General features: G+C 40.5%; 16 protein-coding genes across 27 annotated transcripts; 9 read left to right on the forward strand and 7 right to left on the reverse strand.

Moving 5' to 3' along the window:
* Positions 1-17,885: 17,885 nt before the first annotated feature.
* Positions 17,886-25,233, reverse strand: LOC307269513 (uncharacterized protein; the record flags this gene model as incomplete). Its single annotated transcript, XM_080052488.1, has 3 exons — positions 17,886-23,278; positions 24,163-24,984; positions 25,185-25,233. 3 exons carry the CDS (start codon positions 25,231-25,233, stop codon positions 17,886-17,888), a joined length of 6,264 nt encoding a protein of 2,087 aa, XP_079908614.1.
* Positions 25,234-28,639: 3,406 nt separating this feature from the next.
* On the forward strand, positions 28,640-42,954 carry f13a1b (coagulation factor XIII, A1 polypeptide b). The gene is made up of 15 exons (XM_080052096.1): positions 28,640-28,851; positions 34,027-34,250; positions 35,818-36,006; positions 36,394-36,642; positions 37,060-37,178; positions 37,255-37,362; positions 37,661-37,835; positions 38,259-38,397; positions 39,061-39,164; positions 39,311-39,399; positions 39,631-39,784; positions 40,592-40,867; positions 41,106-41,266; positions 41,491-41,627; positions 41,734-42,954. The coding sequence occupies exons 2-15, from the start codon at positions 34,064-34,066 to the stop codon at positions 41,873-41,875; spliced, it is 2,229 nt and encodes a 742-aa protein (XP_079908222.1). The 5' UTR covers positions 28,640-28,851; positions 34,027-34,063; the 3' UTR covers positions 41,876-42,954.
* A 132-nt stretch (positions 42,955-43,086) lies between these two features.
* Positions 43,087-53,408, reverse strand: LOC307269220 (protein mono-ADP-ribosyltransferase PARP14-like). 2 transcript variants are annotated; one of them, XM_080052094.1, is made up of 15 exons: positions 53,218-53,408; positions 50,695-50,832; positions 50,471-50,595; positions 48,680-50,209; positions 48,164-48,400; positions 47,825-48,049; positions 47,687-47,738; positions 47,411-47,557; positions 46,736-46,798; positions 46,434-46,610; positions 46,037-46,219; positions 45,310-45,933; positions 44,903-45,039; positions 44,556-44,733; positions 43,087-43,705 (listed from the first exon to the last, which is right to left on the reverse strand). In XM_080052094.1, the coding sequence occupies exons 1-15, from the start codon at positions 53,246-53,248 to the stop codon at positions 43,419-43,421; spliced, it is 4,134 nt and encodes a 1,377-aa protein (XP_079908220.1). In that variant the 5' UTR covers positions 53,249-53,408; the 3' UTR covers positions 43,087-43,418. The 2 variants fall into 2 exon arrangements, with proteins under 2 accessions (XP_079908220.1, XP_079908219.1); XM_080052093.1 differs by lacking the exon at positions 53,218-53,408 and having other exon boundaries at positions 50,695-50,962.
* cxcl19 (chemokine (C-X-C motif) ligand 19) lies at positions 53,278-60,166 on the forward strand. 3 transcript variants are annotated; one of them, XM_080052098.1, is made up of 6 exons: positions 53,278-53,418; positions 53,581-53,686; positions 53,838-53,921; positions 56,054-56,590; positions 58,634-58,769; positions 59,614-60,166. In XM_080052098.1, the coding sequence occupies exons 4-6, from the start codon at positions 56,539-56,541 to the stop codon at positions 59,741-59,743; spliced, it is 318 nt and encodes a 105-aa protein (XP_079908224.1). In that variant the 5' UTR covers positions 53,278-53,418; positions 53,581-53,686; positions 53,838-53,921; positions 56,054-56,538; the 3' UTR covers positions 59,744-60,166. The 3 variants fall into 3 exon arrangements, with proteins under 3 accessions (XP_079908224.1, XP_079908225.1, XP_079908223.1); XM_080052099.1 differs by lacking the exons at positions 58,634-58,769; positions 59,614-60,166 and having other exon boundaries at positions 53,284-53,418; positions 56,054-56,393; XM_080052097.1 differs by lacking the exons at positions 56,054-56,590; positions 58,634-58,769; positions 59,614-60,166 and adding an exon at positions 54,451-55,176 and having other exon boundaries at positions 53,284-53,418.
* A 2,221-nt stretch (positions 60,167-62,387) lies between these two features.
* Positions 62,388-65,568, reverse strand: trmt10b (tRNA methyltransferase 10B). The gene is made up of 8 exons (XM_080051722.1): positions 65,405-65,568; positions 64,872-64,980; positions 64,443-64,576; positions 63,879-64,031; positions 63,510-63,588; positions 63,167-63,234; positions 62,945-63,068; positions 62,388-62,850 (listed from the first exon to the last, which is right to left on the reverse strand). Exons 1-8 carry the CDS (start codon positions 65,534-65,536, stop codon positions 62,714-62,716), a joined length of 936 nt encoding a protein of 311 aa, XP_079907848.1. The 5' UTR covers positions 65,537-65,568; the 3' UTR covers positions 62,388-62,713.
* A 5,272-nt stretch (positions 65,569-70,840) lies between these two features.
* On the forward strand, positions 70,841-125,471 carry intu (inturned planar cell polarity protein). Of its 2 annotated transcripts, none has more exons than XM_080051555.1 (17): positions 70,841-70,944; positions 73,010-73,602; positions 75,838-75,923; positions 82,976-83,191; positions 92,453-92,571; positions 95,010-95,099; positions 96,886-96,963; positions 97,251-97,434; positions 97,952-98,005; positions 98,662-98,724; positions 101,286-101,510; positions 105,098-105,190; positions 105,675-106,094; positions 108,410-108,504; positions 115,940-116,129; positions 116,506-116,648; positions 125,333-125,471. In XM_080051555.1, exons 1-17 carry the CDS (start codon positions 70,856-70,858, stop codon positions 125,442-125,444), a joined length of 2,850 nt encoding a protein of 949 aa, XP_079907681.1. In that variant the 5' UTR covers positions 70,841-70,855; the 3' UTR covers positions 125,445-125,471. The 2 variants fall into 2 exon arrangements, with proteins under 2 accessions (XP_079907681.1, XP_079907680.1); XM_080051554.1 differs by lacking the exon at positions 70,841-70,944 and adding an exon at positions 71,596-71,790.
* Positions 125,472-125,501: 30 nt separating this feature from the next.
* Positions 125,502-130,774, reverse strand: ino80b (INO80 complex subunit B). Of its 2 annotated transcripts, none has more exons than XM_080051557.1 (6): positions 130,588-130,774; positions 130,026-130,165; positions 128,959-129,136; positions 128,239-128,402; positions 127,862-127,998; positions 125,502-127,303 (listed from the first exon to the last, which is right to left on the reverse strand). In XM_080051557.1, exons 2-6 carry the CDS (start codon positions 130,063-130,065, stop codon positions 126,839-126,841), a joined length of 984 nt encoding a protein of 327 aa, XP_079907683.1. In that variant the 5' UTR covers positions 130,066-130,165; positions 130,588-130,774; the 3' UTR covers positions 125,502-126,838. The 2 variants fall into 2 exon arrangements, with proteins under 2 accessions (XP_079907683.1, XP_079907682.1); XM_080051556.1 differs by having other exon boundaries at positions 125,504-127,303; positions 127,862-128,034.
* Positions 130,775-131,386: 612 nt separating this feature from the next.
* On the forward strand, positions 131,387-138,835 carry aadat (aminoadipate aminotransferase). The gene is made up of 14 exons (XM_080052576.1): positions 131,387-131,396; positions 131,873-131,944; positions 132,711-132,879; positions 133,511-133,643; positions 133,882-133,956; positions 134,034-134,243; positions 134,813-134,878; positions 135,062-135,144; positions 135,482-135,578; positions 136,483-136,544; positions 136,638-136,702; positions 137,315-137,421; positions 138,229-138,330; positions 138,436-138,835. The coding sequence occupies exons 2-14, from the start codon at positions 131,878-131,880 to the stop codon at positions 138,475-138,477; spliced, it is 1,278 nt and encodes a 425-aa protein (XP_079908702.1). The 5' UTR covers positions 131,387-131,396; positions 131,873-131,877; the 3' UTR covers positions 138,478-138,835.
* A 2,842-nt stretch (positions 138,836-141,677) lies between these two features.
* On the forward strand, positions 141,678-150,787 carry mfap3l (microfibril associated protein 3 like). 3 transcript variants are annotated; one of them, XM_080051601.1, is made up of 3 exons: positions 141,678-141,812; positions 142,918-143,335; positions 148,317-150,787. In XM_080051601.1, exons 2-3 carry the CDS (start codon positions 143,005-143,007, stop codon positions 149,237-149,239), a joined length of 1,254 nt encoding a protein of 417 aa, XP_079907727.1. In that variant the 5' UTR covers positions 141,678-141,812; positions 142,918-143,004; the 3' UTR covers positions 149,240-150,787. The 3 variants fall into 3 exon arrangements, with proteins under 3 accessions (XP_079907727.1, XP_079907729.1, XP_079907728.1); XM_080051603.1 differs by having other exon boundaries at positions 141,687-141,812; positions 142,970-143,335; XM_080051602.1 differs by lacking the exon at positions 141,678-141,812 and adding an exon at positions 141,902-141,951.
* A 1,450-nt stretch (positions 150,788-152,237) lies between these two features.
* clcn3 (chloride channel 3) lies at positions 152,238-187,670 on the reverse strand. Of its 5 annotated transcripts, XM_080051629.1 has the most exons (15): positions 187,606-187,670; positions 181,431-181,612; positions 170,064-170,224; positions 166,574-166,673; positions 165,647-165,834; positions 165,140-165,262; positions 163,876-164,082; positions 163,684-163,764; positions 163,088-163,340; positions 162,266-162,558; positions 161,722-161,908; positions 161,060-161,458; positions 159,429-159,645; positions 157,939-158,014; positions 152,238-154,351 (listed from the first exon to the last, which is right to left on the reverse strand). In XM_080051629.1, the coding sequence occupies exons 2-15, from the start codon at positions 181,591-181,593 to the stop codon at positions 154,175-154,177; spliced, it is 2,625 nt and encodes an 874-aa protein (XP_079907755.1). In that variant the 5' UTR covers positions 181,594-181,612; positions 187,606-187,670; the 3' UTR covers positions 152,238-154,174. The 5 variants fall into 5 exon arrangements, with proteins under 5 accessions (XP_079907755.1, XP_079907757.1, XP_079907758.1 ...); XM_080051631.1 differs by lacking the exon at positions 157,939-158,014; XM_080051632.1 differs by lacking the exons at positions 181,431-181,612; positions 187,606-187,670 and adding an exon at positions 178,741-178,918.
* A 1,105-nt stretch (positions 187,671-188,775) lies between these two features.
* nit1 (nitrilase 1) lies at positions 188,776-191,381 on the reverse strand. The gene is made up of 6 exons (XM_080051627.1): positions 191,213-191,381; positions 190,478-190,711; positions 190,228-190,331; positions 189,916-190,052; positions 189,634-189,759; positions 188,776-189,316 (listed from the first exon to the last, which is right to left on the reverse strand). The coding sequence occupies exons 1-6, from the start codon at positions 191,299-191,301 to the stop codon at positions 189,050-189,052; spliced, it is 957 nt and encodes a 318-aa protein (XP_079907753.1). The 5' UTR covers positions 191,302-191,381; the 3' UTR covers positions 188,776-189,049.
* Positions 191,382-192,020: 639 nt separating this feature from the next.
* On the forward strand, positions 192,021-194,721 carry pfdn2 (prefoldin subunit 2). The gene is made up of 4 exons (XM_080052578.1): positions 192,021-192,115; positions 192,773-192,861; positions 193,130-193,253; positions 193,520-194,721. The coding sequence occupies exons 1-4, from the start codon at positions 192,035-192,037 to the stop codon at positions 193,706-193,708; spliced, it is 483 nt and encodes a 160-aa protein (XP_079908704.1). The 5' UTR covers positions 192,021-192,034; the 3' UTR covers positions 193,709-194,721.
* Positions 194,722-195,815: 1,094 nt separating this feature from the next.
* On the forward strand, positions 195,816-199,207 carry b4gat1 (beta-1,4-glucuronyltransferase 1). Its single transcript, XM_080051706.1, has 2 exons — positions 195,816-197,215; positions 197,468-199,207. The coding sequence occupies exons 1-2, from the start codon at positions 196,118-196,120 to the stop codon at positions 197,657-197,659; spliced, it is 1,290 nt and encodes a 429-aa protein (XP_079907832.1). The 5' UTR covers positions 195,816-196,117; the 3' UTR covers positions 197,660-199,207.
* A 17,441-nt stretch (positions 199,208-216,648) lies between these two features.
* On the forward strand, positions 216,649-219,479 carry six7 (SIX homeobox 7; the record flags this gene model as incomplete). The annotated part of the gene is made up of 3 exons (XM_080051898.1): positions 216,649-217,056; positions 218,661-218,824; positions 219,275-219,479. The coding sequence occupies 3 exons, from the start codon at positions 216,649-216,651 to the stop codon at positions 219,477-219,479; spliced, it is 777 nt and encodes a 258-aa protein (XP_079908024.1).
* Positions 219,480-221,928: 2,449 nt separating this feature from the next.
* LOC307269532 (actin-related protein 2) lies at positions 221,929-226,528 on the forward strand. Its single transcript, XM_080052506.1, has 9 exons — positions 221,929-222,076; positions 223,068-223,178; positions 223,333-223,491; positions 223,826-223,955; positions 224,138-224,274; positions 224,400-224,549; positions 224,710-224,855; positions 225,329-225,461; positions 225,990-226,528. The coding sequence occupies exons 1-9, from the start codon at positions 222,029-222,031 to the stop codon at positions 226,161-226,163; spliced, it is 1,188 nt and encodes a 395-aa protein (XP_079908632.1). The 5' UTR covers positions 221,929-222,028; the 3' UTR covers positions 226,164-226,528.
* Positions 226,529-228,679: 2,151 nt separating this feature from the next.
* rin1b (Ras and Rab interactor 1b) lies at positions 228,680-247,763 on the reverse strand (the record flags this gene model as incomplete). Its single annotated transcript, XM_080052116.1, has 11 exons — positions 228,680-229,003; positions 231,505-231,671; positions 232,531-232,662; positions 234,750-235,058; positions 239,550-240,093; positions 243,842-244,129; positions 244,579-244,763; positions 245,576-245,667; positions 246,782-246,854; positions 247,062-247,176; positions 247,620-247,763. 11 exons carry the CDS (start codon positions 247,761-247,763, stop codon positions 228,680-228,682), a joined length of 2,373 nt encoding a protein of 790 aa, XP_079908242.1.
* Between the last annotated feature and the right edge of the window lie 16,515 nt (positions 247,764-264,278).

Genomic DNA, 264,278 nt, shown 5'->3' on the forward strand with positions numbered 1-264,278 from the left:
AAACCCCCCCTTTGTTTAACATAATACATATTCAACCAGTATCTCCCTCATCCCCTTCCTTTCAGCAGCTTGCTGGAGGGAGACTGCATGCGTTTATATCAGTGCTCTGGTTCTCTCAGGCAGTGAGAGGAAATGTCATTTCACCTCACCCACACACAGACCAACAAGGCAGGCTTTTAAAAAGCCCTCCCCGCTCCTTTCCTTTAGCCGTGTCCTCGCCAATATAACAGCGTGCCAGCCCTAAGAGCCGCGCTCCCCGCTCCGCTCTGACCTAATGGGCTGTGAATCACAGAGGGAGGGGGCCGAGCCAGTATCTCTCACCCCAAGCTGTCTACCTGCTCCTCTGCATGTCCGGTTATTTTTTACTATTTCTGGTTTGATTTCTGTTATTTGTGCTCTGAAAACCAACAAAAAAAACGTTTATTACTGAATTTGTCTGTCTAAATACAGTATCTGGAAAATTTTACATTTAGAGGTTTATTTGAGGGCTCACGGCTTGTCTTAATCTGGTGCCTAGTTTGACCTGGATTATTTTTGGTCGAAACCATGACTGAATGCTGGCAGTACTTTTCCCTATGCTATAAGGAAAAGGGTTGTTTTTGTATATTTTCTGGCAAATAATGCTAATATTGAAAGGTCCAGTTTGTAGATTTTTTTTTCTTCTTTTTTAAATGGGTGTCTGTCAGAAATGCACTTGTTGGAACCTAAGGAGTGACTAAATACATCTTCACCTCATCACTTGATATTGTGGAAAGACTTTAGGCAGTGGTGGATGATGCCATCTTTAGTAACTTGCTACTTGTCCTTGAAGGCCACTGTAGCCTCTGTAAATCTCCCAACGGAAGGTTGTTGCAATCTAGAATCTCACTGCTAGATGCCTCTAAATACTCTCTTATTACACACTGTACAAGTGTGGAAACATTTTTTATTTATTTTGGGCAATGTTTTGACATTTTGTGTGTTCTGATTATGAGGATGTTTTTAAGAAAGCTGGAAGAGGTCGACAGCAACATACACATTATGATTACTGCCTATTTAGATCTTAACTAAGTGTGCACTGGTCTTTGCCTTGATTTTAAGCTTTGTGTAAACGTAAAGAACCTAGCCTTTACATAGAATATAAACTGCAGTGTTAAGCCGTTCTGCCACATTGCTTCTATACATTCCTCGTAGCCCACCACTGACATCTGACCTAAACCAGTCCAGTCTGGTTGCCTTATATGGTGGACTGTGTGTAAGTTAGAAATAGCTGCTTGGCTATGACAGCTGTGTGTCACTGCCATGGGTTTGATGAGTTGACCTTACATAACAAGAATTTGAAAGAGCATGGATAATGTAGTGGCCTTTCAAAATCAAAAAGCATTTATCGAAGGCAGCCTCTTCCACTCTGTGTGTGTGTGTGTGTGTGTGTGTGTGTGTGTGTGTGTGTGTGTGTGTGTGTGTGTGTGTGTGTGTGTGTGAGCTTCTTTTCAGCACGGCTAGGCAGAGTGGCAGAGATAGCATCATTAGACTGCTCAGCTCAGCCAAAGAACATCAGGAAAGGGATCTCTTGTTGGATGTTAGTGGGGACTGAAAGCTCCCAAAGCCCGGAGACTGTTTGGCCCTGAAGGACAGGAAACAGCAGCACCTCAGGAGGAGCTGGTCCAGGGCTCTGTGGTCATAGGTTTGAGGAGGACATCAGCTTCTCTCCAACATTGACCTGTTTATGTAAAAGACATCTGCCGGCTTGAAATGACCTGACAGCGCTCGATTGCAATGCATTGGCCGCTTCTCGCTTGGCACATAAGCGATGTGAAGTCGCCGAGCTATTTTTTGCTGATGTTAATTTGCTCCGTGTTAGGGCCCCAGTTCACAGCTCGGTCAGCCTTCCCTGATACTATATTCCCGTTTGTTTCAGTAAAGGTTCTCCCGTCACATCGCATTTAGGTCGAGATGCCTGTGAACTGTGAATGCACCGCGCACAGGGACCGCCGCCACGCCGAGGCTGCTGGGTCTTAGACTCTGTGGTTTTCAAGGGGAGAGCTTGTTAGGTCGCGCTGGGAGAGTTGTCAGTAGTTTTTCTACGTTTTCATGTATGATCCGAGTGCATAGAAAATAATGGAGTTAAATAACAAAAGCCATCTTTCTTGTGTGCTTGAAGGGAAATGTAAAGCAACCATCTCTAAAATCCCCCTAAGACTACGTTGCCTCTAAGAAGGTTTGAATTTTTTAGCAATTAATAAAATATTAAAGAACTGCGGCATGCAATGAAATATATGAAATTGACTGATTTGATCTCATCCACAATTTCACGTGTAATGGGGAAAAAAATAATAAAGTTAGGTTTAATTTTTAAACACTTTCTAAAAATCAAAGAAACTTAAAAATGTAATAACAGTATAGTAGAATTAAATAGGGTATTTTCTTAATTTGACAAATATATTCAAATAGACACAATTCTAATAGTATCTGTATAAATTGCTGTATTTATAAGAGTAGAAAGTACCTTATTTGTGTAGTTGTATCCCCCAGGCAGCAGCAGACTGAGTGTGTGTCTTCTAAGAAAAGGAACTGCAGTGACTCCTGTCTTTATAGCGATCCCTCCTCACAGGGCAAGATCGTCCCGTCATTCTCCCTTCTTCTTACAACTCTGATTTCATGAATAATTTATCACACAATCCAAAAAAAAAGCGAATAAGCACGCTGCTAATTGCTGCCTTTTTAAAAATATTTCCATCATTATGATTGTTATTATTCCTATCTCTGGTTGACAATTAAACATGAAATTAAATTAATGTGATGCTGAGAACAATTATTTTTCCAATAGCCCCCCCTTGCATTAACCCTCTTGTTAATTGCAGAACAGATTTAGGGGAATTAATTTTCAATTTGAAAGCAAGCAGTTTCTGAGGGGGAAGAATGAGATGGAGAAAAAAAACTCCAAACAGCTCATTTAAGTAATCATTTTTGTAATAGCTCAATCTGTTTGCCAGAGGAGATATGCCAAAATACTTTTTTAAGCTTGTTGAGAGGAGAATAGAGTTATCAGAGGTAATATCAATAAAGGATTATCAAAACTAAATATTGAAAGTGTTATGTGTACTTAAGCCAAAAACAGAAGTACATTTTCTACACTCTAATTAAGCCTGTAGATGTATCTATCCTCTCTGTAGAGTATATATATAGGTTTTTCCTTTCATGTTCATTGGTTAGATTTGAATTAAATCTGCATTACAGTAGTGCATAAACATTATCAGCCATCAGTGCTGCATAAGTGTGTGTGTGTGTGTGTGTGTGTGTGTGTGTGTGTGTGTGTGTGTGTGTGTGTGTGTGTGTGTGTGTGTGTGTGTGTGTGTGTGTGTGTGTGTGTGTGTGTGTGTGTGTGTGTGCCTTACAGTGAAGTGGTTAAACGGAGGTTAACAAGCACTGAGGCAGAATGCAAACATAATTAGGTCGCATTAATTTCATGAGTAAATATATTTCCTAAATGTGTGTTCCCCACTTTATATTATTTTTGAGACAACAGTGGTGTGCAAAGTCTTAATTAAGGTCACACAAAAAGTCACATTTAAAATTATACGTATTACGTGTATATGAGCAATTTGCAGTTTTAATATGTTCACAAATTTCAATTGCAGAGAGGATTCTGAAATAGAATATTATGTAGAAAATGATATGTGTAGTCTTGTTTAAAAATATCAAATGTATTTAATCTCGAAGAAGAGCAAAGAATAGTCCAAGATTCAAATGTATTATATATTATTTAATTGTATTGTTGAATTCAATTTAACAACTGCATTTATCTATTGGTCTATTGTTGCTGTGGTTCTTTGATACATTTATCCACCTCAGTAACATGTGAATAAAATGTGGTACGATGCGTGTGGGAAAAGCCCTTGTAATGGTCCAGATGTGTGTGTGTGCTGAGACCTGTAATGCTCCTGAAAAGCGTCCATCACTGCTTTACAGTTGAGCATCCAAACACATTTAAATACACCTGCAGCAATAATGAAAAATAAAAAATGATACCCACACACTCTCGCTCTATCCATCTGTCAGGCAGCGGTGGCAGCAGCAGCCAGTTGCCATGGCAACAGAAGCAGATGTTGAGCGGTTCTCTCCTGTGTGATGAGATGTGAACTATTGACCTATGCCTTTGGAAAAAAACAGAGAGAGAGAGAGAGAGAGAGATGGCAGTAATGGATATGGATTTATGAGTGTATGGGCTGACGCTATACACTGCCTCTAACGCTGCTTGGCACACCATATGCCACTGCATGCATTTTTTATGATGTGGGCCTACTTACTTGACTCACAGGCTCTCGGGGGCTTTGCTGCAGTGCACACACACACACACACACACACACACACACACACACACACACACACACACACACACTGAATGTTGAAACTAGACAGTAGTATAAACTGCACCTCTATGTATATAAATGTGATAGCATTGGCAGTTGTGAATCTTCACTTTGCAACAGGTTCAGCAAACAAGACAAATCCCACTCCAGACAGGGACTGATACATGAAATGATTAAGTAAATTGAAGATAATTCATTGCAGCCTTGCTTTCATAATATGCATACCATGGCCTAACTAGTTACATATGACTCATACACAGAGTAGAACAGACTTGAGACCGACTTTGACAGACCAAGATGCATATATGCATTGATGGCTCCGGGCACTAAGGGTGTATTCACACATGGAAAGTCCGTTAGTTCACTTGCTTTGGTCCAGACCAAATAGAATTTGGATTTTTTTGTTTGGTGTGGTCCACTTTCATATTGCCCCTTTTGCAAGTGAACCAGCATTACGAAGCAAAACCACACGTGATCTAAGGTCATTCATTCATTGGACAGACATTCTGGGGTGGAGAGAAGCAGGAAGAACGAAGTAAAAACTGCGAATTTATCATTGATATAATATGGAGTTAAAAATAACTAGAACTGCAAGCAGTTGTGAACGGGGGCCAAGCCTCCCACGCGACTCGGGATCGGGCGTCGTCGTCCGCGGCGCCGGCCCCTCGCTTCACGGAATCCGGGGATGTAAAGTTTTTGAATGTGCGATGTTCGGTGTGGGAGTTATAGGCCCAAACGCGTTTTCTTTGCTTTTTGTGGTTTTGGTGCCCCCTATGGATGACATTCGCAAAACTGTGTTTGATAGAAAGATGCAGCTCAATGTACCGAACAAGTGGATGTTACATTTTTCAATGTGCGATGTTTGGTTGGGGAGTTATGAGCAAAATGAAATTGTGAACCTCTCCATTGTAAAGAGACTTTTTTGAATTTTCCCATTTTCCCGCCGAAAGACTTAGGAAATGGCGAAAAAAGGCCAAAAAATTGAAAAACTCTTTTTTTTAATAAGTCCGGCATACATAGGAATTTCTTGCCCATATTTTTTTTATAGACTCAGGTATGCCCCATGATAGTCTCCCTTGAGTTTCAAGAAAATCCCTCTTTTTTTTTTTTTTTACGGATTTTCGCAAATCTTTAAAGCGCTACCGTTTGGTCTTCCGATGGTCGTAGAAAAATTATTTGACCAACTTTTGCTCGTGGGAGTTGGTAGAGCATAATGTTTTTGGTTTCGTATAAATCGGGCGAAAACTGTAGGAGGAGTATGTTTTGGTGACTGACACAGTTTTTGCGATATAGCGAAAAATGTATATATACGCAAATGGGCGTGGCCTATCTCAAAAGATGCATCTAACTTGTGTGCATCTGTGGATATAAAGTTTTTGACTGTCGGACTTTCGGTGCGGAAGTTATAGCCCAAAACGCCTTTTCCTTTGTTGTAGCGCCACCTAGTGGCCGGGATGTCTGAATTTTTTCCTCTGCGTACGTACCATGGACCTGGATAAGCCATGCAAGTGGCATGTCCCAACCCTTTACGGTTTGGGCTGCAGCACCACTTTTACGCATGGAAGAATAAGAATAAAGAATAAAGAATAAAGAATAATCCTTACAAAAACAATAGGGTTCCCTGCCCCGCAGGGCTTGGGAACCGCGTTGCTCTGCAAAACGCGGTCCCAGCCCTTCTCGGGCTTGGCCCCCTAATAAAAATGCCTACATCTAGCTTATAAATAAAGAAGAAAAAAATCTAATTATTGTTGTTTCATATGTTTATAATATGTAGCCCTATGACAATGCCACGTTATGTGGCTTCTAGCCTACGATGTGAAACATCATTTTTACTGTATTTTTGCTGCTGGACGCGCGACTCGCGTGAAGAATAGGCTCAAACTGAAACACAGCTGATTAAGCTGTGTATCAGCTGGGTGTCAGTTCGGCGCAGTTCAGCACCAAACTGACACGGGGACAGTATTGACGGTCCCGTTGGGAAGAACAATAAAAACACACACTTCATGCAAAGCGCAGCGTGAACCTGTTGGCACTGTAGGCTACGGGAGACGCTCCTCTCCATCTGATCGCTGATCCGCACGCATCATTATCAAATGTAATATTTTCGCTCGGGGCTCCCGGTCAAACCACAACTAATCTTCCTAACAATGGCGACAACAACACTTTCCCATAATGTGAAGCTGATGGCGATTTATTAAAAAAGAAAAGAAAGAAAAGGCGCAGTGCTTCCTGCAATTGGGTCGGATCGAGTCCGGCCAAATTCACACCACAAACGAACTGCAGCAGAGTGCGTTTTGAAGCGCATCGAGACTACCTCTTCAGCTGGGTCTCGGAGCGTTTGTTTGGTCCGCCCCCGAGTGCGATTGCTGTATTCACACCTGTCTGAAAGATGCGCACCGAAGGTGGAAGTGCACCTGAGTTCGTTTCAACCGAACTAAACACAGCATGTGTGAATACACCCTAAGAGAGTTACAGTGCTAACCACAAGGGTCTGTACTTCTTCATGCTGTCCACAGGCTACAACATGCAGGCTCTGACGTTTCACATACATAGAGACATACATGACCTGCTTTTTGTTTAGCATTTATGTTGCTGTCTTTGTAGCAGAGAGACATTGTTTTCTGTCATGTCACACTTGACCCTTGGCACCATGCAAGACGGACCTGGAAATGTTGATTTTAGTACTGGTAAAACTGCCCTCAATCTGCATTCTCTAGTAAGCGATTCATTTTGAGTTTTTGTAACCAGAATGGTCTATTATTGGTGGAATGTCTCTTTGAGAGAGTTGTGGCCGAATTGGCAGTATAGTTATTAATGATTATTCCCTTACTTTATTCAACCACAAAGGGGGAGTTAACAATCAGGAAAGGTCAGACAGTACACACACATCATAATAGGAAATCAAGTACATAAAATAGCGATTGTTTAAAGCTATAGTGAGTAACTTATGTGGCCCCCACAAGGAATTCTGAGTATTTACAACGCTGTTGGCACATCTTGCCTACATGAGGGAAGCCTTGATGATCACGGATGGATTTTAAACCTTCTTTGTATTTCAAGGTTTTTTCTTAGCAGTAGAATCAACCACTGAAACATTTTGTGGGCTCTTCTTGAGTTCCTGCGCTAGTGTCAGGAGGCAAAACCAGTTGGTAAATGCTGCCAAACAGAGAAATACAGAATTTTGCGGAGCTGATAAACGTTGTGGCTTTATCAACTTTGTTTCAACTCTTTTGGCAATGGCTTGAATTTTACTGACATACATTTACGTATATGAAAAGGTTTCGCAATATAGCTTTGAACCATATGTTATCTGGGTTTTCCCTCACTTTCACTGGATTTTCCATTGTCACTGCATGCTACTAATGGAGGGATGTGTGTCTGTACATTGTGTCTACTGAATTTGCTGTACAAAATTTAAATAACCAGAATTGAACTGAACCCAAGAGAGTTGCTTGTGATCGCATGTCGGATGGGTTTGTAAACTACACGAGACCCATCATATCTTTTTATAAAGTCTTTGACGCCGTCTAGGGGAGCAACATCTGGAGCAAAGACAGAATAACAAGCAATGATGTCACTATCACATTGTCTATTTCAATCATGAGGTCGACTTGCCTTACGAGACTTGTTAATACTCCTTTCATTTTGTCCTCGTCCTGGGTACAGATCCAAATGGGAAGAGGGAGCGTAAATCAAAATGAGACCGTGTGTTTATTAGACAGGAAGTGGCATTGACTTGCCATGTTTGGTGCCATCGAATTAAACTATATTGTATCATTTATAAAAGATTATTTCCATTCATAGTTTACAAATAACAAAAACTATTGCTCGGCTTTTGAGATGTACACTGAAGATCTTTTTGGAAAGTAATTTGTCACGGAAAGGTCAGTGTAGCGTGCAGGAGAGAAGCACGCTACAAAATATATAATACAATATTTGCAGTATGAATTAGTTTGAATATACTAAACAAAACCAATTTCAGGCCAGCGCACCTCAAGGCAGGGTTCACAGTGATTTGTAGAATACAAATTGAGTCATGCATAGTATATTTTTTTAACAGAGTAATTAGAGGATCAAAAGATTAATAGAAACAACCTAACAATACGTGAATAATAAGCTTTTAATAAGGGCGTAGGTCAGTGTTTTGCCCACAGAACAGCTTCAGTTGTGCTTTGAATGCTGTAATTCAAGTCATGAACTATGTGTTGATGGAGACTATACCTTTCTGTGAGAAGAAAAAGCCTCCTGGGGTTTGAGGAATACAGATAACGGGCATCATAGTTTATTGCAGTGAAAGAACTTTAATTTGGGTGTTCATGACCCGATCCTGTTTAAGTATGCAGGCCTGATGATCTTGAATCGTAGCAATAATTTGAGGAATTATTTTATCCGTCTCTCTGTAGAAATAAACCCTGGATGTCTTGATGTGAGTTTTGCCTCATGAATGCAAAGGTTGTGTTGGTTACAGATTCTTATGGAAAAGTTGTTTTCCAAATAGCTCATAATAACCTCTTATATTATACACAGTCTATTCTTTTAACACACAGTTTTGATAGTGGGACACAGAGGTTGTAGGGCAGTGGTCTGGTTGAGCTCCATCATGTCTGTCTACTTGGGCTTTTTAAATCGTCAGAAAATCTTGCCCTTTATTAAGTAACTTCTAGTACCTTACTATGCAAGAAAGTAGATTTTTTTTGTTTTTCGTTTATTTTTCCACAAGGGAACAAATCTGCAAGATGGATTCGATTCATTTTAGTTTTTTCGAGAAATGTGTGACATTACTTGAAACAAGATAATGTTTCAGAGTCTTACTCTTGTAGAATTCTTGGTTCAAGTTGTTTTTATTGAAAACAGTTTGAAAGTCTCTCATCACACTTTATTTCTCCAGACAACATGAAGGTCCCATACATTGCCTTCCAAACGAGTACAACCATACACACATCATACAGTACTCAGTCACACTTGACCAAGGCAGAAGAAGATACATTAGTCCTTCCAAGATTGACTTCATTAAACATACACAATTAATCTTTAATCTCATCCTCACCTCCACCCAGAGCTGTGACTCTCCCACTTTCTGCCGTCCCATCAAACTTTCATGAGGGTAATCGAGATAAACCTGAAATGGAATAACTGCTCCTCCCGTATAGTCCCTGAAGAAAGGTGAAAGGAAACGTTTTCAAGGTGTTACAAGGTGCCAGACGGCACTTGGAATTAGCTTTTCCACGCAAATGTGCAGCCTGGAGACCACCGAATGCTATCGAGTGTGAGTGTTTTCCACTAGAGTATTCTGAGGTTACTTGATGGAGCAGGTGGTGTGTGTGTGTGCGTGCGTGCGTGCGTGCATGTGTGCGTGTCTATCCTGCGTAAACTTTGACTTTCTGTTCTCAAACATTGTGGGAATTTTTTTTTTTTTATCAAGAGATTAAGATACTCAGGTTAAAAAAAGAGAATATCTTGTTCTTTTGCATCAGCTGGCATACGTGTGTGTGTGTTTGTGTAATGCTAGTTGAAAATACAAATCTTGTTTTGCTCAGTCTTATATAACGCAGTTTAGACTAGGTGAACGGGTCATTTAGGGGTCAGCTGGATACAACTCCCTGTGCATCTGTATGAGTGTACTTATCTCTATATATATATGTGTGTGTGTGTTGCCACAGAGGACAAGACAGCGCCGAAGCGCATGACATGAAAGAAGAAAACATGACAAAACAGAACAGCATGATGCAAATGCAACAAAATAATCACTGCCAAAGGGTGAACAGGGCATACATGCATGCATTTGTACACTGTATACCGCCCCATGCTGTAAATAATGAGCAAAGCTCAGCGTAGAGAACGTGGTGTACAGATGGGACACTGTGTTCACCAGTAGGGAGCGCTTTTCCTCCGTGAACTTTTGACCCCAAGATGCTGCGGGGCATTCAGGCAACATGGCATCTGTTATTACGCGATCCCGGATTAATTAGGTGGATATGATGGTACACACTGACTCTATGACTATCCAGATGAGGAAAAAATCCAATGACGGACAATTAAGGGGCTAAAGCAAACAGAGAGCGTGAGCTGATGCGAATAGACAAACTATGAAACAGAGGAGAAAGAGGGAAAAGAGAGATAGGGAAACGTGAGAGGGGAAGGAAGAGAGGAGCTGATGGGAGCGGCCATTGATGCGAGTGGGTTTCACTCGATGCAAATCGACTCTCATGTTGCTCTGACTCTGTGGCTTGAAATACACAGAAGCCTTCAGTATCTCATATCTGACCTGAGATCAGTACACGCAAAATAATCACATATAGACCTTTTCTAACAAGGCAGTTTCAGGGCCTGTTTGGAACTGGTGCCTAATACGAACCAGTCCTTTGCGTTTCGACAGCAATATGACTACAGTAGTAAAGCGGCACCAACTATTTGAGGGTCTTGAACCCTACCGGACCAAGTAAAACTATTGGGACACCCATTTTCAAACAGACTTAAAGGTACAGTGTGTAGAATCTAGAGCAAACTTGGTAGAGATGTAAGGTAATATTCACAAGTACGTTTTAATTACTGTATACAGTATATAATTAGACAGTATATCAAGTCTTATACCATTACCTAGGGCACGCCACCATGTTTCCACAGTAGCTCAAGTGAAAAGCAGAAGATACGCAAGTTGAACCATCTATCCATCTATCTATCTATCTATCTATCTATCTATCTATCTATCTATCTATCTATCTATCTATCTATCTATCTATCTATCTATCTATCTATCTATCTATCTATCTATCTATCTATCTATCTATCTATCTATCTATCTATCTATCTATCTATCTATCTATCTATCTATCTATCTATCTATCTATCTATCTATCTATCTATCTATCTATCTATCTATCTATCTATCTATCTATCTATCTATCTATCTATCTATCTATCTATCTATCTATCTATCTATCTATCTATCTATCTATCTATCTATCTATCTATCTATCTATCTATCTATCTATCTATCTATCTATCTACCACATCTACCCATCCCTCCCTCCCTCCCTCTTGGTTGTAGCCTCTTCTTCCTCCTCCTGCTGCTCTCTCTCTCTCTCTTTTCTTTATACGGTTCTCCAGCCTTCAGGCGTCAACCACCATGAGCTGATCAGCTGATGTACTCTTGTGATGAGAAACGTTCATTAATCATTCTTTAGTCATCTTGCATCTTGACCTTCAGCTTAGCTCGCTTCACATTGCGACAGAGAAGCCAAAATGTCATAGGTCGACATCTTCACATCCTTTGCACTTTTGTAGTGTCTTGAAGGCAAAGTGGTTGAAGTAATTCTGTTATATTATCCCCATTATGTCATCATTTTCAACATCTATCAAAGGTCATGAAGATGTTTCACTTTAGGGCATCTCATCAAAGTCAACTACTAATACAAGTACAATATTTAATTCATGCTGTAAGATACACGGTATGTCGCTTTTATTGTCGAAGGTCCTTCTCCGACCTGTCACTGAATAAATAAAGTCTACTCTGTATGTATATATTTTTAACAGAGTGGGAGTAAGCCATCATATCCGGACGATGTTTGCCGATGTCTTGGTTTGTTTTTAGTTCAACGGAACCTTGAAAAAAGAATGAATTACATCCCTGAAAAGTGCTTCTCTGTAGAGGCATCATAACTCATTCAGCCATAAGATGACAGCTCAATACATTGATAAATACAGTAAGACTGCTGTAGATACAGTTAGTTAAATGCTGGGGTTGAAATAATGTATTACTGTTATTTATTTATTTAAGTGTTTTTGAAAATGTTAAGAAATTCAAAAAAAAATTGCCACATTCTCTCAGCTGTAAAATATGTTTTAAACCCTTTATGTAGGTGGACACATCAAATATTGTATATTACAAAATTGAGCATACATGTGCACCATGCACCATGTTTTAATTGAATTATATATAAGTTTAAGCGAAGAGGAGTTGATTTTATGGTAAATATGAAACAAACAGGTTAGATAAACAACATTGGCAGCATGTTCTTTGGTCAAATGAAATCAAATTACATTTTGTTGGATGGTGATACTTACTACCATGAGACACGGAGGTGGCAGTGAATGCCAAATGAAAAGATTAATCCCAGTCTCAAGAAGCTTGGAAACACCACAGAAGAGGTTTTAAACATAAAAAAGTGTCCTTGCCAATCCATTAGAACATCTTTTGGGCTTTGCAACAAAAACCCCTGCATCAAAGAGCTGAAAAGACTTGGATGAATGGTAGAATCCCTCCGATGATTTTTGCAAGACTGACATCATCCATGCCCTCTACGATCGAATCAAAATAAATGTATAAATGATAAAGAAAATTAATTAATGGAATCTCACTCACAAAGGTTATACTGACTTTTGTTTGTTTCTTAAATCTTTCATTTTAGTTTATTTAAACATTTCATTTTTTTTTCAAATTCTTAATATTCAACATTTAGTGAGTTAGGATTTTGCAAAAACCCTTTAAAATTGTATATTTGAGTATAGCTTTCAGCCTGCTAATTTCGCTTCTCTACTTTGTGAAATGCTGCATATGAATACTGTGAGGTTTGATTGTCAACATGTTGTGACAGCTGCCTGTACAGTACTTGATCAGCCAATCGTCTCGACCGCCGTCAGCCTCTCGACCAATACGAGGACACGGAGCCCTCAGGGGGTGTGTCTCATTAGCTAGATTCCAGGACCTGGCTCCGGCCCACTGGACTCACTCAGCCAGAATGGATGCAGTCCAGAGGGGGATTCATCATCTGCACCATCATCTCTTTCTCTTGTAAAACACACAGAGAAGCACAAAACTGCCAGAATAGGGTAACAATTTCTTTATTTTTTCTTTGTCTAAAAATCTTTAACACCACAAAATCTTTCATTTCACGCTGCAGCAGTCAACAATACTTTCAGGATAAGCTTAAAGGAGGAGTCAGTGATTCTTGTCAAAATCAGTGAATATCTCTTCACAATCTGCTAACCTGTCCGTATACTGTGTGTGCGGTGTGAAAAAAAAATCTGGTCACAGCCTAGGCTCTGTAAACAGGCATGTTTCTAGCCCCCTTTGTTCATATACCCTTTTACAGAGCCTAGGCTGTGTATAAACACTGTTTTCTTTTAAGCACACACATAGTACAAACAGGTAGTGGCTTGTGAGGAGATATTGACTGATTTAGAAAAATGGACAACAAACATTCTCCAAAATCGCTGAATCCACCATTAAGAGACAAGCTTACGTATTTAAGTGTCTGTTATCCCAGACATCTGGCCACCTCTTTACAACCAGCAGGAACATTTTGTGCCCTCCAACTATTTTGGGCATGGACTCGAGAGGGCCAGTGTGGGCTCGCAGAGGGGTTTATGTAACTGGTAAGAGTGGCTATCTCACTCTGAGAGGCTAACCTTAACTAAGCGTACCCCCTGGGTGACGGCATAGCATAGGGGCTGATCTGGAACTCCTCATGGTCCATCAGGTTCAATATAAATCTCTGCCCTTCGAGAGACCAGAATTGACCTTTAGAGCCACGATCATATGAATACCTTAGCTACCTGTCCACCACAGCTTCGGTCTTTGCAAGCCAGACCTAAGCTGTGACGTTTGCAGAAAAAAGTAATGAGTAAAGGTTATGTCCAATAATATCTTTCGAAAGTCTCAATCACTTGCACAGTGAAAAACAAAACAGTTTTTTTTTACTGGTGTAAAACAAACAATATACCTAGTTAATTTATTAATGCTTTATGATACGTTATAAGCCATTAATAAGAACAATGACGGTCAGCAATAAATTAACACTTATTTAGACCACATCTGAACAGAAATCTATTTTTTAACAACTTATTAACAATCATTTATAGTAGTTGAATTGTCCCGTTTGCGAGTACTTCCTATTAAATTAAAAAGATTGCTGAATAAAATCATGACGCAGAAAGTATTCCACAACATGGCAATCCAAAAGTAATTAATATCTTCTCAAATCTAACCATAAAGCGTTAATCAAATAGTTATGAACCATCAATACAATTAATTATAACCGCTTACACCTGTGTCAATAAATGGTGCTAAGAGAGTTGAATTTACACAGTTTAAGTTTAAGGCAATGTTGACGGAGCAGGTTGTCTTTGGTCAATAGCCAGAAGAAGAAAAACATCAAATGAAACTACTGTTTAACTTGATTGAATTGTACTCAATTCAGATGTTGTTACAACTTGCCTGACCTTAAAACTGAGTGAACAACATTATTATGTATTTGGTCAAAAAATCCTTGTTGTGTCTCAATAAACACAACCTTCAGGTATTGTGTCCTCACAATTGCTTTGTATCCCTTCTATAACCACGGAACGGAACAATCAGAATATTATTAATCATAAACTAGTGCTGGACTGTCATGCTAATTACGGTGAGTCAGAAATAAACCTAGAGTATTAAAGCCACTTGAATATTAATGGAGGTGTTAAAGCGAAATCACATTTATTTCCCTCCTGGGTCAAGTACTGAAAAGAAAAAAAAACATTGTTGGAAAGACCATTATTCAAATGAGAGTGCACAGACCTTAATAGAAATCAGCCCAACCATTAACTTCTGCTTTAACACAGCCTAGTAATTTTGTTTCCGACGTTAGTAGACATGATTGACTATTGTAGAGCATGTAAATGTGGCCCCATCTATATTTCCCAAAAAGCCTCATTCAGCACCTTAAAAGGTTCCAAATAAAGATAAATTAGGGTTACCATGTTGCCTTAATCGGAACTAACGCCAGCTAAAACTGAAATGAGTGCCCAGGAGTGGTTTCATCATTCACTGTTTGTACTATTCAGCATGATAATGCTGATATAGAGCAAGGATTGACCTTTAAACTCACAGATCTAGTGATGATTTTTGTTTCCTGAGTGGCCTTGAATGAAAGGAAGAAAGAGAGTGATTGCTGTTGGGAATCAAAGTTCACTCTAAAAAAAAAAAAAAAACGTATGCTTGTACCTTTTTTAAATCATCATGTCTAAACCTGACAGACCTTGCTGTCAATAAACGTTTTGATCATCATTCATTTCACCAAGGTTACGGAATGTGTTTTTATGAAAGAGGTTTTGCAAACAATGTTCGGCATCCACACATCCTGTAAATTCTTGTTACAACTTTTTGCTCTCACTTAATACAAATATTCAAACATTAAGACATCATATTGTAGGGTTCATACATCACATGAAAAGACAATGTGTTCTGAATGAATAATGCATCATTTCAAACTACGCAATAGTGAGGGAAAAATTCTTATTCACTTTCTTGTTGAAAGTTAGGTGAGAACACCACTTTCATGTGTGTAGGTAGCTTAACATAATGCTGAAGCCAGCAGCCATTTAACTTGGCGACCCTTAAAAAGCACACATTTTTACCATTTGTTTTGGCAGAAAAGCTCTATCTATCTATCTATCTATCTATCTATCTATCTATCTATCTATCTATCTATCTATCTATCTATCTATCTATCTATCTGTCTATCTGTCTATCTGTCTATCTGTCTATCTGTCTATCTGTCTATCTGTCTATCTGTCTATCTGTCTATCTGTCTATCTGTCTATCTGTCTATCTGTCTATCTGTCTATCTGTCTATCTGTCTATCTGTCTATCTGTCTATCTGTCTATCTGTCTATCTGTCTGTCTATCTGTCTGTCTGTCTGTCTGTCTGTCTGTCTGTCTGTCTGTCTGTCTAACATTGTGCAATAGGAATTTTTAATGATGTAGTAACTTTTTGTCTTGCACGGTTGACACGCTTTAAACTTCAAACAGCCTAAAACCATTATAAACTAAACCAATAATAACCATGTCTTTGAAATTTGCAGAAAAAAACATCACGCACACGGTAATCAATCCAAGCTTATAATCAATTATTTACGTGTTGTTGTGTGATGCTTTAAATGAGATATGGATAAAGGATTTAAAAATAAAAACTTTTGTTTTGAGTTTTGTATGACGTACTGTAGGCCTATTATGGCAGAATTTTTGTTGGATACCCGATATCTTTAGAACATCATGGTAATATGTGTGAAAATTATGCCTGCATCAACCGCAATTTGTTTTCTTACAATTCTTAATTTCTACCCAGACGCTTTTGAAAACAGTCACACCCCGCAGAGATGATCAAAGAAGCAGAGATCCATCTTGACACAACACCCTCTCATCTCGCCTCTAAAGGCAGCAACTCCCATTCAATGGACAGATTAAAAAACATTGCTGCCATGTGAGATGCAGACCAGCACTCACACGCCATCATTTTTTAGCCTGAGTGTTTTTTGGCTGTTGCATCTGACTCTGCGGATGATGGAAGTTGTTGTATGTATCCACCCGTATTTTCCTGGCTGTCAAAAATTGCATTCGGAGAAAGCGTTACCCCTCTCATCAAGAGTCATAATTTACTTGTCAAAGCAGGAGTCCTCTCAGCGTGCTGGAGGCTCCCTGGGGTTATAATTGCGAGACGGTTTGGTTCTCCAAAAATGCCTCTAGTCAAGACGGAGCACAGGCCTGCTAGTCTCCCTTTGTGTACTACTCTTTGCTTTTAAAAGTAGCCATTTACACAGAAAATTGTAAAACACGGTTTCCAAAAAAAAAACATTTGACTAGCTTCACTATACTTTCACCATCAACTCCTTGTCATGACTCATGAGTGACTTTCAACACTGATTACTTTGGTGCTCAGAGAGTAATCCCTACAATGATGCAAGGTCTCCATCTTGTGGAGAGAATCTGGAAGTCTTTTATTACTTAAGGACATGGTGACAGTCCAGGTCAGCTAAAGTTCATATGCAGCTCATTCAGAAATGTATATGGTATTTAAAGCAATGAAAAAGTAATAAGTATGTATATGAATCTTTCAGTTAGCAGGCTGTTTAAGTCACTGGTGTCAAGAAACATTTTCTCTGTAGCACTCTACTTCTAAACAATTTTGCGGTACTTGTGCTTTTCTGCTGTACTTCTATTTTCTGCTGCTTTTTACTTTATTCTCCACCACATTTACGAGGGAACTCTTATACTTTTCACTATAGTGACTTGTTACATCTCATTTTATCACATATAAACACCCAAGAAACACATACATAATACTACGTGTTTTTCTAGATTAAACCAGTGGTTCTCAATTATTTTGGCTTTCAACCTCTTACAAAACAGCAGTATCTAATTGGGGTCTCTTGGTACATGTAGCAGTTTCACTAAGTGTGACTTCTGGCCGAAATAAGCAGTTTTGAGATAAAAATAAATAAAAATCATTCAAAGAAAAGAATATAGATGTGTTAAGTACAATTTTCTTTTCATCTCACAACCCCTCAGATTGATCTTGGGGTTTTTTGAAGGGCTCTGACCTCCAATTTAGGAACAACTTGACTAAAATTCTTCTGTCTTACACAGTAAAGAAAAAGATGTGAGAACTTATGCATTGCTGATTATGTTTATTCCAAAAATATTCACATTACAAGATGAAAAACACTGTTTTCACATGACTTATTTTCACAGTGTTACACCAAAATCTGCTCTCTGCGGTTCTAACCCATCATATCATCTATCTTCTCAAATAACCCCTCAATCACAGAGTTGCCTTTCTTGCTTCTGATCACATGATATCTTCCCCCGCACCTCTGTATGAGCCCCATTAGCTCCCCATTCCTCAGGATGTGCTGCTCTGCGCTCTCTCCTAAAATCTCCCCCCATGTGAACACCACCAGCGTGCGTTGCCACATTTCTTCCCCAAACAAACTCATGTGCTCCTCCACTGCTCTCCTGTACTTAGGGGTGCAGGTCAAGAAGGCCGGCATGAGTAGTAGGACTACGTCAGGTCCCGGGTCACACCAGGAGATACTCTCTAGAATGTTTTTCCTTTGCATTGCATCTTTTGGATCCGGTCCGTCCCGCCACTTTAGGCCCAGCGGTTCTACTATGACAAGGCATCGTCCAGCTATCTGACCTCTCCAAGGCCTGAAGGTGGACCTGTCAAGTTTGGATGACTCTCCACACAGGATGGTGACTCCAGACGGGGAACGATTCGACCAGGACTCCCCTAACACCACCACACTCAATTCAGACCCTGGAGACCCTTTGTTGATTAAGCCTCTGTGACCCTTTCTTGCAGATAAAAACTGCAAATCTCCAATGACCTCTGCTCTCTCCAGGTCCTCTCTGCCTTTCTTCTTCCTTGTCCCACCCATCTCAATCTCTTGTGGTGATTTACGGTGACAGTTATTGCTCTCTGCAGCTGACAATGCTGATTTAACCCTCAGATCCTCCTCTGACTCTCTTCCTCCTCCCGTTTCCCTTATCTCACTGACCTCTCCATACCTTACATGCAAGTCATCTTCTGAGCTCCCAGCTTGTAGGTCAAACAAATCCATCTCCTGGACTCTGACGTTGTCATCCACCTCATATCGTCCGTTTTCTAAATCTCTCGACTCTCCTTTCCGCAACCCTACCTCCCGTTCTTTAAGATTCCGTTCCCATTTGCTCAATTTCTCAAACGACTCCTTCATTTTCATACGCTTGTTGTGAAGTTCTTCTTTCAGCAGAGCCAAGTCACTCCGCATCTCGTCCAGCTCCTGTGTTGTGGAGTTCACGTGCTCGTTCCGCACCTGCAACTCCGACTTCCAGTTGAGCAAATCCTGTTCTTCGTTCCTCAAGTAATACTCCCGATCTTTAAGCTCTTTCCCTTGGTCCTTCAGCCCTTTGACTTTCTTCTGAAGATCCTGACCGTGACAGCTGAGCTCTTTCTGCTTGCCCTCCAGAGCTTGAAGCAAACTCTCTAGCTCCCTTTCCTTTTGTTCTATAGTTTGCTCTCTCACTATTGCATCTCGCTCATATCTATCTCTATCTTCTTGCTCTTGTTGTCGTTTTTCTAGATTTGCTTGCAATTTACTAAGTTCTTGTTCCTTACTTTCCAACTGGACCTCTTTTTCCACACGCTCTTCCACTTTAGCGTCAAGTTCATTTTGTCTTTTCCTCAGCTCCTCTTCGTTTCCACTAAGAACCTGTTCCCTTTCCCCTATGTCTCTTTCCCTTTTCAAGAATTCCTCCTCCGTCCTCTCGTCCTTCGTTCTTAACTCACTTTGTTTCTCCTTTAGCTGTTCTTGGAAATGCTCTCTCATTTCATTCATCTGCCTTTCAACCTCTCCTTCTTGCTCTTTCATTCTTTTCATCTCTACTTGCAGTTTGTCATTTGCCTCCTTTAAGAACCCAGCCTCAGAATCTCTCTCTTTAAGAATGCTTTGGAATTCTTCTTTTATGCTTTTTACTTCCTGTCTATAGCCCGTGAAGTGCTTTCTAAGTTCTTCTTCCTTCTCCTTCTCCAGTTCCTTGCACTTTATTTTAAGGTTGTCCGCCTCTTTCATAATCTTCGAATTTTGCTCCTGCAGTTCGTTGATTCTCCGTAGATTATCCTCGTATTTCTCGAACAGCTCCGAAACGCTTTGCCGACTTTCTTCCTCCAAACGACATACAATCTGATCCCTCTCCTTCGTAAGGGATTCTACGCTGTCTTTCCTTTGCGCGATCTCCTTTTCGTATCCCTGAATCATACTAGTCATCTCCTCTTCCATCTTGTTGGTGAGCGCCTTCAGCTCCGACTTTGTCTGCTCAATTGTTTGCCTCAGTTGGACGATTTCTTTCTCGTTTTCTTTGTCGCTTTGCCTCATTTGCTCAAGTTCTTCCTCTTTTTCCTGAAGTTTTTCCAACATTTCGGCATCTTTCATCCTTTCCTGCTCTGTGTGACGCTGCTGTATCTCGATCATAGTTGAGGTCTGGTTTTTAATGCTTTCTTTCAGCTGTTCAATATCTCTCAAGTAGTTTGCACATGTCCGTTTTGCTTCGTCAATCTCCCTGTCTCTTTCCGCAACAAGACACTGTGCTTGTGTTACTTCTTCTGTCTTCTTCTCTGTAACCTCTACCAGTTCTTTCATCTCTTTTTCCCGTTTCTCATCCTTAATCCTCTGCTCTTCACTCCATCTCTCCTCCCTGGCGTCGGCCTGCTGTTTTAGACCTTCAATCTCACTTTCTTTTTCCTTAAGCGTACTCTCCATGTCATTTAAAAGCTGCTGTTTCATCTCCATCATCTCTCGTTCCTTGTCTTGCAGTCGTTTCTCTGCTTCTCTCTTTTGATTAAGAATAATGTCTCCTCTCTCTTCTTCTTTTCTTTGCAGGATTTCGTCAATGTCCTTTATATGCTGATTCAGTTTTTCTATCGTTCTTTTTTCTTCCTCTAGTTTTTGCTCCATCTGCTTCCTGTGATTCAGATTATTTATTTCTCTGTCTTCCTCTGTCCGCCTCATTTGTTTCTCAAATTCTGTCCAATGTTCTTTCATTGCCTTGATCTCTCTTTCTCTTTCCTCCAGTCTTTGCTCCGTGTCTTTCTTGTCGCTTAAATAGTGAATTTCCTCATTTTCTTTTTGTTGCAGTTTTTTATTTGTTTCTTCAATATTTTTCTCTATCTCCTTAATTTGTGTTTCCTTTTCCTCCAACCTTTGCTCCATCTGCTTCTTGAGATTTTCTTTGTCCGTGTCCCTTTCTTGCATTTTCTCTTTGATTTCATTCACGTACTGACATTTTAACTCCTCCAATAGCCTGTCTCTCTCTTGCATTGTTTGCAAAATGTACTTTTCATGATTTTCATTCCTCAAATCTTTCTCCTTTTTATCTCTTAGCTCATTTTCTACTATTTGGGCGGCATACGTTTGCTCTAACTCTCTTATCTCTCTTTGCTTTTCCTGCAATTGTTTCTCAACTTCTTCTTCAAGCTGCTGTTTCAGTTCTGTAATCTCTCTTTGTCTTTCTTCTTCTATGATCCTTGTTTTATCACTGCACTGCTGTTGAACCCTTTCCACTTCCTCTTCCCGTTCTTTCACTTTTCTATCCATTTCCTCCTGGTGTTCAACTATTCGTTCTTCTATTTCATTCATTTTTTTTGCCATTTCTTCCTGATTCTGCATTTTTAACGCTTCAATCTCCCTTTCTTTCTCTTGCATCTTTTTTGCAGCGTCTTTTTGGTGATTTAGACCAATCATTTCCTTCTCCTTTTCGTTTTCTTGCATTTCCCCTTCTATTTGGTTGAAATACATTTGTTCTAAATCAGCTATCTCTCTCTTCTTTGCCTGCGTTTGGTTCTCTGTTTCTTTTTCAAACTGCTCTCTCATCTCTGCAATCTCTCTTTGCTTTTCTTGCTCTTTGTCCCGTATCTCATCATCATGCTGCTGTTTGAGCCTTTTTAAATATTCTGTATTGTGTTTCAACTTTTGATCAATTTCTTCTTGGTGTCTAACTTTCATTTTCTCCATCCTTTTTTCAATTTCACTTACTTTTCTGGCCATCTCGTCCTGGTGCTGCAGTTTTAAGCCCTGTATCTCTGTCTCTTTGTCACGCTTGTGTCTCTCTAGCTCATCCTTATGTTGTGATTTCAATTCTTTGACTTTTCTGTTCATATGTTCTTCATGTTGTTTTAGATTCTCAAGAGTTATCTGCTTTTCCTCTGAAGCTTTCTTCCTCACTTCCTCCAGCTCCTTGTCTCTCTCCATTAGTTTGATTTCCATCTCGGCTTTTAGTCTTCCTTCCATCTCTGACATCACCCTGTGTTTATCTTGTGCTTTCCTCTCGAGAATATCGTCATAGTGTCTTTTAGTCTCGTCCATTTGGGCTTTTAAAGAATCAACTCTATCCATCAACTCTGCTTTCTCTTTCCTTTGCAGTTCTAAGTTTTCTTCCAATTCCTTCACTTCATTCACCCACTCTTGTCTCTTTGCCTTAATGCTATCCGCTTTCTGTTTTCTATCGTGTTCGTTTTCTTCACAGGCACGTTCAAGGTCGAGGATCTTAAGTTGCTGCTCATCAGTTCTTTCTTTCAGCTCTTCGATCTCTCTCTCTTTTAGCTCCAGGTTGAGCACAGCCCTATCCTGTTCCCTTCTAGACTGATTTAGTGCCACACGGATTCTCTCATTCTCTACGCTCAGGTCCTGAATCTCTCTCTCTTTATCCTCAGTCAACACTCGCATTCTCTCCTCCAGCTCCCCGATATCATTCTTCCTTTCTCCAATCCTCCTGTCCTCCTCCTCCTCCTCGAATTCTTCCCTTGGAATGTCGGCTTTCCCAGGCGATTTCACCTTTTTCTTTCGGTCAAAGAACCACCGGATGCTTTTCATCTCCCTGTCTCTCATATTCTTTAGCTCCGCCTCCTGACGAAGCATTTTGTCTCCAATCTCCTTCAGACGTTGGTTGAACTTCTCGTTTCTTTGATGGCTCATATCTCTGACCTCCTGGACCAGGCCAGAAAAAGCCTCACATCTGTTCATGGTGGCCATCTTTTCCACCTTCTGCAGGAGCTCCGTGATCTTACTAGAGCCTCCGTTTCCATCGATGCTGCTAATGACGTGGTACCTGGCCCTGCATTTCTCCAACAGCCACTGTATGTCCCTGCCCCCACCCTGGATGTGTTGCTCAATATTCACCCCCTCTCGAAGCTGATCCCCGTGGGTGAACAGCAGAATAATGTGTCTCCACACACCCTCGCCCAAAAGCTCCAGATGTTCCCTCACATGTCCCACCTTCACCAATGTGTCCACCCTTAGAGTCAATAGTAAAGCATGGGGCCCTGGAGGGCACAAAGCAACGCTACTGACAATCTCTCTCTTCACCCGCTCAGGTGTGGCACCCGCGACGCCCCCCTCCCAGCCTGGAGTGTCCACCACAGTCACCTGCCTCATGGCCACCTCCGCTTGCTGACGGATGCACTCCTCTGTTACCGCCCCGGACTGGAACAAGCCCGTTTTGCCGAGAATGGTGGACCCGGCAGAGCTCTTCCCTGTTTCACGCTCGCCCAGGAGAACCAGTCTGACTTCGGGCAGACGTCGAGGAGCCTTGGAGAACGACTGGTGGGCATCCAGCTCGGACCCCTGAAGACCATCGCCTGAAAAGGAGAAAGGTAAAGATTTGTGTTGAAACATATTTTGTAAACAGTGTGATCACATAATTCCCCCAGTTTCAGGGGTGATTAAATAAGACACATTTTAACTTGTTGGATTAATATGTTGCTTTTGCTAATGAATGATTATGGAAAGTTTAGTTAATGTAAGTGCTTTAGAAGTTGACATATTTGTTTCTTAGTATTGAAACAACTAATGTTGAGAAAATGGCTGTTAAAGATGGTTGTATAGGAGAAATATACAGATGCAAACAGACAAGGTTTGGTAAAATAAACACCTACATGTATATTTTGGAAATTGTATTTATACAAGTATTAAAGAATACATGTTATGGAAGCGAAACAGACAAAAAATCCCCAAATTTACCAGTGCTTGAAAAAACTATGTTTTTAGAAATCTTTGTAGTGTTTCAGAATCTTGTGTTTAACAGAAAAAAAATAAAAAAATAAAACCAGCTGAAAATTTAAAACTGACTACCAACAGGTCCAGCATACAGCACACATTTGGCTATTTACATATCTGGTAGACACAAAGTTGGCATTTATTGGAATCATATATTCACTCTCCTATTAGCTCTGTTTTCGTCTGCAACAACTCCTGAAAGATACACCTGCCTCTTTAGCTACTAAATGCTCCTCTATGTTAAATCACTAATCACTGACTGTAGAGAACTTTTTAAAGGGTTTGAAGCTATGGCAACACCTGTCACATTGATGATCCACTCTTAATATAGAGATGTTCATAAGACCAGCTTTAAGCATTCATAGTATTTATAATTCCCCAATAAAAATACACTCAATAGGATTTCTGTGATTTGAAAGAACTTGAGGAAGTTTTTTTGACATATTGATCAGACTGAAGTACTCACTCATTAGAGCAGCTTTGATGGTCCCTTTCTGCATATGCTCCTCCATCTGCCTCTGTTTCTTCCTCCTCTCCCTCGCTCTCCTCTTCCCATCCGCTTCCAGACCCGACAGAACCGTAGAATCCATCTCCAAGTGACTGCTGCCACCTTTCTTCCTTGCTACCATCTCCTCCAGCTTCCTTATCAGCTCTTTAACCTGCGTACCATCCCCTTTGCTGCGGTTATCCACCACATGGTATCTGTTCCCACACTTTCTAAGGAAACCCTGTAGCGCCGGTCCACTTGTCAAAATCCGCTGCTCCATAGATACCAGGCCCAGTTCGTCTCCCCTTGTGAACAGTAGCATTGTATGCTCCCAAACTCCTTTCCCAAGAGGTTCCAGGTGCTCCTCTATCTCGGTGATGTAGTCCTCCGTTACAGAGGCACAGGATCGCACCACTAAAAGAACAGCATGGGGTCCCGGAGGACATAGCGACACACTCCGTAAAGTCTCTCTCCTCACCCAGTTCGGGGTGCTGTTGAGTGGGTAGTACCATTCCCAGCCTGGGGTGTCCACCACCGTGACTTTTCTACTGTCCACATCAGCTCGCCTTTTCACACACTCTTCTGTAGGCTTTCCGCTTTCGAACCCACCGACACCTCCCAGGATGGTGTTGCCTGCTGCGCTCTTCCCCACTCCCTTCCGGCCCAGGAGAACCAGTCTGAGTTCGGGGAGAGCACAAAGTTTGTGGGGGTCAACGGGCTGCTGTGAGTCCATAGCGGCCTGCAGGCTCTCATCTGTGAAGAAAGGGAGAAGTACTTCCTCAGTGCACCGTACCGGGTAATCTGAATGAAACAAACCCAGAAGTGAGACAATAATCAGTCATTTATTCTCTCTTTTATACTTAAAACTATACTTGAAATCTTCACTATAATGAAATACCCAAACAATATGAAGCATTTGCTATCAGAATGTACATACATTTCTTTAAAACCTTATTTCAAATGTTGAATACTTGAACGCAAGAGCTTCACAATAAACTCACCACCGTTCGTGACGATGACTGGACTGCAGTTCTCATCTATCGTGTCCATCACCGCTCTCTCGCATGTCCTTCCTCTTCCTCTTTTTGGTTCCTGTACGTTTTTCACATGAGGTTTTTCTTCAGAATCATGGTGAAAGATAACAGAAACAACCCGGTAGTAGAATCGTTGCTGCTGCACAAGCTAAACACACACAGAGGAAGGCTTGCCGCGTCACGTGACTGACCTGTGGTTTTTATCTTAACATGCTCTTATTCAAGTCGACAGGATGTTAGGAGAGGGTACGGTGAGCTTTTGTGACACATTCAAATGCACATGCAAAACATGTCATTGCACATATGCATGCTGCAAACAGTTGCAAGGATTCATTCATGTATTCATAAGTTGTGAATACAGAACATTTATACGCATTCTGAGACACATGCAGGCTTCATGATGAGAGAGGCAGAGCTCATATACCGTCGTACGCTGTCCTGTGGTAAACGTGTGGCACTTCTGTTTCCTTTAAGCTAACACAGCCTTGTGGTAACGAGCTTCTTCCTCGAATTCTCAAGTCAACTAACTTTAAAGGGCAAGTTAAGGCAGTGAGAAAAAAGCAGAAGTACATTATTATTATACAAAGTGCAAATTATTACACTAATGTATGATTGTTTTGTTTACAACAACCTCACACAATCCTACACAGTATTCAAACTGAAAGCATCTTGCATCATGTTTATCAGAGCATCAACATATACTGTGTTCTTCAATTTGATACAAATAACTAATTAAGGTCAAGAATAAACTCTGAAACTCAAATAAATTTGAATATATTCATTTATCTTATCTCGCTGGGCAAACTTCACGTACAATACAGAAATATAATAGCTCATGATAGCAATTTTTTTTGAGTGACGATTCAACTTAATATTCTGTATTGTTCAGCAACACTATTTTAAACCTCCCTGGCTTAACATTTAGAGGCATTATGCAAACATTTACGAAACGGTTTGTAACACACTGTAAAGTAGCAGATATAAATATGTATCAATGCATTTGTCAACACCTCCTGTGGAAACTCATAAAGGGAGGTTGTAATAATATTATATATTATGTGGTGAAATTATAATTGTTGACACATAACGTTTTTTTTAGATGTCCTTATATTTGACTGTAATGCTTAAGAGGTTTAAGAGTAAGGTTCTACCATTCACTTTTAGGTTTCTTTTCTGAATCTCCCTGGGAGTTTGTGGTTTCATGCCAACTTTAGATATTTTTATGCCCCTACAGTAAAACAGTGGCTGCATTGTGTGAAGAGCCAGTATCCGTTCATCATGCCTGCCTGCTGTCACTGCACTGCGTCTCTGGCTGCATACATGGTACAACATGTTCTCATGTCCAGTCCAGTCAGTCCCATGAAAACACACACACACACACACACACACACACACACACACACACACACACACACACACACACACACACACACACATTAGATCATGCATTTTTATGATTCACCTTTTCCTCCAGCACCAGTTGGGGTTGATAAAAACAAAAACTCTGTTGATGGAAAGGACTGAATCAGCCATGTTGATTTAGCGCCATTAACCAGAGTAGAGTTGTTTTGAGGTCTATTAAGTGTTTGGTGAATATTACCATGATTGATGCCTATTCATATGTGTGCTGCCCTTTTATTTTTTGTAAATGTCAAAATAATCACTTTTTATTGGACTCCTTACAGTAGTGGCAGCACTTCCCTCCCAATGTGAGGCTGCCTGTCGTCTAAAAGACTCCAAACAGCTTCCATCAACGCTGAACCTCAAAGTAATTATTTTTGAATGTAACATATAAATTTGCTTTGGCATTTGCTGATTAGTTTGCCCCTAAAATTAACTGGTCAATCAAGAAGATAAGTGCTAGTGGTAGAAATGGGGAACAGAAACATACAATCCAGTGTTTCCTTCTGTGATTTTGATTCTGCATTTGAGCATTTAACTATTTTTAGCTTTAGCCTACTTCCTTGGTTTAAAGTGAAAGTTTCAGATCCATAAAGTTTTTTTTTTTTATCTTTCAATTTTTTTAAACATTAGAAACTTGCATCTTCCTACTTAAGATGGAAAAATAAGCTGTAATTTATGTTCTTGTTTTGGGTAGTACTGATGGAAATTCCTTCTTGTGGTGGCAGCTGATGATTGAACGATTAAATGGAAAAGGACATCTTGTGCGCAAGCAAAGCCCTTTACACAGCATTGCATTGGTGCCAGAATGGAAAAGCGAAGTGATTGCATGCTAGAGCAAGTTAAAAAATCGATCTTAATAGTATCAGAGAAACAAAGAAAGAGTAAAAAATAAGCCGAGAAATATGGCAGTAGTGAATAACGTAACTGCTAGCAAGCAAACATTAATGTTAACAAAAAAGTTTTGAAAAGATTTAGACCGATGTCTGCGTCCTGAATAAGACCATACCACTAGTCTGTTCTAGTCATTCATCATGAATCGAGAAAACAGGAAATGTATTATTTAGAATGTAAATAGTTTACCCGGAATTACCCACTGAATTGGGATACAGGGGCTTCAATAAAGAGGCCACAACAGTCAGTGCCGCTGAACTAACCTTACTCCTTATTTAGAAAAGACAGGAAGAGGAGAGGAGATGCTGGGAAGCCAACCTGTGTAAAGATAACACCAAACCAACACCTCATATAGACGCATTGCATAGGTAAATATGCTGCCACAAAAGCTGACCACCATCAAAAGTGAGTAGACTCCTCGTGCACAGACCACACCTATTACTGAAGGCCACCATTTACTTACATCTTTGTTAACATTCTGATGTGTAGCATAGCATGTATAATGTTTGCTGTGTTCACAATCTGACATTTGCAAGAAAAAGTATGTTTTTAATTTGGCAGGTATTTGGTCATGAACACATGAACTACATGAACTGATCAGATGATGGAGCTGACTAAGTTGATCAAGCTCTATCAGCTCCACAAAACTCTCTCTGTACTTCTCAGTATGGCAGCGTTTACAAACTGGTGTCACCCCCTGACACTGGCCCAGGAATCCAGAGAAGCGCCCAAGAAATGTTTCAGTTGTTGATTACATTTCTACTGCTAAGAAAAAATCTGGACGTAAAGCAGAAGGTATACAATCCATGCATTTTGATCATCGTTAATAGGGCTAAATTAAATCACATCAAACCTTCACATACAGTATATAAAACTGACGGCTGCACAGCTCGAACATGAGAGTTAGAATCATCCTTCTGCAACTTTATCTCTCTGAGCTCCATCCAGCTTGTGGGTTGCACTCAGATGGTGGATTCCACATGCTGCTCCTAAGTTAGACTGACTAGTTTCACAACACTATTCCCCCCGTCCCCCACACTCTCACACACACACACACACACACACACACACACACACACACACACACACACACACACACGCATGCACATACACGCACACACACACACACACACACACACACACACACACACACACACACACACACACACACACACACACACACACACACACACACACACAGAGGGATAGCTCTTCCTCTTCCCTGTGATATATAAGCAGATGCAGAAGTCTCCCAAGACGCAGCAGCAGCAGCAGCAGCAGCAGCAGCGGACCGACTCCAACCAACAGCCACTCCTTTCTCTCTCCAACTTTATCTAAGGTGCGTCCACTCTGCATTTACATATTTTCATTACTGTTTATATATTTACAGAAATAAAGATTGCTTTGGTAACTAAGAGCTTTGCTTTGGCGCAACAGCTCCATTGCACCAAAGTTCCTTCTCAGCTTGGTAACTTGTTTATACTTTCCAGATGTGAGGTTGCAAATTAGTTTCATGGCAAGTCTGATTTAACACATTTGTTGTGCAACATCTGAAGCTGTTAAAGGGAAACAAACAAGCTTTAAATGACTCATATATACAGTACATCAATATGTTTATTTTTTATCATTGATGCACTTTTCTCTCATCGAACATTTACTGTAATTGAATGACTGTATGACATCCCAGTACCTACCTGCTTTTAGGAGTAATAGTGCACTGAAAATCCAGGTCATTGCCTGAATGCTATAGTTACCATTGTACTTAAGAGAAAGCGTTTAGAGAAAACAATGGGTTTCTACATTTATAAATGTAGAAAGTCACCATATTTAAATAAAAACATATGTGTGATACTCTAGTAGTTTAGTGAAGATTTTCCAAACTGTTGAAATATTTTTTTTGTCTTTAAAATGGATTTCATACATGCAGAACTTCTAACAAGCTGTGTGAAGGAGTTTTTCTTTTGTGTCAGCATTTTCCTAAGTTGTGTGTCTGTGTAGCCCCTTTTACACAGATTGCGGCATATTGACGGAACAACATCACTCCAAAATGCCGGCTTTGTTTGCTTCTGTGTTATTTACACAGAACCAAGCAACGCCGCATCAGTAGCCCCTTTTACACAGCGCTCCGGAATGAAAGAGGTGCTTGTAAACAGCGTCAGGTGTGACGTAAACATTTAGCGCCGCGCCGGTCAGCTGCTTTAGAACAACAATACTGGCCGGTGAATTGAGAGCAGAAGTGCTGGAGCTTGCAGTAAGAGGGCCGTATTTTACTGTCCCCACGATGTGCCAGTTGATCTCGCTACGCGCTGAGTCCAACATCTCTGGGACTGTTAACCAAACTGACAAAAATCACTCCGCTGCTCACTGCTTCACCTCTGTCTGTCTGTGTGTGTGTGTTTGTGTGACAGGTTGGTTGTGAGCGAGTCTCTTTGTGAGACAGACATAAACATAGACATAAACATATCCTACACACAGTGTGTGAAGTCACGTTACTGTAGGCAGAAATAAAGTGTGGATATACGCTCAGACTTAGGATAATAATAGCGGCGGCGGAATCCAGTCAAGACGATGTGAGTACGTTTGGCCGCATATTAAGACAGTAAACTTCAGGCTGCAGCCCGCAATGTAAACGTTCCGCAGTAATTTTCTCCATGAATTGTGTTATTTATGTTGGGGGATAATGCTTTGTTAGCTAGATGGAACTCTTGTTAAACATATTGGCCGATTAGAATTATTATTTGTAGAGTGTGCGAGTCTTGAGTTGTGTTAGCAAAACAGTAGCTCTGTGGCTAACAGCTGAGCCCGAGCCTTCAGTCAGCTGAAGCAGACAGTCTAGCGGGGCGAGCAGACTATTCCACCGTTCCTTGGTCGTTCCTATTTACTGGCGTACTGAACTACGTTTTAGTTACATAAGAACCTAGAGCAAGAGCCCTCCGCTGCGCGTCGGGCTCCTGCTTCAGCTTGTCGGACTTTATTTCTAGCAAGTGACCCGTTCGCTATACTTTATCCCTTACTTAGCCTTTCCCATTGTACAACTTCTCCTGGGCAGAAATAGACTCATACACTCTGCAAAATGAAGCGCGGGGGTTTGGATTGAGCAACGGACCTTATGATCAGATAGATTATACGCCGTTCCTTTTATTTGGTGATTTTTACGGGACATCAGGCCGCCGTGGTTAATGTTAAACACACGTCCTTCAACTGCTAACATGGTCGCATGTTTAGAACGTAGACTATGGAACGTCAAACGCCCCCCAGTTCCGCATCAACAAGCTGGAGCATTTAAACAGAGAGGCGGAACTGATCGTGTCGGGAATCTTACTACCCCCCGAGGTAGTAAAATTCCCGGAACGATCACTCGCACCTTTCTTCCCTCGTTCCGCAACTGTCGCATTTATACAGCAGGGCGGAGGGCCGAAAGGCCGGCATATTCCCGGCTTTCACTGGCTGTGTAAAAGGGGCTTGTGTGTGTACATGGTTCACATGTGTCTCACATATGGAGAGGTTTTAGGTCACTGATGCATGAGGTTTCTATTGTAAATGTATTTTCTAATTGCATTGGCTCAATCTTAACCTGCTACAACATTGAAATACTGTTTCCATGATAATTAATCTAATGTAATAATATTCATAAAGCAGTCAAAGGGGTTCTTCTGCATACCAAGTTCTATGACAAGTTCCATGTGAAATTTCTTATTGCAAAACTGTCACTAAATCGTCTAAATACTTCTTTCACCACATAACTTAATTTGAAATGAATCTTGCATCTAGAACTTGCATGTTACTGTAAAATCAGCAATTTGCATATTTTTAAACTTAGCAAAGGAATTACATAGCCCCTTTAATTATGTAAAAGTAGCAAAAAAAGTCAAAGTAGCCCTACAACACTGAAAAAATATGTTATTTAATTTAAAGGTCCAGCATTCAAGTTAGTAGGCTCTATAAGTATTAACATCAAATAGTACTTAAAATATGAAAATTAAATCTACTTGTGCTGCAAAAAAAAATGTCCCCTTTAATATCATTACTTGAAATTAAAGGTGCACTGTGTAACTTTGGGTGTGTCAGAGAAGTTAACATTTTCTAAGATATATTCTCATAACTGAAGAATTAAACTTTCCTCACATTAAAGTTGGATCCCTGGAACACTGTTTGAAGTTAGAAAGCTTCCTGAAAAGTTACTGTTTCACTGTTGTTGTTTACAGCAGCAGGGCCCACAGTTTGGTTTACACACATATTCTAGTCTTTTCATTTGCTTCCAGGAGCATCAAAATAATTTTTATTTTTATTTATGATGATAGAATTATTCAATACTCACAATTACAAGTAGAGAATATATGTTTTTTAAACTAACTGCAGGCTCTGCAAATGTAAACAAATCCCCCTTCCATGAAACTGCATAGTGCACCTTTGAAAAAGTAGTATTACCTAATAGAACAAACACCTCTATATAAATCATACCTGCGTCAATAGTTTTTTAGTTACTTTCCACCACTCTGCGGCCGTCTGTCCGCCCATTTGTCCCTCTGCCCGTCTGCAGAGGTTAATGTTGTCTATCTTTGCCAGTGGTGGTTGACGTGGAAACAGAGCTTTCACTGTGTTAAATGGTGACTCATGCAACCAAACGTCGTCCCAAACATCTCTCCTCCACACACACACACACACACACGCACACACACACACACACACCTTAGGAGGCCTATTCTCGGGCAGGTGCTTGTGCCACAAACTAGACGCTTTGTTAGCCCGTAAACACCTGTTGTGTATTCAATGTTTAAATTGGCATTACCTCATACATACATCTTGGCTGTGACTTCATGCCTGCCTCCTGGGGCTGTTGGAAACAGGTTTAAGGTAGACCCCATGTGGGCTGAAGGGTTGATGTAATTTGAATTATGTTGTTTGGATTGAATGAGTCATTCCGAGCACACTGAGGGTCGTTGTTCACACTCAAGCGCTAAGATTGACTGCTAGTGGTCACTTGTCACCCTTATAGACCTTTGAGAATATTTTTAATGAATTTGCTTTGCAATGAATGGAAATAACTTGTATTGGAGACTTTAACAAAGTCATATTTTCCTTTGCAACTACGACTTTAAGTATGCTCACCCCCACTTTATCATTTATCTGTTGTTTTTCTCAATGAATCGATAAAAAAATTGTACAAAACCCAAAATAAATCAACTTTATCATAATGAGTGTAAAATTAATTAAAGTTCTCTCACTATTACTACTAATACAACTTCAATTATCGCTGGTAATACCTCCCATAATACCCACAGTTTTGATTTCAAAAGTATTATTATAATATATTTGATTTATTGTTGTCACCAATTTGGCTGCATGCAATATTAGGGTTTTCACAAATATGTAATTGTCTCTCTAGTTTTAATGTTTTAAACTGGCTGTTAATCCTTCATAATAATCAGATTTCACACAAAAGAGTTCCACAATGGGACTCAATGTGGGTTCACTCATGACAGGGAATATTTTAATTACATGACCGTTTTAACTACAGTAAATCTGTCTTTTAATGGACATGATACATGCTCTGTGTCACATCTAATGTTTCTCTCTAGGTGACCACAAAAACACAATATTTGCAAACTGGAAATAAATCAACAAACACTGAAAGCCTCTCTTTATTACACAAGCATCTTAGAGGAACACACTTCCCTCTAGCCAACCCACAAACACACATGGAAATCACTTCCATGTGTGCTTCCTCATCTACAAGGTTTAATATTCTACAGCTAGTACAATTTGAAAATATTTACTCTAGAATACAAGCAACAAGGACACTCCCTCTCTCTTATACACACACACACACACACACACACACACACACACACACACACACACACAAACACACACACAAACACATACACAAACACAATGTCCACAGATGTAAAGCAGATGGGTCTGAAAGCAGCTCTCTGGCCGATGCAGGAATGAATGAAGAATGATGGGAATTCAGCCAACACAAACATACTTATTTTAAATATGAAGTCAAGTTTGTGGAGGTAGCTGCCACCTGCACATGCTACTAAAACCTGTTGAATTCTCTCTGGAGTTTACTGTACGAAATACCAGAGTCAGTGTTGGAGTCAAGAGACAAAGACATAACCAAGAACAGGACCAGACCAGTTTGAAATATCACACTGAATGACACACTACCTACGTACATAATGTGGAAAATGCGATCCATAGCCCTCATAGGAAAACAAATTAAGATTAGACCATCAACCTCTTTTATTGTTATAAACTGTTTGTACAGAATTTTTGCACTTGTGGTCTTCTCCATTTTGAAAGGAAATCCAATTCCACTTTCGACCAAGTTCAAATGAGATCTCAATCCTCAGAATTATTCTTTTTAAGCCCGGTACTACAACACTGATCTTGAGTTATTTAAATTATATTACACCTATTGTGTGTATAATGTAGCAAAAAACTTAAACCTTTACGGAAAAGTAAGAAAGAGTAAAAAATGTTTCCATCCTTTGTCCTCTTCCAGTCCTTTGACGGATCATCCAGCCTGAACCATCTCCACCATGTCGGGTCAAGGTGCCACCGCGGCCCCCTCTCCTGCCCCCCCTGCTCCCTCCGGCCCCCCTCCCAAGGTGGTGAACCGTGGTCGCTCTGCGGTCCCCGTCGCTAGCTCCAACTCTGACGAATCGGACATACCTGAGTTTGAGCCCTTTGGTCTCCCGGGCCCGAGAGGGTTTCCACCTCTTACTGGTGAGTTACGTGGAGTCAACTGATCTTTAGGCATTTATTTAAAGTTTAGTTTGTATTCTCGTAATACTGTATATAAACATGACTTCTTCTGACTTCATGTCAAAACTTGAAAGTACTGTGCTGAGAGTTCCCTATGAGAGTTATAATGCTCCCAAGTCCCGCACAAATTTGTATTGCAGTAGATTTATTTGTAGCTTATTTGATGGAAACTTGCACTCTATATCTAATACATGTTAAAAAAAGGTGCAAAGTGGCTCCAACCAAAGCAGCTGTAAGTTGTAGAAACTTTAAATTTAACATTTGCCCTTATTTATAAAGAACTGGAGAGAAAAACATAGTTTCTCAAAGGAGCTGAATTGAAAGGCAGTAGACAGATGTCACAATGTGTGTTGGTTGGGGAAGATAAAGTATTTTTCCCCGACTGTGACTCAGCTTCCAGTAATTTAACATAAATAACTTCCAAACAGGATACACTTCGTATCTTGTTGCTTAATTCCACCCTGCGTCATTCTTCATACTGCTGCACTCTGAGAGATAATATAGTATGTTATAGTAAAACATCAAAATGATGTTATTCATTTTTTGAAAAGTGACATGGTTTCTCTTTAAATGAAGGTTTCAGAGCAAGGGAATCCTCACTCATGTCCCCTTTTGTGAACAAAGGAGTTATTAGTTTAAATTTTAAAATAAATGGATACTCTGATTAAAGAAATGCACAACATTTTAAAATACAATCAGTATACAACTTGGTGCAGCTAACAACATTTTCTGTATGTCAAATAGAATACAATATCTGAGTGAGAATTACGCCTCGTTTCCACATACGTAAATTCTCGTATGCGATCCAAAAGGATCCAACCGAAAGTCCATTCATTCCTATGTGATTCTCCGTAATGTCCGTTTGCCTCCGAAACTCCTCCCCTCCGTAATATTTCTGTCCTGTTTCTGTCCGGTATCCGTATTATATACGTTCAAATAATTGAACTTTTTACGTGGATTACGGACAGACCGTATGGAAGTTTTGCTTGGTTAGTTTACATGCGATGTCCTTCTACTCAGTTAATGTTGATTGTCAAGTCAGTTTGATGATTAAAAAGTACTTGTTCATATAGTTTGAACACTTTGTGAATCAGAGTGAATGTTACTTTGCTAAAATATTAAATACTTTATATACGTGATACACTGTATACAGTCGGAACGTTTTTTATCGGTTTGATATTAAATACAGTCAGATTTATTAGTTTAATGACACAAGTGAGAGTGCCCGCGATCGCTGCGGCATCGCCAGAGACACGGACGCCCAGACTCTCTTGAGATTTCCTTCCGTTGGACACTAGAAGCAACCTCCGTAAAACGGACACGAGTGACATACGTATGTGGAAACGAGGCGTTAGGGTCAAATTAGAAATAAAAAAGATGTACTATAGCCTTACTTGTGCACAATTACATAGTCAGATTACCACCAAATAACCAATTAACACCAAAATCTTGACATTTGCCTGTCCATCCAATCTCTCTCTATCTGCCTCTCTCTCTCTCTCTTTCTCTTTATATTCTGTCCATTCAGAGTATCTCGACATCATGAATGTGGACATGATGAGCCGGCCTGAAGAGATCAACAAGAAGCAGCACAACACCACGTTTTACAGCTCTGACCAGCTCATTGTCCGCAGAGGTCAAGAGTTCCAGGTCAAGATCACCTTCAATCGTCCCTACAAACCTGCTGAAGACAAGTTTGCCGTGGAGTTTGTCATTGGTGAGCAAAGCATAATGTACCTTAATAGTCTTAGTAGTGTTAACTCTCTTTACTCAAGATCACAAGGTAAGTGCAGTTAGCATTTTTTTATCTTAAAGAAGCATCATAGGCAATTAATTGTATATATAATATGATATCCAACAAACTGAAGCGCCATCTTCTTAATGTATGGAAACTCGTTTTATGCATATTTCTTCTGGTTATTTTTCATAATTATTTCTGAAAAGCAATAGCGTAACTTTTCAGCCTTTGATCATTAAAAACCCATCTTTCTCATTAACTTATGTTGGTTCCCATATAAGTAGATGGTACTTACGATTGTTTCCCTTCCCTCTTTTCCCCTGCCATTGAACATTGGTCTGAATCTGCCAATGTCTGTCCACTCAGGCCCCAGCCCTGAGTTCAGCAAAGGCACCTACGTTCCTGTCTTCCCCACCAAGGGCCGGCAGAGCTCCTGGGAAGGCCGCATCACAAACTCCAACAACGACACGGTCGTCATGGGGATCACTCCAGCGGCAGACTGCATTGTGGGGAAGTACAACTTGTACATCGCTGTGGCGACGCCATTCGGTATCCGTAGAACCAGACGCGACTACAGCCGAGAACTCTACATCCTCTTCAATCCTTGGGTGGCAGGTCAGTTTAGGCTTGTTGGCAACATTTTTTTTTGATTATCGTTTTTATTAAAGCCATAGTGTGTAACTTATGTTGCCTCCACGAGGAATTACAACAACACTTTCGGCGCATGAGGTAAGCCTCAGCGCATGGATTTTATACCTTCTGCTGTAAGTCCGGGTTTTTCTCTTAACAGTTTCTGCACTTTCTCTCCTGCAACAGTGTCGGGGGGCGACACCATATTTTAAACACACTGATACTGAAGAATATAGAAAGATTTTTGTGGAGCTGGTTGGTTTAATCAACTGTGTGTCAACTCATTTGGCAATGTCTTCAATGTAAACAATTGATTTAAATGAAAAAGTTACGCACCATAGCTTAAAATCACTGAATTCATCCCACTTTCATGTCAGTAAACCTCCACATGTCGTTCCTCAGAGGACGCTGTGTTTCTGGATGATGAGGAGGAGAGGCAGGAGTGTGTTTTGTCCGAGATGGGGATCATCTACCACGGGTCTTATGATGACATCGCTGAGAGGAACTGGAACTATGGACAGGTAGTAGAAAAACTCATCAAGGACTTAAGAAACTTTCCTAATGATTAGTTCGACAAGATTATTTTTTTCTTCCTAGTTTAACTACGGAGTCCTGGATGCCTGTCTGTACATCATGGACCGGTCTGAGATGCCCATCACCAACCGAGGGGACCCCATCAAGGTGACCAGAAAGGCCTCTGCTATGGTGAGAAAATATATATTGACATCCTCTAAAACACATGAAGGATATGTGGTTTACAACATTATTAGACAGTTAAATCTACCATATCGTTGATGATTTACAGAATAGTTTACCTGCCAATTTATGAAGAAATCATAATGTTTTATGCATTTTAATGAGAAAATATGATGAATAATTGTGATTGTCAAGTCAAGTCGACCTTTTAGGCTTCTACCGAATTTCAGAAAGTCTTCTTATAGCTGCTGTCCCAATATACTATACACATATAAATGTCTAAAATGGTCTTTTTCGCTGTTCTCAGCTGAACTCTCGTGATGATGAAGGCGTGCTGGTGGGGAACTGGAGCGGCGACTACACCTACGGAGTGGCGCCGACGTCCTGGACCGGCAGCACAGACATTCTGCTCAGCTACGCCCGAAGCAAGCAGCCAGTCTGCTACGCTCAGTGCTGGGTCTACGCCTCCGTCTTCAACTCCTGTGAGATCTTATTTGGATCCCTTTCCTTTACCTATTCAAAACCCCTTCAACATTGTCTAATCTCCTAGTGACAAAGGTCATAAGAAGATAGAAAATGCAAACATGATTCTCTAACTGACCTTAAACTCTGGAACATAATCATGCAATATAAGTCTGAAATACCTAATTGTATCTCACACATTCCCAGGCTTGTTATTGGATTTTAATGTTATTGTACTTTTATGTTGTTGAAATCGAGATGGGTTCATATCAAGAGGTTATTACCAATAAAGAATTTGAATATAAGGAGATTTGAAGAATGGCTTTCAACTCTTGCCATGGCCAATACTTTGATACTGTGCGTCATCATCAATATTCCATTTGAGAACCTTCTATTCTGGTTTGTTCGCTCCCTGATTTTTCTGGCTTTGTTTGCCTGTGTAGTCCTGCGCTGTCTGGGCATCCCGTCGCGGGTCGTCACCAACTACTTCTCCGCTCACGACAACGACGGAAACCTGAAGATGGACATCATCCTGGACGAGAACGGCAGGATCGACCGCCCTCGCACCAGAGACTCTATCTGGTAACACATCACTGACTTGGCTGTCTTCTTTGAGCCACATAAAAACTAGTGCTGAGATTGTCCTGTTATGTGTGATATTCATGGTTATATTCATGGGGGACTCTTCCTAAGGAGTTAGGTTACCTTGACCTTCCAGTTCACTCCAACATTTCCATTTTACTTTGGTCTATGATGAGATAATGACCCGATTCTCTTGAAATGAAAATATTGTGATGACTCCCTGACCTTTTTGTTTGAATATAAACATCCAATTGAATGGACTCGACATCACTTGAAATGAGGGTCACCCCTCAAGGATCTCTTGAGTATAAATAAAGGTTGAACGAAATGAATGAATTAACCCATGAATTTGAAAAGTCCAGGAGCTTCATGTAGTGATATTTTCAGACTAAAACCTCAAGATATCTGGGCTTCAGGCTTCTTTTGAGGAACATTTCCATGTCAATGCAAACGTGGCCTTTTTCTATACAGTAGCACTTATAAATAAAAATAATAATAAATAAAGCTTTAAGGTTCAGATTCACTGTATTGGCCATAGCAGGTTTCAGTCTTGTTGTTACAAGTGGCAAATTCAAGGTACATAGCCTACAAGTAAACATGATAAAACACATTATTTCTATTACACATGATGTTTAAAGTAATGCTTGTCATTGTGATTGTCAGGAACTATCACTGCTGGAATGAGTGCTTCATGACCAGACCGGACCTCCCAACTGGCTTCGGAGGCTGGCAGGTCGTGGATGCAACTCCCCAGGAGACCAGCGACGGTAAATAATAATAATAATATACATTTTTACAGAGAAATCCCAGACTCAAGAGAAACAAATGTGAATAAAAATTAGTTTCTTGTTGTTTTTTGGGTAAGGATAAGAGGAAATACAGTATGTAATCTTTTCTTTTATTATCCATAAAGGCATGTACAGATGTGGTCCTGCATCAGTCATGGCCATCAAACATGGGCAGACATGCTACCCATATGATGCTTCCTTTGTGTTTGCTGAGGTGAGTCTTTAAACTACATTATATCTGTGGAGTTTTCTGTAGTTTTCTCGTTTTGTCTGTTTTTCTAAAGTCATTTGATGCTCACTTGTTGGTCAATTCTCAAACAGGACAAAGCTATAATCCACAAAGTATTTAATTTGCTCTGTTATGCCTCCTCTCAACATCAGTCCAGATTAAGTCAGATCCAAGATATCCAGTGTTTCATGTATGTTTTCCCCCTTCTTCCTACAGGTCAACAGCGATGTGGTCTTTTACTCTCGGAGCAAAGACGGGACCATGGAGCCGGTCAGAGTAAACCGAACTCACGTGGGTCGCTTGGTGTGCACCAAGAAGCCGGGAGAGATGACCCGCCGTGACATCACCGATCAATACAAGTTTCCTGAAGGTTAGAAATGACATCATCAGTGTTTTATTAACAGAGGTTGTGGCCAAGTAGGTAGGCCGGTCGTTCGCTAGATTGCAGGGTTGGTGGTTCAAATCCCCGGCCTCCTGACACATGTCAAAGTGTCCTTGGGGAAGACACTGAGCCCTAAATTGCTCCCGATGGTCTGAGAAAATCAGTGAAAATCGCTCTTTAAGTAGTGTCCATTTACCATTAATCCTGAGCAAAATGTCATGATTTAACAGAAAAACTCAAACACAACAAAAGGCCTACATAACTTCCTGTTGGGTAATATTCTGCTCAGGCAGTCTCTAAGTCAGTGTTCAGTCAATTTGTTTTTCATAAAGGGCAACTACGCCAGCTACCAAATTAATTCAGGCTGATGGTGGCGGCACGTTGGCAGGGTCGGCTGTGTTCTGGCACCAGACGTCCAGCCATGTGCCTCTGTGTGGGTGCCAGGTTTGGTAAGGGTTTTTGGGCATAGGATTTAAGCCCTTTTGTTTCGGAAATCAGTTCTCATTGGCATCTTCCTGGCTTGGTTTTGGCCAGAGTTGGACATTGGAAAAGTACCCCTGCCAATTCCGCTGCTTAAGCTACCACACATTTGGCAGCAAGGATTAAGACAGCTTTAGGCCCAACCTTTTTTTCTTCTACATGGGGACCAGGAATAGTTTTTTCTCTAGATATCTCATAAATGTGCTGACCTTGTGCCGATAACCTTGACGGCAAAACTTGTTACCTAAAACAACATCGATATTATTCTTTTAAAATGTTTAAGATATATTAAAACGCTTCTGTATTTCAATCCAGGCAGTACAGAGGAGCGGACTGTCCTGGAGAAAGCGGAGGGGTACGGCTGTCAGCGAGAGAAGTCGGAGCCTCCCCCGGCTGACGTGGACCTGGTCCTGCCCACCCTGGAGATCAGTGTGGGAGAAGACTTTGAGTTCAACCTGGAGTTTATAAACCGCAGCGACCAGCGGCGTGTGGTGGACACCTACATCAGCGGGAGCGTGGTGTATTACACCGGAGTCACCAGTTCAGAGTTCCTCTTCAGGGATCCCACTGTGACCATTGGCCCCAACGGAAGTGAGAAAGACGGCTATACAATTTTTTTTTATCATAATCTAGTAATAAAGAAAAATACACTAATAATCAGTATATCTATGGACTTTTTCCTTCATTATCAACAATATAATGTGTTAGAAATGATAAGATGTCAGTCAGCGACTATAATTTAACACAAAATAACCCTTCATAAAGAAATAATTAAAACAAAAAAGGGTAAATGCAGGCAGAAAAGCAATTGTGCATTTTCGCTCCCCAGGTGAGAAGGAGTTGGTGGTGATCGAGTCAAAGCACTACATGAAGCATCTGGTTGAACAGGCCAACCTCAACTTTATCGCTACTGGAAAGGTCAAGGAGACCGGACAGATCGTCACCGCCATGAAAGTCGTGACCCTGCGCAATCCAAAACTCACCGTCAAGGTCTGAAATTAGGCTTTTTTAAATTAGTTTTGCAAAATAACTTTTCATACAAATCAAATGTATTGGCACCATCTTACTGGTACACAAACGGCGTTGTTTTACATTTGATTCGAAAACTTAACCAAAGAAACACTGTTTTGTTTATACATTTATTTTTAATTTTTGGTAAGTTATGTCACCTTTTTAATTTTATTTTTATGACGCAAGTTATTTGTGTACTTAAGCTGTCCGAAGGGGGAAAGGTGAATGAAGAGATGACGGCGACTGTGGAGTTCACAAACCCATTCACCTTCAGCCTGGAGGAAGTGTACATTCGTATGGAAGGACCCGGGACCATGCAGCCCAAGATGAGATACTACAGGTGAGCTGTTTTTTTTACTTTACTTTACTCATTTAATATGTCTTTGACCGTCTTTAAATTGACACCTAAACCCAGACACTAACTCCTAACATTCTGCTGGTTTCAGTCTGATCACCGCGGGCTCCTCTCTGAGCTGGACCGAGTTCTTCTTCCCGCATCGGGCCGGCAGCACCAGGGTGATCGCCACTCTGGACTGTCCCAAGCTCAGGCAGGTCAACGGCCAGGCCAATGTCACCATCCAGGCCTGAGGGTCACTGACGTCTTTCAACTCACTTAGACTTCAACACAAATATAGGCCTATAACGTAGTCATGTAAATGTAGCATTACAACATTTTAATAGATGTAGCTTAGGCATTTATGATGATAGTTTAAAAAAAAATAAGCAAATAAAATACAGATCTTTGGGTGATGCAAGTTTAAAAAGAGGCCCATCAACACAAGTAACATATCGAACAATTTGACTATAAAACATATATGAGTAAAAAGAATGAATCCAAGCACAAAAACGATTATATTATCTTTTTTTGAGGTTGAGAAAGTATATTTTGGCAATTTTTCTTTTACATTCAAAAGGATTATTTTAACTTACACAGAAAGAAGTAAGTATGGATGTCTACAAAATCACACCCTCATTAAATCCTCCTTATGTCAATAACTTTCCCCCGGCTGTCAACCTTTTACGTCTATAAAAACGATGCCTTGCATTCTCAGATTATGTAGTTCATTAATTTCACACTAGAGTAAACGCAGGGTACTACAGAGTATATAGGTAGGGATTTCTGATGCAAACCATGTTCATTGTAGAGTTGCTTTATACATTTGTTTGGCCACCTGGGGGCAGAATTATGCCCAAACTAGATGACAGACACAAAGTTCTGACATATTATCATCTTGTGAAATACATGAGGAAAATTTCTTAGTCCAACAGACAGAGAGCAACTGTATCAACCAGACAGGGCTTTTTCTTGCAGCTGTTTGAAACAGATCCGTATAGGGCAGTGTTCAACAAAACAGTAATAGTGCAAAAACGATAGAAAAACAGGATAAAATATTCAGTAAAACTGCTCAACTGGATGATGATTCTCCGTGGATATGAGAGATGAGTGACCAATTTGATGTTATGTTTCATTTGATTGACAAAATATTGATTAAGGCATTATTTACTGCTATTATGCAACTACAACTGTTTCAAGTATATCTGTGTCTACCTGAGAACTGCTTTTTCCATCTGTTTATATTAATCTATAAATTACTCTCCTTCTATTTTCTTTTAGACAAGAACAAATGAAATTGAAAATTAAATAAAAGATTCCCTGTAAGTGTGTGTTTAAGTGAGTAGTGGTAATAATTTGTTGTCATCACTTCATCTTTTCCTGATCAATAATATGACACATTATTAATGCTCAGATTGGCAGTAAAGTCAAATCAGAAATGATTCATTAATTGAATTATCAATCCCTAACTGACTGAAAAACCAGGAACTGTACATTTTATAATCTGACAACCCTTTTGGGCTTAAACTGGGTATTATTCTTAGATATTTTCCCCTTAGGCATTAAATACAGACGATCTACAGGTATTTTAGGTTGAGTCAGCAATTCTGGAGAACGCCTATTGTCAAAATAACTTTTTGGAAAAATCAGTGAATATCTCCTTACGATCCGCGTCCTTTCCTTAGGCTACTGTGTGTGCCCTGTAAAAAACTGAGTCAGGCTTTAATCGATAGCATTGTTGCTAGCTATGGTTCGTTACTTCAAATGTTCATAAAATAAATATGTTTTCCCTCAGAGTCACTTGAAGGTGATGAGGTAGTCCGGGTACGCTTGGTTATCATGGAACACAACATACATCTCGGGCTGGTTTATTTTATCCACCACACTGTCGTAGCGATCGTGGGGCCCCTGGTCAATGCGAGGCGGAGGAACTTTCATGCTGTGATCACCCTGTGTGTACATGCCGGTCAGGACTCGGGCCACAAACATTAACTGGGTACCATCGGCGGCCGGCCTGGAGTACGTGGTGTGGGCTGAGTAGCTGGCGTTTACGGCAAAGTAGGTTCCGTGACCCAATGCAGTTGCTGAGAATAAGAAGAAATCTGGAATTAAGAACAAGTCCTCATAGAGAAACAACACAAGGATACATATGATTGTCACAACAGCTCCACATACTTTATGATTGCTACTTCTGTCTGTAAAGGTTTGGAGACTAAAACTACAGTTTGGGTTAAGGAAAGTTATTGTGATTTAAGAAAACAACGTTAAGAGTTGTAAGGAGACAAAAGCAAACGGTGTTTATAGGTACAAGCAACTGACACTTCCTAAAATCTTGAGAGATTGCTGCTCAGGAAAATGTAAACATTTTAAGCCTTTGAACAAATGATGGATACTGTCATTTTTCTGGTGAGAGCAATCTCTGAGCTAAAGGGAAAGGAAAATAGGGAGGAAATAAATGTTGATGTAGTTGCTTTCAATCAAGTTAATACCCAGGATTTTTTGTTCTAGAAAAGTTGGCATACCATTGAGAACCTACCTTGTGTCGGTTTCAATTGTTGAATATAAACCCCAGGTCCCCCCAAAATTCCCAGAGAAAACACAGAAGAAATTATCTTGCAAGCCTCAATGTTTGTTTTCTCATTTACAAACTGATACTAATAATCAATAGCTAGCCAATGGCTTAACAAACATTTCCTCTTCTATCTCCTATTAACAGGTCCCTCATATTCCGTAAAAGTTTATGTGAAACTTTAAAAAACAGAATCAATAACAGTGATTAGTTCTGAATAAATAGAAATATGTAAAGGACATGTAGGATGTAAAGGACATGTAGGAAGCCACCTTTCCGCAGATACCACTATTGTATTATTTTGGGCAGAATCTTAGTAATCTGAGTACTGAAACAATGAAGTTGTCCAAAATATATTTTTTTACCATTTTGTCCAGCAAAGCGCCTGTTGAACCCAGTTTTCATGATGGAGTTGCAGTTGTCCTGGGTCGTCCCGTGGTACAGAAGCTTTTCACCTCCACCCTCCTTTCTGTTTTTCTCAGAAATTTGCTTCTTCTGCACCTCGTAGGCGCGTCGCAGATGGACATTCTGCAACCGCTCGATCTGACAGTAAAAAGACAAAACCAAGAAAATAGTAAGATGACAAATTTGCTTTGGGCCTTGGAAAGAGCCCTGTTTTTATTATAAGTTAAGAACTGAGATAAGGCGATGGAGGGCCAAAATAAAATATTTTATAGGCTACTTGATGTCTAGTCCAGTGACAGCTGCCCACCTTCATGACAGTCTTCTGGACGCTCCGTTTGAAGGCCTCCTTTAATGTCCGGTACTCTGCAGAGGAATGCTGCAGTGGAAATGATTTAAAAGTTTCACCAGCAGCCATGTTGTCCCAGTACAGGGGAAGAGTGAAGTCTGAAAATAGTTGGAAGACATAAATCAATGTCAGACTTTCAGATAATTAGAGTCAATGTGCTTTGTTTCCAAAACCAAATATGCTATGGATTTAGATATTCCCTCCGGTTATACAGAGAAAAAAACTTATTTTGTAGGGACACTGTGATTTTCGTGGGGCAGTTTGGAGTTAGCTATTTAATGGAAGGATCTGAGAAGTTATTCAACCACTGTAAATCAAATCAGCTACTTGTAATGGAGCCCAACCAATACAAAAAAAAATCCTCTAACCTGGCAGATTCTCTAGTCTTTTAAGACTCGCCCTCCGTCCTCCACTTGTGGCCTCCATCCTCTGTAGATCCACACTCCACGGGATGTTCTGTGCGTCCACTATCCCTCCTGCTACATCCCTTTTCTCGAGGTTGTGATTGGCTGTTTTGGGGAGCCTCTCCCAGTTGCCGTTATGTCCCAGGATGCACCAAGCCAGCCGGGTGTACAAATCCTCCTCCGCCCTGACTCTCACCTCTCTTCGGAGGCTGCCTTGCATAGAGGCGTTAATCATTTGCATCACTTGGTTGACGCCATCTTTTAACCCACTCACTGTCAATGTACCCTGGCCCGACTGGTCTTTCTGCAGGTACAGACCCTGGGTGTCCACCAGTTGCTTCAGATCATTCATATCGTTCTGGGTTAGTCCTGCCAGCTCCTCCTTTGTGAAGGTCTGAGTGGAGCACTGAGCCTGATACAGGTTCTTCAGCTTGGCCATGGCATCGTCAACATCCTTAGTGGTGAGACCCAGGAACAGGAAGACGGACTGCTGACTTTTGGAGCTGGTGCTGAGGAGGCTTAGGTCTGAGCTCAAAGGCGGAGGTGGCTGTAGCTGTAGTTGTACAGGAGGGAATTGAGGCACTGACACTGCAAGGTAGGTCAAAAGAAAAACATTTCTGAATAATATTCACATCACAACATAATGGACAGATTTCTAAGCAACCAGAAAAACACAGCTGATTCTCATCACCTCTGTTGATTACTGCAGTGGGATACATTTGCATTGCTTCCTCTTTGAATGCCAAGAAGACATTGATCTTGATCAGGACGAGGCGGATGCTGGTGAGGCAGCTAAGAGGAAAGGTGGACGTGGACGTCTTTATTCCTCTGAGAATGGAGCCTGCCACGACACCAGGGTGCAACCCACCAGTTCCTGAATATAAGGTTCAGATTATTACTGGCAGTGACTCAGGCTATATATATATATATAGCCTGAGTGTGTGTGTGTGTGTGTGTGTGTGTGTTGTGTGTGTGTGTGTGTGTGTGTGTGTGTGTGTGTGTGTGTGTGTGTGTGTGTGTGTGTGTGTATGTATATATATATATACTGTATATATTTAGCAGTCTGGAAAGGATTTCAGAATTCTTACCAGCACAGATGGCTGGAATGGCCGCGGACTCAAATCCATACAGTTCACAATAGTCAATGATGCTACACACAACTTGTTCAATGAGACCTGCATTCCTTTCTCCACATACATGGAAAATTGCTTTACAGGGGAAAGACCCAGGCTGGGATACAAAAACGCCTCCTCTCTCAGATGTTGCTAGACACACAACACAACAAAGTCAGGTTAGTATGAAGCTGTTTCCTGTGTGTATGGAAATGTCTACAGTATTTTTCTCAGATTTAGCCTCCACAAAGCAGAGTGTCTGTTGCTTCTTTTCTTACCTGCTGTAAGTTCAGTCTCCACCTCTAGTCCAGCTAAGGTTAAGATGTCTTTGCACACACCATCTGTAGAATAAAGGGTATATTTATTGTAGTCCAAGAGTCTACAGCCATGCCATAGCTACTGTATGGCTATGTTATAATGCACAGATATGCATTGAGCTTAATAGTAATATCAGCATGATAACATGATCACAATGCCTATGCTAAAATTGTTAGGTTAAAAAGATAAATGATCTCCATCTTACTTTAGCATTTTGGTATGTTAGCATTTGCTATTACCACTAAAAACACAAAGTACAGCTAAAGCTGATAGGAATGTAATTTGTGCAGAGAGGCCTCACCAACACCACGCGAAGTGTGAACCATTAAAATTTGTATCAAATGTTGAACTGATACAAGTAGATTTTGAATACTTTAAGGAATAAATGAAAAGTTTTGACATTAGATAAAATTCTTCTGGCCACCATGAATTTAGCACCAAATGTCATGGCAAACCATCTTAGAGTTGTAGATATTTCATTCTGCAATAAAGCATGAATCCAACCAACCAACATTTCCGTCCTCAGAGCCGCAACACTCACTTGAGTAAAAATAAATACACAATAACAATTTATTCTGTTACTAGGACATCCTGCCTTTTTGTATGCATCTTAAACTACACCAGATGTTACATACCTTTCTGAAAATCTTTGAAGTCGGTCGTGTTCACCACAACATCTGTGATTTCATTGGTGATGTCACCAAACACCAGCTGTAGTTGAACCCCACCACCCACTGTCATCGTGATGTCATCAAGGTCACTGGTGAGGGACTTGAAGATTGCTAAGAGGAAGGTCACCGCGACATGATGAAAAAATTAAATACTTGGAAAATACTTAAAATTCTGTAAATTCCTCGCTGTATTTGAAATAAACAGTCATTCAAAGTAGTCTGAACAGCTGTCTTGTTTACCTTGGCCTCCCTGGTTCATATTTGTGAGGTGCCAGTGGACGTCATGGTAGCACTGTAAATAATAACAACAGCATTAAACACTTCCTCATTAATAAATCATGCATGCAACAAACTAGTTACACAACTGTTGTTAGTCACCTCCTCCGAGTCAGGATAGCCATCTTTAATGATGATGTTGATGGTGTTGAGAGACCCAGACGATGCAGATAATCCAAACTGGCGAATGTTCTCAGCCAGCACTTGAATGGCTTCTCTCGGTGGGAATTTTAATGCAATTCCAGGTCCGATAACTGGAATAGCAACTGAGGACAAGCCGTGCTGTACACAGAGATCCAAACATCTCTTCAGCCCTTTACTGAGCGCCTATAAAACAAAATTGAAACCACTATTTTTTTAGTCACTAGTTTTAGTTCTTCTAATTTTTCACAAGGTTATATCAAATTTCAACGTCATAGTCCAGCAAATACTTCACAGTACCTGCGCACTCTGCCCCATGACTCCATCCCACGGCAAGCATTCAATGAAGAAGATCTTGGAGCAGCCGAGAGATGGAGGTCCATCAACCTGCAGAACATCACCAGGGGCAACAGTATACATGGCTGCCATCGAGTCCAACTTTAACTTGATTGCACTCCCTGCTTTCTTCAACAGACAAGTACCAATACTTGTAGATCCTAGCTTCTTGTTCAGCATCGGGACCACCAATACATTCACCTGTGGAAATAATGATCAAATAAAATCAATTTGAGTGTTGCATTGCTGCGATACTACTTAAAGTTTGAGTCAGGTATCCAGGAGAACGGTTGTTTTCAAAATCACAGTTGTAAAAATCAGTGAATATCTCCTCTCCTTTCAACCCACACACAGCATGGACATGTAGTGCATCGTGAGGAGATATTCACCAATTTTGACAAAGTGATTTTGACAACAAGGGTTCTAAAGAGTCACTGACTCCACCTTTAAAACTACAAGGTAAAACAGAACCTATCAAACCTGCTCATCCACCAAACTTCCCAGTTTGATCTCCAGGCTTGTCCTGTTGACTGCAGTGGCCTCTCCGGTGCTGTACGGGTGTGGGGTGATGGAAAGTCTGGATGTGAAGCTGCTTGGGAGGTTTGTTCTTTGTAGAACAGCCGCCAAGTTTGGTGAGCGCTCACCTTGCTGTTCCCTGATAAGGACTTGACAAGAGCTTTCTACCAGCTCCTTGCTCACTTTACCCTCTGCTTGGAAGTACCTCTGAGCCCCTGGTCCATCCAAAACCAACTTGTTCGATATCAGACTGGCTAGAGTTGAGGTTAGGGCCCGCTGTGTTTCCTGGACCAGACAACGAGGGCCAGAAACAAGTACACAAGGATGTGGTGAATGCGAAGCTCTCAGGGTCACCTTGGTCTGCTTCACGCCAATCATGCCTAAGAATTCATCCAAACAGTCGACCACTTCAGGATATGGGAGGTTCAGTGTTGCTTGTGTCTCAACTTGGTTCATTTGGTAGTCGAGCAAAATCTCTTTGAGCTTGTTCACATTCTCGCTGTAGCCGACAAGTTGTACTTTGGTGCTTCTGGTTCCACTAAGAACAGGGATCAAGCTGACTTCCACTCTGATCTCTCGACCGTTTGCCTGATTCTTTGCTTTCGTCAGTATTTCCTTCACTCTGTCTAGATTTGGAGACACAGCTGTAGATCCTTGCAGCTCCACGATGGCCACGCTAAGGTCTCTCTTGATTGCTGCTTCGGCTTCATCAAGGGCATCAGAGGACAAACTGGATAGGACCAGGTCCGACCCCACCTCTAGGTTAACAGGATTTCTGAGACTCTGTTCAAAGCGAGCCTGGTACTTGGAGATGGCCCCACTGGTTGCTATGAAGTTAAGTAAAACAGAGCCGAGCGTAACTTTCTTTACTTTTACGTTTTGGAGAAGTTCATCAAGTTTAGCAGCTCCGGTCTGGACCTCCGTGTCTGGGCCCTCCAAGATGATAACGGCATTACCTCTCTGGATTTTAACCTCCGGGCAACGTGTACGCATTTCTCGATAAAACTCTTCTTCAATCATTTTGAACTGCTTCTCCACAATTGGTAGATCTCTGCGGCTTGGCAGGCTCTTCTTCAGGTTTGAAATGACCTCCTTCACAGCCCCAACTTCACCCACGACCACAGCGTAACCGCTTTCTGTGTACACTTTGATATCATCAGGCAAAGAGGACTTTTCCTGCAGTAGGATTTTTATTTGTTTTGGCTCAACCACATGGTAGCAGAGGTAACTCTCAGTAAAAGTGATGAAGACCTGATCCACCTGAAGCTCCCATTTCTCCGCAGCGCCACTAAATGCTGCCCCAGGCCTCTTCTCAACATCCCCCCTAACGACGGCCTCCTCTTCGTCTAGGTTGAACTCCACTGAGCAGCCGATGCAAGTGAGTTGCTTCTGTAAGACTTTATTTGTTTTAGGGTTGTCTCTCAAGTAATACAGGAGGAAGACGTCCAGATTGAAAATTTTCTCAAGTCCTTTTGTGTTTGCTTTTGCGAATGTCTAAAAAAAAAACAAAGGTGATGTCAACTTTTGTATTGTCACAACTGACAGCATTTCACTTTTGTTTTCGATTGTCTGCTTGTTTGCTGTGTGCTTTTTGCATTTTAAAAATATTTGAATATACAGCAGCTGGCCCTGATGTAACGCGTTGTTGACTCTGATTAGAAACTAGTCTGGTGAGATTATTTGCCTCTGACATTTCAGTTTACCTAAATCATTAAAGTGAAAGCCAAGGTTTCTGAGCCGGGGATATTTGCTCACCTGTGTTTGACTAGTGGATGGCGGATCAGGGTTGTGTGGTGAGTTGGTTCGGCCTACGACAAGGCGTAGTTCTCCACAAGGAAGGGAGATGGCGTGAGTCTTCCTTTGCAAAACCCTTTCCTGGTCTGTAAAAAACAGAGTCCCATGTCCAAGGTCAAAACAAAAGCCTGACTACAACTGCTAGGTATATCATATAACTCACTTTAACACAATGGATTCCTTACCATCTTTTTCCTTGAAAGAGATTTTGTATATGTTGCCTCCAGCGTTTTCAATCAGTCCACAATCCCCTCCCCCAGAGTCTCGCCTTTTTTGAAAGTGTCTCCTGATCTTCTCCTTTTTCTTGTCTGTCAAATCTTTCGCTTCAAAGAACAAGGCATGTGGAAACTCATCCATTTTACCAACAACTCTGACCTCACAGGAACACTTTCAACAAGTGTTCAGCCTTTACGCCACCGTGTCTCTAGACGGAAGGTTGTGGTATCAAGTGCTCTATTAATTTCACTTTCAGTTACGACTGCAACTGCACACCCAATGACATAATAGCAGTAAGTGTGTCATTTCCCTGTTCAGTTTTGTTGAGCATACAGTGATCAGTGTTACTGTCACGATAATTTAGCTTGATTATGTTCTCAAAAGTAATGTTGACAGAGTTTTAAAAATCAAATTCCATTTACTTTTGTGATTGTAACACAGTTGTTTTTTGTGTATTTATTTTTTTAAATAGCTGATATTTCTTTTTATGTAAGCACTTGTTTAACACAAGAATGATAGCCTACTTCTCTCCGCTTGTTCACCAATTGATATACTATATTCTGCTGTTATAAGTGTTAGTTATTTAATTTATAACGGTCGTACCAAACCAAACCACTAGATGTCCTACCGAGACAATAAACTGTACTACAATAATATGATGATACAATGAGGACACTACAGCAGCAGCTTTCAGTTTGGCAATATAATCACACTTTGAAATCAAAAACAGCTTCGTAAAATGTGCACAAAAGATAATTAATGGATTATATCCAGTTATTTATACACTCATCATCACAATCCCAGGTAAAGTGTAGTTTATACACATTGCAGGCAGTCTTGCATTTTGTGGTGAAATTTGTTATATCTGTGTCTAAGGAAGTAACGCAACATACAGTAAGTGCAAAAGATCTCATCTCCTTGGTCCCCAAACACTAATTTATCAATAAGGTATAATTATTTATTACTACAATAGGTAAATATTGCTAAAATAATTAGAAGAAATATAACTTGGGACGAACCAAGGCCAAAACAAAAAAACAAGCATTTCTTATCGAAAAGAAAGGTGCTGACTAATACTGAAATAATGGACCTTACACGAGAAAAATATACAAAAGAAAATGGCTGCTCACCCCTACAGCTTAGACCACTGTGGCACTATGCCTAAACAAATCTCAAGGCTATAACACCAACAAGCTACAGAAAGAGATGGAGGCAAAGGATAAAATCAAGCTGCGTTTTAAAAGAGACATATTCACAGTCATTGTTCTGGAAAATGCTTTTTGTCAAAATCACTTTTTGTCAAAATCAGTGAATATCTGCTCATGATCCTCTAACTGTATGTACTGTGAGTACGCTGTTAATATACAGCCTAGGCTCTGCATGTAAACGGGCTTGTCGCTCAGTGGGGCCTTTTGTTAACATACAAGTTTACAGAGCCTATAGGCTGTGTATTAAAACCAAAAGAAATGTCAGCGCACACACAGTATGGATAGGTAGCGGATTCTATATTATGCAATCATATGCAATTATACAAAACACAAACAATGAACAGAATATGTCAATTCCAATGAAAGTGCCGTGGAGAAATACCCCGTCACTTTTGAGAAAACAAATCCAACTTGGATTTTAAAGTATCTTAGTCATAAACATTTTTGGCTGGGAGTTGTAAACTGATTGCCGATATGTATATTTTAGAATGCCAGTAAGCCGTGGTTGAGTTAGACCTTCCTTTTGTTGACACTAGAGCCACTGTAGTGTATTGTCTTATTATGTAGTGTAGGCTACTATCTTCTTAATTCCTCTTAAAACACATTTTCCGTAGACTAGCTCTGGTATTCACCAACCCCCATCTCTGTAGGAATGTGAGACGGGTGGTCGAGGACTGGGCTTCTGTAAATCATCGTATCTGTGTAAAAGCAGACACTGGTATGACTGTTTTAGCTCATCTTGTTGTGTTTACTCTGGAATCTGGGTTTTCTGGGCTTCGTTTGTTAACTGCAGTATGAGCTTGTTGTTTTAAATAAAGACAAATGTTCCTGAAGCCTCCTCTACTGCGTCTACTTCTTATCATCACGCCATACCACCAGAACCCAGTTAAGAAAAGAAACCACACCACTAAGAATAAATCAGCTTTTGTGTTATTAGAAAATGATCATGTAGACTACAGCTGGGGAATCATTACGAAATGCACAGGAAACCGGAGGGGGGTTTCAAAAATGTAAGGTTATTCATGAAACAACAAAAAAATAGCATATCTCAAGATACCATAACCTGATGTAACTGTATTAGCTGTAGCACTTGGCAGAGTACAGAGTGAGTTCAAATCATGTTGAATCTATAGTGTAAATAAACTTGACACCCACTTGATGCTGGCAAGCTTGTCTTAACATGAGAAACCCTTTCTATCTCTCGCCGGAAGAGCTTAAAAGGAATGGAATGGAAAGCGAATTCTGTGGAACATCCACTTCTCAGGAACCCACTCCTCCACTTACTGTGAATGCAATAAAAAGGAGGTGCAGACATCTTGTGGCTCTCAGTCTCGCACACTCATACTACCCGAGCGGAAAGATCCAGGATTCAACAGATCTTCTTTGAGGGTCCCTCGCTCATTTCTACTATATTTGAAACAAGGATGAAGACTGCAATCCACTGCATCGTTCTCTTGGCCTGCGTTGTCATTTGCACCTCAGCCTGTGAGTGTGCTTATTTATAGGATTTTGGCAAGATTTTTTTTTGTATTTCTGAATTCAAATGAGCTAAACTTTGACTATAAAAACACATATCCTCCTCTATTGCTTTTGCTGAACCTAACATATCAGGATTATTTATTTATGCTGTGACCTTCATATTTCCAGCCATAAAGAGGTGCCGATGTGTAAAAGCAACAAGGGTGTACCTCAAAAAGATCTCTGCTGTCAAGGTGTACGAACCTCGTTCATACTGCAGCAGGAAAGAAGTCATGTAAGTACCTACATTCACATGAACAAATGGATAAATATCCTGTGTTTTTGTTGTTGTATATTTCAATGTAAATTAATGTTGATTTTTCAGTCTTTTGCAAGTTTTTTGAGAGATTTATCTTTACATTAAACTTTCAATCTTTCTCCTGCAGTGTCACACTGAAGGACAACAGGGAGCTGTGTCTTGACCCTAAAAAATTATCCACCGTGCAGAGATTCCTCAAACGACAACAAATGTAAGTCCATTGTTATCAACTTATATTTATGTAATTAAAGTAGATGGAAAAAGGCTTGCCAAAGTGTAAGGGAAGGTTGAGCAATTTCAAGTTTTTCGGTAGGTCTCTGATGTGAGATGCCTTGCACATTAGGCCTTTTTACTCTCTTGTTCATCAGAGCAATGGTTCTCAACCTAGGGGTCGGGACCCCCTAAAGGGATTGCAAAATACATCTGAGTGTCATTAGATTAACTAACGAATGGCATCCATAAAACACTGCATATAAACATTTGATTTGATTTTTTTTGGACTTTCCTCTAATTGTTGCTGTTGCTATTAGTTGTTATAATTTTTATTTTGCAAGAGTACTACCAGATAATGTTACCACTTGAGACTCTGAGAATAAAATAAAGAAAAAGATCCTCCTTTCGTGGACCGGTCACATAGACATAGCTTAATTTTAAGAAGTTTCAAGCCAAACAGTTTGAAAACCACTGTTGTAGATGATTGATTTTCAAATTAAAGGTTGAAAATTCTGTTTTCCACTCAGGCTGAAGGCAAAACGTGCTGCAAAGATGAACACCACCCTGCAAACAACCACCGCTTCAAGCACAGTCATAGCCACAGCCACAGCCACAGCCACATTAACACCCCCATAATGCAACCTGCTTGTGTTTAAGCATTGTTCAAAATCCAAATAGGTTGCGGTTAACGTAGTCCGTACCTGATTCTACAGGATAAATAAAAACAGACAGGACATAGCTGAAAACAGGTGAAGTTGTTTCATGTCACTTTGTTTTCACACTGGCAGCTAAGGTTAAACTAGACACATGTACGAGGTTGATTTGGAATGGACAGGAAGCTCTCTGTCAAGTTTGTGATTTATGTGCGCTGGTACCAGTAGTATACTGAATCCATGGCTATTAAGGAGAGTATTTTTATTTTACTGTGAATATAATGGATGTGCGTCCATACTGTGTAGCCTATTATAACATAATATCTGTCATCTTTAAGACTTGGAAAAGCATTGTTTGTGATGCTATCCAAGTTGACAGTTAAGAATGTGATGGTGATAAAATGTGAACTGGGGTTTTCATCATGGTCCAAATGATAAAGCTGATATTTTTTTTATAACAATCAAATGTGTTTAAATGTGAATATATACTGTATCATACTGTGTGTGAGCTGAGTTTGTTTCTGTAAGGTTAAAATCATATTGAAATAATATATTTATTGAGTTGCATTTTTATTACCTTAATAAACCAGTACAGCTAGACAGTATGTACAATATTCTTATTCTTATTAATCATCCTGTGCTTTGGATTGTAAAAAAAAAAACATTAAAAGTCCCCTAACAGTTGTTTTTTAAAAGATGACAATTGTGCTAAGTCATACTGTAAATCATATTTTCATTTCTTACAGTCATGTGGCCTTGAGGCTTTGCATGGTGACCCACTTTTATCCCACATTTCTGACCAAACGTCTCATATTGACACATGCCTTCGATCATAAGGGCATTGTTGTTTCTCAAGTCCAGTCTGAAAGAGCTTTGTCAGTAAAAAAATAGGATTTCAGTCATATTTCCAGCAGTAAAATAACTTGTTTTAGTGTTGATCAAATTATGGAATTTCAACCGTCTGAGAAATGAATAAAACTGAAGGATATGGAGATTTGTATGCAAAAATGTATCAAAAAACAAATGGTAGTTAATGCTGCCCAAGTGCATATTTGTTTTTTTAATTTCTTGCCTGAATAGCAAAACAATGGGCTGAAAGAAGCTAAAACGATCTGCAGAGCTGAGGGTAACTGAGTTAGGGGATTAATTTTTGAGAGTTCGCTGCTATGAGCGACCGCTTAAACATTACTCATAGTTATTTGAGCCATTGCTCACATATACACATTGATTCTTGCTGCTTTAATACATCCACACCAACAATTGCAAAAAAAAAAAATAGAAAAAATAATACCGTGAGAAGAAGCCTTAATGGACTATTTCACATAATAAGTGTATTGTACAGGGTCAGAAAAAGCCCCCAGGGCAAACAAAGCAAAAACATAAACAACAGTTCACCAAGACTACTGTATCATATACACATTAGCAAACTATAAATCTTAGTTTGAGTACAGAACTGTGTCTGTTTTTCGTCTTACAGCTTAAGAGGGGGAAACAAGAGTTGAAACATCTACAGAGCTGCGACGGGTGGAAGAGCAATGCAGCTGTTGGCTTTCTGTCTGTCCAGACGCACACTGTCTGTCTGTGTGACTCATCTTTCTGACCGCGAACTGTTCTCTTTACCTCAACGGGGCCTCCAGTCTGTCCCCTGTATCCACCATCCCATGACTGCCTGCTGCTGCACATGTGAACGCACCAAAGTGAAACCAACACACACACACACACACACACACACACACACACACACACACACACACACACACACACACACACACACACACACACACACACACACACACACACACACACACACAAACACACACACACATTTTTTTCTCAAATTTCCCAGAGCACATGATGTCTGAATGCATAAATACTGGAGAGCAAAATGTATACAAACAGTTGAGAAACACTGCGTGATATCAGCCTGAGTTCAAGAACTTATCAAGCACCTGCACTTACAAGATGAAGCTCTCCATCCTGCTCCTGTTTGGGACCATGTTCGCCCTCGTTTGTGGTAAGCGTACACAACTACACGGTGGGACAACTTTCTGCAAGGCTAAACTTTCCTGTGAAGTGGGGAGTGACGTCAATGACCAAAATTATCACTTTGGAATGTGGATTTGAAGGTTTTTTTTTATATATACTTTATTGTAGGATCATATAATATTCTGATGAGTTATTTTTACATTTACATCATCCTACAAACAATTTTTTTTTATATATATGTAAACAATATAAATAAATTAATAAGTAAATAAATAAACAAAAACAACAAAATACAGTAATGATAAATAATATATATATACATATACATACACACACACACACATACATATATATACATACAAATGTATATATATATATATATATATATATATATATATATATATATATATATATATATATATATATATATATATATATATATATACATACATATATGTACACGTACATCCACATATATGCCTAGGCCAAAATATATTCATCAGTACACATATACTACATATGAAAAAATAAATAAATAAAACACACAAAAAAAAAGAACACAGAAAGTATATATACACAAGTTAAAACTCTTCCAGCTCTTCACGACTATCTTCAGAATATTAATAATACTAGTTTAATTACAATCTATATATGTTAACCATTTATTCCATCATATCGAAAACTCAGTTTCTAGGTTTCTAATTCTATAGGTAATTATTTCCATTTCTAAAATATTATTTACATTTGACTTCCAGTTTTTAAAAGATGGTGGACTAGGTTTTAGCCAGTTCCTTGTTATCTGTTTAAACGCTGCTATCTCCTCTATCTTAATTACGTGGATAAAATTACACATTGTACTAAGATTAGGCCTAAATATAATTTTGTGTTAAGATGTTGATGTCCATTTACTACAACAAAACTTTAACTTAAATGATAGCTGATCGCTCCCCAAGACATGCTGCAGTGTTAACGAAGCATCTTATGTTCCACAATTTAAGGCAGACTTTTCTTTAAGACACGAGAATCAACGTTCAGATAGTTTATCATTGTGGTGCAAGAGGTGATATAGAAAAGTCTTGTGTTGCATAAGGAGTAAATAACGTGTTTAGATGTTAAATGTTATTTGATGGCTTTCTAAAATCTGATAATATATAATGTCCAACCTCATCTATCTAATACATTTTTAATTGATGCTCAATAGTTAGAATCATTGAATAAAACTGTAATTAGACCAAAGTTTTTTTTAACCATTATGTCAGCATGACCTGGAGTTTTTAAGCTGTAGTGAACAGGAAGTTGACTGGAAGAGAAAAAGGGGAAGTGCTCATTGTAAGAACACCACTCACACACCAAGGCCATGCATGGGTTGTGATCAAATCACGCGATTAGTAAAAGTGATATTGACAGCATTTGATTTGTGACATTCTGACCTCATCGCTATAAGGCGATGCCAAGTTCCAACTAGGTGTAGGAACATAAATTTGTGGTTCCAGGTTTCGCAACATTGCTGAAGACAAGGCGAGTCAAAATAGAGCCTCAGGGCTCCTTGTCTCATTGTGCAATGTGTGTGTGTGTGTGTGTGTGTGTGTGTGTGTGTGTGTGTGTGTGTGTGTGTGTGTGTGTGTGTGTGTGTGTGTGTGTGTGTGTGTGTGTGTGAGAGTGACACAGCAGAACAGAGACATTTTCTTGGTGCATTACCAAAAATAATAGAAGCTCCAAAACTGAACACCCATGACCAATTTGAAAACAGGTGTAAGTTTACAGGAGATTTATGAGTTAATTTGTCAAAGGCGAGACTCTGCAGATACAAATGTTAACTTATAGATATCATCATGAGACTTTACCAGTTGGTTACTTGCATTAAAATAATGTTTTTTTTGTATTATATATTAATTTAATTCAGACATTTTTGAAAAAATATTCAAATTTGGCAATATCAAACTAATTAGAGCAAGCACTTCGAATTGCCTCTGTGTATGTTTTGGGGAAATAAATCTCAAAACAGACCAGTGCTTGAAAAAACAATGTTTTTGTCATGGTTTTGGCTAATGGATTGTGTGTTTGATGACAGGTATGCCCCCCATCGGCAGGGACTACAACACACACTGCCAGTGCCTCCAGGTGGAGTCCAGGATCATCCCTCCAGACAACTTGAGGAGCATCAAGCTGCTGCCCCAGGGGCCCCACTGCCCCGATACAGAGGTTATGTAAGTTTAACGCACACACAAACACATCCACATCATGAAAATGTTAAATTATAAGAACACATTTAACAAACCATTAACTTCAGTGTCTGTAAATATTTTTTATATAACTATATTTGGTCCTGTTTAATTAGCATATATTGGTGGTAGGATGGCCTAGAGGAAAGAGGGGACCACTGATCCCTGGCACTGAACAGGAGGGTGTTATTTGTAAAATCTAGTGGTTGCTGGTATTCCATCTACGGTACCCAACATCTACCATTGTGTCCTTGAGCAAGGCACTTAACCCCAAAACGGTTCCAGGGGCGCTGTACTATGGCTGACCCTGCGCTCTGACCCCCTCCGAAAAAGTGGAAAACTTCAGAGGGGATATGCAAAAACATACATTTCGCAATAGTGTCTGACGGCGGCAAAAAAAAAACATATTTACTCTGATAGTTCTCCCTATCATGTCTGTTATCAGTTATCACCTGATCTGATAGGCGCCAGGATACATTGTGTGCCAAGGATCACACAAAGAAATGGTGTGAAAAGAATGCGGAACATGGCAATACACCTGTCGTTACATGCTCTTCTTGTTTTTCCTTCACCGCTGCTCAGATGGAAGATTGTGAAAATAATTTTTTAAATTATTTAAATGTTGGGAATAAAAAATTTAGATTCTACTCATATCTGGCAGAAACATATTTCCATTTGAATCCTGGTTTTTCTCCTTTATTATACTTTTTTTTTTGATTAGGACTGTGTTGTAAGCACTGAGAATGTCTCTCAAAAAGTGCTATATAAATGAATGTTATAGTTATTATTCTTCAAGTCAATGTTTCTTAAATTATTATTTTTTCACCAGAGCTGGACTGTCTAGCGGGGAGAAGGTTTGCCTGAACCCTCATTCTTCCTGGGTGAAGAAGCTGATCCAATTTGTTCTTGGCAAACAACTTGGGCCACAGGGAGGAAGACTTCCCAAGAATCGAGCCTAATATCACGGGACAAGGTGAAAAACGTGTTGCAATTAAAGCTGTTGAATGTAGCTCCTTTATGCGACTATGAGCCACGCTGTTTTACTTTAACAAATAAAAAACTACACATTATTTAACCCAGTATAACTTACATATTATTTTAAACATTTTCTGTATTTTCATTTCAAAACTGTATTTCTGCTTAATGTAAAAAGATTTATACAAGTGTCCTGAGTAAAATTTAAGTGGGTTGTAAAATTGACGGAGGATGTTATTGTACTTTTAAAAACTGTGACTTCTGAATAATTTCTTTGTGTAGAAAGTTTTTCGTTGAGTGACATTTTGAACATATCATTGCTTTTGTAATTTTGTAATACCGCTTTGGGAGAGGCTTCTCCAACACTAACTAGCTCTCTGAAGTGAAGGGCTTCCTTCCCAAGCAAAATGGAAGATCTAATGTGAGTCTTAAAACAAAAATAAATGTTTGTTTAAACAATTTAAATGTTTGTTATGTTTTGTTTTAAGATTGCACCATATTTTCACACACACACACACACACACACACACACACACACACACACACACACACACACACACACACACACACACACACACACACACACACACACACACACACGTTGTTGAACAGTTGGCCATTGTGCAAGGGAAGTCAAGTTGAAGCTAAAGTTTACAAGGGAATTATCCCTTGTAAACTTTAGCTTCAACTTGACTTCCCTTGGGGGCGAATTTGTTTCGCAGCTAAAGTACACAGACTTGAACAAAAGATAGCCTGCATAAATTGTTGTAAAGTAAATAAAATGTACAATAACAAGACAATGGTCAGATTGGGGTTATCCCAATGTTAAATGTTCCCCGTATATGGCACCAAATGGGATGTTTAATTAATTTTATATTCCAGTTGAACGGAATGTGGAATAAACTGGATAAAATACAGTTGTAAAGTAAACAACACCTACTTGATATTAACGATAGACGCTTGATGTGTTCACTGTACCTGATTGATTCATGTCTATATGTTGCGTCGAAAAGAAAAAAATCCACTACATAATCAGTCTGCTTCAGTTGTGACAGAGCAACCACAATTGTATGATAGATAACTTTCTCATGACTGTGAAGGTCTACTCCTGCTTCTGAGGAAAACTTGATAACTGGAAGTTTCATCATACTCACTTTCTCAAGAAGATATGTTTACTTGGCAGCTTCACTCGTGTGTAGTGCCTGCTTTTTAAGAGAGTATGTGGACATGGGAAGTTGTAGAGTAGATTTTCACAACAACTTTTTAAGAAATCCGTTGCTCCTGTAAGTCACATGAGCCAGAGGGAAGTGAGAATGATTGTTGTGCAAAAGTCCTGTATTTCTATCCTGTGATTGATTTGATAAGGCTTGAATATGTATTTGGAGAGAGATCAGTAAAAATGGCGGATAAATAGTTTTGGCCTGTACAATTTTACACTCTTACAATGAATTCTACCCACTTGTAAATTTAACAGAAGTTGGAAAATGTCGAGTACAGTCGGAAGAGCTTTAACATCTGGTCCAATAAATTTTTTTTTTTAATGCAATCAAATATGATGATCATCAGTGTTGTGTATCACCCTAGGACTATGAGATAACTGTAAGATTTCAAAGCTCAAGGGTGAAAAAAAAGGTGAGCGAGGCCTACCCTGTCAAAAAAGCTCCCTCCAGATGTTAATCAGTGGAGGATACCTTTCCAGTGAAAATGTTTGCAACTAGTGGAGGCATTAAGCACTTATCTCATCCAAGTAACCAAAAAGTCCAGTGGATTTATGTGTTTCGTTTTACCCCAGATGCTCATTACTCCAGTTCTAAGTCGCTTTGGATAAAAGCATCTGCTAAATGTTATGTAATGTTTTTGCTGATTTTGATCAACTCTATGAAACTTACGTACATAATGAAACAGAAAAATTTAAGCAATTAAAAGTATCAAACTTTTAAATGGTTTGTCTCTAAAGCCACTCAAGCAAAATAACAGCAACAATAATCCTTTGACCGTATGACCAAAGCCAAATACTTTATTTGAGACAAAGTCAAATTGAACCTAGAAGATTGTCTATGTCGAAATGAGAACACAGTCTTTCTTATTCATTCAGTCATATCTGTGATGTTGACAGGTCCCCACACTGCTTGGTTCACTGGAATTTGGATTAATTATTTATTTTCTGTCAGTTGCTAAACACTTGCCTTGAAAACATGGCGCGACTAAAAATGTCAACGAATGTTCATTCATTTATTCATCAACAAATAAAGTATTTTTTTTACTACCTTTTTTAAATCAAATATATATATTTTTTTTAACACATTCAAACAACAAAAAAGACATGAGACAGACTAACAACTTGCTTGATTTTCATTAGACTGTTCTATGTACCACATAAAGGACTACATTGTCATTTAGTTAAAGTCCTACTTTTCTTATTCTTTATTGAACCTGAACCATTTATAGTACAATTATGTAAGTATATTTTCCTACTTTAACAATAAATAAAGCTTTGTCATTTCACTTACAACAGAAACATCCCCTGAGATAAAAAAAAAGTCAAAACTCCAAAAGAGTTTCTTAATTTAGCCATTTAACTTACTTCAGTAAGTTATTGAGGTGTAAGGGTTCTGTCTAAAGGCACTTGCACAGCGAGTTCGTATATTTTGTCTGCGCTTTTCGTATCTTTATCCTGAGCAGCGGCTGGCAGTATGGTAGTAACACACACACACACACACAACAATAAGTGTAGGATACAAAAAACACAGAAAATCAAACCTGATCCGAAAACGTAAATGGACGGACACATTTTTTCGGAGGCAGTGTGTAAACGTGATTGACACAACGTGAGCTTGTACAGTGTATTTTTTAACGTGTGACAATTTTGGATGAAAAAATACGGATCCGTTGTGCAAGACCCCTTTTTCTATCATGGATGAATTACAATTTATGAACCCTTTTGAATCCATGTGCTAAAATTCTGTTGAAGGGACAGGAAGTGGCTGGGAATCGTCTTGTGCGACAACATAACCCTTCCCCAGGGGGAACCATGCCTGCAGGGCGTCTGTCCAGCTGCCAGTGTCGCAGAACATCAGCAAGATGTCAAACACTGCGTTCAAAGAGAGAGAGAGAGAGGGACTTCATTAATGAAAAAATACAAGGAAAAATACGTTTTATTTTTTAAATTTAGGATCATAACTTACCTTGATTGACAGCAAGGATCTTGGAGTGGAAGTTCTTGGCATTGTTTTGCCTCACCATGAACTCGTCTATGGGCAGCCTTGCCGTGCGTACGCTCAGTTCCCCGGCCCTCGAGAAGCTCAACTTCTACGGGTTGAGAGATGGACGAGAAGATTTAAATAAAAAGGGTAGAAAATAAAGTAAATTTGTCTATAAAAGGTATTTTGTCTCTTCATGTACAATACCTTCTGGATGCTCTCATCCACAAGGCCGCCGAGGACATACACCTTGTCAGCATCCACTGTTTCTAAAGCTGAAATATAAGAAGAAAGAATAAAAAAAATATATATAGGCAAAGACAATTGTAAAACATTCTTCTTTTCCACATATTTATATCTTACAAGTAGAATGATTAGTAGTGGCAATAGGAAAAGGTTGAACTACATGATCAGTTATGGTCACATTGACATGGTCAGAATGCTCCCCCTGCTGGCCAAAAAGATGCAGTTCGACAGAAGCTCTTTACAATACTATATTTATGAATTTCTAACCGTCTGATTATGTTTTTTAATTACAAATTACTCAAACCTTCTTCGGCGTCTGGTGTGAGGTAGACAATAGTTTCTGGGGGGAAAAGGTCCAGGCAGCTTTCTTCTGTTATTTCAATCTGAAAGAACAGAACAATGGGTGTTTATGGAGCTAATACTCTTCATAAAAGTCACAATTTAGCAATATATCTAACCTACAGCATAAGCAATACATTACATATACTGTATCTGTACAGTAATACATGGTTGAACAAATGTGCACTAAGGCGTTGTCATCATGTTCAGATGTACGTCTTATTCTTTCAGATTTAGGATACATTACACTTAAAATACAAAAATTTGAAGATTTTAGCAACAGATGTATTGCTGTATCCCCCTGTAAATTCAGGATATGAACAAGAATAATCACCATGTAGTTGAGGAAGCCCTCGTTCATTCTTATGCATTCTCTGTAGAGACGGCCGCCCTCCTTCAGCTCCGTCAGGAAGACGTGAAACGGTCGCGTCGCCTTCTTGTTTGACCCGTACACCCGCCTCAACTGGCCCGCCAGGCGACAAATCTCCTGATACAGATATGTAAGTGAGTAAGTACATTTTAATTTATTGTAATAAAAACATAAATATGAAGATCAAAAGCAGTAGAAAATGTTACAGTAAAAGTAGACAAAACAATCGACAAAATACAAAGCAACAAACAAAATGGCTAATATCTATAAAAAGGCTTGCCTATAAAAATGGGTTTAGAGGAGCCTTTTGAAGCAGTCCAGAGATTGTGTGAATCAACAGTTCTATATCTGCAGGGGTGATGATGCTTCTTATTTTTGCTATATTTATTAAATGAAAAAAAAAGAACATTGAATGAGATTTGTTAACATGGGGATTGAAAGTCATATGTTGTCTCTTTTAAATATCTTAAAAAACAGGTGATGCCTTTTTTTGCAGTCTTGCCTCAACAGACACCTACTGTAGCCTACCTTGTCAGACATGTTGTCAGTCATACTCAGGTCGACGCAGAGTTTGAGGCCCGTGGACTGAGCCTCGGCTAGACGCTCCTTGGTGATCGCTTTCATGACCCGTTTGGTGAACTGGGGAGTATCTGCACCTGCGCCTGTGTGATGGAAATAACTATATCAAATAAAATATGTCATGGTTCAGGCTTCTCAAATTTGAGGATTTACTACTTTTCCTTTTAATCATTTACATTTGAATCAATCAGAGAATAAGTCTGTGAATAAAAAAGAGTCATCCAGCTAGAAAACCTGATTTGATTATTAAGAATCATTCAATATGTAATACATGATACATTACTTACCTTTGTACCTTTACTACACTGGTATTGTAATAGGTGACTTGTAACTTGAAACAGAGTCATTTTCAGGTTCTCTTTACACCAGTGTTCTTACCCGACTCCTGCTCGCGGTTGAGCTTCTTCCTTTGCTTCTCTTCTTTCCTCTTGCTTCTCTTCGCCGCCATCTGCTTCTCCCAGTGCCGATGCTTCCTCGACACATTCCTCTGTTTAGTAACCAGACAAAAACACTGTTAACGGTGCACAAAAATGAACTCAGTGCGTCCACAGTTTCTTATGACACAAGCCAGAAAATTAGTTTCCAAATTTTGGATTTTGAGAATATAACGGTGAATGTTTTTTGACTGCACATCGGACCATTCCACTTGTCTAGCCTACTGCAGGTTTTTGATACACCTGTTTTATTCACCATGATATTTATTGTTGGCAAACAGTGGGCTCAGGGAAACTCCTAGTATTGATATATTGTTGTTTTAAGATTTTACAGAGGTAATGATTGAGTAATTGATAAAGGAAATTATATAATACATTGAGTAGTTAAGCTTCTACTCAGGGAACCCATTAAACGTGAACAGGGTTTTAAAGCAGTCCTTATTTAGAAGGAAATATGAGAAAAGAAGGATAACTTACTGAGCACGCTGCATCTTCTCTCCCTGGCCTGTCTTCCACCAAATCAGTCACAACGTCTATTCGAAGTAGATCCAGAACCTCTGAAAATCCATTCAGCTGCTTTTCACAAACATCTGAGCAAATATGATCCATTTCACTGCGCCAATAACCTATCGTTCTTCTGGCTTTACCTTAAATGAAAGAGACAATATTTTCTTGAAATTCTTCATTTAAAAATTTTCAAAAAAATTGCTGCCAAAGGTTATGATTTGAGGTCTTTAAAAGCTGCAAATCCGAACACAGAGAGCATACTCGTGTTTGTTTGGAGGTATACAATAGCTAAAAAGTCATTTCGGTCGCTAACGTAAAAATAACTGTAACAATAGTTCTTACATTATCTTCTCAAAAGCACTATATGACAAATTAAAAGCACCTCAATAGTGATTTAAGGACAGAAAGAGAGAAAATCATGCCTGGACGGAAATAGATTGAGGACATGTGAACCGCGCGTATTGATGTCGTCATAGTAAACAAAGCGGAGGGGGCGGGCGGGGTCAACGGGTCAATGAGATCAATGCGGAGAAAATTAAATAAATAATCAAACAAACATATTTCCATTCGCATAAGTGACATATTTTGTATTTCTAACTGTGTGTGATTTTTAAAATAATTACAGAAACTTGCGTGAGTCAGTAGCAGTCTGATTGTTTCCAAGAGATGGCAGTGTAACACTGATATAACTCCATCTCAAAATATTTTAAATTGCAAAAGATAATATTTTATTCAAATATTGAATGCCACGGGTTCCTTGTTTTTAATCTCTAAATTCCGCAAAGGACTTTTAATGGGATTTCTAAATGAAAAATAATGTAGGCAGCTGTGTATGATTTCTTCTCAAAAACACAGACATGGAAGTCCTACATTTAATTACTACATGTACATGTTTGTACATTTGTATTGTGTTGGCGATGCTAAAAAATGTGTTTGTTTGGTTTCATCTCACTTCTTTCAAAGGAGAACATGTGAGTATTACTAAAATTAATTAATATTCTTTTTGAAAGTTCAGTTGTAAAGGATTACATATTTGCACAATACATTGTTTGTGTATATTTCTAAGTTAACTATTAAAAATGTATGATTAGGCTACTTACCACTAACTTACTACTTAGATGTAGGCCTACGTTTTTTTAAATGTTTAATAGCCTATCTAAAACATTTTTTTTATTATTATGAATATCCAATTACTCCAACTCTTCACTTTGAAAAAACAAAAAAACAAAAAACACCACCAAGTAATTAACAGTAGCCGCTTACATTGAAAACAGCGCGCAATAAAAAGTCTCTCTTTCAGTCGTGAATACGCATGCGCAGTGGTTGCGCATTACGTGACGGATACCGCATGTGGCTACCTTCCAGGTGAGTTTATCACGTCGTTTTTAATTTGCACGTGCGTTATACTTCTAGATAAACAATGATGTAGACCGTTAGGAGTTAGGGAATGTTCTGTCAAGCTGCAAAGTAGTTAAATCAGAAAAACATGCCGAAAAGACGGATGTTGAGAATGTAGGCCAACGAGGCATTGGCATTAGCCATGCTAGTAAATAATAGGCATTAGCATTAGCTAGCTGGGCAGCCTGGCCTTGACCCGTTAGCATGAAGGTCGTTTTATTTGACCTTTATACGTTTAACATTATTTTGAATGATACAAAGACAAACCTCCATATTCAGCTTGGATTGTGTCATTGTCGAAGAGCACACAAAAAAGGTAAATTACATCAACCGCTCATTTAAAATGTATCTTTTGACATTTTAGTGGCCTAATTAAGGAAGACCTATGAATAAAGGATAGACAGATACTTTATTCAAAATGGCATACCAGTAACAGTGTAATAGTCCAACAGTTAAACCCATATTACTCAAACAAATTTTTTATTTTTAATACAGCTTGCATGAATGCTTTTTCTAAACAGCCAATTACATTATAGTATAATAAATCGTATTTGAGTGGGTATGTGACTACTCCCTGCAAGTTATAACTTATGGTTGTTACCAAAATACCTAGGGTACTTCCTTTATTTGCCTATAATACAACTTCAAATGAGCAAGACAATATATAACATTGCCAAAGCTTTAAAGTTTTAAATGTTTCTTTGCGATAAGATGCCGTTGTAAAACATTAAGTTGTTAGGTTTTCTTTTTTAGACCTGACAAATGTCACTTTTAACGTTATGGCGAGGTATGTTGTCTCCCACGATATTTGGTCATTCGCCAGAACTATCGTTTAATCTAGTTGCAGTCGGAAGCCTTAAAATGGTGCACCACATGCAGCTAGTCAGCTAGCGCTTTAAAACATAAAATGTGCATTTTCCCATGTTTTCCTTGGCGGCATCGTTTGAATAATATCTTAATTTATAAAATGTGAAATCAGCTTTCAGCCTGTGTACATTCATACGGATTGTTTGAAAATTGGCCTCTAAAAACAATGATTATAACGGTGTTGTTGTTAGCATTTGAGGCTAACACATGGCAATGCTGCATGACAGCAACCAATGAGAGTATCCCATCAGAGCTATGGGAAGACAGACAGCATTGTGGGTATTCAATATATATATATAACCATATATACCATATATATATATATATATATGTATGTTTATAATGTGGTTTTTATTCCTTGTAGTTCACTGATTGGATAGTTATATGTTATCTGTGGACATTTTCTCAATAGACCCACTGGTGGTATATGTTGTCTGATGTCAGCACCATAACAGTGAAGCCCAGGCTCCTCGTTCTAGTAGTCGGGCATGAGCAGTTAAATGGCAAGACTATACTTTCAGGGATCATTTCTATAGTTTCTGACTTGAGAAATGTGTTTCTAAAGTGATTGGTCTCGCTAACCACGATGAAGAGTTACTGATACTCCTTCTTGAGCGCGAAGCGGGCAGAGAGACTTGATTAACTTCTTACGCTCTCTGCTTTTGATGACCGTTCACTGTCTCCTCGGGGACTTTGAGGGAAGGAGTATGTTCAGAGTGGCAGTGCATTGATGTTTAATGAGAATAAAACTAAAATCAACTTTTGCGATTGTTGTGTGTCAAATGTAGTGTTGCATTATGCTGAGCAGTCCCTAATGTGATGCAAAATGACAGGGATGTATTTTCTACTATCACTGTGCTGCTTGGGCCCCGTTATAATCCTATGGCATTAACCCGTGGAAAATAACACACAACTTTTACTCTAATTAAATCTGTTTTGAGCATTTTAGCTTGCATTAAAAAAAGGTAAGTTGGCTAGTTATTGGGACTTTGAACACCAGCGTGATGTGTTGTTGTTAGCATTTGAGACTAACACATGGCAATGCTGCATGACAGTCCCTGCGTTCCAATACCCGTTCAATATGCCCTGTTCACTTGCCCTAAGCACTTGCCCTCGGGGGAATCCCCGCCGTCATCTTAAGTGTCGTTCCAATTGTCTGGAAACTGAAGTGAACTTCGTGATATAGACCCTCGGAGGGCTGAGTGATCAAGTGAACATCCATGGTCACTCAGAGGTGGATATCACCCACAGTGCATTGCAGTTCGTCTTCTTATTCTTCTCCTTTTATTTTCCGGTAGACTGTATGCTTTTAGGGACATCGCGGCCACCCGCAGGACAAATATATATATATATATAAATATATTCCAAAACGCCTCAATTAGGCTATCCTATTTCCATACGAACAATCCAGTGAATGTATTGCAGTTTACACATTGCTGCTATAACACAGATGGCTGCCAAATTAGAGGACTATTTAAAACAAATGTTTTTGGTTGAAACTAACATAAATAAGAAAATGTCAGAGCAAACAATTTACATGTGAAAGTATAAGTAACAATATCTTGATAATCTGAGTTACCGTGTCGAAATTCAATGTTTGTTATGCTATGGAAATGGCTTTCTGCAACATAGGCTACCTTAGCAGAATGTTATAATTCTGTATTATTTGCATTCAGAACTACCTCTGTAACTGACGGCCCATTGCGACTACAAGGGCAAGTGGGTTCCATTTAAATCCCCCACTCCTCCCCCGCCCAGTCTCCCTTCGCGCTCCAAGTTCCCTCCATGCAACGTATGCTGTTACGTATGCTGTTACGTCATACCTTGCTGAGGGTAAATGAACGACGGGAAGTGCAACTACTATTGGAATGCAGCTACTAACCAATGAGAGTATCCCAGCAGAGCTATGGGCAGACAGACAGCATTGTGGGTATTCAAAATCTATATAACCATTGTAGATATATGTTTATAATATGGCTTTTATTCCTTGTAGTTCACTGTTTGGATATTAATATGTTATTTGTGGACATTTTCTCAATAGACCCACTGGTGGTATTTGTTGTCTGATGTCAGCACCATGACAGTGAAGCCCAGGCTCCTCGTTCTAGTAGTCGGGCATGAGCAGTTAAACGGCAAGACTATACTTTCAGGGATCATTTCTATAGTTTCTGACTTGAGAAATGTGTTTCTAAAGTGATTGGTCTCGCTAACCACGATGAAGAGTTACTGATACTCCTTCTTGAGCGCGAAGCGGGCAGAGAGACTTGATTAACTTCTTACGCTCTCTGCTTTTGATGACCGTTCACTGTCTCCTCGGGGACTTTGAGGGAAGGAGTATGTTCAGAGTGGCAGTGCATTGATGTTTAATGTAAATTTATAAACTGGAAGTTGCTAAAATTTGTGCAATATTATAGGGTTGCATTTGCTGCCCCTTACGTTAAGCAAAATGACAGAGATGTATTTTTTTTTCTTTAACTGTAGGCCCTACTGTTTGACCCCGTTATAGATAATCGTATGGCAATATTTACACGTGGAAAGTAACACACCACTTTTACCCTAATTAAATCTGATTTGAGCATTTTTGCTTGCATAAAAACAATGTAGTTTGGTTAGTTATTGGGACTTTGTACACGTGCTTGATTTGTTGTCGGGAGTATTGCCAAGGAAACACTTGGTGGAGGGACGTTATTCCACCATGGCTAGAATACAACACTCTTTTCTTTTAATTTTTTTTTCTAACAAAGTAGGCTACAAATGTGGGCTTGTCTGCGGGTAGCCCAGAGTAGGCGGGCTTTAAAGTTTTTCTTTACTTCACCTGCCAAGAGTCCGCTGGGACAAATTGCGCTCTGCCTTGGGAAAGAGAAAAAAAAACGCACCAAAGTGTTTATTGTGCTTTTGAATAGAGGTTGTGTGGAAGCACTCGTAGTGTGTGATTGACGTGAGAAGCTGGAGGAGGATTCGTTCTGGTCTTGGAGACGCAGCTCAGTCTGCACGGTGGTCAGAAACCTCAGACGGGGCCAGGGGAAAGGAATTAATTTTGCTCTTGTCGCTGGTTCTTTTAAGGTTTTTCTTTTCGACCGTTGGATCTTCATAAACTGCTATATGTGAGCGCATCGTTGTTGGCCGCACTCCCAGCGAAAACATGACAACACACAAATGATGTTTAACATTTCTATACATGGAGGAGGTTCATTCTCTAAAAACTTGGAGGACTTTGATTCTATTCGCAGTGTTCTCCTTTACAGGTCAGTTAAGTATTTACTGTACAATGCATGGATAGTACCACTATTCGCATTATTCTTGTATATTCAGTTCAAACCTAAAGTGGTATTTTTCGGTCAGAGAGGCTATGGCTGAAGTTAGCGGAATACCGAAGGGGATTTAAAAAAAAAACCTCGTGCAAGTTTGCAGGGAGGCGGAGATAGGACGGCAACAATATAAAAGCCCAAATGTGCACGTGTGAATTTAACAGACAGTTGTTTCAGCACTTCCAACTTGACACGTCGTTTTTTCCACTGTGGTGTATTGTAAATTAGTTAGGCTATATATCATCCACAGTGGTGCATTGTTTAGATTTAAATCCGAGTTCCCAGTACAACTGGAACGCACCATGAATTGTTCCTGTGAATATACGAGTGTTTTCTGCGCGGTTACTGCATTATTTAATGGGATGACATCCTCGTACGGCCCTGTTTACTGGCACACTGTGGCGTTCCTTACCTGGCTCGTGCCCGTGCCACACAAGCAAAGAAACAACCCGCGCTCAGAAAGAAAGCTTCTGCGTTGTTAGGGGCAACTCCTCCGTCCACCAATCAGACTGCGCGCATATGCATCACGTGACAACACTGTAACTCTCGTCAATGCTTTCAACATGGCGATAGGATGTAAACGTTCGACTTTTTATTAAAAGTTTAGCTTTTTTCGGTGATTGCGTCCGAACCAAACCATATTTAAAACATTATGGCACTTTCAGACGGCCGCCATTTTACCGAGATAACTCTTTTCAGCGGCAAAACGGGAGAAGAAGTTGCCAAGAAGGATAGTGACGGTGAATCTACAGCATCGAGTTACAACAGCTCCGACTACTCAGAGTAAGGAAATAATTTGACTATGAGACTAGAAACGAACAAACAGCCCGTTTGCACGTGCAAGTGACAGCAAAAGACCCCCGTGAAAGTTGCTTATTTTAGTATGAAACGAGTCTGGTTTAACATGCAGAGCAATTATCACTGTTTGTGAGGAGGAGATGCTGTGTAACCCGTTGTAACATGACACTTAAATTTTGATGGTTTACATTGCAGTTATAAAACGTCAACCGTGGTTTGTGGCTGGTTCATTTTCACTTAAAGTCTTCAAATGGCTGTTCCATGAATATCAGTACTTGAAAACTAAGGCAGTGGCCAGCTTTCTCCATCCACAGTGTCCTTCACTCCTCCCATGTGCTTTTCATAGCTTTGGGGAGTGTTTTCAATCTAGGAGCGGAGGTAAACCAAAAATAATTGTATGCTTCTTGTCATCAGCCTTAGTAAATATATGGATATTGTGTTAAAGCTAGCCACCACATGCTCTTCAAAGCAGGCTAAATAGGAGGCAAACCAAAAGAAAAAATATCTAGCTTGCGATCCCTCACATTTGCTCAAGCATATAATTACGCATTGTGCGTATAGTAGTTTTAATTTAAATCTTTTAGTTTTGTATTTTTTTTCATCATGATATACACTTGGGCATGACCATATTGTATAATGCATTGACAGATAAAATAAAATTAAGGTGTGGGGGGGGGGAAGTGTTTTTGACTCAGTATCTCAAACAATAATACGGAAACAAGTTGGACACAACAATTGACCAAGTACTGAAACTGAGCATGTAGAATGTTTTATTTATTCTAAGACAGAAATAGTAATGCAGCAGTAACGTTAATATGATGGCTAGCTTCTACAATCTTTTTATATTTTTACTTGGAACAAAACAAGCCACACACATTTTTGAAATGTGCCACTTAAAGGTGGAGTCAGTGATTTGTTGTCAAAATCACTTTTAGTCAAAATCAGTGAATATTTCCTCATGATACGATACTGTGTGTGCGCTAAAAAATAACTGGTAGTATACACAGCCTGGGCTCTGTAAACTTGTTATACAAATGTTATGTAAACTGTACCTAGCAACATGCCCCTTTACAGAGCCTACTCAGCCTAGGCTGGATATTAACAACAAGCCTTATCTAACTTATCTACTGTGTTCTCTTCTCAGTTTCATAACACTTTGCTTTTTAACTAGGTATCTTTCAATTCTTTGTTTATCTTCTCTTAGTGACTTGGAACCTGAATGGCTGGACGACATTCAGAAGAACGGCGAGCTGTTCTACCTGGAGCTGAGTGAGGGCGAAGAGGAGGCTGCACTGGCCCAAGTCGTGTCCACTAATCACGTTCGCTTTAGTGACAAAGAGGCAGAGATAATCACAGAGCAAAACAAGAAGAAGAAACGAAGTGGATCACGGGCGAAAGGTGAGACAACACTTAAACGGCTAGCCAGGATCCTGAGGAGAAAACGCAGACCATCTCAACGCAGAGCGGGAGGTAAAGATGGTGGTAATGACAACTCAACCTCAAATTCACCGCCAACATCCATTCTGAAGAACCAGCCCGGTCAGAGGCAGGGAGTAACGGTACAGCAACAGCAGCTGAAGGAAGTGTGTGTCTACCTCAACCCAAAACGTCTCGGAGGTTCGTCAACACCTCTCTCGGACAGCGGGGGCCTGCTGGAAGCACTGCTGGGGGTGGTGCATCGCCCATCCTGGAGCAGGGGACAAAAGGATAATGCAGTGGTGGGCCAGGAGGAAAGACTGACTGTACATGGGTTAATACCCAACAGCCCAGCCATCAAGTGTGGTGAAATCCTAATTGGTAAGTCCACACATGGAACAGTTAGCTGTTATTAAAGGTGGAGTAAGCGAGTCTGGAGAATGCTTGTTGTCAAAATCAGTGAATACCTCTTCACGATCCCCCAAATGTACTGTGTGTCTGGGGGGGGGGGGCGATGGTGTTCATACACAGCTTAGGCTCTTTAAACGGGTATGTTAAAAAAGGGGGCCCAGTCTACCTAGTAATATACCGGATTACAGAGCCTAGACTGTGTATTAACACCAGATTTGTTTTCAGCACACACAGTACGGACATGTAGAGGATCGGTAAAAGATATTCACTGACTTTGACAAAAAGTTATTTTGACAACAAGCGTTCTCCAGAATCCAGGCCCCCAGGACTGTGCCTTCTCCGAGCAGCCAGCATGGCCATGTGGCCAAGCCATTGGTATCGCATGGTTGGGGGAGGAGCTTATTTTCATGCGGCCCATAGGCAGATTTCCCTGTCCACACAGTACAAGCGGCGAACAAGATTGTGTCTCTGCAAAAAATTTCTGGATATCAATCATAGGCTCATACTTATCTTTAGACCATATACTATTAAAATGGAAGTTTTCTCATTTCAAAACGGCACCTCAAGCGTTTTATTAGCCCAACGGCTTTTAACGGCTTTCAGTTTGTTTTCGCCAGGCTAGATGCTACAGAACGAGAATTATTGTACACCCGCCTTCAGTCTGCTACGCTTGCCGCCCTCTTTCTTGATAGGTCCATAATGCAGCTACGTCCATGCTACGTCATGCTTCCGGGCCGCATGGAATTTCCGGATTATGCTTCCTTGTTGCTTCTCTGCGCCAATGAGCAGCTTTCATAGGAATGAATGGGCGCCGTGTTTCAATCCGGTGTCCATTTCTTTATATGTCCATGCCAGAATCCCCGACTCCATCTTTAACTATAATATAAAACTATTAAATATTGTCATGATCTATCCCCTCTAGTGTTCTGAAGAAGTGTAGAATTAGCTATAGAATTTGACCTACTTTTTGAGAATGGTTTTTAGCATAAGGCACTCTCCTTATCCTCGGAAAAAAAATCCCAAAAAACAATTGCCCTCAGGACAGGAGAAATACAGCAGTGCAGCAGTTACGATTTCAATAACAGTCATCTATTGAGCCATGAACCCACCCTGACTCATTCATTTCCACACCACACACATTTACTGCCAAGGCATGGGCTACAATTATTACAATGACTACATATTCACAGCCACACACTCAGATTTCTTTACAAAAGGAACCCAATGCCCAAATAATGAGCGTTATGTACAACCCTATATTTACAAAATGGCAACCAATGTTAACTAAAATAGATCGACTATGATTAGTAAGAAAAATACTGCAGGAACTGGCCTAGGTTAGGTAGTTAAACTGATAAAGACAAGCTCTTTCAGTGCAATGCAACTACAAAGTATGTAATACAAATCATTATCATGGTTTTAGTTTTCAGCTCCATGTTGTAAAACCAGGACGCTCTTGTTAAACCGTGTGTGGGACATTCAATAGCTTCTTCTCATTGCCAATTCTTAGCAGCAACTATACTCATCTGCAGTGAAACTTTCATCACAGCTTTGTAGAGCAAATATTAAACTCTAAATACAGGTCAGGTCCTGTAGATAACGATTCAGTTTGAAAGCTAAGCTTCTCTGAATTGGTTTTCTCCTATCTTGGCTAATGATCGGACAGTTTTTACTAGCAGACAGAGGAACGCCAGTTGTGCCTCGCCACAAATGAATACCCACATGAGTTACTGTTTAGACAAGCTTTTATGTGGCACAGCTACATGCTAAAGCAATTAGAGTGGTTAAATACCTGAAATAGCTCCGTTGTGGAGATGATGGTGAGCCTTCATGCACAAAAGCAGGTGGAGCTCTTTACTGGGTCTATACAATCAAGTACAGAGGTCAGAAGCTCAGTACAATTTATACAATCCGCCAAATTATTAAGTAGTATAAAAGCCAAGTCAGTATTTAACGACCAACCAACATACGAGTGTTGCATAATGTTGTCTCCCTAATAAAATGCATTCAAAGTTGAGCTACTTACTTTTGAAATAGAAGGAATTGGACTGCACCAAATAAATTAAGGCACACATTGTTTTACTTAACATACAAAAGTATTTGTTATTGTATGATTTTTGGTTAGTCTTGCAAACAGCAATGTGTGATTTTATTTATTAGTATTACTTATTTAGTTAATGCTACCTCTCTGCTTGCTATGTTCAGGTGATGTGCTCGTAGCAGTGGACGATGTGGATGTGACCTCGGAAAACATTGAGAGGGTTCTGTCCTGCATCCCAGGACCAACACAGGTCAGTGTGTGTAAATCTACCAAACCCAAATAATTGCAGATGAACAGTTTATGTTCAAATAAGTTATAAAATATCTCAAGTTCTGCCCTTTTTCTGAATTGGATTATCCTTCCAAATCTTTACAGCAGCATTTAGGTCTTCAAAATCTTGGCATGTCACAAACAGAACACTTGGACAGTAAATGTAGACATTAAATTACTTCAAAAGCATTGGTTTTTCTAAGCTGCTAAAATGTGTATAGAACGTAGAAGTCAGCACTGTTTAAAATCACAAAACCCTCCAATTACTGAGAAATAATCCTTTTGATCAGTGGCTACAAAATCCTCAGCCTTTGCTTCTGTTGTGTATTTTCACTAAAAAGCAGACCATCAGAAAGTAGGAATTTGCAAATGACAGAGTAGGTGTACGGGTTGATGGCGAACACGGCGGATAGACAGGACTGCGGTTGGACTCTTTCTGGTGCCACAGGAAGCTGTTGTGGGATCGAGAGCTTGGCTGATTAGAAGATGTAGTCGGAAACAAAATTATATTGTAGGGAAAGAGCTAGGCAGATTTTTGGGGAAAAATACAAGGTCCCTCTGGCACCACAATGACAAAAAAAAAACTGAAAGAGACTTGTATTGCTGACGGAGTAAGTGTTTTGTGTGTGCGTGTGTGTGTGTGTGGATGGTTTCTGTGTTCCAGCCCTCCCAGATGGAATGCAGACACGACTCATTATCTTTGGAGGAACAAATATTAGTATAAAAGTCAGTCCACCGTTCCCTTTGCTAACCCCTTAGCTTAACGAAATTTGGATGCTGTGTGTGTGTGTGTGTGTGTGTGTGTGTGTGTGTGTGTGTGTGTGTGTGTGTGTGTGTGTGTGTGTGTGTGTGTGTGTGTGTGTGTGTGTGTGTGTGTGTGTGTGTGTGTGTGTGTGTGTGTGTGTGTGTGTGTAAATCTTTGAGCCAGCGCTAAATGACATGACTGACATCAACAAACTGGAATTCCAGTGAGAGCACACTCCAGTCTAACCACATCCTTATTATTTCTGATGAGAGAAAGTGCTGTAGTTAGCCCACTCGGCCTCTTTACCCAGTGATTTCCTAAATTTAGGGATTGCCTAGTCGGAGGGATTCTCTACAATTTTTCATGTGTGAGGCTCAATCTAATCAAAGCGTTTTTCTTGCGTCCTTCATGAAAGGAGTTATGATACTGTACCTTTTTAAATCCAAAGTTAACCTCTCACTTTCAGGACTGAGTGAGCCAGTCACAGTCACCGGTTGAATGGTACTTCCACCAATACTTTGCTCTTTTATAATAATACCCCTAAAATTGGCCAAAATGGCAGGCAGCCCAGATGCAGGCGCCTATTGGAGAGAGGTTTGGCGTGTGCTGCGTGCTGACAGTCCTTGGAGTGGTCTGGGAGTAATTGTTGGATTAAAAAAATACAGTTTCAAAATTTTTGACCAGCAAATATCAGTTTCTTTTTTTCTTTATCTTTTTTTAAACATTTGGTAGGCCCCATCTAAGCTAGGATTGAGAAAAATAGTAATGACCACAATACATCATATATTTTTATGCCCCCACGCAAATGATGCCGAAGACTGGAGGCATTATGTTTTTGGGTTGTCCGTCAGATCGTCCATACGTCGGGGTCATTCTTGAGAGTAGGGTTGGGAGCTATCCAATTTGATACCTTTTTTTCCCTCTATTTTCTACCTCAGCTGTAGCCTATTTGTTTTATTCATAGACTGTAGTTTCTTGTTTAACACTACATTTTACGAGATTACATTGAACTTATCATGATGATGTTCGCCAAATACTCATTTTAACCAAATGCATTCGGCTGACAAGCTTTGGTATGATAATCTTTGCAAAGTAATGATGTAGCGATACATTGCGGTGGCATTAATGGACAAAAGCTTTATTTTAACATGACTGTAAGCTTAAACTGGGTGCATGGTGCACTTTTTGTACCTAGCCACCAGGGGGAGGCAGAGCCTGTAATACTTTTATAGCGTCTTTAAAATAGGCGTGGGTGCTGACACAGTCACATTCTTTTTAAGGCATTTATTATAAACATGCACACATTACACAGCACATTTTTTATGGTAATGAAAGGAATACCGTTGATTTTTTTAAATATCCTGGTATATGGTATTAGTTTTACCGCCCAACCCTACTTGAACCCTACGTCAGTGCATTATCTAATGAATACTTTACCAAATACAATACCAAAAAGTCGATCTTTTTGTAGATTCATCCTCATATAAGTCAAGGTAAAAATCAGTGAGTGGTTCACAAATTAATTCCTAGTAAAATGTTAATTTTACTCTTAGATTTGAAGGTTTTACTGTTTATTTATTTATTTAGGGTTGCTTTTTAGTTGTAGGCTATGTTTGAGGAGAACATTTGGGAGTTCATGTATGCAATGTTGAAAGAATTGACTAAATAATAAACAAAACTGCAAAAGCCTCTTTCGGTATTCGGTTTCGGCCTTTCGGCCAACTGTTTAATTTTATTCGGTTTCGGCCAAGAATTTTCATTTCGGTGCATCCCTATATCTAAGCTTTGTGAGGTATTTGCCTTTAAACAGCCTCTACTTGATATCATCTGATGTAAACTGCAGGGCTGGCCCGAATTATTTGAATACTTGTTCGGAAAATTAGTATTCGGAGCTTAAATTAGTATTCGGAGCTTCGTTTTTTATAATTTTTATTTTTATTTTAAAATTTTTTTTGTTGCAAGAAGCTAGTACTGCAATATAATGTCATCAAATAATTTTATATTTGGATATAAAAGTTAGTAATATTGTAGTAGTAGTAGTAGTAGTAGTAGTATTGCTCATTTAGGAGGATATTACATCACTAAGTGTCATAGCGCATCCATTACTTCACCTCCGAGCGCGTAAATCTTCAACAAAATATGCAGATACTGTCAAAATCGGTTCCAGGGAGTATATAGGGATTATTAATTATTTTTTTTTAAACAATTTTATTTAAATATTTTTAATGTTGTTTTTGATGGTGTGTTTTTCTGGAACGAATATTCGAAGCCTGAAAAATGGCATTCGGGCCAGCCCTAATAAACTGTGAGCCTGTGACAGATTGTTTTAACAAAGGGTTGCAGTTTCTCATCCTTCTTTGCACCTAGACTGCATGTGCTTGCTTGTTTGATTTCCACACAGCTCTGCTTTCAATTTCCACTGTGAATTTGTATGAATGGCAGGCTAAAATAAAGCATTTGGGTATGGAAAGATTAAAAAAATACTGCAAGAACGAGACGATAGACTGTCTGTTGTCTTGGCCCCGTTTTTTGGGTTGCAGAGGTCTGGTTTGATTTAGTCAAATACACTCACACACGCACACACAGAGAATCCTGCTATTTGCTGCTCTGCGGTTTGGCCTGGATGTCTGTGTCACTTTCTCTCTCACCAAGGCTGTCTTACTATCACTTTTTAGCCTATTTTTGAATGAATGTGTAATTGTTGAAGTTTTTCTACCCTTTTGAAGCACGGTACTCAATTTTCCTATGACAGTCACATGAGCAATGTTAAAATTATTGCCAAGTAGGGGAGAACGGGGTAATGTGAGCCATCGGGTAATGTGAGACACCCCCTGTATCTAGGCAATGGAACACATTTTTGGTCATGTGAGATATATGTTTTCAAGCCCCTCTCATTTCCCCTTGGCCATGAAAGAGAGGACCTCATGGTGATGTTGTAAGCATGTTTTTTTCACAAAAATTTATTTTTTGCATGTAAAAGTAAATTTTCTTGCTGTCAACTTAGGGTGTGTTCACACATGGAAAGTCCGTTAGTTCACTTGCTTTGGTCCAGACCAAATATAATTTGGATTTTTTTGTTTGGTGTGGTCCACTTTCATATTGCCCCTTTTGCAAGTGAACCAGCATTACGAAGCAAAACCACACGTGATCTAAGGTCATTCATTCATTGGACAGACATTCTGGGGTGGAGAGAAGCAGGAAGAACAAAGTAAAAACTGCGAATTTATCATTGATATAATATGGAGTTAAAAATAATAAAAATGCCTACATCTAGCCTATAAATAAAGAAGAAAAAAATCTAATTATTGTTGTTTCATATGTTTATAATATGTAGCCCTATGACAATGCCACGTTATGTGGCTTCTAGCCTACGATGTGAAACATCATTTTTACTGTATTTTTGCTGCTGGACGCGCGACTCGCGTGAAGAATAGGCTCAAACTGAAACACAGCTGATTAAGCTGTGTGTCAGTTCGGCGCAGTTCAGCACCAAACTGACACGGGGACAGTATTGACGGTCCCGTTGGGAAGAACAATAAAAACACACACTTCATGCAAAGCGCAGCGTGAACCTGTTGGCACTGTAGGCTACGGGAGACGCTCCTCTCCATCTGATCGCTGATCCGCACGCATCATTATCAAATGTAATATTTTCGCTCGGGGCTCCCGGTCAAACCACAACTAATCTTCCTAACAATGGCGACAACAACACTTTCCCATAATGTGAAGCTGATGGCGATTTATTAAAAAAGAAAAGAAAGAAAAGGCGCAGTGCTTCCTGCAATTGGGTCGGATCGAGTCCGGCCAAATTCACACCACAAACGAACTGCAGCAGAGTGCGTTTTGAAGCGCATCGAGACTACCTCTTCAGCTGGGTCTCGGAGTGTTTGTTTGGTCCGCCCCCGAGTGCGATTGCTGTATTCACACCTGTCTGAAAGATGCGCACCGAAGGTGGAAGTGCACCTGAGTTCGTTTCAACCGAACTAAACACAGCATGTGTGAATACACCCTTAATCGAGTGTTGTGCCATAGCAAATTGATTCAGGTAGAAAAACTTCTATCATACATGTTGATGAACTACCAACATAATTGCGTGTAAGGAAACATTGTTGAGACTGGAATTTATACCGCAGCGGCCGTTCCATAATACAACAACACTCCCTTTAGCAATGGCTGAATATAAGACTTCCCTGTGCTGTGTATCTGCGGGAGCGAGTGGCATTACTAACTTCAAAACAGTAAAAGTTTAACATGATTAAGTGCTTTTAGATGCTTTAATCATATGCCGAATGTATAAACAGACCATATTGTTAACAATAAATCAAGTTATGTACATGCCAGAGTTACGTTTATGGATAAATTAGTAAGTAAACATTGAATAGACTGATTTGTTAAAGGGGTTTGGCGCTGTGTGTTACATTACCGGTACTGCAGCCAGACTCTACTTTTCACAGGAGGATTTTGGTCTTCAGATGTCGCCAAACCAAAATTCCTCCCTAGTTCTGCTTTAATTTCAACCGTGTTGTATCCCTTTGCATTGGAAACTGAATTTCACAAAAATAATGGCGAATTCCGTGACATTCCGTGTTCCGTTTTTATTGCCCGATTCCGTGATTCCGTCTGCGTTTTCGTTATCGCGGAAATCATAGGGCCCTACAAACCCCATGATTCTGTTACTCGTCCGACATTAGTTTTGGTATATTTGGTTTTCAAGCTAGCTGTCAGGATTGTAACTGTTACAACATTTGTTGTTATAGTAGTTTCAGAGTGGAAAAAGTAAGTGGATCAGTTTACCCCCTTGATTTCTCTGGTCTGTCTCAGTTTACCCCACAGCTGGTGTAAACTGAGACACAAGACAACTTTTTTTTAAACAATCATATTTTCACTGCCCTTTGTCATGAATAAATTCTGCTAATGCCCTTTTCTAGGAAACATCCTGAATTAATTGGAAATGTGTAAATTTGACTGATAAATCATTTTAGCTCCCTTAAGGTGCGAACACACCAAACGCGTTGGGTGCGGTGGCCAACGCGCCCAACGCATCTGATCTGGCGCTTGGTCATTTTGTGTCAAACAATTGTTCAACGCGCCCAACGCACCTACGCAGCTAGTCTCCCCCCCGATATATTTATTTCCCCTAATCAACCATGGCTGCGATCAGACCCGACCCGACACAACAGCGATCAAAAAACAAAACAACAACAACACGGCCAACAATTGTGCCAAAAGACAAATAAACAGCAACTGAACGGAACAAATAGCCTTAAAACAGCATTGCAGATTCACGCCGCTCGGAAATGAACACAAACAGCACCATACCAAACATATTTACAGCAGCATTGTGTGCACGGCAGTACAGAATAAAGGCAAGTAGCCTACATTACCCTACCTGGCTGTGAAGGGACTGTGGCTGGCGTAGATATAGACCTAAACACCGGTGCTTCGCTGTACTCGTTGTGAAAGTTCCCCGGACTTAGCCGTTATGTTTGGGTTCATTATATGGAGTTGGTGGCCGCACACAACCGGGTGAGTTAACTAATGCTATCCGACCGGTGCTAACTTGGTTTATCGGCTAAAGCACAGCCGCACATATTCACTGAATTAACCAGGAAGCCCATTCTCCTGGCTCACTTTCCCCACATCTTCTAACCCCGAGCGGCTTCATACAGCACCAGCCAGCCGCAAATACATTTCTTCCTCTGTGTTTCTCAGCCTCTGTGTACAGTACACTGTCCTCCCACTGTGCCGATGTCCGTACGTTGGGTCATTCTCCAAGGCTGATTGGCTAACGCGGCTAAACGTCACGCGTTGGAGCAGAAAAAGTAAAACATTTTGAACTCGCGCGTTGGTGCGATGGTGCGGTAGGCGCTTTGGTAAAGCGGCTACCGCGACCAACGCACCGCTTTACCGCGGCTAACGCGTCATCGCGCCAAAACCAATGGTTCCCTATGCAAAAATAGGATTTTTTAACGCCGCCACTGCACCCAACGCGTTTGGTGTGTTCGCACCTTTAGAGGGAAGCAATGTAAAAAGTGTATCACATTACCCCGTTCTCCCCTATAATGTGGAACCATAGTGGCTGATTTTCCAAAATGAATAAAAACTCTTGAGAGGGACTGGCAGGCAGACTGATACAGTGATATTGTTATAAAATATATACTGTATCTATAAATCTTCACACTTGTCCCCAGTGCAAATTATTTTCCTTCCCACAACGTGTCACATTCTTTCTCTCCATCTTTTCCTCCTCTTCATTTTAAGTTTTTTCCTCCTCTCCCGTCAACCAGGTGAGGCTGGCCTTGGAGACGGTGGCTCTGTGGGACGGCATTGTTGCTGGCGACACTTCATCATTCCGAAAGGCCAAGACCTCTCCACCAGTCAGCCAGCTGGTGCGTCTGCTGTGGGGGGAGGATACCGCCGAACTTCAGATGTCCATAGGACACATCCCGCATATCGTCATGTACCTCTCACTTAAAATGGACTCGGCATCACCACAGGAGGAGGTCAGTTTGGAAAAACAAAAACAGCCTTTCCTATGCCAAATAAGTGAGTAAAAGAAAAAATGTGTGTGTGAATGGTCTCTGTGGTCTCTGTGGCGCAATTGGTCAGCGCGTTCGGCTGTTAACGGAAAGGTTGGTGGTTCAAGCCCACCCAGGGACGATTTTCTACTTAAATAACCAAGTCACACCACTTGTAAATAAATCACCCTAGGTTTGGGTGTTATGATTATACGTTCGTTGGTAGAAATATATGGGAAATCTACCGCAAGAGATTTCGCAATACCGTTTATACCACGGAGAGATAAAAAAAACTTTCTCCTGTGGGAGGCAGCTACAGGCTTTTACATCTGGAAATCCAAAATATGGCAAAGTTTCCTGCCTTATCAAGCACTACTTCTAAAAGTAAATATGCAGTGGGTGGGGCTGGTACGTGTAAACCACACCCCCTTTTGTGTGTCTCTGTGGCGCAATTGGTTAGCGCGTTCGGCTGTTAACCGAAAGGTTGGTGGTTCAAGCCCACCCAGGGACGTTGATTTTCTACTTCAGTAACCAAGTCACACCACTTATAACTAAATCACCCTATGTCTGGGTGTTATGACCGTACATTCCTTGAAACGGTAGAAATGTATCTACTGCTAGATATTTGGCAATACCGTTTATACCGCAGAGAGATAAAAAAATTATTGTTCTGCTGCAGGAGGCAACTACAGGCTTTTACATCTAGAAATCCAAAATGGGCAGCTATATAACAAAAAAATGTGTAATCCAAATCAAATAGAAAGCAGAACATGGCAAAGTTTCCTGCCTTATTATCAAGCACGACTTCTAAAAGTAAATATGCAGTGGGTGGGGGTGGTACGTGTAAGCCACACCCTCTTTTGTGTGTCTCTGTGGCGCAATTGGTTAGCGCATTCGGCTGTTAACCGAAAGGTTGGTGGTTCAAGCCCACCCAGGGACGTTGATTTTCTACTTAAGTAACCAAGTCACACCACTTATAAATAAATCACCCTATGTTATGACCGTACATTCCTTGAAACGGTAGAAATATGTCTACAGCTAGAGATTTGGCAATACCGTTTATACCATGGATAGAGAAAAAAAGTCTCCGCTGCATGAGGCAACTACATGCTTCTACATCTGGAAATCCAAAATTGGCAGCAATATAACAAAAAACTATAAAAGTTCTTATTAAATAGAATACAGAATATAGCGAAGTGTCCTGCCTTATTATCAAGCACGACTTCTCAAAGTAAATCTGCAGTGTGTGGGGATTCTATGTGTAAGCCACCATCTTGTTTACCGAAAGATTGGTGGCTCAAGCCCACCCAGGGACGTTGATTTTCTACTAAAATAACCAAGTCACACCACTTATAAATAAATCACCCTAGGTTTGGCTGTTATGAATGTACATTCCTTGAAACGGTAGAAATATATCTACTGCTAGATATTTGGCCATACCGTTTATACCTAGCCTGGTCCAACCAGACCATCGTACTTCATTTCATTTGTACAGAAGGTCTGGAAGTGCTGTAATTGGCAAACGTTCACTCACTTTCAGGCAGGTGTCTGTTGAAGTTTAAAACTATTGGATCTGCCCAGTGCCACTCTGGATTAGCCAACCAATCGCATAACGTTTGGTCGTCACGTGTGTCATGAGCCGGCTTCTGGCGGTGCGTTCCAGTTGGACAGGGAATTCGAAAATTTCCGACTTCACTACATATTGTGGTCTATGGATCTACCGGTACCTGGCAACGGTAACTTGTTAGAGCCTAACGTTTAGTTATTTGGACGAGAAAGGTTGTCGGCGTCCATACTTTCGCGAGCAGATGCACTGGAACGCAGATAGGTCGAAACTCGGAACTACCAAGTCGGAAATCTCCTTCTTCCGAGTATAAAGGAACGCAGCATTCAACTGAAACTGGAGCGCGACTTCGACGTCATCGTTCTCAGCCACTCGCTCTGTTCGCTGATTGGACACACAGAAATCTGTTCGAGCAGGATCCCAATAATACGCCCCATCCCCAGACTGACTACTGAAGGGAAAATTAAATTTGGCCGGATGTAAGTAGGCGGGCGGAGCCAGGCTAGTTTATACCATGGATAGAGAAAAAAAGAGTTTCTGCTGCGCTAGACAGGTACATGCTTCTGTATCTATCTAGAAATCCAAAATGGGCAGCAATATAACAAAACAATGTATAATCCATATTAAATAGAAAGCAGAATATGGCAAAGTTTCCTGCCTTATTATCAAGCACTACTTCTAAAAGTAAATATGCAGTGGGTGGGGCTGGTACGTGTAAGCCACACCCCCTTTTGTGTGTCTCTGTGGCGCAATTGGTTAGCGCGTTCGGCTGTTAACCGAAAGGTTGGTGGTTCAAGCCCACCCAGGGACGTTGATTTTCTACTTCAGTAACCAAGTCACACCACTTATAACTAAATCACCCTATGTCTGGGTGTTATGACCGTACATTCCTTGAAACGGTAGAAACGTATCTACTGCTAGATATTTGGCAATACCGTTTATACTGCAGAGAGATAAAAAAATAATTGTTCTGCTGCAGGAGGCAACTACAGCAGTGTTTCCCCCAGCGCTTTATAGCTAAGGCGGCCGCCTTAGCAACGCCAGCCTCCCGCCTTGACTACCAACCGACCCCCCCCAAAAAAAAAAAAATTTTTTTTTTTTTTTTTTTTTTTTGTGCTGCACAATTAATGTACTAGCAAGCGCGATGTGTGTGTTGTGCATGGTCATAACTGCGCGAAAGGCCGCGATTTGCGGTAAAAAGCATGTGTCTCCAAGCGTTTCTCTATCAGCTGCTCTGTGTCTGCGGCTTTGCGCGCGCGCGCGACCGTACCGCACCGCGCGCGACTACGGCATACACGCGGGAGAGTTAAACGAGCAGAAGCAAACCGAGATTTAACTGGTGGCGATAATAAACGCAGTGCAGTTCTATGGGGATATTTAGCTGAACAGAAAGAAGTGCTCTGCAAAGCTAGAATAGTTTAAGACTCCACATCACTGTGGCAACACAACCTATCAGCACAGAGAAAAGTTTGAAGAAGGCATGAGAGTGATGGCCCAGGCAAGTTTCAGTAAGTGTTTACAGAAGTTCCAAACTAGGCCTACTGTCTTTGAAATGCATTTAGTCATTTTAAGGGGAAAACTCATTGTATTTATTATTTAAAGTTATTTTTCAAACAGCATGCTAGTGTAGGCCAAGAAGATTTATTTTCTGAATTTGTAATGCTGCTTTATTTTTATGTTTTAAATTGGGAAATACAAGTTCCAAAACGACCTCTGTATTTAAAAATGAATCAAGCAAGTAGGCTTAAAATAATCATTAATCGCACAACAGCCCCCATCCAAAAAGGAACTTTAAAAAGTTGTATTTGCACTTTGATGTGCATACACATGTTAAATGTATGGTCCATTATTTGTATTTAGTGTGTCTGTATAGTATTGCACCAAAACAGTAGAAGTTTTCTTTAATTGTGCTTTGTACTGTCTGTACGTTTACACATAATTTGTACCTGCACATAGCAAACAAAATTGCCAACTGTAAGGTCAGTGTCTGTTTTATTTTTGTATTCAAATAAACAGTTGTTTATTTCTTTACGGCGCATTGGCATCTTTGAGCAAAATACCCCTAAAATTTTCGCCGCGGCGCCGCACCTCCCCTGACACGGGGCAGTGACCACCTTGACTAAGACATTTTCTGAGGGAAACACTGTACAGGCTTTTACATCTAGAAATCCAAAATGGGCAGCTATATAACAAAAAAATGTGTAATCCATATCAAATAGAAAGCAGAACATGGCAAAGTTTTGTGCCTTATTATCAAGCACGACTTCTAAAAGTAAATATGCAGTGGGTGGGGCTTGTATTGTGGTCTATGGATCTACCGGTACCTGGCAACGGTAACTTGTTAGAGCCTAACGTTTAGTTATTTGGACAAGAAAGGTTGTCGGCGTCCATACTTTCGCGAGCAGATGCACTGGAACACAGATAGGTCGAAACTCGGAACTACCAAGTCGGAAATCTCCTTCTTCCGAGTATAAAGGAACGCAGCATTCAACTGAAACTGGAGCGCGACTTCGACGTCATCGTTCTCAGCCACTTGCTCTGTTCGCTGATTGGACACACAGAAATCTGTTCGAGCAGGATCCCAATAATACGCCCCATCCCCAGACTGACTACTGAAGGGAAAATTAAATTTGGCCGGATGTAAGTAGGCGGGCGGAGCCAGGCTAGTTTATACCATGGATAGAGAAAAAAAGAGTTTCTGCCGCGCTAGACAGGTACATGCTTCTGTATCTATCTAGAAATCCAAAATGGGCAGCAATATAACAAAACAATGTATAATCCATATTAAATAGAAAGCAGAATATGGCAAAGTTTCCTGCCTTATTATCAAGCACTACTTCTAAAAGTAAATATGCAGTGGGTGGGGCTGGTACGTGTAAGCCACACCCCCTTTTGTGTGTCTCTGTGGCGCAATTGGTTAGCGCGTTCGGCTGTTAACCGAAAGGTTGGTGGTTCAAGCCCACCCAGGGACGTTGATTTTCTACTTCAGTAACCAAGTCACACCACTTATAACTAAATCACCCTATGTCTGGGTGTTATGACCGTACATTCCTTGAAACGGTAGAAATGTATCTACTGCTAGATATTTGGCAATACCGTTTATACCGCAGAGAGATAAAAAAAAATAATTGTTCTGCTGCAGGAGGCAACTACAGGCTTTTACATCTAGAAATCCAAAATGGGCAGCTATATAACAAAAAAAATTGTAATCCATATCAAATAGAAAGCAGAACATGGCAAAGTTTCCTGCCTTATTATCAAGCACGACTTCTAAACGTAAATATAGAGTGGGTGGGGGCTTGTACGTGTAAGCCACACCCTCTTTTGTGTGTCTCTGTGGCGCAATTGGTTAGCGCGTTCGGCTGTTAACCGAAAGGTTGGTGGTTCAAGCCCACCCAGGGACGTTGATTTTCTACTTAAGTAACCAAGTCACACCACTTATAAATAAATCACCCTATGTTATGACCGTACATTCCTTGAAACGGTAGAAATATATCTACAGCTAGAGATTTGGCAATACCGTTTATTCCATGGATAGAAAAAAAAAGAGTTTCTGCTGCATGAGGCAACTACATGCTTCTACATCTGGAAATCCAAAATTGGCAGCAATATAACAAAACTATAAAAGTTCTTATTAAATAGAATACAGAATATGGCGAAGTGTCCTGCCTTATTATCAAGCACGACTTCTCAAAGTAAATATGCAGTGTGTGGGGGTTCTAATAGAACAGTGTTGTTTTTGGCGGCCTGTTTTAAGTTTAGTTTTAGTCCTGTCTTTGTGTCAAACTGTCATTTTAGTTTTTATTAGTCTTAGTCACGTTTAAACTCTTTTTAGTCTAGTCAAGTTTCAGTTGACTAAAAGTCTTGAGCTTTTTAGTCTTCTCTTAGTCAGAATTATCTGGGACTATTTTCGTTTAGTCTTAGTCAACAAAAACTGATGACATTTAAGTCTAGTCTTAGTCAATGACATTTGTATTTTAGTCTTTTTAGTAATGCAATTATATTTAACCCAGTTAATATAGTACAAGTACCTAGTATAGTACAGCCAAAATCAAAATGTTCTTTAAGTCCCCCATTTCACAAGTCAAACAAGGTTATCTTATCTTATTATATTATTTTTACCTTATAGACTCAAGAATACATGCAATTCCAGACACGGAAGACTAGTGTTGTTTTTGGCGGCCTGTTTTAATTTTAGTTTTAGTCTAGTCTTTTTGTCAAACTTTAATTTTAGTTTTTATTAGTCTTAGTCACGTTTAAACTCTTTAAGTCTAGTCAAGTTTCTGTCGACTAAATGTCTTGAGCATTTTTGTCTTCTCTTAGTCAATATTATCTGTGACTATTTTCGTCTAGTCTCGTCACTGTCACGTGAAAAAGGTTAGTTGACGACGATATTTAGTCATACATTTTGTTGACAAAAACAACACTAGGTTCTATGCGTAAAGCTGGGAACACACCGCATTGGCCGCCTGCGGCGGTTGGCCGCGTGAATGCAGGAGGTTCGCCGCTTGGTCATATTGGGCCATGTTCACCGCAGTCGCCGCCGCGGCCAACCGCAGCCTCATCGTAGGCAGCGGTTGGCCGCGTGACAGCAGGAGGCTCGCCGCTTGATCATATTGGGCCATATATTCCTGACGCCGACGCCGAGATCAGACCCGTCACACTTACGGTGCAACAACAACAATAACATGGTCCAGCTGTGCCAAAAAATACAGATGTAGGTTCACTGTGTAACCAGCGGCAGTCTTGTCACAAATATCATTAAAACAGCCTGAACACGCACCCCGATCTCAAATACACACACATTAACAGCAATTCAGCAACATACTAAACACATTAACAACAGCAGTGTGTGCTCAGCGGCTAAAATAAAGGCAGACATCAGCCTACCTGAAAGTGAAAGTGTGCCGGCTGACGGAGGACAACACCGGTTCTTCGCTGCACTATATTGGAATTCCACACGGACACCGCCGTCAAGTTTGGGTATATTATCCTCAGGAACAGCACACAGCTTGGTGAGTTTCACTATGCTAACCGGCGCTACCTTGGCTAAAGTACAACCAACAGCTAAACAGATGCAAAATAGCCTACACATATTTGCAGAATGTATTGGAAGCCCGATGTCCTCACTCCACACGCCCACCTCGTCTTGCAGACCACCGCCACCGGGCAATCTCAACGCTGATTGGCTGTGGAGGCGCGGTGCCCGGCGGCGCTGCAGAAAAAGATGAAAAATTTCATCTTTTTCTGCGGCGCCGTGCTCGCCGCACAAGCCTTCGATTCACGCTCCTTCGATGACACAATTTCTATGCGCCGCTAATGGCCGCGCTCCCGATTCACGCGCCTCTCATGAGGCGCGGCCACGTGCCGCGCAAGCCCCCGCCGCCGGCCGCTGGACGCCGATTATTGGGTGGACGCGCGGCCACGCGCTAGTACATTGACTTTGTATGTAATCTCGCCGCGCGGCCAGTGCGGTGTGTTCCCAGCTTAAGCCACCATCTTGTTAACCGAAAGGTTGGTGGTTCAAGCCCACCTAGGGATGTTGATTTTCTACTTAAGTAACCAAGTCACACCACTTATAAATAAATCACCCTATTCAGTAGAAATATATCTACCGCTAGAGATTTGGCAATAGCGTAACCGCAGAGAGAAAAAAAATAAAATAAAAAATGTTCTGCTGCAGGAGGCAACTACAAGCTTTTACATCTAAAAATTGAAAATGTGCAGCAATATAACAAAAAAATATAGAAAGTAGAAAACTGAATATGGCAAAGTTTCCTGCTTGATTATCAAGCACTACTTCTAAAAGTAAATACAAACTATACATTTTACCATAAAATGGATTTAGAATTTTTAGTTCAACTTATCAATAAGGGTACATTATTTATATGTTAGTTAATGTTTAGTAACTGAGCATTAACCAACCTTTAACTACCAACTAAGTTAATGCTTAAACAAGCATTAACTTACCGTTAATTACCAAGCCTTAACAGCTAGTTAATGCTTAATAAGCTTAATAAGCATTAACTAACCGTTAAAAGCATTAACTTAGCATTCATTAACAGTAAATTAACGTAGTGTTTATTTATCAATTTATGAATCTAAAATAGAATGATCATCCAGCACGATTTACAGGTTGATATACAGGGTTGATTATCCACATTTTAGATGCCATCTAAATTTTAAAGGTTTCGGTGTTAAATTTCCCCTGCCTAGGTCAGTGAGTGTCAGTCACCACACCGTCTGTCCACACTACAAGCTTGATAGCCGTGATCATACTCTAACACAAAAGTGTTTTTGATAATTGAGTGTTAAGAATGACCTGAATTGTGTAGGAAATCCCAAGGCCAGGAGTGTACATTAACTGCTCTGGATGTCTTCCAAGCGCCTGCGAGTGCCACTGACAGAAAACAGAATGATCCGCTACTTGTCAGTACTGTGTTCTGAGAAAAAAGTGGGGTTGATTCACAGCCTAAGCTCTGTAAACTACTATGTAAACAAAGAGTATATAAACAAATAGGCCGGCTGTAGCTCGCATCAAGCAAGTTTACAGAGCCTAGGCTGTGTATTTTCACCCGTTTTTTTGTTCTCCAGAATCTCTGACTCCCCTTTTAAGTGTTAATCCTAAAGTTTAATTTCTTGCTCTGAGGAGCAAACCACTCATTTGCTGACGTCACATCCTATACTGTAATTAAATTTTCCCCATGGACGACTTTTGGTAGGTAGATGTTTTCTTTATGGTTGTACTTGATGGTTCTGCAGTTCCTCTTTGTGAATAAGAAAAGCCAGATTATTATTATTTTTTTTTTATTGACCTAAAAGGCAGCAGAGGGTACAGATAGTTCGAAGCCACATCAACCAGCAGTTGATATTCAAGATTGCCAAGCAAGAACCTACTAAACTCTGACTTTGATTTTTTTAGTTCTTTGATTGCAGGGTAGCAGAAATAGGAGAAGTTAAGTGGTGGTATTTTTGAGATTTAGCCGAGTGAAGATTTTGTGATGCAACACATTTTTTTAATTAATTTTTTGGCCTGTATGCACAGACAAGACGAAACTGAAGTGTTTCACTGCGCTGATTGTGTCTTTGTTCTGGTTGCCAAGTCTGTAAGGGCCTGTTCATTCAATGTTTTTATCCCTTCACCCGCAACTCGGGCCTCTTATTCCATGAGAGGCTTAGCTCTTATCCACCCTGTGGCCCTCAAAGTTGCGAGCATGCTGTGAGGAATACTAATATCAAAAACAATTCACTTAATCTGTTCAGCACACTCTACTCTCTGCTTTAAAGTGTTTATGAAGGGGTTTTCTGTGACATTTGTTTCCAGAAAACTATTTAAAAGTGTGCACAGCTGTTTCCCAAAGTGAATTTGATGGTTTCCGTGAGCTACTGTCAAATTGCTGTATTTATTTACTCTAAGATATAATATCTTTTTTGTAATTGTAATTTATTTGTTGTAATTCGGGGACGAATTGGGCAGTCAAACTGAAACCAGACCAACATTTTCACTATAAATATATGTGTCTATTCAGAGGCCGCTGTGGCATCCACCAACAGATGTTTGACATTTTTTATGTGACATTTTGTCTGTTGATTGGTTAACCAGATCTTTTTCTCCCTGCCGCATGTATAATTTTCATGACACAGATTTTAAATTACACTTTGTCTGTGTTTTGTGTCTGCAGGAAGATATCTTGTATCAGTACCCAGTGTCTGAAGCATCATGCCAGCTGAAAGGAGTAAGAGGGATCTTTCTCACACTGTGTGACATGCTGGAGAATGTCACAGGAGGGCAGATCATCAGGTAGAGGAAACAACAAAGAGGATAAATAGCAATGCGAATGCTACATGTAGAGTTTTTAATCAGTAATCTGTAACTGTGGAACACATTTAAATCAATATTTTTTATTTAACCAACCAGATACTCTTCTTAATAAATATCAATCAAAAGTTTTATAAGTCTACTAATAATGGTTCTCATTATCAAATGATCTGCAAATGATTTCCATACGTTTTTTAACTAACAATTGAAGTGCCTTTTTAAAAACGTTATAATGCCTGTAAATTGAATAAACTGCAATAGGATGAAGAAGAGGGTTTGATCTCTAATTCCAGCTATCAAGAAAATAAAACTAAATTAAAATGAACTTCTAACAGGGCACCACTCAGTTAAACTGAGAAAAATCTCAGTCTCATAAATATACAAAACTCTTAATTTGCAAGTCAGATAAATAATTTTTTAAATAACTATAACTTAAAGAGGACCTATTATACTTTTCGACTTTTATGACCTATAAACGTTGTTATAATGATTTATAGTCGTGTTTAACCATAATAGCGTATCAAATAATTACGTACATGCATTTAGACGTATTCCCTGCTAACCGTCTGGGGTGGCTGTGCAGAGCGCTAAACACTAGGGCAGCCGGTCGAGAATTCACTTTTTGAAATCGGTTCAAATTTCCTGCCATTGTGTCGTCACGTTCCCGGATTTTTCCATGTATGGTAATGCTGCAACGTGGTGGCGCGCTCCGGCCATGCCCCCACCTTCCTGCTCTCAAATCTGCCCGCGCGCTTCTGAAAGTGTTCCGGAAGGAAGGTAACCAATCACAACGGAGTGGGGTTCGAAGGAGGGGGGGAGGGGGCGGAGAAGCACAAAGCCGAGTGTGGACAGAGACTGCTGTGCGCGCTCAGATGAGAGGAAGAGATTCCCGAAAATCTACATAGTTTTTTGTGATGTGATTCGTGTCAGGTTGCTCTATAGCAGTTTTTAACAAGAAATTAAGACCAGAAAAGTAGTATAATAGGAGATCTTTAATCACCACATTAAGAGCTAGTAGGTCAAGGAAAGTTCTACATGGAAGACGTTGGCAAAATTCACTTTGTAGAACATTGTAGAAACCTGCATAATTGACCACAAATCTTTACAGAAACATTATAAACACTTAATGGAATCTAAACTAAATGAAACTATTAACACAAACTATTAACACAAAAGATATGTTACTGTGTGGGTGTAGGTGTTAGTGTCTTTAGCTTAAAAATAATTAAAACATTTCATCGATAATCAAAACGGATTAGATTAATGTTATGTCTTTGCAAGTAAATGATTAATTACTAATTGTTTTAGCTTTGGTTAGCGAGTACTCAACATGTAATGGTTCAGAACAGCTGTATATGCACCCAGATTGATACTCCTATACTATATCATTACTTAAATGGATCAGATTGATTTTTTATATCATAATGCTGATACTGTAAAATGTTAACTTTTTTTCAAAATCAAGACCACATTTTCTCTAAACCATTAAGCTTTGTCAGACATAGTTATGGTTATTTCTTGGAGAGGATGTGGTTGTTTTTTCATTTTTTGTTTCTCCCTTCAAAACAGATCCAAGGACAGACACAATGAAATCTTTTTTCAGAAATGACCTTCATATAAAAATAATAATAAGGCATCAAAAATTTACAGTATCTGGAAAAGTTCAGTAATTATTTTGTAGTAGCCCACCTAAATTCCTAACGTTTCTGCCAGTTCACTGCTAGATGTTTTGAAAATCAACACAGCTCACAGTTGAGTTTTAAGGCCAGGACACACCGGTCCGACTACCCGAAAATGGAGTCTGCCGTTTCAGGCAGCTCCAGTCTGCCCGTCGCGGCCAAAAAAGTGCCAAGAACACACCGAGCCGACTACTGACTTTCCGTACGCTCTGCGCTTGCGCGGGACGTAATGTCTCCATAACAGCAGGCGGCGCTAATCTGTATTGTGGCCCAAAAAAAATACGGAAGCCGGAAATTATGGGACAGCTCTCTAGACCATAAACATAGATAGAAATACGTATTTATATTTATGGACATAAAGAGCACCATTTTTAGCAGAGTGTGGATTAAAACAATGGCTAACTGTTGTTAGCTGTTAGTGCTACCCGCCTCACTTCCGGGCTTCACTGATTCGCTAGCCCTCCACCAATCAAATTGCTCCAACTAAAAGACTGCCCGCTCAAAAGAAGCCTGACGACATCTACGACGACCGATTTCACGGCACACACCAAACAGATTTGTGTCCCCACCCCTTCCAGACTCTCCGACGGCGATTATCGGGCCGGTGTGTCCTGGCCTTAAAACAACATCAGGAAAAGTTTGGCAAAGGCAAGAGCTGTTCCATCCTCCTTGTTTTCTGCTCTGTGTGTCACTTGTACTAATTTTGGCATTATGTCGTTAATACATTTTTTCTCCAATCAGTTCTTCTCTCCTGCTCGGGAAACATCTGGTGCATGTGGGCTACTGGAAGGAAAGCAACAACCTGCTGGTCATTGGTCTTCCTGCTGAGAGGTAGATGGACGCAGCATCCAACACACACACTCATGGTTAAAGGTCACATATCCATGGGTCCACGGTGTGCCTAGAGACTGCCAAAATATCAAAAAAAAATAACAATCTCTCCTTTTCTCACTCTCCCCCTTTCTGAAACCCCTATCCCTCCCCCCCAATATACTCGAGTCAGAATTCTCGCGGTTTATGACGTCATAAACTGCACAGCCACATCCCCATATTTTCTTTATATGTCCATGCTTCCCCCCCACATTAGTAACCAGAAACTTCCACCGTGCAGTAGTCTATGATAACCCCACCCCCCCATTTCTTATTGGTCCACGGCCCCGAGATCCGATGGAAAATTTTCCGAGCGACAAGATGCCCATAGTACAGCCTAAATGTTACATACACCAACACAGAATGCTTTTGCTCATACTCCACTAATTTATCTTAACCACAGCAGTCTATTAATGCCTCGTTTTTAATAACACAACGGATAGGAAGCTACTTGTGCTTTTTTTTAAACAGTGAAACTAAAATAATTGTTTTTATTGGTATTTTTGCCTGCCTGGTGCATAGCTATTAGCTTTGGGACAAGCAACCAGCTTTTCCTCATAACACACTGTTTATATTCCCCACAGCAGTCTGACAAAGCCTCGTTTTTAGCAAGACAAAGCATAGGAAGGTAATAGAGTCGAAGTCTAGCTTTAAAGCTCATTTTTTCACTGATTTTCGTGATATTTTTAGCCGTTAGCTTCCGAGCTAGCTTCGGGAAAAGCATTGGTATTTTGCCCATAACAAGCTCTTTATATTCTCCACAGCAGTCTAAAAATGCCTCGTTTTTAGCCAGACAAAGCATAGGAAGGTAATAGAGTTTAAGTCTAACTTTGAAGCTCATTTTTTCACTGATTTTCGTGATATTTCTAGCCGTTAGCTTCCGTGCTAACATTCAGTACAGGCACTGTGGACAGGCTACTACTACAGGCTATGGACCCGTCGCTTCCAGAGAGGGGCGGGGGAAGCTCATAGATTGTATATTTACGAGGGGAGCTGCAGCTCTGTTTCAAAAATAGGCCACCGTGAGATTAGCTGAACATCAGGGTATAGAGGCATACTACAATAAATGATCTGAACGTTTTTTATAGCAAACAACTAAAGAAAAACGTATTAGGGACCTCTAAGACCATATAATATTGACAGAAAAGTGCATAATATGTGAGCTTTAATAGGGATGGTTAAAAATTTGATTAATGTTAAAATTGCGATTCCTATATTCTAAGATTTTGAATCTATTCATTATTTCCAAAAAAAATACATTTATTTTTAATGTATTTAGATAACCCAGTGTTATTAGTAACTACATTTTTATTTTTGAAAGTATTAAGTTTGAGAAAAGGCAGCAAGCCTAAACCTACCAAGCCTAAACCTACCAATTTTATTTATGAGTAAAAGGTCTTCATCTGTACAAGTTTACTAGCATGAATGTATTGTTGTTGGCAGGATGAATAGATCTTTTAGGAGCATGTGGTTGTAAAAACGGTTCATGAGATGAGTCATATTAGCCACCTTTTCCTCTGTACCAACCAGGTCGATGCTATCAATCATTATCTCGGCTCAGAATGAATCTCATTCAAGCATAAGAGTTAATAGATTGGTGGTTGAGGAACACCCACATCTAGACAAAAATTGAATTTTTCTCCCTCACAGCTTCTGGTTGCAGTCCAAAAGAATTTGATAAGCAGGAGATCTGCTGAAGTTAAAGTTTTCTCAGTTCTGCATTTGACATTTCTCCGTTTCCCTCCAGTGTTCCACTGCTGTATCTGCAGACCGTGGTTGGAGACGTAGTCCGAACACTAAAAGTGATGTACGGCTCCTTGGACAGGTTGGTCGTTACTAGTTTTCCTGTGGTCCTACTTCGAGAGCTATGCTTAATTCAACATTTACTGAAATAAAAATTGTGTTTCACTCGGGCAAAAGCACATTTTCCAGCACCTTTTTTTTACACAGTCTGCAGTGTCACTATTTTCTTGCTCTTTAATATCTTTCCCCTGTACTTAAAAAAAAGTATTTATGTATTTATTGAAATCTTATCACTCTTCTGTAGTTATATGAATGGCTTCTTTGTGTTATCCTCACACTCATTCATCATCTTCATTGTGTCCCCCACAGTGCGTTCTGTAAGGCGGACCATGCTCCCAGGTTGGACCATTTCTTCTGCCTGTTCTTTCAGCAGCTCATCCAGCCATCTCGATTGAGGGAAGGCTCGTCCGCCCTGCCCCCGGACGTCTCAGGAACCCTTTTCCTCGACGGACTGCCGGCGGTCCAATGGCTCACGCTGCCTCCAGAGATCAAGGTGTGTGTGTGTGTGACAATATGATTTCCTGCCCCTTTTTATATTGAATATGTGCATCCAGCCGGTACATATCGGACCTAACCAGTGACATTTGGAGTATCTTGTTATAATCCAAGTCTCTATAATCAGTTTTTTAATTTGTGTGTGTGTGTGTGTGTGTGTGTGTGTGTGTGTGTGTGTGTGTGTGTGTGTGTGTGTGTGTGTGTGTGTGTGTGTGTGTGTGTGTGTGTGTGTGTGTGTGTGTGTGTGTGTGCGTGTGTGTGTGTGTGAGTGTGAGAAAGTGAGTAGACCGATTTGTTTCTCACAGTGTTGCTATGTCTTCCAACTTATGAAGTTGAATGTTGCTTGATTAAGCCACAAATGCAGCTGTAGAGCCCCCTAGTGCACACAATCACAAATGTCACACTGTAGACTAAAGAAAATGCTACAATAAATAGATTAGTGATTAAAAATATATTATATTTGTCATGTTTTTAATTAAATGCTATTTCTTATAGTGGATTTTCTCTTTCCACAGATGGAGGTGGATGCAGTTCTCTCTGATTTTGAGTCTTCTGATTTTGGAGAAATGGTGAGAAATTGTGAAAACATTTTGGTCATTAAAAAAATTTAACTAAAACTCTGTTGGGTTTTCATCACTGCTGTTTTAAAAGCATTGAGTACTCATTCAGGATGGATATTTTAAGTTTCATTAACAGCTTTCTACATGTTCCTATTCCTCTTCACAACAATGAAATGTCTTAACAAAATCACAATTAAGTGCTCCACGTGGTGTTATGATACCTCAACCTACTGTTAAGTTGTTGAGTTACCAAACATATTAGCCGAGATGCCATCTGCCTTCTGGGCCTCAGCAAGGGAGAGGAGAAGGTTAGGACTATTTTTAGAGGTGTGTTTGTGTGTGTCCGTGTGTACTTTTATTGAGAAGCTAATGGGGTCTGGTTTGTCCTTTGTATGACAAATGGTGCAACAGGGAGCATTGATGCGGATGCAGGAATAGTTCACTGAAAATGACAGACATCACACCAAGCTTTGTTTATAATACTTTTTGTTTTCTTTTTTGTCAAGTTTTACCAGATTTGTCAGATCTTTCTCATAAATGACTGGTCACACTTTAATCATTGTCAGTTCCCTCATTTTTCATCAAGTGCCAGTAACAGGTTCTTCCAATATCTGTCTTTGTTTACTTTCAATTTTTATTATTCTTTTTCTTTATTTTGTGAACAGTCTGAGGATTTCTTCGGCCTGAGACGTCTGTACGTTATTCTCGGCTCCTGTTTGTTCTACAAGGTAAGTGTCCTTGTCAGAACAAACACATAACACACACACACACACACACACACACACACACACACACACATAGGGGCTGTTTATATGACAACACGAAACGGTGCATCCGCGAAAATATTTTCGCGGATGCACTATATCATTTACATGAAAACAGCAAACGCAGGTATGAAACCGCAAGTTTTTGAGATCAACTCCCAGGGAGGATTTTTTGGAAAACACAATGGTTTTGGTTTCTTGTAAACACCGAAAACATTTTCCCTGGTAACGCTGACGTCACGGCTCCACTTCACGTATGCATAGTCTATAACATTTCCTGTCAAAATACCCACACGCAAGTTATAAAGTTAGAAGACAACATAAAATGCAAGGTGTCTCCGCGGCACCATCACTGTGATCAGTGGAGAGTGTCGTGCAGGGCTCAACTATAACACTCGCCAAATTAGTCTAAGCGATTAGTAAGTTATTGAGACCACCCGCCACTTTGTCTGGGGAAAGATTTGTGCTCTGCCGGTTTTTCTAGCTAAATAAACGTGTGTAGCTTCTATATGCCAGGGACACTGCTCTTTCCACATTAAAAAACACTATCAATAGTTCAGCGCGCAGCGGTTAAGTTACTGTTCAACAAAAGGAGCATTAAGGCTACGGCTTCACAGTAAAAGCATTTCACTGGCTAAACATTAATAGCATTTCACTGGACAAACGTGAGTTGACTTTTATTTTGAAGTACGTCTTACAGGAAAGTAGCCACTCACAAAGCCCCTTCACTATCAGCATGTCTTCTGTTTTCACGAGTTCAATGCGGTGAAATAAGAGGACAGAAAGCTTGTCATGTACAATACTTGTAATCCCAAGCTTACACCAACCGCTTTATGAACGTTAGTGGCATTAATTTTCGGTTACAGTAATGTTTTATGCATCAAATTGTACCGGAAGAGCTATCTACTAGGCTAACTATTGGCTTGGCATGCCTACTACAGCGATGTCAGCCCGTTTCCTCTGAAAACATGTGTACGAGTGAATATTTCAAATAAATTGCGTCTGAATGGGTTTTAAAAAAAAAAAAACGGGAAAGCTGTCAGAAGACCCAGCTAACAGTCACTGTACAGCCGGTAACCTTTCACACTAGACAACAAGATGAGCCTGTTGTATGGCTGTGTTAGCTTAGAGAAGGCCGCACATGGACGTTGCCGTGTGTTTGTTCATACATCTGTCCCAGAGAGATTAGAGGCAAGAGTGGAGGGGTAGTAAGAGAGAGGGTAAGAGCATAGACATAATAAAGGATAGACGCTGCGTTGGCCGCTACTGCCTATTGGCGCTGACGAGCCGTGGGGCCGGCATCTTGAACCGGTCAAACGTTCCACTCAGTGTAGTCTGTTTGGCAGGTGCAATGAACTGTCAGCGCATGTAATTAATCATATCTCATTAAATACCAAACTGATTTTCACGCGGTTTTCTTTGCTGCAAAGATCATACATGTAGCTAAGATACAGGGCACAAGTTTCGACGTGTTTTAATATTCATAGTGGGCTTAACATAGAAGATTCTGATATGATATAAGTAACCAGACGTCCAAGATCAAAACGAGGAACATCCCCCGAAAAGGGGGAACACGGAGACATTTCCAGTTTGACTAGCAATCTTATTGAAAAACCTAATGAGGTGTCAACAAAACGGGAACAGGTAGTTGTTTCTGTTTAGCCAGGGACAGGCAACCAACAATGGGGACGTCTGATCACCTTTATGATATGTGATGTAGGCTATGATAGGTATTTTGCAAATCACACACTATAGACTGATAGAGAAGCAGAAACAGATAGGGGCAGTAAAGTCAGCTATTTTAATAAGTTAACACTATATGATTAGGCTATATATAAATATATTTATTAATTTACAGTGACGAGCATACACAATAAAGACAATCACAGGGATAACATAAACAGAGAACAGAAATAAAATATGTTAATTTGAATAAAGTAGGCCTATACAAAATACAAAAAAAGAGCAAAAATAAAATACTAAATGAACAATGAATTCAGCTAAAACAGTTACAGTCAGATGTGTAAAATTCAAAAATCATAGATTCAAATAAACCAAAAGTAGGAAGAGCAGTAATTTTTAACAAGTGTCAGTTGTAATCTAAGTCAGTGTTATGGAATATGACTTATCAAGTCTCAGTTCATAGCCGGGTGTTTTCAAGAGAAAAATGTCTACACAGGGAAACGAGGAAGGACATCTTAATTTACAGCTCTGGAAAATAATTCACTCAAAAACGTTCTTAAATCAAGATCTCTACATTAATTGATGGAATTAACACTAATTGACAATATTTTTATTTGGAATTTAGGATAAATGTTGTCGTAGTAGAAAAATAAAAATTGTTAATTTCACTTTAAAAGACAAACCAGAGGCTCTAACCATTTGATGTGGTCTTTAAATTTCCACAGGGCTGTAGATAATAAAAATGGGTCCAGATGCAATACAAATGTCTATGTTCTGAAGCCAGATGGATGTTCATAAGCACACTTTTTTACTACTTAATAATCTACACACTCACCCTCCAGTCCTACCTGATCGCCAACCATCTGCCTAAAGAGGACCTGCTGGATGTGTGCCTGTACTGCCAGCACTACTGCTTGCTGCCACTGGCGTCCGAGCAGCGGGTCGGCCAGCTGGTCATCTGGAGAGAGGTGTTTCCCCAGCAGAGAGCTAACAGGAGCGGTAGCAGTGGCACGGCGCCGGGCTACAGCAAGCCTCAAGGGCGTCACTTTCTCCTCATAGTGGGGCTGGTAAGGAGGCGAAGGGCCACGTACACAAAAAAAAACACACATTTTTACTCCCTCTGTTTGCAGAAAAAGTCCAGTAGACACAACAATGTTTTGGAATATCTCTCTTTTTGAATTTAAATAATAAAAATGAAAAGGGCAGTTGTGGTTCAAGTCATTAATAAGCCTTATTTTATTATCTATTCATATGCTTCCACTTGGTCAGACCATACAATGCCAAAATGTTTCCTTTCATTGCTACGCAGACGACACACAGATATACCTTCCGTTACGACCTGGTAACCCCAGAAGCTTAGCTGCTGTCTCAACCATATTAACTTTTGGATAGCACAAAATGCTCTACAATTTAACTCAAAATTAGAAATTATTTTGCTCAGTCTCCCCAACCCCATCACTGACCTCGAAAGAAACATCGGCCCCATTTGCAATTCTCGACCTCCCTCTCTTGAACTGTATTAATTTAACTCTGCCTATCTACAATGTTGACACACATTCCTGAAACAACAAGACAGAGGGATTTAATGCTATACAACTATATAAAATGCTTATTTTTTAGTCTGGAAACGGATATACCTATTTATACATTATTGCAATCATATTCAAAATATTCAGTCTAATTATGTGACACGATTTTCCATTATTGCTATTTTGTCACCTTCCTCGTTAGTATAGTGGACAGTATCTCCGCCTGTCACGCGGAAGACCGGGGTTCGATTCCCCGACGGGGAGTACTTATTGCCCCTGCCCACCTCACTGCTAATCTGGTTTGTATATTAAAGGATTACTTCACCGCTACAGAACCGGGGTTTTATCATTATAAAATGGCTACTATAATGTAAGGAATGAGGTTTTTCTTGACTCAGTCTTCACTTGGCCCAGATGTCCTGATAATCCACACCCACCCCCCACCCCACATAGGTCTTACTGTGACGCGTAACACGTCATGGTAAAACCTATGGTTTGCGTGCGAGAAGGCGCGAGGACTACAGGCCTCTAGTTCGAGAGGCACCTATTTGCAGACACATGGGGAAACGGAGCTCCACCGGAAATACGAAATTTCTTCTTCGTTTTTTTTTACTGGCGGCGATCACCCAGCGTTTCTTCTTCTTTTTGTTTTACTGCCGGTGTTACAGACAAACAAAAAATATTTACAATAGGTCTAGAGGTGTGAGGACATAGTATTAGCAGAGCCTAGATGGGATGCTGCTGAGGTAGGGGTCTGATATCCTCTCTGTGAAGCTCACTGCAGCCTCCTTGGGCACTGGTTGCAGTTGAGTGGGAGACTGTAGACATCAGATTCTGAAATCACCATAAAATATGACAGTTAGGCTACTATAAGTGAAACTCACTGAAAATGAGAGCGGATGAAAACTTTTTTCTTTAGTTACCTTACAAACACACAAACGGTTGTTACATTAGTCTGTTTCTGAAACAGTTTAGCAACCCCCCCACCCCCCCTGACAGCAGCTATAATTGCATACTGTGTGAACAGAAATATAGTCTAAAGCTGAGAACACACCGGGCGCGTTGGCGCTTTGGGCCAAAGCGACCAACGCGCCCGATCTGGCGCTTGGTCATTTTGTGTCAAAAAGTGGTTCAACGCGTCCCTCCAACGCTTCGCAGCTAGTCTCCCCCCCATATATTTATTCCCCTAATCAACCATGGCTGCGATCAGAACCGACCCGACACAACAGCGATCATGTCCGCACAAAAACAACAACAACACGGCCAACAATTGTGCCAAAAGACAAATAAACAGCAACTGAACGGAACAAATAGCCTTAAAACAGATTCACGCCACTCGAAAATGAACACAAACAGCAAGGCAGCACCATACCAAACACATTTACAGCAGCATTGTGTGCAGGGCAGTAGAAAATAAAGGCAACTAGCCTACATTACCCTACCTGGCTGTGACAGGGGACCGTGGCTGGCGTAGATATAGGCATAAACACCGGTGCTTCGCTGTACTCGTTGTGAAAGTTCCCCGGACTAAGCCGTTATGTTTGGCTTCATTATATGGAGGTGGTGGCCGCACACAACCGGGTGAGTTAACTAATGCTATCCGACCGGCGCTAACTTGGTTTATCGGCTAATGCACAGCCGCACATATTCACTGAATTAACCAGGAAGCCCATTCTCCTGGTTCACTTTCCCCACGTCTTGTAAGCCCGAGCGGCTTCATACAGCACCAGGCAGCCAGCCGTAAATACATTTCCTACTCGGTGTTTGCCTCTGTGTTGTCACGGTCTCGCAAACACAGCGGTGATTATTTGCTCCTCCATTTTGTCTGAGATTTTTCTGTCCTCCGGCTCTCTGCCAGTGACGTCGGGTCAAGCTCACCGCTGATTGGCCAACGCGGCTAAACGTCACGCGCTGGAGCGTTGAAAGTTCAAGTTTTTCATATTTTTTTGACGCTTTGCTGGCGCGTTGACGCTTTGGTAACGCGCCCAAAGCGACGCTTTGCCGCGGCCAACGGATCCTCGCGCCTAAACCAATGGTTCCCTATGCAAAAATAGGATTTTTCAACGCGCCCACCACACCCAACGCGCCCGGTGTGTTCTCACCTTAATAGGTTGAAAGTCTTACCTGTACGCGACTGCGTTCTGCAGGAGGTGGTGCATTAGAAAAGTCTATGGGAAAGGGTCCCGGTCCGCATACGTCCCTCCCGTCCAGAGTGTCCTCTTCTTGCCCGCAATATTTAGCTTCAGAGTCCGGTTTGAAGGCTAGGCTAGGCTAGTTTTGTTGATAGCGCGCAGCATGTGGGCTTAGCAGCAGGCATGTTGAAAAACTATCTTGAAAACTGTAGCAAACGTAGTCGAGTGTGCGTTTCCTTCCCTCCGTTTTACAGTGAAACCGGAAACTATGTATACTTTAGAAAAAATCATTCATTGTGGAATCTAAATAGTGTCTGTATTTGTCGAGGTATCGCCCACAACTGTATTTGGAAGTTGTTGTTTACTCTCATCAGTCAGACAGACGAGACGCTATAGACGAGACTACAAGGGAAATGTGGGCGGGGCCTTGGAGGACTGCGAGCGCAGTGCATTGTGGTAGTAGGAGGATTTCTGACTTTAGAGGCAGAGACAGCCAGAGAGACCATAAAAACACTCTTTTTGCCTTTTCTCAGGCTAGGATGAACCGATTTCTAAAAATTTTGCACATTTATACTACATGGGAGCATAGAGTTCAATACACCTTCATGGTTCCACCGGGGGAGTAATTCTTTAAGCATTGCTGATAGAAAAAAAACTTCCAAGAATGCTTCACAGTTATTTAAATGTATTTTTATTCATAAAATTAAAAGGGCCGGTATAAATTGATAATGTGTCACGTCAAACACCATAAATAGTCCCCTTAAATAGAGAAAAACTGAGATTTCCAAGAGGGACCGGTAGTTACGTTTGCAGGTAGAGAAAATCACAAAGACAAATCACAAGGAAAAATATACAGTTACGGAAATACCCTTGTACGTGTGGACTTTGCCTGACTTGTCTTCTTTGCAATATGTGTTAAAAATTTGTTATTTTGGGTATATGAGTTTGCATATGATATTTTCTCTGCTTGTGTTCACCATCTTTCCATCACAGAGGCATTTCATGCAGTGTGTGCTGTTGGAAGCAGGTGGCTGTGCTTCGCAAGCTTTGGGCTCTCCAGGTCCTGACTGTGTTTACGTAGATCAGGTGAACCTTGTTGACCTTTAATGTACATTTCAACATATTGTTCGTGCATTTTACTCTTTCTTTCAAAGGTTTTTTTATTAAATTACACAGTTGCAAAACAATTGCAGTACAATGGAATCTTACATTTTTTCCCCTTTTTTCCCCCCGAACATACCCCACCCATATCCCACCCTCACACCCAATTACAAACAATCCCAAATAATACATAATGTTAAAAAATGGCAGAAACGAAATATAAAAGATTATACTTTTAAGATTAACAAAAACAAACAACCAATATGAAACAAAAAAGAAAAAAAAACATAAAGAAATAAAATTAAATCAAATAAAAAAGGGGAGGAGGTAGCTACTCTTCAACTATTGTTGTTGATTTCGTGCATTTTACTCTTTCATTTGTCTTTTAGTTTGATTACTTCTGCAACCAAGAAAACAAAAAATAACCAACTCTTCTGATGTTGTAAACCGAAACACTCTGTGAACTCAGGTGAAGGCCACTTTGCTGCAGCTGGAGGTTTTGGAGGCAGGTATTGAGGAGCGTCTGAATGCCCCACCTGCTCCCTGCCTGTCCTGCGCTGACTGGTTCCTCCCTGCCGCCACGGCCCGCGACCGCCTTGACAGCCTAGCCTCCTCCTCCCCCGTCCTCAGCAAGCTAGCCGGGGCAGTGAAAGCTTCCTCCACGGGCTCCAGAGGACGCAGCCTGTTTGGTGAGAAAGCCCGGAGGTCCAGCCCTCAGAGGAGCCTATCAGACAGCGGGAGTGAGGGACCGATGGATTCTGGTTCTTCAATGGCTCCAGGACTCAGCCCACATACCACCCCGGACTCAGCAAGGAAGCTCGGGGGGCGGAGGGACTCCATGGGGTCTGGAGGGTCCGATGGGAGTGGAGGCAGCGGAGGTCTATTAAAGGTACAGTTGTTGTCTTTTATTGACTTATATGTAATTGCTTGGTTGTTAATTTGTTTGTCTAGAACAGGGGTCTCCAACAGGTCGATCGCGAGCTACCGGTAGCTCGCGATCGACCAAGTTAAAAATTCGCGATTTTTTACAAGTTAAAAATATGATGAAGGTAAATGCACCTCTTCCCATGGTCAAAACTTTGCGATTTGCGGTAAATAAATGTTCACTTCATGTGTCTCAAAGCGTTTCTCTATCAGCTGGTGTGTGTGCTGCTCTGCGGCTCTGCATGCGGCCATGCATAACTACGGCATGCACTGTCTTTGACCTTTGCATAAATGTATTTAATCATTTTAAGGGGAAAACACATTGTATTTAGTTATTTGTAAAACACCCTGCTATAGTAGCCATACAAGATGTATTTTCTGAATTTCAATGCTGCTTTATTTTTACGTTTTAAATTGGGAAATACATGTTCCAAAACGACCAATAACCTCTGTATTTAAAAAGAAATCAAGCAAGTAGGCTAATAATAACCATTAATGAATTATAGGCTATCGCATCACAGTAGGCCTAATTGTCCACAATAATCTCACAACAGCCCCCTATCCAAAAAGGAACTTTAAAAATGTACAACTGTAAGGTCAGTTGTCTGTTTTATTCAAATAAGCAGTTGTTTATTTCTGTAGTGCGTATTGGCATCTTTGAGCAAAATACCCCCAAAATTTTCGGCGCACCGCGTTGCGCCGCGCCTCCTCCACACCTGGGTGGTGACCACCTTGACTAAGACATTTCCTGGGGAAACACTGTTGCGTCACAATAAGAAGTGTAATACAGACATTGATGTCAATTTTCACTGATATGTGGCCCACAAAAAGTGTAAAGTAATGTGTTCTTGGACCTTTGATGGGAAATTATTTATGATAAGCATTGGGTATTGCAATTTCACACGTGTACAAACAGAAGCTTAATTCATTTGATGTGTGCTATGTAAATAAATATAAGCGATTTGATACAAGTAGCTCTTGGCCACTTTAATTTTTTCAAAGTAGCTCTCAGTTGAAAAAAAGTTGGAGACCCCTGGTCTAGAAGTTTTCAATATAAATGAGCACGTCTCCCAGAATCGTCTTTTACTATGTGTTTGGAAGTGGGAATTGTACCACCAACACTCCGAGTGAAGACATCCTGTCATCCAAACGTCCTGAGCCACAACTGCCACTCTTATTTATATTATTTATTTAATAATTGTGAAGACTTGTTGAAGTATTGGATGTCAATTGTTCTATCACCATTACTGAAAATACAAGCCAGAGTAGCCAGGGGCAATAAATACAACCCGTCGGGGAATCGGACCCCGGTCTTCCGCGTGACAGGCGGAGATACTGTCCACTATACTAACGAGGAAGGTGACAGTCTCCAATATTGGAACATGAACATTTTGGAATATGATTGTTATACATGATGTATATTTAAATGTTTAAATTCAGACTTTAAAATATGCATTTTATATAGTTGTCATCAAATCATTCTGTCTTGTTGTTAAAGGGAATTTGAGTCAACATTGTAGAATAAGTCAGGTTAAAATGTTTTGGTCTACAGGGCAGAATTTTCCAATATCTTGCTGTGTGCTGCATGTGTGAAAGAGTTGACCTGGACCTTCTTTGGGTCATATTCTCCTGATAATTTCCTTAGTTAGCTACAGAAGGGCCTGGCACAAGTAAATGAATGCAGTTCAAGCATAGAGAAGGCCAGAGACTATTTGGTACACTGACCTCGAGGCTTCTTTCGAGGTCAGTGATGGGGTTCGGGGGACTGAGCAAAATAATTTCAGATTTTCAGTTATTGTGTTGTAGAGTGTTTTGTGACATCCAACAATTAATATCATAATCCTCCAAAACTATAACAGCAACTTGGCTTCTTGGGTCACCAGGTGTCAACTGAAAGTATATCTGTGTGTCGTCTGCGTAGAGACAGAAGGACACAGTGTTGGGTTGGATGATCTGGCCAAGTGGAAGCATATAAATAAAAGAATAAAATAAGACCTAAATTTGAATTCTGCGGTATCCCACAGGTAATATCTGTGGTAGAAGATGATTTATTGAAATATGTTATAAAACCAACTGAGTGTAGTGTCCTTAATGCAAACCCAAGTTTTAAGATGGTCAATTAAAAGGGTATGATCTATAGTGTGAAATGCTTCACTCAGGTCTAAAATAACTAAAATTGCACATTCTAATAGCAGATTGTATTAGACCCCACTTTACTCATATTGTTTTAATATGATAATGTATGGTTATATTGTAATGTGTTATAATGCTTAATCTCAGATTCCCAGGTTGAGGCACCCAAACCCTTTCTACCTGGGTACCCTGAAGAAGACACTGACTGAAAGGGAGACAGAGGAGATGTACACCACCATGAAGTGAGTGATGGGAGATGATCCTCTATGTTCAGCCTAATTAGTGTGATTTTTTTCTTTAAATCTTTATTCTTCTTAATATTGAGCAATTTCTACATTTTCCACAATCTTTTTAAATTCTTTCATAATTCTACGTTTTCAACAATAATTTCTCATTTCTGCATTTTATTTTTTTTGCTTTTTACATTTCTGCATTTTCAACAATACTCTGAAATGTTTTCACATTTCTACATTATCAACTATTTTTTGCGGTCCTTTCCTATTTCTGCATTTTCAACTATTTTTGCTACTCGCAGTATTTTGTAATTTCCAACTATATTTTGCAATTCTTTCACAATTTCTTTTAGCAATTTTTTTCACATTTCTGCATTTCTTTTCTATTATTTTATAATTTTATCCTTTTCAACATTATTTTGCTACTTTCTGCATTTTAATTTTTGCCTTTTTTCACATCCACATTTTTAAAAAAATTGCATTTCTTTCACATTTCTGTTTCAAGAAAGCAAAAAAATCGCTTAAAAGCTAAAGTTACCAAAACACAATCAGAAAAACCCGAAAAGTCGCAAAGAAGTCAGAAAAACGCAAAAAAATTCACAAAAATGCTAAGAACGCCAAAATGTCACCAAAACGCAAAAAAGTTACAAAAGTGAAAAGCAACACCTGACCCCAAGAAGTACATGGGAGAGGACAATTTGGACCCGTTTTCAATCAAGCTTTCTACACATATAATATCAAAACAAATTACCCATATTTTTAATCTTTCGATCTCCTCTGGAATAGTTCCTAAAATTTGGAAAAAAGCTCACGTAATTCCTTTACATAAAGGTGGTGACAAAAATTATCTTAATAACTACAGGCCAATTTCCAAACTCCCATGCCTCGCAAAAATTCTAGAATCACTTATTAATAATCAGTTAAAAACATTTCTAACTAGTGCTTCCATTTTGAGCCCATTCCAATCTGGTTTTAGGGCAGGTCACAGTACTGTCTCTGCTGTGACTTTGGTTGTAGACAACATTGTTACAGCATTAGACAAGAAAAAGCACTGTGCAACACTTTTTATTGATCTTTCAAAGGCCTTTGATACTGTTGACCACCATTTGCTTTTACAGAGGCTGCATGACATTGGCTTTGATCATTCTGCATGTAGCTGGTTTAGGGATTATCTCTCTGATAGACAGCAGTCAGTTAAACTGGGAAGATACCAATCTGAGTTTTTAACTGTTACAAATGGTGTCCCACAGGGCTAAATTTTAGGTCCAGTTCTTTTCACAATTTATATAAATAACATTGTTTCATCGCTAAAAAACTGTCACGCCCATCTATACGCTGACGACACAGTACTGTATTGCATTTCCGATTCGGTGCACCAATCTATTCAGAACCTACAAAGCTCTTTTAACACCCTGCAGGACTGTCTAGTGGACCTCAGGCTTGTTCTAAATACAGACAAAACCAAATATATGTGTTTCTCCAGAGCAAGAACTACAACTTTTAATGATTTTAATATTTTTACAAAGAATGGATTTTTAATTGAAAGAGTCACAGAGTACAAATATCTCGGCATCTGGTTAGATGATAAACTCACTTTTAATTTTCATATAAAAACTCTTGTTTGTCGACTACGACAAAAAATTGGCTATTTTTATAGGAACAAAACCACCTTCCCTTTATTTAGTAGGAAAAGGATTATTGAGGCAGTTTTCATGTCTGTCCTTGATTACGGTGATGTGGTTTACCGGCATGCATCACATTCATGTCTTAAACTCCTGGACTCTGTTTTTCACTCTGCTTTAAGGTTCATCACAGGAGATGCTTATGACACACACCATTGTCTTTTATATGAAAAGGTTGGGTGGTCCTCCCTTAAAGAGAGACGTGACGCACATTGGCACATTTTTATTTACAAAGCCTTGACTGGGAAGCTTCCTCGTTATTTAACAGAAATGCTGCAAATTTCAGATGGGCTTTATCAGACCCGCTCCTTTTTTTTCCTCTCTTCACCTGTTGTTGTGTATTTGATGTTTTTGCATTGAATATTGTTTATGTATTGTTGTTTTTCCTTTGAAATTGCTTTGAACTCGACATCATTGTAAATGAGGGTCACCCCTCAATTGGTCTCTCGAGGATAAATAAAAGTTAAATGAAAAAATGAAATGAAACATGCAGCAATTAGGACAGCACAAAAACAGCAACTTCTAGTATAGAATATGCATTTAAAAATAAATAAATTATGGAACTGGTTGACCCTTTTAAGTGAAATGAAAGCTAGCTCTGCCCCAATATAACATTTATTATTGACTAAAGGAACTATTTTGTACAATTTATAGATACAACCCATGGACATGAGATGTACCACTAATTATAGAATGACTCACACGCTTGCATATCAGCGACGTTCCACATTCCAAATTTTTCGCTTTTTCGTGAAGTTTATTAGCGTTGCGTGTGTGTAATGGCATTAATGCACAAAAGTAGCAAAACTGCAAATATTGCAAAAAAAATCGCTAGTCACAAAAACGCAAAGAACTCAGTCACAAAAATGCAAAATAATGCAAATAAGTCACAAAAACTCAAATAATGCCAAAATGTCACAAAAACGCCAAAATGTTACAAAATCACATTTTTTTTTTAAAAAGTCACAAAACAAAAATAATGCAAGTCACAAAAACGCCAAAAATACAAAAAAACGCAAAATAATGTAAGTCACAAAAATGCTAACATTTTACAAAAAATATCGTTTTGATAGAAAAAAAAGACAACTGCTGACCCACCGATTGACTCTGTCCAGACCCTCTGCTCCTTCTCCAGCATCACACGGGAAGAGGTGGAGGACGTCATCAGGAAAATTAAGCCATCCACCTGTGCACTAGACCCCTTCCCTACAGCTCTGCTGAAGGCCAACATCTCTGCCGTCTCTCCGCTCATCACCAAAATCATAAACCACTCCCTCCTGGCCGGCCATATCCCATCTGCGTTAAAAACTGCTGTCATCAGACCAACATTGAAAAAACCTACCCTTGATCCATAAGTCCTCTCCAAATACAGGCCCATCTCAAATCTCCCATTTCTGTCAAAAGTTCTGGAAAAAACTGTTGCAGCACAACTCCAGGATCACCTCATACAACATCACCTGTTTGAAAAATTCCAGTCTGGTTTCCGCCATTGCCACAGAACAGAAACAACCTTGGTCAGGGTCACAAACGACCTCCTGATGGCAGCAGACACCGCCTCCCCGTCTCTCCTCATCCTCCTGGACTTCACAGCTGCTTTTGATACAGTTGACCACAATATTCTCCTTCACCGCCTGCAATACACCATTGGACTATCAGGAAACGTACAAAACTGGTTCACCTCGTACCTCACTGACAGAACTGAGCACATCGCCCTGGGCAAAGCAAAATCACACACCAACAACGTCACCTGCGGTGTCCCCCAGGGCTCAGTGTTGGGCCCCACCCTTTCCTCCCTTTACATGCCCCCCCTGGGCAGTGTCATTAGCAGGCATGGGTTATCATACCACTGCTATGCCGATGACACACAGGACATACATCAGGACAACCCCCACTTTTTCTGCCCCTCTGCCAACATCCACACTGACCACCTGCCTGGAGGAGATAAAGGCGTGGATGAAGCTCAACTTCCTACAACTAAACAGCTCCAAAACAGAAGCCATCCATGTTGGCACGCCACATCAGCTCCGCTCCCCCACCATCACCAATATCACCTTCTCTGGCCAAAACATCCCCCTTTCCACATCTGTCACCAACCTTGGTGTTAAAATGGACCCTCAACTTAATTTTGACATCCACATCAAACACCTCTGTAAGACAGCATTCTACCACCTCAGGAACATCGCCAAACTCCGTCAAACACTCACCCTGGCAGATGCAGAGAAGCTCGTCCATGCCTGTGTCTCCTCCAGGTTGGACTACTGCAATGCACTCCTCATCGGGATCCCTGGCAAGAAAATCCAGAGGCTCCAGTACATTCAAAACAGTGCTGCCAGGATCCTGATGAGGGTGCGCAAGCTCGACCACATCACCCCCATCCTGAAATCACTGCACTGGCTCCCTGTCTCTCTCAGAATTGAGTACAAGGTCTCCCTCCTCACCCACCAGTGCCTTCACGGACATGCCCCCCTTTACCTTCAGGAACTCCTCACCCCCCCGACAACCTCACGTACACTCCGTTCAGGATCCACTCACACCCTCCAAACCCGATATACGAAGCTTTGCACCGTGGGTGATCGGGCCTTGCTGCTGCCCCTAGACTATGGAACGCCCTCCCTGACCACCTGAGGGCCCCACAGACTACAGCTCTTTTTAAACTGAACTTCAAAACGCATCTATTTAAAAGAGCATTTAGCTAAACTTTCTTTGAGGTTCCCCCTTTTAATATTTTTTTTCTCTGAAGCACTTTGAGATTCTTGAATATAAAGTGCATTATAAATAAAATTGAGTATTATTATAATAATTATTATTATTATTATTATTATTATTAAAAACAACAATAGTGAAACCTATGTCGTTTTGATTGAAAAAAAAATTAACGACAGTGTAACCTATATCGTTTCGATTGATAAAAACGACAGTGTAACCCAGGGGTGGCCAACCAGTCAGAGACTAATGCCTCGTTTCCACCGAGTAGAGCGGGTCGGATCGGAGCGGTTCGGTCCGGGTAGTTTGGCTTTTCATTTGGCAAAAGTTGGGTAGGGTACGGTTTAAGCGCACCTAACCGCTCTGAGCCGCTCCTATTCTCAGTACTCCTCCGTAGGGGTACTAGCCACCTGAAAGAGTGCCTAAAAGGGCAGAGCTACACACTGCCGTCATTTGATTGGTCGAAAGAATCATTTCCGCCATGTGTAGTCATCTCGGCAAGAGTGAAGAGAGTCTTGTGTTTTGGCGAAAATGTGAGCACAGCACTGTTTATTGTGTGGTGTTTTTCCTCGTCAATAAATTAATCAGTTGGTTATCATGCTGTGTCCCACTGCGTAGCTGCCGCAGCCAGCACTGTTCGCTCACTGTCTCTATGAGTTGCACCGAGCCGTCTCAGTGTGTTTACGCCATAGATAGTAGTAAATACACGCTCACAACAACACGGGGGGAATAAATAAAGAAGCGGCTGGTTTGACCAAGCAAAAACGAGAGACCGCTTGCTTGACCAAAGTTGGTCGAAATAATAATTTCCGCCGTGTGTAGTAGGGCTGGCCCAAATGCCATTTTTCAGGCTTTGAATATTCGTTGTTTTTTCCGAGCGAATATTGCAAAATAAGAAAAAAAAAGCAAAATAGTCACAAAAACGCTAAATAATACAAGTCACAAAAACGCAAACATTTTACAAAATCACAAAATAAAAATATAACAAAATCGCAAGTCACGAAAACACAAAAATGTTATAAAATCAAAAAAAACAAAAAAGTAACTAAAACGTAAAGTAATGCAAAAAAAAAAATGACAAAATCACAAAAAAAATTTAAAAATCTAACAAAATCGCTATAGTCACAAAAACGTAAAAATTTGATAAAATCGCACAAAAAAATCACTAAAACGCAAAGTAATGCAAAAGTCACAACATTTTTGCGTTTTTGCATTTTTTGGCGAATTCGTTTTTTGAATTTTTTAAAGATTTTGTAAAAAAATTGCGTTTTTGTGACTTGCATTATTTGTGGCCCTAATCTAATCCTCTTCCGTATGCCGTTTTGATTGTTAAAAAAAATGCTAATATTTATTTATTTATCTTTACAAAAACACTCTATGAGTTTCTGGCATCACCCTATTATCAAATTAGATTAAAAAAATTAGCTGAGATAACTTCTGCAGCAACTTAAAAAAAGTCGAAGTTCAGTTTATTAGCTCAATTTGTAACATTTAAACAAGACTGCTCAGTCTATGTGAATCTCAGAACAGAGAAGAGAAACAAGAGCAAATGATTAACTGAGGTTTGCATTTCATTCAAAAGATGTTAAAACTGTAAACATAGTTAAGGTGGTGTTTTTTTATTATTATATGCAAATATGCCTTCTGTGATGCGATAACCTATAATTCATTAATGTTATCATTAGTCTACTTGCTTGATTTCTTTCACTGCAAATCGCGGCCTTTCGTTATGACTAGGGATGTCCATGGTTAACCGTTAACCGTTAAGAAGATCTTTAACCGGTTAATACTAAAGGTTAAACGGTTAAAAAAATTCAATCATCTTAATTTTTCTGAAATCCGGACTCTTGTTTTGATATCGGTAAACCGGATGTAAGAATGCCAACTGTCGGTAAAGAATGAAAAGAGTCGTGTAGGCTACTCTCAACTTTATAATAGGTCCATGGTACGCTCCCAGAAAGATAGCCAGTCACAACTTATGGTCACAACACTCCCCTGCCATGTGTTTGTATAATTTAATTAACAGCGTGGGCTCCCGCTAGCTTAACATAGCGCTAGCATTAGCCTTCTTGAGGTGGATGCTGTTCTGCATCTATCACCGTCTCAGTGAGTGTGAGAGAGTGACAGCCAGGCAGTGGGTGCCCCTGCACAGACACAGAGAGGTCTGCCATGCTTGTGTGCGAGGATCAATAGCGAAAATCCGTCATAAACAAAAGCGTTAAGTACCGTTATGCAGTACTGATAACGTCGGAGCTTATCAATACTACGGCCTTTCAAAATGTTGCCCTGTGCTCAGCACTACTTGGCACCGAGTTTCGGTAGGCTACCCATCCCCTAAGCCTGTGTGTGTGTAAATGTCCCTTTTCAGTCACTTATTTCACTTTCTGCTCCTACATTCGCATACTAGACCTCTTCTCACAACAGACAAGGTGCCGTGTGAATGTCAAAATGTAGGCATTTAAATTGGCTACTGGCCCCTGAAATATGCAGGTCCTTGGAACAAAAAAAGGCCGGGAGCCCTGCAATAATGTTTCATGTATTTCACTATAAATAGGCTACATTAAATCTTAACGGTTAACCGGTTAATAACCGTTAATTCTTGTGGTCAACCGGCTAAAGAAAAAATTCTAAATGGCCATCCCTAGTTATGACCATACACAAACACATCGGGCTTGCAAAAAGCGCGATGGTCAGTTGATAATCAAGGCCACCCGCACCCCCCCCCCCCCCCCCCCCCTGACAACTCACGGCGCCCCACCATTTGAGAAGCACTGGTGTAACCTATGTCGTTTTGATTGGAAAAAAAACAATAACAGTTTAACCTTTGTTGTTTTGAATGAAAAAAGACAAAAAAAAACGACATTGATTGAAACAAAAACATTTTATTTTTTTCAATGTAAACGACATACGTTACACTGTCTTTTTTTCTCAATCAAAACGACATAGGTTACACTGTCTTTTTTAATTTTTTTATCAAAACGATTTATTTTTTATTTTTTATTTTTTTTAAACAACAGGAATTCAATACATTTGAACCTTTCCACGTGTGTTTGTGACAGGCTTACCTCGGGTGCAGAGAACACACTGTTCCACTACGTACTGATGGAGACGGTGCAGGGGATCTTCATTGCTCCCACACACAGAGAAGTGGCCCAGCTCAGCGGCTCCATTCACCCACAGCTTATCCGTAATTTCCACCGCTGCTGCCTCTCCATACGGGCCGCTTTCCAGCAGAGCCTTCCAGCCAGGGTGAGTCACATTTGTCTCACCCTTCTATACAGACCACACCGAAGTTGGAGAACAGCATTGGAAGTACAAGTGTTTGTCTGATGTCATAGTAAGAACTTAAAAATACGATGAAACAGTTAAAAAAAAAAAAAGCTACTCCCCGTCGGGGAATCGTTTCATTGGCTGTCAGGCTGTGCCAACTATCCACGTCTTGCCTCCGCGTGACAGGCGGAGATACTGTCCACTATACTAACGAGGAAGGATGTCATTGCCCCCAATATTGGAACACTTGAAATAAACCTCACTAGGAAGAAGCTTGCATTTTAATGCAGTACTTTTAAGAGCCATTATTTTACTATCTTTTCAATCTTTCACCACAATTCATTCTTCTGTTCAGAGTCGTCGGGCTGCAGAACGGCCTCAGGGCGGGGGTTGGGGTCTTGGTCCCGTGAAGGAACATGGGGTTCTGTTCCAGTGTAAACCGGAGAACTGGACCGACCAGAGGAAACCTGCACCAACCATGACTTACTGGGTTATAGGGTACGTCAGCCTTCTCTAATGAGTTTATCAACAAACCGTACAAGTTTTATTTGTAAATATTGAGGAGATACTTTTTGATGCGATATATTTTATTTAAGTGACACTTTGTTGTCTTGAAAAAGAAAAGATACTCCCCGTCGGGGAATCGAACCCCGGTCTTCCGCGTGACAGGCGGAGATACTGTCCACTATACTAACGAGGAAGGGTATATATCAAGTCAATATGAGATAATTTGTAACATGACTTTCCAGGGAGGAAAAAAATAGTAATCGGAAAGAAATAGGGCTGTAGGCCAAAAATGCAGCTACATATACAGTATTATGTACTTGAACTTTGAACTAAAGACTAGATTGTATTAGAGCTGCAGTTAAACAGGAGGAGTCATGTGGCCTTGGGAGCTACATGTCTGGTGAGAATTAGTCCTGCACCAGTGGAAATACACGTGGCTTCAGAAAAAGAGAATGAAACATTCAGTTATTCCTGTTTAACCTGTTTTTACCATATTGTCTTGATCGAATTAATCTTTTTGAGGAAATTTTAGATTTCAGCAAAACACCAAAGTAAGGGTGTTATTGTAATAGAGTATGTTACTTAAACATAATTTTCAAATCGTATTAAAGGCAAAGAGAAAGTTTCACTATTATCTATGTTGTCTGTTATAGCGAAATTTCTGCATTTGTGAGAGTAGCCTAATTCACCTCAGGAATGGCTGGAATGAAAAGGCAGCGGGGCATTGTGTTTTAGCTGAAAAGGAAAGGGGGGAAGGGAAATATTCACAGCGGAGCAGGAAGGTGTTCGGGCTTTGAATGGGGATTTGAATTAAAAGGGATCATAGGTTGCTACAGCTGGTCAACAGAGGATATGAGGATTCAAACAGCATTTTTTAAACATTGTAGTGGGAATTAAAAAAGCCTCTTGGGAAAGGCATTTAAAACACGTTTTGGTGGTGAGAAAAGGAGGTCCACCATCAAATATGCGTTTAATAGTTTAATATATAATCTACCAACTAGAAATAACTGTTCAATATGCACAGTGCACTGTTGTTAGAGTCAGACATGTGTTTAATTCTGACATTAGTCCCTATGGAGACTGGTGTATATAAACAGAAAATGACTCGTCCCTGGGTGGGCTTGAACCACCAACCTTTCGGTTAACAGCCGAACGCGCTAACCAATTGCGCCACAGAGACTGGCTCAGCTTTAAGGGAGCATAGACAATATATATTCAAGCTCTACTAAAGCTAAACTAAATTTTTTTCAGCATAAGTTCTATAATAAGGTAGCCTGGCATTCCCAGAACTGCCACTAGGCGCTGGCAAATTAAATTTGCTGCGCGTGTTGGTCTGGACACGCTCCGTTGAAGCTTTATCAAGAAAACCAGAAATCTGGCTATGGTTTCAATTGGTTTTATCTAATATGGGCGCGCCAGAGCCCTTTATATGGTACTCTGGGGAGGACGTAACCGGATGACGACAGTGACGTACATGCGACGTCGAAGCCGTAATAGTAAACATCAAAGATGGCTGCGGATATGTTGTGTGAGTTTGAGACTGCTTTGGCCTCGACCCTTAACGATTTGGAAGACGGCACTCAAATCTTTCATTAGCAAGTAAGTGGAATGTTCTGTTTTGCCGACCGACAACGGCAAACGTTTGATTTAACAGTTTAACAGCTGTTCGCTAAACGAAAGGGGCTTACGTCACCTTGTGCATCGCTTTGATTGGTTGTAGTGCTATCCAACTGCGTGCAGTGGCATTTGAAATGCACGAGTAGGAGCCGCCCCTTGAGTTGGAAATTACTATCGATCGTGGCCAGACCCTCTATCGTTCAAGATATCAGGGTCTGGATTTCCAGGCTAATAATAAGGGGTACATTTGGTTACATTGTCGTTTTTTTATTTACACTCAACAAAAATATAAACGCAACACTTTTGTTTTTGCTCCCATTTTTCATGAGATGGACTTAAAGATCTAAAATTCATTCCAGATACACAATTGTACCATTTCTCTCAAACATTGTTCACAAATCTGTCTAAATGTGTGATAGTGAGCACTTCTGCTTTGCTGAGATAATCCATCCCACCTCACAGGTGTGCCACATCAAGATGCTGATCTGACATCATGATTAGTGCACAGGTGTGCCTTAGACTGTCCACAATAAAAGGCCACTCTGAAATGTGCATTTTTTTGCTTTATTGGGGGTCTGGGGACTCAGAACCAGTCAGTATCTGGTGTGACCACCATTTGCCTCATGCAGTGCAACACATCTTCTTCGCATAGAGTTTATCAGATTGTCAATTGTGGCCTGTGGAATGTTGGTCCACTCCTCTTCAATGGCTGTGCGAAGCTGCTGGAGACGGCTTATGGTGGAGAAATGAACATTCAATGCACGAGCAACAGATCTGGTTGACATTCCTGCTGTCAGCATACCAATTGCACGCTCCCTCAATGCTTGTGGCATCTGTGGCATTTTGCTGTGAGACAAAACTGCACATTTCAGGGTGGCCTTTTATTGTGGACAGTCTAAGGCACACCTGTGCACTAATCATGATGTCAGATCAGCATCTTGATGTGGCACACCTGTGAGGTGGGATGGATTATCTCAGCAAAGCAGAAGTGCTCACTATCACACATTTAGACAGATTTGTGAACAATGTTTGAGAGAAATGGTACAATTGTGTATCTGGAATGAATTTTAGATCTTTAAGTCCATCTCATGAAAAATGGGAGCAAAAACAAAAGTGTTGCGTTTATATTTTTGTTGAGTGTATTTTTTTTCAATCAAAGCGACATAAGTTAGACTGTTGTTGTTTTTTGCAAAGGTTAGACTGTCGTTTTTTGTTTGTTTTTTATTATTAAAATGACATAGGTTAGTACGGTGGCGCTGAGCATTCACCAAAAGAAAAAGTTTCACTGCTAATGTAGCCGTTAGCACACTCAGGATCTCGTAATTATGAGAAAAGATCTCGTAATTACGAGATAAGTATCTATTAATTACGAGATAAAGATCTCATAATTACGAGATACTGATCTCGTAATAACGAGATAAGGATCTCGTAATTATGAGATAAGGATCACCCTCTCATTCATCAATAACGATGTCTGTGTGTGTGTTTGTGTGCAGACGAGGTGAACCTAGCCATAGGCAAACGTAGGCAATTGCCTTGGTTTCCGGACTACAATGGGCCCCATAATTATTACAATTATTTTAAATATTTTTTTACTATTCATTCATTAATCAGCGATCGCATCGGGTACTGAGGGACACTCTTTCGGCTTTACGCCCGTGATCAGCTGCTGAGGTCCAACTGGGCTTTTCTCCTGAATAGTCTATTACGTTGGGTATGAGTCTTGAGTCTAATAAAAAAATAATCAATACGAGAATACGAATTGTGCATTTTGGAAAAAAAGGAGTAGTGTCTGTGGGGTGCTGTATTCTCCAGATGTCAACTAAATTAATAGTTGAAATCAAGTTTTTCAGAACTGTAGATGAGTTAGAAGGGTAGCTTGTTTTCTTTGATGACCTGTCCATATGCCAATCAAGGATTACATTGTGGTCCCCTGCAGCAATCACATTTGTGCCCAGAAGGTCGGGTAACATATCAAAGGTTTTACGGAAAAAGGTAGCGTCATCAATATTTGGGCCATAAATGTTAAGAAGTGTTACATGAACAGAGCAAAGGTACCCAGTTACTATAAGAAAACGACCATTCGAGTCAGTTACTGTAGAGAAATGTCTGAAATCTATGTTTTTCTTAATAATAATTGCCACATCGCGGGCTTTGCTAGAAAAAGTGGATTGAAATATCTGTCCTGCCCATCTGCAGCGCAGCCGGTTCTGCTCTGATGGTCTAATGTGAGTTTCTTGGAGGAACACAATGTCGGCAGATAGAGATTTAAGATGGGAGAAAACCTTTGCTCGTTTAATTGGATGGCCCATGCCTCGCACGTTCCAGCTCAACATGTGGTAACCCCCCTGCTTGTATCATCACCCCCGGGTATCATACAAAGTTATACGCCAAAATACACGTGCAGTGACACAGTAGTTTGTCCCAAACAAAAAGACAGTTAAACCACTAGAACACAAACACATACAGCCCTCACACCCTCCCCACTTTCCCAAACAAAGCGAGGGAAAATACCCTAAGGATAACCCCCCCCCCTCCCCCCCAAACCCAATGTCCTCATCCCCAAACGACGAAGACGGCAGGTTGAATGTAGATTTAAACTTCCGTTGCATCTTGACAGAAAAAAAAAACGCTATCCTCTCTTCATGCAGAGAGGCTCCGAGCGTTCAAACAGAGCACCGTGGGTGCATATAAAACACAAATGAACACCACAATTGAGAAAAGTCACATATTTAGGCACTGTTTGCCTACCACATCCAGCCAATAAGCGAGCCCGACGAGAAAGAGAGGAAAAAAATAAATAAAATAAAAAGGGGCATGGAACACACAGAGGATCAGTGCTCGGTCACCGGGCGATGAGCAAAAACCTCAGCAGCCCGCAAAGGACACCTTGATCTGGATGTATATTAGTTTTAAAATAAAACTCAAATTTGTGATCGACGAAACGATGTGTAATAAACAAGAAAAAAGAAAAGAAAAAGAGAAATAAAAAATGTAAATTAAAAATAAATTAAAAAACAGCTCAGCTGGGGAACCCCATCAACGTTCAACACCAAAACAGTGTGGTATATAACAGTATCTTAAGGCCCGTGTGGGGATGGAGTTAGGGTGACCAGATCCCAATTCACCAGATGTGGGACAAATACTACGTTTGTACGTTAAAAAACACTATCTTTAGATCGGCGCGCAGCAGTTAAGTTACTGTTAAACAAATAGATTATTAAGGCTGCTGCTTCACAACTAAAGCATTTCACTGGCTTCACAATAGCATTTCACTGGACAAACGTGAGTTGGCTTTTATTTTGAAGCAACAGGAAAGTAAATGCTGAAGACGGCAGCACCTTCACAGAGCCCACTGAGCCCAGCAGCTCGACACAGACAAACGGAGACACACATACGCACATACACACAGACAAACGGAGAGACGCACACTCACACACACACACACACACAAACGGAGACTGCCGTCTCAACACAGCTATCCGATAAATGCCAGATTATAAAACACGCATTTAAAAGGGGGGCTCACTGTCAATGACAATGTGGGACAACGTCTCAATTTGCGGGACGTACAAAGCGGGACATCTGGTCACCCTAGATGGAGTAGCCTAGATAAATGTTTAAAAAACAAAAACAACAACAACACCCCACACACGTCAGCTTGGAAAATATTCTTTAAGTGGCCAATATCTAGGGTAAAGTCTGTTTTTACCTTACAGGATGAGAGAGTTCAGTAGTCTGAAAATCCTCAGCGAGCAGAAAATTGCAAATCGTAAAAAGCCTGGGCCTCTTTGGGGCAGTCAAAGAATCTCCTCTCTCCGCCGTGGTCCACGCGCAGGAAACAGAAGGGAAAACCTGACTTTCTTCTCGTATAGGCAGCGTTTCACACCGGCAAAGGAGTTATCTCTATTCTTAAAGACCTACTTCACCGGTTTGAATATGAAGGTGTATTGAATTCTGAGATCCTATGTAGTATAAATGTGCAAAAAAAAAAAAAATCGGTTCATCCTAGCCTGAGAAAAGGCAGAACGAGTGTTTTTTTTAACCCTATATTTCTCTTTCTCGTGACATCACAGAAAGAGAAATATAGGGTTAAAAAAACGTACTTTGTAAATATTACTGTGATGTCACAGTAAAAGACATCACAGTAATATTTACAAAGTACGTTTTTTTTCAAACCGGTGAAGTAGGCCTTTAATGAATTTGTCTCTTTTTCCGGGTATAAGCTTAATTTGCAGAAAAGTGAGTGTTTCCCTCTTAACATCCACCCCTCGGATCTCAAGCAGTTAAATTTGCCATTTAGTATTAGCCGCTCAGGGTTTAAATATTTAGGGGTCTATATCACTCCGTCCATCTCAGCTCTTATGGCTGCAAATTTCACTCCCCTACTTAACAAGACTAAATCTGACTTTCAGAGATGGGGTAACCTCCCTCTGACGCTGACATGCAGAATTAACTTTGTGAAGATGACAATTTTACCCCAATTTCTTTACTTATTCCAATCCATTCCAATATTCTTACCAAAATCCTTCTTTCAATCGTTGAACAAGCTTATTACATCATTTGTTTGGGCAGGAAAACACCCAAGAATGAGTAAATTTGTACTACTATATACATTTGTGTAATTTATGTACTACTACTGGTCAGCTAATATTCCAAAACTTTTGTTTTGGTTCCACACAGTTAACACTTCTTGGGGGTCCATTGAATCAAAGTCCTGTTTGTCAACATCTCTCTCGGTGCTGCTGTGTTCCCCTCTTCCCTCTGTCCTGTCTAAGCACACCAAAAACCCAATTGTGTTGGCTTCCCTTAAGATCTGGTATCAGTTCCGGCGCCATTTCAAATTCTTATCCTCGTCTATACTTGCTCCCATAGTTGGTAACCACCTATTTCCCCTTGCTTTAGATGCCTAATTTTCTCTGTGGAAAGCAAAAGGCATTAATTGCCTCTTGGATTTATATGAAAGTGGAGTTTTTTCCAGCTTTACAGATCTGGTTAAAAAATTTGGCTTGCCACGCTCACATTTCTTTCGTTACTTACGAATAAGACACTTCATTTGCACCCAGTATCCTTCATTTCCCTCACCACCCCCCCACTTTGCTCTGGGAGGAATTACTTAAATTAAGTCCCAATCAGAAAGCTCTTATATGCCGTGTGTATAGCGGCCTCATGTCGCTCAATAACAAACCTGTGCTCAAAGCTAGGGTTGCATGGGAGAAAGAATGAAATGTGGATTTCACAGATGAAGGGTGGGTTAAGGCAATCGACAGAATGAGCTCAACATCATCCTGTGCTCGTCAAGGGCTCATACAATTTAAGGTATTTCATAGGATCCATTTTTCTAAAGCCAAATTGGCAGAAATATACCCTGACGTAGACGATAATTGCAACCGGTGTGGCTTTGCCCCGGCTGACCACAGTCATATGTTTTTTCTCTGCCCAAGACTGAACAATTTTTGGTGTTCGGTCTTCAAAACATTATCTGACGTCCTGCAGCTAAACCTTCAACCATGCCCTTTGATAGCCATTTTTGGGGTCCCCTTGGTGCCTTCTACCTCCTCAAGACCGCAAGCAGATGTCATTGCTTTCTCCTCTCTTGTAGCTCGGAGAAGGATACTTTTTGAGTGGAAGTCTCCAAAGCCTCCCCTCTCATCTTCATGGTTGAGTGATGTCATGTTCTTTGTCAGGCTAGAAAAAAGGTAATATTCCTTGAGAGGCTCTATACACAAATTTGACCAAAGGTGGCGCCCCTTTATCTATTTTTTTAATAATCTTAAATCGCTTCCCGACGGCTAGAAGATGGCCTTGTTTGTTTTGGGGTTTTGTATGGTTATGTGTACATGCGGTGTGTCTGACTGTGATTGTCCATATTAAGGTGTAATATTTGTGTAGTTGTCTATTTTGTTACTATTTTTAGTATGTTTTGTATTTCTTTTTTTCAAGTTTTAAACACTTCTATCTCGTCAACGTCACCGTACCCGAATCCTAAATATCCCTGTGTTTAAAGACACATGCGCTCACATTTATTTACATTAAATTGCAATCGCAGTCATTTGTGCAGTTATGTAAAATGTTTCACTAAGGAAAATGACAGAAAAAGTAACGCACAGTGAGTTTGATGAGTAATTTTAATCCGATTACTGGTTTGGAGATAGTAACGCGTTAGATTACTCATTGCTGAAAAAAGTGGTCCGACGCCGGTAATGCGTTACTAAGTAACTAAGTAACGCGTTACCGGCATCGCTGGTTGTCACGATACCAGAATTTCACACTCAATACCGATAGTCAGAAATATACTCAATACCATTTTCGATACCGCTGGGGGTAAATGACCAAAGATTAAGAGCCTTTGAATATAGGTTATATAAACAAGAATAATACAAATAAACTATTAACAATACAAACTAGTTTTAAGTTGTCAGAACAAAATTTAGCTACACCTGTCCAGAAAGGTGTGTGACTGCCCTAAATTTTCTTTGCAATTGCCAAGCATGTGTGTCAAATAAGCTTTTTTACCTTCACCTGGACTGAAATTTCATGTCAATCGGCTTCTCAATTTCTCATTTGGGGCTTGATAACAGCACCACCATGTGGCTGATTGCTTTGAAAAGTAATAGCGCATACATACATCGTCTTATTTTCTAACCAATATGGTAATAAAGGTTGATTGACTGAATGTTGATATAAAATATCAACATTGACAAAAGAGATTTTTTTTTTTTAAAGAGATTTTTTTGGCACTTTTTATGCTTTATTGATAGTGTAGAGACAGAGTTGAAATGGGGTAGAGACATGCAGAGAACGACCGCGGGCTGGAATCGAACCCAGGTCCGCTGTTGGCCGAGGCCCATGGGGGGACGCCTTACCAACTGAGCTAAAGGCGCCCCATGTCAAAAGAGATTTTGACAAGGAGCGTTCGCAACGAATCGCTGACTCCACCGTTAACATTTTGTGTGTTTTGGTACAAATTCCCATCATCTTATTGGCCTCTTGTCTATGAGATTTGATGTTTCTTTCTAATCAATCTCTCCATAATCAAGCCATTTTTTTCCTTTCAGGCGGATGTTGCTCGAGCCCGTCCCTCAGGAATTCTACGTGTGTTTCCACGACTCGGTGGCAGAAGTTCCCGTAGAGATGGCCTTTAGACTCTCCTTTGGTCTGGCTTTGTGACACAGCGTTTTCTCTCATTAGAACAGTCAACAGAGACAACCCACAAGATTTCACATTCTCAGGAAAACAGTTCAAACTGCGGTGTTTGTAGCAAAACACCCGAGAACAAACATGGGGTTTTTAAGCGACATGTCTAAGCTTCTGTGGGAAGATCTCACATGAGCTACGTGCAGTCTGGATCCAACAATGTGCCTCTCCGTTTCTTTCTGCAGAGCGTGACCGTGGCCTTACAGTAGTGATAAGCAAATAGCACCTAACTGCATGCCAACTGAGTTAAGATAATTTTTGTGCGTCATTGCTCACCAAAGATGTGTGCAAAGATCATTATGTGTGTGTAGACAAAAAGCCACTCAATCAGTGTATACCTCAAGCATTTTGGTGTATGAGTGACGAGACAAGACCGACCAGTGAGAGCAGTCGCCCTCACAGTTTGCCGAGCTGCACCAATAAAAGTCATGCTGCTGCACACATCTACATGTTGACAGGGTAAATAAGGTTATATTGCTGTGTCTACCATATGTATGCAGTGTTGAAACCGCATTTCATTTGTTACTTTATTTAAAATGTACAGTTTTTCATGAAAATGGCATCCTTTGTTACAGGAATAAACATTAAAAATTAAACAAAGCCTTACAAGTTTTTCTTGTTTATTCTTTCAAAACAAATTTGCTTGTTGTCGACGACTTCTCAGCCTCTAAACATAATTTTACATCATTGACTAAATGAAAAAGAGAATTAGTGAGTGGCAATATTTCTACTCTCCAAACCTGTACAAAATGATTCATTTCATGTACTTTTCAAATCATAAATACTGTTTAATATATGATTGACTAGTACAGAGTTTTTTATTTTGACAGTTTACATGTCCATAATTGATCTGTGTCACCAGCATCACTGCAGGGAAAACCATTATTATTAATACTGATATGACACAGTCAACAAAAAAGTAAATAAAAATTAAATTCACATTGTACACTGCGAGTCCTCAAAAGGTTTGTTAAAAGTCTGAAGTTCAGATGAAACCTTCCATGCTCTAAAGGTGCGGTCAGCGATTCTGGAGAACACTCATTGTCAAAATAAGTGAATATCTCCTCACCATCCACTACCTGTCAATGTGCTTGTGAAATGATTTTTTTTTAAATCTGCTTATAGAGCCTAAGCTGTGTATTAACACTGGATTTTTTTTCCCAGCACACACATACAGGTAGTGGATCGGGGAAAGAAAGCATTTTTTAGAAACCAATCATTTTCCAGAATCGCTGACTCCAACTTTAATGCAATATTTATCAAAATGTTATGACCACGTGGTTTGGTATAACACAACTACACCTTTGTCCTTTTAGAAAATATTTGTCCACTTTAAAAGGTGAGGTCAGCTGACTCCACCTTTAAGTTCAGGCTGCGGTCTGAACGAGCAGCATATTCCTCTTGTAACAGTCGAGGCTGCAGAGAGGGACCCCGGTCTTTGAGCAGCAGTATTTCTTAAAGTTGTTGCAGCCGTCGACTCCACAGTTCACTGGGGCGGCTGGTGGGAGGCGGGGAGGCGCGGGGGCCGGAGGAGGAACCCCCGTGGGGAAGGAGATGGCCATGCCCTGGACCGAGTCGCTGTAGCGGACCATGGGGCACTGACTCAGCTTGGACTTCCTCTCTCTCATGCTCTTGATCTTGGCTTTGCTGGTTTTAGTCAGTCTTTCTATAGTCTGGTTCTTACTGTCTTCAGCCTTCTTGGCGGCCTGCGCACGTCTCTTCCGGGCGCGCTCCTCACGCTTCTGCATCATCTCCACGGTCATCTCCTTCTCCTTGTAGCCCATGGGCAGCTCCAGGAGCGGCTGGATCTGCTGCTTGTGTAACAGGGCTTTCTGAACACAAACACAACACACTAAGATTCAGTGTATGTCATGACCATAATAAACACTCTGCATACATGGTACCAATATACCGTTCTCTATTGACGATTGTATGTCACTCTTTTTTCTGAATATTTTTTGGGTGTTTTCCCCTTTATTGGACAGTACTTAGCACAGAGTTGAAATGGGGACACAGGGGAAGACATGCAGGAAACTGCCCGGGCTGGATTCGACCCGGGTCCACTGCGACAAGGACTTTTGCCTTAATGTACAAGCTCTACCAGTGAGCTAACATAGTATGTCACATTTAAAGAGACACCTTATTTAATAGAGATAAAGACAAATTAAAATACACAGACATTAAAATGTCATAAAAGGAGCAGCATTAAATCATAAAACCATAAAGAGCAGCATTTGGTAAAAAGGAAAAGTGCTGATGTACACATCACATCTGTATGTGCTATATATGGTACCAGTGTGCAGCTGTTCACATTTCAGGGATATTCCTTTACAGCTACATTGATCATTTTAGGTATTTCCCATCTTTCCTGCTCCCGGTGTGTTCCTCACCTGTCTGGCTGTGAGCAGAGACTCGTCGATCTCCTTCTTCAGCTCTCCGTTGTCGTCAAGCTCTCCTTTCTCCAGAGCGTCCAGCCAGCGCTCCTCCTCGTCCACCGGCGCACACAGCATCGAGTCAGAGTCCATGTCTGGCATAGGGGAGGTGGCCAGGTTACTGTCTTCATCTGACACAGCACAATCAAGATAAACAACTTATTTATTTCACACACAAAAAAACTAAATAATTAAAAGAAATGTCGGAAAAATAAATATATGGTCTTCCTTTATTATATATTTAAATAATCTTGGTAAACATAAGTTTAATATTTGGGTTATTTGTTGTATCCAAACTAATATAGTATCTACTACAGTCTTTGGTTGTTACATACCCAGCCAGGCCCGATACTGCTCCAGAGGCACAGAGGGCTCTTCGTCATCATCGTCATCATCATCGTCGTCGTCATCGTCCGAATCTTCGACATCGTTATTATGAATAATCATGAGAGGAGATGGAGGACACGCCACGCCGGGATGCACCGTGAAGGTCGGAACGCTGATACGGACAATAGGGAAACAGACAAAACTCAAAACTAAAACTTCACTGACTGAGTGGTCGGGTTTCGGTGCAATGGTCACCACATTAATTCCCTTTATTACTTATTAATAATTGCTCTACAGGTTACACACACATGCCTCTATTTCCTAAACACCCATACATTGAGATTCCTAATGTGTAAATTGCCTGTCTTTGCTGCTTGCTGCTATTTCTTATTGTGTCAAAGTATTGTCCTCTTTCTTGTGTCTTGTCTTGTTAACCATGTTATGTCTCTTTATCGCTAAATAAAAAGTTTAAAAAAACAAAACACGGGGTGCTGATGTTGAAGTGGTGAGAGCGCCCCACAGAGGCTCAGTCCTCAGACAAAGCAGACCTGGGTTTGAGTCCGGCCCGGGTCTTTCTCTGCATGTCATTCCCCCCTCTCTGACCCATTTAATCTCTGTCTCTGTTAATAAAGCAAAAATGCCAGAAAAAAATCTACAAAGAAAAAAAACGTAAAGTCACCACCACAGACATACGTTTAGTTCGCCATAAAACCGAGGGCCCGTCTCACCTCTTGGTCCCCAGCGTCTGTCCTCCCAGCTTGATCTTGAGACGGAGCTGCGGTGGGGGCCGAGGCACCATGACGACGGGCTCAGGGGCCGCGGGGAAGCTGTGGTGCTTCCTCTTGTGCTTCTTGTGTTTCTTGTGTTTTCGCTTGTGAACGCTGTGCAGGCTGGAGCCGCCTTCACCTGAAGCAGACAGGAGTAAAGAGCGTTCCAACTATTACAAGAAAGTACTAAATCATGTAAACTTACTCCACTTATTAACATCAGTCATGCAAATATACCCACCAAAGGATTTGATTCTCGGATGAAGAGAAATCAATTTCGAGAGGGGGGGCTTTTCACATATAAAAAACATATATTATAAAAAACGACAGTGTAACCTATGTCGTTTTGATTGAAAAAAAAGAATCAAATCCTTTGGTGGGTATATTTGCATGCCTGATGTTAATGAGTGGAGTAAGTTTCATGAGCGTTAATTAGATTGTGTCAAGTGTATAAGGATGGATGCTAACATTATCTGGTTTCTAACTTTTGCCAAAAGTTACAGTTTAGCTAACAAGATAACGTTAGCTGGCTGCTGATAGCCATGGACCTATTATTAAGGTCTGCTGAGAGCCCACCCTGTTAACTTCAAATGTAAAATGTCTTAATAGTTAACACTGCTGCTGTGTCATGAGTAGTGATTCCTAAAAAATAAAACAGTTTTGAACAATACAGTAGAGTAGATATTTGAAAGCAATACAGAATGCCTGAGAGCCTTACTGCTTTATATTCCATTATATTTACGTCAGTGGGAGCCTTTTGTCTTCTCCTTAACAGAAATTAAGACATGCCCACCATAAATAAATACAGAAGGCATAAATTAGTTCATAGAAATTCACCAGAATGTACAAAATGGTATGTTTGAAACTATTTTTTTCTGGTGGAGACCCCCAGACCCACACTTATAATGTTCTCCTTCCGCCCCCTCCCTCCCCCAATGTTGAAGCGAAACCTATGCCCTTGAACAGAAGGATAAGTATACCTCTGCCTATCAAAATTAAGTATTAAATTCCAAAACTCAAATACTTACCGAGAAACCTGGGGTGAATCATGTCTTTCCTTTTCCCCATTGAAGCGACGAGAGGGACGTAAACAACAGGGACAGGACGGGACAGCTGGTGTGCAGCTCTACATAGCAGCAGAAATCTCAAAGTCTTCTTGAATACAGAGCTGTGTCAGCAGACGAAAGAAACACACCAGAATTGAATTATTAATCAGACTCCCAACATTAATAGTAAGTAGATTTTATGAGACTGATTTAGATGATAAGCTATCAACTGTATTTATCTTATTTTCAAGATATCTGGAAATGGATATGGATAAACCCCGACGCCCTATTATTGCATTTAAAAACAAATTAAAGGCAACCTTAAAAGTGTATATTTCCAGAATTGTAGGAACTAACATGCATGCATATAATCCAATATTGATGAAGAGGGCGATTGTTAAGGTTGATTTAAGGGCATGCACATATTCTCCTTTGGATATTACGCGAAGGAAAGAGAGGCATGTTTTCCACTCCTTTTTCATTACTGCAAAAAGTAAAGTATATGAGGTTTGAACGAGGCCGTTAGCTTCAACTGAAACTGTACCTTATTTAGCCGGCATATCAACTCATGCTAGAATGAACGTAATGACAGAAATCCCATCGCAAAATACACTTTAGTTTCCAGTTTGAGAAAAGCCTACAAAGCCCGAAGGGGGTATAATCACCGTAACTGTTCAAATTTAAAATAACTTGACAAGCTCTGTCACTCGAAGTTAGCACGACTAATCTAAGCTAACAACACGGAAGTTCAACCGCATCGTCATTTCCGGTGTCACGCCGAGGTTTGCCTACCAGAATAATGCAAATGCGGACAAAACTGTTTTATTAAAATATATTTTATAATATTTAGGGGGAATTATATCAGATTTTTATAAATCTGGGACAGCCAACTCTGATATCAGATATTGATTTTTACTATTTGGGTTTTCAGACATCTATGAGATGGTTTTGAGGTTACATAGCGGATACATTATTCTGAAAGGCATAACACCTGCCACTTTGAGTGTTTTGAGTGCCCTCTAACGGTGGGAAACAAGAATAAAGAAATAGAACCAGCAGATACGGCACAACTTCACAACGGTAGCCTAATTATTAACTGCCAATTCGTTAAACAATCTAATTAGTTATATGAGAGATTCTTAAACAATAAAATACATCTGACACCATAGATGCACACACATACATGATATAACTGCAGAATAGCAGTACCGCTAGTTTTTTTTAGAGCTTGGGTAATGTAGTCCACCTCACGCTGGCCACTGCAGGCAATAGTATCAAGCTGCAGCCCCCAGCATTTCAAAGAAATACATTACCCAGAAGCCACCGGGCAGTACAGTCTCTAAACGAAACAAGGTCAGTCGTTATGCAGCTGAACGTGGTCAAGTTGATACCGTAACTGCTGTTATATTTAGTTAATTTAGCCGGTAAAATGTATGTCCACGTGTTCAGTGTAGTGTCCATTTGATGGTTTTATTATTTCTCCCTGCTCGTGTTAGCGCAGTGTAACAAAGTGAAGTGTTCTTTAACTTGCGTTTGCCTAACGTTGCAATGCTGCAGTAGCCTAGTGATTTGTGCAAATCACTCCGCCATTAATATGCTCTCTCTCTCTCATTGACACTTTGTTCACATGTGTTTTTTGAATAAGTAATAACAGCATTAGACGTGAACTATAACAGAGTTACAATAAACACAGACTAAATCCCTCGCATATTGTTTTCAGGCGACAATCAGAAACAAGTGCAACACGAATAAACAAACACTGATGTTTACATCCGTGTGTGACATGTGAAACTTATTTATTAATTTATAAATATCATTTCATCTCGCAGGAATAATGAATTACGCTCGGTTTCTCACAGCTGTGAGCGCAGCCAGGAAGCCCTCCCCCATCAGGATGCTGAGTGAGTGTTTCTGCAAGTTGGAAAAAATTAGAGTCATCTGAAAAACTCTGAAAGGAAAGTGAAAGAGTTGTGATTTGTAGTGAAATTAAAGTTTTTATATGCTGTTATTATATCTGGTTTAATGGGTGGTTCATTCATTAAACTACAGCTGAGATGATTGGTGAGAAAATTCTAGCAAGGATTTCTTTATTTCATGTGATTGTCAACTGATATGGAAATTTGATTAAAAAGTAAATGTTTTTCTTAGATATTTATACATAGCCACTTTTGTACATTTAATCAGTTTTTCAACAGCATTTTAACTACTGTCTCCATCCATGTGACATATATTCAACCATCCATACACAAAGCTAGTTCCTGAAATGCTGCTAAATCTCGCCATGCATAAGTTTGAAGAACTGTACAGGGAATTTGAAGATATCTTGGAGCTACTTTATTAGAAACAGTGGGGTTGCACATCAGAGTTTTTTGAAAAATGGCCTGTTCTTTTTTGTTTGTTTTTTCAAATGTTATACAATAAAGTAACTCTAAATTATATCAGCATGGGCCTCAAATTTCTGACTTAATAATAATAATAATAATAGATTTTATTTAGAGGCGCCTTTCTCAGCACTCAAGACTTGAGCTCCTAATAGCTTGTGTGGCCAATACTACTCTAGGTCGGGGTACAATTCTGTGAGCAGTTTTTCCTACTCTAGTATTTGTATTGTTTGTATTGAGATCTCAGCGTGAGAATCCGCTCCTCATTTTCTCTGTCTGTGTGTAGCGGAGCTGCAGCAGCGGTCTCCTGCGTCTCTGATCTCTTTAGCCGGCGGAGCCCCAAACCCAAACACCTTCCCCTTCCTGTCCGCCAGCATCCAGGTGAAGAACGGACAGACGGTCACCTTCGATGAGGCCGGGATGAAGAGGGCACTGCAGTACTCTGCTTCCAACGGGTGAGAGATACACACGACAGGAGGGATACCTCAATCAGTAAATCCTTGTGAGATTAAAATGTAGTGTTCATCGAGACTCGTAGGGCTTCAAGTCTTTGCAGTTAAGAATTTAGCAAAGAGCTAGTGCACTCTACAGGAAGCTGGACTCATCAGTGTCACTAATATTCTTTCTAAATGTGGTGCTTTACATCATGGCTAAAGTTTAGTTTATAAGTAGGAAAGTATGGACCTTTTAGACGTTTCTTTGTAAGATTCTATCTCAACTTTACTTTGAATGACATCAGAACAGTGTGCAGCTGCGCGTAGAGGTTATCATTCTACGACGACCTTTACTTTTTTATGACCACCTCTGTAAACTTCAAAGCCTTAAAGTGACTACAGCTGCGAAATCCAATGCTTTTTGTCGCCTTATCAGATAATTAGTTTATATAGGGATTGAGTTGCCAAACACTGGTTCCAACGATTGTTGCCTTATCTCTGTGTATTGTTGCTATCTAATAGGTGCTTTATATTGATGTAGTATACGCTTTTATAGGTCAAGGCCTTTCCTTTGTCTAAATCAACTATTTGTTGGATATCTACCAACCTACAGAAGGCAACTAAAGCACTTTTCTCTTCCTACTCTATGTAGAATACCTGAGCTGCTGACGTGGATGAAGAACCTACAGAAGAACCTCCACAACCCGCCGACTGCCGGCTACAGCGCAGAGAACGGCCAGATGGACATGTGTGTGACAACAGGGAGCCAGGAGGGGCTCTGTAAGGTACTGACACCACAACACTGCTGTTGTATTTCAATTCTGACCACTACACCAGGAGCGGCCCCATGAACCTTTCTTTTTCTGAACCTTTTATACAACACCTCCATTGGCATAATCGACCCCCTTAAAATTTCAACATGTACTGCTTTCTGTTCTGCTCTATGTGTTGAAAAAGAGTGAAAAGAATAAGAAAAACAATGTTACCTTTGCCCCTAATAGTTCACTATTTCTTTGGTTTTAGGTGTTTGAGATGCTGGTCAACCCTGGAGACAACGTTCTGCTGGACGCACCCACGTATTCAGGAACACTTGCATCGGTAAACCCTTTACAAAGACACAAATATACAACAACTAGACCTTCAGCAGCCCTCTAACTTTACCCCCCACTCTATAGCTCCAGCCGCTCGGTTGCAACTTAATCAACGTTCCCAGCGATCAGCACGGGATGATACCTGCGGCCCTGAAGGAGGTTTTATCTCGATGGGATCCCTCAGAGGTTCACATGCCCGGAAGCACCGCCCCCAAGGTCCTGTACACCATCCCCAACGGAGGAAACCCCACTGGCGCATCCATGACAACGCAGAGGAAGCAGGAAGTGTACGAGGTGCAACCGCCCTGCAAAGTCACAAAACAATGACTCATTACAGGGATCTCCAAGTTAGACTTTTTAATACCTTTTAATGCAACTTAAAAATGAAATGTAATGCCAATGTCAGGCCACACTGGCAAAAGGTAGAAGGATAATAATGGAAAATCTGACGTACTTGATTGTACTTTTAATTCAGAACATTTTAAGTTCACATTAATATACTCTTATGTAACAATACAGTGTGTGTAAACTCTTAATAACAAAATCAAAAAGTGCTTATTTCTCACATCACAGCCCCTCTCAAAGTATTAAGAAGGGCAATCAAAAAATGTTAAACTTCTGTAGGAAAGTTAAATACTTTGCAGCCAAATTCAATACTTTTAATGCGTTATTTTGAGAATATTAAATTCAATGCTTTTGAGACCCCCGCGGGTACCCATTCATTCAGAGATGAAGTGTTATTTTATGAATCACTCTTGGCCTGATGTATGCTAAGCAGTCAGTGAAGTGCTGGCGTCTCTAATTAGATCTTGCTGTGAAGCTGATTTCCCTAAAGTCATTTTCTATTAACCCCTTTCTAACAGCTGGCCCGGCAGTACGACATGCTCATCGTCGAGGACGACCCCTATTACTTCCTGCAGTTTGAGAAGGTACAGGAATAGTTTGCTCCACTCCTGAATATGGCAAAGAAAAATGTCTCCTTTGTTGTGACCATGAATTGTTTAAAAAAAGAAAAGTAGTTGAATCAATGGTTGTGACTCCATGGTCTGATGTTTGCACTTTGACTAGATAACCATGAATTTACATGTTTACAATTGATTTATTGTTGGCAGCCGTGGGCTCCAACCTTTCTCTCCATGGACGTTGATGGGAGGATCATCAGGACCGACTCGTTTTCTAAGATCTTGTCCTCAGGGTGAGTGTCAAATCAGTGTGTGTGTGTGTGTGTGTGTGTGTGTGTCTTTGCGAGCAAATGTGTGCAGGTTTTTTTTCCTTTTTTTTAAAAACCAAGTGCATGTGAAGCTATGCTATCATTTTATTTGACTGTAAGCCAAAGGTGTCCGTATAGTGAATATTTACTTTATCCATCACTTAAGTCAGCAAATGTAATAGCTAGTCCAACTCACATGATTAGTGTATTGCCTATGTCAACAGCCTGTGCAATGCCACAACATTTGTCTCTCAAGGTCATATTGTTAAATGCACCAAAGTTTTGAGGTCTTTGACTTCGTTTTTTTTTCTTCATATTTCAGGCTAAGGATTGGTTTTGTGACAGGGCCCAAGCCTCTGGTAGACAGAGTGGTGCTGCACATCCAGGCCTCCACAATGCACACCAGCACCTTCACACAGGTGAATGAAAGCCGAATATCACACCACCACACCCTGCTCCATTACCATGATATAATTACTGGTTTAGTGGCTCTCAGTTGGGAGGAGTAACTTCTGCGAGGGGTGACATCCTAAGAAACTTGAACTTGTGCCATGGCAGGCCGTCTGCTGCAGAGTAAAAAACTCTGTTGGCTGTCACATAAGGCATCTTTGCTGCTTTCTGTGTGTGCTTGCAAAATCCATTAACTTGCAATCTATTTAGGCAACAAACAAAAAAACACTGACCAGGACAATGTATTTTAAAAGTCCAGTTTCAATCAGAGACATTTAAATAATTTACGTTGCATTTACACAATAATCCATCTCATTGTCCAGCTAATAAATAGATTTTCTCTAACAAAATGTGAACGAACTATATCACAGTGCACACACTGCACTCTCTCCACACACAGACGGCTAACAATAGAGTATATTTAAGAGCTGAGTCTTCACAGACTTTTGATTCTGCTCCTCAGGCATGCTGGATTTGCACCAACACGACCTCACCAGCAAAGAGGTGTGTGTGTGTTGTCACGCTACAGCAGAAGCAAAATAAGATGCTGAGTAGGTGGTTTTAATAAGGAAGAAGAGGAGATTAATTGGCATCTACTAAAGAGCTGCTGTCATTCTGTATGTGATTCAATCCTCGACAACCTTTGTAATTTGAACTAAACATTTTAGTGATGAAATTTGACGTGCATGTACAAAATTACAATTTCCTCGTGTGATGACAAGTTTGACACATGCACAGGCCAAAACAAATATTTGGAAGGCTTTGTTATGAAAGAAAGAAAGGTGTGTCATACACAAACCACACTTACAAAAGTTTACCTTTAGTAAATAGATTCAGATGATGGTTCTGAACGTGCCTCCTGCCTCCTTTCAGCTCATGGTGTCTCAGTTGTTGCACAGCTGGGGCCAAGAGGGTTTCCTCCAGCACATAGACGGGTACGTCACCGCTGCATGGCCACATCTGCTCATTTTGACTGGTTAAGAAGATAATTCATTCTTGCATTAACACTGTTGTATTTCTTCTTGCAGGGTGATTGAGTTTTACAGGAAACAACGGGACGCCATGATCGGCTCCGCAGACAAGTGGCTCAAAGGTTTGTGGACTCACTGGGGAAAGAAGTAGAAAAACACAGCTTTACATTTGAAGCCTTTCGAATGAAATATACAGTAAATTCACACTATCACCAGAAGACAATGGGTAAACAGAAGGACAAATCACTGCATGAAGTAGGTTTGAATGTCAGATTGACATCCCAAATCTGACGTCTGAAAGGCAATGGTAGGAGGATGTTTTTGACAAGGTTTCAAGATATATATATATAAAACCTGATTCAAGCCTCATCTGACATTTGATGCCCAATAGGGGTCCTCTCTAGTCCTGTCTTAATAACAGTAGGTGTTTACTGTTGGTGCTAAAAGTGTAACTTCTACTAAACTTATCTTATTTTGGTTAAAGACTGTAGATAAGATCAACAAGATGGCATTAAAAATGACTCAACTGCTTCCAGCTCACCCAAACCTGAAGTCATATAATGTTGCTGAAAGCTCCAGAAAACTTCCACATTTAGACTGGCTCACGTCACTGGAAAAAGCAGGGACAAACACAGCAGGCAAATCGTGACTGCTGTTATGAGTCAGAGAGCACATACGCAGGCCCTCCTAATGTGTGTGTGTGTGTGTGTGTGTGTGTGTGTGTGTGTGTGTAGATGTAGCAGAGTGGCACACCCCAGCAGCAGGCATGTTCCTGTGGATGAGACTGAAGGGCATAGCCGATACCCAACAGCTCATTATGGAGAGAGCCTTGGAGAAAGAGGTCAGTGCACACAAACACTTCAACAACTCTGGTTTTTTGTGATGTATTATTGCACAAACCCCAATTAACTCTGTCCACTGAAGGTTAACACAATACCCACTGTAGTGTAGTATGCTATAAGCAGGTACCCAGAATGCATTTCGGCTCTTTTTTTGTTATCGCTTCTCTGTCCATGAGCAGCTGTTTTGCACTGGAGGCAAAGCAAGTACTGTGCCTGAATAGAGTGTAGGATGGTGCATGTGAAGCGGTCATTGTGTGCACTGTGATTGGGTTTAGCAATAGTGTGTGTAATTTCCCTCCACACACACACACACACACACACACACACACACACACACACACACACACACACACACACACACACACACACACACACACACACACACACAGACATTTTCCAAGGTCTGTCGAGGTTTGTGGAGGTGTCAGCTGCATCAGAAGACACCTTACATTTTAAATGAATTAACAAATAGAATCTGACTTAAGTGTTTTATCCTTCCTATGATTTAAAGTGGCTCCTCAGGCTAATCACAGTGTTATGATGTGAATTGTAACATTGTAAGTAACAATATTTTTGAGAGATTTTAAAGAAATAGTTTGACATTTTGGAAAAAGGAGGAAAATGTATGTATTATTGTCTCATGAAAGGATCTTTCGTGTAAAATCTGGCTGTGTGTGTGTGTGTGTGTGTGTGTGTGTGTGTGTGTGTGTGTGTGTGTGTGTGTGTGTGTGTGTGTGTGTGTGTGTGTGTGTGTGTGTGTGTGTGTGTGTGTGTGTGTGTGTGTGTGTGTGTGTGTGGTACTTAAGGTGCTACTGGTTCCCGGCGGCGTCTTCATGATTAACAGTAGTGACCCATGTCCCTATGTCAGAGCGGCCTTCTCTCTCTCCACACCAGAGCAGATTGATGAGGTAAACACACACACACACACACACACACACACACACACACACACACACACACACACACACACACACACCTTAACTGACTCTAATCTCTGACAAATCTTTCGACAGGCTTTCAGAAGACTCTCCTCTCTCATCAAAGAGGCTTTGTGATCAAAGATGTCTTCTTCCCTGAGAGAGGCTGCATTTTGTAACATGATGTTGAATGCTCTTATGTTACAATATATGAAATAGTTCAAATATATTTTAATGTGTGTGTGTGTGTGTGTGTGTGTGTGTGTGTGTGTGTGTGTGTGTGTGTGTGTGTGTGTGTGTGTGTGTGTGTGTGTGTGTGTGTGTGTGTGTGTGTGCGTGCGTGTGTACGTGTGTGTGACTTCTGACGATATACTGTATATGCCATAGCCAAGAGGAGACGTTTGTGCGCCTACCGTTAAACATGACTTGATCATATAAAACCATTTGGAGCAATGAACCAGTTTAAGAAAAAAATACAGTTGTTGACCTCATTACTTGTTGCTCCATAATTACACTACACAGTGAAGAAGTCTTTGTATTTTCCATGTACAAAAAAGTAAATAACTATTTTTATGATTCAATGTTTTGGTCTTTTGTGTCTTTTTTTTAATCCATCCAAGTCCATTAAGACAAATATGTTTACACCTGACCAAACAGTTACAATGGAGATTAAATACTTCACTCTTTTTAAATGAATGGACTTCATAGATAGGGGGAACTTACTGGAGGATAAAGATGTTTTTGAGCAATTCAATTTTAGTGACCAAAGACTGCCACCAGATACAGCTTTTTCTAATGGCATGTTTTGGAAAGGTCACATTTATTTCAAAAAGGTGCTATAAAGGATGATGGACAGTCCTTCCAATCATCATCAACTCGTGCTCACTTTACTTCCACAAATGAATCATTAAACTGGGATTTTGTTCTCCCCCCCCCCCCCCACCAAGAAGGTCAAAACACTAGCAACATTTAACTGAGTTGTCCCTTGGCAAGGACGGATCCCCACAAGTAGAAACACATCGGTTTCACAATAATGGAATCTTCGCATTTTTAAACCATTTCCTTTTCTCTCTCTCTCTCTCTCTCTCTCTCTCTCTCTCTCTGCACCCTTTTGAAATAGGAGAAATTGTACCAGAGACTCTTGACTTGACTTCTTTGTTTACATGATGTTCTTTACTTAAAATGTTGTTGTCAGATACCACATTGGTTAGTGAATACATGTCAGAGAAGAAAATGGCTCATGCATTTGAAGAGTCACATTTACAGTAAATCAGCCCCTATGGTCTGGGTTTTAGTTTACGCTTATGCTTAATCCACTTACAAAAAAAATATTTTGTCTATATTTTGCCAGATATTGGTGGTTATATATGGTGGAGCTGGTTGCAGACGACGAGTTAAAAAACGACGTTAAAAAAAAATTAATCAACAATTTCTTTGAACTTTACAGTCAAATGTATGGCTGAACCAAACATGCAGCGGGTGCAACAGGGTGCTGGTATTTCTTTGTTTTGTTTTATAATTACCTTTTTTTTTAAATGTCACAATTTCAAACAAGAAAGATTAGTAGAACTTTCTGCCAGCATCAGCTTTCCCTCATATTTATTTTCTTAAACCTGCATGCTTTTAGCAGTCACATGACGGGACCCGCTGACGACGACTGGGTCCGTCTGTTAGTGGAAACCCTTTGTACAGACTTTCTCCCTGCTGTTAATGTGTAGCGCTGTGTGATCGAGCTCTCACAAGTGTTTGTGTAATAAGCTGAAACATTTCTCCGTAAAGGACAACAGGGTCAGAGTGGCGAGTGAGGAATCAGGCTTTTGCAACACTTGTTGTTTGTGAGGAAAGTTATGAAAATCCTATCGTTAAGACTGCAACATTCAAAGAACTTTGTCCCCTACATTTAAAATTCAACTTTAATAAAGGTTTCTAGTAGGGAAATGTACTCATGCATCAAAAGTAGTTAAAACTAGAGCAATGTAACGCATTTGAGCTTATTGTGTGTTAGCAAAAGTAACTACTTGTTAGACACTGAAGTAAAAGTAGCACATTTCACTCAAAATCCTATGAAATGTAATGCAGAAAAAGTGTAAATTCTCACTTCATACACAAACAAAAGCACACACACATTCCCTAAATAACCATAGTTTCTATACACACAGATGGAGCATTATTGACTCAGTTATTGACGGTTTGCTTGGTACAGAGAGTCCATTTTTTAGACTTTAGCTGCTGCTTCAAGGTCAGTCAGTTATCAGCTCTGGGACACAAACAAATAGAATGTATGTACAAGCCCGGATGACCCTGATTTAGTTTGTTTTAAGAGGTGCTGTTTTGCCTTTTAAAAATGTGTTTGATTAAATAGGAATATGCTGATGTTCTCCTGCTTTTTATAATCCACAAGTCAACCCTATGCAGTCTGCTTAGATAGAATGTCTTTTCACAGTTCAACCTTTTAGCTTTTATCAGCAGTCCACTTAAGCAATGTCTTAAAGTAAACGTGCACAGAGGGGTCTGGTCTACTAAGTGCACCACAAAATGAAAATGCACTTATATTCTTTACCTTTATTTGTTGTTGGTTGATGGCGGAGTAGAAAGCTGCCCGGATACTGCTGCTGTCTCCTGGTAGGGGACGATCAAGGCCAGGCTCCACCAACAGAAAAACACATTGGAAAAAAAATTAAAAGACAAAACACACAGGAAGTTATCATCCAATGCAGCTTTATTGACCATTAAGGCATCTTTTTGCTTCATATCTTTACTTGTGACCTTATTGGCAATTTTTGGATAAAAGGCTCCAGGTAAACCTACTAGACTAGAGCTACAAAGCAAATAAATATGTAAGGTCAATATTGGAAATCTGCAAGTGGCCAGAATGAATCTGAATGAATGCTAAATTGCTCTATCTGCAGGCTGTGTAAACAATTAAGCAACTGTTTTATAGTCGTGTGTTTACATCTTGTTCTGCTGCCCTCAGTGGTCAAAAAGGCATTAAATGCCGCTTTTAACCTGAAAAATAACTGCAATAGGGGATCCTGTTACAACAACTTCTACAACAAAGGAGTTGTTATGTTAACCACTAGTTCAGAAGGATAATTATAGCCTGAAATAGGTCTACTTCCTCTTAAAATGCCCCAAGGCTACCCATTTTGAGGGCTTACATAAATGTTGTAAATTTGAGACTAGCTTTAATATTCGTAATCATTATATAAAGTCTACATGGATGGACATATATTTACTTGAAGAACCAACCAGTTATTCCCCAGAGATGTAGCCTCCTAGTCCGCAGTGGAGTGTGGAGAAACCGGGAGAAACGCCGCTGACGACATGACTGTCAGACTTTTTGGTTATGACATAGCAGATGAGCAGCGGTAGGAGGAGGATGGAGATGCCGGTGAATTAGCTAGCGAAAAATAAGATAAACATCGACCGCCGGTGTTGCCCACCACACATTGACAGCGATTATTGACCTTTCTGTGAGTACAACAAGTATATCAAATGTGATATTTTCTCGGTTTTGAGTTTACATTTAGCTAACGTCGACGCCGTTTTTTGGCATTCGGATGGACCGTTGTGCACGCTCTGAGGGGGTAGACGTCGAATGCAATTCTCACGGTAACAAATTCGTTGCATTTTTCGTGTTGTTTTCGCACTCTACTGAATACAAAGACCATTAATTGCCTGAAAAACGAAAAATTAGCCTTGCAAATACTTGTAAACAGTTTGCAGTGTCATATTTCTGGATGGGTCCCATGATAGAAAACCACCGTCCAGGATATAGTCGGGTCCCACGCCCTCGTTTTTTCTTGATGACTAGCGTTTTAACAATACCGTTTATGGCGACAAAATCTCGATATTACTCTGTATATACGAATAACACATAACTGCATCGTTTAAATGTTTTAAATGATTTACATTAGGTAGCTAATGATGTCATCTTCGCGTTGTTTGTGTGGAAAATAGGCGACCTACAAAATAGACGCAGCCCCCGTTATGTTGTCGTGGTGCTTTGTTTTCTTATTGCTCAAGCAAATTCCTGCTGTCATAACAGATTAAGCTATTTGTCATAACGTTACACATTTTGTATTAACAACATAAATAATGTATAAACAACGCCATTGCAAGCAATAGATAAAAACAATTCCTATGATGTGTAACGGTGATATCTTAATATGGTGGGTTTTTTTTTGGAGCTGTGAACCATATAATGTATGCTGCTAACACGTATTAGCCAGATTTAAACCTGACGAAATGCTGATGTTTTTGCAACGTTAGCTATCTATGCATGAACATCATATTAAATCTGCATGTTAATGAAATGCTACAGGGTGTTTTTAAGGGCTGACTCGGTGATTTTTTGCTCAAAATAAAATCTGTTTTGAATGAGTGGTAGTCACAAAAAAATCCTGCAAGATAAAGGGATTGGCCATCCACGACTTCTGTCATTTACCCTGAATTAACTGGATTTAATTAATGTGTTAAAACACAAAACTGAAAGCATAATATCCTAACCAATTACAGATTGTTTTACCCTACACTATCTCTGTTTAATACATGCCAATCTCTATTCTTGTTTTCCAGTGAGATGTGTCATGCCTCAGAGCTGAATAGCAAATTGCCTTCTACTCTCCAGAGATAGCCAGTGTGCTGTACGGAGACCCAGGAGGAATGATAGAGTATCTCCCCCCTTGGTTGAAGCACCAACAACAGTCTGACAAAATGCCCTGGTACGGTGGATTCGCTTTTCTGGTCCTGGCGACTCTTATCTCCCCTCACAGCGCCTCTGCCTTATCGGGGGACATGGAGGGCATTGGAAACCAGACCGAAAATGGCACCGTGACATACGAGGGATTTGTCCCAGTTGTGTTCACCAAACGCAGCCAGATAATTGCCCGGGAGGGAAGCTGCGCGCTGATTGATTGCAATGTCACAGGAGAGCCGTTCCCCAGCGTTCAATGGTTCAACTCCCATGGAGACCGTCTGGACACAGAGACCTATGGTGAGACAAAATGTACTGTTGCTTTAAACCGGGTTTCCTGTTCTCTGTGTACCCGGCACCGGCACTGCCTGCCACTCAATTATATAACTAAATTAGCAGCAAACACAGAAGGGTGTCCGGTGTGTTGTTTGAGCTGAATAATGCATCTGAAAATGAACAATAAGACATTAAGGGGGATTTAAATTGCAGGAAGTTAGTAAGCATTTGCACGCTAAAATGAATACTACAGAGTTACCCCAAGGAAATGGTGAAGCAGGGATGGAAAGTCACCCATGTCTTTATTTTTTTAAAGTCTGAACCATAGCCAAACATTTAAATATAAAGTGTGTAAACTGGCAACTCTGGTATTTTTAAGATATTTTTTTTTGGCATTTTTATGCTTTATTGATTGTGTAGAGACAGAGTTGAAATGGGGCAGAGAGGGGAGTGACATGCAGAGAACGACCGCAGGCTGGAATCTAACCCGGGTCCGCTGCTGGCCCTACCAACTGAGCTAAGGGCGCCCCAACTCTGGTATTTTTAAGAAAAGTGTTTTCATGTCTTATCATGTTAGTGAAGGTGTACCACCTCTGCTGTATATCACTTAAAAAACTCTGCACTGCCACCCAACGTACCAGATTCTTTTGTTTCACACATCGCCCTGAGGTCCGAAAATCCTCCTTAGCCAATGTTTACATACTGCATTTTAAAACTGTTTAGAGACAGCTTGGAGGTGTGGGTAAACTATGTAAAATAACTCAGTGAGATTTCCAGGTGTCACAGATAGAGAAAATAGTTTGCTAGTTAGAAAAGAAAAAAAAAACTTGGCTACACACACCGGACACCTCACACAGACAGAAGTAGTAGCCAGTGTGAAGAATGTTTGATCTGAGGATTGAATGTGGAAAAAGTTTTTTCTACAGGATTTGACACAGGACATTTGGACAATGCTGCATCCTGATGCTTTGATGCTCATAAAGACACAGTCAGGATTAGCTTACATAGAAAGCAAAATACATCCCACACAGCTGGTGTGTTGCCCCTCAGTAACACCAAAACCAAACATAGAACACTCTAAGTAGAATCTGTATCTTTTCAAAGAAGAAAAGTTGGGATATTTGTAAAGAACAGCGAATCAACAAACCTTCTGATGGAGTCTCTTGAAAGCCTCTGTGCTGGCTTGACATGATGATACTTTAAAGGTGAAATATTTATTAATTTATCATATCAACTTAACATAAACAATGTTTTATATATTTTCAAGTTGTGTACATCAATTTCCAAAATCAGAAAAAGTATTAATTTCTAATAAAGTAATGCACCATTTTACTCATCCCTCTACTTGCTAACATTTCTGGCAATACCATTGATTACTATCGGAAAGGAAGTCACTCCAGAACCGTGGGGGGAAAGAAGAAGTAGTAGCTTCATAGTATTGTTTTTCTTGTATTGTTTGCTCCATCGTGATGAACCACGTTTATACAATATTGTGTGTTTAATCAAGGTTATAAATGCAGCTATCAGAGTTTACAGATTAATAATTTTATGTGAGGCACTGGAACACTATAATTTGTTCCAGCTGGATACTTTATCACAACAAGAAAATAAAAAGAACCTTCACTGTCAGCTAAGAACTTAGTTTTTTCACGGCAGTTGACAATGGCAGTTAAAACTCATTGATAACAAGATAAAAGGCAGGAACTGAAGACCTTGTACTGTGTTCATTGTGTCCCTGGTTCTAGTCTGATAGGCCACAGCCGTTTCTCTTTGAAACTTTAATAAGAGAAAGCTGAAGTCCCCACACAAGGACTGGACAGCCTTGATTTCCTCAAGGGAAGTCTGGCTCGGTTATTGCACATTTTGTCTGGCAGTAGAAGCAGTTATTATTTTCTAGCGTATGGCAAGAGTTTGTCTATTAAAGATGGAGTCAGCGATTCTGGAGAATGCTTGTTGTCTGTCAACAGAGCCTAGGCTGTGTATGAACACAGTACTACGGACTGGGAGATATTTACCGATCTTGACAAAATTGAGTTTGACAATCTTTCTCAATTCAATTCAGAAATGTTTTATAACTAATGGATTATCATTCAAACTGCTTGCGATTGAATGTTATCTGTTTCAGAAGGAATCGGAGTTAATAGACATTTTCTTCCAGTTTTTTTTTCCTCCAGAGCCGACCTGTTGCAACCTGCCGTCACAGAGCAGAGGCAACATTGTTATTATGACCCACAAACCCGTAGCAGCGTCTGCACCGACACAAAGCTGCTCCCATGGGCAACACGCAGGAGTATATTTAGAGATTTGTAGAGTTTTACCACTGACTGCAGACAGAAGTTCACTCAGTCAGAAACAGTGGCTACGCAGAGAGCAGTGATACTGTAATAACCTGCCCTCGCTGGTTTCTTCTGCAGATGTTCTTTTATTATTTGTTCTAGTCTTTTATTTGGATCTATTATTTATTTCACCTTTATTTCTACACTTAGGCATGTAATTAAGAACAAGTTATTATGTACAATGGCTTGAGATAAAACACAACTTAATTATTAAACTAAAATTGACAATGAGAACACTGACAGCGGTCAACAACAAGTATAATATGAGAAGTGTGCAGGTACATGGATTAATAAGAAGGGAGAAACCTAACAACCTGTATTATTGGTCAGCACATCAGTGGCGTCACGTGATCCAGTTGAGGAGTTAAAATTAGAAATGTTGCTCTCTCATGAAAAGGCGGATGGGCGGGACACATTTCCTGACCACTCATTGGTCTCCAGAGAATAATACTGTGTGTGGGGAACTGATTGTGCCTCTTACGGCAGCAGTGTAGAAAGAAGGCGTCAGAAATGATTAAATAGACTCTTCCAGACTTAAGAATATAGATTTAGAGTTGGACATCTTTACTCCCACACAGTGCAGACAGCGAGTAGTTGAGGAGGAGTTGAATTCATTAGAATTTAACTGGATGAATAATCCTTGAAGGGCCCGTGTGGGACGACAAAGCATCAAAGATTCCATTGGCTTGAAGAACCCAGACATTGTGGCAAAACACGTCTGATGGGCTTAAAAATAGTAGTTTTTCGTTGTTTACACCCAAAACATTTACTTTCATCCATCGACACAGTGAAGATGGTACAAAAACTTGACATTCTGGGAGATATTCTCCGTCGTGGATTGACTACTCGCATGTTGGCTACAGCCAACAGCCCTTAAGTTTAGCGTAGCATATAGGATGAAAACCAGGGAAGACAGGTGACACGTCTGAAGGCAACAAAATCAGCATTACAGCACCTTTGAAGCTCATTATTATTATTTAACACCTTAAATTAAGTTTGTTAAATCTGTGCATAAAACTAAATTTTTTCAGTTTGAATGGAGGAAATATAAAGTGTAGACAGATTTTGTTTTCTTCAGACAGAGCCAGGCTAGTCTTCTCCCTGTTTCCAGTCTTTGTGCTAAGCTAAGCTAAGCTATCCGGCTGCTAGGCCTCATCTGAGTGAGGTTAGATCTTCTTATCTAACACTCAACAAGAAAGCAAATAGGCGAATTCCCCCAAACTATTGTTTTAAACTGCTCAAAGGTGGTCATATCACCCTATAGTTCACTCTGTCTAAACAACTCCCTCATCACCGATAAGAACCGATAACCAAAGCAAACACAGCACCACACACATAATATAAACTGTGCACATGGTCGGATTAGCACAGCTGAAGCTATTTAAACATATTAGAGATACCATCATAGACTTTTACCACAGGTTTTGACAGCTGCTTCCTGTGAACATGTTTGTTACTGGATACTTCACTTTCCAACAGCCAGTGTTTAACCCAATGAGGTCATGCAACAGCTCCACGAGGTGATACAAAATGATTCATTTTTCAGTATGAAAACAATGCGTGGTCAAAACCCATGGGGACAGTTAGAGGAAGTAAGAAAAGCAGGATTTAGCATCAATGTAATGGCTGCCTCCTTAACCACCAAGTGAGAACATTACTTTTGCATTTCAGCACAGTTTTTAATTGATATTACCGGTAACTATGTTAAAGCTGACACCCATAGTTTTGGCTTTTCCAGATTGGACTCCCAACAGAGGTCAGCCATTAGTATTCTTAACCTTTAGTGCTTCTCAAACTAAGCGGTGCTCCAACATGTAAATGGATCCTTTTGGTTTTGATTATGCAAACCTCGGCCTCAGAGCATTCTCTTGCCACCTGTTTAAATATTGATGGCCTGGCAGGAATAATAAGGTCAGTGCTGCTCTCCTGCCTGTGTCGCAGATGAAAACCAGTTTCTTAACTGATCTATCTGAACTGATATCAAATATACATCATGCAATAACAGACATGAGTTTATCAGTTAGGGACTCACAATAACAAATTGCTGCAATGCAAGGCTTAAAAGGTACTTATAATTTTATGGATTTATAAATAGTTGAGCCAAAACAATGTGTTCCCTTGCGACGTCTGAATCCAGCACTATAATGTAAGAAAATCTGAGTTAGCAAGTTCCTCTGAAAAAATCATCAGCAAACATCAGCAGTAATATCATGGCGAAGCAGAGTGTACTGTGGATTCACTAGGCAGAGAAACAGATGCATTCAGAGGATTTTCAGTTTGAACTTTGACCTCAGTGAGTTAGTTGCCAAACTGCGTTTTTAATGTTTTTAAAAGCAGAAAATCCCAAAAAAATGTCTGTGTTCTTACTGCTTGCCTTGGTCCGACAGACTGTGACAACTTGTCCATCTGTTGCAGGTTTTTGCTTCAATAACATGTCCCATGTATGAATAAAAAAGTCCAAATTGTACATTAAGTTATTTATTTGACTACACCTAGTCTGTTTGGGTCTGTATATTTCTCTTTTCTCCATTAACCGGGAAAAAAATAAAATTAGTCGGATTGTCATGCACATTGTAACTAGATTAACTTTACCACAGAAACAAACCAGAGGGGAAATAAACCCTAGATTTCCACTAATGATTTGTCTGTTTGTTTGTCTCTTCTCGTAGGTGGGAAATGGTCGACGTTCGAAGACGGCATCCTCAACATCAGCGCCATCGAGTTTGCAGACCGGGGGAAGTACACCTGCATGGCCTCCAATGTGCACGGCAGCACCAACTGCACCGTGACGCTGCGTGTGGTCTTCACTAACGGAGACATGGGCATTTACTACGTGGTGGTGTGTCTGGTCACATTCACCATCATCATGATCATGAACATCACGCGCCTCTGCATGATGAGCAGCCATCTTAAGAAGACCGAGAAAGCCATCAACGAGTTCTTCCGCACAGAGGGCGCCGAGAAGCTCCAGAAGGCCTTCGAGATCGCCAAGAGAATCCCCATCATCACGTCCGCCAAAACGCTGGAGCTCGCCAAAGTCACGCAGTTCAAAACCATGGAGTTTGCGCGTTACATCGAGGAGCTAGCACGTAGCATTCCGCTACCGCCGCTCATTATGAACTGCCGCACGTTCATGGACGAGATCCTGGAGGTGGTGGGCGTGGAGGAGATGAGGCACACCTTCGTCAGACAGGCGCCCGAGGGCTTCCGCCAGACTGCGGGCCGCGTGGCAGCCATCGGGGGCCGGGACGTCTTCACCATCCTGCAGGAGAGAGAGGAGCGAGAGAGAGAGAGGGAGCGCAGCGAGTCGCCCGGCGCCGCTGACTCGGAGAACTCCTCGGTCCACGAGCAGCCGCAGCAAATCGCCATCCAGGTGTCGGTCCACCCGCAGATGGTCGTCGACAGCCACGGTTACTGCACCTTCGAAGCCCCGTCTCCGCCATCGGAGACCACGCCCCTTTCCTCCCCTCCCCCCTCCCCGCACCATGAGGAGCAGCCAGAGCCTGAGCTAGAGCCTGAGGAACCTGCGCCTGAAACCGTGGAAGCTAGTAACACCCCTCCCTGCCCCGTGATTTACGAGAGCCATGTGTGATGAAACAAACGAACCCCGGAGGTATGGCCAGTTCTCCTGCTATGCATTTCAACTTGGAGACGGAAAAAAAAAACAATAAGGAAAGATTCTTATCACGTTCTTAATTTATCTTTTCGGAACGAAACAATCCCTGCAGGCTGTTCCACTGAGAGTAAATCATAAGGATTTTAGAGGCTTTTTCTCACTCGGGACTGTCATGCTTGAATGTACACGGGATGGGGTAATCAATATTAGAATTAATGTAGTAGGGAGCGAATTGTAAAAGGACATTTCCTGTGTTGAGACTATTATTGAAAGCCTCTGTAAACCTGGTCTAAGCAGTAAAAATCAATATATGACATCAAAGTTGGGTTTCTCACTAAGCTCTTACAAAAATCTGATTGAAAATATAAGTTTATAAATATTATAAAACTTGGTTTAAAAAAACTGCTTTTTTTATGAATCGTTGGGGCAGAGAACTGCCGTGATTGGTTAAAAATACTTATTGTATAATAAGAACCTGAGTATAGCCCACCTCATCTAAACCGAAATTCTGTAAACTATATCAAACTTAAATGACGATATCTTTCATTTGGATTGATAAATATGCCTAACTCTTATCAGATGTTAATATCATGAAATAACTCTCCAAATTACATAGTTAGAAGGATTTTGTGGATTTGGGTTTGCGGGGGCTTTATAAATGGTTATTCAGTTTGTAGTTTCGTAACAGTGCTAGGGTTTTATGAATAACTCCAGAAATCTGCCTCAAGCCACTCTTCATGACGCTTTTTCCAAAACATGAAAGATAAGCTTCCTTTTGTTCTCTCAAGAATTCCCATCCATTTCCAGTTTCCGCTGATCCGCTGTTATTGTACAACTCAAGTAGAGAGATGCATGCTGGACTGGATAACAGATTAGAGCGTGCTGTGGTCTCCATTTCATGATTGTGTACAGTCTACTGTATATCTACAAAAAAACAAAACAAATAATAAGTAAGCCAGGTTAATCTGTACAGTGTATATCCTGATCGGGTCACACACACCTCTGGGTCAAGTTTTTGTCCGTTTTATTTAGAAATATTTTAAGTATTATAATTATTATTACCCATTGTGGTGTGATCTCTGTTAGTTTAAGCTGTTTTTAAAATTGTTTTTGGTCTTCTTCCTAAGGTAGAAAAGAGTAGCTTCTTTACCTCTGCCATGTGCTGTTTTAGGTAATTGTTATTATTTAATCCCGACCTGATTCTTCTCAGCATTGTCCTGCTTCTGCAGAGGCTTTACAGTACAGTTGTATTTCTGCTGCATGTGAAAGTGGACAGTGGAGATGTTAGACGTCTTTCTCTTTGACTAAAAAAGGACTTGTTCTCTTTCGTTTTGCTTGGCTAACAGTCCAGACGGCGGTGGAAATATGAACTGGACGCTGTTCTGCTTTAACTGGTGGTGCTCGAAATGCCTTTTTTTTTTGTAGTGGAATAAAAATGAAAGCGCTGTGTTAAAAACAAAATACATAGTTCTCACAGTTTGGTCTGTTGTTGTGTGTATTTTATTATCCATCATGCTTGTATAATTGTTATAATTTCTATAATGTCTCTTCTTAGCGTCAATGGAAAACTTCCCCCAAAAGACTACATGCTAAAATAGGCTACTTTTAGTTGGATTGAGCCAGAGCAACTAAATCACCTTTTTACGTAAAAGATAGGCCTATCACAAACAAATACAGGCTGTCAGTTAACCCACAGCAAACCGCATTTAGTTTGTGAGTGTTCTCCACAAATTCAAGGAATCGGCAGTCTGTTATGTCCCTGAGAGGAAGGATTACTCTCTTTCTGTCATAGCAGAGGTTGCCATCGTAACAAGCTCCTCTACTCTGATGTGACGCAAAGGTTTGCGGAGGAAGTGAGTGTGCTGACGGAGCTGGAAACACTCTGCCATCTGTCTAGAGACGTAGGTAGAAATAAGTGAGAGTTTACACTGTTCTACACACACACACACACATCATTGAAGTAATGATTAACAACAACTGCCAACAAACAATTTTAAATCCTATGTATTTTATATCAAATTCGGTGTAGAAATGTTGTGTTTTTGTCTCGAAAGGCAAAATAGGTGAAGGCTTACTGAAACCAGCAGCAATAAACAATAAATGTCTCAGGTTGGAGATTGACAGAGCCGTGAATAATGAATAATTGATGGTCTGTAACACAAGGAGACATGGAGCTGTCCGGCAGAGCTACTTAACAACTCTGAAGTCATTTAACAAAGGCCTGTCTTTGTGTCACTCCCCTAATTCGGCCCCAAACCTCTCCTTACCCACGCCCACCCATGGCCAACAGTAAGGACACTGTCTGATGAGGCAGACAGAAGCTGCACTGTTGAGCTTTCAGTTAGTTCTGATTTTCCCCTGAATGAGACATTATATGGTCATGATTGATTCGATGTTGTAATTTTTCACGTTCCTAATAGCTCTTTGCCTTGATTCATCTTTCACTAAACTACAAAGAAATGTTTTCCTGTTCTTTTTTCATAGGAAGTATTCCGTTTTTTAAAATAATGCTTTGTTGTTGATCCTGTGTCAGCTAAAATGTAAGCCTATAGGTAAATTTCATTTTACCGTACCAAAATGGTGTTAAAGTTCTGAAAATTCTAAATCGTACTAGAATAGGTCCTTCAAACTCCAGGCTCCTAATTTTTAACAGAGGGTTTTCTGTTTTAATTTAGTCTCCCCTTAAAGTTTAGAAATCGCCTCCTAGAGACACAGAACACACTAAACTATGGTTTTCATTGAATGAGTCGTAAGAAAACAAAGAGTAAACTGATCTTCATGTGTACAACTGATAACAAGGGTACCTTGAGTGGAACAAAAAGACATGTTTATATTCCTGAAAGAACGTGATAAAAACTATTTAAAAAAACTTGAAAAGGTAAATTAGTTGAATGTTCAGAATGTGGCAAATTAAACACTGAGACCCTTTGCAACTTGAATCTTGTTTTTTGTTCCTTTTTTTAATTTAAAACAAAATTTAATCTTTACATATTTAGTTTTAAATTTACAATCAAACAATCAATGTAATCATACATAAAATTCTTCATAATAAAGCACAACTCTATCGACACTACCCATAAATTAAAAAAAGGAAAAAACATCAGATCAGTATGAAATACAATGTTAGGCAACACCACTGGTTAACAAAGACAGCGTTCTGGAGCAGGAGCAACGCAAACAAGTACACAGGACGGACCTCACTTTCCTCACTCACTCGCACGCACACACACACACACACACACACACTGCTGCCACCACTCCACAGGTAAGGTGCTACAGTTTGACCCCGTTTTGTTTAATTTGCCTCTATCGATGTTCAACATGTTCTAAGGACAAGGAGGGCAGAATGTGTGCCTTAAAAACCTTTGCCAGGCACTGTGCAGATGTAGCAAGATGCTGTGAGATGATTGACAGGATATGACAGAAATTAAACAAAATTAACTCATTCTGATCCCCTTTGTTCATTCTTCTCCAAGTTAAGGTCTATGTACTCGGCGAATTTCAGGTCTTTTGAATCTAAAAACGCTCTTTAACAAGCACATGAAGAGATACAGATTTTTTATTATGTGTACATTAGGCCCCGACAAAGACTAAGGGAGAACATTAAATGAAGTGAACTTCCAGTTTGAAAGCTCCAAAGAAGTGGAGAGATTTCAGAAAAATAATCAATCACTTCCAGTTTTGTTTTCGCCGCAAAAACTTGATTGATTGTGTTGAGATGATCAATAGTGTAAGAGTTGAAGCAAGAGTTGTAGTTTGAGTGGAAGAATTAAATTTTTTTTTAATAAATTTTTTTTCCTGTAACAGAGAACACAAGAAATCAACCTGGACACTTTTTCCTTTTCTTCGTACAAACATGACCTGCCTTCACGCTGAATGAATCGACCATTAGACACATCCACAATCACATACACACACGCACTTCCACAGACACATTCATACACACAGTTGAAGCTAAAGCTGGCTCAGAAATTAAAACACAAATTCACAAAATGTCTTAACTTGTTTTTCCTTCTGAATTGGAAACATTCTGTTCTTGAAATACAGTACCCATCAATGCCTCTCTACCTCTCTCTCGCTCACACACTAACAAACACACACTTTGTTATAGCCGTCTCATTTATACCAACTTGCACCGTGGGGAGCAGCAGTGTGCCATGCGATCATGAGATGCTGCCACGTTTCGGGGGCTGATGAGGAGCGGGTGCACCTCTCCTTAGTTCCCATGTCAACCTGGCTGGAATGTAGTGACGCTAGGGACGGACACACACATGCACACACATTCTCACATACAAATTCTTCACAATGCATTTCTCTGAAGGATGGACGGACGGACAGGCGGACAGGTCTGGTGTGTGTGTGTTCGGGGGGTGAGGTAAGTGAGTTCATTCGTTTAATCAGAAGCCTGGAGGTTTCACGGTCCCTCATCGCGTCCCTCACATCGGCGGTTCATTCTGACCTTTGACCCCGGCCAGACGACTTCAGCGGAGACAGGACAACAGGGTGAGGCACACAAAGAGTGTAAATGGGTTTGTAGCTTTACAGGTGGAGGTTAGGGAGTCTTGTCTGTGTGTGTGTGTGTGTGTGTGTGTGTGTATGTCTGTCTGTGTGGAGATAGAGCATGCATGCTTGAGATGTCTGCAAGTGCAAAAGTGTGTGTTTTTTAGAAATGTTTTGTGTGTGTGTGTGTGTGTGTGTGTGTAAAAAGTGCATTCCTCATGTGTGTGTGTTTGCCTTCTTCCAACCCGTGACCTCTGTGTGTGTCCTCAGCAGCCAGAATGATAATAACAAAGTCTTTCTGTCTCACAGCCGGTAAAGTCTCTGAGAGCCACAGTCATTCGGCGAAGGTATCAGGGAATACACCAAGCCGAAAAAACTACAAATGAAATAAACTAAAACAAGGTCCTTGTGTCAGAGGTTGGAGCCGTTTAGGAGGCACACCACTTCCTCTTCATCGCTGCCGTCTTCCCCTTCCCGGACATCCTGGAACGACCCGATCAGTTGAACATGATGTTTTCGGGATCTTGGTCTGCCATTTGAGCCATGTGACGCAGGATATCTTTTTTTGTGATAATACCAAGAAGCCGCCTGCAGAGGGAGACAGAGGAAAAGGGGGAAGAGGAAAAGGAAAAGGAGGTTTTAGAAAAGTGAGGATGGTGTGGTGACGGTGGTTTGTAGCTGGAGCGAAGGAGAAGAAGAAATATTGTTGTGTTTTTGTTGGCACGTTTAAGTTTTTCAAATGGAGAGGAAGTCTCCATGTGCACCGTGTGCTCTGTAAAAGCACATGGTTTAAATTTGATTTCATTTGAGGTAGTTTGGCCATGAATCATCATAAAAAAAGAAGAAGATTGGATTCTATTTTGGTATTGTATCATAAAAAAATAATATACAAGCCAACAAAAATACAGAGTCCCTAAAGGAAGTAAAAGTCAGCGATAAGAAAAGGAAGGAGTGAGTAACCGAGGAATAAAAAGGGCCGAAAACTGTTTTTATGTTTTCGGCCCAAAGAATCTGGCGACAAGAAAGAACTGGATCCTACAAGGAAACGGGAAGTGGTGAAACAGGATGTGGAGTAAAAGTTAAAGAGGAGAAGAGAGGACGTTCTTGTCACAGGAGCCAGAAATAAATTCATAAGATGGGGGACGGTCTTATTATCTTTCAAGATTACAATTTTCCTGTCTAACACTTTCTCATAATTTCTATATTTCTGTAACAAGCTCTCCTATGTTATCTTTCCTTTGATCCTTTCTCTTTTAATTCCTTTTTATAGTTTAAATGTATGTTAAATGTTTTGAAGAGTCAGAATTTTGCTGTGTAAATATAGATAACACTTAAGTGTCTGAGTAGCTTGCAGTAATATTATTTTGAAACTGATGTCTTCAAAGAAAGTTTTAGGAATGCACTAGGACCATAAATGTAAAACCATAATTTCTCACTCGTGTGACAGAGCTGCCTCCTCCTCTTCCTTTTTCTACTAAGAATCGCATTTACCTTAATCGACCCAATATACCTACACTGGGTCGCTTAGTAGTCAAAGAGTATTTCCGCTGATTCAAGGGCACATTGCAGGCTTAGATTCACTAGCTATTTAAACATTCAGAATAACTAAATAACTGTGCTCTTGAATTCAGCTGTGTCGTCTAAGGTCAAGGGAAGAGAAGCATCTCAAGACAAAATGGCGGGCAGAGGAAGCTCAGAAAGCGCTTTGTACGCCGTCAGATTTTCAAGGGCAGTTTGTGTTATTGATGCCAATACGCTCAGCTTCATTTGAACCCTGGAAAATGCATTTCAAGTGCAACAGCAATACGTTTAAACAAAGATTCAAGTTTGGGCATTAGAGCTACAGCTACTGGGCAGCAGGAGGCATGAAACACTGGTGAGAAGTCACACAGATCAGACCCGGGTCCCCCAAACACAAGAACACCTGGGATCTACGACTGGGTTGGTTCATTTTGAAAAGCAGTGCAATAAACAAAGGCAGTCGCAGAACCTCGGGAGACAAGCTGGAGATCGGGGGTTGGGGGAGAATGTTTCCTGTAAGCCAGCAGTGAGCAAGAAGTGATCTCATATTGTCGAGTAGAAATGCACAGGTCACAACATTGTGGCACTGGGGATGAGAGTGTATAAGATATTTAAATAAACACTCACAAATAAGTTGATCCTCGTGGTAAATTTCCCAGTATGTAAACAAACGGGTCGGCCATAGCTAGAAACATCCCAATTACAGAACCTAGGCTGTGCATTAACACTGTTTTAGTTTTTTCAGCGCACGCAAAAACGCTGACTCCACCTTTAAACCTGTTTCGCACACTGTACACACTGTATTTGGTTATACTGTATACTTTCATAAATCTGTGTGTGAGTGTGACATAAGGACACAGCTGGCAGACAGGAAGCATTGGCAGGTTAAAGCAGGGGATTAGTGATTATTCATCAAGGTCAGAGTTATCAACACACGCTAACTCGGCTAGGTCGCTACTAGCAACAATCAGCACAACAACGTCACTCCACCACAGAAACCACTAGCACTACAGAACTAGGGGGGAATTATGGGAATGAATTTTAGCACTACAAACACCCTCTCATTTCTACTAAGGAATAACCACCCTCTATAAAATAAAATAAAAAGACGATAGTAGTCCGCTTTCCCAAGGCGGATAGCTACTCGCCAAGTGGTCTTTAAGGCGACGGCTCAGATGTCGTCGATCTTTGATGACATCATCAGGGCGAAACGATGTGTGTCGAGAGGGAGAGGGTTTAAGAAACGAAACAAGAAAAGAGCAAAAACAGTCGTTAATGGAGGTAGAGAAATCGATGGTGGGTGAATTATATAAATGAAATTAACGACTACGGAAAGGTGGATGGGACACACACGACAGGAAACGTGGGTACATGAGCGCGGACATGCTGAGATATAACATTGAATGTTTGACTATACAGCAGATAATAAAGCTGATAAAAATACACATCTGAGCTGTGGAGTTACCACAAGATAAAGCTTGATGAACAGCTTATTGAAAAGGTGCTAGCATGATGCAGCCAACACAACAATAAGCAGAGCTACGGTAGCTGTGAATGTAGTTTAATGGGGATGAGCTGCAAAGCTACAATCTGGGAAGCTACTTCGCCTCTTTCAGACATGGAAACTGCTTTTGGATTGTTATAAATGTGCTTTATTGTACAGGACTTTGAGCCTGTGAAATGATGTTCGAATAAAAATTGTCTTTGTAAACATGTAAATAAAGAACTCTAATTTGTGAATGTGTGGAAGAGAAAGACCTGCGATTGAATGAAAGGAACTTGTATTCAGTAGTTAAACCTAGTAGTTGAATATGAATGTATTAACTTGAATTTAATCGTAATGTGTTTATTATTTATAGTAAACACATTATTGTGTAGGCTACTGTCCATTGGACAGTATACTATAGTATTCAGTTGCTTTTACAAAATAGTTTGAAGAAAATAAGTTACAGAGGTCTTTAAAAGATAAATAAGGCTTAAAAAATGGGGCAAAGAAGGGGCCCATGATGTGGAGGGCCCGAGCCTTAGGTCCAAAAATGTCTAAATCGGCCCCTGGTTTTGTTTTTGTGCTGCCGTAGCTTTCATGCCAATGTGACGGCACTCTTTAGACCTTAACAGAAATGTAACAAAGTCCTCTGCTGTCACAGTTAAAATAACTCTTAACATCAACATGTTGAATTTCCAGCAGCATAGTCACATAATGCAGCACATGTCTGAAAGGGGCTCCAGGAGTGATGTGGGTGACAGTTCCCTTACAGGTCCAACATTACAGGACCCGCAAAAAAATAAAAATAAAAATCAACACAAAAAAGGTTTTTAAATACTATGACTAAAAATCTCAAATCTGCAAACTGATGCTAGCGATAAAGATGAGGTCATAAAGCGTCAATCTACGGATGTTTCTCTAAGATGAATGACTCCATTAGAGGTGAATCCACAACAAACAATAACAGTGCGAACGGTGAGTGAAAGAACAAGAAAAATAAAAAGAGGATAGGGAAAGCTTAATGTCTTTAGCCTGGGAACTGTCAACATGTTTTGTTTTTTTTCACACCGAGCTTCATGCGTCCCTCCTAAGAGGCGGAGCCTAAAAAAAGACAAGTGCAAGAGGAAAGGGGAGGGGACACGTGTGTAAACAGGGCGGGGCTAGTCACCAGGGGCTCCGTGTTCTGCTTGAGCTCCTCCAGATGCTCTAATATATTCTTCTTTGTGATGATGCCCAACACATTCCTGAAACACACACCCGTTAGCTCGGTAAACAGAACCGGAAAACAAACAAATAAACAACAACAAACAGAGGAGAGACAGAGAGAGAACAGAAAGCAGCAGCACAAAAACATACATAACAGGTTTAACTTAAAATACTAAACAGAAAACTCAACGTTAACATAAATATAACGGAACACAAAAACAACAAAACTTTATAAAACCTAGCATTATTAATTTATTTCAAGTGCTCTGATGGATAGTATGTTAATAATCGAATTCATTATCATATCTTTCATCATGAGGTTTAAAGTTGATGTGGGACTAGCGCTCCTTGAAATGATGTCCCCAGACTGGAGTTGTCTGTCTTGATGGGAGCTTTACATAACAGTAGTGTATGGACACGTTATATGTAGCAGATTTCCATTCAAATTTGAGTTTCATTTAGATGGAAACTTGGCTAACGTAAACAGTTATTCTATTTTTTTCTTCCTTTAAAAATAAGTTGAAGTGCTTTATATCTATCCACAGCTTGATATAGTTTATTTCTCTGTGCCACAGTTTACGATTAAAAACACATTAAGTTGTCACATACACTGTGCAACATGTAACAATGTCATAATTTAAATGGGATCATAGACTATATTAAAACACCAAATATGTATCAATCCACAAGAAAATAGTCCCCAGTTTAATAAAAACCTCAGCTAAAACTATTTCAAAATAACGCCATATAGTTTTGACTTCTTGGTACGATTCGTTGAGAGAAATAGTATTAATTTAGGCCAGACTTTTCATTTAGAATGCAAATAAAAATACTGAAACATAAAAGTAGGTATATAAATAAAATAAAAACTACTGCACAGCTCCTCTGTAGTGATTGTCACAGCAAACTGAAGGAAGTGTTCAAGGAGTGAATCAGCTATTAGGCAAAATTACAAATCTCTTGTAATTCCTACATCACACCAGCAGGCGGCTCTTGTTCACTTCCCAGGTTCACACCATAGACTGTATATAAAGGTTAAGACCACACAACAACTCATTTAACTGACTATATCATTCCAACATGATACCTGTTACGCAGCAATAGTTAGAGACTCGTTGTTATTGTTCAGTAGTAGGGAGTAAAGGAGGAGCAGCACAGCAGTTAGGCCAGGCCATGCATATTACAGGGTGAACCCACAGATCCCATGCAGCACCAGATAGTGTGTACATGTGTTTGCACAACGTTTCGTCGACCTCAGACGGGGTTAGTCAATCACAACAACGCTGGTTGAGAAGGAACCAGTTCTCATGACACAATCCTTTCCCCTTAAAGGTGGAGTCAGCGATTATGGAGAACGCTTGTTGTCAACATTTTGACAAAAAGATATTATGACAACAATCGTTCTCCAGAATGGCTGACTCCATCTTTAAGACAGTTTCATTTCCTACTTACCCGTTGTGAGTGACCAGACACTGGCGCAGCCCCATCTTCCTAAAGATGTCCACCACGATCTCCATGGGCGTGTGGTCTGTGACGGTGAAGGGGCTCATGTCCAGGATGGAGCGCAGCTTGAGGGGCCGGGGGCTGTCGGCCGGCAGGGTGGGGGCGTGCTGCGTGAAATACACCCGCGAGTTCAACATGATGCCCTCCTGCTTGCGACGAGCGTTTTCTGTTGAGAAAGAGACGAGAAAATACAGATGTTTAGGGACACATCGTGAAAAGATTGTTCCTTTTTATTACTTAAAGCCACTACGAGTAACATGGCACGTTGGCGGCCCCTTTGGACAAAAGCGGTAGTATTTTTACAACGCCAGCTGTCGTGAAGCTGTTTTCTAGCTTGTGCCGGGCGTGCGAGATTCAAATAATCAGGAAGCAATATAGTGCATGTCCGTGTGTTGAAAGTGTGAGGGCACCGGACTCTTTTCTGCTCCGTGAGAGTGGTTAGTGACACAGCATCAACTAATGCCAGTCAGTGCTACACACACCTGATTGCAATGAGTTGATGCAGCAGTGTCACCTAACTACTCTCTCTCACGGAGCTGAAAGAGTCCGTGTCCTCACACAAAGCGAAGTAACGAGAGACGGCAGTTAGTAGCCTATGGATCACGATGAGGTAATGTGTTTACGTTGTTGTAAATAATGACTATTTCAGATGAATAATGGTCATCTGATGATTCTGGTGAGGCAAAGTAAACTTTGTTTTAGTAGGCTACCGCTCATTCATTTAGGAGTAAATATTCGCTCCCGTGAAATTGTGTACACGTTGCTTGGCAACCCCCTCCTCCCGCCCGTCTATCACTCTCCCTTTTAGCTTTTCTTTTTTTTTCTTTGATGGTTCAGCCCCGTTATCAGTCATTATGACGACAAATAACTGTCTCAAACAAGGCTCCCGCTCCCCTTCCCTCACCTGGAGGGATAGGCTTCTCAAATCGCGTTGTTGCGCCACACTGAAATCTGCGACCAATACGGATATGTGACTATAGAGCCTGAACGAGCGAACCGAAAATCGGACTGGGTGTGTGACCAGACCAAAAGCAGTAATAAAAACTATATAAAAACGTCTTTCTTTGCACTGATGGTCTCGTTTGCTGTTAAAGGTAATTTATGATTATGAGAGGAAACATGAGGCTGTTTAAAAGATATTTAAATGTTACTCGGAGCTGCTTTAAAGGTGCAGTATGTAATAGCTATGGTGGCCTTCAAGGACAAGAAGCTTGTTACTAAAGATGGCATCATCCACCACTGCCTCAAGTGTTTCCACAATATCAAGTGAAGAAGTTAATATGTATTTAGTTATTTATTCTATTTCTATGATACTTGGCTATGGCGGCCGCATACTATCTATAAAAATGTGTTAGGCGGTTAAGTTTGTTGGATCGGTGCTACTGTAGAAACATGGCGGTGCAACATGGCAGCGCACCCCACCCCGCAAAAGGCTCATTCTAAATTAATAATAAAAATTTAAAAAACGTTTACTTTCAATTATTAATCTATGCCCCAAACAGACCAATAACCAATTATTGTTCTCTTGTGCTAATTTGACACCTTACACAGTGGAACCTCTCCTGCTCTGTGTGCGTTACCTATAGCGATAGTGATGTCCCTGCGCAGTGCGAAGCCCACCAGCCTCTGGGACTCCTTGGACACTATCACAGGGAACCCGTTATAACTGGTTTCGTTGATGGTGGCCTGCAGCTCCTCCACTGTGAGGTCGTCCTGCGTTAGCACGGCTAGCGGCGGGTCGCTACGACGCGGCCTCATGACTTCGCGGGCCGTGGTGGTGTGTGTGAACTCCTCCTTGGCGTCCAGGAAGGGGTAACCATTCAGTCTGATGTGCGCCTCGTAGATCCCCTCCCGGCCGAACGCGTCGCCCACCCATTTACTGGTCATGACGGCGGCCATTAAAGGAACGATGTATTCCAATCCGCCGGTCAACTCGAACACTATGACGACCAGGGACACAGTCATACGGGTAACACCACCTGAGGAGAGAGGGGTTGATTAAAAATCTTGACTTTTCTTTTTATCAGAACATTAACTAGAATGAAAATGAAATATCAGATTTGCAGCTTCAATAAAAGTATACATTTTATGTTTGGACATGCAGGTGAAAAGGGGAATTTTTTTAACTTATTGATTTCATCATGAAACAAATAAACTCCTAAATGCACATTTTGGACCTTTTTGCCTGCCATCTCTCACCTTAATTGTAGCTAAACATCAATGTAATGATGTACGGACTCACCCAGACAGGCCGCGGCCCCCACCATGGCGTAGAGCCCTGGAGTGATGCAGTCGGCCCCCACCTCGCACCACTCTTTGAACAGGAACCAGTCGTGGTGATAGTAGGCCAGCTGCTCCATGGCGATGCCAACGATCCGCCCGGCGATGGCCCCGATGGCCATGCTGGGGATGAACAGACCAGCCGGTACCTAGGGGTCAGAAACAGGAAGTGGGTATAGTGTGGACAGAGACATACAGGGTAAAGGCAATGCAAGTTTATTTATATAGCACATTACATACACAGAGGCAATTGCTTTACGGCCTTTTTTTAAGGTCTTCAGTTTTGTTTTAAAGGTAGCAACAGTTTGGGCTGCTCTAATAACTCCAGGAAGTTTATTCCAGGTTAGGGCAGCATCATGGAAAATAATAATAATTTTAAGACCTGTTCATTGTATATTTGATTTATAAAACAAAAAAAAAGGCTGTATCCAAAATCTGCTCTGTAAAAACTTTGGAGACTAATATATTGTAATGTAATGAAAAAAAGAAAAAAAAGAAAAGATCACCTTGAGTCCAAAGGTGAAGATGGTCATGATGATTTTAAAGGTAAGAGCCAGACAGAGCTCCCAAATGGCGGCGTAGACCCCCAGACCCTGCGGCCGGTTGGGGTTGTCGCTGAAGGCTTTGCTGCCGTTCATCTGGCTGCGGTACTGGCAGAGCTGGGAGGACTCCAGCGGGCCGCAGTCTGTGAACAGCTCCTTGATCAGCTCGCTGGTGTTCTGACGCGTGTACGGGTTGGGGAACGCGGCCACGGCGGTGATGGCCGCCACAAAGATCACCTCCAACACAGGGTACTTTCCTAAAGAGGGGGACAATGCAACATGTCACATAGTGGGAGGGTGTGAATGATAATTTCTTCCACATCTACTTTCATTGAAGTACAAATTTCCCTCTTAACCATGTTTAGTCTTTCATAATTTCTCCATGATGATAAGAACATTAAAGCTCCTGTAAACCCAAATCCACACAATCCTTCTAACTATGTCATTTGGGGGAGCTGGTTGCATGATAGTAAGCATCTGAAAAGAGTTAAGCATACGTATCAATCCAAATGAAAGATATTGTCATTTAAGTTTGATAAACTTTACAGAAATACGGTTTAGAGGAGGATGGCTATGCTCTGCTTCTTATGACACAATAAGTATTTTGAACCAAACACGGCAATTCTCTGCATTAAACTTTCTATAGAAAACAATGCCTGTTGCCATGGAGACTCTTTGATACGGCCACGCCCACACAGTCCTGACAAACGATGTTGTCAGTAAAAAAAACTTTGAAGTCATATATTGATTTTGACTATTTTAGACCAATAACTTCTTAGTACTTACCAAAACGCGTGGACTTGCGCCGCCGGCACCAGGCGATATTAGCCCGTATGAAGAAGGCTCCCCACAGTCCTCCGAACACTCCCAGCAGGATGAAGGGGATGAGCTCAAACAGGTACCAGGGCGTGTGATACTCCACGTAGAACAACACCAGACGGCTGTTACCGAACGGGTTGATGGAGCGCAGCACGAAGGCCGCAACCAGCGCCGCGAAGAAGGAACGCCACAGCGTCTTCAGAGGGAAGTAGTAGCTCACCTGGAGGGGACAGAGGAGAGGTTATAGGTAGGGATGGGACTGATTTGATCCATTATCGGAATAAGGTCAGATATGGCTGCAATCCAATTTGGACTGACGCCACCGATCCAAATTCCAGAATGCTTTTTTTTAACTGTTTAATAAGAGTTGTTGTTGCTGCATAACAATAAAGCCCAATTTTATTAAGCAGGTTCAGATTCAGGAAGCAGCCCAGCAGCTTATGTTATAGGGCTTTTTGTTTTGTGGATATTTAATTATTTACACTTTAATTTCACATTTCAATAGAAATATTTTTTTACAATTCAAAAAAACTTGTGAAGGAGTTGAAGTTGAAGTGCTGTACCTCCTCCAAGCTGAAGAGCACTCCTCCGATCGGAGCTCCAAACGCCACAGACACCCCGGCCGCTGACGCAGCAGAGAGGACCTGGTGGGACAGGACAAATGCACCTCAGCTGATGTCACAGGCGACCACAATAACTCACACTTTTCACATTTTTTGTGGCTGTATCATCAGCTTTAACATCTTGTCTCTCACCTCTCGTTTCTTGGCCTCGTTCTTGCTGTACTTGGGGAAGAGGTATGAGAAGATGTTCCCACAGCAGCAGGCCACGTGGACCAGAGGGCCCTCCTTCCCCAGGCTGAGGCCGGACGCTACAGCCAGAACCAGCGTGATGGTCTTTATCAGCAGCGTCCATTTCCCCAGGTAGCCTCGTATGATGAACCCACTCAGAATGGTCTTGATCTGGGGAGAGGGGAAGAGGAACTTACTTTAATCCAAACAATTATTGAAACATGATGAGATTTTTTTTTCTACCGGGTTTTGGTATTTTTGGAGCCTTTTTGTATTTTTATTAGACCATTAGTAGTAGACAGGTCCAACCGAAACGGTGCTTCTAATAAAATATTCTCAAGTTGCATACAATTTTCACTCAGTTTTTGCTTTAGCTGCATCTCAATATGTCATGATATTTTCCTCCTTTCTCCTACAGTCAACCCTTTATGCGGCAATGCAGCTCCAACTTTGTTGTTACCATGGCAATAAAAATTATGACTTTTGGAAAAAACTACCGGTATTTCAAAATGGCTTTTTTTTTTTTACAGTGCGGTCTAACTGGTCATACCTCCCCGCCTCTAAATTATTCGACAATTTTAAGCCACTTAAAGACATTAAACAGAAATCTGTGAGCATGAAAAGAGCTCTGAGGCAGGTCCAGAGAATTCCCATAACTAATGAGACCACTTTCTATAAACACTTACATTAAAACCCTGTTTGAATCCTTTGAATCCTTTGCTCTGTGGTGCATTTAAGTTCTTGAGGCAGTTCCAGAGATTAATAGACTTTCTATTTCACGAGTTAACTTGGAGTTTCTAACTTCCAGAGCAAATTGTTCAGACGTGAGAAAATGAGAGAGCCGAGAGATAAAACAGAAAATCAATAGTCTGCGAAAAATCATACATAAGCTGCTTTAAACACTGAACACTGAAACAGAGAGACAGAGGAGAACGAGCCTGCTGACCTCATTAGTTTGATCAAACTGATACCTCCTGTGGCAAAAATAATTGTTTTGGCTCTGTGACTAAGCAAAGATATGTCCGTAAAGAATATTTCACCAAATGAATATTTAAAAAATAACTCTTTAAAAAGGAAAAGAGAGGCCGATTGAAATGATGCAGTACAAAATCCGACTCTAAACTCTTGCATGTTTGGAGATTTCCACAAGAACTTAAATGCACCACAGAGCAGAGGTTTCAAACAGGGTATTAATGTAAGTGTTTATAGAGGCATCTTTCTCACTCACCTCAGGGATCCCAGAGCCACAGGCGTAGGGAGCAAACACCTTGACCAGACAGACGGCCAGGAAGGCGAAGCTGAGCGCCCAGTAGATGTACATGAAGTAGTTCATGATGTACGAGCCCGGGCCCTGCACACAGCAGAGGAGGAGGAGAGTCAACACAACGATAAACTCAAAAACAAATCATTACCATTAGAATATTATAATAACCGTATTACACGCTGTAGATCCAAAATTATGTACATTTCCATTGAACTAATTAGATCAGTACAACAGCAGGGTCATCATTTTGAAAAGAAATACAGTTTTGACAGGAAATCTGGAGGCTAAAATATCTTACAATATACACATTAGGAATACATGCGTGTTCTCTATGTTTAAATACATAAAATAAAAATAAAAGGCCTAGATTGTTTCTGCAGTTTTATACGATAATTTACGGTAATCGGTGCAGTCAAGCATCAGATAAATGCCATTTCAGTGCCCAACATGCCCCTGTGTTAGTCGGTCTACCTCGGCCTGCCCCAGTATGAGCTCGGCCCAGCTCTTCCACTGAGGACACTTGTCCCGCTCAGCGAAGGTGGTCTCGTTGGACGTCCAGCAGCACTGCTCGTGGTTGAACCACATGGCACTCAGACACACGCCCTCCTTCAGGTCGTTCAGCCAATCGGCAGCTATGTCAATCAGGCCGGCCAAAGCACCTGATAGGAGCAAGGCAGGGAGGAGAGAGAGGGAGTAGGAAGCGAGAGGCAGAGGCAGTTAGCGCGCTAGTTATGCTACCTGTTTTTATATGAGCCCGTTCTCTATCTAATTTAGCACAGAAAGGTAGACCCAAGTCTGCAAAAGTTGCTGTATCAAATTTAAATACAATAACTATGGATTCAAAATCAATAACAACCAAAATGTAATATTTAGGGTGGACATGTGCCAGGTCAGATGAGCTTTCATCAGTCCATGATTTGGATTAGAGCAAGTGAACATAAGTCGAGTAGGTATTTTGTATAGGTAATGGTATATTGTCCATTTCCTTCCCTATCTGACCTTTAACTAAGATAAACTTTGCAAAAAAGAAAATAGGTTTTACAGCTATTTTCCTTTTGATGATGGCGTTCATATAATATAAATTGTTTGTGTAGATGACTGACTGAACTCCGTGAGTGAGGCTTTTGCTGCAGGAGAGAGAAGATGCTTTGGTTTGTGATAGTGAGCGTGCGGTTAAAATGAAAGAGTGACCAAGAGAAAGACTGAGCAGCCTGAGGCAAAGCATGTGAGAGTCACCAGCAACAGAGATAACACGCCTTTGTGAGTGTGTTTGCATTATGTGTGTGTGACGTGTGTGTGTGTGACGTGTGACGTGTGTGTGTGTGTGTGTGTGTGTGTGTGTGTGTGTGTGTGTGTGTGTGTTTGTGTGTGTTTGCACTATGCGTGCACGTGTGTTACCTGAGGCCAAGCCAGTGAGTGTCACCACCAGCCACCCGGACCAGGCGTCGTACAGGCTCTTTGTGAACTCCCATGCTGAGTCCTTCTTCTTACTGTTAATCTAAAAATACACACACAGCAGTTAGTTAACAAAAGCACAATTAAACCATAGAATTAAACACATAAATGACACATAAAACAGGAAGAAGACGCTTATGTAAATGACATAGTGGCTGTACTGCAAGTAGGTCAAAGGTTTATAACTTCACCACCGATGATAAGAATTTCAGTAATCTCCTCTCGTGGCAGGATTTCCGCTATTGCTTCAATATAATGGTGGATTACACAATTTCCTACTTTCAGACCACGTTTAAAAAAAACAATGTTTGACAAATGTATTAAAGTCTCATAAATATTATTTTAAGGAGTCCTCCTATAAATCCCTTCTGAAAAGCTAGCAGAAAAGTTGTGTCAATATTTGGATAAAAGCTTTGACGTCTAGAAATGTAGGGCAGGAAGACAACAGTTTATCATTTTATTTATTTATTTAACCTTTATTTCACCAGGAAGGTCCCATTGAGTTACAGTAACTCTTCTCACAGGGAGTCCTGGCCAAGACATGTGTCCTATTAATCAGTTTCATTCATTTCTACACTGTGCCTAAAAAAAAAATCAGACTTGAGACAGTGTAGCCTGTGAGTTAGTCAAGGAACTCAGGAATTATTTAGTCAAAGTATGGTGTAAAACGTGGCTTACTCATATAATCATTATTTTCTTCTCTGTTGAGTGATTGAGGCTAAAATCTGTTGATCCTAACTACCCAGAGGGGTATACAACGAAGCGAGATTAAGGGCTGAGCGAGGTCTGTTGAGTCTAAAGCCAGAGTTTTCAGTATCACGAAAGGTGGCTCTCTTTCTACCTGGCTAGATCACCGTGGTAACAGAGGCTGCACGGCTAACCTGCTCAGACCAGTTTGAGCTTAAATTCGGCTCTTTGAGCGCTGCCCTTTAAGGAAACTACACCTTTTGAAATCCCGCAGACCTGACTATATTGTCTGAGCGCTACATTCTCACTGAGTAAACTAGTTAAATCAGTAAACTTATTGATCAGTAAGTTAATGGGCGAAACAAAGCCGTGACATAAGGCTTACATTAGAGTGAACTGTAACATAGCGCTGCGGCTTTTTGCCACATGCATAGTTATTGATGCAGAAAATTTAAAATAGCCTATACCAGGGGTGTCCAAACTTTTTTCACTGAGGGCCACATATAGAAACATCTACGAAGGGCCGGGCCACTTTGGGAAAAATAACACATTTATCAGTAGGCCTACATGTAGCTGCTCTGATGTTTAGTTTCATAGTGTCTTCGTAAATTGTAATCCTTCTTCACGGCAACACTTTCCTTGCACATTAAACAGACATTTCCCCTTTTGTTATATGCCATTGATACACCCAGTGTTCTGCTTTTGCGTCCAATGTCCAGCTGGGTGAAAATAGTAGCCAGCCGAGATTGCGACCCTCCTAGGGGGGTCTGGGGGTATGCCCCCCCGGGAGATTTTTTAACGTTTTTAAAGTGAAATGCATGAATCTGGTGCACTTTGAGAGGGAAATTAAGAGGCTAAATCTGAAGAATTTTGTATGAAAAAAAAATGGAGACACTGTGTCAGATGAATTAGAAGCTATTGGAGAAGGACACATGGATTTTCCATAATAATATTAATTTAAAATAAAATATTATGCAGGGTCCTCTGGGATGGGCTTGGTGCTCTTTTTCTTTTATGGGACATATTTCTCTGTATTATAATGAGTGCATTTAAATTATTTCAAAATAAAAGGGCCATATTACATTATATTTTTTAAATCGGCCGCGGGCCAATAAAAAGCGGGCCGTAGTTTGGACACCCCTGGCCTAGACCTACTGTATGCAGCGCCACTCAATGCTCTCATCTCAAATGATTTTACCTGGCGATCTACACACACTGGCTCTTAATGAAGCGTTCTATAAAATCACAGGTTGCAACATTATTTCACTAGGCTTCTTTCTTTTCATCAGTAGCGATTACAGTTGGGACATGAGGTGAGAGCTGTCACAGTTCGGACATCGCTGCAGACTCGCAGGTTAAGCTTCTCACAGTAGATTCATATTTGTCCGGAAAATACAGACTACAGGTTTTGTATCTAGGCTATTTCTTTTAATGGTATTTATAAGATGCAAATAAAGGGCTATTAGCCTAAATCAAAATCAAAATTGTATTAATTTTGATGTGGCCCAAAACTAAAGTGATTTTCCACATAGGCTATGCTATTCATTAGGGGACAGTGTCAGACTTAAATCAGATTCTTAAGTGTAGGATTATCAACTAGGCTAAATGGTGTACTGTTTAAATCCGAGTTCAACCTTTAATTGCTTTATAATGTCACGTTACGCACTGCGAGAACGATCTGTAAAATAATTAAATCAATTCAGTAGCCCAATTTTCTGACAACATTCCACTCTCTCCTTATTTGCAGTAAGAGTTTTTTTCGCCTCTCTGTTTTCTGCTGTTCTGTGATCATTCAGACTGACAAACTCTTCCTCTTGAGTGAAGTCAGCGACGCACTTTTTTTTCTCTTACTCAGCTGCTCGCAATCAGTCCGTTTGTGTAAAGTTAGCGGCACAAGATCAGTCCAGTCTGTGCAGAAGCAGAGTCAAATGTCTCATGGGGACGCGCACAGAGCCTGAAGACGAAACCCTCGTTCAACAATAGAGGTTGATAACTTCCTTCGTGATACCGGTTAGCTCTGAGCGAGGGTATGTGTTATGTTGAACCAGATCAAAAAAAGAGAGCCGGGCTCTGTTGAGTTTGCTTCGTAGTATACCCCTCAGTTCTTCTTCTTTTATGTGATGCAACAAACTGCGGAGGATTTTTCCGCTGACACCGGCTAATGTGGTAACGCTGTATGAACATGAGAGAGCTACGAGGATCCCTGTGAGAGCGGAGTGTCAATTTAAACCTTCCATAAACAAATTCTTTAGAGAAGTGTTGTTTTCCAGAAGCTTTTGAAATCAAAAGTGTGTGAAGCTGGTGCGTAGGGCCACATTGGAAGGTTATGTGGCCGTTTAAAGGTGGAGTCAGCGATTCTGGAGAATGCTTGTTGTCAATAATCACTTTGTAAAATTTTGTCCTCATAATCCGCGTGATCTGTGTATCCGCTGAAAAAATATCTGGGGTTTATACACAGCCTAGGCTCTGTAAACTGGTATGTAAACAACAGGTATGTTAAAAAACACTGGATGTTTTCTACAATACCCACAAAGTACGGACTGGTAGCGGATTGTGAGGAGATATTCAATGATTTTGACAACAAGCGTTCTCCAGAATCGCTGACTCCGCCTTTACCAGTCTGTATGTGATATGAAGGATTGGCCCTTTTCCCATTTGATATAATCTGAATAGACGTCATGCAAACTAGCTCATTCATCATAGGCTATAGCTTCGACAAAGGCTAAGGTTGCTTTTTTGGCCTCACCTTCCGGTGCCTCTCCCGGTCTTTGCATTTCTCTCTGACCCAGTCGATGGTGTGGAAGTCGTCGTACGTCCCCACACCAGGGATGGGCTCCTCTAGGAAGTCCAGCAGGTGGGTGGTGGTGCTCGGAGCACCGCCCCCGTTAGACATGACGTAGTTAGAGCCTGAAGAGGAAAGACAGAAAGAGGAAGTGTAATGAGTGAATGTCATCTTGCCAAAGAAACCCTTCCGAACTCTGTTTGGCAACTCATGTCCATCTTAAATATATCAGTAAGAAAAAAACGCAATACATAAAGGAAAAATTAGCTGTACATTTGAACATCTTATGGATCGGCAACATCAACTAAAACAAGCCAGACTAACTCAATTACATTTTAATTACATTAAAGAAGTCTGGTTTGGCTAAAATCCTCCTCCGTTTTAGGATACACATCTTTCACTACTCGGACGTCTCGCCGTCTCATTAGCACTGGCCTGATTGTATCGGTCTACAGGCTGCAAGAAAATGTGATTGTCTATGGACCCCATAACCATGTAAAGTAAATACTTCAACATGAGTGACTAGTCACACAGTACATATTAAAAGGTAATGATAGACAAAAAAATACAAAGTAAGATATATATACACACACACACACGGATTTCTTAAAAAGAAAGTGAAAACTGTAATATTTTATATAATATATCCGAGTCATGGGTGGGATTAATCAAATCTACATAATCTTTTTATACATCATTCTCATAATTCAGTCAGTCTTCATGTAATGCAATATTCTTGCATAACCAGGCCATCTCATCAACTTTAAAATGCACTTACTGCCAGGTGTTTAATCAGCCGCAAAGTGTTTGATAAATTCAAATTAAAACAACGTAAAATAAATGATGATAGAAAAACTGCTTTAGGTTTGGGGCTCACAAACAACAAACACAATACACCCAAGTAGGCATATAATTACATTAAATATAATATAATAACAACAATAATAAATACAGCAGACGTGCAAAGCTGCAGTTAAAAAGTATTGAGAGGTTAATTGGCCTTGTTTAAAATACATATCGGAGTGAGAATGAAATAGTTTTTTAAGTTCTCTGGGTGAAGTGTCCTCTGTCTTTTGGGAGATCCCGCCCACCCACATTTGAAATAGTCCGAAAAGCTCATTCTTATCCTCCCACTTGTGACAACTTCATCTTTAGCACAAAGGCCATACAGTATGTCACCAGGACAAAAGGGAGACACACACACAGCAACAGGCATTCAGATGAACAAAAGAAAAATATATAAACTAGGCTATCAGCTACCACAATAATCCAAGTCCGACCGGTTTCTCCTGTCTGTGTACAATCAGCCATATCAAGTTATAAATATAGGGCCAAATCTGAAAGGAAGTATATCCAGTCTTACAAATACAGTTCATAAGCACTCAAATAATGGAGCATCTCTAGCTTCTGCAATGCAACACGCATGCAGGTTATCATATTGAGGCAATAAGAAAGCAGAAGATGAGGTAAAATGTTGACATATAGAAAGAGATAGCAATACAATCACCACAGGGATAAAAGATGAGAGTCGGAAAACTGGATTTTGTTGGTTTTACAAAAGAGCACAAAGCACTGTTTCAGACCATTTCTGGGTGAAAGTTTTCCAGGAAGCTGCTCGGTGTGTTCACATGGTGTTGAGTTCATCTTAAAACAACCAACATTTAGACCCTGACAAATGAATGTGCACTGCAGTATTTCTTCAACCAAAACCAATTATTTTTTTCATTCGTCAGACATCGATTTTCCCTTTGAAATACCTCCTAGAAGAGTAATGCCAATGCACTCACCCACCCACCATTACTAACACTGAGGTACAGAATCCTATGGCCATTTGACCTGCCAACAAACAAGCTCCAGTCCACAATACATATTTCTCCTTAGCATTTTTAATCTCCTAAGCAAAGGAACAACTTGGGCAGGGTCATTACTAACAAACACGGCCTCATTCATGGCGGTTATCCACCAGTCATCTGCTTTAAAAAAAGCAAATTCCCTTTGATGGGTTTGCATACTTTCCAAGCATCAGTACCAACACACTCATCGCACCAAAGAATGAACACACGGAGCAAAATTACAAGCAGTGAAGATCAAATGCATCATATCAAATTACAAACATCTCAGTTTGGAAATGAAGCTGTTGCAGACATTTCTGTCCCAAATGACTGAGACACAGACTGATAAATATAAAGCCTGTTTCGCAAAGACTTCCCACGTAACGAATGTGGGCCATGACTAAGACTTTGAAAGTGCGGCTTATCAGCTCGTATTGCTGCCTTCGATGTTTGATGGGACATTGTGAGAGGATAAATAAGTCGAAAACTTAAAGGTGGGAAATTCTGTAAGAAGCAGGGAACGAGTTTAGCTGTCGACTGACCAACTGATACATATCCCGCTGACCAGAGAAAGGGAAAGGGGAAGAAGTGAGTGTGAAAGCTACTAAGAGGTTGTAGAGTCAGTGGTGGCAGTAAGGGCCCACTCACACTAGGGCCGCGGCCCCGTGCCAAAGCTCATTAGCATACTAAAGTCTAGAACGTTTGGCTAGTGTGACCACGCCAACTGTATTCCAGCACGGAACAGCCCCTTGGCCACGGCACACCTGGGAGAGGTGTGCCGTGGCCAAAGTACAGATGCTAATGAGATGACACGCGCACAAGCAAGCGCACAGGCGGCGTTCCTGACGTGAATTTATTAAGGATGCATTGTCCGTTAACGTCCGCTGCCTTACTAGTCGGCACCAGAATTGCCCACCACTTGGACTTGTAGCTATAATGTGTGAGAATTGACGTGTGTGTAAGCCTAGGTGTGGGCTAATAAAAGAGGGAGAGAGCTAATTAGGTCGGCTCAGAAAGCAAAGCAAAAATGTTTTCGTGTTTACTCACGTTCGTCAGATGATTTTTTTTCTTTTTCCTCCCGTCAGCTGTCATAACTGCATTTACGCATGGCGGTGGAGACGCACCCAAAACAACACACCGCGGCCCGGTGATAAGGAAACAGTAGCCTACGCTAAGGTTTAACAAGAAACTTTATAAAGACACTTAAAAAAACGATCTCTGCCCATACAAAAAGTTCTGACTTGGATTTGATGGAGCGATCGATGTGTATAAAACCATCCGGTACGTATGGTCTGATGACGGGCCGTTATATTAATAATAAACAGCGTGCTGCACAAATATGAGACTGTCCACCGCGACCTATTACGTCAAGGCTACATTAAAAAAAACAATAGCTTAAGGATTCTCGTTGCTCTAATGTGGAAGTGGAATATTTGATGCAAATTTGGCCGGATGAAAATATTCACAAACAGTCGTAGCCTACAAGTAGACTACGCTCCAAATCCTAAACGCGCACGGTGCAAGTATGCCCAGGCCACGAGCAGTGTGAGCACGGGCCTGCGGGGGGAATGGGGAGGGGGGGGAATCGTGCTGAATCGTGCTGAGCACGGAACAGGCAAACGGCACTAGTGTGAGTGCGCCCTAAGAGTGACAAGACCTGGAAGGGAGATTGATACTTGAATTCTCCATTTTGATTTTCCAGTGACGGCTAAAGTCTGGACTGTGCAGGGATTGTGTGTGTGTGTGTGTGTGTGTGTGTGTGTGTGAGAGAGAAGAAGAGGTGGATGATGATGACTCAACAACAGCAGTCTGATATGGAGGCCTTACAGTATATTTAATTGTGAGTACATTGTTGTCTTTTCTTTGAGTAATCAGTTTGTAAATCTGCATATAGCAAGCAGAGGAGAGTGAGCCATGTCAAACCTACAACGCTTTACAAATGTGGGACACGTCTTGTTCCTGCTTTGGATTCTGGTCTACTGAGGAATAATTAAGGAATAATAAATCTCAATATGTTTTAATGGTGGTCTGCCACCAATAGTTGATTTCAGGTGACTGATTTGTTGCTAGTGGCAACTACTTTTCTGACAGTTCCCTAGCAACAGCAGTTTAACTTACATTTAGGCCTGTATCAAAATGTAGGATTCCAAATGGGAATGAGTGGGCTTAATATTAGCAGCTCAATCAAGATCTGGTGAGACTTGCAGAAACAAATATTACATAGTTTCTTATGTTAAAAGCTTCAGAGAATGACCAAGATAAGAGACGTGATACCAGTGTTGAGTCAAGAGAAAGAGAGCCAAAATGTCTCCTGGATCAAAGATATGTTGTTTACTTTAAAAGGTGGTTTAAACCACCCAGTGAATGAGATGATCATTCCCATTTATTGAAGACAAACAACAAAGATAAGACTGCGCCTCTATACTGCAGCAACTACAGTACTGCAACATTTCCAGCTCCCGCAGAATCAGCCTGGATGTGGCTCATTTCCTAGGCAACAATCTAGTAAGATTGCTTGGGTGATGCTGCACTACTGTCCGTCTGGCATCCATCAAATCAGGAGTATGGAGCCAAAAGCAAAGGGCGACAACGCCACGGAAAACAGACACCGAAGGAGACTGCACACAAGCACAATCGCCAGCGTCATGCTCCAGTGGTTCGGCAGCCATGCAGACAAGAACACGCACATAATAACAAGGCTTCAGTTTCTTTCCCCTGTACAATAGTATGGTGACACTGCAATTCTTCTCAGTGTGTGCCAGATTCAAATGCCACAGCAGTGCACACACAGGCCTGCTGTACTGACCGTCAAACACTTCTCTGAATTAAGACCGTTTGACCAACCATCCTGTTTTACTAAGTTCAATGAGGTGGGGATTGACCATCAGGTAACTGCTTGTTCTGAGGTTTCTGTGTCTAACAGAGGGGGGGGAGGCGGAAGATCCAGGAACAGTCTAGCCCTGCTCCTACTATACTACTCTTGAGTAAATCACATCAGAGAGGTCGACTAGGATGCCCTGGGTCAGCCTGGTTGGAGTAGGGTTAGTCGGCTCAGCAGTCATGTGATTAGCATCATTAACTGACCCCCACAACCTCCTTAAAGCGTGAACCGCTTCTGTTGTAGGCCGACACAAGCCCGATGACCAGACTGGTGGAGTCCCCTCACCGGAGTGGCACGAAAGGCTGACGAAAAAATGGTTCAAAGTCCAAAAAAGCCAGAGGACTCAAATGCCCCTGTAACACAACATTCCTTTATGTGTTTACATATGACAAGTTGAATGGTTGAGTCAAGGACACTGGGTTGAAGGCAAATGAACTTAACTGAACCTAATTTACTTTTCTTTTGCAAAAATTGTCATACGCAAACTATATTTCCGGTTTCACAGGTTATTAAAGAAAACAATCTTATATTTGTATCAATGACATGGAAAAGTAACAGAAGATACGTGGGTACAACGGTTTCTATTGCGAAAAAAAAAAATAAGATCTACACAAAATAAAGCACATTGTTGTACCTTTAGGGGTACAGTGGGGCAGTTGTCAATGGGGCAGTACCAGGGCTGGACTGGCCATCGGGCATACCGGGCAATGCCCGGTGGGCCGGCAGGCATTTTGGGCCGGGCCGGGTCCATAAAAAAAAAAAATAATAATTATGTACCCTCGGCTGTGTGACTCGGCCCGGCCCGGCCAAGTCACACAGCCCCCTAGAAGGTCCAGGGTCAACAACACAGTCGTAGTAGGGCCGCCTCTCAGAGGGCCCATCAGGACTTCCTGTATAGGGGCCCAGAATTTGGTGCAACGCCCCTGCCTCCGCATATCGTATCATGGTGGGCTGCCATGGCCAAAAATTCCAGGGCCGATTTTTTGTCCCAGTCCAGCCCTGGGCAGTACCCTCGACAGTACCCTCGACATCTGGGTACTTATTTGAACCCTTCTATTTCAAATTTACAACTGTACTTACAAAACTTTTATTTATATTATGTAAAAGCTACTCAACCATAGCCTCAACCATAGCCTCAAGTAGTAGTAAATTGATCATGTCATCACTTTTGTGGCCATTAAAAAAAAGAATTATAAATACTGACTTTGAGGTCCAATAGTTGTCACTAGGGGATATATTATAGGTGTAGATTGTATTGAATTTATGTAAAGGACAGGATCACAAAATGGACCAAAAGCTACAAAACTGAAATAGAGGAATAGAGGAAATAAGAGCTTGGATGTACAGTATAAGGGACGTCCCTTTGCACAAAGTGGTTGCAAGCAGCAGCGGATCTTTCCTAAACTCACTAGGGGCCTTTTGTCTCTGCTCGCTCACCGTAAAAATCTAACGAGGCCTGGAGGAACCAGCACACCACACACACAACTGAAAATAACATTCCCTAAGGTCCAACTTGGAAGACAAATATGGACAACGTGTACGGTATGTACAAACTAAAAATGTTCGCAGAAAAACAAGTTATTATTAAGGCACAATTTGACTGCGTGTGTTCATCCTGACTCAGAGCTCGTTATACATATGTTATGACGTGATGTGAGGTGACATCCTGAATCTGGCCAACAGGTGTCCTCACAGCGCAGGAACATTATGAGACGCTTCAATAGCAACACAGCCCTTATCTACGAACATCCTGCTCATATTATAGAGCAGCCAAACGCCCAACTGTGCCTTCTCTGTGAAATTAAAATGGATGCCCACTACTGATGTTGTCTGTAGTAGCAACTGCTGCTTACAAGGCCACAGACAGAGGCCTTCACACTGTCTCTCTATCTCATTATCTCTTGCTGACTTATGTCACACACTGCTGGTTAATAATCGACTAAGGTTAAGGGGTGAATGGTGAAAATATGCTGCCCTGGATGGCTTGTTATGCTCCAACAGAAAATGCAGTGGTGTCACAAGCAATGGCATCTTCTTCTTAACCAATGCTGGCACAAGGATTTTCAGACAACGGACTAGGCAATGTTTATTTAACCTGCACCTGCGTCTGCCTGCCATATGGCTACACACACACACTCACTGTAGAAGGAGGACGGGCTCTTTCATCACAGAAGTGTTAGGAATGTAGGGGATCGGAGGGAAGGGGGTTGAAAATGGGAGAATTCGGGACGTGGCGTACCTCTTTTAGGGATCTCCTGCAGGGGGATTGTGTCCCCTCCCCCGTCGTAGGGCAAATAGGGGTCGGCCGCCGCGTCCTCCTCCTCCATGTTGACAGCTATAGACGAGGCTAGGCTATGCTAAAACCAAACTAGGCTTTACTACGCACTGATCGCTGCATGTGTGTCTGTCGCTGTTGCTGCTACCATGTTTATCAGAGGAAGACAAGCGAGGGCTGTGTGTGTGAGAGAGAGTGTGTGTCTGTGTGTTTGAGTGTATGCACACAGTTCTCCCTCCCTCTCTCCCCTCCCCTTCCTTTTCTCTCTCTCCACTGCAGCAGCTGACTGCTAGAGCTGATGATGTCATCACACACACACACACACACACACACACAAAGGGAAAGACGATCACACCAGACCGGTCAGCCTTGCCTGCTGGGTTGCTAGGGGAGATCACTGAGCACTGCCTGCATGGGAGAGACCATGGCACCGGGTCACAGGGGTGTGTGTGTGTGTGTGTGTGTGTGTGTGTGTGTGTTTGTGTGTGTGTGAGCTCTAAAATTGAATATTCCATTCTGAGCACAGGGGGGGCTCAAGGTAAGGAGGACAAATGGAAGTACTAACAGCTTAGTAAGCAGTGGTACAGGCTGTGCCAAGCTGTCAGCTGAAAAAATAACTACATTAGTTGAATGGCAAAGCAATATTTTTGCCACCTTTTAAAATGATCAATGATTGGTTAATGTATAAAAACATGTATCATGGACAATTGAAAATATTTGGGTTTTGGACCAAAAAGTGACTTTGAAGACTCAACTTTTCACTATTCTAATTCTAAGTGTAACATCTTAGAGCGATAATGATTGATCAACAATGTATTATGCACACTAATCAATATGAAAAATAATTTTTAGTTGCTAGGGTAGATGCATCAATCCGATATGGTATAGCCCAGAGATGTGATCAATAGTAAATAATGTTGTCATCAACGTCATAAGTATATACACTCAGGTATTACTATTTAATAAATATTACATTTGGGGGAAAAACAGAGCATGAGTCTCTCGGCCCATGTCTGGCTAAAGCCCTAAATGATAAGGAGAAATCTTTCCAAAACTGTATTCTGCAAATTAAAATTAAAATCACTTAGCCTATTCATAGATGAAATGAAAGAAAGCTCTGTTACTGCACAAACAAGAAAAAAATGCCCATGGGAGATGTTTTCCAATTCTGCCTTGTTATTGTGGTTATGATTGAATGGATTCTACTGCAACAGCTGACTTGCCTTCAGCATGCAAAAGAACAGTAAAATTAATACTGTCTTTGGTAGATTTTAAGAAAAACTGCAGCAAGAGAACAAAGAAAAAAGTTGATCCAATGTCAGATTCTTCATTGCTCAATCTTCCTCTGGGAAAAGAACAAACTTGTGGGACATCATCTGGACGTCTCATAACATATGTCTTAATGCAAAACAGACTTTAATGTGGAGGAGCACTCTGCATTTTCCACTCCAATCTAAACTGATTTAATGGAATTGGACTACAAAAGGGATCACACGGTCGCTGTGTTTTTTGGAGCAGAGTGTTTTGTAATCTTGTGTTATCGTATGAAACAATGCAGCTAAAGTCCGGCCCAAACAATGGGACCCTGACATTTCACACGCTGTCATTTTGTTATCACTAAAACATAAAAACATTCCCAACAATCATGGTTACCTTTCAGCAGGGCTCCTGTTGCTAGGAAATAGCACAGGTGTTGTGAGCCATAGTTTCTTAGCTCAACAAGTCCCAGTCAGGACGTCAAAAACCACCAAAGAACAACATGAAGTTTGAAAAAAACTAAAAAACCTTCCAGTCTCCAGTGTAATCCAGCAAGTTAAAAGCAACCCGAGTAAATCCTTTTCACTTCAAGGAGGAACATTTTCCAAAGCATTGCTCCATTCATATCCTTTTGCGAGCGCTAAGCAATCAAAAAGTTTTCAAACTAAAAAATCTCCACGGGACTACAGAGTGAGCCAGCCCCTTGTTCACAATGCAGTCGCAGCCCAAGAGGAGGGCTTTACAATCTTTCCTAAGAGCCCACCCCTCAGAATAACGTAAAAATAGCTAGGGGAGGCACCACACACTTCAAGGAAGGAACATTCTTTCGGCTGGCAGCCAAACTGGTTCGTGGGAATGTCGAGAGCAGGTCATTCAAAGAATAGTGGAGTGGGTGGAGCCTATGCAAACACAGTAGTAGTAATATATGTACACAGGACAATTAGGAGTCAGTTGTAATAGTATCAGATTTCAGTATCAGTTATGTGTAAATGATTGGTGCAACTGAAGCTCCCTTTGTACAGTATAGCAGCAATGACAGTATGAGTGGTGGAAGTGGTCACCTTCTGCCGATAAAGCTTTAGTGTGTAACTTTTGCATATAAATAAATGTCGGTAACATAAGCACAACCTCAACTACCGCTGGGTCTGTGAGTAAAATGATACGGCAAAGACAAAATACAAACTCCTACAAATGGATAATCCAAAAAAAAAAAAAAAAAAGTAGTAACTCACCCAAATGATCTGCAACTACACACAATCTTATAAATTCTAATGACTTTGGTTATCCCCTCACGTTCCATCTAGCGCCATGCAAATAAGAAACAAGACAGCAATGCCAAAATACGTTTGAGGTAGATCTGAAACAGTGTCTCTGTTACTTAGTTTGCCCACTAAAGATAAGGGACAAGCACATTTTTTCAAAGAACAATGTCCCTCTCAATGTGTATATGTAAATGTATTTATGTACAGTCAGTATACTGTAACTTCACACAAAAAAACAGCGAATGTCCAAACTGGAAGCCAATCGTAGACTGCAGTGCTAAGCTCAGCCGACACCTTTGACACGACCCCTATGTGTGTATGTTTTGTTTAATCAGCTGAAAGTGCGAAATAAAGAAATGGAGAGGGGCAAACATAAGAGGAATCAGCACTTTTACTCAAGACAAGGAAGAACAAACCGGAAGCAGCATATCGGATGTTGATACACACCAGTTATACATCAGTCACGTAGTGCCACTACAAAGCTGAATGAATGAGAAGCAGGTGAGGTGACTACACTAGAATGACAGGTATGACGACTATAATAAAGTCGCATGGCAGCCAGACAAGCAGCCAAAATATGAATGAGATAATTAGAGGAACTCAGCAGAAAAAAAAACACAATGACACAAGACACTTGAAAATAAATCCAAACTAAATACGTTGTTTTCTATTCATTAACCAAAATCCCTGGATTTCCACCTAAAAAGCTGCTATATTTAGCAAGCTGCTGACGATTTATAACAAGAAATAGAATTATCTGCCACGTGTCTGTATTTTTACTACCCCAGTTCCTTGGTACATTTCTACCACACATGAAAAAGACCAATCCACGTGAGCTGAGATGCAGGACGAAGGAGCGACGGGAAAGGCCAAAGCACACATAACAGTGGTGGCGAGACCGCAAAGTAAACCACAGGAACACAGAAAGCAAGGGCGTTAAAAAAGTTGACAAGGCCAAGATGGTGGATGCAACAGGAGAACATAACAAACAAGACACAGGAGCAGCCAAAAACATGCATTTTGGGAAGCCTTACAAATGGTTATAAAGCAAGTAATTAACTGATGTACACAGAAGGATTAAATTGACTAAATTGACTAAATTAAAACCGGCAAAATAATCAATTAATTAAACGTAGCTCAAATAGCAAATACATTTTTAAAAAGCTAAGTGAAATCAACAACTATGTATTGAGATGTTTAAAAATGGGTGAACTGAAAGCTAAAAAAAAGTACTATGTTACCTTGAGTTGAGGTTACTCATAGGCTATCACCTGAACATCTTATCATCACTTGTTATCAAGTCAATTAAGGGTCACCTGTGGTACGGTCCAAACCTCAGTTTACTTCTCAGCTCAGATTATTTTGTTATCAGCAGGTTACAAATACGTGACTTTGAAGGTATTTAACCACATTTTTCACCTTCAATAAATAGTTTTATAACCATTTGAGAGGCTGCTTCAGTCATATGGGAGCTAGGCGATGGGTGAGCGGAATGATATGGAGCAGCTGATGGGTGTGGAAAGAGATGAGGAGGAAAGGGACACACACAAGCGGGAGAGCACACTTGATGGGTCTCCATAGCAGCAGAAGCGGTGTGACTTCACAACCAGCGAAGCAATGTATCTGCTTTATCTGGACGCAGAAGGCAGACTTGGATTTTGGACATGAAGAAGCAGGATCAGAAGAATTGAAGGAACCAATTGGAAGCTCACTGAGGAATTCAAGGAATCTGATTGGAGCGTGAGTGAGGGTTCGGGGCTCGTCAAAACTTGGCTCAAGGACCAATCAAAACACAGCTGTCGGGAGTTGGGAGGTGTTTTGTACCTGGGGAGGCCGCGTCCCCATCCAACAGGTTGTCATCCTCTGTGGTGTGGAAGTCCATGATGGCGGCGGCCCCATCCAGCAGCTCCTCGTCGCTGCTGGCGCTGGCGATGCTGTTGTAGCTGTTCCTGCAGTAGCCTCTGTGGTAGAGCTGCTCCGACTCCATTTAGCAACGCGCCCGAGCCCTGGGTGATAAGGAGGGAGGGAGGGGTAGTGGTGGAGATATACACACTGTGTTGTGAGGATGGGTAGATTAGAGAGTCTATGGGGTGAAAGTGAGTCCGTCAGGCAAACAGATGAGTAGGGTGGGTTTGTTATTAGCGTGCAAACTGACTCCAAGTTAAACAGCAAAGACAGACAAGACGATGGAGATATTAGAGTCGTACACACATTCATAGTACAAAAAAAAAGTCATAATTTGAACGGGGCAACACAAGAAACCAGAGCTTGCTCTCAGATCAGTAACAAAAACCTAAACTAAACATTGTATCCATTATATTTCTATCCAGTTACATTCGGACAATTGGGCAACTGGTGTCTTCACTTGGAAACAAAAAGAGCAAAACTGAGAGAGAAGTGTCCACAATGTCCTAGAAGTGTCAAAAATGTCTAATAATGTTTTTAAAGAAAAGTTATTACCTATGAAAAAGAGGAAATTAACCTTATTTCAAAGTGTCCCTGGTTAACAAAGGTGATCGAATGGCAATGGAGGATGAAGTAAAAGAAAGAGGAGGAAAAGGTGTTGGAGGAGTGAAAGAAGAGTGGTACAGATGATCTTTTAAAATGTAAGGAAAATGAAGGCGGCCAGGGAAGCTTGAGATTTAAGTAAAAGATGTTTCATGATGATGATGATGATGCTGAGCCTAAGTAAATGCCTGAGCCCTGAAAGAGAGATGGGCTGGAAAAGATTGAGAACAAACGTTTGGACCGATTCACCAGAGATGCAAGAAGAAGAAGAAGAATTGATCCCACCGGCCAATGCAGATTTTAAACCATCAATAAGTCTTGTGGAGTTGGGAACTACATCTGACATTAAAGTCGATATCTCAGCTTCAAACTGCAGCCTCTGTCTTACACTGTGTTTTACAGATTTGTAATTTATTAATTCCCTTGTTATATCCAAGACTTTTCCTTGAAAGAACTGTAATCTGGCTACCACTGCGCTCTGGAAGAAATAAACTAATAAACTGTAACTGCAGTTTTTAACCTGGATAGGGAGAAATGTGTCTCAGAGAGAACAAACTTTCCGATGATAAATACATCTTGAAAGAATATGTACTTCACTCTTATTTTGAATTTCTTATTCTTAAATACAAGCAGTGAAAACGGTGGCTCTCAACGGCAGACAATATCAGATAATCCTCATTCAAATTAAGTATCAGACAACGTAACGGTGACGTTTCAACGTTCTGTTCGCTGTACAGCCAAGTGGTGTATTTATAGTCTGAGGGATTAATATGACACATGGACATCTTCCCTACGATGTGGGGACCAAAGACAGGAGAGCACGTCAGCACCCGGCACTTCAACTCTGCTCAAACTTCGCCCCCTTGTGGAAAAGATAGAAACTACAGCAGAATCTGTGACCAAGGACATTACTGAGACCGTATCTGAGAGAATTCCCAACAGGCCAAGCCATAATGACAGTGCATAGACTCTGAAAAGATTGCAAATAACCTGGAGATATTTATAGGAATATCAGCCTTGAGGGATGAAACTTCGATAGAAACTTAATGTGCCCTGGAGCAGTAGTAACCTGACCGATCTTTAGTAATCCTGCATGGACTGATAAGCAACGTCTTACAGTTCTACATATATCTGTTAAAGAGACGGATTCATTTTCTAAGCTCCTTCCATATGGACTTAAACGGATTTGATATTCTTCTAAATCTTGGTTTTTCATTGGGGCACTGGAAGAGTGACATTAAGGAAAGGCCACACATTTAGAGGAAGTAAAGAAAGAAAAGATTTGAGTCAGCACGATGGACTTAGGAAGTGGACTTCTTTAAAAAAATTAGATAAGTGCCTTTATAGAGAGAGTTTATGAAAAGTTAATTTCATGGCAAGAGAACCTTAACTGTAGAAAGTGAATTTTATTGTATGAAGAAGACTTATTTTTTAACTTAGGGTAACATGAAAAGTTTAAAGATATGTGGTTCAGTTAACAACAAAGCAACTGTAGTTCTCTGCCTCCCACCAAAACAAAAACCCACCACAGAGGAACAAAGAATCGATCTAAAAAAACTTTGTCTCATGATCTTGAAATCACAGCCCGACCAATACTGGATTGTCGGGGATGATATTAGTATTTGAAAGTTTAAACTGTCATAACTACATACCAGCCAGAGTGCCCTTTAAACTGTTTTTGAGTGTTTTGACCAAGATTTGAACTGAGTAGTACTGATCGATGGACCCTTGAGATGTGGGCTGCTGCAAAAAGTGAAAGTCACTCTTCTCTACCAAATAAATACAGACACCTTGTCAACAACACAACACAAGCTATCAAGTATAAAAGCCTTCTGCAAAGTCAAACAGAGAGGTTAAAGACTGCTAATCCTCCCTTGCACATACTCCATAACGGGAGCAAAGGGGGAAGAGAAACTCTCCCTGTGCCAACAACCAAACTGATTCATCATGAGACCAGACTTCCCTCTGAGCCTTTATCCAATCAGTGCGGCCAGGAAATTCAATTCAGCTCATTTGCAAAGTCAAAGCCGAGGTAAAGTTCATGTGAGATCGCCTTTTGTTGTTACTGTTGTTCTTTTACAGAAATTGTTCTGTTATATCGCACCAAACTTCTTTTAGCTATTTTTTTGGATTCAATCTAGGCTTTAGTGGTTGTTCTGAAATTTAAAGGGGAAACCTATTCTCAGCTTTTTCCCCCATTGTCTGAAACGCTCAGTTTGAGCACCTGCTCAAAAAAATAATCCCAAGAAGCGCCAAAGAAATAGAAGTTACGCACTATAGCTATAACAGCCCAAAAGAAAATGACATGGTGGTCTTATTTCAGCTTTTGTGAGCTGAAATACCCAAACACGGAAAAAGTCAGTTTTCCAAAACATGTCTCCAAAACACACACTTTAGCACAGCGGGGGTAGCAGCATAACCAGCAGGACAAATTAAGAGTGAGAGGGGAAAAAATGCACATTAAAGCTGTGCAATTATCTTCTCCAACAGACCGCTGTGATATCTAATGAACTTTGCTGCTGGGCCTGCTTTCATTTAGACTTTTAATCTTTCCTCCCTCCGTTTCCTCTCTGCTGGTGACATTTGATCGCTATAATTATGACTAGATTGCAGTTTGCTTGTTCATGTTTTCCTCCCTTGTTCTCTGCAGCAGTGATCAAAACAGTAATTATGCCATGGAGGATAGAGTGTGTTGATTATTGAGGAGGAGATGGATTTCATTTTGTAGTTTGAGGACGTGGACAAACGATGAGGTAGCTGTGTGTGTGTGTGTGTGTGTGTGTGTGTGTGTGTGTGTGTGTGTGTGTGTGTGTGTGTGTGTGTGTGTGTGTGTGTGTGTGTGTGTGTGTGAAGCATAATCAACAGCCAGGGAAGAAACCGTTGCTGATCTTACACAACTGAGAGCCTTATCTCCCTGTGTCTGGTCACTATGGAGGTGTTGCCCTGGGTGACCGTCGCTGGGGGATGTGAGTCAGCGTTTTGCCCTCCCTCTAACAGACAGGCTCACACCTCCTCCATAGACAGGGCCGATAAGCTAACACACATCCTTAATTTTTTTTTCTTCCTAAAATCGATATATGGATTTGCTTTGTGGCAAAACATCCACGGTACAGAGCAGGGAGCTCTTTCACTTCCCACAATTACACATCAGCTCAATAAAGAGGAACCAATCAGGAGACACCTGCACGCACCCACTGTAACGCTAACACAAAGAACTGCTGAAGCCACGTAGTGATGAACTTAGAGAAGCTACTGTGGCTTTCAAGGACAAGAAGCTTATTACTAAGGATGGCATCATCCACCACTGATTCAAGTCTTTCTATATCAGGTGATGAAGTGAAGTTGTTTTTAGTAATTTATGCTTTAGTACTTTTTCTTTGTCTTCCAACAGCTGCATTTCTTGCAGACAACCACAATATATAAAAACGTGTCAGGCTGTTGCTACACTATGTAAATAACAGCATCATTAAAAAATCTGCTGCCTTTTAAAGATCCTGAAGTAAAAAGAAAATATCAGGCTCAACTGACGACGGTGGATATAGCCACAATGGCAAAATGAAAACTGAAAGATGAATAATTCATGTCCTGTGCGGCCTACAACGAAAGTAAAAAGAAATGCAGTAATTCGAGAAATCCTTCAGAGTGTGTATGTGTTATCAATGAGGCTTTGTCAGAATCTTCAGATATCAATTTCATCCAGCCTATGCCAGTCTGGGAGTATTATTCTACTCAGGCAGACTAATTCTTATCTACCAGGCTAGTGAAAATATCCATTTTGGATTGACAAGTTCTTTCATGCGTCTCTCAATATGCTGTGATTATAAGCTACTAATTACTCAGTGGGAGCTTGAGTTGACTCACATTAAAATATCAAATTCTGGAATTGTAAAGTACAATATAATGTTTTTATTCCAAGAAATATAAGCACAATTCAGGAAATCCCATGTTATCTTTGCAAACCTTTGTAATGTGGCCCTCTATGTGAAGGAACATGTCACTTAACTTCTGTGAATGTAATTCTTAAGGTCAAGCTTAATGAAAATAGAGACACTGCAGACATACATAGGCCTACATAACACAATCAGTACTGTTGATTACAGCGATAGCAAAATCTAATCAAATAAGGAGCAGCGTCTTTGCTTTGACCTGTCTGTAACCGTCGCGTAGAAAATAGTAGAAATACAACAGAGTCTTTATTCTGTAGCGAAAGGACAGCCGGGTAATGAAAAAAAAAAAAACATACATGTGAAAACCTGATCAGTCACAGAGTCAGAGTGAAAGGTTAACAGCAGGTAAATATTTACAATAGTTAGTATATGTTTAACATTACCACTACTTTCAGTGACCAAGACATCTTGTCAACATTTGATGTCTTAATTTGAAATATAAAGAGGTACGTTAACCTCTAGTCTAGGAATGGGACGATGTGAAAATGTCATGTCAAACTATTCTGCAAACATTTTGCAGGGACTATAGGGACAGACATAACAAATTAGCTTAAGCTTCACATGGTCTGTGTGCAGACCACGGCAAATTCCTTATATATGTGAACATACATGCAATAAACCTGATTCTGATATATAAATGAATAAATATATAAATAAATGTTCTCAATTACTGAATAATCATTAGGTGTATTGAATGTTAGCAAATTATGCAAACCAACCAATACTATATAGTATTCAGCTAGCTTTCATTAGGCCAAATGTAGGTATTTTATTTGCCTAAATTATAAATCAAAAAATCCAAACCCAAAGATATTCATGTGACAATGACAAAAGACTAAAAAACCTATAGAAATCACTTCAAAGAGGATGTAACCTCTGAATATTTGGCTAAGAAATGATCAATAAATGTATCTACTAATTCATTAATCGACTTCTCATATAAGCTTTACAGTAAATATCAATAGAATACATGATGATTGTGACATCTTGTTTTAGCAGGAATCCACAAGTAGCCTATATTTTAAAAAGCATAGTGTTGAATGCATTATATATTTATGAGGATGAGGATTTGTAGGACGGAGAGCAGAATGTAGGCTACCAGATCAACAAGAATGATGGGTTTGTTTCCCCAATGTGAACCAGGGTAAAAAAGAAACAAAAAATCAAACATGACAGAGCCAGCATTGGCGACCAAACCTCCACAGACCTTTGCAGCGGTTAGCATTAACGTTACATCTGCATTTCATGGTTTCTACGGCATGCAACCGCTTCTTCCCATGTTGGCTGCAGTAGCACACGCGGGCCTCTACCGACTACCAAAAGCTACACATAGAAACCGCATTATATCTTTATTCGGACGTACACGTGGGCTAACATAGTGAATTATTTTTGGACACAGAGTCCAAAAGGTAAGGTGGATGGAAAGATGGATAGATGGATGGATGATGTGGCCTCGGATGGTGAAACACACTTAAACGTTAACCGCCATGAACGCTGATGATAAATACATACAAATAAAACGAAGCGACGTAACGTGGGCCTACCTTCCTGGTGCCACAATTCGACAACAATGCATTGTTTTCCTGAGTTGAGACGATGTCTTTTTGTGGGTTTCCTAAACGAGTGGATTTGACATTCTCCTCCTTCTCATCATGATGATGGTGTTTGCGTTTTTCTGTCCCGTCAGTGACGTTCACTTCCTGTCTCCCATCTCAACAGGAGCAGCACGGCAGTAAAACCAAAACTGGCAATCAAACATTATACATGAATAATATATGATTAAATGGACACAAAATGGGAGACGACAATTAAGATAATCGATTAATGTATTGTATTGTTAAGATAGGCTTGCAATTTAGGCTGGTAGTAATTTCCTCCCAAGTAGTAGTCTTGTAGTAGGCTATTTCCTCTACTACAATTTGGAGGGAAATATTCTAATTTTACTCTTAACTCCTTTACATTGATTTGACAGTAGTTAAGATATAGTTAATAATATAAAAATACATATCAACTTGAAAAAAAATGTAGGCCTATTATTAGTCACCAGAAGAATATTAAGTAGCAGCAGTAAAGTGATACACAATATGGCAACACATCTTATAATCCAGGAAGTATATATGATACCAAATGGGCAATTCTTCATAATGAGTAGGTTTTCTTTAGGTAATTGAAGTATATTTTCATGCACATGCTTTTGTACTTCTAACTTAGTAAGACTTTGAATGCATGACTTCACGTTGTATCATTTCAACTTTCATTCAAGTGAAAGATCTGAGTTCCACCTTATATCAAATAGTCATCAAGCTAGAAATGCAAAACAGTTTCACTACGAATTGGAAATTGACACGTTGTAATGACACACTGTCACGCTATTATAAAATGAGTGTTTTGGATCTTGGACTGTTGGTTGCACAAAAACAATTATCTCTGGAAAATTAAATTATATTAAAAAATACATTTGGAATTCAATATAAGATTAAAACTGAAACAACACAGTGGTGAGAACATTTCTTCACCATTTCATTAATCATATGATATCGTCATTTTGCACCTCAGAGACAGCGATGTGTTGCCATGCCAACAAAGGAAAGTGATCTGTTTATTTCAATAGGAAAAGCAGGACAAGTCAAAGGTGATTTTTTCAGAGTTTATTGTCCTTCACCACATAAGAGTATTTCATTTTATCACAAACAAAACAACAGGTGAATTTGACCAATCCACTTTTGCCATTTCCACCAGTTTCTTCTCGTGTTCCTACCCAATAGCACCATCTTTTGACCAGTACGAGTAGTGCCATTTACAAACTAGTTTGAGCAGACTTGAAATTTAAATGCTACAGAGATTAAAATCCAAAATTAATGTTATACATATTCCTCTGTGCCATAGAGCTGCACTGTTATTCAAAAACAACATTAAAAATGCATCAATTTTGACATGTTTCTCCATAATTATAATTTTTTCCCAGCTTCACAGACTTTTCTCTTATAGTCAAGTCTTCTCCAGACTGTGATAGAATCCAGTGTTTCTGCGGTGCTGCTGTATGGGCATATTCCTCCTGGTACTATTAACCTTCTCTAAGTCGATCTCCACTAGCACCAGACCCGGCTTCTCCCCTCCACAGTCGCCTAGCACCTCGCCCCAGGGATCCACCGCCATGGCGTGGCCGTATGACGAGCGCTTCTCATGGTGCTGGCCCGCCTGCGCCGCCGCCAGCACGAAACACTGGTTCTCGATGGCCCGCGCACGAAGCAACACCTATAGGGAATAAATATAAAAGGTTTGTGTTAGCTAGTTTGTATCTAAGCCTGTTGGTTTGATCATTCCGTGTTTTTTAAATTTAATACATATCATTTTTTGTATTAAAGTTTTTTTTTTAATACTGACAGATTTCTTTTGATTACTTATTTATAATAACTTATTAATGCCCTTTGGAATGTTGCTAGTTGGAGTTGTGCTGTAGACAACATGTTTTGTGTTTTATATGCAATGACAATAAAACTATCTATCTATCTATCATCATGAGTTATAATTTATATCCAGTCTGTTGGTGACATCATTGTAAGTCATCCCACCTCCCAGTGAGCAGTTCCTGTTGCTACGGTGAAGGCTGAAGGGTATGTCAGAATCTCTGCCCCGTGCCTTAGCAGAGCCAGGGATAACTCCGGGAACCTCAGGTCATAGCAGATGCCCAGGCCAACCTGTGAAAACAATATGAAATTTGCTCAAAACAGACATAGATCACAAACAGATTTTAATGTAAAAGAACATTTGTGAAGCCCAAAATATATCCAAAACATGCCTGAATATGTGTGGAAAAAAGATTATTGATTAATATCTCATTAAATTGCTGACACCTTGCCGATGGGAGTTTGGACCGGAGACACAAGGGAGGGTCCGGGGATGGTGGAGGCACTTTCTTTAAGGGACACGCCTTTTTCTGGCAGTTCCACATCAAACAAATGGGATTTCCTGTAGACTGAGATGATGTCGCCTGTGTGTGTAGTGAAAATGTGTTAGTCTTAGTGTGTATTTGTGAGTTATAAATGGAATCATCAAGTGGAAAACAGGGACAGTGGGTCTTAAAAACTATTCAATTATCATAATCAAAATGGTTTTGGATTCCTATTTCTGAGTGTTTGCAAGAGAGATTATTCACTTGACTGTACCTTTATCATTAATTATGATGTGACAGTTGTAGATTCGTCTGTCAGTCTCCCACTCGTGTCCTCGTTCGTGAAACCCTCCCAGAGACAGCCACACCTCCAACTTCCTGGAAGAAGGAGGAGTTAAAATACCTTCCAGCATTGTCAGACTGAACAAACATATCTGACAATAAGTTAAAAAAATCTAAAAAAGCCAAAAAGTGGCACCTATGTCAATATTTCATAGTAATAGGAATACAATAAAATAAACTACCTGGCCAGCTGAGTGTATTGTGAGATTGTGTCTCCATTTAAGCTCTCGGACAGTGACAGCGTTTCCTCTCGACTGGACCCGATGTAGTCGAAGCCTTCAGGCAGGAACACCATGCTCGCCCCCCTCTGCTTAGCCTCCTCAACCAGCAGCTTACAGGCGGAGAGGTTTGCCTGTTTGTCTGGCGTGGCTGTCACCTGACACACTGCCGCCACTGGGTGAGGTACAGTCGACATCCTGCATAGAGAAGAGTTTGTTACATTAAAACATATTATAATCAAGTCAAAGTTTATTTATATAGCACATTTAAAAAAAACCTCAGTTGACCTAAGTGCTTAAGGACTACGGGCTCAAAACTATTCAAAATACATTTTGCTATTATTTAAAAATAAAAACACAATAAATAGGAGCATAATAAAATGGCAAGCTCAACTTGTAAATATTATATGCAGAGCACAGAAACTGTATAGTCATATGGTAGATCATTAACTGCACTAGTTATTCTGTTGTGTATTTATTGCATAATATCTTTAAGCTTTGTGTCCATGGTGACATTCCTAGGATATGAGGACGTTTTTTTAATAATACAAATGCAATATCTGAAATTAAAACCATCTAACCTATCTTGTTCCCATTTAAATAACATATTTCACATTTGGTCTTTATCATAAGTTCCCTGTTTGGAGGGCTAGCTGCAGGTGTCAAAACAATACATTTACTTCAGAGTAGTTAACATACCTGTTTTGCAGCTTGATCTGTTGTCTCAAGGCTTGAAGTGAAGCAAAATGCTTTGTAGATGTTCCCAAAATGCACCCGACTGTGAACATTGGTCCCTTTTTAGTCCATGTTAGTAAGACATTTATTTTAGTTCAGTGTGTTCACTCACAGTCGACTGTACTGCAGTAAGGATAAGTCGAGGTTGTGTGATGTTTTTTCTTCTCTGTTCATTATCTAAGGAAATAAACCGACATGAATGTTCAACACCTCCACCTGCTGGAGGGCCTTTGGTAACACCTACTACAATCGTTTTGTGAGATTGACTCTTTTTATTCAGAAAATATAGACCTATAGGCTATAGTAAACAAAGAAAGAAAGAACAAATAATATGAAGGCTACCATGGATTTATGTAAAATTAGAAGAAAATAAATAAAATTAGGCAACATATTCAGAAATTAAGTCTGTTTTAGGGCTTTAGGGTTGTTAAGAGTACTGAAGAGTTTGCAACTTGCAAGCACTTGGCAATTGTTTTTTTAATGGTTTTAATAAAGGTTTTCTATGTTTGCAATTAGTTTTACCAGCTGAATGAAAATACAGTACCGGTAATTTGAATGTTTTCCCACTGTGGTACATTAGAGAAAGGTCTAAACTATTTAAATAATTAATAGATTTGGGAAAGTCTATTTTTCCCTTCTTTTATCTACAATATAAAACACTTTTTTTGTTTTTTTTTGTTTTAATATTTGAAGACAGTAGAGTCAATCTGCATTTCCAAACAGGCACTCGCATGAACCAGCTCTTACTATCCCTCCCGGGGTCCTACACAGCAACACCCTTCCAAGATGGCAGCCAACAGTAGCAGCACGGGCAGCAAGTCCAGCACTAGCGCCGTGGGGAAACCGTCCGGCCCGTCGGCCGAACAGGTAACTGCCCACCTGAACCCATGGGCGCTTCTAGTCCACAAAGGCTCTGCTGTTGTGTGTCAGTCGCGTTGGGTGAAGATAAATACGCAATTCTGGCCCCTAGCTAGCCGAGGCTAACTTTAGCTTCCCCATCGCCATCATTCTGCTTTATCACCACAACCATACAACACGAGTGAATATATTAATATTATTAGCTTATATAGAAAGTTAACCACCTCTTTGCATCTCTAACACACAGTTTAATACAGTGTACGTGCATTTCAATCAATGTAATGCTTCTGATTGGATGGTGTGAACATATTTTGTCCAGTTGAAGAGAAAGTGACAGAGGCTATTTTTATCACTGAAGACCCCAGTCCTATTTCACTTGTGACTAAAGCTATAGCTTTACACTAAGTAACTATACTTTTCTCATCTAAAAGTAATACTACCCCTATGTAAGATCCTGTTATAATAACCCTGCGTTCAAAACGCTACGTTCGTGGCCATCATTGCAAAAAATACTTAATTGCAATTAACTAATTATTTAAATGTAGCTAATTGTTGTCATTGATTTATGATTGAATCATTAGTCTCTTAAAAATCTGAAAAACAAAGTTTCAATACTCACATAGGTAGTGTGTATCTGTAATGTTGCTGACTGTATTTTTGTGGCAGGTGGTGGCAACCTTTCAGAAGATGCGTCAGGAGCAGCGCAGTATGGCTTCTAAAGCTGCAGAGTTGGAGATGGACATCAACGAGCACAGGTCAGACACTGAGGTCCTTTTGGTCTACTCCTTTCATATTTGATCAAGAAAAGAAATTTCCTTTAACAATCTGCCACTGACTTAGACAACAGAGATCTGATTATCTGCATTAGCTTTGATATCTTCAATTCAGTGATATGTCCTAATTCCCTAGTCACAAATACCACGCATTTTGGTCACAGTTACCAGACCATAAATTGATCAGCTGATGGGATTTCAATTTCATACTGTTTTTTAAAATTAATTTATTAAAATTTTTTCCATCCAGCTTAGTAGTTGACACCCTGAAAGACGTGGATCCATCAAGGAAATGCTTTCGTCTAGTAGGAGGAGTGTTGGTGGAGCGGACAGTAAAAGAAGTTCTACCAGCTTTGGAAAACAACAAAGAACAGGTGATGGATGAGAAAAGAAAAAGCTAATTTGCTTGTACATTATGTGTAAATTTCAAACTAGAATTGTAATTGCAAACATGCGACTAGAACAACAAATAAAGGGCCAGATTTGCATCACACTTTCCTATAATAGCTGCATATGTGTATTCACTGATTTTAACAAAAAAGTGTTTTAGACAACATTATTCTCTAGTAACGCTAACCCAAAATGGGAGACAACTTTGTACACATCTTCACCGTGTTTCCTTTTTTTCTCTTCCTCACAGATCTCCAAAATAATCGAGACCATCAACACACAGATGCAGTTGAAAGGACGGGAGCTCACAGAGTACAGAGAACGCTACAACATCCGGTTGGTGGGAGAGGGAGAAGGAGAGGGACAAGGCCAGTCAGCATCGTCCCGGGACAGCGAAGGAGGCGCGTCTAAAAGCGGAGCTGGCGTTCTAGTGTCGTAGTTTGTTACAGTAGAGAGCCACAGTAAAGCCTTTTGATTTCTGCAGTACTGAAAATGAATAGTTGGAGTCACAAAATCTAGGTTAAAAAATTTACATTTCACAAGATAAGATTTGGTTCTGCTAGTCATAACGCACTTGGTGTTGAAGTCCACATAGTTCTCTGTTTACATATGTGAATGCTAGTGTGTGTAAAAAATTAAGGGTGTTTGTCTTACACTTGCCTTTCAGTTATGCAGGCTTTTTTTGTATTTCTTAAAGATTGTGGCATAAATTAAAAAATTTAATTCAAGTCCTGAGTACGGTAATTATTTTAGTCTTATTCTCAGTTACATGAGTGAGTAAATATTTAAAGATTAAATATTTATTTCCTCATGTAAGTGTTGTTGCCGACAAAAAAATTGTTTAAAATGACCAGAGCTTACAAGAGTGCACACGGTTATTCAATTAAAACTGGATCAAGTTGCGTTATCAAGTAAAATAGCTTTTGCAATTTGTAAACTCAAGATTTTGGACTTAAAAATTTGGAAAAATTCAAGCTGATTTCATGGGGTCCAAAGGTTGAGTCACCCTTGCCTTGGCAGTTCAGGTCCTGGAAGGCATTTTGAGAAACCTGTTATGAGCATGAACTAGAGATTAAACTGTAAAAACTGTGCACATGTCAATAAACATCAAAATGAATGTCGGCTATGTCATCTGTTTTATTCAGGACTCAGGTAATTGTATACACACATAAGCCATTTACGGTTACTACGGTTACTAAGGCCCATGCTACGACGTGACCAGTGAGTGACATGTCAGTGCTCCTTCCACCTCACCTGAATAATTAAAAGTCCTGTCATTGAAAACAAAATCAAACTTCTCGTATTCTTTTTGATCTGTGTAAGTGAATTTGTTAACAGTCTAAATTAAGAAAATGCCCCCTGGGACCTGATGTGACTGTCTACATAGCTTATATCGATGTAAAGATTTTTTTTTTTTTTTATGGTTATGAATTAAAGAATGTCACAATTGTGCTTTTTTGTGTGTTGTCTTAAATCTTTGTTACTGTGCGGCAGAAACACCCGCCGTTTACAACCTCCCCACCAGATTTGGAAGACTGTCTGTGGATTGCAAATAACGCAGTGAACTTAAATTAACGTTTACTGATTTCCATTTTGCTACCTCACAGATCAGTCCTTCTCCACTGGTGGATAAAGAAAAAGGTATAATGTCAATTGTATTTATATTGTCCAATATCACATCTTTGCCTCAGTTCGCTTTACAAACACCACTGCATATGGTGCCAAACCCTCTATATTGTATCTTTAATACAACCACAGCGTTTGCTTTCTCTACAAAAAAACTCTATACATAATTTATTATTTATATGAGGCATAATTCACAATCCACAATCATGCTTTCCTGGGGTATTAAGGTGAGGTGAATGAAGAAATCTGTCCTGCTGATTATTTTACATTACTGTAGGTAGAGACCCTTGAGCAAGGCACTATGTCAATAATTCTCCCAATCATGCTAATATTAATTGTTAGTGTAAGCATAATTGACAGTACCTCAGATCTATTTTCATTCATGGGTACATGTGTGTCAATAGGCTTTGCACTTATAGGGAGTGTGACCACATGATTGCAAACTAACAATGTTGCCCTTTTGTTGGTTTCTGTGGAATAACAAAACTTTCATTGGGTTGTCCCACTGTGAATGTATTTCAGCTTACTTTTGTTGTTATTTTTCACAGGCTAAATGCAATATTTATATTAATCCTGATTATTTTTGTACAAAGAAAAATACATTTCGACGAGGATGGGATTCGAACCCACGCGTGCAGAGCACAATGGATTAGCAGTCCATCGCCTTAACCACTCGGCCACCTCGTCCCATGGACTCCTGTATCTATACAAAAACAATTTTATATCATACAAACAATCCCTCCATAAATGAGTTGTTTTTCATTTTGACAACCAAACGATTACGTTTATTGTCACACGTGACCGTTAGCACCAGCTAAGCTAACAGCTAACAGCTAACATTGCCCCGGGACCAGATTGGGGGTCTCCTTTGCTCCTGACATTACGGTAATATACGTATAGACATGCGCCGCTGTCGCAGCCAGCAGCAGCAGTGGAAACAACTGTGTGTTTTGATGGAGATCACTCGTTTTTGTCATTGTATTGATGCTGTTGAGAGCCGTTTGAAAATCTGGGGCAGCGTTGCCACTAACCAGCAAAATATGCAATCGAGAAGTTAAGTATTTCCGTCCGTATTGGCTGCTGTGTTAGCACTGTAGGCTATTAGCTATGCATGTTATGTTAGCTGGGACAGAAATAGCTAGCCGTCAAAGGAACGGGAGCCTGCTCTGGTGCTTGGACCCGCTTTGTGTTCTGTAATTGTCCAGTTTGCAGTTTCTCTGGAATGCATCTCTCAAAGAAATGTTCTGCCTTCAAAGTGGTGCTGAGTGCTCTGCTGATAGTGGCGCTGCTGCAGCTCATTTACCTGTCCTTCTTATCCAAGTTTCACGGTAAGCAGCAGCGTTACCGATACTCCGAGCTCTTTGGAGTCTCCAAGAAAAATGCGCACCCAGAGAAAAACTCTCGCAAGGAACGCCTGAGGTACTCACTGTCTACTGGTGGGATCTTTGACCACAGTGGTCAGTACCGGGTGTACAAAAACTTGATTAAAAGTGATTATACCACTAACAATAAACCAGGATCCGACCCTGGGTCCAATGTCTTGGCTTTGGCCACACACACAACCATTAACAACCTTCACCACCTGGAATCTCTTCTGGAAAGATGGAAAAACCCTCTTTCTGTCGCCATATTCGCACACGGGCAAGATGTCAAGTTTTCCACCGCTCTGGTCTACGCACTCAGCTTCTTCTGCCCACAGATTCAAGCCCTGGTGGACTTCCACCTGGTCTGCCTTTCAGGAGAGATGGCCAGTTTCCCTGAACAGGACCGTGAGCATTTTGCAGGGCTGGAGGACTGTGCTTCTGTGTTTGCCAGACTGGAGACCCACCGGGACAAATACAAGAACTATGCCATCGATGGAAACATCTCCTACCCCAACAACCTTCTCCGTAACGTAGCCCGCGGCGGCACAGAGTCCAACTACGTCCTGGTCATTGACATGGACATGATGCCAAGTGTGGACTTGCACCAGCATTTCCTGTCTATGATTATGAAGCGTGAGGCAGCGAGTGACGAGGTATTTGTCTTGCCCGCCTTTGAGATTCGCCACGCCCGGAAGCTGCCTGGCACCAAGTCAGAGTTGGTTCAGCTCTACCAGGTGGGTGAGGTCCGGCCGTTTTATGAGGAGCTGTGTCCGCGCTGTCAAGCCCCAACTAACTACTCCCGCTGGGTTAACAGCCACGTGAGAGAGACGGGTACCCTGGAAGTGGCCTACACACTCACATGGGTGGACCCCTGGGAGCCTTTCTACATCGGGCCCCGCACTGTGCCCCTCTATGATGAGAACTTCAAGCAATATGGCTTTAACAGAATCAGTCAGGTTTGTAAAATGTTTACCTTTGTAACAGTTTTTTTTTCCTGAGGCACTTTCAGTGTTGCAGATTCATTAACAGACAACTATAGTTGTTAAACAGGGGAAGGTAACTTAATTTAGCAAGGTATGAGTAAAAAACAATATATATTTTTCAATTAGCTAATTTCAATGCCTCTGACACATACGCCATCATCTTGATTACCCCCTTCTAAAACCCATGTCTGCCTTCTCTCACCCTGTCTTTCCATCTCCCCCCAGGCCTGCGAGCTCCATGTGGCCGGATACAGGTTCTCTGTGCTGAGTTCAGCCTTTGTGGTTCATCGAGGCTTCAAGATCCAGGGGGAGTTCCACGCCCGGAAGGACGACGAGAACAAACGCAACCGGGTTCTGTTCCGCAACTTCAAAGAAGGCCTGAAAACCAAATACCCTTCATCTGATCGACGATGCTGAAACAAGATTAGGACTATGGAATAATTGTTTTGCTGAAGGTCAGGCTCTCTTGGCCCAAAAGTATTATCTAATCAAACTCGTAGTTTTTCATTTCAAGACCCTCTGAAAATGAACAGCTGTTTTCTGGGAATTTCTGAGAGCGTTCGTACAATTGCTATATTAAAAATGTTTTTGAGCTTGTCCAGCCACAAAAAATAGACACACAAATGTGACAGAGACAGTCTCTACATATCCACTCAGAGAGATATCAAGTATGTAACATGAAGTTCCTGGTTCTACATTTCATGAAAGCTGATCAAAGATTGCCTTGTTCCTCAAAGTCATGTCACGTTTAAAAACATATTTATATGGCAAAATAAATGGCTGTATGAGAACAAGTCTGTAAATAGTGATGCTAGAGATACATAGATAGAAAAGTACCAGCTTTCTGACTGGCTAATACAAAGATACGGGGCACAATCATCATAATGTAGCAGCCAGGGTAAACATCTAAATTATGTGTCCAGGAAAGTCTTGTCTGGTTTCAGACATATTTTTTATATTTTCAGCTATTCATTAACAATAATAGAGAGAAGATTATCAGGTTAAGGAAGTACTACTTTTCAGTATAATGGGAAACCATCCCTAACTGAGGTCTGTTTTGAAATGTTGTGCCAATCAATGACATGGTTTGACCACCAGATGGCAATAGGCCTTTGAGTGTTGAGTGCAGTGTTGCAACTTATTATATATTTCAGCCTGAAGTGAGCATTAGAAACACTAAAGCAGAACACAGGGATCACACAACATCAGAGCGGTTTGGAGCCGAGGGGTATGTGTATTCACTCGGTGCCAATACTGTTGGCACATTTTAGACATGTTGGGAGCGCTTGTTATAGCCGCAAACTGTATGAAGAAGACATTACTCATAAGAACAACAAAGCACTGAGAAACTTTACATAGAATCAACACTATAATTTTTTCAAGTCTGTGGAAAACTACTGTATTATAACAATGAGGATCTGGCTCTGGTAGTCAGTTAGAGGCTTACAGGTAGGAATGTAGCATAGTGAGTGGGTATAGAGATAAATATTGCATAATATTTCATATTGCATCAAAATCTTAACCACAAAATAGCTAATTAAGGATCTTCTACATTATTCTGTTACCTACTGCTACATACAGTATTAAACCTTGACCACCACTCTTCTCATATCTGTTTAGTGAACATGCATAAGTACTGCAACATATACATAAACAAAATATGTTTTAAGTGTTAAGTTGTTTTGTGGTTGTTGATTTTGGATAGGTTTTAATGGTTTTTATTCCTCACTTGAAGTGTTCATTATATATTTATTGTGAAAATGTTTTCCTTTACTTGGAATAGTTTTTTCTGAAATGACCCCAAGCAGGAAAACTGTAGCACAAAATTATTTTTGGTGCGAATTTAGCAAAAGATTATGTTTGGTGTGGAACGTTTTTCTTATACAACCACTACGAAATTAATTTTATTCTGTATTTTTGACCTTGTTTGATAGTGTGGTGCAGTGCATTATTTTACATGTGTATTTTCCCTTATTCAAAATGCATTTATTGTAAGTATTTATTTTTTTCTTTTGTCTTGACAAAATCTAATGATTTGTATTGATGGAACATTTTATTAAACCTACTGGATGACTTTTATTTGAGACCTTACTGTCACTCATTTTGTAAACACAAAATACGGTCCGTTGTTACAACTACCGAATAACATTCTCAGTCATCAGAAAGCTCTTTCTAGTACTTGGAAATGCATAAATTCAATCAATTCACTGACTTCTCCATAGGGATTTGTAATGATGAAGAAGCTTGAGGGCAAAACGAGCCAAGTATAGCAGCGTATAATGCCTCCTCTAGACATTCCTAACAAACACAATACGGATTTCATTCATTTGAGCTTGAATTGTGTCTCAAGTTTTGTAAGTTCTAGTTATTTAATTTTTTTGTACCGGGGTCATTCATGGTCAGAAGACGACAGTTACATAGTAGAGGTGTATCGTTCACCAAGTACTTGACACAGTTGACGTGAACCTGTGGTGTAACCTGGCTTAGATGGGGGTTTAAAGGCATCACTGCACAAATAGCATGTGAAGGTTGATTAAAGGGTGACACAGGCCAGCATCCAATTAAAAGCTCCTATTTAGTAATTAAGATCTGTATCAAAGTAGACTTCAATGAGCTTAAAGTATGACTCTTTTTTTGATATGATACTGAGGTACTTCCATAATGGCAACAGTAACTGGCTAATATTTCTGAAGAACAATGACTTCCAATTGTATCTAATTTAATGCGACAAAAGGCACTTTTAGAAAGTTGGCGTAGGAAATTTTAAAACCAACATTTGTGTAACATTTAAAGACGCCCAAGTATTGATCGGTGAGGTGGCCATCTGTTAGTAGAGTAGAGCATGTGTGACATTCAGCACTTGACAAGGCAAGTCCAACGCACTGTGGCATTTTGTGGTTAAGCCTTCATTAACGGGCTCAATAATGAACCAGGCACACGAGAGCTAACTAGCACGCAACGTTATGCTCTGTACTTAAATGGCCTTTCATTAGGCATACCTGATCATCATCCACCCAATCAATTATCTGGCACTTTTGCTTTCTGGTCAAATTATCACGCCTTCCTCTTCAAAGATGCGCTCATTTTCTGACTTATAAGCAAGCCTTAACTATACTAAGGTCTTCCACCTGCCTCTTTTGATTAACAAGGAAACCTTTTCTTACATGGTATACAGTATCTCACAAAAGTGAGTACACCCCTCACATTTCTTCACATTTTTCTTAATATCTTTCCATGGGACAACACTGAATAAATGACACTTTGATACAATGTAAAGTAGTCAGTGTACAGCTTGTATAACAGTGTAAATTTACTGTCCCCTCAAAATAACTCGACACACAGCCATTAATGTCTAAACTGCTGGCAACAAAAGTGAGTACACCCCTTAGAAAAAATGTCCAAATTGGGCCCAAAGTGTAAATATTTTGTTTTGCCATCATTATTTTCCAGCACTGCCTTAACCCTCTTGGGCATGTAGTTCACTAGAGCTTCACAGGTTGCAACTGGAACCCTCTTCCACCCATTTATGACAGCATCACAGAGCTGGTGGATATTAAAGACCTTGCGCTCCTCCACCTTCTGTTTGAGGATGCCCCAAAGATGCTCAATAGGGTTTAGGTCTGGAGACATGCTTGGCCAGACCATAACCTTTACCCTCAGCTTTTTTAGCAAGCCACTGGTCGTCTTGGAGGTGTGTTTGGGGTCGTTATCATGTTGCAATACCACCCTGCGGCCCAGTTTACGAAGGTTGAGTGCACGTGGTCAGCGTCGTACACAGACGTTGGCTTTGGAAAATAGACGTATGAGTGCTGCCAGCATTGCTGAAGGGCATGTCAGTGCTCAGACCATACGCCGCACTCTGCATCATACTGGTCTGCATGGCTGTCGTCCCAGAAGAACGCCTATTCTAAAGATGATGCACAAGAAACCCCACAAAAAGTTTGCTGAAGACAAACAGACTACGGACATGGATTACTGCAACCATGTCCTGTGGTCTGATGAGACCAAAATAATTTTTTTTGATTCAGATGGTGTTAAGAGTGTGGAGCGGCAACCAGGTGAGGAGTACAAAGACAAGTGTGTCTTGCCTAGAGTCAAGCATGGTGGTTGGAGTGTCATGGTCTGGGGCTGCATGAGTGCTGCCAGCACTGGGGATCTACAGTTCATTGAATTCTAACATGTACTGTGACATACTGAAGCAGAGCATGATCCTCTCCCTTCATAAACTGGGCCGCAGGGCAGTACTGCAACATGATAACGACCCCAAACACCCCTCCGAACGACCACTGGCTTGCTAAAGAAGCTGAGGGTAAAGGTTATGGACTGGCCAAGCATGTCTCCAGTCTTAAACCCTATTGAGCATCTTTGGGGCATCCTCAAACGGGAGATGGAGGAGCGCAAGGACTCTAATATCCACCAGCTCCTTGATGTCGTCATGAATGGGTAGAAGAGGGTTCCAGTTGCAACCTGTGAAGCTCTAGTGAACTACATGCCCAAGAGGGTTAAGGCAGTGCTGGAAAATAATGATGGCAAAACAAAATATTGACACTTTGGGCCCAATTTGGACATTTTTTCTTAGGGGTGTACTCACTTTTGTTGCCAACAGTTTAGACATTAATGGGTGTGTGTCGAGTTATTTTGAGGGGACAGTAAATTTACACTGTTACACAAGCTGTACACTGACTACTTGACATTGTATCAAAGTGTCATTTACTCAGTGTTGTCGCATGGAAAGATATAATGAAATATTTGAAGAAATGTTAGGGGTGTACTCACTTTTGTGAGATACTGTATGTAGGAATACAAATAATAATTCACTTGCAACATACAACTGTTTAAATACACTGTTCACAAAAGTATACAAGGAATTTGCTGTGGTCAGAGTGTGTACACAATGAACATAGAGAATATAAAGCCACAGAGGAGCAAAGTTCTGTTCGGAACATTAGTTCTAGGTCTGGCTTGTGTTTTCACTGCCAACAGCACCCTTACTTGGTAGGCCGCGGTCAGACCTGACCCATAGACTGTATATAAAGGCCAGGACACACCAGCCCGATAATCGCCGTCGTCAAAAAAAATGGAGTCGGCCGTTTCAGGAAGCTCCAGCTTCCCGTCGCTGCTAAAGAACACACCGAGACGACTGTTTATTTTCCGTACGCTCGCGGGACGTAATGTCTCCACAACAGCAGGCGGCGCTAATCTGTATTGTGGCCCGAAAAAATACGAAAGCCGGAAATGATTGGACATCTCTCTAGAGCATAAACATAGATAGAAATACGTATTTATATTTATGGACCATAAGAGCACAATTTTTAGCAGAGAGTGTCGAGCATGGTGTCGAGCAGTCAACAAGGGTTGATGCATGTGAGTACTCTCAAAACGAAACGAACAAACACATTAAAACGATGGCTAGCTGTTGTTAGCTGTTTGTGCTACCCGCCTCACTTCCGGGCTTCACTGATTCGCTAGCCCTCCACCAATCAAATTGCTCCAAATGAAAGACGGTCGGCCGCCGATTGAACAAGTTCAATCGGCGGCCGACAGGCTCAAAACAAGCCCGACGACCTCTACGTCGGCCGACGTCACGGCACACACCAAACAGATTCGTCTTTTTTTTTGACGACGGCGATTATCGGGCTGGTGTGTCCTGGCCTTAAAAGAGGGTCAGACTTTAAAAGTAAATGGGTTGCGGCAGTTGAGTAACACTTCTGTGACATTGTACCAGCAGGACTCTGTATAGCCCGCTGATTAATTTAATTTAATTTAGAAGAAAAATGCCACACAATAAACGTAAGAGCTGTGAACCTTCCTTTTTCTCTGTACACTCTTCAATCCGAAGTGACTGCACACAGCAATTTATCTTCTAGCGAGGAAATAACGATTTTCTCGACCAATCAATGGACTGGAGTGTGTAGCTCCACCCTTGTGGGACCCTTTCGGACGGTTTGGTACCCAAAAGGAAGGGTGACAAAAATAAGTGTGGTCAGGTTCGCTTATTTTGGTACCCTTTCCCACTTTTGACAATGTACCACAAATTAATGCATGCCGAGCTGCACTGCACCAGACCGCACCCCTCAGAAGACACAAGGCTTAAGTAAAAGGCATCTTAAAAAATATAAATTTAATATCTTCAATAAAATAAAATAAATATGTCACTCATCTACTTAAAAAAGAGGAGCTGCACAATTGTGCAGGGTGAACTGAGTGTTGGTATTCACCTGACAATAAATGTTACTATTTTACAAAGATTTTTCGTCTATCTAAAGTGCTCATTTTCTTCCTGGGTGTTAATATGAGGTGTAGAAAGGTTAGGCGGGGGTGGCTTGTGTGGATCAGGGGAGGCAGATTTGGTGATGTTAAGTGGGGTCTTACATCGACAGCTTTGGGGAGTGGAGGCTTATCTGGGTCAGAGAGCTTTATGACATAAGCAATTAGGGCTGCCCCCTCTCTTGAGTACGCTAGCAGGAGGGAGGCCTCCCACCATCTAGATTAGCCGCCCTGCTAAGGCCAAGACAGCTCTATGGCTTCTGGACGGGACAGGGAACCAGCTGGAGGGCGAGATGAGTAGGAGGAGGTGGGGAGGGGTGTTCTTCGAGAGGGGGGTGTGAGGCCAACGAGAGCAAGGGGTCAAAATATATACGTTTTGGACATACAGGCCCATTCTTGGTCAGTGAAGGGCAGGGAGATGAAGCAGTCAATGACCTATACTGAAATTTACAAATTGTGGGTTCAGAATTAATAGGTTGTGTGTCCCCTGTAGCATGTTTAACAGCACTTTTCAAGAGAACGGATCTATATGGATCTTTACGCCACTCTGTTTAACAACAGTGATTTCTCATAATGAGCCACTTGACTGGAAGGATTTGCAAGTGATTAGGCCGAATGCTTTAGAGAGACGTTGAAGAGATCTTTACAATGATTGAATAAAAGATTTGTTAACTGAAGTGTCTCAAACGGGATTTAGTTTATATTATTTCAGGTGACTACTTTAGAAACAGACTACAATTACACAATGGTGTATTCGCCTCACTAGAGTGGAATGTCAGTGTGTTTCAGCAGCTCTGTAACACTTTTTACATTTGTCCTGCTGACTGTCTTTGGCGTATGTTTGCTCATTAGGTCTCCTTTGTTGTGATATTGCTTTCTTTTTGTATATTTATGCCTATTTTGCTTTGTTTTTGTTACTCTTGAAATTGCACTGCCCTGTAGAGACACTGTTTTATTCTGCACTGCACAGGTTTGCTGCATGGTTAGAATGACAATAAAGTTCTTCTTGACTATGGAAAATGTCTGCAAAAAGTGAGTTGAATTACTTTTTTATGACCATGACAAAGGTTCTAGGAGCCCAAATTAAAACAGACCCCTTTATTGCAATATTTGGAACCCCATCTCAACAACCCCATATCACAGCCTTACAATCAGAAACATTAGCCTTTACTTCCCTTCTGGCAAGACGCCGTATTTTACTTATGTGGAAATCCCCTAATCCCCCATCAATTCAAATCTGGCTCCAAGATATTATGTTTCTTTTTAAATTTGAGAAAATTAAATTAACAGTGAAAGGCTGCACTGACAAATTCACAAAAAAATTGTCTTATTTTATAACTTATTTCAATTCACTATCAACCCTGGCCCAAAACTGAACCCCCCCCCCCCCTTTTTTTCTTTTTTCTTTTCTTTTGACTGTTTATTTGTGTTCCTTGCGCTGTTTGGTCACTGCTTGTTTTGTTTTTTGTTTTGTCTTTTTGTATATAATTTGTATGCATTTTTGTGTGAATGCTTATTTTTTATTTTTTTTTTGTGTGTGAAAAATGAACAAATCCAATAAATAAATGAAAGAAAAAAATAATATAAGAGTGGGTTTTTTTTTTTGTTTTTTTTTTATGTACGTAAAATAAATCAGTTTATATAGGTGGAAACCTTACTTGAGAACTTGACTGAAGTCTGGTGTTGGCTGGCGAGGTAAAAATCTTTATTATTTATTTTATTAATCAGTAAATGGTTTATCCTATTCTTGAATGTCAGTCACTTATTTGTTCTGACCAACAGTCCAAACCAAAACATAATATACTTTATAACACTTTACACTTTATAATGATTAAACAGAGACGAGCAGCTAAAAGTCACATCGAGAAGATTGATGCTGAAAGTTTGGTATTTTTTTTGACAATTTACTTAAATGATTGATTAAATAGTTTTCAGTTATCTGTCATCGACTTAATTTAAGCATAAATAAGGTTCCATTACTCAGTTCTTTTCGTATTAAAAAAAATTACTTTTCAAAGAGGGAGAAATGTAGTTTCATATTTTACTCTGTGGACTGAAGTCCCAGGTAAGAGCTGCTATTATTTTATGGATTGATAAATAAATCGTTTCTTCTAAAAATGTTTCAAAAATAAAAAATAAATAAAAAAAGGCCGTTCCGAATTCCCAAGTGACCAATTTGATATTATCAAATGACTTGTTGTTTCCAATGGCATTTCAAACACTGGTAAGAAAAACTAAAGAAGCTGAATTTATAATGATATTACAGGTTAAAGAAGACCGAACCACTGAATTATTAAATTGACTAATTATATAAACAAAGCAGATTCCTGCCCTTACGGCTTATTTTCTTCCTTCATAACCGTTCTGCTTCACACATGTGACACGTGTGGAGTTACTTGTTAAATAAAGGCAGGTCAACTGGAAACATTGAGAAACAGTCTATCTTGATGAAACGATCACAACAGATTGTCAGCACACACTGAGACCGTCTCTCTCTCTCGGAGACGCAGCCATCCGTTTCACTTAAACAAGTGAGGGCTTAACTGCCATCAATGCCAGCTTTGGGAGAAGTTTACCTGTCTGCTTACTGCAAGAAAAATCCTCTCAAGTGAAGGGCACAAGTATCACTCTGTGTCTAAACCGGGTGCTTTTAGACGTGCAGGCTGCCCGCACTTTAAATGTATCCCGCTAAAGCCAGACTATCCTGCCTCAGGGACAGAAGTAATGAGACGTGACACTGCCTGGGAGAGAGAAAAGGAGGCCTAACAGATAGAGGTAATCCTTCTCACCAAGCTCTTAGCCTCCCACCCCGGCTGTCCCACGCACCCAGCCATGGACTGTAAACATATAGATATAAATATACACAGACACACAGGTGAGTGAGCACTAAAATTCATTATGCATTGCGTAAATATAAACATTGCCATGCTGTGCGGCACAAAGCCATGCACCTTAACATCATAACAGCACAATTCCAGTGGCCGCTGTGGTCATTGTGTCATCGATCGATCGCACTAATGCGAGACCTAATTTATCACAATAAACATAGTAGCAGATGATGGAAGCTATGATACAATTACCCTTTGTTTGCACAACCCACTGGGTTTATGCCAACACTCTATCAACAGTTACAGTGATATCCTGCCTTTCATCTGCTACGATTAACGATTGGATTTTCTTTTCTTTCTCCTTATATTGATTATAAAAAGTAGCACCAAATATTCAAGGTAACTGATTTGACTATAAACAAGCACCAATACCACCAAACGTGGCTGACCACTTCCTCACGGTAAAATATCAAATGTAATACAGGAGATTAAGTGGGATTAATATGGCAGATTACATTTTTAATTGAGCTTTCAACAATTGTATCAAAGTAAAGTAAAAATCAATGTAAGATAGTAGTGAGTGTGGCTGTATTTGTTTTCACTACTTTTTTTGTTTATTTTCCTTCTGTCATGTAGTTGGAGATGGATAAGCATCTAAAACCTGTTGATGTCAATGAGATAATTGGTGATTAATAGCAGAAAATATTAATGTAATTATACTGCAGACTAATTTAACTATTAGTACACAATATTACACTATAGTGACAACCAACACTAGCTGCTCACAGCTCCACACAATTAAAACAATTCCCCTATGATTGTCTTAGTCTTGTATCATTTCCTCTGTTAGCACACAAGGAGAAAATATATTGAAATCTTGTATAGAAACTGTAATAAATAAATAAATAAATAAATAATAATAATAAATAAAAAAAACATTGATTTGCTTTTTGCTTTAACTAACATATTACCAGCATACTTGAGCCAATGGGATAATAAATCCTCAATTTCATTAAAATAATATCAAATAAAGTATTGTTTGATAAAGAACCACCAAAGTGCATTCAAGTAGCTAATGTCCAACAACAAATCAGGAACACGCGACCCCTGACCCGTGCTTCGCAGCCCATGCCCTCATGACCAAAATCAAATGGTACGCCCATGCAGACCCCTATTTTACAATCCCATGTTCCCGCCATCCCATACCATATCCTTTTGAAGACTGATCTTTTCAATGATGTTTGACGGCTGACAGCTATAAGCGGCATTTCTGTTGAGGCCTCGGCAGCGTCACAGAGAGCGAGGATGTGCCGGGCTGGGCCAGGCCCGACCAGAGAGGATCAGGGGGACGTAAGTAACCAAAGCAGGAATTAACGAGATAAGAATAAGTCCCTCAGGATTCCTAAACAACTCCAGTAACACCTGTTGCATATGATGGTGGAAGGAAGCCGTGGAAGAGGCGGCAAACTCTTTGATACGAATATAAGGCAATTTTTTTTTAAACAATTGTGTTTACATGAAGGGTTTACATGATATTACAAATAATGCCTTTTAGTTGTTTTAAATATGGCACTATGTATTGTTTAAAAAAAACTGTGTGTTCATTTGGAATATTACTGCGAAATTAAAGTATTCATGCATAGTTTGCAGTAGGGCTGTGCTAAAAAAAACTATACAGCAATACATCGTTATATTTGAAAACTGGAAGTAGCATGGCCGACTCGGACGACAACATTAGAGCGGCCCCTTCCGAATACCAAGACGAATATTTCCTATATATCGTAATACAGATCATATCGCAATGTATCGGAATGCCTATTGTATCACAAAGTCCTTGCCAATACCCAGTCCTAGTTTGCTTTTGTATGTTCAAGCTGCTCTGGTCGTGTTGTTACAGTCAGAAAACCAGTTTGAAGTTAAAATGTAAAAAAATAAAACAATAATCAAAGCATTACCGAATAATTTAATATACCAATAAGAGCAGCCGAAACCAATAAAAGTGCAGATAATGAGTAACAAATCAGATATGAAAAAAGCTTTCATGTTCAAATCATTTTTATAAGATCAAATCTACGATACTAACAATCTAAATAAATTATAGTTTTTAGCTTACTTAACCTACAGTGGCCAGAGAGGATGCTTGATTTATATAGCAAATACTGGACACATGAGGTGAGTTGGTGGCTACTGGAGCACATAAGTGTATCATAGCTCTATGACCACAATCAGCAAACCAGAAAACAAACAATCCAGAGCGATCAGTGTTGCCAGGCTATTTTTTGAAGGCTTAAATTGAAGTTTGGCAGCTATTTGTGCGCTTGTGGTAAGCTGATCGGTCCACAGCGAACATAATGCTATTAGGTGTGTGGTTTACTTTACCAGAGGCAACAACAACGTAATGTACCAGTTAACAATACCTGGACAGTACGACTTATTACACAAATAATCTCCAGACAACTTGGCACTTCACAACTTGAAGTGTAAAAGGAGATTGCTGCTCTGACTCACTTATTAATTCCCTCAAAGGGGATTTCTCCGGTAACGCTATAATGTCAGGAACTTGGGCACAGTCACACAGCTTTTGAGACTTTTAAGAATCTCTGTCTGGGCTCCTGGGGCCTCATTTATCAACCGTACTTACGCACAAATCTGTGTGTAAGGAGGGCGTAAGAACATTGCAACGCAAAGTATGGGATTTACCAAAATGTACTTAGATTTAGGATTGTGTGTAAATTTAAGCACAGCTCTGATTGATTCTGTGATGTCACCGAAAGAGAAATGTAGGGTTAGACAGTGAGACCATAAAACACTCTTTCTGCCTTTTCTCAGGCTAGGATGATCCGATTTAATTTTTTTTTGCATATTTATACTTCATAGGATCTCCGAGTTCAATACACCTTCATATTCCAACCGGTGAAGTAGGCCTTTAAGCACATACTAAATTTCATTCGTAAGAGTGAATTTAGAACCTTTTCTACGCACTGTTGATAAATGAGGCCCCTGATATTTTTTTGAAAAAGCCTTGAAGAAAAAAAATTATTTCTTGAATGCACTTGATATGACGTCATTATAACTTGATCTGCTTCTCTTTTAAACTATAAGATATAACCTGGACAGAAAGCTCTTGGGGTTAGATGATGTACGAAAAACAATTGAATTCTTATGAATTTAAAAAAGTTTACTGAAAAGCTGAATGAGTATGAAGACTTGGACAACTTTGAAAAGGTCTAATAGTATGAATGCAATTGATTAGTTGAATAATACAATGTATGAAAAATTTGAAATATTTACAAGTTTCAGTGGAGTTTCTAGCTGGAATTATTAATTGACTGATCTTGAAATATTGTGTTAATTTTGCTTAAGGTCACAGTGATCTTGAACTTTGACCTCCAAAATCTTATCAGGTCATCACTAAAACAGAGTGGATATTTGTGCAAAGTTTGAAAAAAATCCTTAAAATCGTTCCTGAGATATTCCGTTCACAATAGTCAGGGTCACAGTGGCCTTGAACCCTGACCTCCAAAATCTAATTAGTTCATCTTTAAGTCAGAGTCTATATTTGTGCAAAGTTTGAAGAAAATCCTTTAATACCCAACCTTTTACAACATGTTTGTTAAACCAATTTGCCCCCTGGGTAAATAGATATTGTGTTTTGAAACTTTCCCATTAATTTGAATGGGGCCTAATTTTTCATAACCCATTTAAAATGTATATAGCTATGAATTTAATAAAAATCTTGAATATAAGTATTAATTTCCTGACTGGGCTGAACATGTTGAAGGAAGGTGAAGTTTGTATAATGAAGTTTTGTGTACCTTTCCCCATTAATTTTGAAGATAATTAAAGACCGTTTTAAGCCAAATGGCCCAAAAAATGTAACAGTTCCTTCTTCTCAAAGTCAATATTTGCTGGTTTTCTTTTAGTAATATTATTTAACCTCTTGGATTTGGACTGTTGGTGGGGTAAAACAAATAATTAAAATGTTCTAAACGTGGGCTCTGGAAAATTTCTTTTCACAAGCCTTTAAAATTAAAAAAAAGAAACATTGATGAGGAAATATATCAGTATATGAATTGATAAAGAAAATGATTAACAGTTTTAGCCCAGAGTGTTATAATTATAATAGTCATAGGCCAAAAACTTAGGAGTGTGTTATCAACAGTGGAGAGATGCTACAGCTCCAATTGCAATATCTATTTAGATTTCAAAGTTTTAATTAAATTGTTAGTTTTTTTTTGTTGCTGAAAATGCAGATCAAATTGACTTTGCACCGCCCTGTCTATTGAATCAAGAGATCTCTTTTCCTCCTCACACCCCATAGCGACTAGTGGGGATGCGGTTTCTGTCGTTTGTTTGGCGAGTGCCCCCAGCGTGGCCCAAGAGGTAAAGCTAACACACACTTATGTTGGTGACGAGGGGAGGGGAGGGGAGGACGCAGAGGGGTAGACCTGTCTGAGAGGATACTGCTTTTGAGTTGCAAATGAGCTTGTAATTAGCCCATACACATTTGCCTGGGGGGAATTAGTGTGTGTGTGTGTGTGTGTGTGTGTGTGTGTGTGTGTGTGTGTGTGTGTGTGTGTGTGTGTGTGTGTGTGTGTGTGTGTGTTTCTGCGTGAGTGTCTGTCATTGTGTATTTTTTAACCCATTTTCCTGAGAGTAGGGGTTGACGGTGATAAGCAGATAATACTAATTACTTCTCCTCCCAATTGCTTGTTAATTGTGCTTGGTGTGGATTTATACAGCATGGTAATACCCCCCATTCCACACACACACACACACACACACACACACACACACACACACACACACACACACACACACACACACACACACACACACACACACACACACACACACACACACACACACACACACACACACACATGCATGCCCCCCACTTTGCCTGTTGGCAAAATCAACAGGTCATCTTTTTAAGCAGGAGGCTTCTGTTTAAACTACTAATTAATTATGCCAAGTGGGGTTCCAGCCAATAGGACAGTGTGTGTGTTTTTAACGTATTAATTTGGTAGTTGGTATCAAGTGATTATACATCCTAACATATTCTCCAGTCTGCTCTTTAATCCAATAGGTTAAATTGTTTTGAGTTGTATAATTACAAGTTAAATAGGGCAGACAGAACACTTCACTATAACAGACAAATCACTAAAGCTAATATTAAATGAAATAATTATGTAGAATAACATAATCCAGCAGTTTTCTTTACTCATTTACCCTGATCTGAGTAGCAGACTGCAACCTATCCCAGTATGTCTTGGGCATATAAAGCTAGTACTAACAGTATTCCACAAATATTTAATGTGGCTACGAGGAACTTTCCGTTTGTGTTCATTCTAGCTAACCCTTTGGACAAAACCGTAAGTGTTTTTACGATGCCAGCTGTAGTTCCTGAGTGAGCGTACCTGGACAAAGGCATTGAGAAAAACTATATAAAAATAACATTATTTTCACTTATTGTTTGCTCTTCTTACATATCATTTATGATCATCAGAGGAAAATTAAGACTGTTTCAGGGATATTTAAAAGTACCTTTTTACTTTTCCATAACATGGTGGACTGTAGTGTTTCACGTCAACGTTTTGTACCTTGTACCTACTTATTAGGAACCTTGACGGATTAGATACCAAAAAAGTAGGTACCAGATACTTTTACATAGTGGAACACCAAAAAAGGCAAGTAGAGTTGATCTCATACAATGTAATGGAAAAGCGAATGTATAGTCACTTGACCATCGAAGGTCAACTTCCTGTGAGTAAACCTTAAAATAATTTTACCTCATGGGTTGATGAGGCGCTCCGGAGTGCCAGTAGTTTTGGTCTCCTCCATTTAGGGAAAAGTCTCTCGGCCCAGTCTGCTCTCAGATGATACACCACCTGAATTTGGATATACAGCAAAAGACACACAAGCAACGTCACATCTACAAGCAAGTTTGGCTTTTTCATGTAGGACTAAATCCATGTTTGAACATTGTTCCAGTTCGTCTTTTCATTAGTGCACCAATTTCTGGTATCAATTTTCAAAATAAAAGTCTGCCTATAGATTGCTACAGATGCAGCTTAGTATCGTTACAGCAGCATGTTGGCAAAAATATATTTTAAGTGGCCTTGAAGCTACGCATTTAAATCACTAAAATTATAATTAATTATAATTGCCTTGAGGGTAGTTTACAAAGATACCTTGTAATTAGACCCCCCTGACCTCCAGCCCTTATACAAACACACACTTCATCTGTTCAGATCACCATCTTATCATCCATCCTGGTATAACGGCTTTGGAGTGCTTAAGAAGATTTTGCTTCAGTCTGCCCTCAAAGTGTTAAACAGATTGGGTTGGGCGATTTCTTGTAATGACGGTGAGTGTGTGTATGTGTAAGTGTGTCTGTGTGTGGGGGTGGTCAGTGGCGCAAAGTGTCTGAATCTTGGAAGGGTTAGATTAACTGTAAGCATGATCTTCACTGAGCTCATTTCTCCCCTTCTGTGCCAAAGAGTGTGACATAAACACAGACACACACACACACAGTCACACCTACCCCCATTTCCATAAACCCACCAATCCCACCTGGTATTTTAATCTAGATTTAGGGTCTAACACGTATCAAATGATTGCCTGCTGCTTATAAAGTAATTTTATACGATCTCTGTAGCCCTTAACTCCACCGGAGCAGTTTTGAAAGCTTCATCCATTACTGCTGTTAAAAGGATTAGTGTACTAGCTGACTGGAAGACAATAAACAATTCCGATAATTGATTAACTGCTTAAAGTAATTTATCTAGTAAACATTTGCTCATTTCAGCTGCTCAAACATGGGAATTTACTTCTTTTCACTGTCATTCTAAATTTAATGTCTATGGGTTCAGTCTGTTGATTGGACATTTTCTTCTATTTTATTTAGATTTAATTGTATTTCATAAAAAACAAATATATTAAAGACTACAAAATGAGTTAAATTATTTAAAAAAGTTGTTAATTGTTTTATTAGAAAATAATAATTTATATATATATAGAGATACATTCAATAAATTCAATCTGATATTATGTAAATAATAATATTCTTATTTTTAACTGTTAAGTGTATTCTTGATAAGGTAAAAAGCTGTCGGATAAACTTTTTGGGGATAAAACTAAAACTTACTTACTTTATTAAAAGTAAATAATAAATAATGAAAACTAATTTGAAGACTCTATTGCTCATACTTTACCTCAGGAACAGATGTGATATGTAGCATCAACCTATGGGTCATCAAATAATATAAAAAAATTAGAAAACATTTTATTGTAACAAACGCAACTAGCGTGACAGTAAAACCTTTAAGGTTACTCCTATTTAATTTTTCATATGGACCTCACATTTTATTTATTTTTCAAATTGCTAAAGAATATGCATAGGAATGAATAATGTATGTATTTTAATTCTAAATTAGCATTAGAAGATCATTTGAATTAATAACACTCTAACCCTTAAGAAAAATAACACATCCTGATAACAAACTAACCGACAGTCCCAAACAACGTATCATATCCAAGATGTAATATCCCCAAATCCTGATATTCTTATATCTGAGCTGCGTGTCTGGAATCTGAATTCTAGACGGATTTATGCCCCTGAATCTTATTTTAAACCAGATCATCCTTCACCTGACTGCAACCTTTATGCAAAGCCTCATATGTACTCCAGGCACTAATCCATGTCTAACTTCAGATGTGTTTAATGTTGCTTTAAGGTCAAATTTTACATTTTATAACCCATTACTTATCATTCTTTATTCAGGTGATGCTTCGCAAAAGTGACAAATCTTTTTTCTCTAGGCTATGATGTGCAAATGAAGTGTAAGATGTTTGCATTGCAGTTGACAGATGCTTAGAGACTGATTAATGAGCTACTGAGGTCAGAAGGATTGAACCTTGAAGCAGACCATTAATTCCTTGTCCTCAAGTTGCTCCTCCATACATCGACGTCTTGGGGCATTTTGATTATGGCTTGACCTGGCGAGAGGTTGCAGGAGGATAGCCTATGGTGCAATCATGTCTGTTTTAATTACATGGGTATTAACTGGTTGAGATCGCTTCAGCTTTGTGTCCCGTCCCGACATGTCTCCTCTCTGCCAAATGTTGAGGCAAATGTGATAGGCTATACTGATTTCCATGACCTTAGGCACTGAGGCTTAATTGTGTCGTCCAAGTGTGTGGCATAGTAAATATTACACCGTTTTGCTTTGTGGTTTTGAAATAAAGTATTAATAAATGCAACAACAAAAAAATAAAATTTCTTGGCAATTTGGTAGCATTGTTTTTGGATTTGCCTGCCAGCCAGATCTAGGGTTAGCAAACTGAACCGTACTGCTTAGTGGAAACGAAAGGGTGACACACAGGCCGGTTCTAGACAGTTAGATTAGGGTGGGCCTGTAGAAATTTTAGGTGGGCACACTGGGCAGAGAGACCGAAGATGCGTGCGCACGAGCAGAATTTTTTTGCCCTTGAAAGATCTCTGCGTCTGCTTTTTGGCACATTTACTGTGAATTGTGTAGAACACAATGTGCAAATAAACTTTGAGTATTGCTGTGTGGGAGATTTGATTCTTGCATGTTTTTTTTCCAAAATGTTTATGAATAACATATAATATACATTATATACAACATCATGTATCTTTTTTTTTTAATCGCAGTATTAACTGTAGGCAGCCTGAGCTGATAGAAGAGAAAGCTTTGGGACTGGGCAACCTGGATGGTGGTAGTCCAGAGCTATATACTATACACACTATATAGATATATAGTCTTTCCACTATTGCCTCCGATGTCCAGCTGGGTGAAAATTGTAGCCAGCCGAGGTCACGACCCTGCTAGGGGGGTCCGGGGGTATGCCCCCCTGGGAGATTTTTTTGTTTTACCTTTTTAAAGTGAAATGCATGAATCTGGTGCACTTTGAGAGGAAAATTAAGAGGCTAAATCTGAGGAATTTTGTGTGAACAAATAATTTGGAGACACTGGGTCGGATGAATTAGAAGCTATTGAAGAAAGACACATGGATTTTCCATAGAAATATAAATTTGAAATAAAATATTATGCAGGGTCCTCTGGTTTGGGCTTGGTGCTCTTTTTCTTTTACGGGACATAAAAACAACATACATTTTTCTGTAATATAATGAATTAATTTGAATGCAGTGAGAGGAACGAAGCAGAAGAACTCTGTTGTCCAGTTATCTTTTTTTCCACAGACGAGGCTGAAATAGGCTTTAGGAAATAGGAAATTATTAAGCTATTAACTATCTACCAAAACATTGTATTCCTTTTATTGTATGATAATTTACATTTACATAATATGATGTTGATATCAAACACACAAACTAAAAAAAAATTGGGGGGGCCCCCCTGGCAGTCGGGACCATAAGCAACCGCTCATTTCGCTTATGCCTCGGCCCGGCTCTGCTGACCAGTGACCACTATAAGCGGGTGAGTAACTTGGAGGCAGGCTGTCCTGCCCACCCAATAATACAATTAGAAGCAATGCATGGTAATGGTTTATTCTTTAGTATTAATTAATTGTCTGAATTTTATTTGACATTCTCTTGGACAGCGAATGAACAGGTCCGTCCGATAGTGGGTCTGGACTTCCACCTAAAAAAAATAAATAAATAAATAAAAATTTGATTGGGTTGGCACGGCCCACCCTGGCCCCTGGCTACCGCCGGCCCTGGTGACACAAATAGGTATGGCATAGGAAGCTTATTTTGGTATTCTTCCAAACTTCTGACAGTGGAAAAGGCAAATTATTGCATGTTGTCAAAAACCTAAATTGTTTTCTGAAGCCAGAACATCTCACTCCAAACTTCCTCCTCCTAAAGGCAGGGCTCCATCTCCACCATGTCCGACCTATTAAATAGCCTATCCCTCCCTTGTTTGCTCACTGCAGTCATCCCAGCAGTCAATATATCCTCAGGCTAAGCCAAACAAGCTGATCAGCCAGTCACCTCTGAACACACTACCCCCCCACTAAGAGGGCTAATGACCGGGACTTTTAATCCTTCTCAAAACAACCACAGAGATGCTAATTGTATCTTGCTATAAATACAGTTTGACTCCTTGTGCTCGTTCTTTATTTGGCTCTACTCGGGAAACCCTGGAGACAGCAGAAGGGGACATTTCCCCCAAATACCAGGAAAGACTCAAGTCAGTCACTCAAGAGTGACCGTCGTCTTAAAACAAACGCTTTACGCACGGCTGGATACATCACTTCATGCGCTCTTTGGACATTTTATCACTTCTTCGGTGAGCAACTAAAGAAGCAATTATAGTCAAGATGTTCCCGCTACCGATGTTCACACCGGACCAGGTCGCGAGGGTGTGCGAGAACTTGGAGGAGACGGGGGACATCGAGCGCCTCGGCCGGTTCCTCTGGTCGCTGCCGGCCGCTGTACCGGGCTCCGCGAGCGAAGCGCTGAACCGACACGAGTCCGTGATGAGAGCGAGAGCACTGGTCGCATTCCACGGCGGGAACTTTGAGGCTCTGTACCAAATCCTCCAGAGCCACCGGTTCACCCGCGAGTCTCACGCCAAGCTCCAGGACCTGTGGCTGGACGCGCACTACCGAGAGGCGGAGCGGCTGCGGGGGCGCTCCCTGGGTCCCGTGGAGAAGTACCGCATCCGCAAGAAGTTTCCCCTGCCCCGCACCATCTGGGACGGCGAGCAGAAGACGCATTGCTTTAAGGTAAACTATTTTATCCATTGTACTAATTGCTTCTTCTTCTTTTTTAATATACGTAGGCCAATATAAATATGTTATACTTATTACCGTTATTGCTGGTCGAAGAAAAACGTACTTTCGATTCCTCTGTCTGTCTGGCACATAATGCAGAATTGGCAATAAAGTTAACGTTGACTAAACATAGCGATAGGCCTACCTGTTGTGGTGTTATGATTTAACCCACATGGCTGCTGGTGACAGGGTGACGTAATGGGACCCCGGTACAGCACGTGTCTTTGGGCTAAATTTGAATTGATCAGGTGCCCCATGACATCATGATATAAAACGCTTTTCGGTTATATGAAATTGTAAATTGACATTGAAAACTTGACCATCGTCAGTTTCTCTCCAATTATGATTTTTAACCTGCTGTCAGCCTGGTCTCTGAGCTCTTAAGATGATAATAGTCAGAGCCCTCGTTATCCTCCTGCCATGAAGCCTACTAAACTACTTTGTTCATGGTGGCCTGTTGCACGATCAGACTTATACTGTCTGGAGACTATATTCTGAGTAGTCATACTTTGACATACTGTTAGACAAAGTCAGAAAAATGGCTCACAAAATTGTCCAACCTATTAATTTACCACTGATTCTTGTGCACGTGTGAATACAACGGACTAATTTTCAATTTGGCCTCATGCAATTTCAATTTGCAATGGTCGTATCTCTTTTAATTATTTTATTTTTTGAACGAGTCGGCCTGTGTCAGACCCCTTTTATTAATCTACGTCTAGTACGTTCTTCTTAAAATTGTCACTGCGACATCGTACAGTCTATTTTATTTTATTTGCTGTAACATTTATTGAAAAGCTTAATTTCATTACAGGTTTCATTAAAGTTTAATATCTACAATTAGGAGCTGCAGACTTTTCCTGTTTGAAACCACTTATCTTTTGGGATTTGAAGAGAATCTTGTAAACATAAAATACAAAACAGTTCATATTCTGTGACGTAAACATTAGTGGTTCTTTTGGCAGCAAATACATTGTATTTTTTTCCCTTAAAGATATGATAATGTCACTTATTTGTTCAATTTCACCGACGAGGAGTGAGTGAAAAAACCAGAAGAAAAAAAAAGTCCGCTTACAGGATCAATACATTTAGCTAGTCACACATTTTATGTTAGAAGACATGCACCTTGCTCCTCAGTGGTTGTTTATATATGAACTCCCTCATGTGGCAGGGTGAAGTATTGCTGATAAAGTGTTGCTAATCTTTAATTCCTAACCTCATCAGGGACAGTCTCTCCAACAACCTATTAAGCCCCTTAACATGATCCGATTCAGTGGATATACATTGTTATGAATAGTTCTACTGTAGTTTATAATCATATATTGATCCAGTCTAATACGATTAAACTGAGCATCATATGAGAATTATGAGAAAATTGTGGTTTAGTAGGATAATATCAAAACGCCATATGGTGTCTGTTCAAAACTTGCAATTTCTGTCTGATAATGTGTATTTTGCAATGTCCGCTTAACAGGAGATAATATAACTCATGCATTAGGATAGTTGAATGAAGCACAGTGGCCTACATTTTCCATGTGTTTTTATGTGTTCTCCAGGAAAGAACTCGCAGTTTGTTGAGAGAGTGGTACCTCCAAGACCCTTACCCCAACCCATCCCGTAAACGCCACTTGGCCCAGGCCACGGGACTCACACCCACACAGGTCGGCAACTGGTTCAAGAACCGTCGCCAAAGAGACCGCGCTGCATCCGCAAAGAACAGGTATTTCAATAATGACATGTGATTCGGGGGTTACCCATTCTGTAGAACGATTGTGGTCAAAATCAGTGAATATCTCCTTTTCCCTACCTGTACGTACTGTGTGTATGTGAAATAAAATCTGGTGTTCATACACAGCATAGACTCTATAAATTGGTATGTTGCTAGCTATGGTGATTACATGCCAGTTCTCAGAGTCTAGGCTGTGAATTAACACTGGATTCTTTTCAGCACACACACCGTACATACAGGTGATTTTGACATTGAGCATTCTCCAGAATCACCAACTCTAACTTTATGCTCTGTTTAAAGACAATAAACTTCCATAATAAAGCAAAGTAATGTTAAAGAATCCATCACATCTTTGCCTCATGTATTGTAAAAATGTTTTTTTAAAAGACTCGAATGTGTGACCTCACCCTCATCTCTCTCACCTCTCTCTCTCCTACCCAGAATGCAGCAGGACCCTTCCATGATGCCCTCGGAAGGCTCGCACGACGGCTCCCACCTGGAGCGCCGCCACCACCCACACATGTTGCCTGCTTCGCCCCGCCACCTGGGCAGCCCCGAGGCCAGTGACAGTAGCACAGAACGCAGGGGCACCGGAGCCTCCACACCAGAGATCTCCGTCAGCAGCGACAGCGAGTTCGAGTCTTGAGATGAATGACACATCTTCAGAACGTACATCCGTTGGTTCCCTGCAGAGGCGACAGCAGCTTCTTTATATACAGACTCAGATTGTACCTGAAAGACAATTGAACTGTCTGTGGCTGTGAACACACTGGAGGTGTTCTTATTGCAAGGACGGGGCCCACTTTAAGTGGTCATGAGTGGACATTGTAAGGGAATGATAAGCACTTGAAGAAAAAGCACAATGGCACATAAACCTTGACTGTTATGTGAACTAATTTACCGCTGACCAAGCCTCAGCACTGTTGAGAGACAAACATAGAGCGGGTAAATTTTTCAAAAACTCAGGCAAAGGCTTCATGGAAATAATGCCAACGGTCTTTAGATAATGTGAATATGAATACTTTAAGTTTTGATACTGGTTTCAGTAAATATCTTTCGATAGTTAATTTTCTAATAGTTATTGTCAAAGCTACATAAGTCATTTGTATGAACAATGCCTTGAGTAGGCTATTACTATATGTAACTACATTTACATGCACATTAAGGAACTGGATTATCTTCAGTTAACTTTGGCAAGTTTCATGCAACCAATCGAATTGGCTTATTTCAAACACATACAGCCTATAAATTAATATTAAATTTCTCAATCATTTCGTTTAGTTTGATGTCTGTTTTTAAACCACGTGACTTTGCCCATGCTGCCCATTTTTATAACCATAATCTTGTCATACAGACGGTTCAAATGTGCATTTTAAAAGATAGGGATAGACCAATTCAACACATTACACTGCCTTAAAAAGGAACTACGGGCATCACGTTTTACATTGCAACCCTAATATTGACATGTGTTTATAGACAGACTTAGGCTATGTAACAAATGATGCAAATGTGCTGCTAATATACAAATCATCTTGTTACCACTAGATGTGTTTTACCTGTTCACTTCTCTTTGGGTTACTGTTTGAAACATGTCAAGCTTTTTGTGAATGTTCCTGAGCTGCTCTGATAATCCTGCAGGAGCTGAAAATACAATCAAGTTAAAGCATTGTGAATGTAAAGCACTAATCGGTTTTAACTCAATGTGCCTATCTACATTGGAGAACAGTGAGACCTGGTCAGATACGACTGTGTCCTCATGTCAGAAAGACACACTCCTGTCTTTTTTAGGACCACCATTTACCGTGACACATTAATGCATTTCCACGAAAATATGTATTTTGTAAATGTTTTATGTAAATAAATGAACCTATTTGTATCGAAAGTTATACGGACTCAGTTTATGTCAAGGTTACAAACTCAGTGTGTTAATGTAGTGGAGCAATGAAGTGTGATAAGACTTAAATTGTGGGTAACATACAGTCCGTGATTCTGGAGAATGATCGTTTTCCACATTTTATTATTACTAGTAAAGTTGGCCAAATGTTAGCTTAGTATTTACACATCCAGCAAAGAAAATATACATCGGCATTTAGCTTATGAACACCTCATAGATATACGTCTTATATTCACTCTCCTTTTAGTTCTGTTTATATCTCTAAGGGAAAATATCTGACATATTTGCTGCTAAATGCTGAGTACATTAGTTTTGTCAGACGTTTGCAATATAGTCTATTTATTGAAAAATCCTTTTCAACACATTGAGCCTCCATTTTTCTCACCTCATGATTAGCATAACCTTCAACTCACAAACATCTTATTCTGAAAATAAATATGCTAGTAGCAACCCTTTAAAAAGTGGCACTAACACTTACCAGTGTTTTGAGGATATTTCAAGGTGGCCAAAGTATTCTTTTTGCGAGCAATAGCGATACATAGTAGTTTCTGATAAACATTGGAGAAGATTTTTGACTCAGTTAGCACGTGAGTTGAAACGTAACCAATCGTCACCTACACAAAACAAATATGGCGACCGGAAGTGGCCTTTCTCCTTATTTTGTATCCATAGCATAGACCTAGACGGTTTTATTTTTTTATATTGCACAGAACATAATTATAGATGATAAATGATAACATAGATAGACTACAGAAAAACAACAACAATATGTTTATTATTCACAACAGAGTAGCTCAGCGCAACAAAATGGTGGGAAATAATGTAGCATTTAAGTGGAATTTTGTTGTTCAATTAACTAATAACATACTGTGTGCTTTGATGAATTGAGGACACTTACAAAGTCTACAGAAACACTCAGCTTTGCATCTACTCATCCTGACTTTTAAATGGTGTAATGTGGTAAAAGGTTTTATCATATAACACAATAAATGGACCAAATCTAATCCTAGGGAAATGTCAACTTCGGACATCAACTTTTACCGAAATTATTTAGAAATGCATCCAACATCACACTTCCTGATTCTCTCACAAAAGTGTAGAGTGGGTCTCTCTCTGCCATGTCTGTGGGCGTCCCTTACATTTAGTAACCCCACCCACACTGGAAGGAGTAGCTAAAGGACTTCTGCTTACCTGTCAGCTGTAGTCACTGCTAAATTCATGTGATTTGGTTATGTGCTAGCCAGACCCCTGTCCTGACAGGAGGAAGTATCTTGAGCTGTTTTGTAGTTTTTTGCTTAAGCATGGACAGCGAGGGGAGAAAAGTGGTGGTCTGTGACAATGGGACAGGGGTAAGTCAAAATGTCCAGAATGTCTATATTGCACCAAGAAGTAGCTCAACAGCCTATATAGCAGCACTGGATAATGTCCTTCTTCCTTTCTAGTAGATAGCAGCTTGTATAGAAGTACATTCTTTAAAGGTTTTTGATGCAAACCTACACCAGATGTGATAAATATCTGAGTTTTATTATAAACTGTAAAGTACTTCTGAAGGGTGTGGATCTGTGTGTTTACTACAACCTAGTTCCACATCTGCCTGGACTTGTTGTCACTCTGCCTCTAATGTGCACACAAAGCCTTAAATGGTTGCAATGCTTTCAACTGAGCTGCAATTGGATGAAAATTAGGAAGTAAGATGAGCTACTAAAAAAGACTGGAGTGGCCATTCAATACACTCATTGTTGCTTGAAATAGTTAATAATCAGGCATTGCAGTTCATATAAACACAAGGTGGGAACGGTACCTGCAGTCAGAAACCGGCTGTATCTTATTTTTCGCTCTTGCTTGGAATGTATTGCATACCTCCAGGCTAAGGAATGTGTCTCAGCCCACAAAGACAAGTTGAGACACTACAGTCAGAGGTGTAGTGTAGTCATGACAGGCAGAGAATGACAGAGTGTGCAGTGAACTGTAGGCCATTAAAAAGCAATGTTACAACATATTAATTTCCCCCGTGCTTGCCAAAAGAATTATTCCACATGCTTTTAAAAAGGTAATTAAATTGCATTTGCATTGATGGATAAATAAGAGACAATTTGGTAAATGCATCATAACAATAAACTCTGGGACAGTTTCCCGGAAACTGATTAAGTCTAGTGCCTCATTAAACCAAATGCATCTCAATTATGAATGGAAATTGTTCACACAAGAGGCTTAGTTCAATTTAGGTCCCTCATCAATTTGGGGACCTTCAAACTTTCTGTTTCAGTCAAAATATTAAAATGAGAACTGAATTTGCAAAAAACAACCCAACATATGTCTCATTCTCACATCCCTCCCCAGTTCGTCAAGTGCGGCTTCGCTGGATCCAACTTCCCTGAACATATCTTCCCTGCCATGGTGGGTCGACCAATCATACGATCGACCACCAAAGTGGGAAACATCGAGATAAAGGTGAGTACTTCTTCCACCATTGTCTATATGCAGTTGCATTCTATTTAAAGCAAAGGTAACGACTGTCTAGTTAGTAGGTTTAGCCTTTTATTGGACATAGAGAAAACAACAACAAAAATGGGAGTCCTCTACTCATGCTGTTCTCTTCCTCCAGGACCTGATGGTGGGGGACGAGGCCAGCGAGTGTCGGTCCATGCTGGAGGTTTCCTACCCCATGGAGAACGGAATGGTGCGCAGTTGGGACGACATGATCCACTTGTGGGACTACACCTTTGGTGAAACCCGCCTGGACATCAACCCAAAAGAATGCAAGGTATAGAACACTGCTTTGCAAATGCATGCTGTAATTTGTATTTTCTTAATTGGACGCAAGAAGAAATAAGTTGTAGGCGTTTCTGTTGTGCTGCTTGTCTGATTGTTGTGTGCACCTATTAATGGAGGTTTGAAAGAAGCCAACAGTGTCAACCTTTCAAAATAAAGCTCACTCACATACAGTAAATAAAATCTCATGAAGTAGCTACATTTCCTCTCTGGTTGTACCCTGCAAGAATAAAAAAAAATAGTCAATCTATGTCAGTAAAAACGCTATACATTTTTGCGTTTAAAGCATTCACATTGTTTGTATTTTTAATCTGCACTTCTTCAAGATCCTTCTGACTGAGCCGCCCATGAACCCCACCAAGAACCGGGAGAAGATCACAGAGGTCATGTTTGAGAAGTACCAGTTCCATGGAATTTATGTGGCAATTCAGGCCGTGCTCACTCTGTATGCTCAGGGTAAGACATCAAGAATTAGCTGCATATAACAAATGTAATATCAAATAAATCTTCCATCTCGGTTTCATGGCTTAGAGGCACAGTAAAGGAAACCGGTACCTTCTTTCTCTTGTTGGATAGATTCACCGAATTTTGGCAATATTTCATAAAATATCTTTCATGTCGATCGACCCTGTCTACAGGTTTGCTGACCGGTGTGGTTGTGGACTCAGGCGATGGTGTCACCCACATCTGTCCTGTTTATGAGGGATATTCTTTACCCCACCTCACACGCAGGCTGGACATCGCAGGACGTGACATCACTCGCTACCTTATTAAGGTGAGCCAATGATGCTTCAGTGTTTGGGGTGCAGGGTCTGAAAATGAGAAAACACAATTGGTCAAAGTGAAATTTGACAAAAAAAATTAAAATACAATTAAAAAAAACTTTTTACCTCTTTTAAGCTCCTGCTTCTCCGCGGCTACGCCTTCAACCACACGGCCGACTTTGAGACTGTGCGTATGCTGAAGGAGAAGCTCTGCTACGTGGGATACAACATCGATCAGGAGCAGAAACTGGCCAATGAGACCACCGTCCTGGTGGAGACATTCACTGTATGTAATGCAGCAAAACCAACATCACCAACAATGACTTCTAAAAAAACTCAAATATTATTTCATAGAACTGTATAAAATACCACAACATGGACAGTAAAGCATTGAATATGTCCAAAGTGAAAGGCTTTTCTTAACTGGTTCCTTTCCTCTGCTGCAGCTCCCAGACGGCCGGCCTGTGAGGGTGGGTGGAGAGAGGTTTGGGGCTCCAGAGGCTCTGTTTCAGCCCCATCTCATCAACGTGGAGGGAGCAGGAGTGGCTGAGCTGCTGTTTAACACCATCCAGGCTGCAGACATTGACCTCAGGTCTCCTCACTGCTTTCTTTGCTAATGCCTTACAACTAGTGTTTTAAAGGTGGAGTCAGCAATTCTAGAGAATGCTTGTCGTCAAAAGTAGTGAGTATATCTCCTCACAATCTGTTACCTGTCTGTTCTGTGTGCTGAAAAAAAAAGATCAAGTGTTAATACACAGCTTAGGCTCTGTAAATGGGCATGTTGCTAGCTACGATGGGCCCCCTTTGTTTACATACCCTTTTACAGAACGTAGGCCACCAACATTTTTTCCAGTTTACACACAGTACAGATAGTTAACAGATTGTGAGGAGAAATTTACTGTTTCTGCCGAAAAGTGATTTTCCAGAATTGTGGACTCATAAAACATAAAACATAAAAGTAGAAAGGCACATGCTTTTCAATCTATCCAAGTGAAACAGGGGATGTAGACACATAAAGCAAGCCATTTTTACCATCTGTGTTTTTGTTGTTGTCTTGCGGTGCAGGCCAGACTTCTATAAGCACATTGTTCTGTCAGGAGGGAGCACCATGTACCCGGGCCTTCCATCCAGACTGGAGAGAGAGATCAAGCAGCTCTACCTGGAGAGGGTGCTGGACGGAGACACTCTGAAACTATCAGTAAGATAAGATGTTATATCCATGGTGTTTGTGCTTTACTGGAGAGGGATTCAGCTGTCAATCCTGTGTGTTTTACAACTGATGTTAAATAAGGTGTTATCCAACTGCTAATACCTTTGCATAAACGCAATAATCCATTTAGGTAACAACAAAATAATCTGTAGCATTAGCCTCAATGCTAAAATAATACACTTTCCAATAATAGAATATGTTGCATGTAATTGATAACATCAATATATACAACACACATACATTCATATTATATATCTTTTTGACATTATTGAAAATGTAAGCTTAATAATATTTGCAATAATTATTTCATAAAAGTTTCACTTGGTAACTTTATTTTCACCAATGGAGAATATATTACATTTTATTGGATTATTGCAATGGTTATTTCAATTTACGATAACTGAAGAGAGAAAAAGAGAGTAGCGTAAACCCTATATATAACTATCATATGTATGTAGAGCGCTGTGTTTTAATGACCCCTCTCCTCCTTCTCTTTTTCTCTTCCAACTTCCGTAGAAGTTCAAGATCCGCATTGAGGACCCCCCCAGGCGTAAACACATGGTGTTCCTGGGCGGCGCTGTGCTCGCCAACATCATGAAAGACAAGGAGTCCTTCTGGCTGAGCAGGGCCGAGTACGAGGAGAAGGGCTTAGGAGTGCTGCAGAAAATGGCAGGAGGTGGAGTCAGATAAGAAATAAAAATGTATACATAAAAAATACTCAGAATACAATGGGCCATTTTCACTACTTTGACAGTGTCAGTTTGCCGATGGAAGGCCTAAAAAGGATTTTGAGGAAGTGTTTTTTTAATTTCTTAAATATGTTTGTCACACACTGAACAGTGTATGGATACCTGGAACCATTTCAAAGCAATTAGAGGGTTGTGTTGTTTTTCTGTCATTTAAATTTGATCTCAATTCAGCCTAAATCAATGGGGTTTTGTAAAGAACTACTGAGAACAATGACAAAGTTATGTTAATATATGCCGGAAAATACCACTGACTGATGTAGAAAATGTGAAATGTTTAAAATGGTCAATAAAAATATTTTTTTTGCATTTGGCAAATATCATTCCTAATACTTGTTTAATAAATATACAGTTTTTGAATGCTATCATCTGTCTAAGATGCTTTAAAAAAAGATTTGATCAATTAAACCTGATGTAAAAACTGAGCAGATTTGTAAGATTCACAAATAGAGAGGAAAAATATCAAACCAGTTATATATAAAAAAACACGTGTGGGTATTTTGAAGTCAGCAGGTACACGGTGTTGTTATGTGCTGCCCTCTCCTGGTTGAGTTTGTTATTGTACTACAACACCCACGACCCACTGTAACAATACAAAACTGGATGGTACAACACTGTGAACAGATATTGCAATTTATTTTATTGCGATACTGAGTTAACCTGACAAAAGTACAGCCATGTGTTTTTTCCACACTGAAAGAAAAGAAAATAGTCAGCTCTCACAATGAACACATGCTTCACGCACACGCGCCACATTCGCAGAACCGTCACGTTTAAAAGCATGCAATAATGTTCAAAGCACATCAGTGCTCCTGTGATAAACCCCCATCCCAATGATCAAAAACAGATAGGTTGAAAAAATCCATACTTAGGCTTGATATCTACCCAACAAATTGAACGATTAAAAGTTAGTTTTTTAAATTACACAATATGATCATCGATAGTGACACTGAGTTGAACAGTCAGTTGAGAGTGATGACTTGCAGCAGGAGCCACCAGAAGTTGGTGACTTTAGTACATTTACATTCTACCAGCCACGTTAAGGTCCTGGCTCTTTTGGGCAGACTGTGGCCCCCAGTGTTATTGTACAGTCACGGCCAAGAGGAAAACTGGAATTGAAAAAGCAAGTGAGTTGAAACAAATGCGCTCGTGAGAGGATTAAAATCTGACGCGCCTTAAACATTTTTTTGAATACATTTGCAAGTCCTTCAGTAAATCTGTTGCAGGTTGTGTCGGTGCGTAAGTAATTTCCTCTTTTGCATGGTTGTTTAATGACTACTACTCCCTCATTACTCCACCTGCCAAAAAAATCAAAACACTTAAAAGAATATGTGAGTAAAAAGGAGGAGAGTCTGTGCTATTTATTCTCTAAAAGCAAAAAATTAAATCGTCTCTGTTGGTGACTCAAAAATAAACAGCTGACATAAAGGTGGAGTCAGCAATCATGGGAAACGCTTGTTGTCAAAATCAGTGAATATATCCTCATGATCGTCTACTTGTCTGTACTGTGTGTTTGCTGAAAAACAGCCTAGGCTCTGTATACTAGTATGTAAACAGAGTGCCCCACCATAACTAAAGCGGATTGTGAGGAGATATAGGACAAGTTTCTCCAGAATCATTGACTCCACCTTTAAGGTTCCATCCATATTGTAAACCTGATTTCCTTTAAAGTGAAATACATGTTGTATACCAAAATGGCCACTCTTCATCTATTTTGTTTGAAAATCACTTTGGTATTGAGGTTTGGTCTTGGCTATAATAATCCATCAAACCTTTTGTCAAACTGTATCCCCAAACCCCTTTTAACAACACGGTCCCAACTGAAGATCTGCAGACTTTTACACATAAAAGTAATAAAACATCCAAGTGTCTTGATCGATTTTGACTCAGAACTATACTATGATAGGGGGGTTACATCACCACGATGGACAGTTTGCCTTCCCAGGAAGAGATTTTTGTTTCCAGGCAACAGTAGTCTCACAGAATTTGTCTTTGGATTTGAGCCTAGTCACGTTTAGGGATGACGTAACCCACTCCTTGTGGTATAACTCTGGGGTTCACGTTTCAAAATAACAATCAAAATCCATTAATTAAACATTTTTCCATGTCACAAATAGTACACCGCCTTTACAGAGTGGTACATAGTACGACTTTTGGCAACAGTCCTTTTAGTTGGTCCCGTTCTGCTCTGCGTGGTTGGTCCTTTAAGGGAAGAGTCTACCGTTGTTCAAGAGTCTGCTCCTGGTCTGTTAGGAGCGCTGTAGTTAATTCACGACAAGTCCTGACCCACGGTGACGAGACACAACACACCGCCGGAGAGAAAGAGACAGAACAAGGGAGAGAGAGAGAGAGAGAGAGAGATAGAGACAGAGAGAGAGAGAGAGAGAGCGAGAGAGAGAGCAACCATCCACCCCCTCCTACTCCTTCTCCCTCCTTCCTTCCTTCCTTCCTTCCTCCCACTCACTCCTCACACACCGACTCGCTCAGGTCCACGGCGCCCCCTCTGGTGAGCCGGCGCATCTTGCTGAAGTCGTGGTCGGTCCTCAGGTAGGAGAGTGAGGGGCCGCCCTCGCTGTGTCCGGCCAGGTCCTGTGGCTGGGCGTGAGCCGGCAGGGCCCTCATCTCCCCGCCGCTGCGCCAGTACAGCGTGTAGACCTGCGGGTCAGACACTCCGAACGTGGAGGCGCAGAGCTGGGCCAAAGCCTGGCTGCTCTCACCCGCTCTCCACTGCAACGACCTCACGGCGCTACGCTCACCGTCCTGGAACAGTATCCGAACGCACCGCTGGAAAGATGGAGGGATGACAGAGAGAGAGAGAGAGGGAGAAAAGAGTGAATATATAATGTATTTAATATGCAAAGCGGAGGTCAAGAGGCTTATGGAGTGAGGGCAAAAGAGGGGGAGGAGAACGAGATGAAGCCAGAGGAGGAGGGAGAGAGAGAATGCACAGGCTGATAATCCACTACAATAAATTAATGGAAATGGTGTTCGTGAAAGAAATTCTCCCTTGAAACAAAGCCTCTACTTCACGCAAGCACACACGCACACATGCACACACACACACACACACACACACACACACACACACACACACACACACACACACACACACACACACACACACACACACACACACACACACACACACACACACACACAAACAACCAGTGTGCCCAAGAACTGCATATAAAAATCATCTGGGACAAAGTGTCCCAGTGTTAATCCACTAAAGTGTCCACATCCAAACTCATCAAATAAATAATCCATTACACCGGCTCTACCTCTGTGCTGTGGTGGAGTTTACTCTCGCTACCAAACGGAAAACTTTTTCACGTTTTCGAAAGAGCCTAAAGCGCAACACTAACAACTAACAAGTCTGTCCATCTACACAATTGCCACTCAAACAGTTAGCAGCATTCGTGCTGTACCTGAACTATTATATAATGTCAGATTCAACCACCTACGGACGCCCTCACAACTCTCTGTAGAAAACACACACACACACACACACACACACACACACGATGAAAACATACTGAACATAGGGCTTTTACCAAAACATCCGAGCTTGACAAACCCAGTGAGAATTCCTCTTCTTGGCCACACACACACACACACACACACACACACACACACACACACACACACACACACACACACACACACACACACACACACACACACACACACACACACACACACACACACACACACACACACACACACATAGACACACACACAAAACACACACACACACACACACAGCCTACTATCCCCACAGTCCCCCAACACACAAACACACACTCACACAAATGCACAGGTGGCAGAACATGCTCTTAAGTACACAAAAAAATAGAAAAGCGCATGCCAGAAATTACAATCAACAGGTCTGCCATGGTCCAAAAACTTACAGAGTCACTGAGCTCCTCGCTGTCCGTGTGCATATTGTGTTTGCCTGCGTTCGATGGGTAGATGCGGCTCAATAAATTTCATGTTATCTGACCGCCCACTTCTTCATAGCACTTGGCTCACTGATCCCCGCCTGTGTCAGTGGAAAATCTGGCTGCCGGGTGAGTTAGATCGGCTATTTGAAGCCAGGAGAGGCACCACGTGACCAGGCACTAACGTTGTGGATGACAATGCCCTTTCTTCCATGGCATTTGGTGGAACCGTCATTACCAAAAAAAATCTGGGTCCGAGAGTGACAATAGAAGAGAGTGGGTAAAAAACTCTGTGTGTGTGTGTGTGTGTGTGTGTGTGTGTGTGTGTGTGTGTGTGTGTGTGTGTGTGTGTGTGTGTGTGTGTGTGTGTGTGTGTGTGTGTGTGTGTGTGTGTGTGTGTGCATTAGTGAATGCCCTGTCGTAAACCCAGGGGATTACCTCAAAACATGTCTAAAAACTAATCCCCTCAAATGAATTTTGAACGTGTCCGCACGCAGGAGGGTGTCCCTTCTGACTTTCCATGGATGACCCAATCGACCACAGAACATCTTCACTTGTGCCATGAAATCTAGTAATGCCGTCTTCAGCTTTCCAAGCATCAGCAGCAGCAAAAGTAGTTAGTTCAAATAACAGTTGTTGTTTCCTTCTAACCCACCTGACATTGTTGCTGATGTGGGATTATCTGATGGTGCCCAACATGCAATGCCATCAGTATAATTAAAGTTAAATGTGACCTCGTAGGATGGATTACAGCCTTGGTTCATCCATTTATGTATTTTGTTCCAATTTAAAGACGTAAAACAGATTCAAGTTTGATTCAAGATAATTGGAAACAGGTTTCTTGATGATTCTTAGTGTCAATTTGACATTTCTTCAAGTACCAGATGAGTTTGAGTTTTGGCCCCAGCATGGAAGGACAAATAATCATTTTAAATTAAGTGGTAGAAACATTAATCACAAAGATAACACTTATTATAACTAGTTTATTTTAGGCTAAGACTACAGGTTCAGATTAGATTTAAGTATTTGGAAACACTTTGTGACCCAGTTGAGTGAGATATTTTGTAGACTGCTGTAAAACAAGAGTAAGGAAAACGTTTGCTGTCAATCAAATAACAACACTGGTTGTTGTGTTTTACAGCCTTCAAACCACCACACATTCACTCACACTGTGTCATTCACATTAGCAGGAGTTCCCTTTTGTTTGCCCATTAATCATCCCTTCAAATTTTGACAGCCATTAAAGTAGATTACCGTACTAACCACAAACACGCTCTAACACAACACACACTACAGTCTCAGTCTGTGACAACACATAAATACTACAATGTGTAGAGCACCGACCTGGCTCTGCTGGCTGTCCCTGTGCCTCTGTGCCTCTCTGCTCCGCCTGCAGCTCCATTCCTTCAGCGCGTCCTCGGCGTCTGCTGTCAGGCAGCCCGACACAGGCTCACTGTCCAGGCTCTGGATCAGACACAGGGCCGCAAACACACTGGTCAGGTAGTACCCACCTGGGGAAAAAAGAAATCAAGAGAGTTCATTTTTTTTGAGAACTAGTAGTAACTCATGTCATGCACAATAACACACTTCTTTTCTTACCAGTAGGAATGTAAAAAAGTGACTGATATTGAGATGAAGTTATTGCCATTTAATTCTCAAACATTAGTAAATTGACTTGTTGATGGACAGAAATATAATAAATGAAGTAATTGGTAAAGTAAAAAACTTGGGTTTCAAAGGTAGTTTCTTTTTGCCTTTTATGATAGTAAATCGTTTTTTGGGGGTTGTTGTTTCAATAAAAGCAACTTAAAAATAAGTCAACTTTGATCATTTGATGGCCATAATCATTTTTCAGCTAAAAATAAATGGATTGTTTTTTTTTATTATAACGCAGTTTTCAGCCAAATTTTGAGTTCTCATAATACCTTGGTCACTTAATTTAATTGTCACTTTAAAATCTATAGTCTTATTGTCTGTGTTAAACTATAAAAAATGTATGTCTGTCCTGTCTCTGAACTTGCAGCTGGCACCGTTCAGGAGTTGTTGAGGGACACTTCTTTGTCTAGCGGAGACTAAAGTTAGTCCATCTTCACTTTAAGACATGTAACCTGAGTCAACACCTGTTCATTATTAACCTGTTGGCTTGGGGAGGTTATATCCTATTCCCTTATGTGACAATTTACATCTTTTATTCAAATCTACTGTAAGAATGCTGGCACTATAACAAGAGATAAGTCATTAGTCATTGCTGTACAGATATGGTACTACAAACAACAGGATGTGGTGGTTGGTTTAACAAATTAAAAGACATTTGGGATGTCAAAGTAAAAGCACAGCATAGCTCCAGCCTTTGGAGTTGGACGTTCGTACCCTCTCCTCCTAACCAGGAGGGCTCCAGCAGCTCCATCATGTACTCCACCTCTATCAGGATGTGAGGCCGGTTACACTCCACCATCACATAGGACAACGATGGCAGGAAGTCATCCCAGCTCACTTCCTGTCCTGGAACGACAATAACAAGGAGAAGCTGTCAACTTAGAAGTGTATAAAATAAAAAGTAAAAATGTGTTCTGGTCTGATTGGACATATGGTCTTCAAAAGGTCATGGAACAATCCCACCACCAACTATGTTCTCCGTACTTTTAATATGTGCTATTTTGCTTCCACAACATATCGTCTTTCATACTAGTTTAAATAAAAAAATTAAAATTACCATTTTAGTGTTTATTTTACAAAATGCTGTTTGGGTGTGTACACTTCTCCACCATCTTCAATGGTCATTGTCTCAATATCAGTATTTTTAAATAAATCTGTACCGAAAATCGCCACTTCTAAAGCATTATTGTTTTAATGTAAGTAAACAACTGGCAAAGATATCTAAAGGTTAACATTTTTACCCTATTCACCTGCAGTGTCTCTCCTTAAAGTTACAGTAGCGCTTTAAAAATCCAATCAAACCACAGTGTACGGCAGTGGTTCTCAATTATTTTCTGTCATGCCCCCCCTAGGGGACAGAAATGTTTTCGTGCCCCCCCCTAAATTGAAATACTATGAGAACCTGCTAATATATATTTATTCATCTGTACAAAACCACTGTATGAGTTTCTGGCACAAGCATTCTGCATACAATCACCTTATTATCAAATTAGATAACAAAAATTAGCTGAGATAACTTCTGCAGCAAAACAATTCAAAGTTCAGTTTATTAGCTCAATGTGTAACATTTAAACAAGCCTGCTCAGTCTGTGTGAATCTCAGGACAGAGAAACAAGAGCAAATGATTCACTGAGGTTTGCATGTCATTCAAAACATTTTTAAACTGTAAACATAGTTAAGGTGGTGTTTTTTATAATTATAGGCCAATAGGCCTTCTGTGATGCGATAACCAATAATTCATTAATTATTATTATTATTAGTCTACTTGCTTGATTTCTTTTTAAATAGCCTACAGAGACACTTGGAGACACATGTGGACACTTAGGGTGTATTCACACATGCCGTGTTTAGTTCGGTTGAAACGAACTCAGATGCACTTCTGCCTTCGGTGCGCATCTTTCAGGCAGGTGTGAATACAGCAATCGCACTCGGGTGCGGACCAAACAAACGCTCCGAGACCCAGCTGAAGAGGTAGTCTCGATGCGTTTCCAAACGCACTCTGCTGCAGTTCGTTTGTGGTGTGAATTTGTTCGGACTCGATCCGACCCAAATGCAGGAGGCACTGTGCCTTTTCTTTCTTTTCTTTTTTAATAAATAGTCGTCAGCTTCACATTATGGGAAAGTGTTGTTGTCACCATTATTAGGAAGATTAGTTGTGGTTTGACCGGGAGCCCAGAACAATATAAATGCTGAAAGTGTTCAGCGATCAGATGAAGGAGAGGGGAGCGTCTCTCGCGCAGTGCCAACAGGTTCACGCTGCGCAAGAAGTGTGTGTTTTTATTTTGCTTCCCATGTACGGGACCGTCAATACTATCCCCGTGTCAGTTTGGAGCTGAACTGCGCCGACCCAGCTGATACACAGCTTAATCAGCTGAGTGTCAGCTTGAGCCTATTCTTCTCGCGTGACGCGCATCCAGCACCAAAAATACAGTAAAAATGATGTTTCACATCGTAGGCTACAAGCCACATAACGTGGCATTGACATAAGGCTACACATTATGACCATATGAAACAACAATAATTTGATGTTTTTCCTCTTTATTTATAGGTTAGATGTAGGCCCTTTTATTATTTTTAGCCCCATATTATATCAATGATATATATTTCGCAGTTTAAACTTCGTGCTTCCTGTTTCTCTCCACCCCAGAATGTCTGTCCAATGAATGAATGACCTCAGATCACGTGTGGTTTTGCTTCGTAATGCTGGTTCACTTGCAAAAGGGGCAATATGAAAGTGGACCACACCAAACAAAAAAAATCAAAACTCTATTTGGTCTGGACCAAAGCAAGTGCACTAGCGGACTTTCCCAGTGTGAATACACCCTTATTTACTGCAAATCGCGGCATTTCGCGCAGATATGACCATACACAGGCACACGTCACGCTTGCTAGCACTTAAAAAAAAACAAAAAAAAAACATTTGGCCCCCTTACCATTTAAGGAGCCCATGGCCTTCTGAACGGACTTGCACACTTGCAGCAGCAGCAGCACCTTGTCTATGGGCGAGTGCGTCCTCTGCATCAGCACCAGCTTGTGCTTCAGCCTCTCCACCTCGCGGCTGTCCGGCACGCCCGTCCGCACGCCCAAAAGCTCCATGGCAACGTCCCCGTGGAGACCCAGGACGTTTTTGGTGAGGCGCTGGCTGGTGCCGTCCCGATTGTGTAACACCACCAGGGCTTTTTCTAGGAGGGGCTTCAGAGGCCGAAGCACGCAGGAGAACATGGCCCGCTCCAGCGCCAGGTCTGAGAGGAACAGAGGGAGGTGTTCACTGGGATAGAATTGTTTTGTTATTTTAGATTAGATTTGTTTGTTTTTGCAGGAAGACATATCTGGAGGCACTGGCAGGAGGCCCAGAAAAGCTATGATGATCATGGCGATTGAACCATTACGGTGAATGAACTGTAGAAAATGAAAACGGCATCCCTCTTACACTCATAGAGAAATTAAACATACAAACAAACACTTGTTGTGTTCTTGAATCAACACATTCCCCTGGTCGTGTCACCACTGTGCGTTTCTTAAATTTTTCACGTGGCATGGATATTTTTTTTTACAAGATACAGGAACACATAACTTAATTTCATAAATGTCATGGTTTAATCTGCAATTTTTGCAGTCTTAAGCTAGGCTAATTGTTGCGTCCTGGCTTTTGCTAAATTCTAAACACACAGATATGAGAGTGGCATCAATCATCTCACTCTTGCAAGATAAAAGTGAATAACAGAATTTCTTAGCACCCAAAAAAGCTAATATTCTGGACATTTTCAGGGGGCCTGGCAATAGATATGTAATACACAAACTGGTGTACATGATGCATTAAGGCTCTCACAAGTGGAAACACACCCACACACACATACACGCGGGCGCACACTCACTCACTCACTCACTCACTCACTCACTCACTCACTCACTCACTCACTCACTCACTCACTCACTCACTCACTCACTCACTCACTCACTCACTCACTCACTCACTCACTCACACACTCACACACACACACACACACACACACACACACACACACACACACACACACACACACACACACACACACACACACACACACACACACACACACACACACACACACACACACACACACACACACACAGTGTTTTTCCTGCAGTCAGTGGGCAGTCCTTACTAACGTGGGTAACAAATCTCCAGCGCACACTGTTTTCCTCTCATCATCAATATCTTCCTCTCCCACCTTCATGTTATCCCTCCTGTAAAATCCCCCCATATACCTTTCTCTACCATAACCCCCTGTGAATAATCACTCTCGCCCTCCACCCTCTCTTTCTCTACTCTAGCTCCCTCTCTCCGCGCAATCCCAGCATCCCCCTCTTTTTTCCCAGCATTGTAGAATAACAAACTAACCTATGGGATAACAGCTTTTTTGAGTTATAGGCTATACCTTTGAAAAAAAAGGTAGACTTGTTCTGGCTATCACTCATATAGATCTGTAACAGATTACGTTTTCAAAGTATCCGGCCTATTTCTATCTATCACTCCCTCCCACCCTCCCCTGAATCGTGCTGCTCTTCAAGTGAGCGTGGGACTGTGGTGATATCTTTTTATGATAAACGAGGGGGAGAGAGAAAAAAAAAGAAAATGCAAATGCCTCCCACCGACGCAATGCCAGATAAATCAGAATCAGAGTGAAGGATGGAAGGATGGAAGGCCGAGCGCTCTCTACCCCTGAAGCCTCTGCACTGCCAGGCAACCACCAATCCGCTCACACACTTACACACCTGCACCAAATACACACACACACACACACACACACACACACACACACACACACACACACACTACGGAGTCCAACAAAAATGAATAAAAGGAAAAAACCTACGCACAGGGCCACGGTCAAAACATCTTAGTAGAATCCGTCCAAAGTAACACCCATGTGATTTACAATACTGAGAAGATTCACACTTTGAAAGCAAAGGATGAGAGTGCATGTCGGGCAGGGCTTTCCCTAATGCTGCTTTCTAAATATCAGATACAATATGAGCTCTAGTGAATGAGGCTCTGCCCCTCACCCTCCTCCAACCCCCCCCCCCCATCCCCTCAACCCCTACGCAAACTACTTTGTGTTGACAGTCACAGTGCCTTTCACCGGAGCCTGGGCAGCCAACCATTTATCAGAGAAAAGGCTGTCTGTTTTCCATAGACCCGCGTCCTCTGGCACTGCATGCGCTCTATTAAATCAGTGTTTTCTAATAGTACAGTGTCTTTTTTTTCTTCTTCAAGTCCCCCGCTGCACTCACCACTGTGTACTGGTTGTGATGCGATGAAAATATAAATATGAACAACGTATCATATGAGAAACTGAGAAGCTGAAAATGTGCTCCAACGCAGTCTGCTACAGTTTATTCAATTGAACAATTCCCTTTCTCTAAATTTAATTGTTTAAGAATGACTTTCGTGTGTATGGTTCCACAATTGAAATGTGTTTTTTATAAGGTAAACTTAAAGCTGGGGTGGAGGATTTGGGGAGAAAATGGCATTTGGGATAGAGATTCGAATCCAAATACCTCAACCGCTCCACTTGTTCTCTTTGGTCCCTCCCCTATGGTCCCTCCCTGACACGCTTTACACCAACAAAGTTGTGCCGAAGTGAATGGACAGTCCCAACAGCCAATAACAACAGAGAATCGTAGCCTCACTCTGATTGGTCAAAGTGTACAGCTCATGTTAACTTTGACCAATCAGAAATCACATACCCCAGCTTTAACTAGAGATGTATTAGGTGTAACTAGGGTTGCAAAATTCTGGGAATTTTCAAAGTTGGAAACTTTCCATGGGAATTAATGGGAATTTATGGGAATTAACGGGAATTTTGGGAATTAACGGGAATAAACGGGAATTTACCAAATTTAAAGCCACCCAAATGCACTAAATTCTCCTAACTATGTTATTTCAGTCCAGGCAAACGTTCTAGACTGTAAAAAGCTATTTTTTCAACTAAGTTTTAATATATTTATGAACATTTAATTTCAAATCAGATTTTTTTCAAAGTTTATTGAGACACCCAACTTGATATCATATATTGATTTTTACTATACCAGGTTTACAGAGGCTTAAACTGTGATTTTACATATAGTTGGGGACAATATATTTTAGCAAAATCTTGACTAAAACAACCAGATTTTATGCAAGTACACTTGGCAAATTGCACTTAGCACACATCCTACTGCAGGGGTAGGGGAGAACGGGGTACTATGTCACACGGGTTGGTTTTCACAATCGTTATATCTCGGAACCAGAAGGCGCTGTCTGTGAAATTTTGGTATGTAAATATCCAGAATTGGGATCATAGTCTTCCTTGGAGTTATACTGCTGAATTTGAGGTGAGAGGACTGTTTGTGTTTTGTCAAATTGAAAATATTTAGCTCCTCAGTATTTTTCTTCTAGGCTTTGAAGAAGGCTTGTTACCCATAAAAAGTGTAAAGGGTAAAATATAGTTTAGAGTGTGGTTAGCAAGCTAATTAGTTGTCAGATGGTTGTTGGCCTTGATGCTAGCAAGAAATTCAAGTTGGGGTTGGTCGTCACATTTTTTGGGGGGTTGGTTGTCACATGTTATCCAAAGGCTGCAGCCAGAAAAGGAACCCAATAACGAAAAAAATTGTCACGCTGTATCCTCACTATATATCCTTCTCTGTATCCCCAGAGAAGGAAAGAATAGAGCAGGAAAAGGCAGCTAGCATGCAAAAGAAAAAAGGGCAAAAAAATCAAAACAACCCAGTGCATCCCAAACTAGACCAGCTGCCAAGGCTATAGTAAGTTATGTAGGCCTATTTGTCAACTTGACAATGCAATTAAACTTTCAAATTTAGTTCTACTTTCTTTACTTATTTTTAAGATTATTCCCATTAAGATAACATTGTGACAAACAATCCCATAGTGTTTGACAACCGACCCCTTGATGGGGTTGGTTGTCACAATGTGTAAGGGTGTCTTTGATGATTAATTTCTTACAATAAGATAGAAAAAGTTAGGGGTACACATTTCAAGCCAACACCTTAAGCTTCAATTTAATGTAGGAATGACTATTGAAAGATCTTTTAGGTGATGAGGAATTCTCACTAGAGAAAAAAGTGTGTCTACTTACCCCGTCCTCCCCTACTGAGGCCATGCCCCCTACATGCTCTGTGCATTCCTCCATCACATGGGGGGCATTTGACTTTATTTATTGAATGGTTGGGTTCAGACAGATGAATAATATTTAACTCAACATTCATCTTTTTCTTGTTAAGTGAAATTATTCATTGTTCATAAAATAATCAAAACTTGATAAAGTTCTTCTTACAAATGTAATGTTTTTTAATTTTATTATTTTGCATGCATGTATGCCTATGACCAAACATAGTGTTTAAATGTTTAGATTTATGTTTGGATGTGAAAAAATAATAATTTAAATTACCGACATTTAGTTCATTCCTATAATTTCCAATTTTGAATATTCCCAAAATTCCCGAGCGAAAGTTCCCGTGGAAAGTTTCCGGAAAGTTTCCGGTAATTTACCGGAAACTTTCCACCCCTTTGCAACCCTAGGTGTAACTAATGGCAACTGACAATTTCATTTGAAATTAATGCAAGAAAGTGGAAATTCAATGTGCCTGTACCTTCTCCTGGGATGACAATTTGAAAGTCATCAGTCACTATTTGAAGGTGGTCCAAAAATAATATTGTGCATGACCCATGTACAATCATTATGTTTGTTTACCTTTCTCTGTGTCTGGCACCAGGGTGTCTATGGGAGGCTCCAGCTCGCCACTGTCCTGCAGGCAGCTCTTGGCCTGGGACAGGAAGAGGCGCAGACCCTGGAGCAACTGTACGGAGGTCACACGTGACGAAGATGAAGACGCCAGTGATTTGAGCGCGTCTCTCTGCGCCATGAGAAAGTTTTGGACCATACCCCCGAATGTGGAGCGCCGGTCTCTGGACAGCTCTTCGACCAATCGCGTGAGCCGCTTGTCCGGGGCAAAGAAACACACAAAGGCCTCGCTCATACGGTGCATCCCGCCATGGCCCCGTGAGCGTACCAGCGGCGGGCGCGCGTGGCTGTGAGCTTTGAATCGCGTGGCGGTTTCTTGTTCCCAGTCCGAGTCGTTGTCCTCGTCCATGCTGCTGAAGGAGCTGCTGCTGTCCAGCTCGGCCAGGCTCGGGGCCGGGCAGCGCTCCAGGGCCAGCACCGCCACCTCAAAGCCTGGGTCCTCTGTGAGGGGGGACGGCGGGGGAGGTGGAGGCTCCGCAGCCTTTGGAGAGGTCTGGGACAGGACAGAAGGAGTCATTTTTACACCATGATATGTGAGATTTTGTGAAACAATATGAGTAAATGAATCCGATATAATACAAGACAGAAAGAGGTAGTTAAAGGTCAACTTTAACTACCTCTTTACCCCCTTTGTAGTTAAAGGTCTTCAAAATGCAGATATTCATGTTCTTTCAACATTAATATGGGTCCGGGTGTGACTAGAGACTTCAGAACCTTCTGAAAACCTGTGTTCAAAATCCCAGTCAGACCCCTCCCCCTTTATGACATCATAAGGGATAAGCCACGCCCCCTCACCTCCACCCCTGAATCCAAACGAAAGTTAGATTCAGGACCAATCAGAGAGAACTGGGCTTTTTGAAAGCAGGACTTTAAGAGACAGGCTCTAAATCAGAGTGTTTTTTTTCTGAACCCAAATTCACTTACATACATCAAAACATTGTTTACAAGTTATTTCTTGTTGTTGATTACTGAAAATAAAAAACAGTACAAGTGAAACAATCAATGATCGTAACCAGCAAAACCTTAATACTCCCCTTTCTGTTTTTTTTTTTTTACTTTTCTAGATCAATGTAACAGGGATGCATTGACAATAATAATATATCAATATATCAAAGAGAGAGAAGAGAAAAATAAAAATAAAGAAAGAAAGACACCTTTTGAAGGGGGATAACCTAGCACCTTTTAGAGTGGGTGTATTTTTTACATCAAATAAATAAGAAAAATAGAAATAGGAAAAACGTAGCATGTTTTTTCTAGATTAGAAATAATAGACATAAATAAGAATACAAACAAAAACAAATACAAATAAAAAGGGCAACAATCCATCACATGTAGGGGTTCGGTTTGGGAGATTTTTCTTCCCTTAATCCATCGGAGCTATATAATTTGTCTGCGTCTTTTTCATGAACAAAGTCCAATTTTCCCATATATTAGTGAACTTGTCCATTTGTAAATTAAGTGAGAAGGTTATTTTTTCCATCAGATAAATGTCATTAATTGTGTCTGCCCATTCTTCTAATGTGGGAGGATCGGGATGCAACCAATGTCTAGTAATGTTTTTCTTAGCTACTGTTATCATTATTTGAAATAAATATTTATCAATATTTCTCATAAAAAAATCAGCTTTACCTAGAATAAATGTTTCGAAGTTATTAGGAATTTTCGTGTGGAATATTTTTTCCATTGTTTTATGTACCTCTGACCAAAAATGTATTAACCCTGGGCATTCCCAAAATATATGCCAATGGTTTGCATCCCGATTTCCACAGCCTCTCCAGCATTTAGAGTCTCCTCCAGAGTAATGGGCTTTTAGTTTTGGAGTAATAAAAAATCTTACTAAGCACTTCCATGCGAACTCCCTCCATGTGTATGAACTAGTACATTTCCATTGTGAATCACAGTAATTATGCCATTCCTCTATTGTCATCTCAAAGTTTCCCTCTCTTTCCCATTTATTTTTTATGTATTCTGTAGAGTATGTTTTTTTTGTCAAGAAACCTTTATATAATCTAGAAACCTTTGTACCTTTGTTAGATTCACCTGAATAGGACCTTAAGATTTCTTTCAGCACCGGGTCTTCCAAATCTATTGGATTTTTTTTTCTACATTTATCAAAATAGTTACGCAACTGTAAATACCTAAAAAAATCTTGTTGCTCTAAGGAGAAGTCTTTTCTTAGAGTTTGGAAATCTTTCAATTGCCCTTTTTTTGTAAGTGAGTAGAAGGTTGTAATCCCTTTGTCTATCCATGTTTTAAATCTAAGATCTAATTGATTGGGTTTAAAGTCAGAGTCATACGCACTCCACCTAATTATCCATAATTTATCCGTTAATTTATATTCTGTCTTGATTGTATTCCAAACTTTAAGTTGAAACTTAAGCCATGGGTTTTTCAATGTATCCATTATTCGGCCTGACTCTTTATTTCCCAAGACTGCCTGAATAGGGGAATCTTTAATTAAACTCTTTTCAATGTCCTTCCATCTTGCATTATAGTCCTGATTGCATAAATTCAATAAGGGCCTAATTTGGGTTGAGTAAAAATAATCTCTCAAATGAGGAACTCCCATTCCACCTTCTTTTTTCGGGAGTTGCAATGTCTTGAATCGCACTCTCGGTTTTTTCCCTTGCCAAATAAACCTCGAAAGAATTTTATCCCAGTCGTGGAATTGCATTTTGGAAATTTCCACGGGGAGAGCCTGAACAAATTCACTTTTTTTAACCTGAAAATTAGCGTTATTGTGTGACCTTTAAAGCACCAGATTAGTGGACTCTCCAAAAAGAGAAGGAATGCATTGTGTTGTGTCCGGTCCGCTCTGTGGCGTCGCTGTTGGCGTCTGTGTTTCGCTGCCCGGCATCGGTGCTCCTCCGGCCGGTCCTGGCTCTGGGTGTGCCGATGGCGGCGGCGGATGCGTCACGCCCTTTGTGCTTGGCGCCTCTGGCCTTGCCTCATGGGCTGGGCATGGCCGGTCCGGCGGGCCTGAGTGGGCTGTACGAGCCGCCCCTCCGGGGTTTTCGGCTGTGGTTGCTCCTCGTGGCAGCGGTGCATTTGGCTATTTTCCCTATTCTATACTGTCTATTCTCTATCTATGGCCCCGGTCCTCCTCGGGACTAGTGCCGCACTGGAGCTTGCTCTCTGGGGGCGGGGTGCTGGGTGGCAGGCTCTGGGTCTGGGGGGCTGGCGCCGATTGTGTGTCGGTGGGGAACGGTAGAGTGTAAATCAATGTAAATTAATGTTAATTGTGTTCATATTGTTTAACATTGTTATAGCGTTATTATTAACAGCCTGAAGAGCTGCCTCGGTCTCGGTTTGTCTGGGCCTGAGTACCGGTTGTCCTCCCACTGAAAAATTGTCCTGCCAACGCAAATTACATAATTGATACCTGGCTGAGCGATGCTCCAAGGGTTCTTTCCCTCTGTCTACCAAGCACTCTCCATGCTACTCGACTGACTCCGAGTTCTGTGCGGAATCAGCTGTCCTAGGAACGGATGCTCCCCGCCTGCTATTGCCTCACATCAGCACTGATTCACCGTCCATCAGGATAGTACTCTTTCTACTCGCTTGCTTGTTCAATCTTTAAATTCATTTTTGCTTTGCTCATTGGTTGCCTGTCTGTCCTCTTCCAGTTTCCCCTGGTCGTGACGAGACGGTGTGGATCTGGTCCCCCCTCTGGCAATATCTGAGAATGGGTCATCAACGCGGAAGATGTTGCAGTGGTTAAGGACGCCACCTGGAGACGTGGGATGTAATCCCGGCGATGGAAACCTTAGTTTTCCCTGGTGGAGACGAGACGGTGTGGATCCTCTGGCAGCATCTGAAGTCTTCCTGCATCCACACTATTCACACTTTACTTTAGTATTACCATGTAAACATCTGGTCAATTATCAAATTCCTTCGTGATTTTCTCTACTTATGACATCTATTGCAGTATGTCCGTCCTGGGAGAGGGATCCCTTACTTTGTCGACTCTCCCTGAGATTTCTTCACATTTTTTAATCCCGGTAAAGGGTTTTTACTGGGAGTTTTTTCTCAGCCGAGCTAAGGGTGTAAGGGCAGGGTGTCATATTGTATCATATTGTATCATATTGTATGAAATGTAAAGCCCACTGAGACAAATGTATTTGTGATTTTGGGCTATACAAATAAAACTGATTTTATTTGATTTGTGTTATGATTACAAAAAACATAAACTGAGATCTCAAATGTATCCTCCTCAAATAAAGATGCTAACACGTATTTACTTGTTGCACATAGACGGACATGACGTCCTCTTCCTCTGCAGAGCCTGGAGATACAGCAGGGGTCCTCCTCAGGACTCCGGCCCCGGGATGAACTCTCCTCTGTGGGTTGGCTTCGGGCTTCTGCAGCCTCTCCGCCCCGCTGGCCTGCTCCCCTGAAGAGGACGGGGAGTAGGAGCCCACCCCCTCCAGGGACAGATTCATGGAGGACTCGGAGAGACGCAGCCGCATGCTGCGCTTGAAGCGGTTCCGCTTATTGGAGGCACTGTGGTTTTTTATCAGTTTTGGCTGCTGTGGAAAAAGAGAAAGTGGATTCAGTTCTTTATTTAACATTTAGAGCTTCAAGTCAAATAAGTTCAAGGCACAGGTAGCTATATTACCGGATTGGCGAGTCCTTAAAGCTATAGTGCGTAACTTTTTTAAATCACTGAATGTCGGTTGCATTCAAGCCATTGTTAAATGAGGTGACACAAAGTTTATTCAGCCTACCTGCTACACAAAACTCATTCTGTATTTCTTAGTATTGCAGCGTTTACAAGCTGGCCGTCAGTGTTGCTGTAATAACTCAGAACAGAATTCCTCACGGGGGTGACAGAAGGTATGTGCGATAGCTTTAAGGCTTTTAAAGTACTTGTAATGGACATAACTTTAGAAAAACTTGAGTTTGGTAAAATAAAACTAAATCACAAACCTGCCAATCCTTGAAAGGTTTCACATAACCACACTACTGCACTACCAACCTTGCAAACTTCCATCTGTAGGAATAGGGGGTTGATGAAGCAGAGTTTTCCTTGTCTACCGCGGGTCAGCAGGGAACAACTTTCCAGGTTCACCGACGCCTGCCTCTGGCTACTGCTGCTGATAGACACAACAGGGTCCACCGGTCCATTATGGATCTCTGAATCACTAGGTACACTCCAGAAGTCTAGTGGGGGTCCAGAAAGAAGAAAGACAGTTTGAATACTAAAGTTTTTGATAAATGATATGCAGTTTTTGATTATTATTATTATTATTATTATTATTATTATTATTATTATTATTATTATTATTATTATTATTATTATTATTATTATTACAAAATGCTACACTTAGAACCTTAATTTTTCTGTTTCAGGCTACTTACATTGCTTAAGAACAAGAGTCGACTGCATTTAGTCAAAAAAACGAATCAGACAAGACACCAACAGAGGCAATACAATATGTACTGCATAACTTAAGTTGATACTGTGAGCTGACTAGAGCAGAGCGATTTTGCAGAACCATGGTGAGAAAGATGGTTTCATCTTTGAGCTGCAGTCAGTGACACATACTGTGTCTTACTGGTGTCAATTTTTAGCCATCTTGAAGTCCCACCTCGCTCTCTGCTGCTGCGCTGCCTCGGTACATGGAACCTTGTTAAAATAGATGCAAGCTGGTAGTCACTACCTTAGTCAGATTCTTTCTTACATTTGCAATATGTTGCAGAAGAGATTAGGAACTTCACTGTATCCAATGCTACCACACCGTAAATACAAAATGGTGTACAACTTTAGCTTGATTGTTAATGTATATGAAAGTCTTTTAGCAATATATTCTGGTGTGTTTGCATTTTGGTATTCGCATAGTTGGTGGGCAATGTAAAAGTAACATAAAGAGTGTAGGCCTCAACAAAAGCAGCCATGCTAGCAGTTCTGTTAGGCTCGTCTTTGATAGCCTAAGCTAAATGCTAATGTCAACAACAACTTTTAATCAGTGCACCTTGTCCCATGTGTGAGATGGCCTCCAGCTGCCTGTGTGATGAGGCTTCAACGATGGCCTCCGGCAGCTGCAGTGGGAACGGCAACACATCTCTACAGACAAGAAGAAATGGACGACATTCATCAAAGACATTATAAAAAACCATGACAATTCCGGAGGGTCTTGGCAGAACGATATCAGGGCCAAACATACTGTATGGATGTGGACACCCACATTTGAATGTTCAATGTTCATAAACTGATTTATCTTTTAGAAATGCTTTCTACAACATTTTGGAATGTAGTGTATTTTGTTATGACACATTCTAAGATTACTGTAGTGTATTATGTTACTATACATTTTATATTAAGGTCTAATGCTACAGAGGAGACAAAGACAGTTAGCCTCATCTGGCAGGGGGCAAAGTCAGGGATGTCAGCGGCTTGAGTGAGGAAACCCTCAAGGCTGACCTGTAGATCATTCAAATTTCACACAAAGGTGACTGTCTTGTGAGTTAATCAAAGACAGTCTGGCTAAGAGTTAACAGTAGTTTATTGACCCTGGCCATCATCATCATCAGCATTGTCTTAAAAGTTGCTGAATCAGACTTCTTGGCCAACGTGACATATCGACTCTAGGTGATGACTAAACTCAGGATGTCCTCTGGGGGCCAGAGGTTGCCCTCTGACCATTAGGGTGGAGCTGGTTAGGGTTAAAAGCAGCCACAATTCTGGAAAAATCAGGTCTTTTAGTACACAGGAACTTTTCATAGCTTTTTGTTTTATGCATGTACCTCTATTAGTTATTTGGCTACAAACACTTTAACTTCTTATTGGCTTCGTTTTGACTGCAGGATGAGTTTTGTTGTAAATAAAAGAATTGTTCCTGAGACCTCCTCATCTGCATTCAACTGTGTCTTCTTCCATCAACTAACTACCAAAGCCGTTTTTCTGAGTAAAGGCCGGAAAATATACTACAGGAACTTGGCTGCATAGATTTGCACCCACAAGTGAGGTGGAGCAATTTTGTTTGGCAATAAGGACGGGTTCCTAGTCGACACTTGGTGTGTGCTGGACAGGACTTTGTGCTGTAGTCCTACAATCAAGTTCTTCCACAAAAAAGTACAATACACTATTTCTTTGTTGAATACACATGTTGTAACAGGAAATGGCCTAGTCTAAACTGTTGCCACAAAGTTGAAAACAAATAATAATAATAATGCATCACCTGCTGATACAGTAGAAGGCCACCAGTCGACACAGGTCGGGGAAGCTGAGTGCTGAGCTCTCCAAGGCAAACGCTGGTTACAGAAGAGAAGAATTTGAGTGACAGATGTGAAGGCAGTGGATTTTTTCAGATCTAAAAGGGAATATGGCTACATTAAATCCCAATCCTATCTGTCCCACTTCAACCAGCAAGTGTATGACCTGTGCGCTGCACTACAAACAGAAATGTAGCGTGATGTGTATATTGCTATAGCCGAGGTCTAGTTTGGTCCAATACTCACTGGAGTCCTCCTCACAGATGAAGCACTCCTTCACAGAGGAGGCTTTTTTGTCCGCAGTCACTCTCAAACACAGCACCTTCTTCTGGCTGGAGCTGCACTTACGCACCAGAAAGGTCTGTAAGCACAGACACAGGAACACAGTACTGGGATGTTATTGCCCTTTTTATACATACAGTGTACAGTAGCCCTATATTTCTCTTTACACAGGTTTTTCAGGAGAAGGCACAGACGATGAAGCTAGATAACATTTTCTTCACTATCCAGTCCGTGCTAAACGTCAATCTGGAGTCGGTGATTTTTAATTAAAATTACTTAGTTTCTAAAGTAAATATTCAGACTTCCCAAAACGTTTGAACTATATCTTTTTGTCTCTTTGTTAAAGATCAACACAAGTTACCTTTCCCTTCAGGAAAAGGCTTTGAACAGTTTAAGGTTGCAAAGGTTTGATGTGAAAAATGTGTAAAAAGTAGCTAAGATATACAGTAATAAAAAAATATATAATTGCATAATGTTCCAACTGAGGTTGACGTGACTGAAATGAATTGCCTCGGTGCGTACCCCGACTGGTTCTCTGAGCAGGATATAGAGGGCGGAGTCTTGGTTGAGTGACAGCTGCAGCCACACAGGGTGAGTGATCAGAAGACGGTCCAGGACGCTGAAGGCCCGCTGAGCGCCGCGCTGGGTGCTGCCCGCCTCCTGCATCTGAAACACAGGCGCATTGTGATTATACAACGAGCATCACACAACACCACTCTGACGGTAAGTCTTTGTCAATGAGTAGCCTACATTTACTGTAAAAAGTTGCGTGCATAAAAGGTGAACATACATACATAGCTGCTTATACATAAACCTACACATGTACGCACTGTTTTAATTGTTAGATAAACATCCTTCATTACATCCTTCTATTCGGTAAACTCTGTCAAAGTATCTCCTCTCGGCCTCCGTCTTATCTATAACAGCAGAAAACGTTACATATTTCTAAACAATTAACGTGTTTGAACTTTTAACACTTAAAACAGCAACAATGCTTCAGGTATGAACAGCTCTTTTCTTACTTTTGGTCTTTTTATGTTAACGCTCAATCAGAGAATCTCTGTCTCTCTCTGATTGTTGGGTGTCACACTGTGTGGGCTGATGGCGAGCGCCTGTGAGCGTAGCAGCAGATGGTTGCCATAGCAACCTGGGCCTACACATCCTACCAGGCATTCCCACTCAGTGAAACACCCTGGTCTCTGGCAACCTGGAGCACACACACACACACACACACACACACACACACACACACATACACACACACAGACACACACACACACACACACACACACACACACACACACACACACACACACACACACACACACACACACACACAATCTTAAAGGCTTTCCGGGATGCCGAGGTGTTTTATTTCTAGTAAGCTTTTCTACTTTTTTTGTAGAATTTATTTAATTTTTTAATAAATAATACAATAAGAAAGTGATGCAATAATCAATTAATTTTTTTTTAGACGCTTCCTCCCTCACATCACATAGCCAAAGTTAATTTCCAACCAATGACTGTGCTGCTCTGACATAAGATGCAGCAACCTGTTTCACTGACATTAAAGGAAGCCTTATGAATATTGTTTTCATTCAATAACACATTTACATTTTTCACTTTTTTTTTATCACCTCCTGTGCTGTATTACATAACACTCGTGACTCCTCTCCTCTCCGTACGCCAACCTGCACTCTGTACCGTTATCAGCTAATGGTGAATATTGTTAAAGGGGTCAGGCAACAAGTAACCTGCAGCTGATATTAATCAAAGGAGGGCGTGTGTGTGTTGCATAATAAAAAAATCACAAGTGTTTGTAGGATTTACTGAAACTACTTTGTTAAACTCATGTCAAGCACAACATGGGGCACGCATGCTAGTAGCCTAACCCTCCAAAAGCAAGGGGGCATATTATTTGCTCCACATACTTTTGTGGGGTTAAAGGTTAGGTTTGGACTTTGTAGGTTTTTGTTGTTTTTAACTAATGACATTTAGCGTTTTGCTAGCGACAACTTTTCAGAAATTGACGATCGTCGGCTAGATTCAGTAGCCTTTTTTAAAACGAAATTAATATTAAGTGGTAAATTTGTCACCGTTATTTTTGTAAACTATGTGGGCTTAGCTAACTGTCAATCAAAAATAAATATGGTGAGTATGGCGAGTATAGAGTGGCCTATGTATCAAGGGATACGCTTGAGACATTCTCACTTCAAAACAGACACACTTCACTCGAGCACTACAAGTCGACGAGCATCATGGTCTTTAAATAAAAGAGCGATTTCTTTATTTTATTATTATTTCAAGGTGCGCTATAAAGAACAAGCTGTGAGTGTGACTCTGAGTGGGCCTGCGGAGTAGACCCCATCGCAATATCTGGAGCCAAACACCACGCAGGTCTGCAGTCCCATGACCCAGCCACACACACAAGGCTAGAAAAGAGAGAGAGAGAGAGAGAGAGAGAGAGAGAGAAATAACAAAGAGCAAGACCGTAGTGTTTAGCTAGCCACTTCCAGGTCCGCCTTACATAAAATGCTACGCTGCCCACACAACTCACACACACAGAATGACTTATGTAATTTCCCTCAGAGAAAGACAGACACACAGAGAGAAACAGAAAGATAAAAAGATGAAATAATTTTTTTTAAACGAGAAGAGAAAAGCCCTTACTGAAAAATTAAAGCTATGGTAGGGAAATCACAACTTGGGTTGGCCTGCAGCAGCGCTAACTGTTTGAGTTTGCAGACTGGAAATGTAATGAGTACACTGTCTATCTAACAAGGTGATTTTGCACCTGAGGGCTGGAGCAGGAGTCGGCAAACCCAGCAGGATAGAGCAGAAAGTGATATGCTGCTGATCACACAGAGCATTTTACAAATAGATAAAGAGACAATTAGGACTTATGATAGCATAGTAACGGAGGGTGACAATGGAGTAGTGGGAATCTGTGGGGAGTTGTAGGGGAAAATCCCTAAATTATCACACTTGTTCTGGGGAGACCGAATCAGTAGAGGATAGGGAATGTGCACTTATGGGCAAAACTGCAGTGAGCACTAATGGTGCCAAAAATCAGCAGGCTTCTAATACGTCATTAGGAAAAGGGGGTATTATATTTCTATCTTGCAAATGTTGTCGGACTGCTGGAGAAAAAACCCTGACTTGCTTACACACATTTTTTGAGATGAGAGATTTGGAGAGAAATGTGAACAGATGAGATGCCAAACCTGGACAGAAGGACTGAGCGAGTGATGACGCAGTGATGGAATGACTCAAACACTTACAGAGGACATGCTTTTTTTAAAGCAGATCTGAGAAAAACACAGTCGGAGCTGTAGGTATAAGTGGCCAATCACATTTTCCTTGTAGATTTTCAAGGTGTTGGCACAAGGTAATAATTTGAGGTAGTATTTACGCAGCAAACAGCACTTATTAGACCACAGTGTCATGCATCTGCTAATAAGATCCAAACACATGTTTTTCGTATGACACATCCTTGATATGAAGGCCTTTAAAGCAATAGTGCGTAACTTCTGTTGCCCCCATGAGGAATTCTGATTAATTACAACAAAATCTACATGGTAGGCCTTCTGTGGTCGTGCATGGATTTGATTTCTTCAGCTGTACATCCAGGTTTTTTTAAAAGCAGGAGTATCAACAACTGAATTTTTTTTTCCTGCACCAGAGTCAGGGGGCGACACCAAGCACTGAGAAATACAGAGAGATTTGTGTAGCTGGTAGGCTTAATCAACTTTCAAATTATGGTTGCGTTCCGAATCGCATACTTTCTACTATATAGTATGTAGAAAAAAGATTTAGGATGTCCCGATTCTTGTGGCCAGATTTAGGATGGTTAGAAGTACCCGGATGTCCTACTTCATGCGGCCAAGATTGTTAGTGTTGAAAACTGCATCCTATTGGGGCGATTCTGACCCACAATCCAGTGCGCACGTGAAGTGACGTCACATCGACGAAGCCTCCATATAAAAACAAACAGGGATGCGACGGATATAAAAGCAAGAGGCAAGATCAAGGCGCAATGTTATGATGAAATAAGAGAGTAAAGTATGTCCCAATAGTATTACTGCATCCTAACTAGATTATTTTTATCGTTGGATGTAGTATGTAGAATAGAAAAAAGAAAGAGTATGCGATTCGGAACGCAACCATAGGCTTTTTGAGGGCTGAAGTGAAGAAGGAGTTCCTTTGACCTCAATGAGTAGAAGAGGAGGATGATAAAAACACAGGCTGGTACATTTTCGGGAGAACAGTGTAGGCAGAGACAGAGAGAGAGAGAGAGAGAGAGAGAGAGAGAGAGAGAGAGAGAGAGAGAGAGAGAGAGAGAGAGAGAGAGAGAGATCACTGACAGCTACTCAGCCTGGTTGCAGATGGACAACATCATGGCGTCCAGATTTGCCCACCTCCAGAGCAGAGCCCCGGCAGGTTACAGAGAAGCACAGTGGCGCCCCCCTTAGATCAACAGGTCCAACCGCATTTTAAACGCTTTTAGTGCCACCTCCTGATGTTCCTGGGTGACAAACTGTAGCTTTGTCATGTTATGCATCAGTGAAGCATAGGTAAAGGAGGGCCTGGTGGATAGTATTGTCAGGGGTTTGTGAAGAAAACCATCAACAGATCAGGCTCTGCAAGGTGAAGGTGCTTTGGAAGGAGAAGTTGTCAAAATAATTGGTTGACTTGAGTTAAATTTTTCTAACCTCTTTTTCCACTAATTTTAACTTGAAATGCTCTTTGGAAAGTGATCCAAAATGCCACAACACATATTGGTGCGACTGTAAGGTTGATCTCAATACTACACAAATGGTGTCCCTTCAAGGTTTTTTCAATTGTACTGCCTGTTGTTGGCAAAATAATTCATATATATTTCTAAGGAATAACTACCCTTTGACCCTTGGATAACTTACAAAGTGCACAAAGTTCAACAAAATCCTTGAGTTTACTCGTGGCGATCTTGCTTTTTTAATATTTTCATGTTACCTCTACTCATGTCAGTGATTTCCTATATTTCCCAGAATCCCTTTCATCCATTCCACCCCCAGAGAACACACGTGAACTTGTATTGAGCTAAGCATCTTGTGTAGGTGTTTAAAGCCATAATGATAGAGAAAGTCGGGGCAAAAGAAGGCAGGCATCTAGCTGCTTTGCTCCTCACAAAATCCTACATTTCTGCACTGCACTGTGCGCTGGAAATAAATCTGCTGTTGATACACAGCCTAGGTTCTGTAAACTGGCAAGTAAATAAAAGGGGCTCACCGTAGCTAGCACCATTCCTGTTTACACTGAGCCGACACAGCCACAGACCAACCTCCAGCATCTTACAATTTTCTGCAAGGTTAAATGTAATTATTTAACATCTATCTATCAATCTATCAATCTATCTATCTATCTATCTATCTATCTATCTATCTATCTATCTATCTATCTATCTATCTATCTATCTATCTATCTATCTATCTATCTATCTATCTATCTATCTATCTATCTATCTATCTATCTATCTATCCATCCATCCATCCATCCATCCATCCATCCATCCATCCATCCATCCATCCATCCATCCATCCATCCATCCATCCATCCATCCATCCATCCATCCATCCATCCATCCATCAAAATGGCTGCTGTCTGTGCCTCTTCCCTGAGAATCAAGCTCTCTTGAATCTAATCTCGAATCCTATCTGACACAAATATAGTTTTTCAGCTGCTCATGTTGCACTTTCTCTAAACATTGAGAATTATTTCACAACAGTTTGTGGCTTTAGTCAAAGTTGACAGGCTTCTGGGCCTCCAGCTTCTATCAACTCCTGGTAAGATAAATCACCCCTCCTAAAAATGTCAAATCCTCCCCCTGTTTAGATTATTCCACTGAAATTAGTCCATGCACACTGTAACAAACAGCAAACCATTACTCAATGCAGAGGCAACAGGATGGTAAAGTCAATACAAATACTTGGCATATGTTCACATTAGCAATGCTCATTCAGTTTCAAGCATAACAGCGTACTAGCTGATGAACACTGCATCTGTAACTGTATTGGTTTTCTAAATAGGGTAAATGTTCCATATCGGCTCTATTCAAACATGACAGGATCCCAATAAGGCTTGAGGGGTATCTTTAAAAATCCTACATAATACAGTTTTTCTCAGTTGCTTTGGTGCTTTTCTCAGATCAGAATGAAAATTCTCATAACTATTAGTTCAACCTCCGCAACATTTAGTCATTTGAGCACATCATAGTAGCAATTTCTCCTTCCTCTGAACAAATTGCAAATGCTTTTGGACATGTATCAGTTGCTTTCATACAATTCTCTGCTGTTTTATAACATTGTCATTTGCTTATGTCATGTCAGTCAAAATGAACTATACTTATGGATGCTGAATAGTCTTTGCCAATACAACTAATAGTCTTCATTTCATTGCTTGAGTCATTACATACAAAATTGTTGAACTAGTTATCAAATTCTGTCAAGCAAATGTTATACCTTTTCTTTATCATAGATACTTTTCTCGCTGCATTGCAAGGGATAATATCCGTTGTGATTTAGATGAAAATATGTGGCCAGACAGACAGGAACGTCTGGATGTGCCAGAATGATTTACCTATATATGCTCAGTTACAGTCCTGTTATATTGTTCACATTTGTGCACAGCTCTACCAAAAGGGTGTTTTTTTATGTTTGTTCTAAATAAGTGATTGAAGTGTATTTTTCTTTTGCACAATGCTGTAGAATTGCAAAGAGCATATACAGTAAAAATGTGAAACATACGTATTCAGTGTCTTGTACTCACTTACTCCCCTAACTACAGCAATGTGTAACTTTACTGTAGTTTTCAAATGGCTGTACAAGTAGTGTATAGTGCTGTCTTGAGCATTATTTTGCATTGGAAAACACTGAGAGAATAAACTGTCATAATGAAAACTTGACAAAGCCATTTGACTATCTTGTTCATAAACGATGTGTCAAGACTTCTCATTTTGATGACACTGGCAGTTTCATTGACATGAATACTTGCTTTTGAGGAATAGACTATCCATTTTGAGCAAGTGACGTACTTTTGCAGGTTATCCACTAGGTTTTGCAGTTTGCACTAATTGTTTTGAGAAATGCACTGCAAATGCTGTGCAAATGTTAATAGTGATGTGAGAAAAGCACCAAAGCGACTAAGAAAAACTGTAAATACTAATAACTATAAATACCAATGGTTTTGTATCACATTTGCAAAGCTAAATATTTTGCAAATTACGAAGTGAGTTTCTCCAACATAACAAACCTGAAGAACAATAGTTGACCACACAAAACTTTGTCAGACCGAAAACGTAGCCCATACGTCATCTCTGTTCATCTTGTATGACTCCAAACATGGGCATCTGACTATAAAGTCTCTTATCTGCACAAGAGTGACCATGATGATTGGCTAAGTATAGCCAGCAGCCCATCACTGCATGCGTAGGATGACTAATGGACATAATTGCAGTGGGCTATAAGTATACTCAGGGGGCAACAGTGGGCACTTGGGGCCTGCTGACTGATGACAGGTGTCCATTTTGATGCCTGCTGCAAAAGTGTTGTAGTGACAGCAGTCGGGCCAGTGACAAGGAATTAAGAGTTGTGCGTTAATGCGCGTTAGTTTGTGTGTGTGTACAGGCATCTTTAAGAGGACAAGCTTAGCTTTTAACTATCGGAATGAGGACATTTTTGGAAAGTAAGGACATTTTGCCTGGTCCTCACTTCTTCAAAGCCCTGTTTGAGGGTTAAGACTTGGTTTTAAGGTTCAGGTTAGAGTAAGGTTAGGGTAAGGGGGCTCTGGAATGCACTATGTCAAAGTGTGTCCTCACAAAGATAGACGTAGAAGAGTGTGTGTGTAACAAAGATGTACAAAGGCATTAGTATGAGTCAGAAGTAACAATGGGGCTGTAGAAGAGAAGAAGGACCGTTAGCATAACTGTGAATATTTATAATTTTAGAAGCATATCGCTTAACTTCTGCCGTGATTCTGTGTGTGTGTGTGTGTGTGTGTGTGTGTGTGTGTGTGTGTGTGTGTGTGTGTGTGTGTGTGTGTGTGTGTGTAAGAGATAAGTGAAAGGAGCTATATAGACTATCCATCAGGATGTCATCAAATCTTTAAACTGCTTGATATTTCTCCACGCATGGTCCACAGTGTATTTCCCTGATCTTTCTCTGCAGTCTGACACCTAAATGGACTAAACCAACAAATTGACACTTTGCTTTGACTCTGTATACATGAGATTACTCACTATACACCTCTTATTTTCTTGGGGTAAAAAAACAGGATAGTCTAAAAGTGTGAAGGCTGTACGTCCAGGCTTTTCATTAGCAGTAGAATCAACAACTGAAACATTTCTTGGGCGCTTCTTGAGCCTTACTGAGAAATGCGGAGAAAGTTTTGTGGAGCTGATCTTTGTGGCTTAATCAACGTCAACTAGTTTGGCAATGGCTTAAAAGTAACCGACATTCATCATTTATATGAAAAAGTTACGCACTAAAGCTTAAAGAAAGTCAGGCACCATTAGTGACAACACTTTATGATGATTATTTGATTGGTGGTTGAATAAAGTTTCAATTGATATTGATTAATTATCTAAATTAATCTTATGAATTTTATAAACTGAATCTTGTTTTTCTCAAAATGTTTAAAAAAATTTGTGAAGGCTGCACAAAGCTTGCGATACCAGATTCATTCATCTGAACAGGTCATCCTATTGAGCATTGAGTTCCTGAATCGATAATTTTTTTCTCATATAAACTGGGAAAACTGGCCAGAATGACATTCTAGCTGCATTCTACCCACTGGTCTCAAAATGGAAACTTCTTCCAAGACGCTGTCAGATGTTACTGTTACTTCTCATAAACACAAAATAACTAGATCAATCCCAGCACACTGTCAAGAGCTTTTTCACTGGATGCTGGTTACAAGCCTCAATGGCATAGAAATATTCACATTTTTTAAAGGGACACTGTGTAACATTTTAAGTAATTTATTAACTTAAGTCAATATCCTCATTCATAAATATGCCATCATTGGTGTAAAATCACCTCTGCCAATAATCGGAATTATCCTCCTGAGCGGAGAATTACAAATATTAATATACATTTTGTACATTGAGAGGGTAAGTCTTATGGAGGAATCCATGTTTTTGGAATGTCATCAGGTGCATTGTTTAGAATTTAGAATTGTTCTTGTCCTTGAAGGCCACTGTAGCTTCTGTTATTATTAGGGCTGTCAAATTAACGTGTTAATTTCGATTAATTAATCACAGAAAAATTAACGCGATTAAAAAAATTAACGCAGATTAATCGCACTTCTATAATGCCTTTTGACCCGGTGCAAAAGTGGTGCGGAGCTGCACGTGTAGCTCGCCGGGCCGGGCGCGTGGGTTAAAGGGAGAAAGGTAAAGAGAGAAGCAAGGGAAAGGGGCCGACTCGAGGGCTCTATGGACGGTTTATGGGATGCATGAAGGTAGGAAGACATCTTACTTAATTCTCCGCAGTGTCCGTGCATTATTTATTTAGTGGGTGCAACAATGTAGGCTAGGTTCAAAACAGAGTAGGCCATATCTCTCAACCTTCCTCCAATTTTGTTTGCTAGCTGTCTAGCACCCGCCCCGTGTGTGTGTGTGTGTGTGTGTGTGTGTGTGTGTGTGTGTGTGTGTGTGTCAATATTTTTGCCTATGAGTAGGCTACGAAATGGTGGCAGTGCAGCGCTGTCTGTTGTGGGAGATGGAAAGTCGTAATTTTGTCTGCTTGTTTTTTTGAGAAAATTCGGCGCTAGTTCATGTATAAAGCTGGCTGAGGGGAGGAGACAGAAGTTACGAGAGACGGAGAGCGAGCGCGCGCGCGAGAGAGAGAGACAGAGAGACAGAGAGAGACAGAGAAACAAACTGTAGTAGGCTATACAGCTGTTTACAAACAGGTATAAAAGTGTCATATAAGTATGCGATTAATTTAGATTAATTAATCACAGAGTCTGTAATTAATTAGATTAATTTTTTTAATCGCTTGACAGCCCTAGTTACAGTCATATGAAAAAGTTTGGGAACCCCTCTCAGCCGGCATTATAATTGACTCTGCTTTCACAAAAAAATATATAAAAGTGGTATGTCTTTAATTTACCAGGAACAGCTAAGTACTGGGATATTTTCCAAACAAAGATTTTTTGAAAAGCAGTATTTGGTTGTATGAAATAAAATAAAATGTGAAAAACTGGCTGTGCAAAAATATAGGAACCCTTGTGGTTTTGTTGATTTTAATGCCTGTAACAGCATGTAAAACTGATGACTTTAAACACAAAGTTGGTTGGATTATGTTGTTAAGCCTTGAACCTCATAGAAATGTCTGTTTAATCATGAGAAAATGTATTGTAGGTGCCTAAATGCAAGTTGCACTTCTCTTTGACTCTCTGCTGAAGTGAGACAGAATGGGATCATCAAAACAGCTCCCAAAAGATCTGAAAAACAAAGATTGTTCATTGTCATGGTTTAGGGGAAGGCTACAAGAAGCTCTCCCAAAGGTTTCAATTGTCAATTTCGACTGTAGGGAACGTTGTCAGGAAATGGAAGGACACAGGCATAGTGGCAGTTAAACCCAGGCATGGCAGACCAAGAAAAAAACAGGAGCGGCATAGGTGGAGGATTGTGAGAATGGTTGCACACAACCCACAGATCACCTCCAAAGACCTGCAAGAACATCTGGCTGCAGATTGTGTATCTGTACATCGTTCAACAATTCAGCGCAATTTGCACCAAAACATCTGCTTTTTATAAAGACCAAATAACTTAATTTGTGTCTCATCAGTCCAAAGCATTTTCTTCCAATATGAAGCTGGCTTGTCTAAATGAGCTTTTGCATACTCCATGCAACTGTATCTGTGGCGTGGGCGCAGAAAGGGCTTCCTTCTCATCACCCGGCCATGTTTTGGTGCAAATTGCACTGAATTGTAGAACCATGTACAGATACACAATCTGCAGCCAGATGTTCTTGCAGGTCTTTGGAGGTGATCTTTGGGTTGTGTGCAACCATTCTCACAATCCGCCGCATATGCCGCTCTTGTACTTTTCTTGGTCTGCTAGACCTGGGTTTAACTGCAACTGTGCCTGTGTCCTTCCATTCCCTGACAACGTTCCTTACAGTAGAAATTGACAATTGAAACCTTTGGGAAAGCTTCTTGTAGCCTTCCCCTAAACCATGACAATGAATAATCTTTGTTTTTAAGATCTTTTGGGAGCTGTTTTGATGATCGCATTCTGTCTCACTTCTGCAGAGAGTCAAAGAGAAGTAGAACTTGCATTTAGGCACCTAAAATACCTTTTATCATGATTAAACAGACCTTTATATGAGGTTCAAGGCTTAACAACATAATCCAACCAATTTTGTGTTTAAAGTCCTCAGTTTTACATGCTGTTACATGCATTAAAATCAGCAAGACCACAAGGGTTCCCATATTTTTGCACAGCCAGTTTTTCACATTTTATTTAATTTCATAAAACTAAATACTGCTTTTCAAAAAATCTTTGTTTGGAAAACATCCCAGTAGTTAGCTGTTCCTGGTAAATTAAAGACATACCACTTTTATCTTTTTTGTGTGAAAGCAGAGTCAATTATAATGCCGGCTGAGAGGGGTTCCCAAACTTTTTCATATGACTGTATTATTCAAAAGGGGTGGGGTTACCCAGGGAGCATTGCATTCTAGAACTTTCTAGAACTTTCTTGATGATGTCATATTTCACAGTGCCCCTTGTGTAATAAGTGAGAGAATTGTAAATAGAGTTAGAGTTGTGTTCTGTAATTTCCACCCCAATCTTTGCGCAGGAATGACAGGATTCGTGCGCTTTCCAAATGTTTTTGAACATCACATAACCTGTCTTCTCTGATCTGTTCTGACCTCCGAATGACATGGGTGACTCACAGCGTGACTAACACATTTTTTTTTATTTCTGTTAAAGCACTGTTAGATAATGTCAGAGGTTTTTCGACAAGTGAGTGTGAATAATACCTCTTTGACAAACAGAGTGCTTTGTAAACTTTTGTTGGGGAGGTTTCAATTTCGATTTGACAAAAATCAGGGAGAGCGCTGTAAAAACACTTTAGTCTCAATTTCCAATTCAACTGCATTTTGAGCCCTATCTGCTTGGTCAATGATTTATTTTCTCTACATCCAATGAAATAATTTATAAAATGAAGACGGGACAGTGGCCGAAACAGACAAAATATGTAGAGTTTCTGACTGTAGAAGCTCTGATATTATCCATAAAACTTTGTGCATACTGATACACGCCAAGCACTTATTAATGACTTTGTTTTCTAGGCCTCTCAAGGCTTTCTACAGCCTCATATGAATAGTCTGAGTGTATTCTCGACCGTGACAATGAGGGATCTCTTTCATCCTCCATTGTCATATTGTGTTAGAGTGACCACAAGAGGACAACAGCATGAATTAATTCTCTGTGAAGCTGTGTGGGGAGGGACCATGTCAAACTCAGATCTTGTTTTTTTTGTGTTTAAAGTTTAAAACCTTCTTCAGAGCTTTTCAGAAAGAGATACCTGACTCCAATCGCACACAGGTGTGGGCGTGTTGGGTAAGGGCTTCACGTGTGTGCTTTTTGACCCAGTTGTTGACACATTTAAGGAGATATTCTGTCATGGAAAAGGAGCTGTCTTTACCTCTATAATCCTCAGAAAAAGAAGCCAAATCTTAATGTTGGTTTGTATAATGTATCGTTAAAACAGTGCAGCGTCATTCAAAAGCCATATTGTCTCTATATTGGAGCATGTATCCACCAGACTTGCCGAAGAAAAATGTGAAAATAACCATCAGGTTGTCTAAGAAATCTCCATGATAAAGAGTTTTAAAAGAATTCGGGCTCTAAAGACACAATTCCTTATTCAAGTATTGTACATAAAAAAGTAGTGATGTTTGAAAACTAAAACATTGTATTTTCTGAACTACAAAGTACCAACAGCTGCTGTATCACTTGATACTTTAGTGGGATGTTGTGTGGTGGGATGGTCAGAGGAGTCGTGCCGCTAAAAGCAGGTGATGAATATGAAGGAGGTTGAAATTGAACACAACAATGTGGTGATAAAAGCAAAGTTGAACCTGAATTCGACCGAAAGGGTGATGTCATTTTGTTCTTGTTGAAATTTACAATGTATGTGTCGAAGGTACACAGTATCATATTAAAGGTGAAGTAAGCGGTTTATTTATGTTAATATAAGTGTTAAATCGCTCTTTATTCATACAGTGATCACTTACATAATGTGCGCGTTTCATAAAGCCGATCTCTCAGTCAGCTGCTTTGCATGTAATCGGCAAATAAACTTATTGTAGTATCCCAAAATGTTTATCCAATCAGAAGAGAGAGAACGCTACAAACAGACTCCCATCTCACTCATACATACTATACTGTATACACTCCATGGTCTCACTGCCGGTGCACGCCAGAGCAACAGATGGGTGAATTTGTATGCGCCTACAATGGCGGAGCAGGTAAACATCCTTCCCAATGTCTGTTTTGATGGTTTTTATCATGTTTTATCACACTTGATCACAATGATGCTAGATAACTCGCTGCTTGAAGACGGCAATGCATTAATGTGGTGACGTAGGGACGAGCGAGGGGACTGCTAACTGCAGTAACTGACAGGAAGTTAGCTAAAATAACCATTCCGCTTACAGCACCTTTAAGTCATTTGTAAGTCATTTCATAATGAATGAGTATCAATCAACCACCTGAACGATTGCTCCATCTCCCAAAAGATATGATCTCAATAAACACTATCGAAAATATTAGTAGGGAAGTAACATCCAATGGTTAAAACGATTTATAATCAATTTGAATAAGTTGTTTTTGCTCTGCTTTAGATGGTTAAAAATAAGCAGTTTCCAATTATGAGATTATGTCAAATGACTTTGTTGTACTCAATGTGGTCATTATTTATTAAGTGCATTGACATTGTTTTTATTTGTCTTGTATGCCAGCCATAATCTTATACGATTATTTGCCAGATTTTTCAAAATGGTGGTAATTTGCTTCAGGTAGCATTGCTTGTGTTGTGTTGCACGGTTGATAATGATGATGATGATGATGATGATGTCACAACTCCCCGAGCGTCGCCGGGGGAACCCTGCCATACACATGAGTCAGGTGGTTAACGTGTCTGTCTGCGCATCACTTCCTGTACCGAGGAGTGGACGGACTGAAATCTGTCCAACCGACTCTGAGCGTCATGCCATCACACCCCTCCTACTCAACACAGGGCAGAATGCAGCTCCCCCTACACACACACACAGGCACACACACACACACACACACACACACACACACACACACACACACACACACACACACACACACACACACACACAAACAAATATATATATACACATTTGGATCTTGCCACCTTCAAAATTAACATGGCATTCCAGCACAGGCACAGGCATTCCAGCACAGGCACAGGCATAGGCACAGGCACAGGCGCACGCGCACGCACGCACGCACACACACACACAAATAGATACACTTTTTGTATAGGCTGCATAATGGCAGCAATCAGTCCTGCTCTGAGGCCTCCCAATCCTGCAGTCACGTGAAAAGTCCCAGAAAAACACCACTTACAGTTAATGCGCCTCTCAGAGTAAATGAGCAAAAACAACAGAAAGGAAGTGGGAACATCACATCCACTCCTACACGAGTAGGCAGGATGGCTCTTCAGTTCTAAAGTTATGTAACAGTCCAATGCTGTGAGATTGCAATTCACTTTGCCCCTCAGAGGGGAGAAGAGAGGTCAAGACACTTGAAAAACTATTCAAAAAAACTCTTAGTGGCTTAATTGAGCATTTTAATGGCCGCTGAAGGTGGTGCAGTTTGACTCACACAGATCAGATTAGCTGACATCCAAAGCTGAAGAAAATATTACAAAACACTGGACTTCTGCTTGTGCGTGTCAAGAATCCAAACTTTTTTTCCGATCAATTCAATTTGACACAAAGCCAGCTTGCTGTCCAACAAACGTGTGGTAGCCAGTTATTCAAACACCTACACTTTGTGTCTCCAACGCCTGTAAGCAAGGACATCTATTGCAGTATGTCCGTCCTGGGAGAGGGATCCCTTACTCTGTCGACTCTCCCTGAGATTTCTTAAATTTTTTTTATTCTCGGTAAAGGGTTTTTACTGGGAGTTTTTTCTCAGCCGAGCTAAGGGTGTAAGGGCAGGGTGTCATATTGTATCATATTGTATCATATATCATATTGTATGAAATGTAAAGCCCACTGAGACAAATGTATTTGTGATTGTGGGCTATACAAATAAAACTGATTTGATTTGATTTGAAACAATTAGAAGAAAAACAAAAATCACTCAATTATTTTGGCCTGAGTGAGTGACCTCTTCACCTCTTAATGGCACACTCTGGTGTATGTATTTTGCTCACTGGTCACTGATAGATGACTTGATAGAGCTTAAATGTCACACTCACACAAATGCATGAATCACTTGAGGAGTATTGTTTACCAAGACGTCCCCCAAGCCCCCCCTCTCTTAATTTTTTTTTTGCTGACCGGAAACTACGTTAAACAACAAACGCCCAACGGGCTTTCAACTTAAGAATATGGCAGAAGGGAAACCATTAAAAGGGAAGGGGAGAACATATTAATACAGATACTGCTGCAGCCTGCTGCCACATTGAACGTGACAACTCTCCAGGAACTGCCGTTGCAATTTTTTTCTGACTTCTTGAAGTCAAATTTTTTCCTCTTTTATTTTTATTTTTAAATGCAAGAAAATAACTTACCTTCTCTGTGTTGTGTGAAGGTGGGAACAGGTGCTCTAGCGGGTGCTCAGCTCGTCTAATTAGGAGTCCGGGAGAGTTTCAGTGGCTATGGAGACAGTAGCCTCTATACTACGCCTCTGAGTCCGAGCACCACGCTGCGGGAGCGCGTGCTTGTCATGGGAATGCGCACAACAACGCTGGTGGCAAGGCGAAGGAGCGCATTTTGAATTCTGCCCGAGCATCTGAAGCGATACACAGTCACACAGCAGAGACCATCTCTAACTGTGTGTGTGTGTGTGTGTGTGTGTGTGTGTGCCCACTCTCTCCTACCTGCCTCTGAAACACACACACACACACACACACACACACACACACACACACACACACACACACACACACACACACACACACACACACACACACACACACACACACACACCACCACCACCGCCACCACCCCCCCCCCCCCCCCCACACACACACACACCACATTATGTTACCACATTTATGTCCAATAACATTTAAAATAATATTGTGAAGTTGTGTTAAGTCCCATAAGGATTGTTATAGTGATACAATGAAGTGTTACAACTTTAGAAAGGAAATCTGATAATTATTTACATGGAATTAATCCACTAAGAAATAGTTAAATTATTTTATAAATATAGAAAGCAGCCGGGGTTCTTAATATGCTAATTGTATCATTATGTATTTCTCTCGTGTGGCACAATAATATAAATAGAAATATCTCAACACTTCTAACACTTTGGCCATGTGGAAAGCTGTTAGACGCGTCACAGAACTGGACTTTGACGCACTGTGTGTTTGTGAGCGAGAGAGAGAGAGAGAAAGAGAGAGAGAGAGAGAGAGAGAGAGATAGAGAGAACGAAAGAGAGAGAGAGAGAGAGAGAGAGAGAGAACGAAAGAGAGAGAGAGAGCTATTCTTGGACTGCTTCATCCACTTTTTTTTTTAACAGGCGAATATTTGTGTTTCCAATTCTGCTCGCTGGAGGGCGCCACAGGCCGCCTTTAGCGTCACTTACAGGGGCCAAACGCAGTATGATTGAACATTATCTGAACAATATACAAGACGAATGGTTTGATAAGGGACAGGTTTAGGCGCTGGTGCAGTTTCATTATGTGTGTGGACCATTCAGTGAATTTATAATCTCTCATAGTTACACAAAAGATAGATAGATAGATAGATAGATAGATAGATAGATAGATAGATAGATAGATAGATAGATAGATAGATAGATAGATAGATAGATAGATAGATAGATAGATAGATAGATAGATAGATAGATAGATAGATAGATAGATAGATAGATAGATAGATAGATAGATAGATAGATAGATAGATAGATAGATAGATAGA

The sequence above is a fragment of the Ammodytes marinus genome (genome assembly GCF_949987685.1).
Source record: "Ammodytes marinus genome assembly, chromosome: 23".
In the NCBI taxonomy this organism is placed as follows: Eukaryota; Metazoa; Chordata; class Actinopteri; order Uranoscopiformes; family Ammodytidae; genus Ammodytes; species Ammodytes marinus.

Excerpts from the sequence above, each read along its gene's own strand:
- pfdn2 (XM_080052578.1), top strand. The coding sequence starts at position 192,035 with ATGGCAGCCAACAGTAGCAGCACGGGCAGCAAGTCCAGCACTAGCGCC. Across the intron at positions 192,116-192,772 it reads CCGGCCCGTCGGCCGAACAG|GTGGTGGCAACCTTTCAGAA; the intron begins GTAACTGCCCAC and ends TTTTTGTGGCAG. Across the intron at positions 193,254-193,519 it reads TGGAAAACAACAAAGAACAG|ATCTCCAAAATAATCGAGAC; the intron begins GTGATGGATGAG and ends TCTTCCTCACAG.
- f13a1b (XM_080052096.1), top strand. The coding sequence starts at position 34,064 with ATGTCGGGTCAAGGTGCCACCGCGGCCCCCTCTCCTGCCCCCCCTGCT. Across the intron at positions 34,251-35,817 it reads AGGGTTTCCACCTCTTACTG|AGTATCTCGACATCATGAAT; the intron begins GTGAGTTACGTG and ends CTGTCCATTCAG. Across the intron at positions 41,267-41,490 it reads ATCCAAAACTCACCGTCAAG|CTGTCCGAAGGGGGAAAGGT; the intron begins GTCTGAAATTAG and ends TGTGTACTTAAG.
- cxcl19 (XM_080052097.1), top strand. The coding sequence starts at position 53,358 with ATGAAGACTGCAATCCACTGCATCGTTCTCTTGGCCTGCGTTGTCATT. Across the intron at positions 53,687-53,837 it reads TGCAGCAGGAAAGAAGTCAT|TGTCACACTGAAGGACAACA; the intron begins GTAAGTACCTAC and ends TTTCTCCTGCAG. Across the intron at positions 53,922-54,450 it reads TTCCTCAAACGACAACAAAT|GCTGAAGGCAAAACGTGCTG; the intron begins GTAAGTCCATTG and ends TTTTCCACTCAG.
- clcn3 (XM_080051629.1), bottom strand. The coding sequence starts at position 181,593 with ATGGAGTCGGAGCAGCTCTACCACAGAGGCTACTGCAGGAACAGCTAC. Across the intron at positions 163,765-163,875 it reads ACGAGGCCAAGAAACGAGAG|GTCCTCTCTGCTGCGTCAGC; the intron begins GTGAGAGACAAG and ends CTGTCCCACCAG. Across the intron at positions 161,459-161,721 it reads GGGGGCCGCGGCCTGTCTGG|GTGGTGTTACCCGTATGACT; the intron begins GTGAGTCCGTAC and ends CTCTCTCCTCAG.
- aadat (XM_080052576.1), top strand. The coding sequence starts at position 131,878 with ATGAATTACGCTCGGTTTCTCACAGCTGTGAGCGCAGCCAGGAAGCCC. Across the intron at positions 133,644-133,881 it reads GCCAGGAGGGGCTCTGTAAG|GTGTTTGAGATGCTGGTCAA; the intron begins GTACTGACACCA and ends CTTTGGTTTTAG. Across the intron at positions 134,244-134,812 it reads GGAAGCAGGAAGTGTACGAG|CTGGCCCGGCAGTACGACAT; the intron begins GTGCAACCGCCC and ends CCTTTCTAACAG.
- ino80b (XM_080051556.1), bottom strand. The coding sequence starts at position 130,065 with ATGGGGAAAAGGAAAGACATGATTCACCCCAGGTTTCTCG. Across the intron at positions 129,137-130,025 it reads GATTCACCCCAGGTTTCTCG|GTGAAGGCGGCTCCAGCCTG; the intron begins GTAAGTATTTGA and ends TGTCTGCTTCAG. Across the intron at positions 128,403-128,958 it reads CAGACGCTGGGGACCAAGAG|CGTTCCGACCTTCACGGTGC; the intron begins GTGAGACGGGCC and ends TGTCCGTATCAG.
- LOC307269220 (XM_080052093.1), bottom strand. The coding sequence starts at position 50,866 with ATGGATGAGTTTCCACATGCCTTGTTCTTTGAAGCGAAAGATTTGACA. Across the intron at positions 50,210-50,470 it reads CATCCACTAGTCAAACACAG|ACATTCGCAAAAGCAAACAC; the intron begins GTGAGCAAATAT and ends TTTTTTTTTTAG. Across the intron at positions 46,611-46,735 it reads GGAGACTGAACTTACAGCAG|CAACATCTGAGAGAGGAGGC; the intron begins GTAAGAAAAGAA and ends TTGTGTGTCTAG.
- intu (XM_080051554.1), top strand. The coding sequence starts at position 71,660 with ATGGCACTTTCAGACGGCCGCCATTTTACCGAGATAACTCTTTTCAGC. Across the intron at positions 101,511-105,097 it reads TTCTCCTCATAGTGGGGCTG|AGGCATTTCATGCAGTGTGT; the intron begins GTAAGGAGGCGA and ends TTTCCATCACAG. Across the intron at positions 108,505-115,939 it reads GAGATGTACACCACCATGAA|GCTTACCTCGGGTGCAGAGA; the intron begins GTGAGTGATGGG and ends TGTTTGTGACAG.
- b4gat1 (XM_080051706.1), top strand. The coding sequence starts at position 196,118 with ATGCATCTCTCAAAGAAATGTTCTGCCTTCAAAGTGGTGCTGAGTGCT. Across the intron at positions 197,216-197,467 it reads GCTTTAACAGAATCAGTCAG|GCCTGCGAGCTCCATGTGGC; the intron begins GTTTGTAAAATG and ends ATCTCCCCCCAG.
- trmt10b (XM_080051722.1), bottom strand. The coding sequence starts at position 65,536 with ATGGATCATATTTGCTCAGATGTTTGTGAAAAGCAGCTGAATGGATTT. Across the intron at positions 63,235-63,509 it reads CACACCAGACGCCGAAGAAG|CTTTAGAAACAGTGGATGCT; the intron begins GTTTGAGTAATT and ends CTTATATTTCAG. Across the intron at positions 62,851-62,944 it reads GATCCTTGCTGTCAATCAAG|TGTTTGACATCTTGCTGATG; the intron begins GTAAGTTATGAT and ends CTTTGAACGCAG.
- nit1 (XM_080051627.1), bottom strand. The coding sequence starts at position 191,301 with ATGTTCACAGTCGGGTGCATTTTGGGAACATCTACAAAGCATTTTGCT. Across the intron at positions 190,712-191,212 it reads CAGATCAAGCTGCAAAACAG|GATGTCGACTGTACCTCACC; the intron begins GTATGTTAACTA and ends TTCTCTATGCAG. Across the intron at positions 189,317-189,633 it reads CAGGAACTGCTCACTGGGAG|GTGTTGCTTCGTGCGCGGGC; the intron begins GTGGGATGACTT and ends TATTCCCTATAG.
- LOC307269532 (XM_080052506.1), top strand. The coding sequence starts at position 222,029 with ATGGACAGCGAGGGGAGAAAAGTGGTGGTCTGTGACAATGGGACAGGG. Across the intron at positions 224,275-224,399 it reads TCACTCGCTACCTTATTAAG|CTCCTGCTTCTCCGCGGCTA; the intron begins GTGAGCCAATGA and ends ACCTCTTTTAAG. Across the intron at positions 224,856-225,328 it reads GCTGCAGACATTGACCTCAG|GCCAGACTTCTATAAGCACA; the intron begins GTCTCCTCACTG and ends CTTGCGGTGCAG.
- mfap3l (XM_080051601.1), top strand. The coding sequence starts at position 143,005 with ATGATAGAGTATCTCCCCCCTTGGTTGAAGCACCAACAACAGTCTGAC. Across the intron at positions 143,336-148,316 it reads TCTGGACACAGAGACCTATG|GTGGGAAATGGTCGACGTTC; the intron begins GTGAGACAAAAT and ends CTCTTCTCGTAG.